Genomic DNA, 288,358 nt, shown 5'->3' with positions numbered 1-288,358 from the left:
TTTATCTGCCCAAGATCTGCTATCTGGTGAAAGTTTGTAAATTACACAGTGTGAGTTGCAAGTGTGAGACCATTGGCAGCTACAGTGTTGGGTCAGGTCCATGCTTCCAACAGTGGATATTTTGGTTGTTTACAGAAACATATGCCTAAAATGAGTTCACCCTCTGCAGCTGCCAGGATTAATGCCCCCGTGGAGCAGGTCTGAGCCGTTTTCAGGGGCATGGCCCGGGCAAGCTGTTGAGAAATGTGGCTGAGTGCGCACAGGATTCCCGACATGGGTAATTAGGGTTGATGGTCCAGTTTTCAGAACCATCCAAAATTACAGAGGAGGCTCATGTTGGGTCTGGGCTTGCCGGGCTCTGTCATCATTGTTTCCTGTCTCTCTGGTAAAGAGCCTGAGGAGATGCCTGCCAAGATGAGCACATGGAGAGACCAACTTACCCCAGTAGTTGGCAGATCAGAAACAGAAACTCACTTGCCTGAGTTTTAATCTAGTGTATTTCCTAACCACAGTTGGAGAGAGTAAACAAACCATTTCTATTTTAATCATTCAACTATGAAAATAACATTTTCAGCTCTTCTGCTGGATTGCGTGCACATCAGCACAGAGCCCTTTGCCAAATGCTTTGGTTTGCGTGCAGACTGGCCACAGATTTCTGCGGGTGCCTCCTCGTTTAGCTTCTTTCAATTTACAAAACATCCATGTGGAAGTTCCTGAGAAACAATGGGTTAAAATACTTGAAATAGCCTAGGCCTCCTCCTTCTAATCTGTGGTGCTCCATTAACAAAATTGATTTATATTTTTTAACCATGAAATACAGAAGAACTCAACATGGGGCTGTGAGTTCTGGAAACTATCCTTGTTGAAAGTATTTACAATTTTTTGAGTCCTTAAAATATTCAAGAATAACTACAAGCCACAAAATCCTAGATACCAAGTAATGGCTTTTTCCTCCCCTACAATTTGTGAATTTCTTGCTCTTTCATACAATTGCTAATTGATTGAGAGAGGAGTCACTTGACTTTCTAACTTTTTACTAATAAAGCATGAAAGAATTATTTCCTTTAATGATGAATTCCAACCCTTACAGAGATGGTAAATATGGGCAGAGATATCAAAAACGTAGGAAGAAATGTGACCCCTTCCACCTTCTCAAGTTCAGAAGGACACATGTGTAATGGAAGCACATACTGTCAGGGCAAGAAGGGACTTAGAAAATATCTACCCCCAAAATCGCATTTCACAGAGGAGAACACTGAGGGAATCAGTTTGGCCTGTGTCAGAAAAGCCCTTGCGACTAATGTAAAACCCAAAAAAAGACTTCCTGTTTCTTTCCATTAAACCAGACCTCCATTGCCTAAATCAAGGTTAAGTCAATAGAAGGTGTCCTAGAAGAAAATTTGCATTCCACTCCGCCTTTTGGTTTATAGCATCCAACCTCGTCCTCTGTTTCACAATGTAGGGAGAATAAAGGAGAGATAAAACAAGAGAAATATCTGAACTGTCAAGACATGGCTACTTCCTCATTGCAGTGGATACAGAAGTAAAATATAGGGTGTCCCACAAAGTCAGGAAACAGGATAGAAAACTAATTTTCCACAATGTGTCAATTACAATGTCAAACAGCTTAGTCTGTATTCCTTCAACCTTCAGAACCCTTAAAAAGTATAGTAATTATACCATATTCCATGTGCTTCCAGAATTTTTAGACAGACAGTAAGTAGTGTTTTATATTAGAGGTTTTTTCCCCTATTTTTACAATTAGGCCTTTTGCTTTAAATCTAGGGCAAATCTACCTCATTTGAAAGCTTCTTGAGCCTATTATTTGAAAATGCATCTAACATATTGTTTTTAAGTTTAACCTATATTTTCTGACTTTGCAAATAGAGTGTAGAAAGGGGACTGAAAGAGAAACAGCAAGAAATGATTCATCAAGAGATACAGCAGATGAATAATAGAAGCTGGTTCAGACAAGTGCCTAAGACCTTTTGAAAGATGCTTAAAATATAAATCTACATCCTGATACTTTTGAACTATTTTAGCCTTAAAAATTACCAAGTGTATTTTTCAGGATGTGTTGTTTTGATGCCTAATGGTAGGGTTTGCGCTTCCCACGGGTGGAAGTGTAGATGTCAGTTTCATTCACTGGGAGTGCCCCATACTTGGAAATGTGCCTTGGTACATAGAAAGCATTCAACAAATATTTTTAAATGAATGCTGCCACTCAAGGGGAAAGGATTAATTTGATCTGGCCAACGAAATAATCAGCAACTCATCTGAATGTGAAGCAGTTGAGCAAAACCCCCAGTGCCTCCTGCTCAGGGATGCGTTGCATACTGAGAACCTGTCTACCGTGTAAGGTATCTCAAATATGTCAGCTCAACAAAGACACTTCAGTGAGTTATCTTGGAAATTCATCATCTCCTGCGTGTCTAAGGAGTTATAGCCCATTTTGACAGAGAGCCACAATTCAGGGTTTCATGACATAACTGACATAATTGCAGCACTCAGAATAAGTTTTTCTTGCTGTTGGATAGATTGTACTATCCCCTAATGCACAGTGCATATTTTTAGAAGGGGGTATAAACAGTGAAGAACAAACATCATAATTATATCAAGTGTGTTAGCATAATTCTTTTTAGAGGAAAACGTCCTCATTGTAAGTACGTAATTGTCAAATATATTTATATTATACAAGCCAAATTCTGAGAAGCTACTCCTTTCATTGGTGAAATAAAGGCACTAAGGGACCTAATGATACATAGAGAAACTAAGAAAGTGGAAAATATTGGAAATTAAAATGAGACAGACCAATCAAGCTTTGGATTTCTACGGTATCAATAACCACTGCTTTACAGTTAAGAGGTTGAAACTCTCTACCTGCCGACATACTTTATGGGAAAGCCTAGGTTGAGGAGGGGTGTGAGGTATATAGGCGGGGGCGCCCCAGAAAAAAAAACTATGAAGAAGAAGAGATGTGCTCATTTTGCCACAAATCAGTGTGTAAGTGGTACAAGGGCTGCTGCTAGAGGTGTGGGCAGAAAACCCAGGCAGCTAGACTGTAAAAATGCCAACCCAACCAGTGGCTGAATCTTAAGAAAGAGCATTTTTATGCTAAATCAATCTCTTTGGTGCATAAGCTAGAGTCATTTTTTTTTTGCTTAGCAGTATCTTCTTTTCAAAGCATGAGCTGTGGAATCAAATAATCATTGTTCTCATCTGAGTTTCACCACTGGCCAATGGTGGGGTGCTGGGCAAGTAATAACTCTCTCTGGCCCTGAGTTCCGCATCTCCAGAGCAGAGAGAACAGTCCCTCTCTTCATGTCTGGAGAAGCCTTTGCACAGAATCCGGCACACAAGAAAACATCTATTAAGTGGCAGCTACGGTTTTTCATCTTTTGTATGGATGGGTATGAATATTGTTTTTCCTTTCTTTTCATATTTTTCCCTTGGTATTTTAATCACATTCTTTTTGAAGAGATTGGGTTCTACCCAAAAGTGCCAACGTGGAGTAAGAAAAGGTGAGGGTGTCATTGCTTGGATCTGAGAGTGGAAAATGCAGGGAGTCCTAGCACGGTAGCTGCAGCTCCAGGAGGTATTTGAGCACCAAAGGCAGAGACACCAAGGAAAGAAGCCGGGAGACCTGGGCAGTCATTCCCCTCTACTAACTGGTCTGCATTAGATGTTCTATTCCTTTCTGGAACTAGATCGTGTGCTTTGTTCAACCACGTGTTTAATTACGCATTCCATTCAACGCAAATGCCAGGCATTGCACGAAACGTGGAGCCGGGGAGGGGAGGCGAATAGACAATGGCTGGGGGTCCAAGCAATCTCTTTCAAGCCCCAAGATCCAAGAGGGGATCAGACTAAGAAACTGACACATGTAATCCTGGATGATGAAAGGGAAGGGTTTAAGGAGATGTCCCCATGCAATTCCGTTTCTGAATAAAAGACCACTAGTTTGGATGCCAATTTGCATGCAGATACGGTAAAATATTTTACTGACATTATATGTTACAGTAAGAAGAAACAATTACAGGAGGGTTTATTTTCCTTGATCAGCAAAGATAGTTTGCGTATACTGGAAATCATTTTAATTTTTGCAAGAGAGGGACATTCTCTGCTTATTCTACACTGAAATCAGATTTTTCTCCTATTTAAAGTTTTTCAATAAGAATTCTTTATGGCCACAGGTAACAATACCCATCCTCCTCTAGACTTTCAAGAAAGTCTAAAAGTCAAGAAAAATAGTTTCACCATCTAAACTATATGTTCCGTAAAAGAGATGCCTTGATAAAACAGCAAAAAAAAAAAAAATCCACCTCTGGAAAGTGAGTGAAAATGTTACTTTCTATAATCCCTCTGAAATCAAGGAAATAGACCCACTAAGTGTTCTTACTAAATTAATCATTCAACCAATCAAATAATTAATTGAAATTATACAAATAGATGCATTTAGTCTTACATCTCACTTTTCTTCCATCTTCTACTTCTTCAACTTGTCTTGGTGCCCGGGTCTCTGTTTATGCTGATTCCTCCATCTTCTGGCCTGGCTCCAAACCACAGTGATTTTGCAGCTGCGACAGCACTATTCCAGAGTCAGCCAAAAGAAGGGCAAAGTGGACTTTTATCAACACCAAAGTCACCAAATGAAATCAAAAAATGAAGTCCAACAAATGGAAGCAGCCTACAGTCCAGAAGACACGATCTAAGGCAGGAATCAGGGAACCGCAAGGGAGCTAGAGTCAGACTTCATCTCCTAAAAGGAATGCTGGTGTTGGCCTTCCCAAATTTGAAAACCAAAGAGATCTCCTTCTCTCTCCTTTCTATGACAGCCCTCGAGGATAGGAAAGATAACTTTACGGATCAGAGGCTTCTGTACAGAGCCTCGCCTTTCTCATGAACTTACATGTCAGCCTGTTGTGGTGAATTATGGTATTGTTCCCCATCTTGGCTCTCCTCCCTGTAAGGTGATTACACATCCCAGCCCATTTCCAGGTGACTCAGAGTGCCTCTCTACAGAAGGAGTATAACTTCTCTGTCATGTTACCAGGTTTGGCCATGTGACATGTCTGAGCCAACTGAGACAGGAAGGAAGAGGGCAGGGCACAGCCATTCAAGGAAAGACACAGCAGTTAACACCAAAACAGTGGAAGATTCAACCCCCGGTAGGCCTTGAGGCACAAGATGGCAGAAGATTTGATTTCTAGTGGAACTTGAGCTTCATTATATATGCACTGTAATGTACTAGCATGATAATAACGTGCCCACAGGCGCCATGACAGTCCCGAGGCTAATCACAAAGAGTCGAAGAGTGGGCGGTGGCCCGATTCCTGGGAATCCCAGCCCTTTCCTCAAAAAGTAGCTGGCATAATCCTCCCACTTGTCAGCATATGAAGCTACTGAGCCCATAAAAACTAACAACCCTGCACTTTGCTGCCTCTCATTCCCTCCTCTTCAGAGACGGCCCTCACTCTGTCTGTGGAGTGTGTACCTACTTCAACTTTAACCTAAGCATCCGACCTCCACACCTTGTGGACTTTTTCTTGCCTTCTGAAACAGCTGACACTGTATGTAGCAAGTATCTCTCTAAACAAATTGATCTTTACTCAAATGTGACTCGTTCTTGAATTCTTTCCTGCATGAAGCCAAGGACCCACACTTGGTGGGGCACATCTCAGGGACTCAACTGAGACCTGGGACATGGCCCTCCTTTAGTCACACATTCATTTTTCCTGTATTCCAATGACATGTAAGCAGAGGTGACAGTGTGCTGGTTCCAAGCAAACACTCTGAAGAATCACATTTTTCAGCCAATTCTGTTTTTCTTTCTGCCACAAAAATAGCATGTCCCAATGAAGCACTGCTCTTTTGCTGGTTCCTGGAAAGAGGAGATCCTTGGAACAGATTTGTAGCAACTGATGCACAAACACCACCATGTAATGCAAACGGAAATGAAAATGTGTTAGTATGAGCCCCTGGGATTTGAGGACTGTGTGTTACTGCAGCAAAACTGACTAATATATCTGATACCACAAAGCAGTAACACAACTTCACTGAGATCAGCATCCCACCTGGAAGGGCAGGCATCCCATCCCTTAAGGGGCTCGGATTTCATTCTAAAGATAAACCAAAGGAGATTAGATAGGATTGGTTCAAGCCCTATGTCATCTGCAGTCAGAAATACCAGGGATGAAAGAATAATTGTACCATCCTAGAAGAGCTGGGTTGCTATGACATAAGCCATAGTTATCCTGGCAAGTCATAATTAACTATTCCACAATTCTGGGAGTGGTCATGAAATAGATCAGACTTGAAGGAAGGGACACATCATATGTTTATAGTTGCCCCACTAGGACCCATTTCTTGGACTCCACAGCCAGTTAATTTGTCCTCCATTCCTGAAGTCCAGAGAATGAACACAGGCAAGGCTATGAGAGAGCCCTAAACAGAAACTGCTTCTTTGGGCTCCCAGTTCTGCAACTGCCTTTATGGCCCCACCCCTTCCTTTGAATTTGTTTGTTTGTGGGCCATTTGACAACTCTAGTGCTAAGCCAGTCGCCTTGGGTGCAACTGCAGATACTTTAAAACTCAATGTGAGCATGTTTTTCAAATCATTTAAAAGCACTTAAAGATACCTAGAGAAGAAGCCAAGAGCAACCAAAGTCCTAACCACCTGGACAGGCCACAGGAACTTACAGGACCTGACAAACTCTGTCTTGCCAGGATCAGCAAGGAGGGGAGAACTGTGAAGCTCAGAAAATGAGTTGGATGGAAGAAAAGCAGGACTAGGCAGAGGGGATTTGTTCCTAGAATGCTGCTGCCTAATCCAGGAAGGACAGACAGGGCTGGGAAGCAGACCTCCAGCAGACTGCAGGGGCTACGCCCCAATCCTTGGCAGGCCCAGCTCAGTGAAGGGTGGGAAGGAGGGCCAGGCCTTGTGAGAACAGCCAGCCATGAGCTGTGGTGCAACCAGAGATGGTGTCTACTGTTTCCAGAGTGAGTTATTCTCCAGATGATTAATAGCAAAGACAATTCACTTTTTGGCTATATCAACAGGAAGGGGGTGACTCACCCTCTGGGACTTAAAAGTCTGGGAAAAGATGAGCAGAAGAAACTCATGGAAGGCAAAGCTCATCACAAGGAAAACAAGGATTTTCCAGGATGTCCTATCATGGAGCAGCTAGAGCTGGCCAGGACATTAGAGCCAGTTCCCTCCATCAGGCCAGTCTCCTACTTTTATGGAAGAGGAGAAATGACCCACCCAAGGCCACAGCCAGTGAGAGCATGACAGAGGCAGGCCTGACGGCCAAACTTCCCATCTTCTGGTGAGAGCCCTTTAGTCCCCACACTGGCCTGTGCTACCACAAATACAAGGGCTTTGCAGGAACCCCTTGTGTCCCATCCAGGTCAGCAGATGGAAGGTGTGACTACAACAGGAAAGGCTATGAACCTTGTTGCCATTGACAAGTGATCAGCCCAAGATAATGACCTAAATTTCCTAAAAGAAGAAGGGTATAAGACTCTGTTGTACAGATATTATCTGCATGGGGGGGGGGGGGAAATCAAACCGTGTGATCTCCAAACTATTTAAACTTCATATTTAAGAATTCTGCAAGTCCGTTTGTCTTTTTTTTTTTTTTTAAGATTCTACGTATAAGTGATATCACAGACATAGAAAATAAACTTATGGTTACCAGGGAGGAATAGGGGTGGGAAGGGATAAACCGGAAGTTCAAGATTTACAGATACTAATTAATATTTATAAAATAAACAAGTTCATACTGTATAGCACAGGGAACTATATTCAGTATCTTGCAGTAACTTACGGTGAAGAAGAATATGAAAATTAATATATGTATGTTCATGTGAGACTGAAGTAGTGTTCTGTACACTAGAAATTGACATAACATTGTAAACTGACTATACTTCAATAAAAATACATTTATAAATACCAAAAAAAAAAAAAAAAAGAATTCTGGAAGTCAATTACATTGCCAGGGGTGAGGAGCTTCCCTAATGAGAATTCCGTAAAGTGTAAGTAAAATCCATCACTGTCCATTTGGGACTGGGGATAGGGAAGGCAGGTGGGCGGAGTGGAAAGGGGCCAGAAGAGGAAGGAAGATGAGGGAAGTGCTTTACAAAAACAGTTACTGACAAATAATGAAAACAAAGGACTTGGCTGTGGTGGGTGCTGTTAAGTTAGGTTTTCATATGAGAAACAGAGCAAAGGACTCATTTGAAATGTTTGTAGGGAGACAAGAGTGCTGTTTTAAAAAACACTGGATTGACATAAAGATCTTAGAAACACACGAAAGCGCAAATTTCTGTAGACTTCCCTCATCCTTGCCAGTTGCCATTCTTTCATTTCCTCCCAAATCAGATTCTAAATACCCATTCAGCAAAAACGTAACACATGCAATCCTAAAAAGACATCTTCAGCTCTCAGAAGAGCAACCTGACTTCCTTCTACAATCAGTTTCAGGATCCAGTGGGAGATGTTCCTTCCTTTATCACTTGCACGCGTTTAGATGTCACCAAATGATGAAGTTCACAGGAGGAAATGCTCCTCTGGTATTCTGTTGGGTCCATTTAGTCACTTCTGATGGCCTCTCATGGTGCATGATTTTGCTCCCTTGGACTGACCGTGACCAGAGTTTCTCTTTGCATAAACCACACAATAACCATAACCTCAGAATAGCTGTCGGGGCTTAGTGAGCTGTGACAGAACTCAAACAATGGTGTGAGTTAAAGGGTTTCAAAGAATCACTGAAGCATCTGAATCCTTCTGAAAGTGATTCTATCACCAGGCTATTTAATAGGAACCAAAACCTACGTGAAAATTAAGAGAGAATGAGAAACTAGATAGGCATTGTGACACCATGTAACTTGGGCTTTTCCTCTGCAAAGCAAGCCAAAGCAGACACAGGAGGGTACTTGAGAGCACAGTCATTTTAGAAGCAAATTCCCTGTGACTCTTTCTACTCCCCCGGTCCCCTCACCTCAGGTTGCCACCCTACGCCATGAACCTGTTTCTTAAAAGAACTAAAACCCATCTACAAAAGGGAAAATATTAAATGGACTGATTTTAAGCTTCACACAATAATGCACCACATATCAGAGCAATACTGGTGTTAGGATGGACGTTAGAATGGAAATTCAGTCTTTGTCCAGAGTAGTAACTTTATAGCCAACTCTTGATCACAAGGCATGATGGGGGTCCCAGAGTCAGCATGGCTCCCACATAATCCAGAAACCTTTCCTAGTTTCAAAATCACCCTCCCCAAGAAGAGCAAGCAAAGCTGGCATCAGAAAGACAAACTGGCAAGTTTGAGTTTCATTTCCGTGCATTCAAGAAGTCGTGATGAAAACCAGAAAAGTAACTGCTTAAAAACCACCTAGACTCCCCAGGTTATTTTAGATTACCTCATGGTAAATAGCAAAATATATGTGTCCTGCTTCAGAAAAAAAAAATCTTTAACAAACACTGAAGTATAGATTTTTATAGGCTACATTATATATTTGATCCTAATTAATAAAATTATAAGTAAATAATAAAAAGACAATCAAAAATATCTTAATTGCCTGGGCGCTAAGAAATAACCTCCAAACTAGTCCTACATTAGTTAAGACCTCAGATAGGGTATATGCTGTGAGTTGAGTTTTGTTCTCCCCCAAATCCTCATGCGGGAGCCCTAACCCCTAGTCCCTCAGAATGTGGCTGTTCTTGGAGAAAATGCCTGTAAAGAGGTGATTAGGGTAAAATGAGATTGATAGGGTAGGTCCTCATTCAATACTGATGTCCTTATAAGAAGAGGCGATTAGGATGCAGACCACACAGAGGAAAGACCATGTGGAGACACAGGAAGAAGACGGCCGTCTACAAGCCAAGGAGAAGGGCCTTAGGAGACACGCATACAGCCAACACCTTAATCTCAGCCTTCTAGTCTCTATAACTGTGAGGAAATAAGTGTCTGTGGTTTAAGCTGCGTAGTCTTTGCACTTTGTTAGGGCAGCCCTCGCAAACTGGTACAGTATATCAAGTCTTCCACAGTTGACCTTCATACCCCAATGTGGACATCCATAAAGAAAAAACTCACCACTGGAGAGTCACTTAAAAACTAAACATAATCTTTCTCTCACACTTTATGTTTTGCGAAAATGCACAGTTCACCAGAACCATGTCTGAATAACTGAAATTATGACACGGTCTGCCTGGAATTTGAGGCTATAAGTCCTTAACACTTGATCTGATTAGGTTACTATCAACCCCATTTTACAGTTGTGAAAAATGAAGCATTAGAAGGCTAAACAACTTGTTCAAGCTGTGCAACTGGAAAGGGAAGGGCTCGGGTTTGAACCTAGAGAGCCAGGGTCAGAAGTTGTTCTCCTAACCATTGCAGGATGCTACCTCCCCAAGCAGGGAGAAAAGAGACTGGGATCAATTCTGAGCTTTGATTGCTGAGAGAGGGGTTGTATCATGGCAGAAACAGAGAAGATCCAAAGTTTAGTTTTGAAGAAAAAGCAAATGAGTTGGATGTTAGATCTGTTAACTTCAATAGGGCTCCCAAGCAAAGAACTGGGAGGGGGAAAATGGGGCTCCTCCATGTGGAGAAAAAGGAAACTTCCCACACTGTTGGTGGGAATGCAATTTAGTGCAGTCACTAAGGAAAACAGTAGAGAGAATCCTTAAAAATATAAAAAATAGAGCTACCATATGATTCCACTCCTGGGCAGATATCTGAAAATGAAAACTCTAATTCAAAAAGATACATGCACCCCAATATTCATAGCAGCACTATTTACAGTAGTCAAGACACAGAAGCAACCTAAGTGTCCATTCACAGATGAATGGATAAAGAAGATGTGATATATGTACACAATGGAATATTACTCAACCATAAAAAATAATAAAGTATTGCCATCTGCAGCAGCATGGTTGGACCTAGAGATTATCATACTGAGTGAAGTGAGCCAGACAGAGAGAGACAAATATTGTATGATGTGACTTATGTGTAGAATTTAGAAAATAATACAAATGAATCTATGTACAAAACAGAAACAGACTCACAGACACAGAAAACAAACTTATGGGTATCAAAGGAGAAAAGGGGGGAGAGACAAATTAGGAGATTGAGATTAACAGATACATACCACTATATTTTAAAAAAAAGATAAATAACAAAGATTTACTGTATAGTACAGGGAACAATATTCAATATCTTTCAATAACCTATAATGGAAAAGAACCAGAAAAAAGAATATATATATATTCTTTACATATATATATGTAAATAAACTATATTTCAATTAAAAAAAATTATAATGGGGCTCCTCCACATAAGGAGTGGAAGTAGATAAGACCTCGAAGGAGAAAATTATGAAGAGACAAGAGAATGACAAGGTCTGACCAAGTAGGGCCACAATTAAGATAAGAATGAGGGAGGGATAGCTGGGGAAGAAGCCAGAAAACAGTATCCCAGGGATCAAGGGTAAAACAATGTTAAAGATATGGTGGTAAATATACTAAATAGCAAATTGCTGATTTGTGTTGTTAGCAAATTGAAATGTGTTACATTAAATTATTGTGATGGCAGGCAATTGGTTGGACTCCACTTTTTATCATTGAACTGCTTGGGTCATTAAGTAATAAAAACAAGCATTTTAAAAAATTTAATTGTCAATATTCACTTATATATGCAAAAAAATGTAAAGTACATAGAAACAGAAACATATTACTGGCCTTGCAAATAATCACAATGATCTGAATATGAAAAACTGCTGTAAAATCACTTTTTAAATTCAGAAAAAATATTTAAGGGCTCAAAAAACCAGCAGAGAGATGGTTACGTTTTGACAAGAAATGGATATTAGTAACATAAATATCTAATGATCCTTAATTGAAAAAATGAAACTGTAGTCTAATAAGAAAGAAGTAAAGATCCTGTTGCTTGCCTAAATCAGTGAAAACAAAAGGTCTTTTAGTGAAGTATTGTTGTTAATAGAAAAATGCACATATCCTGCACATTTATGACCATTTTTCAAAGAATTAGGCTAAATCTTATTACTTAATGTCAATTCTTTGAGTTGGAAAGGCCATTTGGGCTAAATCACCACACACTATCTATCAGTTCCCTCTGCAACATCCTTCACAAGTGGTCATTCAATAGTCCACATCTTTGCCTCCATTAATTATAGAAAGTTCTTCTTAATATTGAGTTTAAAGCTGCCTCCCTATAATATCAACAAATTCTCTCCTTGAGACAAGATAAAACAAGTCTGGACCAAAATAATGAGCCTGTCTCCCATTAATCTTCTCTTCTGCACATTCCTAATTCTTCCATTCTACCTGCTAGTACATCGTTTTCAGACCCTCCCAGTTGGGCCATCATTATTTGTGTGCACACCAGCTTAGCAACTGATCTTTAAAATGTGACAGTCAAAGTTTAATGCAATATTCCAGATACGTCTTGGCCATTATAGTTGTTATTCAACAAACAATAACTAAGAACTTATTATGTGCAAGACAGTGGGAATATAAAGCAGTATAAAACATGGCGTTTAGATCATCTGGGCAATATCTGCACTATAAGCTTGTGTTAAGTTTTTGGAAGTCGTGTGGTATTTTGGTCTCACAGAAAATTCACAGTTGACTGATTTGTCTATGTTTTATTTTTTGCTTTCTCAAAAACTTCTGTCAAAAATGTTTCTGTGGATCATTGTAAAATTAACCTTTTGAAGCTGGCAATAGGGACTAACACATTTCATGTCATTTTATAGCCTGTTGTCCAGCCTGGTGAGATCATTTCGAACCTCTCATATTTTACCCCCAGCTTCACAAATTAGAGATTTGTAAATTTTATAAACACGGCTTTTATGTTTATGCCCAAGCCACTGATAAAATTTTTTACAGGAAAAGTCCAAGAACAAAGGACTGTGGCATGTCTGGAGAAATTCCCTGCCAGGTTGAACTCCCTTGATTTATTTCCTTCCATATGATGGTCCAACTTCCTGAAGAATCATCTGTTTGTAGCATTAGCCATCCCACATGTCTCCATCTAGTTCATAAGTTTATCTAGACAAGCTTAACCCAATGCAATACAATAATAAAGATTGACAAGTGTTTATTTGTGCTGTTTGTAATTACTTCTACGAGAAGAAGAAAAAGAACTGTACAGATAGCTAATTGATAAGAAAGCCAAAGGAGGAACCAATCACAAAAACACCAGTAGAAAGCGTCCATAAAGAAACCACAGGGCTCAAAGAGTGGGGCACAACATCAAATCAAGTGTAAATGATCGAGAATGCAGAAATTTTTCTCTCTTTAGAAAATGTCCATGTTTCTAGGAAATATGCTTTTTCACACCCTTAGGAATATTGTGAAATAATTCGGGATGTATGAAAGGAGCACACAATATAGATCTTATAAGATGTGGTAGATGCAATGCTTATAGACATGGAGGACAGCTGCCTGGGTCATGGGAAAATGAACTTGGATGGACTTGGATGAGGTCTGATAATTCTTCTAGACAGTGTTGTCCTTATTGGTTATCAAAGTTAGTTTTGACTTGAAGCTGTTTCTTACTTTGTCTATTCCTATGTGGATTTTGGTCCAATGCTGATAACTGGGGATCCCAGAGCCAATAAGCATATACTTTTTCTACTATTTTATGGTGATCATAAAATAGCATATCTATCATAAAAGAAAACGAAGTTTATTTTTACCTATTTTAGTCAACATATATCAGTTCCAAGATTTCATCAATCATCTTTTAATAAAAGGTTCTAAACATCTCAAATCTATTTTTTTAAACATTTGCACATTGCTAGGCTTCTTTCGTTTCTCCAATTCTCTAATGTCTCTAACAACACATCCAGAAATCCTTTACACTCTGAAGGGCAATTTATCTACACTGGAGGAATAACCACATTTAAAAGTATTTGTGGCTCTCTTACTCTCTCTTTCTAAATCCCAAGCTTGGTGATAGAGTGGAAAGAGAACAACTTTGGATTCAGAAAGCCATATATCAAATTCCTGGCTCTGCACTTATTAGCTGTGTGACTTTGGGCAAATTGCTAACCCTCACAAGCCTCGTTATGTTTCTCTATAAACTGTAGATACTGCTTAATTCACAGGATTACTATAAGAATTAAATGAAAATATGCAAGCAAACCAAATAAATAACAAAATATTATCAAATAAAATCCAGCCATATATAAAAAGATTTACATTATAGGACTAAGTGGGGTTTATCCTGAAAATGCAAATTTGGATCAATCAATGGAGTCCAGCATATTGAGAGCCTACAGAAGAAAAACCACATGATCATATCAACTGATCAGAAAAGCATTTGACAAAATTCAATGAATTCTTGATTTAAAACAAATGCAATGAATTCTTGTTTTAAATCCTGATTTAAAACAAAAACCTCTCTGCAAACTAGGAATAGAATCAAACTTCCTAAACTTGATAAAGGGCATCTGCAAAAAAACCTTCAGATAATATCATATTTGATGGTGAAAAACTGAGTGCTTTTCCCTTAAGGTAAGAAACAAGCCAAGGATATTCAATCCACTATTTTTATTCAGCATTATACTAGAAATGTAACCTTTACAATAAGGCAATAAACAAAAGGCTTACAGATTGGAAACAAATAAAACTGCCCTTATTTGCAGATGATATGAGTGTCTACATAGAAATTCCCAAGGTGTCGACAAAAACAACAATTACAACAACAATAAAACTCCTAGTAATAAGTAGGTTTATCATGGTCACATGATACAGGATCACCATGCAAAGGCAATTGTATTTCCATCTTCTAGCAATAAACAGTTGAAAACCAGCATTAAAATCATGCCACCATTTACAATAGCTCCAAAAATATAAATAGGTATAAATCTAACAAAACATGTACAGGATCTATTTGCTGAAGACTACAAAACACAGATGAAAATAACCAAAGAAGACCTAAGTAAATGGAAAGACATACTATGTCCATGGATCAGAAGACAACACTGTGAAGATGTAAAGTCTCCCTAATTGATCAATAAATCCAATGAAATATTAATCAAAATTCCAGCAAGATTTCTTGTAAATATATGCAAACTAATTTTAAAATTTACATGGACTAGCAAAGAAACTATAATACTCAAAACAATTTTGAAAAAAAATAAAGTTGGAGGAATAACATTACTTTATTTTAGGATTTCCAGAAAAGTTACAGGAATCAAGACAATGTGGTACTAGTGAAAGTTTAGACATATTAAAAGACAGATTTGGATAGAGGATCCAAAATTAGACCTACACAAATATGATCAATTAGTTTTGACAAAGTTTCAAAGATATTTTGACAGATTAGGTTAAATAAAACATATTATTAAAACTAAATTAACCTGTTCTACACATAATTTTTAATCAAAATACTAGATAATTTTAAATTATATATGTGGTTCACATTACATGTCTATTAGGTAACACTGATCTACACAATGTTTAAGAAAAGAATATAGTAGCCATAAGATGTTTTAAAGTAATTTATAACAGGTGTACATTTCTTAATATTAAATTAAATATTAAAAAACCTTTACTAAAGAAACTACTTGATGAAATTCAGAAAAGAATCAAAATAAAGGATTCAGAATTGCCAAAGTCATGGTAAAAGAGGGCTAGTGGTGAACATTGTATCCATTTAAATACAGTACCAAAAAAATTCAGGAATTATGGTTACGAAACAGATTATAAATAATATAAAAATTGATATAAAAAGTAACAATACAATAGGGGTCAACAAACTTCCTGAAAAGGGCCGGATAGTAAAAATTTTAGGCCTCATGGGCCATATGGTCTTTGTTGAGACTATTTAATTTCACCGCTGTGGCTCAAAAGCAGAAATGGATCGCACACTAATGAAAGGGTGTGGCTATTATATTAAAACTTGACTTACAAAAACAGGGCCATATTGTCCCCATCAAGACTGCTCATTTTCACTGCTGTCACTCAAAAGCAAGAATAAACAATACAGGAAGCAAATGAGCATTGTCATTGGGCAAATTACAATAAAACTTTATTGACAAAAACAGACAACAGGCCAGATTTGGTTGTAGCTTTCTAATTCTGTAACAGAGAGCAGGGAAAAGAAATAATCCCTGTCTTCATAGTAGGGGTTTAAAAACTACCACCCCAAGTTTGAAATATACTGCTTTTCTTAAAACACATAAAATCCATTTTTAAATTTGTTTGACATATTTTTCTTTAAGGAGGACTTTTTACAGAAACTAATATCTTTATTATTAGGATTAAGAAATCAGTCTAAAATTCATTTATTTCCTCAGTTTCACCTGTTGTATCTATCGGTTTAATTCAAATAACTTTGAAAAAAAATTTAAAGAATGGCTCACAGTTTCTTTTCTATGTCACAGGATTAATGTATTCCTTTAGTGTTGCTCTTCACCTTGTTTAGAATGACATAACAAAAAAGATGAGTATGATTACATTTCTTTAAAATGGTCACTGAGAAATACTCTTACCCATCCATTTCACTTGGAACGCAAAAACTTCAGAATATAAAGTAAGCAATTGTGTTATAATTAACAATCTGCCACGTTGGGTTCAATACTCCCCAGATTTGACCCATCAGAACCCTCTCTGCTTTTTCTCTGAGCTCCCTACTGTTTTTCTGTCAAGCATTAGCTATACCTTAAAATAAGCCCACTGTTTTTTGTTTTTTCTGCTTAGGCTCTTTGGTCAACTCAGGTCAACTATCCTGACACTGTGCAATCCCCTCTCATGTCATCTGACCCTAAAAATACTTCCCTCCAAAGTTAAAGAATGTGTTTTTCTTTTCAAATCATTTTGACAGGTATTCGAGTCCTAAAGAATTATAACTAATTGGATTTCGAGCCTAGAGACCACTGAGATGAAAAAATCCATTTATCAAGGCCCCTGTGTCCAGTCGTCATTTCTGCTCTAGTTTTTGTCTTTTAGTTAGGAAAAAAAAAAAAAAGTCCATTCTCTGAAGGCAGAGTGCTGTTCACAGAACACAACTAAAATCAAAAGGGACTTCCCAGTTCTCTGAGAAAAACAGCAACTGGAGCTTCATAAGGAAGAGCCACTAACTCATAAACAACTCAGATATCTCTTACAAGGGAGATTAATTTCTAAAACGATAAATCTTCTGCCTGATACTTGTTCAAACATGAACTCACACTGCCTGCACACTTTGTCAGATACTGTCTCCCAGAATAATTTCTTTTTCAATATCTGAAAAATCTTAACCACAATTCCATGCATGGTTAGAGCACGTGGAGCAAGGTTGCCAATCATTAATTAAATGCCAACCATTTAAATGCTAATACTTTTAAAAATATCTATCGTGCATTTGAACATGAATCTAAATGTAATAGTTCAGGCCTGAAAAGAAGAAAAGAAAAACTTTCTCACCTCAATAATCCACATAATCCTTGCCAAGTAATTTCATCTCAATAACCATACATTTTCTGAGAATCGCTCTCTCTGTAATAGAACCAGTTTGCTGTGGAAAAAAAAATTATATCTATTTTCTTCTGATCTGATCAAGGCTCTTAGGCTGCATCATCTTGGTGAACTTGTAAATTGTGAATTTTTATGATAGATATATTTTACTCAAGGATTATTCAAATATTTAAAAAATAATTTTCTCTTGAGAAAAATCAAAAAAATCTATTCTGGACTTCAGATAGGATAATTCTTCTGCACTCCTTAAATAGTAAAGTGTATCTTTTTTTTTTTTCTTCAGATTCCACATATGAGCAATCTCATAAGGTATTTTTCTTTCTGTTTTTGGCTTACTTCACTTAGAACAGAAACAGCTCATAGACATAGACTACTAATTTGTGGTTGCCAAGAGGGCGGGGGATGGGAAGGGACAGACTGGGATTTCAAAATGTAGAATAGATAAACAAGATTATACTGTATAGCACAGGGAGATATATGCAAGATCTTGTGGTAGCTCACAGCAAAAAAAAAAAAGTGACAATGAATACATATATGTTCATGTATAACTGAAAAATTGTCTTCTACACTGGAATTTGACACAACATTGTAAAATGACTATTACTCAATAAAAAAATGTTAAAAAAAAATAGTAAAGTGTATCATCAACCCAAAGCACCAAACACTCAGGGTCCCTACAGAAATAGTCATTTTGTTTGTTCAGCTGCACATAACCCCACATATCTCAGCCCCATGCATGCCTGGTATATTTAGTAACCACTCAAGTTGCTTATCTTTCTTTAGCATCTTCCTTAATAATCCTAAGTAAGAAACTTCTGCCGCTCTAAAAATTTATTCCCATTTTGCTTATAGTCGATGAGTCTTGTGCCTTGAGATTCTTTCACCCATGCTTTGACCCAGAGGAGTTGCCCCTTCTCCACAAAACTCCATTAAAGGAGTTCAGAAAAGAGATGACATCATATCAGCAGTGTAACACTCACCAGGTATCTGCCCCCACAAGGACAGCGCTGTGGGAGCCGCCCAATATGAGAGTCAGGCAATCTGAGAGTCAGAATGGCTGGACTGACAGAGCCCGTTGCTTTGCAGCATAATGTCTTGTGAGGAGTGAGTAAGGGCCATGGTGAATTTGTATTAGTATATCCAAAATATTGGCAGGGGGGTAGGAGCAGGGGTATAGCTCAGTGGTATAGTGTGTGCTTAGCATGCACAAGATCCAGGGTTTAATCCTCAGTACCTCTATTTAAAACACACACACACACAATATTGGTAGGTACTTTCTGAATTCCAAAGAAAAAGGATGAACTACTAAATTCTAGTCAAGCCTCAACAAAATTTTGTTCTAGGAAGACAAGGAGAAGTTGCCATATTTGTTCTTTTTTAAATATATATATATAAATAGAGAAGGAAAATAAAAAGGAAGGCAGGTTTTTAAACAGCAACATCTGAGAACTAGATTCAGTTCTGGAAGGATTTTTAGACCAATCAGTTAAGTACAGAAATGATTTACGGGTAAGGTGGTAAATGTCCCACATAGCAGGGGTTTAAGAAGATCTAGGGCAGTCATTAGAAAATAACTATTTACTTTGGATTTACAAATCATCACTTTAAAATAAAATCATGGATCCAGAAACTTCAGTACGTCTCCTTCATGAGTACTGACAGGCTGTCTAATATGGTTACAAGCATGGCGTCTGAGCCAGACTACCTGAGCTCAGATCCCAGCTCTGCCACTTATGAACTTGGTCAAGTTATTTATGAGCTTGGTCAAGTTAATCTTCTGGTGACTCAGTTTCCTTGTCTGTAAAAATATCAACCTCAAAAGACTGCTGTAAAAATTAAATGTGTTAATTTAATGTGCCTGGCCCCTGGGGAGCATGACCTACAATTGCTGCTATAATTTTTATTACATATCTCACCTGTCACTTCCTACCAGGGTAAAATACTTTTTTAAATTGAATTTGATTAATGTCTTTATAGATGCAGCCTACTATGGAAACCTGACATAAAGGTAAAGATAGATGAATTATTCAATTCTATTATTCCTTCTTTGTTCATTCACCTTATGTGTTCATTCACTTATGTATTCATTTATTCATCTGCCGTGTATTAAGCATCTATTATTCATTCATGTATTCGTCTGTCATGTATTAAACCTCTATTATGAATCCTGTGCAGTGCAGGACCCTAAGGACACAAAGATAAATAAAATATAATCTTCAGGGAAAGAAGGTCTGGAAAGAGTGTGGCACGTGTGCTACTAAGCACATCACTGTCACAGGTCTTACGGTGCACAGAGGAGGTGTGAGTGAAGGAAAGATGAATTCTACCCTGGAGAAGGGTTAGGAAAAGCTCTATTGAGGAAGGGGCACTTGAGCTGAGTACTAAAAGGTGAGCAAGTTTCCCCTGGGGTTGGGGTTGGTTTGAGGGCAGATTCTTCCACAGGCTGGAAAAAAGAGCCAAGCTTGAAAGAAGGAAAAGGGAGAAAACCCAGAGATTCAAGACATCAAGAGGAAAACCAAATGCAAAGAAGTAAATCAAGCTGATGGAGCAGCCTCCCAAGAGGTTGTCAGCCTTCCTGAGGAATGGAGCCTGTGTTTTAACATCCAGGTAGAAAAAGGAAAAAGACACAGCCCAGGTGAGGTGGAGAGCTGAACTAAGACCTTTGCACTTAGCTAGGCCCATCTATGAAAAGACAACTAGAAATACCCCACCCACAAGCCTGGAGAAGTAGCAAGGTAGACTGCCATCAGCCTAGAACTCAGAGTGGGAAAAAAATGGAAAACCTCAAACCTAAGGCACACATGCATGTGAGGGTCCAGTTTATATCTGCCCCATAGTATCAAAATCTCAAGCTAAGACATTAACATAAAGCTGGTCTAGAATCCAAGAAACTGTAGGAAACTGGCCAAACTGGTACTTCCACCACCCAAGACACTATTCCCATGGTGGGGTGGGAAAGGGTGGGGAATCAACCCCTCCTGAAGATGACCTCACAATAAAACAAGCAAATAAAAATAAAACATATCACACAGAGACACACTAGGAAACAATCCATCCTCATGAGAGAGAGAGTCAGTAAATTTAACAAATGGTGAATTTACATCACAAAAACTAGGTATAATAGATCTGAGAAAGACTATAAAATAAGTATGGTTTAAGTAATCAAGGAGATGAAAAAAGGAATAGAAGCAATGAGAGAACAGGATAATGATGGAAAAAAAACAAAAAGCAGCGGTTAATGCAGCATGGTCCATTTAGACAATTACCTGGAACTCGGCATCTCTAAAGTGGGTAGGTGGGGTGAAGAGTGGAAAGGCATGGGGTGGTTGTGTGTATTGGTGGGGGTGTGGGAGTGGTTCTGTATTGGTGGGAGAGGGGTACAGGGGGAAATGGAGAAGATGCATCAAGAGATGACCCCCAAGAGTTAGACAGGATCAAGTTATGTAGGGTCTTGGATGGCATCCCAAAAAGTTTAACTTGATCCCTTAGGAGAGGCAAGATTTTGAAAAGTTTTAACCGAGAAAGTAATGAATAGATTTCTTTTAGAATGTTCTCTTTGGCCGTGATTGGAGAATGGTTGAAAGGAGATAAGAATGGAAAAATGGAAACCACTCAGAGGAGTATTTACAACAGACCATATGCCTTTAGTTCCAAGCTGCATTTACAGGTCCAAGGAACACTCATATAGACTAACCAGAGTTCCAAACTTGGATTCCCCTGCAAACACCAGCAGAGCCCCAGAAGCTGCAGGATGGCTCCCAGCTTTAACACACTTGGAGCATTTATGCTGTCTGACGTTCCAGATATTGGGGATTCAAAGAGAAATAAAACATGAGCTCTGTGTTTCTCTCCTCCGAGTGCTCACAAACTAACAAGAGTCATAAATGTCATGTACATAAGAGAGATACAAACAGAACACTAGGGAGGCTGGGGTATTGACAAAGACATTATAGAGAAGAGGACATTTGAGTTGAAACTTAGAAGAATAAGAACATTCCGTGCAGAAGGAATTTTGTAACTGCACAGACTCATAAATGTGATAGCAAAATGATGTAATTTCAGAGAAGACTTCACATAAATTTCATCTCTTGATGACATTCTGTCTTATGAGTCACCAGGCAGTTTAAGTGAAGAATAAAGCTTGAGCCTCAGGGAGCCTCTAATGTAATTATAATTCTTTATTTTGGTAACCCATGAACATTTCACAAGCATTACATACATTCTCTTATTTTACCCCCATAATAACTCTGTGTGGTTGGTCTTATTCTACCTATTTTGAGATTAAGAAATTTATTAATAGAAAGGTAATTAAAAACCAGTGGGTATAATGGTGGTAGTGGGTCCACAGTGGTTCCATTTCACAGGGAAATTCACAGCTGTTCTGGTCAGTTCCATCTAGGCCAGGACACCACATTTTTCTTTCACTCTTCTCACCCTGACAAGGTGACTGTAGGGTGACAGAACATGCCACTCTGAAATATGCCACTTTGGCAAAAGGATTATTTTGAACTGAAGACAACTGAAAAGAAGCAGATGTAAAAAAAAAAAAAAAAAAAAGCTCTCTGCTGTCCTCCTATTTGCCTAAATGCAAGACATAAATTTACAAAGGTGTCCATCTTCCCCTCTCTACCAGGAGGGACAAAAGTTAATCACCAGAGTCACCGTTAGGCTCTCAGCAGCCTGGAGAAGGCACCAGAGGAGTTCACATAACAAACCTTACTAATTAGCCTTTTAACCACTATCAGTTTCCCATGTATTTGCCTTCCCACAATTTACTACCCTAGGAGCTCAAAGTCCTTTTCTTTTGGCTTGTCACTTTTCTAAAAATGTAGTTAGTGTCCCTTTGCTAAGATGCTATGTAAGCCCAAACTCTAACCAACCCTTTGAGTTACTCACCCCTGAGTGCTCTCATGTGTTAAGTGTGATTCACATGCTAATAAACTTGTTTGTTGTTTTTGTCTTGTTAATCAGTCTTATTTTTGTCCACTTTACAGGGCTCCAGCCAGAAAACCCAGGAGAGTAGTACTGAAAAAACAAAATTTGCCTTCCCATGCTAGCATCTCACCTCTGTTCAGGGGACAAATCCAGAAGTTTAGGGTGGTGGGTTTTCCATGGACAATAGGTTACTGAGGGCAAGTTGATCTCAACTTGTGTGGCATTGACTCCTTCCACATCCTGGTCCTTCCTTCCACTCCCTGGCTCCACTCTGATGATTCTTTTGCCTCCACCCCTTCCTCTCATGTCCAAATTTGTGCTTCTGCCATGTTCTCCTCATGGTCTCAGCCCCAGACATATATAATGTTTACAAGCAAGCACTGGAAACTGCTTAAGTAGGTGTTTATTTAGAGTCTAAGGGAGCTCCTGGGTTCAAGTGAAGGTAATACATAGATGGAAAGGGAAATACACAGACACCAGATTGATATTCAAAACAACCTCGATATGTGTGTGGTAGCCTAAAGAGGCAATTGGAGATCAGAGAAGGAATAGCTAACTTAAACTTCAGAAATGGGCCAAGGCCAGAACTGGGCTGGAATAGAAAAGAGGCATTTGGAGAGGAGAAAGAAATGTATAAGTCTGGGGACTGGGCGGGACCTTAGGGATCCTGGAGTCTGTCTTCCTGCCACCCTTGCATCTCAGTCCTGGCGGGAAGAGTCACATAAGCAGCTTGGATCACACGGAGCCCTGTGGGGAGACCGATCTAACCAAAGATGTCATTAATGTCAGGAAATAGTGGGAGAACAGGACTCAGAGAAATAGAAGTCTGTAAATAGTGAGTACTTCCTTTGATAAGCACAGCAGTGCCTTACATTCCGGTCATTGGAGGCACTCCTGTGGATTAACACAGTAAATTTCTAAAGGCTGTTTACCGTTCAGGTGTGTACATTTGGTACCCAAGAGATATCACACACAAATTTCTTTCCTTTCACTGAAAACACTAGTGGGCATTATTTTGCCTGAATAGTGAGTGAAAAGGAAAACCTAAGACAAAAGACACACAAACCCTGTTAGGGTTTAGGAGGCAAGGAAGATCCGGAGCTTGAGATATTACATTGGAAGATAAAAATGGATTATACATTATAGAATGAGAGCCAGAGAACAAAAAGAAAAGTCAAGATCAAGGGCTTGTTTTTTACATCTGGAGGTTCTGTGTCTGTGTGTCTGTGTGCTTGTGCTTCTGCGTCTCTGTGTTTGGCATGGGTAGGGGTTCCAGGGGGAAGGAAGGCGGGATGTTACCAAAAAGAGCAAAGAACAGGTAGGCAGTTTATCAGAGGTAAACTTTCCCACATTCCAATTAGACATTTTAAAAAATCATCTTAATTCTATAGTTGAAGGGTAGATATATCCTAAGCCTAGTGAAGGTATTTCCACATATTAGTGTACAACATGGACTATTTGGAGGTGGTTCAAAAAAGGTGGACTTGTTGGAGGTTAACCAACAAGAGGTGACTATTAGTATTTTTCCATTTTAAGCATCATCCCCTAAGGGTTATGAAAAGGTTTTTTTTTTTAATGTATTTGTATTTCTTGCTCTTTATAAATCATGTCCCCCAAAATTTTGAGACTGCTTCCACCAAATGCCAATTAATTCTCTCCTTTCAGTGACGGTTTTCACAGTGTGTCATATCTCAAGCACTAAAGAGAAGTGTTATAATATCAGGACATGATTCACTGAGGAGTGACTCAAAACACGTCTGCCCCACCTTCCTTCAGCTCCTCCACAGGAGAAGTAAGGAGATTTACAGGATGTCTTCGCATGTTTGTCTTACCTCCCCCACGGGAGAGTGAAAGTTCTTCTCTCTCTTTCTCAGGCTCTTAGTCAGTTCTGGCTGCTATAACAAAAATACCATAGCCTGGGTGGCTTCAACAACAGACATTTATTTCTCACAGTCCTGGAGGCTGGGAAGTCCAAGATCAAGGTGCCGGCTAATTCAGTTCCTGGGGAAGAGCTCACCTAGTTATGACATTACATGGCAGACAAAGAAAGGAAGCAAACTCTCCTGTGTCTCTTCTTATTCAGGCACTAATCCCATCATAAGGACTCAACCCAGACCTAATTACCTCCCAAAGGCCTTCCTCCTAAAGCCATCACATTGATATTAGGGCTTCCACATAATGAATCTGGGGATACACATGTTTAGTCCATAGCATACACCAAATAAGGGTCTTTAGGAGAACCACTTATATTGGAAGAAATCATTGGGGAGTGATATCATCCAAGAAAGTTTGCCAGGAGTGGAAGACATGACAGAATCCACTGAATGTCCAGCATCATGGGTGAAAATAGACCCACAACAAACCACACGGTGAAAATGCAGGATGTGGAAAATAAAAAGAAGATCCTTCAAGCTTCCAGAGAGAGAGAAAGGGGGGGGGAACATGTGGCAAGTAGAGGGTGAGGAAGCAGGACAGTTCAGATTGTTCAACTTACATATAATAAAATAAGCACTCAATATTCATTAAAAGAGAGAGAGAACACCACTTACAGAGATTGGGATGTCTTACAAGAGAATGTATGACGTCTCACTACCACTGTTCCCACCCCACTGTCTCCCACTCCTAAACAGCTGATGCCAGATAAGCTGGAGCAACTCCTGAGCCCCACAGTAACATGGGCCCTGCGTGGAGGTTCTCAGGTAGAAATGAAATGGAGTTTCTTGGATTTGTGGGGAGGATATCTGTCAACATCTAATGAAAGAGCTCCCTCCTAAGCAAAGTGAAGAGAGGGCCCACACCTTGGGACTCTGAAGCCAGGTGCCAAGTGTTCTGTGGGTTAGATGGGCTTATAAAAGGTGACCATCTTGAGAAGTCAAGAATGGACCCTATGGAAGGAGTCTACTTGACTGGGCAAAGCTACCTTTGTAGAAAAGGCTGTGGGAGGTGCTTCATCAATGGAGGTTGCAAAGCATGGCTCATAAGGAGTCATCTAGGCACAGAGTTTACTTTATAACCAGAGGGTCTTAAATTCAAAGCCAGAAAATGAGGCAGCATGAGGGCCCTTTGGGCATTCTCACAAATCCCTGCATGAAAGAAAGTGTTGAGTGTGCATTTAAGTATCTGTGCCCAGAGGGCCGGAAACACCAAATTGCAGCAGTTTGGCCAGCCAGTTAAGCTTTGTCTCTTCTAAGGCTCCCCACCCTCCTGCAACCTACCCTGGAGGCACAAGAAACAGCAGGTAGCTGGTGCAAAGTAAGGTAATGCAGAGGGGGTGGTACGGAAGAGCAGACAAGCTGACCCTACAGCCCCATCCCCACTGCAGACCTCCAGGCCCTGCAGACTACGGGGGATGGGAGAAGGTTTAAATTGGATGAGTGATTAAGAGTTTGATAGTGCTCTGGGCTGGCTGAACTTTGTAGTACTTGAAAGTGTGGTCTGTGAGATGGATATTATCCAGAGGCAGAAAAGGGGATCTGAGAGGGGATGTTGAAAGAAGATTATTTTCTACTCTGCCTCCTAAAAAGTCCAGCCCATTCAAGACTGGTTCTATATCCAAAGCATAATTATTAAGTAATGAGACTGGTCTCTTGACATGATATATAAACCAATTCTAAAGGAAAGGCCCAAAGAAAAAGATGATGTTTTAAGAAACACCACTAGCATTACATTTAAAATAAGGAAAGAGCTCACAAGGAGCTGACTACTCCTGCTAGTTCATTTCCTGAGGTCTTTGCCAGGTGGCAGGGAAGCTGTATATTCATCTAAAAACTGTCTGTTAGTCTAATTTCAAATTATAAATGCCAGCCAGAAAAGGATAAAATATATCAAAGAGCTTGGTAAAAGTCATTCAACAGTGCTATGACTAGACACAGAAGATGGCAGGCCTACAGTAGTGATTTTTCTTCCCTGTGCTCGTGTAATTTTCAGTGTGCCCAGATTTTCCTCCATCCCTTTTCCGTATACCAGTCAAGTTTTCCCCAGAGACTGCAGCTGTGAGGGTGTCTTGCCTCTATCTCAATCATTTCTATCACCTATATAATATCATTTTAATGGACCACTCATATTATTTCCAAGAAAATATCTTAAGCAATGGCACTACAGATATTACAAAATTTGCTCTCATTTGAGATAGAAAAGAGTCTTTTTCCTTATATACATGAACCAGAGAATAACATTAAGAAATAAAAGTATTACTGTAAATTTTAAGTTAAAAAAGGAAAGGAAATATTCCTAGAGCAGTATTGTTCAACATAGTAGCCACTGGCTAAATGTAGCTATTTAAATTTAAATTTAAATTAACTGGAGTTTGAAAAATTAAATAAAATAGAATTACCATATGATCCAGCAATTCCACTTGTGGGTATTTATCTAAAGGAAATAAAATCACTGTCTTGAAAAGTTATCTGCACCCTGTGTTCATTGCAGCGTTATTCATAATAGCCAAGACATGGAAACAACCTAAATGTTCATCAATAGATGAAAGGGTAAAGAAACTGTGGCATATATATGTATATATAAAGGAATATTATTCAGCCATAAAAAAGAAGGAAATCCTGCCTTTTGCCACAACATGGATGAAACTTGAGGGCAGTATGCTTAGTGAAATAAGACAGAAAAAGACAAACACTATATGGTATCATTTATGTGTGGAATCTTAAAAAAAAAAACCTCATAGATGCAGAGAACAGATCTGTGGTTACCAGAGGCAGGGGGTGGGAGGGGTAGGCAAAATGAGTGAAGGTGGTCAAAAGGTACAACTTTTAATTTTAAGATACATAAATCCTGGGGATGTAAGGTACAGCATGGTGACTGTAGTAAGCAATACTGTATTGTACATTTGAACATTGTTAAGAGAGTTGATCATATAAATGCTGGATAGGGTGTGGAGAAAAGGGAACTCTCTTACACTGTTGATGGGAATGCAGTTTGGTGCAGCCATTGTGGAAAACAGTATGGAAATTCCTCAAAAGACTAAAAATAGATTTACCATGTGACCCAGCAATCCCACTCCTGGGCATATATCCGAAGGAAACTCTAGTTCAAAAAGACACCCACATGCCAACATTCATAGCAACACTATTTACAAGACATGGATCAAGACATGGATCAACCTACATGTCCATTGACAAATGACTGGATAAAGAAGTTGTGGTCTATTTATACAATGGAATACTACCCAGCCATAAAAATAATAAAATAATGCCATTTGCAGCAACATTGATGTCCCTGGAGAATGTCATTCTAAGTGAAGTAAGCCAGAAAGAGAAAGGAAAATTCTATATGACATCACTCATCTGTGGAATCTAAATTAAAAAAAAAAAAAGACAATGAACTTATATATAAAAGAGAAACTGACCCTCAGACATAGAATACATACTTGTGGTTGCTGAGGGGAGGTGGGTGGGAAGAGATTTGCGAATCCTGACTAGTATGTGTAAAATAGATAAACAAGTTTATACTGTATAGCACAGGGAAATATATTCAATACCTTACAGTAGCTTATGGCGAAAAAGAAGGGGAAAATGAGTATATGTGTGTTCATGTATGACTGAAGAATTGTGCTGTATACCAGATATTGACACAACATTGTAAACTGATTAGACCTCAATTAAAAAAAAAAAGAGGTAGATCTTAAAGTTCTCATCAAAAGAAAAAAAATTGGGAGGAAGATATAGCTCAAGTGGTAGAGCGCATGCTTAGCATGCTTGAGGTCCTGGGTTCAATCCCCAGTACCTCCTCTAGAAATAAACAAATAAATAAATAAGTAAATACCTAATTACCTCCTTCCCCCCCTCAAAAAAAAATTAGAATTTGAAAAAAGAAAAAAATTGTGACTATGTGGTGATGGAAGCTAACTAAATGTATTGTGGTAATCATTTCACAATATGTACATATATCAAATCATTATGTTGTACACCTAAAACTAGTACAATGTTATATGTTGATTATATTTCAATTTAAAGGAAGAAATTTTTAAAAAATTAAATAGTTTCTCAGTTACACTGGTCATGTGTCAAGTGTTAATAGCCACATGTGGCTAGTGGCTACCATATTGGACTGTGTAGATATAGAATATTTTCATCATTACAGAAAGTTCTATTGGACAATGTTATTTTAGAGTTTCAGAGCCAATCATTTTTGACACTTAGAAAACAAGTCCTGTTTTCTATGCATGACTAGATTCTTAATCATTTAATCCTCAGTGAATTTGAGCTTTTGTAAAGTATGAAGGTATGTGATCTCAGGAGCTTGTAAGAACATAAAATTATTCCTCATTTTAGAGACAGGCGAAGTTCCCTTGATAACTCTATTTTTAAACAGCCTTTCTTGGGCCAAAAGACGGGCAGAAATCCAACGCTGCAAAACTTTTTCCTAGAAGCTTGAATGCCTTTCAGATTGCTTGCAAACCATAAAAATTCGGCACTGAGGGATTTAAAATGTTGAGTTAGTGACCTCACACTTTTAGCTTTTTCTCAGACGTTTTCGTGGTTTTTCTACTAAGCATGTACAATGCACTTCTTTGTATCATATTCTTTTCCCGTATTTATAAATTTCACTTCCTTTTTTACATGATACATTTTTAATATGTTAAGGCTACATTATTTGCTGATGTGGACAGATATCTGTGCGAATATTAAAGAAGAGAGAAGTTTCAGAAACACTTTTGGAATTCTGTCATCTTAGAAGCTGATAAAACTAGAGACTTTTTTATTTGCTTGGAATAAGAAAAATTATGAGTTTTGAGAATTTTAGAGTTCATTATATAGCTCTTCTCTACCAAAGAAAAAGCTGAAGAAATCTTTGCCAGAATTTAAATTTTTCTCTAACTGCTTCCTCTGGAAAAACTTGGAGGATTAGGTCATCAAAGACCATATTCATCGTCTAGTGAAGGCATGTTCAGATTTCAGAAATTTTATCTAATGTTTAGCCAGAATATTATTTAACTGCCTAGAGTGGGAAAAACCTATGTTTAACTCATAGATCCTGATTATTATTATGTTTTTAAAATTTCAGTGGATTATAGGGAGACTGAAAAGACATATCTTCTTTATAGGCAATCTGGCCGCCAACACAGAACAACACCTCAACCTCATCCTGGGGCACTGAAGCTCATAGGGAAACAATTCTGCTAGAGAATTCTGCATACGTGCTTGTGTGATATTTTCTGTGGCTACCACTATATGGTTCTTGTGCCAGACTTCTGAAAATAAATTATTGTGATAAAGAATATTATTTTTCATATATGCAAATTTTTTTAATTCTTAGGAAACTTTTTTAAATAAAAAGGATCATTCATACACACCCCCTCCACCCTTTCTTAAAATTAAAGGAAGACTTAAGACAGCCTTTGGAAAACTAATTGACGATGTTCAACAGTTTAGGGAATGTTATTAATTTTTTTAAGTTTACTATGGTCCCCTTAGAATTGTCCCAGGCCCAGCAAGAGTTCTCTAAAAAATAAATCATCAATGATATTAGAATTCAGGGAAAAGAAAGAGTACCAAAGGTTTGGATTGAAATCAGCGGTAAACGTTCTGAATTTCCAGGAACGGAAGGGAAGCATTTAAATGAGTTCTAAATGAATAGACAATGAGAGAAGGAGGTGAAAAGACTGAGCTAACCTCTGTCAGGAAGTATAAGAATGCAAAGTTCTTTCATCAGTGCTTTTCAGACTTTAGAGAGCATCAGAAAGACATCTTGCCAAAACACAGCTTTTGATAAAATAAGTCTGGATTAGGACCTGAGATTCTGCAGACTCCCGGGTAATCTGATGCTTTGCTTCCATAGGGCACATTTTGAGTAACAAAGCTGTGATAGATTCAACTACCATGATGACTAAATAACTCACATTTATATTGAAGCTTTCTTGTCTAAGACCAGCCCTCATATATTTTACTTTATTTGATCCTTAAAGAATGAAAGAGGATCTGTAAATATATGGTCTTATACATCACCTCAAATCTTCTACATTTGCTTTTCCCAAACTGGATGAAATTAGGTATGTCAGCAATAAAAATGGTCCATGCTCAAAGAAGTCTGAAAAATGTTGAGTTAAACATAGTTGGATAAGTTCCTTTACTACAAGGCTTTCAGCACCTTTAACACAAATGTACATTATGAATCTTCAAGAAAGAGAATTGATCACGCATAATGCTTTCTTCATAGTAAACCTATTAATACTTCCTGGAGTAGTTTTCCTATACTGTGAAAAGTGAGGTTCTGAATACAAGTTCTGAGGTCTCACTGGTTCTTAAGTTCATAGGTAACTACTTTGCTCAGTGCAAGTGGTGACCTATACTTAAGTGAAAGTCACTGATAGGAGAGTTTTCAAAGACAGTCAAGGCATCAGGGAAGAAGTAATGATCACCTTTGCACCAATCAGTGCAGCCTTTGCGGTTAATCAGAGGGGGTTGTGCAGAGAGAGGCTACCGTAGAAAACACTGGAAAGCGCGTCATGGGAGAATGTATGGAAGACATGTTACAGAACTAAGAGGTTACCACATGGTACAGCATAGTTTAACCTGCTAGAAAATGCCAGCGACAAACAGGACAGACCAGTCTTCTGTGTACCAAACAGAAATAGAGCAGCTCATAGTAATTAAGACGAGAAATGCCCAACCCAGTGACGTGGGTTAAACAGAGGTTTTCCAATCATGCTGCAGCTCCTCCCTACACCATCCACTCTCTGTTCCTACATCAGGAAAAATTGTAAAAGACTGATGTGGGCAAAAAAATTAAGGGGCATCCTGTCTATCTACCCTTCTAGTGTATCTTTGACTTTTACTGTCTTTCAGCTATTTTATGACTCTGAAAGTTGTAGAACATTGATAATAATACAAATGATTCCTGTCTGTAGAAATACAAGTGAATTGAGCCCTGTGAAATAAAATTGATCATTGGGTTATAAGCATTAACCAGATATGCATCTATTTGTAAAACTATTTCAGCATTCTCAATTGCCCGTGTGTGTGTGGGTGTGTGTGTGTGTTTCTTTTAATTCTCTCTTGAATTTGTAATATTGCACTGGGTCCCACAGTAAGTAATGGGTTAAATAAAATCCTTAGCGTGTGTTCATTTAGTAGTCATATGATTTGTGTATCACAATTTTACATTTTTTAAATTATCTTTTAACATCCTAAAAGAAAGGAAAGTGCTTCTTAAATGACAGATTAAGGATCTTCAAAAATTTGCTCCTTCATAAAAGCAATAAAAGCTGTGCTAAAAATTGTCCAAATCAACTTTTTCCAAAGTCTGGAAATTAACTGAAGGGTTGAAAAATTCCAAGAAGTGTTTATCAAGAAAAATCGCTGAATTTTGGTAAGAACAGCTAGCTGTTTTGTGGCAGTGTAACTTGACCTAATCCCATCTTCCTTTCCCATCTCCATGGTAACCTTGAAAACAAAAGACCTCACAACTGTGGTAGTTGTGCAAACTAGCAGCCTAGCAGCCCTTGGACGGGGCAGAATGGATTTGGAACTTCCCCAAAGCCCCGTAATTGTTAAGATTTGACCAGTGCGGCAGCTCATTGAAAATCCCCATTCTCAGGGCTTATCTTTATGTAACCTGACTCAGAACATGCTCTGTGCCAACAGCCCCAACTCTAGGGAATTTGCTGGAAAAAAAAAAAATCAGTGACAATTGCTTAATATTGCAGCTGCCTGAGATGATGTTACCAGGTGGGACTAACCAAAACACTTAAAAAGAACAACTGGCGAATAAGAGGTCCATAAAAGACTTTGAAAAGCTCACACATATTCTTAGAAATCTAGAAGACCCTGTATGGAGCTGTGTGCTTGCACAGGAAATACCTAAGAAGGTCCTAACCTCTCATTGCTAACTTGCCTTGACGGTCTGCGCGAGGAGAAAGTAAAGGCTAAGGCAGAGTTGTCAACTGCTTGCAGGATCATTGAAGATATACCCCAACACACACATAGAGCCAATCAGCAAAGGCTGAGATGTCCAATCAGAACATTTATGGAAATCTCTGTTTAGCCATTAGTTGACTTTAAGCTAACCAGGCAGAGACTTCACTGGCCACACATAACAAAGAAGCCAGACTTTATAGAATTAGTCCAGAAAAGTTACAAACAAATGAATAAACAAACAGCAACAATAATAACAAAAACAAAACCCAGCAACAACAAATATTGGGGAGAAGAGAATGTCTAATTTTCAGAGCCACCACAATATATAAATTTGAATATCCAGTTTTCAACAGCAAAAAATATGAGACACACAAAAAAGAAATAGGAATATATAGCCCATGCAAAAGAAAATAATCAGTTAATTCTCTCCAACAAAGTCAAGACTTTGGATTTATTAACTAAAGACTTTTAAATCATCTAATGAACTAAAAGAAACCGTGTCTAAAAAATTAAAGTGAAGTATAATAATTCAAAAATACAATCAAGAAGACAATTCCATTTTAAAGAGCATAAAAAAAAAGAAGTAATTTTTTAAAATATAAGACTTGTACTGAAATCACTGAAAGAAATTAATATCTAAGAAAATGCAAAGATATCCTATATTAATGGATCAGAAGACACTATCATTACAATGGCAATATTCTACAAATTGATCTATAAATTCAACTCAATTCCTATCAAAATTCCAGCTGCCTTTTTTTGCAGAAATTGACAAGCTGGTCCTACAATTTACATAGAAATTCATTGGAATCAAAATATATAAAATGATCTTGAAAAAAATGAAAAAAGGTGTAAGATTTAGACTTCCCAGTTTTAAAACTTATTGCAAAGCTGCAGTAATTTAGACAGTGTGGAACCAGCACAAGGATAGACATAGATCAATCGAACATAACTGAGTTCAGAAGTAAACCCTTACATTGATGGTCAACTGATTTTTGGCACGGATAACAAGACAATTCAAAGAATAAATAATCCTTTCAACAAATGGTGCTGAAACAACTGGATGCAAAAGAATAAAATTGAACCCCTACATAAAACCACATATAAAAATTACCTCAAAATTGACCATGACATTGAGTTAGCCAATGGTTTTTTTAAATATGACACTAAAAGCACAAGCAACAAAAGAAAAAAATAGATTAATTTAGTTTCATATAAAGTAAAACTTTTTTGTGGTTTAAAACAATGAAGAAAATGAAAAGACAAATCACAGAATTGGAGAAAATATTTACAAATTAGATATCTGATAAGGGATTTGTATCTAGAATATATTAAAAAAAAAAAAACTCTTACAACTCAACAATAAAAAGAACTCAATTAAGAAAGGAGGAAGAATTTCCTCCTTGTAAAAAATACTCATAAAAAGATACTAACCATTAGTCATTAGAGAAATGCAAATAAAAATCACAGAATGATACCACATCATACCTACTAGAAGATTACAATCAAAAAGACCAATAAGAACAATTGGGAAGGATGTGGGAATGCTGGAAGCCTTAGACATCGCTGGAGAGAGAGTAAAATGATGTAGCCATATTGGAAAGCAGTTTGGCATTTCCTCAATAAGTTAAACACAAAGAGTTGACTCAGTAATTCCTACGTATATACCAATTCCTACGCCTGTCCAAAAGAATTAAAAACATATGCTGCCTCCAAATTGTATAAATTCATATCCATGACAGCATTTTCATAATAGCTAAAAAGTAGGAACAACTCCAATGTTCATCAACTGTTAAATAGATAAACAAAATGTGGTATATCCATGTTTTGGAATATTATTCAGGCATCAAAATGAAGTACTGATAAATGCTGTAACATGGATGAAACTTAAAAATATTTTTCTAAGTGAAAAAAACAGATCCATAAGGCCACATATTGTATGATTCCATTTATATGAAAAGTCCAGAATACGCAAATCAATGGAAACAGAAAGTAGATTAGTGCATGCCAGAGGCTGGAAAGGGAGGAGTGACCACTAATAAGTACAGGGTTTCTTTGGCAGGTAATAAAAACATTTTGAAATTAAACAGTGGTTATATTTACCCAACTCTGTGAATATACTGAAAATCGCTGAATTGTACACCTCATTTTTTCCAGCTTTATTGAAACATAATTAACATATAGAATTGTTTAAGTTTAAGGTGTATGATGTCATAATTTGATACACTTATGTGTTGTGAAATGATCACCACACTAGGTTTAGTTAACACCTCCACCACCTCATGTAATTTCCACTTCTTTTCTGTGATGAGAACATTTAAGATATACTCTCTTAGCAACTTACAAGCATATAATATGGTACTGTTAACTATAATCACCAAGCTATACATTAGATTCCCTAGAACTTATTCATCTTATAACTGAAAGTTTGTGCTCTTTGACCAGCATTTCCCCATGTCCCCCGCACCCTGCTCCTGACAACCACCTGACAGCAACCCTTATGTGTTTGAATATTTTGATTCCACATATAAATGAGATCATACAGTATCTCAAAATCCATCCATGTTGTCACAAATGGCAGATTTCCCCCCTTCTTATGGCTGAATTATATACATACATAATATACATATATATATATATAATCACAGCTTCTTTATCCAATAATTTGTAGACAAACACTTAAGTTGTTTCCATATTTTGGCTATTATGAATAATCCTGTAATAAACATGGGAGTGCAAGATATCCCTTTAAGATACTGATTTCATTTCCTTTGGCTGCATATCCAGAAGTGTGATAGATGGATCATATGGTAATCCTATTTTTAATTTCTTAAGGAACTTCCATACTGTTTTCCTTAGTAGCTATACCAATTTACATTCCCTCTCACAGTGCAGAGTGGTTCTCTTTTCTCCACATCCTTGCCAATACTTGTCATTACGTGTCTTTTGATAATAGCTGTTCTAACATGTGTGAAGTGATACCTCATTGTGGTTTTGAGGTGTTTCCCTGATGATTAGTGATGTTGAGCATCCTTTTGTGTACCTGTTGGCCATTTGTATGTCTTCTTTGGGAAAATGTCTATTCAGTTCCTCTATCCATTTTTTAATCAGATTTTTTTTTTTTTGGCTTTTGAGTTGTATGAGTTTCTTAGATATTTTGGCTATTAATTCTTATTAGATGTATGGTTTGCAAATATTTTCTCCTATTCCAGAGGTTTCCTTTTTATTTCATTGAACACATTCCTGTTAACCCAACTGGAAAGCTGAATGTATCTTCTCCACAGAAACAGCACTACCTAAACTTCAGCCACTTGGCCGTAGGGTATGCTTGGGTGGCTAGTCTAGGAGTCCTCTTAACAATCTTAGAGGATATGCAAGAAACAGAAACTACATTCCCACTTCCAAACAATCAGTTTGGATCAGATACATTCTTCTTTTCTTCAAAGATTTTTTGCATCTGTCCTTCCTTTTATAAATCGATGCTACGTTCCTACAGAAAACTCCTGAATATATGTTCTGAAAACTTACCGCCTGTGACCCAGGACCTAGGGTAGACACAGCACAAGAGGAAGAGGGAGCAGGGGTTTTCCTGAGGGTGTGGCAATAGTAATGACTCATGCTACTTCCTTATTCTAGCCCTTTCCATCGGTGGGGTGTAGAAAGCTCAGTCAGGGTTGGGGGAAGCCATCTTTTTTTAGAGGGTGCCCTTCGTATAGTGACTGTTTTTTTGGTTTCCTTTTTGCCACGATGCAAAGCAGGGACATTAAAACACAGAGCAAGTCAGAGTTTATGAGACAAGAAGAGTCATCTGTAAAATAAACATAACAGACACTAAAATTAGTTCCCTAGAGTAGGCAAAAAAAGAAAGTCAAACATAGCATATTTCTTTCTTTGTGTAGTCAGGTACTAAATGACTCTTGAAGCATACAAAGCCAATAGAGAGAAAAGAGACAAAGAAGAAGAAAGGAGACAGAGGAGTGCCAAGAAGAGAGGATAAGTGTGAACATAAATTAGCTTTCTGACGTGGGTCATCCAGATCGTATCTCAGTTCCCCAAATGATGTTTGTTTTGTAATTTCATTGCATGACTTTCAGATGCTGTCTCTCTGGATGACGAGAAGTCAACAGTTCCAGTCTCTAAATCTATTAAAGTGAAGCTCTCAAGCCCTTTCCAGCTCTCTCTACTCATAAAGAAAAAGAATAATTGAGGTTTTTATGCATTGAGAGTGTTCTCAGAACATTGCCCAGAGATTAAACATCAGCAGTTCCCTAACACTACCCATTACTTAAACCTGAGGAGAAAGAAGGCAAGTTGGTGAGGAAGCCAGAGCTGGAAAAGGATTGCTGCTTAGTTTGCTGAACCAGGCTACTTTTGAAATACTCTAATTCAGTTCATTCATTGAAACACCTTTGTTTAAAATTTGTTCTTCTTTATTAAAAAGGGGACTTAGAGTGACAAAGGCACACATTGTTATTCTATAAAACAGGCATAATTATACCCACTGCATGTGGTGTTATAAAAATCAATTTTTGAAAGTTATAGGTAAAACACCTAAAAAACACAGATAAAACACACTGGCACACGTTAAGGGGTTGGTAAGACTTGGTTGTCACAGTTTTTAGTATTATTTGGTCTTATTTGTTGTTATTATTATGGAGGTGGATCTGTGAGTGACAGGGAGATTGGGGTAGCTGGGTAACTGATCCAAATCATTCAGAATGCTTATATTGCATTTCATGGGCCTTGTACAGAAAACAGAATGATATTTCAATTTGTATTTCAAAGTGTAATTCGTTAATACAAGACCCTCAAAAGAATCCTCAATTTTTATGTTGTTATCCAAAATGACTTTCAGTGCCACATTCCTGGATGTGAAACTTTGACCCCCAGCAATTAATTTTATTCACTAGCCAATTTCTGAATCTTGAATTATTTATAAATACAAAGATGTCAGATGCACTAAAAACACCCTTTAAAGGAAAAAAATACATGAGAAAAATATGTGAAAGATTTTGAAATGTACTAAGCATCCTGTCTAGCTCATCCGTCCGGGTCATCTAGGCCTTTGCCTCTGACCAGACTATTTCACAACCTTTTAGGTATAGAAGTGAACTTGGAGAAAACTGATGGCAACGCAAATAACTCCTGTCCATAAAAATGCAAATTGCTTTCCTGTGGATATTGACCAGTTTGACCAGTTTTGCATCTATTTGTAAATCCATTTCACATTCTTTGGCTATAAATGTGTGCTTCGCTTTTGAACTGGTTGCAGGATCTGTTGGTCTGCCATTCATTCCTAAGTAAAATATTTGATACAAGTTCATTTTATATTGTATGAAAGTCATCATTGTATCCTCACTGAAAATTTATCTTTTAATAAGTATAAGCTTCAAATTTATAAGACTCCCTGAGGAACACATCTGAAATTCAAATAAGGTAACTTCCTTGCAAATTTTCTAGCCGAGGCCAGAAATTACCTTCTTCTTGTGGTTTCTGAACAGTCATTGTGAGAAAAATCAGTCAAACTTAGGTGTCTAAGGTTACTAAGGGCTGTGCTCTGGGCATTTTTCAATAGTTTTTTCTATACACACACACGAAAAAAAAACTTGCAAAGCTTCTAAGGTAACATACAAATTGTTTAACCAAAAGGAGTTAAGATCTGTCTAAAGGATATCCTGGAGAGAGGTTTTGGAAGCCAGATTTAAGTTAAAAGAGGACAGCAAAATTAGCCCATCTCACTAGAGCATATTCAAGACTAACACTCTTTGATGTTTCAAATTAAAATTTAATTAATGTCCTTTGAGATCACAAGACATTGAAAAACATTTTGTTTTCATATCTTATTATGATAGTTGTATTTTTTTGAATATAGTAATAGAACTATCCAGCTTTTCTCTAGGGAATATGTTGCTAAAACTTCAGACCTTTCTTTTTACTTATTCCAACCTTACATAATTACAGAATTGAATATTTTACAACTATAACACCAGTCTAGTTATGTAAGTAACATTTTATATAATTGGAATAATTATGTGGGAGGAATTTACTCAACCCCACTATATAACTCTTCACAGAGGTTATAGAATTATAAAGACATTTAAAACATATTTCTATGTGAATGTGTAGTGTTTCTAACAAAAGTGGTACCAGACTATAATCATATAAGTAGCTGAAGATTATAAATAATGACCATTTAATGACTATGACGAATGTTATTAGTGGGCGTTTAACAGAAAAAGGAAGCAAGTATGAGAATTTAAGTGTGTGTCATCAATGTGGAACACTTAATAACAGATTACAGAAACCTCATGAGAGCTTTTTAGAATGACCTGCAATATCTGGTTTTAAAATTATTAATACTTCTTTTACTTGTGAGTATTCTTCATGCATCATGCTATTAATTTTATTAGAAGGTAAGAGAATTTTGTCAATCACTGCTCAAGATCACTTCCCCTGCAAAGTAATCCTTGATGTCCACAAGACAGAGGTAGATGCCCCCCAGTTTCTGCTCCCACAGCATATGTGTCATAGTGCTCAGTACTTGTTATTCACACATGGGTCTCTGTCTACAAAGTATGATGTAATGGAAACAATATAGATGTTGGAGTCAAATATTCCAAAATATCTAATTGCTAGCCCAGTGATCATAGATGAGCAAATAAACATTATGAACCTCAGCAAGATGCATGTAGCAATTGTTACAGTATTGCTGTATATACTTATATATACAATAGTATTATAGTATTGTCAAGATTAAAGGAAATTACATATGTTGTTACCTGGAGAACAGTAACTGCTCAGTAAGATTATAGAAGTATTTCTATCTCTTTTCTGCATCAGAAATAAGTTATTTTTGTCTGTTTCATTATATATTTGTCATATAGCTTCATATATTTACCATGTTTACTTACTATACAATGCCAAATGGATGTTGTAATTTAAAAAGTGGAAAAAAATTACAAATGCCGTTAAAGTTGCATTTCCCACGCCATCCCTCTTGTTTTGATAAGTCATCATTAGTGTTCACTTTTTCCTCATCTTCACTCGAGATGTTGTTTTGACACTGGTGTTTGAAAAAAAAATGCAAATGGTTGAGCAATTCATGACCCTTGCAAAATGTTCCTGGTGTTTCTTCTTCATTATTAACAGGGAGAGGCTAACGCCCAACCCTGCTCAGCTGGGTAAGGATGAAACTTTCACCCAGGCAGAAAGTTCTATCCTGTCCGTTCACAAAGTCTGGCCGAGGTGAAGGGGGCAGGGGTGCTCAGAAGAGTGAGACTTTGACACGTGTGGAGTCACTCAGCCCTACTCAGCCATCTGGCTGGCTTTCTCACCACCCAGCTCACACCTTCTCATACTGGCCAAACCAGATTCCAGCCAGTCTCTGAACATGCCACTGCCTTTTCCCCTGAGATGCCACCTACCTGAGCTGCACTTCCGCACGTTTTGGCTTGCACCTTTGCAACTCAACTCACTTCCCATCTTTTCTAGAAAAATCTTTTCTGAATTATCTCCCTTTCTCTGATATCTCCCTTATGCTGCCCCCCCCCCAAAAAACCAAAAATAATCCCTTGTAGGCCATGTTCCTCTCTTTAAGGGTTGATAAAATACAAGAGGTCTTATCCAATCTTAATTTTCATAAATGATTAATAACTTGTAGTACTAGAATGTCCCAAATATTCCATGAGACATGTATGTGCTATTTGTAGTTTATCTAGGATTCAAATTTAATTGGGCACTCCATATATTTATCTATTAAATTGAATGCCTCTCCTGTCCTGTGCTGGAGTACTGTATTATGTCACTTGCCTTGTATTACACCATGAGTCACAGGTGTTATCCAGGCTGTAGGCTCTTTGAGGCCAGGAACCACGTCCAATTCCTTTGTTTCACCACCACTCCTACCTCACTCTTCCTGGTGCTCTACCACCAGTGTCTTAAATGTCACTGAGATAACAGGAATGAGGTCCTTGTTCATTCTTTCCTTCCTTCTTTCAGTTATCAAAGATCCATCGAGTTCTTACCAGGTGCCAAACATTGAAGTATATTCTGGAGCTACAACTTTAAATAAGACACAACCATGCATTAAGGAGCTCCCAGTTCCTTCAGGAAAACAGGCATGTCAGGAGGCAATTTCAATCTGTGTAAGTTCTAAAATAGGGTAAGAACACAGAGGAAAGGCATCAAAGCCAGTCTCCAGGGGTCCAAGAGGAAACAGCAGAAAGGAAGAGACCTAGTCATTATTAGGAGTCAACCAGTGGCTGGCAGAGAGCAAAGGCATTCCAGGCAGAGAGGGCAGCATAAACAAATGCTTATAGTTAGGGAGAACCTGGCATCAATGTTTACTGAATTAATCAAATCTTCTTCTTGTTCAAGCTTGTTCTGACCCGTAGGCGCCACTGTCTTTCGAGGCTTTAAGCTTTTTCTTAACAGGTTTTCTCAAGGAAGTCAGCAATGACAGCTCTTCTTCCTCTCTTACCACATCACCTCCAGGCTGGTTTCTTTTCTCCTCGTGATCTAAGCATCTTCTTGACAAGTACATAGAGCTGAAAACAACCAAATGTCCTGGCTCACCTCACCTTCCTTTCAGTCTCGCTGTCTCTGCTCCATCCAAGTTTCTTTCTTATTATTCCCTCTGTGTACTCCTTCCAACCCTTGTTCCCCCACAGAGTCTGAGCCTCTAACCAGAGCTACTTTCTAGCCCTCTTTGGGTGATTCCCCTCACCCCACATTCTCTATTTCCTGCATAACCCAACCCTATTCTGCACAGCAGCGGTGAGACATTTATAGTGTTCCAACTCTTAAAAAAATTGCAATCACTAGAGAAGAGAAAGTCGTATCTCTGGTGAGAGGAATAAAAAGTGAAGAAAGGAAGTTCTCCAGTGAAACCCACTTAAATCAAGCTGCTTCTTAACATCCTTTATTTTTTTTTAATATTGAAATTCTGCTGCGCTATGTTTGAATCTTAGGAAAGGGATATTTGCTTTATTTTATTTATTTATTTTTTGAATGGAGGTACTGGGGATTGAACCCAGGACCTCGTGCATGCTAAGCATGGTCTCTACCACTGAGCTATACCCTTCCCCAAACGATGTCTTTTGGATTAATCAGCTGTTCTTAGTCATTTTCACAGCCCCTGCTTGTAGCACAAAGCAAGTTCTCAGTAAACTGTTAATGTAAGAATGTACCTTCTAATTTTCTAATGTGCCCTGTTCTAATCAAATCTTCAGTTATGGCCAAATAGGATGAGCTAGCTTTCTGCACTAAGTGTGAAGACAGGACTTTGAAGTACTATACAGAGTTTGTGAAGACAGGGTATTTATGATGGTTAATGTTATGTGTCAAGTTGACTGGGCCACAGGGTGCCCAGATATTTGGTCAAACATTATTCTGGGTGCTTCTGGGGTGGGGGCAGGGGGTGGGATGAGAGTAACATTGAAATCAATCCACTGAGTAAAGCAGATTGCCCTCTCTGATGTGGGTGGGCCTCACAGTGCCCTGAAGGCTTGACTAGAACAAAAAGGCTGACCCTCCCCCACATAAGAGTGATTCTTTCTGCCTGAAAGTCATCAAAATGGGGCATTAGCTCCTCCTAGGTCCCAGTTGTGCTTCCTGGAACAGGAGCTACACTACTGGCTCTCCTGGTTCTCAGACTTTCAGACTCAGGCTGGAATTTACACTATCAACTCTCCTGAGTCTCCAGCTTACAAACCCACCCTGAAAATCTTGGAACTTGCCTGCCTTCATAACTGCGTGAGTATATTTCTACTTATACTGTTGATTCTGTTTCTCTGGAGAGCCCTAATACACGGGAAATAAGACAATCAGAATCTACTTTGATTGTCTAACCTGCCTGCCTCTCATCTGCCTCATAAATCTTTCATGACCCAGGTACGTCCCATCTCCCTCACTCTTCACTACATGTGGATGATCTGATTCGTATAGGCCGTCTTTCATGTTAAGTCTCAAGGGACTTTGATGGATAGTCCTGGTTTATTTGGTAGAAATCAGTCCCCTACTAACATCCCCACGAAGGTTCGCCACCTGTGTATCCGTGACGAGGAAGCTGCCTAAGACAATGCATCCGAAGACAAGAAATGTCTATGAGCGCTGATGTTCAGGAATAAAAAGGGGAAAAACAAACATGGTTAAATCCAATGAGTGCTTTCTCATCAGATACTCTTGTGTCCCACAGTGTTAGACAAAGTAAAGATTTCAGAGGTAAGGGAAGATTTGAGGACGTGGGGTGAGGGGAGGAGGCAAGAGTTTGGTGGGGACTTCAGGGACATCAAAGTGCTAAATGTAAAGTGCTAAGTGGGGTCAGCATCACAGATGTGCCACCGGTGCAGGTGCACAGGACCCACGCTCACAAGGGCCCTGTACGAGCTTTAATGCTCTGTGGTCACCATCTTGAGATTCTTAGTAACTTTTGAAACAAGGGGCCCCAGATTTTCATTTTGCAATTGACCCTTCCAATTATGCAATTGGTCCTGAGGCTGAGTAAAGCTTTCTTTACGTCTGGTAACCAATTATAAATTAAAAGTCAGTGTTTATTCAACTTTCCACCTACTGATTTTTCTGATAGTCTTAGGTTAGGATCCAAGAATAATAGCAAACCAAACTGAGACCCCATCATCCCATGCTCTTCCCGAGATAGAAGGAACAGGAGGCAAGAAATGACCTTGAGCAACAACCATCAGGAACTATGGTCCTTGTGCAGAGCTTGAGAAGAGATGCAAGTTAATTAACAGTATTGACAAGAGCTTGAGTAACTGCTTCTAAAATCAAGGACTAGACCTCGAATAATGGGGTGACATCTGCCCCTCGCCAGTGAAATGGCTTCAGAATCCCCAATCTAAGAACTGAGTGAAAGAATTTGGCATCATTGTCAAAATCTTCTTGACAGATTTCATTTTGTGTAAGAAAAGGAAAATGCCAACAACCTGGGAGTGTATCACTTACTGTACGAAATCAGTCACCCTTACTTCCATTTCAGGCATTCAGACAGACCAAATATCCCATTTTCATGGTTAACACACACACATTCATATACACATAAATGCACATCACCGCACGAAGTGACAGAGCTTTCTATTTGTAGACGTATTTGTACTAAACATATTCTGGATAGACATTTGGACATGATTAATATCTTCCAAGAAATCTCATCTGGTAGGAGAGAGGAAGGCACTGCTGTGCAATTTGATAGATGGAGAACTTGGCCTACAGATTTGGCAATATTCTTGATCAGCTCCCAAAATAAAAGTCTGCACCAACATTGCTGCTGACTCACAAGTGCCCAGAAGGAGCTGAGGTTCCTTCCTGCAGCAGAATCTCCTACTTGCACCCTGACATGTTTCATCCCCTATAACTGCCCCCCTTTTCCATACTAAGGTTCAGGCAATAAGATTGTATTAGTCAGAGTTTGCAGAGAAACAGAACCAATAGGAGAGAGAGAGAGAGATTTATTATAAGAAGTTGATTCAGGGGGAGGGTATGCTCGGTGGTAGAGCATGTTCTTAGCACGCACAAGGTCCTACCTCCATTAAGAATAAATAAATAAATAACCTAATTACCTCTCCCTCCAAAAAAAGAAAAGAAAATAGAAAAGAAAGTCCATTCACTTGATGGTGGAGGCTGACAAGTCCCAAGATCTGTCATCTTCAAGCTGAACACCCAGGAAAGCCCAGTGGTGCAGTTTTCATCTGAAGGTCAGCAGGCTTGAGCCTCAGAAGGAGCAAGTGTTTCTGTTCAACTCTAGAGGCAAGAAAGAATTGACACCCCAGCTCAACACAGACAGGCAGGAGGAGTTCCTCACAGAAAAGTCAGCCTTTTTGCTCTATTCAGGCCTTCGACTGATTAGATGAGGCCCACCCACATTAGGAAGAACAATCTGCTTATTCAGTCTTCCAATTTAAATGTAAATCACATGCAAAGTCACCCCCAAAGACACACCCAGAATAATGTTTGAGCAAATATCTGGGCACCCGGGGGCTCAGTCAAGCTGACACATAAAATTAACCATCTCAGGGATGTCACTGGAAGTATCTTGTGGCAGCTCCCAGGACAGCCAGCCCACTTCTAGGCCTATCCCCTTCTTCATCCCTTCCTCCTCCAGCTGTCACCATCTTAGTCCATGACAATGAGGGACATAGCTAAATAATGGCAGAAAAGCTTGAGGCCCTGAAGATTTTATGGAACAGAAACTGCATATCAACCCAGAGCTCTGCAACCCCAGTTTTCTACATCATAGGGGAAAGAAACTTGCACTGTATTTAACACACTGTGATCTGGTGGTAATAGTTTGTGGGAGACAGAGGTATCTGCTCTTCACAGCTAATTCTAATCCTAACTGTTGTACCTCGCTTATCCTTCCATTTCACACTACAGGACAGAATTATGGATTGTACAGCAGATTAACTAAAACGCCTATGACGAGAAAGACAGAAAACCTGTGAGACCTGTGTGCCCACTAACTCTACAGGGAGGGTAATAATAAAACTTATCACCACACAGTAACGTTTTGTGCAGCCCTTCACCACACTACTTTGCTTCTTTCCACAAGTAACTTTGTGAGGCAGAGAAGGCTGATGTTTTTATCCTCGTTTTTCTCCCTGAAAAATTTAGAATTATCCCTGCTCGGGTGATATTTGGTTTTAATTGGTGCTTCATATTAAGCTAAGCAAAACCATGCAGTATCAAGTGGACCACAATCTCTTATTCAATAGAATTCTATCAGTTTGCAAACATGTATGGGGAGCTTTAAAACTTTTTTTATAAATACAAATTAAACCTTAAAGCAAGATTATAAGATGACGGTGAAATTCTGTTTTAACATGATGGACCCCAAAATGACTTTATTAAATTTAAGCTGCATTTCAGTGGAAACCCATGGTCACTGTAAAAGAAAAGGATATTGAGCCTGTTGTTTGTTAGTTGTGATGGTTTTTAAATCCAGCAAGGAAACACTATCATTGGTGTCACAATGCATCTTAGCATGAAGTGCTAGGAGAAATCCTAAAGCTACGGGAACTCTTTAATTTAGCCCAGTGTTTCTCAAATTTATGTGACCATGAATCAGTGTTTTGTTTTGTTTTGTTTCCTTTTCCGGTTTTGTGTGTTATGAATATTTCAAACACTGGTGTTGCAAGAACAAGGGTTTGGAAGCGCGACACCATTTTCTACGCCCAGGGCTCGTTCTTCTCACTAAACAAACTGCAGTGAAGCACACGGGTGGCGGGTGGGGGGAGGATTACATGAATACACTTGCAGTGTCTTCTCTACACCATCCTCCCTAATTAGGGTTGCCAATATTATCCAATAAAAATGCAGGATTCCCAGTTAAAACTGAACTTCAGATGAACAGCAAAAATCAATTTTTTTTTTTTGATATGAGTATGTACCATGCAATGTTTAGGACATACTTATACTAAAAAATTGTTCATCATTTGTCTGACTTCTGAAATTCAGTTTAACTGGGCATCTTGTATTTTCTCTGGCAACCTCACCCCTGATCCATCCCCGGGGAGGAAAACTGCTTTCCTCCTGGTTCACCTTTCCAGACATTGAAGGGGGCTTTATAAATGACTAGGAAGGACCATGGGATTCAAATCACAAGTCTGGCCGTCCTGCTTTCTGTATGAGCTTCTGAGGCACGTGCATCTCTTCTGCTTGTTGCTCGTGTGCACTGGAGGCTCCCCAGGGCCCCCACAGATCCACTCTCTCCACTTCCCACTCTGCTCTGTACCCTGGGAACTGACTACATGGACCACAGCAACTAGCCTCCTTCATCCTCTGGTTTCTGGCTGAATTTGGCCAATGGGAGCCATTGGCAGAAGATGGAGGGACAGGAAGAAAGACTGAGGTAATCATCCTCCTGGTTTCTCCCTGCCAAGTCCTGGGTAGGCTGTGGCCTCACTGCCCAACAAAAGAACAAGGTTTTGAGGAGTGCGGTGAGGGGATGCCCTCTCCTACAGACACAGGTCCTGCCATGTCTTAGTACCGCCTCCTCCCTCCTTCGCCCCTGAAGGCACAGGAGAGACTTTCCTGAGGCTGCCGATCCCAAGGGCTTCACTAGCCCTCCTGATGTCTCTCACCTCTGCCCCCAACTTTGTAAACAGTCCTTTCATTAAGGGACTTTCCCTCATCAGGATCCGGTAAAACAGACTTAAAGGAAACGAAGATCCCCTGAGTGCAACTTAGTCGTAAATCTCAAATTCATACTTAGGTTTGCTGGAAAATCTTAATTAGAGGGGTTTTGTGCCAATACTAAGGAGGTTCCTTGTTTTTTCTATTTCCACATCAGCTGGCTAAAGATCAGTGACTGCCATTCAGTAGGCTTAATATAAGCTATTGCCATTCTTACCACTGTTATTATTCTTAGCATCCTAAATACCTATATTGATAATACTGCAATGGCTGTGTAACAGTTTGCGGGTAGGGGTCAGTGTATTCAAATGCCATCCACGCTCACCTGTCTCCACTTTACAGAAAAGGAGACCAGACAATCAAATAGGGCTATAGGCAGACCACAAAGACCCCGTGGTAAATCCTGAGTCTTCTTTCCTGCCTGGGGTCTGATCTGGCCACCGTGTTCACCATGTTCATTTCCAGAAATCATAAAACCCTAAAATTTGGTCAGCAGCCCAGATGTTCTCAGAACACTTAGGGCTAGACACAATAACAAGTTACATTTAAAAATTTTTTTATTTTATTTTGAAAAAGTCTTATATCCCAGTACCTCCATTTAAAAAAAATAAACAAATAAACCTAAAATTACTTCCCCCTCATTAAAAAAAAAAAAATTTAAAGAAACAAAAAGAAAAAAATTTTTAAAGAAACAAAATTTTTTAAAATTTGTTTGAAAAAGAAAGCACTCCAGTTTACCCATGACCACTTTCTCGCTCTTTTCCCAGCTATTTTTAAATAATCAAATCACCGTAGTTTCTATGGCATTCTGGAGCTTTCAGGGCTGGTGAGTCACATCCTTATTTACAGGAACGATGGGGGAACGTCAGCTCATTCAGCATTCACTCCATTTTTGAGAAGTGAACAGGCAATTAAGAATCTGAGGGGGGAAGCCGTTTCATGCACCATTTTACCTGGTCCTACTATCTCTTCATCTTTCCCTTTTCAAAACTCAGACCTGAGAGAGCTGCCCTGCCCAGACACGTCCAGTGACGGATAAAATCGGTTAGTGAAGCAGATCACAGACGCAAATTCTTCCTCCTCGTTTGGCTGTTGAAAAACTCTTCCCCCAGTACTTATGCTGGCTCAGCCCTTCTGCTCAGAATTCTTATCTTAAACTTCTTAGTCCAAAAGCTGCCGAGGAAAAGTTTTTAAAAGACAAACTTACTACAGGATTAGATAAAATCATGTGTGTGAAGCTTTTGAAAATTTTAAAGCATGGTAGAGTTTAAAGAATCTTTCATTCAATTAAAAAAATAAAAAAAGATGGACTCCTTAGGGAAATTTCTGTTTTCCAGCTTGGGTGACTCAGACCATCATCACCTCATGGTTATTATCATCACTTCGATAATCTACTCTCGTAAAAGCTGCCCCTTTTATCTACCTGCCCCGGAGCTGTCTCAGAAATGTGGAAACATGAGGACTGATTAGGAACATTTTCAAAGATTCAGAGAGCAAAATGAAATGGATGTGATTTTAACCCTAGAATATGGAACTCTCTTGAGTACAAGACATTTTTCTTTCAGAGAGCGTTTGTTTCTAACCATGGGAAACAATATGGTCCCAGTTAATTAAAACATTGAGTATTAGAACTGGAAGGGTGTTTGCAGAAGCTGAAGGTTGTTGCTCTCAGCTTTGTGGGTGATTTCATCTCGGCCTGTGTACATTTCACACATTGTGATGTGATCCGCACATCCATCTTTGATTTTTTTCATTCTTGAAAAATAACCCAGACAAGGTGGAAAATACTGTCTTAAAAGTTCTAATCGCTTAAGAATATTCTCTTATCAGCTTGATGTGTGGCAACTCGATGTTTGAAACATGAGATGGACAGTAAAAAACAGTCTGAGTCTACCTCCACTGTCACAATGAACATATTTAACTGAGTGACACTAAGAATCCTGCCTTCTAATGAGGATTTCTGCAATCCACCTGTCTTCTGTTCTGCCAGGCTACATGCTACTACTAAGGGTTTACTTATTTTCAAAGGAGAAAAATATTCATTAAAATGACTTCTCAAGTAAAATGTATATTATAACCCTACATAAGTAACCCTATGTTCTATACAGCGAGCTAACTAAATAGGTGTAGTATAAATTCTCTACAGGACAGCACTCTCAGCAACTTAAAATGTATTAACTTGAAAAAGAAAACTCTTAAAACATGTTACCCTAGAAGATAATGTGTTAACATATTAATCCCTCTGCTTAGGATTCTTTGGTGTCTTCTTACTGTTTTTATGATTAAGGGCAAAATTCTTAATGTGATCTTCAAAGTCCTGCCTTATTCTGCAAACTCATGTATCACACCCTCCCTACCTCTTCATGCTTGGCTACCCCAGCCTCCCTCCAAGTCTTTGAACATGCCACAGTGCCTTTGCATGTGCTTTGTTCTGTCTAGACACCTTCCTCCTCCTACACTCTTTGCTTCTTTGGCTCTTGCTCATCAATACTTAAGGAAACCATCTCAAACACCTCATTTCAGTTAGATTCTCTTTCTTATACAAACTCACAAACTGTTTCTTTTCTGTTTTGTACTCATCTCATTTATTTCTTGTATCTTTTTTCATCTATTGTTGCATTAAAAAAAAAATTCAGTAGCTTAAAACAACAAATATTTATTATCTCAAAGTTGCTGAGAATTAGGAACAGGAGCAGCTCAGTTGGGCGGTTCTGACTCAGAGTCTCTACTGAGGCTGCAGTCAAGATGTCAGCCAAGCTGCAGACAATTGGAGTCTCACCTGGGTCTGGAGGATCTGCTTCCAGGTTCACTCATGTGGCCTCCCACTTGGGTCTCTCCATAGACCTGCTGGAGGCTCAACAGAACACAGCAGCTCACTTACCCAGAGCAAGTCATCCAAGAGAGAGCAGATGCGGAGGAAGCCCCTATGTCTTTGTGTTCTCATCTTGAAAGTCACATATTGCCACTTCTGCTTTATTCTGTTTGTTAGAAACAAGTCTTTAAGTTCACCTCACACTGAAGGGGAGAAGAATTAGGCTCTACATTTTAACAGGATGTTTAGATGTATTTAAGACTACCCCAGTAGGTGTTTAAGTCAATGCTTTCCTCACTCACTATACTGAGTTCCTTGAGGGCAGGATCCGTGTTTCTATTGTTTGCTGCTGTGTCCCTGACACCTTCCAGAATGCCTGGCAAAGTACAAGTATTCAACAAATAGAAGAAAGAAAGGAAGGAAGGAAGGAAAGGAGAGAGGGAGGGAGGGAGGGAAAAAGACAATTTGCATTTGAATCCGGGCTCTGGGGAACATTGTACAAATTATGTAACCTTACATTCTGGTTTTGGAGAATGGAGATAATTGTATCTGCCTTTCAGGTTGTTCTGAGAATTAAATAATGCAACCTATATGAAGAGCTATGATTGCCTGGCACAGAAGGGGCTCATTAAACATTACTTCTCCTCGTCTTGCTCCAATGACACACGCGATCCATCCCAGGGCACTTGGATCCTACTTCTCTTTATGTCTCTCCCAACCCTCCTAGTGTGTCTCCAGTTCAGTTGCTCCCACTCTCTCCTCTTGCACACTCCTTCCTGTTTGCCTCCTAACAGCACTCATGCCTCTAGTCTCAGTTCCATCCCCCCCATGCATCGCAACCCTGGTAATTATCTTCAAGTCCAGCCCCATCATTCACTCATCTTTTCAAAATTTTTATTTTGTTCAAACCCTCCCATGTCCAGAGCCCAGTGGAACTTCCCAACTTAATTTCTCAGTATCCCCCAACTCCTACTTAAACCCTCTGGGAAGACTATTTACTGCCCTGCAAAGTGCAGAAGGCTGAGATTGCGTTTTTGCAGCCCTATTATTGTTACTCTGCCCTACACTTGGTAAGTGGATAGTAAACTTTTGTTAAATTGAACTTGAATTCCAGATCCCTTTTAGTTCTTTGTTTGTGCTGCGTTAATGATACATCCAAGCCCAGGTGCTAGAGTGACATAGAGACACCAACACCAATGATTAAAGATTTGACCTTCAGTCACGTGTAACCACATTCTTTTCATGTCTCCATAAACTAAATGGCCCACAACTAGCAAATTCTTTAGCAGGGCCATTGCAGAGTAAAATGTGGTTTACGTTTTTCTTAAATTCTAACTTTAAAGCAAACACCTTCATCTTAATACTAATAGAACCTCTGTGCTCATTCTTAATGTTCTATAAAATTTTCATTATGGCTAATAGCAAGAACAGTGTAAATATATTTGAAGATAGAAAATTCTTAAGTGATTCTGTGTTATACAGATGATAGGCAGTGGTAAATATGATGGGGGAAACTTGTCAAATGAATGAAAAGATGAAAATGATAATAGAAGACAATTTGCCTTTCGATTTCTCTGAATAAAAGTCTGCTTAAAACATAAGCACCTATGGGGAATCACTATGTGGGATACCTGAAACTAACATAATTCTGTAAATCAACTTTACTTCAATTAAAAAAAAATTAAAACACAAACATACACACACCTAGAGAAATGCTTGCTTTTGAGTCATGAATAGGTATCTTTTGGAAACACGGTAAAATTCAGGCTGAGACTAGCACAGGTAGGAAAACTGTTTACCCAGTGTCTCCTTAATATAATAAGTGTGTTCAAATATTTTGACCTGTGAAATTATTTTCGTTCTGATAAAGGAGAGAGATTTTGGGAATACATTTCTCTGCCCTCCCCTCCCATTTTCTGTAAGGTGCCATGACTGCTTGAAATCCGTAAATAGGTGTAATCAGATGGGCAGCAATCAAAACCTAATCCTTGTGTTTAAAGGTTGGTAACTTACCCTTCATCCTCCCATTCCATTAACCCTGGATTTATATAAGTTTAGTGAACAACTCTTCCTTTATCTTAGTATTTATAAGCTTTGGGGTTACTTGCAAAAAAAAAAAAAAAAAAAGCTTTTACCAGGATAATAGGGACTTCCACCTTTGGTTAAATGCTAAAGCAGCTGAAGTGTGAACAGGCTGTCCTAACATTCAAACTGATGGCTGTCCTAACATTCAAACTGATGTCTGTCCAAAAGCTTCGTTTTACAAATAAGGAAACTGAGGGTCAGGATGCTAGGGACCTCATGGAAGCACATCACAGGACAAGAAACCCATGGCCCTGCATCGTGCTTCCGCTTGGCATTTGCCCAACTGCCCAGTGATCAGTCTAACCCGGGACACATTGACCTTGGTGCCGGCAGTACATTGGGCCAAACAATTCTTTGTTGTTGTGATGCTGTCCTGTGCGCTGCAGGACGTCTAGCAGAATCCCTGACCTCTACTCTCCAGATACCAGTGCCCCCCCCCGCCCCCATCCTAGTCGTGATAACAACAAAAAAATGTCTCTAGACTTTGCCAGATGTCCCTGGAGGGGGTAAATCACTCCCAGTTGATGTCAACTGGTCTATCCCAGGCCATCTTATTGTTTTAATCAACTATTCTCTTTTATGTTTTCTGGGCAAATACTTTAAGACACTAATCCATCATGTCCTGTATTAGAACTCTGAGTTATTTAGATGGGAAAACGCAGTCTTTCCAAGAAACGGGACTTTCACTGCTTTTTTGGCACTTTCAAATAGAACTAAGGACAAATTCTAACTGGGCTTAGTCAGTCCCAACTTTTAGCATGAAGGGAGTTTAAGAAAGGGACAAAATACCGACTGACACTTTTGATCCGTGTTTAATGAAAAAGAAATTACAGGAATAGAAATGGACATAAAACAAAGAGATCAATTTGAGACAATATGGTGATAGATAGAACAAGGAAAAAATAATTTTAATCCTGAATTTACTTATATGTTCTTATTAGTTATCAATGAGCCAAAACATCTTCTTAAATTCAAAACAGAGTGATAGTTAGAATTTTACCGATGTTTTCATGGGAACTCACCAAAGTAATGTCCAAACAATACTGTTCTATTTCCCCCAGAACACACACAAGCAAAGGCAGTGATGTTTACCAGGAGGTAACGTGGCGTAAAGAAAATGCAACCTTATCAATTTTTTATTACAACAGCAAGTTAGCACTGGCAAACGTGCTTTTGGCACAAACATGCTTTCTGCTAATATTTTCATGAGAAAGCTTTTATGATATGCAACCATTTATTCTTAGTACAACCAATCACTGAGGGATGAAACCTAACTCTACTGAACATAAATATATGCAGAGAAGTTTCTGACGGTTCAGATTGGAGCACTGTTGAAATGTGAACAGCGTGAAATTTAAAAACACGCAGATGTGAAACAACAGTGAGCATCTTACTAATGTGTTTCATGGCTTAATTCTGTCCATGACTCTTAGTTCGTGAATAAGTCAATACTCTATTTCTATCATTTTCTACCCTGATGTACAGCACGATCGTATCTTGCTAAATAAGAAAAAAAAATATCTTTAGAAACAAATTAAGATCTCTGAAAATTTGTACTGATAATAGGTTCCCTTCAACTATCTGATTTAAAATACAAGATCCCTTCTCTCAAACTAGATCTGGCAAGCATTAAACTCATTAGTATAGACGTTTGCCGTGTGGATAATGAGGGGAAGCAATAGATTTTACTCACTATCCCTTTAAAATAAAAATCTTTCAGCCAGCGCACAGCAGTCGCCAACCTCTTAGGCTCACATTGAATAACTTCAAGTTAGGACGAGCCCTGTCTCTTCTGATACTGTATTCTAAGCTTCTCCAGTTGTTCTACGCATTGGGACTGGGCCAGCTTCAACGTCCGATTCTCCTCCGTCAGAGCCTCGAATTCCCGCGCCAGCTGAGCGGCATCCAGCTTCTCCTTTTCCGCCTGATCCAGCTTGGCAATGAGCTCCTTTCTGAAGATGCAGGGGCCAGGCAAGGAAGAAGCACAGAACACAATGCAAACAGATTCAATGACACAGTAACAGCATCGCGGACGCAGAATAGGTCACTCTACCCTTCTAAATTTTACCCGTCTCTGCTTGCCCCCAATGACTGGCTTGCATTTTCCAGCCTCACAAGTGTTAGAGCTCTTCATTCTACTCCAGCCCCCCTACTAGATATATCCAGAGTAGTAAACACATACCCCCAAAATCTCAATAAGTCCTTTGACAGTCAAAAAGAGTGATCTTTTTAAGAGTACCCAAAAAAAAGTAAATTAAAATTACTACTTTAGAGGAAAAACACAGAAAAATTAGTTTATAATTTAAGATGCCACCTGTTGTCTTATGGGTGGGAGAATCATAGCTTTACTTACTAATCTTTCTCCTCCAAATTCAGTTATTATCTTCTATTGTTTTCTGTCTTTGAGTTTAACCAATCTGTACTAGGCTTCTTTGAACTAAGAAATTCCAATTGTTTCCTGCAGATACTATTTTCCACGTCTTTCTCTAGTCTCTCTCTCTCTCTCAATATAGATGTGTGTGTGTATGTGTGTGTATCTGGTCACCCTAATTAACAAAGCAACATACCTACATTTGGTACTGGCCTGACTCAGGAAGAGTCAGGGAGGGAACTTGCAGTGATGATGCTTTAAACAAATTCGATGTTCAGTAAATATGTGTAAATAATTCATTGATGTAAATAGACATAATAATAAGCTAAAGACTGGCTAAAATCATGTTTAGATTTAATAAGCACGACAACCCAAAACAGGTCCATTCCCCTTTGTGTGTCAGTTAATCCTAAACTAGACTTAAGTGAATTCTCCTTTGCCTCAATACAAGGGCATTTCACACTTCTTCCTCCTCTGTAGGGAGACGTGCAGAGAAACCTGGAAGACCACTCTCACCAAGTGACCAAATTTGACATCATTAGTAATGAGATCGGTAGACGTAGCATGCACCACGAAGGACATGACATCCTTTCTGTGGCATTCCTGCCAGAAGTGCACACACCAGACAGCCTCAAATTAAGGGAATTGCTTCCAAATAGCTAGCCTGTACTCTTTAAAATGTTTTTTTAAAAAAACTGTTTCATATTTATAACAACTGAAAACAAATGACAAATGACAACTATATGCAATGTGCAATTCTGGACTGGAAACAAGGGCTGTGAAGGACATTATTGGGAAAGGGATGCAGTATAAATATGGACTGTGAATTAGATAATAGAACTGTAGCAATGCTAAATTTCTTCATTTTAATTATTGTACTGAGGTCAAGTGAAAGAATGTCCTTGTTCTTAGGAAATACTCACTGAAGTATTTAGGGCAATGGAGAATAAGATATATATCTGTATATGTGCATGTAATATAGATAGATAGATAGATAGATAGATAGATAGATAAATAGATAGATAGATACCCCATCTCTAAGAGAGAAAGAGAGACAACCCCAGTAGTGTGCAGTGTTGGGGGAGGGAGAATAAAGCACAACTGGGGAAATTTTTAACAATGAGTGAACTCAGTAAAGGATATATGGCAGTTCTTTATACCAGTTTTGCAACTTCTCTGTAAGTCTGAAACTAGCAAAATAAACAGTTACCCCGGGAAAAAGATAAAGAGCAAATCAGAATAAAATTTCTAGTATTTTCTTCCTGCATTCAATGGACTGCCTTGTGTACCCAATTTGGTGACCACTTAGCAAATCCAGGCGTTGTTAAGATAGTGCCCAACAGGGACAAAGGGAAAATCACTTGGAACGTTGATGTGCATGTACACAAAGTTTCTTTGGGATTTTGTTGATCTTTGAATCTTCCATGGCATTTACAATATAAAGCCTCCCAATAAACACTTGTTGAATAAATAATTGAAGAGTAAGGCACCTCAGAGACATATAACGTATATTTTAAAGATGAGGAAATAGAAACTCAAAGTGCTTAATCTAACTGAAAAAGTCACACAGCCAAAAATCAAACCTACCCTTTTGAATAAATGTTTAGAGTTCTTTGCCTCTAAGGATAGTTTGAGCAATAAATGTCAATAATTAAATATTAGTAAAGTTCCTTATGTAACTCTCTTAAGGAAATTGGTCAGTAAAAGATAAATAGAAAGAGACATGCCTCTAAATCCCTTACCCTTCAGATTATCTATTCCTGTTACGTTCTGCCTTTCAAATTAACTGTGTCACACAAATGATGGCTACTGTCTTGGTTCCATATCTGAGCCCATTTAAAACTCCTGAGGACATCTGTCATTAGTTTTGACTGGTAGGAAAAATAAATCACAAAATCACAGATTTTACAGCTAAAAAGAATGGTGGTTAGTGTCTAGTCTAATATTCTTGCATCAGAGAAAGTCAATAATAATTTCTTCTTTACTGGAATCAAGGAGGTCTCAATTGACAGAATTCTAAATTAGTTTCATGTATTTGATAAGCAATTATATATCTATTTATTGAATACTGTCAAAACGTCTATTGTCTCCTGTCCAAGACCTATTTATATAGACAAATTGATGCTGATTCATTAGCAATTCATAATTATACCCTGCACAGTGAGCTACAGAGATAATCTTATAAAAAGATGATCTGAGGAACAAGTCAATAGGTATATTTGTCTAGAATGTGGTCCTGCCTTTGAATTCTCGTTTATCATTTCTGTCATTCCCTTCAATGTCATGTGATAAAGGTGTAGAAGACCAATGTTACAGGAACCTTATTTCTGAAGTCAAGACCTGTAACATAGTTTTCCACGAGATGTACCTCAACAGTGAAAAGGTCATAACCCTGGGTCCACCATACATCAGCTCCTGTCCCCATCCTAAGCCACATGCCTGGAAAAATGTATTTGCTAAAACAAATGAGGAAAGGGAAAATCCAAATGAGTTGGTAAAGAGAACTTTGAAGATTTGTGGAAACTAACTCCAAAATTAAGGAGATTCTTTATGCTGCAAGAGGTTGGGAAATGGACTCATTATGAGGACAAATATTTCTTTGTTTCTGGAAAGACCATTACTATGATTCTTGGAACTTTCAAAGTTGACTAGAGACTTTTAGTTGGAAAAAATAAAATCCTAGGCAGTTTGGCCCCCATGAGCTAAAGAGTTTTGGATAATAAGGTAATAAAATACTATCTTCATAATGGGGAGAATTTTAGTTTAAATAGTGATTTAGACTGCATTGTTTGTGTTTTTTAAATGATATGTGTTCTATTACAAGCATTTATACACAGGAGAGACGGAATAGATGCTTCAAGATGACAAAGGGGAGGGAAGGTATAGCTCAGTGGTAGAGTGCATTCTTAGCATGCAAGAAGTCCTGGTTCAATCCCTAGTACCTCCATTAAAGCATATATAAATAAATAAACCTAATTTCCTCCCCAAACACACACACAAAAACAAAACAAAAAGATGACAAAGAGGGCTATTTCTAGGTGATGCCTTTACAAATTACACAAGCTCCTTTCTCCCCCAACCTGATACATTCCCTTCAATAAGATGTTGCTCCCTCAATCATCATTTTATGTATTTTAAAAAAGACATGAAAATAAACAATGATATTGATTGATTCTCTTATGAAAACCCTTTTCTAATGTCTTGCCTGCCCCTAGAATTATCATAGCATTTTTCAACTCAATAATAAAAAAACATGTAAGTCAGTTTTAAAATGGGCAAAGATCTGAATGGACATTTCTCCAAGAAGTCACAGATGTATCTACTCCTAGGTACATAACTAAGTGAATTGAAAAGATATGTCCACACGCACACTTACATATGAATGTTTGTAGCAGCATTATTTATAATAGCCAGAAGTGCAAATAACCCAAATGTCCATCAGCTGATGAATGGATAAATGAAATATGGTATAGCTATACAATGGAATATTATTTGACACTAAAAAGGAATGAAGTACAGGCATACCTCATTTTATTACACTTTGTTTTATTGTGCTTTGCAGATTTTGTGGGTTTTTTTTTTTTAACAATTTGAGGTTTTGTGGCAACCCTGCACTGAGCAAGTCTATTGGCACCATTTTTTCCAATAGCTCACTTCATGTCTGTGTCTCATTTTGGTGATTCTCACAATATTTCAAACCTTTTCATTATTATTATATTTGTAATGGTGATCTGTGATCAGTGATCTTTGATGTTATTATTGCCAAAAGACTACAACTTGCTTAAGGCCCAAATGACTGTTAGCATTTTTAGCAATAAAGTGTTTTTTAATTAACATACATGCATTTTGTTAAGACATAATGGTATCGCACACTTAATCGACTACAGTATAGAGTAAACAGAACTTTCACATACACAGGGAAACCAAAAAATTTGCGTGACTCTCTCTTGCAATATTTGCTTTGCTGCAGCGGCCTGGACCCGAACCTGCAATGTCTCCAAGTTCTGCCTGCACTGATGCATGCCACAACGCGGATGAACCCTGAAAACCACGCTAAGTGAAGGAAGCCAGTCGCAAAAGCCACGTACTGTATGATTCCACTTCTCTGAAATCTCCAGAACAGGCAAATCCATAGAGACAGAAAGTAGATTAGCAGTTGCCAGTGGCTGATGAGAGGAGAGAGGAATGGGAGGTGACTATTCAGGGGTACAAGGTTTGTTTCTAGGGTGATGAAAATGTTCTAAAATTGTGATGATGGCTGCACAACTCTGTGAGTCCACCGAAGACCACTAAATTTTTTTTAAGTTATGTAACATTTTTCAAGCTGACTATTCTAAGAGTTGATCTCTTTTTCTGACATTCCAAGTCAACCTTTTAAACACCACAGCACCTAACACAATTTTTCTTACATAGAGCAATAAATGAAGTGGTTTCTCCTTTGAGCAAGATAAAATACAAAGCAACTTTTACTAATGGTAAATCTAATTGCAGAGCTAACTATAGTTTAACCATACACTTTAAAAAACATTCAAATAGAGGAGAGGGGACAGTTCATTGGTAGAAGACAGGCTTAGCATGGACGAGGTCCTGGGTTCAATCCCCAGTACCTCCCTTAATTAATAAATAAATAAATAAATAAATAAATAAATAAATAAATAAATAAATAAAATTTTAAAATAAAAATAAAAACGTTCAAACAATGTAATGATAAATTTCAAATGCTGTAAAATATCTATATCTCACTTCCATGAGTTTCCATTACATACACAAAAAACCTGTATGTATTATATAATACTTATAATATTTATTGAAAAAGCATGTATACATTTTATGTTACCATATATGCAATTATCTAAAAAATATCTATGCACATTCAAAAGACCTAGAAAAAAATAGGCAAAAATGATAGTAGGAGGTCTGTAACGATGTCAGAATTCTTGGTAATTTTTAAAGCTTTCAATAAAATTATCTTTTATTTCAGTTGAGAGGAGAAAAATTTTCAAGGAAAGTAAGAACAAGCTTTTTTACATCATTGGTCTATAAGCCAGAAGAAATTCTTTCAATTAAATTCACTCCATGCTGAGTTTGTAATCCTAGAAAATGTTTGACTGTTTTTATCTACCCAACAGGCATGATTTTAAAAAATGGTTGTAAACAACTGTTCTCTCCTCTCTGAAAAGTCTCACAAACAAGATCCAGGGAGACCCCCTCTGGAGATGAGAGAGAAGTTCAGCTTAACTTGTGCCCACATGGCTCCAGTAAATACAAAGGGGAAGGGATAAACTGGGAGTTCAGGATTTGTAGATACTAACTACTATATAAAATAGATAAACAACAAGGTCCTACTGTATAGCTCAGGGAACTATACCCAATGCCTTGTAATAGCCTATAATGAAAAAGAATATGAAAGGAATATATATATATATTCTGTGTATAACACCAGAAATTAACACAACATTCTAAACTGACTATATGTCAGTTTAAAAAAACAAAAAAAAAACTCTTAAAACACCTGAGTTAGCATCTCTCTGTGCATCTAGCTTACACCAGCCAATCACCAGAAGCAACATAATCAGCCACACTTTATTAAATGAGGGGGAAGAACTTCTCATCCAAATCATCAAAAAATGGAGAACTAATTACTTGGGTCAAATCCATTTGGCCCAAGTTATCTTGCTTGAACACAAAAGCTGTTCAGGAAAATATCTGTAACAAAGTGAATTTCTTCTTCGGTGAAATGTTAATGAAAACACAGATAACCAATAACTCTTGGAGGACCAAGCTCATGTATTTATAAATATAAGATATAACCATACTTCCTATTTTAACAATTTATCTGAGTAATTCTTTATTGCTGATGTTGACTCTGTACGTTAAATACAGGCCACACAAATCACAAATAAAACTGCAGAGGACATTACCTATAGTCAGCCGTGTAAATCACCCCTACTTGTATTTTACCCTACGCGCAGCTCCCCTGTTCAGTGATTGGGATACAAAGAGGTATCAAAGGGTATCCAGGTCTACAGAAAACTACACAGTCAGAAAGACAGGACGTGAACTTCAGCAGATAACTGCTGATGACACTAGCCTGCAAAAAGTACCAAAAGAAAAAAGCGCTGATCACCGTGGGAAGGTTGGGGCCGGGCAATGCAAGAGGCTTTCCTCAAGGCGAGCATTTGGACAGGCAAAGAGGAAAGACAGGGACTCTGGACAGAGATCTTGGTGGGAGTAAGGGCGCAGAGGCAGGAAAAAGTGAGTAATAGGGTCATGTGGCTGAAGATGAGGGATGAGCTAGAACATTCCGCAGAGGTACTAAGGCCATACTGAGGTAGATCTTGAATTCCAGGCCAAGAACTGGTGTCCTTCTCTAGCAGTATGAAACCGTGGACAGGGAGACCAGTTATAATGTTGCCTTGACCAAGATTTGAAGTAATAAGTCCCGATCTCAAATGGTAGAAGTGAGGATGAAGAAAAGGGAATCTGAGAGACTTTATCAAAGAAAGGAAAAAAAAAATAATAAAAGAATGTGATCTTTGCCTCACAGCTAGCCAATTAGGGAAAAAAGAAAAGAAAAAAATGACAACATCATGGTTTCAAGGAAACTCCAAAGTTCAAATAGGTATGGGAAGGAAGTATGATTAGGTTAGCAGAAACAGCAGGGATGTTTCAATAAAAGACCAGATGAATCCCTTTCATCTTGTTATCCTATTGTATTTTTTAATGCAACATATAAAAATATAAACTTACAAAACATATAATTTGGTTGATAAATCTTACATCGCCCCTCCCCGCAAAAGAGCCACACATGGGGTTAATTTAAATAACAAAGTCCTCCAGCACCTTCAATCTAAAGTGTTTACAAATAAATACATAATTACCTGGTGTTTTTTTTTAAATGTCACAACATCACAGTTCACACACACACACACACACACACACACACACACACACTGGGAGATACATTTCTAGGTTACTGATTATAAAGTCCTCCTTTAACTTCACCACTGGTTACATTATTAATAAGCTTCTTGAGTTCCTTTATGAAACTTTTTTTAGGACTCAGATTGTGCGTAAATGTACAAATGAGCATTCCAACCAATGTATGAAAACTCTTAGACCAAAAAAAAAGTCTCAGACATGTGAAAGAAAAAATTGTGTTTCTGATCTCATGAACATCTTTTAATCTCCTATAATCAAAAGTCGAGGTATGACTTTATGTTTGAAGCACAACAAAGCAAGGAAGTAAGAAACGATTGGTAACATGCTCACAGAAGTCTTACAGTAAGTGACCTACAGCCCATACGGCTCCTCACCGGTATTGCACTGTCCAACCACCACTCCGGGGGGTCTCCAGAGGGTCCCAAGAATTTCATAAATCTCTCAAAACAGAATATATTTCACTTGTATTCATTCAAAAATTGTTTTAAATAAATATAAATATAAATAAATATAAATGTAAGTATGGAGTGATACCATATATCACTCCAGTAAAAAGAAGGAGAGATGCAGAAAGTTATAGAATCACAGTATGTTTGAATTATGTGTCACTCATTCAACAAAAATTGATTCAGTATCTACATGCCACGTACTGTGCTAGGCTTCAGGAATATGATGGTGAATAATATTGGCCTATCTCCCTTTTTATGGCACTTACCACTTAGCAGGAGATGCAAATATAAATCAAAAGATCTCCCTAATAAACGTGTAAGTAGAGGGTGGAGTATAGCTCAGTGGTAGAGCACATGCTTGGCATGCATGAGGTCCTAGTTTCAATCCCCAGTACCTCCATTAAGGGGGGGAAAAAAGAGAGAGAAAGAGGGGAAAAAAAAAAAAACACTGACCAGTGCTACGAAGAAAAGATGTCTGATGCTTTGTAAGTATGAAAGAAGGGAGATCCCTGCGTAGACAGCGGCAGGATTGTGTGCAATTAAAAGGAGGAAAATTCGGAAGCAAAAAAGTTATGAGTAAGTAAAGTGAGTGCTTTAATTAATAGAACTGTGTAATTCCCTGAGCAGAACTGTAATGATAATAGAAGCTATCAAGATAAAAACTTACTGGACTATTGGGCTATGAAATGCAGTTAGTCAACTAATATGTTTACATTTATTCCAAAGAGCTATCCCAGTGGCTTCTTTACTTGACATGGGTTCACGCCATTTAAGCATTAAAATTCACCCCAAGACAAAGAGCTCTGGGGCCTTTGGGTACATTCACAGGGAACATAATATGGCTCTAGGTGGTATTCTGGCATTTGTAATTTCCTGAACTAAAAAATGCTGATTAAAAAATTAAGTTTTGAATAGAAAGCACTCCTGCTGTTTCTCTTACTACTCTGTAGAGCATTTAATCTAGCATAGTCCCGTTTGGATCACTTCTAGAATCAAACAGGACATACATGGAACCCCTGAACCACAGAGCATCAGTTCTCCTCCCCTCCAGCCCCTCCCCCTCTCGTCCCCATGCTCGGCCTCTCCCTTCCTTATCACCCGAAGTCCCTGCCCCAGTCCATGACCAGCTGACAGCGTTCAGAGATGAGGGCGCTCAAGGGAACGGTACTTACTTTCTTTCCTCAAGCAGGGCGATTTCCTTTTTAACCTCCCGGTATTCTTCTGCTATTTGGCAGTGCTGTTTGAACACCTGCATGGATTCCATGGAGTCATGACAAGGTGGCAGAGGCTTTGCAAACAAGAAGAAAAACATCAGTCTATTTCCATGCATCAGAATAAGTTACCAACCATTATGCTCTGCTGACCTTCTTCAGAGGGAGATTTTTTTGCACAAGAATAGCATTGTCAGTCAACACTGGACAGAGTTCGTTCGGCTGACTCTTCTTGACTACAAATAGAGACGTGGTCCAATATTCCAGTGTTACTGACGAGCATCTCCAGGCCTAAGCCAGACCCAAGGGACCCTCTACATGTCAGTTACCTGCTATGTGCTGGAGTGAACATACGTCCCCTAGTAATTCTGTCCCTCTCTCCAGAAACCTTAAACTGCTTTAGAGAGTTCGTGATGCGGCAGTATTTCAGCGGTCTGTTTCAATAACCTCTTGCTTTCTGTTCCTGTAGCTCAGAGGCATAATCTCGTTTTGTAGAGCGGAGTAGCCCTACGAGTAAGGCTCTCTTTGGAGAAATGTATCCAAACTGAAGAAATTATGCTGACCTGGAAATAATGCTTGCAAGGATGAATGAACCATATGAAAGACCAAAGCCCAAGTGAAACGATGTTTATAACATATGCAGCCAAAGAGAGGAAGGGTTGGTGTCTTTGCTTTTCTCCCATCCAAGAGGGAATTAGAGGCCAGCATGCAAGCCTTTCTCACCGTAACATGCTGAAAATCCTATTTCCAGAAATTATTTTTAAAGAACTGGCTTTCCCTGAGTTTGTAACTCTAAGGTCTAATTAGCAGCATGTTATCAAAAGCACAACCTTGAGAAACACAAGTTAATAGTCTTTTAAAGAGCTTTTTAAGCACCCTTTTCAATTATTTATAGAAAAATGTTACATAGCATCTGAAAAATAGGACTTAATTGTTAAATAGGCTCTTCCGTCTAATCCTTTCTTCACAATAGTCTTTATTTGTAAACTATGTGTCTGACTGGGTCACAGCCTCACTCATTTTATATTAGTAAACGAGAACTAATGAATTTCTCACTACTTGCTGCTCTCATTGTGTTCTTCAAGAACACAGATTTCTTTGGGTGTCATATTTAGCGACCCCACCCAGGATGCAAAAGAAATTCTAGACAGTACTACAAAATTCTATAAAATCTAATTGATAAATAAGATGGCCCTTCTTATTTATCAGGAAGCCTCTGAGAAGAGATTTTCTAAAGGAAGTAAAGTTTGACATAGAGGTGGATGAAATTTACCTTCATGCGGAACATCTGTCGTATTCTAAATCCATGGAAAAATCTAATAATAGTTACACTGGGTGGCACTTTTCCCTGCTGCCCCACGAACACATTCACAGCATAAACTCAGCCTGTTGGAACCATTATCCTTCTCCGTAGTGAAACAAAATTGAAAAGTAGTGCCCAGTCGTATTACAGGATAACTCACCCTATGAGATAAAGCCATTGCCAAAGGACTTCAGAACTCCTGGCTCCACCAGTCTATGTCCTAGAAATCACCACCCTCTCATCAATTTTCACCTGTTACACTGGCAAATCACCAGGTGTGACAGTAGGGGAAATGATAGTAATTTACTCTGGGCACCCTAGCCAAGCTGCTAGTAAATCATCTGTGCCCAGTTAAAGGATTTGCGCACAGGAAAGCCTTAATACTCCACGCATCCTATTTCCTGTCCTTATGAACACTCATAAACTACACTATCTTCAGCCCATAACTTGCCACATGGAGGTACCAGAACCACGAATTCAGCATAGTCACCTACATGACAGCCTAAATATTCTGAGACTCTGTGTTTGCACGCCTAAGAGTATAGATGAGAGTAGCTGTGGAAAGGGATAAATGCCCTTTGCTGCTATAATTAAGAAGGGAAACTGAAATTTACAGATATAATTTTCTTAAGAAGAGAGAGGCCTCTTTCCTCCCCCCTTGGCTTGCCACCTTGCAGTGCTTTTTATTAACGGGGAAGGGTTTTCTTTACTTCTTTTTTATTGGCACTTCTTAATTGTGGGACATTTGAAGATATTTTTATGTGCAGGTAGCAGGATCATGCTAAGGGTACAGGAAGTTAGGGAGTATTTCAGGATAGATTCAGTATCTTCATATGCTCTTAGCAGGATGATCATGCAATACATCACAATATTTCCAAGACTGCACACAATTAAGAAGTAGTGTCAACTGAAAGAGAATAAGCCAAAAATCCTTAGTGTTCAGTGTTTCAGGGAGTGAAAGGATGCCAGCTGTCATTTCAGCCCCCGGCTCCTGCAAGCTAAGTCTTCATCCCAGCCTGACACTTAACTCAGCACCACTACAAGTTCTTCCAATTTTTATGAAAGTATTAAAGAGCAATACAGATTTTCTTATGCAAGGAGGGAAGTTATATTGCACAACATTGTAAAATGAGCTCATTGGTTGCCAGGGGCTGAAGGGAGGGTTAAATGAGGAGTTGTTTTTTCATGGGGATAGAGTTTCTTTTCTTTTTTAAATTGAAGTATAGCCAGTTTACAATTCTGTATCAATTTCTGGTGTGCAGCATAATATCAGTCATACATATTCATACATATAGTGATTTTCACATTCTTTTTTATTGTAAGTTACTCTAAGATATTGAATATAGTTGCCTATGCTATACAGAAGAAACTTGTTGTTTATTTTATATATAGTAATTAGTATTTGCAATTCTTGAATTCCCAATTTATCGCTTCCTTCCCCCTTCCCTCCCTGGTAACCACAAGTTTGTTTTCTATGTTTATGAGTCTGTTTCTGTTTTGTAAATAAGTTCATTTGTGTCTTTTTATTTTTTAGATTCCACTTATAAGTGATATTATATGATATTTTTCTGTCTCTTTCTGGCTTACTTCACTTAGAATGACAATCTCCAGATTCATCCATGTTGCTGCAAATGGCATTACTTTATCATTTTTATGGCTAAGTAGTATTCCATTGTATAAATATACCACAACTTCTTTATCCAGTCATCTATCAATGGACATTTAGGTTGCTTCCATGTCTTGGCTATTATAAACATTGCTGCTATGAACATTGGGGTGTATGTGTCTTTTTGAATTAAAGTTCCCTCTGGATGTATGTCCAGGAGTGTGACTGCTGGATCATATGATAAATCTATGTTTAGAGGAATCTCCATACTGTTTTCCATAATGGCTACACCAAACTACATTCCCACGGGGTTAGAGTTTCAATTTTGCAAGATGAAAAAGTTCTGGAGATGGGCTGCACAGCAGTGTGAATATACTTAACATGACTGAACTGTACACTTAAAATGGATTAAGATGGGAACATTTATGTTACGCATTTTTACCACAATGAAAAAAACAGTTAATGCCAAAAAAAAAAAATTATCCTTAGATCCTGTGCTACCCCCAGTCCATTTTCTAAGCATTTGCTACCAGGATTCCCTATCTGATGCTCACTTCATTCGCACCCAATCTTTCTGCCCTTCCCAAATTTCTACTTAAAATTTCTCGCCTCTTTATAATTCAAAGCCATTGACCTCTAAACCCAAACATCGCTGGACAAATCAAAGTGTCCTCTGGTCAGCAGGACCTACTGTCCTTAGAAGTCATTTGACATCACTGGAGATTGACCTCAGCTCAGGAAATTCATCAAAGAATTCATCAAAGAATCTTTTAAACACGTAATGTTCTCATCCAAACAGGAATTCTGGTGAATAAGAGTATTGAGATATTTAGATTTTATACCTGATGTAAAAAGTAGAACTATAGCGGGGCAGGGGGGCGGGTTGCTCAGTGGTTGAATGCATGCTTAGCATACACAAGGTCCTGGGTTCAACCCTCAGTACCTCCATTTAAAAAAAAAATTAGTTAAAAAAAATTTTTAAGTAAAACTATAGAGTAATGAAATGTCTCATATGACACAGCAAACTCTCATTGTTTTATGATACAATGTGGGTTTGTGTGTACGTGTGTAGTATCGTAAAGTCCTCACCAAGGTGACTCCTCTTACCGTCTTATAAACCCTCAAAATAGGAGACAATATATAACCAGCAGGGTCCGCTGAATAAAAGTGTTGGCCTGAGGAAACAGGTTCCTAAAATTCAAGCACAAGAATCAGGTTTCCAATTTAAAAATGGAGCTACTAGTAGGCTTACGTCAATGTGGCATGTAAAACACTGGCTCTCGTGAATTAATCAGCTGTACGTGGATTTAAGATACTGCTTAACATGTGTTCACATTAAAAACTTAAAAAAAAAAAAACTTAGAAGAAGGCCTGTGGTAACCAGATGAAAAGCATCTATTGACTTCTGGGAATAAAAATTAACACCTTTATTTTTATTTCAGTTCTTATTGCTCCATTCTGACTATTCTCGTCCAAGAGATTTTCATACCTATAATCTCATGCTGGGAACAGGCAAGCAGTAAATAAACTCCACGCTGATAGTGAATTTCTTTTTGCATCAGGAAGAGACAGTTTCCTTGTCATTTTCTCCACACTCACCCTACATCCTTCCATCATTTGGACTCATGTATCACATGCTCTTGCTTAAAGAATAAAATGTTGCTTTCCAAAGAAAAGGAATCCAAAGATACTTTATTTGAAAATGAAAAGATAAAAGTATCCTTCAGGCACCAGAGCACACATCCTGTAGGATCACAGAAACAGCTTTTCAGATACGCTCGATGCCATGGATACTCACAACACAGCCAGTTCTGAGAAGGTTAAATTAAGACATCCTTGTAATAGTGTCTCAAGCCAACTTTGAAACACATTTTCCCAAGACACAGATTGGGGTTTGGATGAGGTCAGAGCCCAGGGGGGAGGCACTTCCTCTTCACCCCCTTTCCTCCATCCCTTCCTCATCCTGCTGCTGCCCGAGCTTGCAAGGGCTTTAAATTACACGGCTGCGCAAGTGAGCCGCTACTATGTCTGGTATCCGCCCCGATCATCAGGACCAATTTAACAAGATGAAGTAAGAGAGAAACCACAGGCTCCTGTTCCAAGAATGCCAGCTTGAGCCACACCATCCCCTCTCCGCTCTCTGCCCGGGCCATCGGGTTATAGCAAGCTCCTCCCGAAATGTACTAAGTCCTCTGGAAAGGGCCCCGTGGGAAAGGACCCAGCCAAGCATCTCTCCGTAAGGGGCAAAGCCAGCATAAGCGTTTCCGTTTTCTACTTGGCTTCTTCAAATACTCCTTGCCCCATCCTCTTCAAAAATGTAAGAATTTAATTTTCCTCTCCCAGCTTCCCACACAGAAGATATATTTAGGAAGCTAAATATTCTACAGTTGCTGAGCAGATTTTGTATTTATTCCTTGATTCTCAGCACTGTCTTTATTTGGGTGGGGGGACACTGGGTGTCTCGTTTAAATTTATGTTGCATTTTAATGTCCCCAAATTAACAAGCATAATGTGTTAAAACTAAATGGAAAAACACAGTCAGGGCGACTTGCAATATTTGAAAATTCTGTTATCTTAGAATTGTAAATATTTTTTAAATATTTTAAGAACTGACATGTCTATTGTATCTACATTATGGGCAAAGTCAGCACTAGTAATAACTATACCGCAAATCTTAGCACATGTTAGACATTATATAATTTTGGAATGAAGAAATATTTAAGTCATTTCTAATGACCTAAGCAATATTAGATGTTGCTATGAGATAACCTAAGAGTGTCCCAAACACTTCTAACAATGCATATGCTAACGAACTGGGCTTCTCAAAATAAATAAATAAAAGAGGGGCGGGTAGAGCTCAAGTGGCAGAGCGCATGCTTAGCATACACGAGGTCCTGGGTTCAATCCCCAGTACCTCCTCTAAAAATAAATAAGTAAACCTAATTACCAACACCCTTTAAAAAAAATAAAAATTAAATTAAAGGTATTACTGTCAAGCTCCAAGTTATTTATATATGTTTTCTGTGTAGTCACATCAGCCAAAAGACAACTGTAAGATACTTTTTAACATGTGTGTGAGAGAGAAAAATGGCAGGCATTTTTTTCAGTGTTTTCTGTGGGGCTAATTCCAAATTGTATATGTGGGTGTTCACGCAGAATCCTGGAATGCTAAGACTTCTCCACTTTCTACCATTTTTGTTTCCCAGATACCAGGCAATACACTGATGCAAGACCTAAAAGAAGTTTCTGGAGAGGCTTCTCAGATGCTGTAGTACACAACCGAAGCTATGAAACTGTTTATTTGTGGAGCTGACATCAGTTTCTGGACTTACCAAGCTCTGTCTGAGAAAAAAGCAAGTTCAATGTGTACCACAGAGACACCTGTCACTGTCTTCTCAGATTAGATGGGAGGACTTTAGTTGGGATTGAAGCTATTGCTCAATTTGGTTTAAAAAAAAAAAAAGGCATATTGTATTCCAAGTACCTAGCACCTCTATATCCCTAACTCAAAAATCCAAGGAGATGCTTCTCTTATTTCATTTTACACATACAAAGAGGCATTCCCAGTGCTTAAATATTTCATTCAAGAAACAGTTTCACCAGAGAATAAAACTGACATTAATTGAGCAATTATTTTGCCAAGTACTGTGCTAGATCTATTCATTATCACATTTAATTCCCATAATAATGATGTGAGATATTATCTCCACTTTGCACGTCAGAAAAGTGGAGTTTAAAGAAAGTGAATAACATGCCCCAAATCACCAAACTAGCCTGTGTGAAACTGAGATCCAAATCCAGGCAACCTAATGCCATTGCCCACACCCCAGTCGTTGCCACTCCCATTGGCAAGTTAATTACTATCTACGCATTAGCATGTCTTCCACCTGATCATAAAACCATATTCCTCAGTCCAGTGCAATTAAGACCACAAAGCTTAGCTCTGGATCATCTATAGGCCAAACCACAATCTCCAAAACATGACGATATGGTCTTAAATTTTAAGACAAACTTGGCCCTGACCCAGATCTTGGGACTACTAAAGAATTGTTCCATCCTTTAGAATGGAGAGGGAGGTCAGTCATTACCTCTTTTTCAAATAGAAAGAAACTGAGGCCTAAAGAAAAGCAATGATTTTTCATTCATTCTCACAAGTGAGCACAGAATTGGGTCTCCTTTCTCTGGGCTGTATGGTCTAAACTGGCTCTCCCCAAATATCACCCCTAATGGACACAAGGAATTTAGAAACCAAGTTCCAGGAAAGGAATCTGCGGGAAATAGAACCAACTTACCATCTGTCCCTGGGCTGCGGCCTATAAAGAGATGTTCATTTTAACACCTACCTTACCCCCAAGGTCTCTTGCCCAGCATTTTGCATTAATAGAGACATCAAGAGAGATGTTTGTCACTGCTATTCTTGCCCCAGGCTTTTTTTGGCTTCTGCGAAAATAGAAGCACCACGAATTACATGCTCAAACATGCCCGCATTCTTGGCAAAGCAAGAGAAAAATCGTGGGGGTCAAATTGGTGATAGAGTATCTACCAAAGAGATGACTTGATAGCTGCATTTCATACACAATGAAGGAACGTGTAATGGATATGGGAAAGTCAGGACGGTGTTCTATCACCACATCATAGCAACCTTGCAAACCAGAAACCAGAGAAAAATCTCCACCTATCAACATAATTGAAGTAGTCCATAGGTTCCACCAAAGTTGTCAAAGAATGCAGGAGACCGAGATTCAGAATCAGAGACCTAGCCTGAATTAGCAAATTTACGTAAACCAAAATTTGACCTCGAGTTTCTCATCTCCATGGCGGACACATAACAGTTCGCTTACACAACTGTTTCAAGGATCAAATGAAATCACTGAGGGGAAACACCCCTTGCCTCATGGTACTCAATGTGCTTGGGTAGGATTTAAATCTGAGGATATGCTGAGAGTAGGGCTGGTCATCTGGCATCAGTTATTTTTCACTAGGCAAGTTTATAAGGCTCCAGTAGAAATAAGCAAGAGTCAGTTCATCCTCAGATAGTGACAACCACACGGCACTTCATAGGCCTTTGTAACCTAACTTTTATTCTTCTGTAGAGGATTATGATGGTCGGTAAAATTCCAACAGCCATTATCATGTGATGATAGTACATGGGACTGAATGTAAAGACAACCTGCTCCGTGGAATAGATTGTTCCTTTCGTATATAAAGCATTTTCATTGTTTTCAGTACAGAGACTTTCTGCTGAACTTATATGCTTGTGCTAAGCATGGAAACCAGAATTTGCTTTTAGATGTAGCTTTCTGTGTTAGCGTTCCCCTCTACATCCCTACCATCTTGTATTTTAGTCACTCATAACCTGGGGTGCAGAATAAAGGTAAAGACAATCGCCCTAGACAGAGGCAACCCTAACCAGATGGCTTGATGGCTGGTAAATGTTTATAGCAAACTCAATCATACCCTTCACTCAACAAACAAGCACTTACTTAAATGCTTTTAGTTGTAGTGCTGGGAGCATTCTCTCTGTTCATGAAGAGGTAAAGCAATGCTATATTTTAGGGGGGGGTGGGAGGGATCATAGCCCATGAGCCAGAAATCAGCCTCTCAACTGCCTAACTCGTTAAAGATCAATGCAGATGACATTGTCTCACTGGATTAAAATTAAACAGACTTCATTTCTAAGCTATGTCAAATGGAATTAAAGCTATAAAATTCAACTGGATCTTGTGAGGCTTTAACAGAAAAAAATATCTGGATAATTGCCAGGGGTGCTGTGAATCCTGTAAAGAATAATCCACGAGCCAGGGAAAACCATTAATGTTCCCAAAGAAGGAAAAAAAAAATGTTTGTCAACACAAACAAGTAGAATTAATGATCCATAACATTGATGGGGAATAAGAATCTGAACATGCTTTTACTCTTTAATTTTCAAAGTATGTTAACTCCTTATCTTCATCTAACTTCTATGCTAATAAAATAGCTTTGAGGTGACAGTAAAATAAGGGAGAAAAAAAAACTGTGACTGGGAAAAATATACAGTAATTATTTTGTAATCCTAACTACACCATCAGCAGCAGCACATATACAGCCCTTCTGTGAGGACAGAAACCAAGCAAGGACGGTTGTGTGTCACGTGAGCACGCCAGGCAGAAAAGCGGAGGAACCGCTGAGTTGTCCTCCATGATGAGAAGAAGAGAGATTGGGGGATATAGTTAGATGTCAGGAGCCAGGAGAGCTGGGTTGAGGACCCTGCATGGCGTACGGGAGAAGGAGATGCAACGGCTAATAGCTGCAGAGGAAACTTTAGAGGAGAACAGAGCTGTCTTTTGACAGCTGCACGGTGATCAATATAACCTCCCCCCTCCTGGACCGTCTTCAGTAACCTCTACATTACTGATGTTGCTCTGTTGGCAGGCTTTCTGTTGGAGGGCTGTGACGATGCCCAGGACCGTGCAGAGGTGAGATGAGGGATGCTCCGAGAGGTCTGGTCACACCTAGCTGTGTGGGGTAAATTTTCGGGGGGGCCACTCCAGCAGTGGATCACAAGCTCTCAGACCCGACCTAGTTGCTTCCAGGTTTTTAATTCACTGCGCTGGACACTGAGATAAGAACTGGAACCAACAGGGGAATAGGGGAGTGGCTCAGTGGTAGAGCCTGTGCTGAGCATGCATGAGGTCCTGGGTTCAATCCCTGGTACTTCCATTCAAAAAAAATTTTTCTTTTAATTTAAAAAAAGAACTGCAACATAAGGGACACTGTCTTGGGTTGCACAAGGGTTCGTTCTTGGTTCTTCCCACCTCTGCAGCTGTTCGGGTCCAGGGGTCCCAAACTCAAATGATTTCAGGATACCAGGCACACCCACGAATGGGGAAAGTTACCGAGTTTAAGATAACAGGAAATGTCAGGGCCTGTTGGGAACTGGAGGTGGCAGATCCTTCCTAAAGGTTTTCAGAGTCAGTATTCAGAGAAAAATGTGGTAAGTAAGCAAATGTCTGTGCGCAGGATTCAAGACCCCTATTAGACTTTGTCTAAATGTGACTGCAAAGTGAAGTACTCAGGTGAACGTCTGACCTAAAGCCAGGATCCAGGTATTTTAGGCAGAACTTCTTCCTAAAACCATCTTTCTGGAATCACTATATATCATCTAAAGAAAATTAAAATGTCATAAATTAGCTGGTTTCAAATAATTCGGGTGTATTGAGATGGAATTTCTTTGATAGATCATCCATAAACTGCACACAAAAGATTTTTCCCATGGGTCAAACCAGACAGTGTTCAGGTTTAACTTAAAATACCTACATTCTATTAAAAGTTGTCAGGGAACTGAGGAGGGGGTGGGGGTGAAGGAGAGAAAGGGAGGTTATTCTGAAGTCTTGCCACACATGACAAGTCTCCTCTGCACTTTATCACTAATCCAAAATGGGCCGAAACTGCAATCGTCCAGAAACATTCACAGCCAAGGAGAGCAGGGACCAGCCCTGTCCCTAGGCTCCAGAAGTCTTTAAAAGGGGCTTGTTTACCCCCTAAGTTCTTGATATTCTTGTGCTCTAGCCAGATAACCAGATAGGGATATTACATGAGGGCTCTGTGACCTCGGAGCTCAAGAAATGCAAACCCTGCAGACGTGACAGCTGCCCCCACCCTGTCTCCAAGCCAGTCTTTCCCAATCAAGTCACTTCTCCACTCACTGTATTCCATGAAACTAAGGAAAGAAGAAAGACTCTAGAAAAATCCTTACCTGGAGCTGCTGGTCTAACTCTGGAAAGACCAAAGGAGTGTCGTCTTCAGGAGGTGTATCATCTGAAACATGAAAATAAAGTGATTCTTCACTACAGAGCCATTTCTCTCAGGTGAGTTGTCCTGCTGTTACCAACTTTGGATTCATGGAGTTAAACCATCAGTGCACACTGCTTCGGTGATTTTCATCACTTCAGTTGGCAACAGAAAGAACACAGAAGACAATTTTGCTAGTTTCGAGACAAACAGAAGCACAAACTGCATAGCTGGTTTGAGCAAAATTTTGCAAACAAGTATCAGACTCCTCGAATGTTCAGTCCAGTAGCTCCCCAGTTAAGAAGCACTGCTTGTCTTTCTTTGGCTCATACGGTAGCCAAAACCAAAAAATATGATATGCAAGAAAGTGCTTTAACAAGGTGCTAATGAGGTGACCACGACAACCTCAATGGGACAGGAGAATGTGTGAGTGAAAAATAGAAGTGTCAGCTCTGCTCTCAGACTCCCAGGGTGGCAGGCTTTGATGGGTCTGCCCTCTGCTCTTACCACAAACCACCACCAACAGGCAGTTGACCAGAGCTTCGTCCGGGTTACGGTGGGTCACAGGCAGCAACCTGTTCAGGGCGTTTCTTCCCCAGGCACCAGGCAGAAGTCCCAGCCTGAAGCCTGATGCACTGCCCCGATGCGGGAGAGCCCCAGCTGGGACAGCCCGCAACTCTGTCCTCAGCTGCCTTCCCCTGGCTGACTGGCAGGTGTTGCTGGATCAAAAGATGCGGTTCTCAGAAGCGTCAGAGGAAAGCTCAGAGAAGATTATCCAAATCGCAAGGACATACTGCTGCCCCAGCCCGGGTACTAGAGGACAACCTCCAAGCCAGCAGACTCTGGCTCTGCGGGTCCAGTGGCCACTCATTTCCAGTCCTCTGCTTGATGACCGCATCTACCCCAGGTATGACTATGAGAATAAGAAAAAATTAGGCCAGCCGAATAATTTAAATACCAAAATCTATTTTAAATCATTAGAAAGAAAGAGCATGGTTTTTAGGTTCTCACCGCCATAACCAACTTTATTGATAAAAACTGCTGAAGTTCTACTTGAACTAGGGGAAGTGATGCAGGGCACACACAGTGCAGAAGCAAGCATCCTCGCCCCCGCTCACTGGCGGCGCAGTCCAGAACACAGCGCAGCACACCAGGAGCTCCAGGCTTGTCAGGGATTACGTTTCTCGGAATGCATCAAAGATGATCACCAGGAGGATAATTCAAGCAAGGACAGTGTTCACCTCTGCCAAACACCTCAAGGGCCTCCGGTACATTTTAATCAAGAATAGTATAATAATACTCCCTCTTAAGAGAGGCTTAAGACAATGATGATGCAGGACCAACTGTGCACCCATTTGTCCCTATACCTGTGCCAGTCAGCGGATGCTCACAGGTTCACTGACACTACGCAGCTTCAGAGAACAAGCAGAAATGGAGAAATCTTCCCAAGACCCTCACCGCACGCTGGAGGGCTGTCTCACAAGGAAACCAGGAGAGCCGATCCCTTGGCCCTTGCAGTGTTCTCTTCCCGCACAGAGGTGACAAATTCTGCCAAATCCTGTGACTCTTTAAATCCACCTCATCATTTGCAAAGAATTGGACAAAAGACAGAAATATTTAAAAAGAAAAAAAAAAAGAAAGAAAGAAAGACCCTTGGAGCTAGCCTTTGTTACAAAACCTATAGTTTGTAAAACCGATTTTGATCTAAGGTGCATTTAAATTTACTTCAATAAAATATCAATAACCCAAGCATCATGATTACTTTAGCTCATTGAGTTCAAGGCCAGAAAAATCTGGCAAGGGTAAATGGGAACATATGACACTTTGGCATCCCAACCTAATAACCATAGATGAGCAGGCACTTGTTAGAAGGAGAAACCACTTCTATAAGGTGCCAGAGCAGACAGTGCATTCTAGAATTCTAAAAGACAGCGAGGAATGGAACTCAAAGCTTCCTGGGACTTAATCCACCTTGTTCCCTGTGAAGTCACATTCCTTCCTGCTTAATTATAAACAAAGTGAGGGAAAAGTTATTCATTTACTTTCCTATAGTAAATAGCAAATACCTGGTATGACCCAGAACCAATAAAGCCCATTATAAAAATCAGTCATTACTGATAATCACTCCATGTTGAGGTACATAGATGTGACCAGGCTGATAATTCTGCAGATAAGTAATGGCTTAAGATTGGATTCCTCGAGTTGAAATAACAATCTAATTGATTGACAGAGACATATACATATGACGGATGTTTTAGAGAGACAAACAAAATAAAGGCAAGACTTTTGTTAAAGAATGGATCGGGTTGGATTAATCCGAGCAGGAAATGGCAGCAGAAACAAGCAAACCAAAGACAGATGTAAGGAGATGACGGAGTTTGAAAGCCAGGCCTGTGTTTCACTGCCTGATGCCATCTGGTCGAGCTGGCATCCCTGCCAGCCAGAAATTTCAGGGCTTGAAAAGCTGCTAACAAAGCTGCTCCAAGTTGATGTGTGGTGTGTTTACTTTTAAACAGTGGCTGCCTTCTTTGACTGGTTTTAAAAATAGGCAAATATTCTAAAAGCAGAATGATGAATCACAGGATTGGGCCAAAAAGGAAAGAAGGAAAATGACTCAGGCAGACTAGTAGCACAGCTGTTCCGCAAACATTTGGCCGAATCGTGGTAAAACATTTTGACAGTGATATCGGATCAGAGTTCCTAACAGCAGTTAAGTTTGTTTTGACAATTCCAGAAGCACAAAGGAGATTGTACAGTAGCTATGCAAGACACTCCCTTGGCAAATTTGGCTTTTAAAAGAAAAAAAAAAGGAGAATAGTTGCTAGATAGGTTTGCAATTTGATAAAATCAGAATACAAGTACACTTTTATTAAAATTTCTGCATTTACCAAATACTTCTTGAATGCCTATTACATTAAAGGCAGGGACTGAGCTCCTATGCTGAACTGGCAAATCACTGTCATATTTTTTGATGCATTAAGAAAATAATTCGTAAGCTTCCTTTTCAAAATGGTACTGTGGGGGCTTGGTGGACCAAGCAAAATGTATCCTCAGGAATTTGTTAAAGGACAAAATATAAAGGAAAGAATGAAAGAGGAATTTTTTTAATAAACAGATGTCCACGGCCTGTTTTGCAAACACGATGTGACTAAGTCAATGGTACTTAAGATAGAACTTTCTTATTGGTATCCCAACCATTAGGACATACCATAGTACATTTTATGATGGGCTTGTCTCTGTATCTATCTAGCAGCTGTTGGGTTGCTTTGGTGGTTATTCTGTTTCAGATTTCCTTAAATTGTCTGATCTGTGTTTCTCCATGAATCAGTTGAGCAGGACCTACAGGGTCTGTAATCCAAATTCTCACTGTCATTTAGTCATTAGATCTACGCAGTCAGAGCTCTCAGAAATGCTGCAGCTGGAAGGACCTGAGCAGTCATCTAGTCCCGGACTTTCAGAGCAGCGCTGAAGACAAGAGCCCCCAGGAGGGAAAGGAGTGTCATAAGACTAAGGGGGGGGCGTCTCTTCACCATGCCACCTTGTTCTTCACTGTCTGCTCAGTAGGTTCCCACACTCATATTTCATGAACCAGTAAAATTTTCCCCCCAAATATTGGGAATCATGTCCTTAGAGTGGCCAACTTTGTATTCAGCCAGTGAAGATGATTCCAAAACAGCTACTGTGATCATTAGCATCTCTTTGTGACAGAGGACATTTGAACACCGAAATCATAAGACAAACATAATCTTCAAATACAAGCATGTCCATTATATTGGACACATTTAGCTTTATAGACACACACACACACATACACCCACAACCTCACTGCCATGTCCTTTCTTTTGTTTTACATCAGAGAGGAAAACTTCGTCAAAGTCAGACCAGGTCTGCGAAGCCGCACTGAGAACAACTGTTCTAGAGAATGTCTTGACTGGACTTTGGGGTCAATTGTCTCCCCGGCCCAGGTGTGTCTAGGCTGGGAAACTCTAAATCCTTGGTAGAATGAGTGTAGGTTTCCACACAGAGAAGACCTCAGGAGAGGGAGAAGTCACACTCAGAGAGCGTTTCCAAGGCTCACTCCTCTCCCCACCCAGGAACTTGAGAGGCAGCCGGCCCCGAATCCATTCAACATGTCTACACTTCTGCAGTCACAGCCCGCATCGTGGGAATGTGACTGTGCCGTCACAGGGGTCCTTCGCCCAGGCAGGCCCGTGCTTGGTTTAATGATCAGGGTGCACTGTCGAAATTCCTAACAATTTTTGAACAAGGAGCCCCAGATTTTTTGCACCGTGCCTCCACAAAGTATGTAGCTGTCCCTGCCGACAGGACAGCCTCTGAGCGCTGGTGTCTGAAAACTGTCCTCCAGGGCACCGGGGCAAACGGACACAAGAGGCAAGTGTACACGAGAAATTGGCACACTGTAACTGACTATACTTCAGTTCAAAAAAAAAAAAGAGGCAAGTGAGTTTGGGCAGTGGCTACAGTGCTGAGGCACCCGCAAAAACCTTTCCTGGCAACTGTTTGCCTGCGAAGGCTCTTACCGGCTAAGGACACAGCAGGTCGGTGTAATTCAGTAGGATCGATAGTCATTTGAATCTCCAGTAGACCACTTTTTAATTGGTGAATGTGGACAATGAACATAATCTCTCTGAGACTCAGTTTTCTCTTCTGCAAAATGGGCGTGATATTTCCTGTCTCAGAAACTTGTCTTAGTACAGGAATGCATATGTCAATCATTTAGCCTACAGCCTGGCACCTAGGAAACAGTCAGGAACAATAATGAAAGCTTAATGTAATCGTGTTTACTTTCCCTTCCTTTTCACCATAAATTTGACCAAGATGGTGTTGGGGAGGCAAGGCACTTGTGTGCATGTGTGTGCTTATATGAGTATGTGTATAATGGTGGGGTTTAAGGTTATTATCTCCATCATCTGAATAATTCAAAGAGAACAAGCAAGGCCAAGAGCACTGCCTCTAATTCCTGAGTTCTCCCCATGTCAAGTTAAGGGAGATTTCCCTGGTGTGGCCATAACCTCAGGTCTTCCAGGTTTACTCTCTTCATTTAAATCTGAATTTGAAAAGGGTTTCTCTTTTACTTCCCTATCAAAGCAAACCCTTTCTATATAAAATACTGTAAAAAAAAAATTGTTACCTTATGCCTGAAAGGTCTTTGAGTACTTTAATTTAAATTTAAATCAAGATTCACATTTTATTTTTAGAAATAAAAAAAGTGACATAAGGCTGCCAACTCCCATTAATAATACATAAAAAAACTATCTTAAAATTTCTAGATACCTTGGTTCTTGTTAAAGCATCACATAGTTTTAAGACACATCAAAAGCTTTTTGAAACTTTGCTTCCTGCTTGTTAAACATCAGACATATGAATCCTTTAATACACACTGGATATTCAGGGCCCATAAAATTAAAAATATAGATATGGATATGGATAAAAGTACAGCTGTGGTATGATACCTAGCAGATTGTCAATTCTTTATAATTAACAAAATTCACCACGTTACATAAACCAGTACCTAAAGCTATCCGCAAACAAGATCATACATCAAATAGACTGAATGATATTTCTCTGCATGGAGAGATCTGATTCAGTTTAAAGACAAGTTTTATGTTTCTTAGAAACACTCGCCTAGTTACTATTACTGTAGCTATCATTTTGTGAATCTTACTGATCTATCCTTTTAGAAGAATATTTTGACTTATTTAGCTTAAAAACATACTCACTCAGCCAGAAACATCTGCTTCAAGAAAAGCCCTTTGGAAATATATTTATTTCTCAGTACACAACTAAGTACAATTTACCTCTCCCTTCTTTCCTTCCTACTCTATAAAAACAGAACTTTCCTCCATCATTTCCTGTGATCACTGGGGATGCTATTTGCTGACAGAAACATTTATGCTTTTCTCTTATGACACGAACCCTACATGTAAAGGGCTAATAAAGTAAAATATCCCCAAGGGCCTGGTTTTGAAGGGCCTGGCCCTTCCCAACACTTATTAACTGTTTGATCAGGGGCAAGTAACTTAACCTCCCTTAGTCAATATTTCCACATCTGTAAAATGGGTATAACAAAATCTTCCCCCAGACTTGTTGCCTGTACTAAACTGACAAGATGGTACAAGAACAAGCATCCAGGGACTCCACAGGCATTCATTTCCTTTCTGATCATTCCTAACAGCCTTCAGCAACAGATTCCAACCAATACATCCAGTTGTATCTCAAAATATCTTTGTATCTCAAAGAATCTTCACCTGATATCAGAATCACAAACTCAAACCGGTTATAGATATTGTGTCATTGATTTTATCGTATTTGATAATTAAATTTCTACTATGGGTCTCAGCTCTGTGCTCTGTAAAGGCTGTAAATATAGGAGACCCCCTCCCACTGTCAGCATCCCCTCGAGGGGTTTTCAGCTGATTGTTGTCACTGCATGCCCAGGCAGCTTGAACGGTAGGGTCAGAATCGGGACGGAACACAACTTCAGAGAGTTCTAAGAAGCTCACCTGGCCCATTTCTCCAGATGCCATCGTTACCCAGTTGGTTGGTAGAATTCCAGTGGGAACTTTGCCCCTAGACTTACTACTGATTTCCCTGTGGAGACTCAAAAGTACACCCTGAGAGAGATAGAAAGATAAACCTCAGTTTTCATTGATTGCTTTGTGTGAATGAGGTTTTCCAGAATCTTTCCAGTTAAAACAAGGATTGAAAGTATAGAAACTTTGGGGGCCTGAGGATGGAGAGAAAATTAACACAAAAGGTAGAAAAAGTTGAAGGAAGGAGACAATGACAATGCGACACTTTTGCACGTGTGCACAAAAAGACACTCCCACAATCCCCAGTTAAAGTAGGTTCAAGGGTAGCTATTTTAGCTACTCGGCATACCTCCCACTGCTACACAAAACACCCAATGTGTGAAGACAAAATAGTATTACTTAAAAGAGACACCAACAGAATGGGTCTTGGATTTTTTTTTAACTAAATGTCTTATGATTAATTCATGCTCAGCTTTGAAAAATTCTAATAGCTTGAAAGAATTTTTTGAAACAAAATGTTGAAAGCTACCAGCTTGGGTTGATACCAGTGTCCTTGACTCTTTCTAGATAAAAACCAAAAACTTGAAAAAAAAAAAAAAAAGCCATGGTCTAGATTTACATGGAAGTATGCCAGATTTTAGCTCAGCTGAAGATAAAGAAAATTCTCAAATAATTAGCATGAAATCTTCATATCTGTCCAACTCTAAATTCTCTCTAACTGGAGAAGGGCCAGTGATTCTCTAATAATCCAAGAGGTGGGATTCATATTTCTCTTATTCACATTTTCTATTGGGAAAACTAACTTCACAAAGGTCCTGATTTAGAAAGTCAACTCTTTGGAATTCCCCTTTTGGAAGTAATACCAATCACATCATTTGTTTGTTTAGGACAAGCATTGGTGTCTCGAGGACTTATGGTTAGCTAAGTGTTACTTAATGAAGGAGTCTAATGATGGGCTAGAAATGGTGATTGTATTTTAAAGGACTTCTTTCTCCCCTTAAAAACTTGCTTCCTTTATTTAAGCCCCTGGAGGTCCATAGTCTTTTTGGAGACTTGTGGCTCATTCCGCTGCCAATGAACAATGATCATTTCCCCAACTCCCATCTCCAAGGGTTGTCTGTCACCAAGTCCTTTCAACCCTTCCTTCAAAATGTACTCTGAATTCAGTCATCCCATTCCATTCTCAAATCCATGCTCAAATCACCTTCCCTGTGCACCGTGATAAAAAGGCTCTTCCATTCTCTCATCTCTCCACATTCCAGACTCTTGCACCAACTGAACGCTTACCATTTTCATATTACTTCTTTGTTCAAGAACTTTTGACCCTCTGTTGCTTCTGATCAAATCCAAACTCTTTCATCGAACATTTAAGATTGGCTTGGCAACTCTAATCTACTGCTATCTGAAGAGACAGTCTACATACGACTCCAGCACAACGCCCAGCTCAAAGAAGGGCTCAGGAAACAGCATGTTATTCTTCCACAGATCAGACCTCTGTTCCAGTTGAAGAGAGTTTTAGTATTTCCTGAACAAATCGCACTCTGACTCTTGGGTCTAGCTCATACTTTCTGTTCGAAGGGAAAAGGAAGAAGAATTGTTAAAAGATGTATAGCTTCCTTTTCTTTTATACCTGGTATCCAGAAATGGTACCTTTCCTACACATCTTTTCTATGCCTTACCTGCTCTCAAGCCCAGGATGAGTGTCACATCTTCCAAGAAACTGTTCCCCTCCCCTCTGGGTGACACCAATTATGCCCCCAAATGTCTTTGACTTATAAAACCCATTGGAGAGATCATGATCAAGATGCGCTTCCCTTCTGCTCATCCCACCAGCCTGTGGCCAAGTGTAGAGATGTAGACACTAAGTAAACCTCAGCTAACGGATAAGAGCAGAAGCAGGGACACTCACCATGCACCAACTGGACAACTAGTCCCTAAACAAGTGCCGTTTAGTTATAGCAGAACTACAGTTACACCTGCCCCATCTTGACAGGAAGTAGAAGTGTCAGATGTTGGTGAAACACAGAGCTGCTCAGGGGGTTTTACTTTCCTTAATACTCCAGAATCAGAGGGTGTGGAGAAAAGGGCACCTCCTACACTGTTGGTGAGAATGTAGTTTAGTTCAGCCATTATGGAAAACAGTATGGAGAGTCCTTAAAAAACTGAAAATAGACTTACTGTATGATCAAGCAATCCCACTCCTGGGCATATACCCATAGCAAACTCTAATTCAAAAAGATACGTGCACCCCAATGTTCACAGCAGCACTCTTTACAATAGCTGAGACATGGAAACAACCTAAAGGTCCTTCGACAGTTAACAGGATAAAGAAGTTGTGGTATAATTTACACAGTGGAATAGTACTCTGCCATGAAAAAGAATAAAATAATGCCATTTGCAGCAACATGGATGCGCCTGGAGAGTGTCATACTAAGTGAAGTAATCCAGAGAGAGAAATAAAAATATTGTATGATATCATTTATATGTGGAATCTTTTCTTTAAAAAGGGCACAAATTTACAAAACAGAAACAGACTCACAGACACAGAAAACAAATTTAAGGTTACCAGGGAGAAAAGCGGGCAGGAAGGGATAAATTGGGAGTTCAGGATTTGTAAACTAACTACACTACTATACAAAAAATAGATAAACAAGGTCCTACTGTATAGCACAGGAAACTATACTCAATATCTTGTAATGGCCTATAATGAAAAAGAATATGAAAAGGAATACATATATGTGTGTGTATATATATATATATACATATATACATATACATATATATAAATGAATCACTATGCTATGCACCAGAAATTAACACAACATTGTAAATCAACTATACTTCAATAAAAAAAATAGTAATCCAGAATCAATCACCATAAACACAGCAGCTAGCTGAGTCCCCACTTTCTGTCAAGTGCTATGCTAATGCTTCACCCATACAGTGTTATTTAATTCTTACAACAACTTTGTGAATTATTACTATACAAATCTTATAGGAAACTGAAGTTAAGCAATGTTGAGTGACTTACCCAAGAGCAAAAAAACAGTGATGGAAATGAGTCTGGAAACCGCTGTTCACTGACTCCAAAGCCCTATGCCCTTAACCTCGACACCAAATCATCTCAGAAAAATATGCATCCCCCCCCAAAAAAAAAAATGGTCCTAACCTAATTGGAGGAATAAGCACTGCTTAGACTCATGAGAAATGAAAAGTCAACATTCACAAGCAAAGAATTCTCCTTTCTCACGGACTCTGCTTACTCTTCAACAATAAAGTCAATAATATGGAATTACTCCCAAAGAGTCTATCTTAGCTTTCTCATTTATTATGAAAGTCTAAGATGTTTTCCTTTGTTCTCCCCCTAAATGTGTGGTCTGTAGGCATAGGCACTGGAATTCAAAAGGCGTGCACAATGTGTGTGATGGCAAGTGTTGCTTGCTGTGGCACTCCACACACTCCTTATTCAAGAATTCAGAGGGAGTGTCCCCAAATATCTGCGAAGCATCTTTCTGCGCACTCGTAACCTCAGGTGCATGGGAAAGACAGACTGCTGGGCTTTGCTGTGAGCCTGCTACAGTGGAGGAGGGGCATGGAACGTATGTTTTGGATAGGTGCTCTCAGGTTATCATTTTAAGAAAGATTGAGAAAAACAGAACCCCAGCTCCTGCCTTGGGTTCTCCAGTTGGGCGCTCTTTCTAGAACTATGGAGACACACTGATCATTAAAAAGAATTTAAATTTGGAAGTTTCTTCATAAGGCTTCCTGAGCACCTTTTTTGTATAGCTAGAGGTCAGGAATTACTTGAAATACATGTCATTCCTTATTTGAAGCTACTACCGTCTCAAAAGACCTGAATTTCAGAAGCGGGCATTCTTGGGACATTTGAAAGAGACTGGAACAAATCAATCTAAATTGACTGATGAAAAGCATGCAGGAGTTCCCAGTTAGGGGCCAAAAGGGATCAAGGGATGGTGATAACTTAGTTACAAGTGGTACATCTTGTACCTCAAGGAAGAGTCTATTCATGCAACCCAAAGAGTAAGATACACCTCTCCAAGGCTCTTTTCTGCACGAAATTAAATTCTGTTAAAGTGAAGATGAGGAAACAATACATTTATTTATCTCACCCAAAATTATGATATAAATAATATTGTTTGGACTAAATAAGATTTATATACTAAATTTTCTTTGTAATGCTGTTGATTGTAACAGGACTTGTTCTGCTCACGTGGGACACAAACACAAGGAAGAAAATTATACGTCATCTCTCTCCCTGGATTTTGGGTTTACATGTGTCTGTCTTGAGTGCCAGCCACTCAAGCACTGATCATTCCTCAACATCTTGCATTTATGAAATGCATGAGAACAAATGGAGCTTTTCTTTTTGGTTTGTTTTTCATTTTGTTTTTAATTATAGACTTTATTTCTTAGAGCAGTTTTAGGTTTACAGATACATAGAGCAGAAAGTACAGAGAGTTCTTACATACTCTCTTTCCCTTCACACACAGTTTTCTTTTTCTTCTTAGAGATGCAGCAGAGGGTAATGGAGAGTTCAGACAGTCAAGTCTAGGGACGTGGGTTTAAATCATAACCCTGTTACTCACAACAGTGTGCTCTCTGGATCTTGACCTCTGTCTCTGCAAATTGGGAATACTAATGCCTAAATTGCATGGTTATCTTAAAGATTAGAAATAATATAAATGAAGATCTAATGCAAAGACAAACACAATTAACGGTAGTTATGTCTGTGTTGGGATGATTGCTTTGCCTATTGGGAGGATTTCCCTTCACCACTGTCTTTCAAGGCAAACCTGAGTGGAAATCTAGTACAACAGTAGCCGTGGGAAGAGTGTTGGAAGAACAGATGATGAGAAGTCAAGGCTTCCCCTCTTCCCACTCCAGGACAAGTCCTCCACTGGGGGCTGCACAGTCCAGGAACCCCACGGCAGAGGGGCCACCACCATAGTCAGCTGGTATAGTAAAGACTGAATGGGCTGGCTAATGTCAGACTTCACAGAGCCCGGATCCTTCCTTTGCCTTATTTAGGGGAGGAACCTGTCCCTTTTCAACTATTAATTTTTAGAGCTCCCCTTCCTACCAGAGCATAAAAGGAAGGAAGAAAGGGAGAGGGGCAGGAGGGAGGGAGGAAGGAAGGAAGGAAAAAAGAAGGAAGGAAGGAAAGAAAGAAAAAAGAAGGAAGGAAGTAATGGAGGGAAGGAGAAAGGGAGAAAGAAAGAAAGAATCAACCCTCAGAAGACCCAAGGCTTCGATGGTAACATTGTTCGAGTGTGCAATTATGTGTGACTTTTAACAGATGACATTAGACTGAGAGCTAAAGCTGACACCAGTGGAAGAGATCCGAGCCTTCCCTTCCTCACCACTGTGGCCTCACATCACCTGAGGTCCCCATCAAAGGTGGGCCACTGAGCTTGTGTGTTAAGAGGCCACTGAAGGAAGCCACGACAAAGGGCCCTAAGTACGGCAGCTCACCTCAGGCCTTACTATTTCCAGGGGGCCCGCCTCACCTGTCCCGTTCATCACTCCGGCTGCAGTCTGCTGACTCAGGCAGAACTGTGCAGCACCAGTGAGAAACCAGCATTTGGAACTTAGGCTTCAGGAAATGCTGCCGGACCCAGGACAGGGATATTTTTATATTACCTAAGCTTCTGCCAGCTCTTAAACGTTTCCTCGCGCAGCTTTTTTAATGATGCCGTAGTTTGCTCTTGTTAGAAATTGTGACAGCTCGGTGAATTTTATAATAAAAGAAAATAAACACGGAGAAGGTAAAAAAGAAGAAGAAACGTGCTCAAACAACCAAAGGTTTGGAGACGGAAGCATCACTAGAGGCGCTTCTGAAAGCCACAACCCAACAATGCACGATGAAAAATCACGTTCCGCATCATGGGGTCATGACAGGCATGCATTTTTAAATGCCCTTTGTGGAGCTAGAAAAGAGGACGACAAGGAGGCAGCAGGCAAGGGGCGGGGGTAGCCCCAGCCCTCAGAGTGGAGCATACCTGATGCATGATCGAGGCTGAAGGCGATGCGCACTGGCTGATCAGCAGGTACACTGGCGGTGCTGATCATGTGGGCACCTGAGCCTTGGCCTTCCTCTGGGTCTTCCAGCTGTAAGGACAGGAGAGACAGCCATTGTCACCTTACCCAACATCATCCCTCGAATACTCAGAGGCTTTTGGAAATTAGAGGGGAAAGTTAGGACACACTGCTTTCTTATTTTAAAGACATTCCTGGCTCCTAGCTTTCCTTCCCTACACCTGCTGCACTTAAAACTCTTCTTCTGGCTTGAAAAACATTTGCTTTGGAAATACATCTAGAATGAAATATAAAAGATGGAGCAAAATCTCCACCCACCTCGCTTTTTAAATATCTTTTCACACTGACCAGTTTAACCCTGGCCCTTTGAGTTCTTATACAATGTTTTATTTTTAATTGAGGGGGGTAAAGAAGTCTTAATAAAGCATCAGACAGCTTTTCACACTCAAAAGCCTAAAATGGACCTGAGTTATTGATCTGGGAGTGGTAACAAATGAGTATCATGGAATTATTTCAAAAATATCAAAAAACATTTTTAAACATACCACAGTTATGTTGCAAATAGTATGTGCTTTATGTATCTGATTACCTGTAAATCTTTCAAACATTTCTAAGGTTGTACATCTTAACAGTGTATGATATAAGCAAAAGAAAAAGACAGATCCTAAAAGCATCTCACTGTTGTTCTACCCCACATGGTAAATCACCATTTAATTAATAAACTACGATAGAATTAATGGAAAGACATACTACAGAGAAGACGGGCTGGTTGAGGAAAAACACATGAATATTTCTTTGTTATAATAAGATAATTTAGCCCAAATATATTTTAGCCTAGATGTTTGATAATTTTTTCAATGGGACTAGGAAAAGATATTATTATAAATACGTGATATCTTTGTCATTTAAACACATATATTTAACTTTTCTATTTTTAGTCATGCTCCCCCTAAACCCTCTACTTTCCTTCTCATGGAGACAGTAAACCAAAAACTCTAAGACATTTCAAGGAAAATGTCTCTAAAAATGGTAAAATATAAATCGTCCCTTTAACCATCCTGAGCGAGATTCTGGGAACTGTTTTATCAGGACATTTTCTCACAGCAAGGTTTCTGATTCTTTCCCATAACTTCTCTATCTAAAAATAGTGTCTAGAACACTGAATTTTGTTTTTACATTTATAGCACCAAAGCAAAGGCATACACACACACACACACACAAACACACACACACACATATGCATATTTAGACATATGTATATCTAGAGTCACCCAGTATTTGAAAAGAGAATAAGTTTATATTAAACACCTAGTATAGCTTTGGAGAAAAACCAGCAACTGTTTATCACCCAGTTAGAATCAAATTTGGCCCATTCATTTAACACTACAAGTAGCAATGAACCATAAAGCACTTAAGTCATGTCATTCTAAGTTAGAAAAAAAAAAGTATTAACATGAAACATTCGACTCTAGAAAAGGGTAATATAAAATCACTGTTACTTGACTCAAAATTGGTTTTATCTTAGCTCTGACATACATTGCTGTGTAGTCTCGTCTGCTTAGAATCAACCATCTCGTTAGCCACCTGTTCCTAGGGAATAGAACAGACTGTCTCAAATTTAACAAAACAAACAATAAAAATCCCCTTAAAGTTGTAACCAAAAGAAAAAGTCTTATTGTTACACCCTGTACCATCACCAAACCATTTTATCATAACATCTGAGGATGAAAAGCTTCACTCCTCTTTTGGCTAAATCTCCCAGTGCTTTCCTGCACCAAGAAATAAACCACAAGAGGTGGAAACTGGCCTCTGGGATTTTGTAAATAGATCTCTGGTCGGGTTTCCAGCAACGGGAAGTGGAATTGACAAACACAGCTAATTAGAGCCCCTCCCCTCCACACAACAGGGAACATCTGTCTGCCTCCCAAAGGACAGCAGCGGCAAAGTTGGGTGGATTTTGAGTTCCACACGGTGTCAGCCACAAGAGCCCCTAAACCCACTTGCCTTTTCATCACACCGCCTGGGGAAACGGGCCACTGATTCCTCCTCTCGACTGTAGCAGAGCTTTGGTTAAGTTGCTGGTGCTCTGAGCGTTTAGTTGGGTTTTCACACCTGTTGCCTTACCTCACTTAGTGGAGTGTCTGCACTTGTGTAATCCAGGGCCAGCCACTGCCTTGGCCGGTCGCTGCCTTTGTGGAGTAGAGACCTAGTAAGAGAGCAGGCTGCACCTGCCGCATAGCAGCCGCTGACAGTCTGAGGAGCAGTGACAGCTGTGAGGTCAGCTCGCTGCTACCTGCTGTCCCCCAGACCCCGGCGTCCCACGGGGCCTCCCTGTTCCACTTCCCTCCACTACCCCTCTCTCCTTTCCTTGCCTCTCCCAACAGCCAGGATGTTGTCATGCTTCTAGAAAAAGCCAGAGCAAAAGAAAACCCTCCTCCTGTCAGAGGCATTGATAAACAGCAAGTTGTGGAGAGTCCAAATGTTTTAATTCATTAGTCCTGGCAAACCTAAAATACAAACAGACTTGCTTCACAAGACAGGAATGTCTTCAGCCTGACCCAATCGGTGTCTGTGTCTATTCCAGCAAACTGGCAAAGATAGCATGACTCCAGTCAGCAGAAATGTCGGCCGCTCCAATCAGCAACCCGAGACCCAGCCAAGTGGGACCGGCCTCGGGCCGACACTCAGATGATAGCAGCGATGATCCCGCTTAAGAACGTGAGGTCTGAGGTTGAGCTGCTGCTGGGCTTGATGACTCGATGCCGTCTACGAATGCAACCGACCGCGAGACGACTCAGCGGTGAATAGGAAGGGAGAGTCCGAACTGTTCAAACTTTTTCATAGCTATCAAACTGAAGCTCAGTATGACTTTAAACTAGCTGGATGGTGATGTTGAGGTTAAATAATTAAAGATAAACGAGTTTTAAGAGAATGCACAGACTGGGAGAAGAATCTTTGCAAAATACGTACCAGACAAAGGACTGGTATCCAATACCTAAAAAGAGCGTTTAAAACAACAATAGGAAAACAGCCCAATTGAAAAATTGGGTAAGATCTGAACAGACATCTCACAAAAGAAGACGTACCGATGGCAAATAATCATATGAAAAGATGCTGAACACCGTATGTCATTAGGGACATTCAAATTAAAACAACAGTGAGATACCAGTATTAGAATGGCCAAAATCCAAAACACTGACTACACCAAATCCTGGTAAGGATGAAAAATGGTGCGGCCACTTTGGAAGATGGTTTGGCAGTTTCCTACAAAACTAAACATATTCTTGACATATGATCCAGCAATCATACTCCTTGATAATTACTCAAAGGAACTGAAAACTTACGCCCATGGAAAAACTTACCCACAGATGTGTATAGCAACTTTATTCATAATTGCCAAGACTTGGAGGCAAACAAGATGAACTTCCATAGGTGAACAGATAAACAAACTGTGGCACCTCCAGACAATGAAATATTATTCAGTGACTAAATGAAATGAGCTGTCAAGCCACAAAAAGACATGGAGGGAACTCAGCATATTATTAAGTGAAAGAAGCCAATCTGAAAAGTCTACATACTGCATGATTCTAGCTATATGACATTCTGGAAAAGGAACAATTAGGGAGACAGTAAAAAAATAATCAATAGCTTTCAGGGGTTCAAGGAGGTGGAAAGACCGATGGAGAGGAAGAGAGGGATAAATAAATGGAGCATGGGATTTTTAGGGAAATGAAGCTATTCTGTATGCCACTAGAATGGTGATATATGGCATTATACATTAGTCAAAACCCATAAAATGTACAACACCAAGAGTTATAATACAAACTGTAGACTTTAGTTAATAATAATGTATCTGTGTTGACTCATCAATTGTAACAAATGTACCACAGTAATACAAAATGTTAATACTTGGGGAAATTAGGGGAGGAGAAGTGTGGGGGGAGGGGTATATGGGAATTCTGTGCTTTTCACTCAATTTTTTTCTGTAAACCTTAAACTGCTCCAAAAATGTTAAATAAATAAGTAAAAGGACTTGGCAGATCTCCCTGAGCTCATGAATAAAAGGCTAATTTGTTATGTTATCCACAGCAATAAGGGACACAGATTTGGACGATTAAAGCATTAATATATAAACCTAGTTGCACTTCTAACTGCAAATCTTTCCAGGAATTATTATTACTGTTTAGATGTTATTTTAGGGTTAATAATATCATCTTACATATTGCATTAAAATTTTTCCAAAGAGTCTTATCCACTATCTCATCTTCATCTTCCCAATAATCCTATGAAATAATTACAGTCAATATTGTCATCCCTATTTAACAGATGAGCAAACTGAGACTCAGACAATTTAAGAAATGGCCTCAATGATAAATGATCATTATGGAATAATGACCCAAATAAGATCCAAGTTTTCTAATTTTTAGTCCATGCTATTTCTGCTCTACCAGGATGCACTCTGTATGAAAGACCAAGCTGAGTTGTTTTATTGGCAATGAAACAACTAGTCTGGCTTTCAACTTTTGGCTTGAAGGAGACAAAGGTACAACCTTCTTCATGGTCTAGCATCCAGGTTCATCCAACACCAGCCATATTTATCATGACGCCTAAGTTCAACCCCAAGGAAATCAAAATTGTGGATCTCGTGTGTATGGATGGGAAAGTAGATGCAGATTCTGCACTGGCTCCCAAATCAGCCCCTAGGTGTGCCTTCAGAAAAGCTGGTAGTGACATTGCCAAGAGAATTAGTGACTGGAAGCATCTGGATTCCAGTGAAATTGACTCTGAATGGAAAGACCCCAAATGAAGGGGCTCCTTTCTGCTCTGCTCTGGTCATCCAAGCCCTTGGCAAACCACCCAGAAATAGAAAAAGGCAATTACACACTAAACACAATGGAAATATTGCTTCTTGTGATATTATCAAAAAGCACCTGACAGACGCAGCATAGATCTTTATCCAGAGAATTCCCCAGCATCTTCAAAGCAATCCTTGGGACTGCCCATAGTGTCAGCTGCATCCTATGACATCAGCAGTGGCGTGGTGATGCCCAGTTGGTGAAGAGCTACAAAGGAAAAGATTTGTAAAGGACAAGCTGACAACAAGAAAAGAGCAAAAAGAATACGTCTGAATATCTAATTGTGCTCTGTCCAAGCCTGATCATATAAATTCAAGGCTTTAAATAATAACATTCACCAGTTCTTCTGTTCCCATGGGAGCAATGATGCATTTCTTGGCTCTCTATCTAAACACTTCCAAGAGAGCAACAAATCTGAAACCCAAGTGAAATCCCTTCCCACAAGTGTAACCCAAAATAACTACATGGTATTTTAAGAATTCAATAGAATTATACTAATTCAGTCCAGAAAGAATAGCGTATGCACATCAAAATATTAACAGTTAACAGTTGGCAGTATGTCTCTGTAGAGAAGCAATGTGTGTAAGTTTTTGTTTTCCCCTTTCAGTAGTAAATGGATTTTTACTGTTACATGGAAAGTTATTTTCAATGGAATTTGAGGAGTTTTTCAACTAATGGACCCTTGATTTGATTCTAAATTATAGTCTACAAAATGCGCAGCAGCTCATGGTACAGATTGTTGTCACATTAATGTGATCTCAATTTCTTGATACAATCCAAGAAGCATTTTGAGAAGACTTAGTATGTGCCAGGCTGGCATTTCCCAAATTTGCCTCATTACTGGGTTCATGCCTTTTAAAAATACCCATTCCCAGGCTGTGCTGTGGTGGTAACTCAATGGTTCATACATTTAAACAAGAAATGCTAATGTTTGTGTGAAGCATTTAGAGAATGGTTTAAAAGACATTTTCATCAATACTTTAAAGTTAGCTCTCCACTGCTATGTGACGAATGCAACCTATGGTCTCCAAAAAGAAATTTTCCATAATAGTGAAATAATCAGTCTTCCCTTATAACCATTGGTCATTTTTTTTTCCAATAAAGGATCAGATAATAAATGTTTTACACTAAATGAGCTGTTACAGTCACTGTCAGAACCACTCATCTCGGCCATTATAGCACAAAAGCAGCCTTGGACAAGATATATTTGAATGGATGGGCTCCAACTTTATTTACAAAAACAGAAAACAAATGGACATGCCTGTGTGCCAATAAAACTTTATTTACAAAACCAGACAGCAGCCTGGATTTGGCCCTCAGGCCATAGTTTACCAACTCCTGCCTCACCCTATCCCAATCTGAAGGTCCAGTGGACATCCAAGGCATAGCTCCCTGACAGTGGCAGAGGCAGGGGAAGGGTCTCCTCGGAGAAAGATAACTTTTCTTTTTCTGCCACTCAGTCACCTCTCTTCTGTTCATCCCTCCCAACTCCATCCCCACAAACAATTCTTACATGTCAGACGTTTCTTCTGTCAGTGACACAAACGCCCCGAAGTTATTTCTTAACCCTGCTGTTCTATAAAGCACTTATACGTCTGTTTGAAACAAACATAAGTGAATAGATCCTTAAGCAAATGAGTACAAGGACTTAGCAGGTTTCCTTGGTCCGATGGATGGAAGGCAAACTTTTTACGACATGCACCACAAGAAATCTGCACAGATTCAGGGGACTGGATTCTTCCCATTGGCTCAGGGGACTGCGAGTGGAATGCCGGGAAAGCAGCCGGAGGACCTGTCGCATCCCGTGAGCTGGTCTCAGGCCACTGTTCTTTGCGGTGGTCTCTTCCTCTGCCCCTGACCCCAGCCACGCCGCCGCTAAGATTTCCCACAGTCCCAAGGACTTTGCACTCCTTACTTGCAGCGATGTTGTCATTCGCTCCCAAACTTGCTTGTCAAGTGAGAGATCACCAAACAAGGACGGAAGCTCCAAAACAAAAACAGGGTAGTCCCTCCTCCAAGAACTTCTGATCAGACGCTGTCAGAGTCTTTCATTTTAAAGGTGATTGGGAGTCAAGTTGACTTTCAGGCTTAAGAGAACGGAATGATCAACTTTCTATCCTTTTTGCCATTAAAGCTTGAGAGAGACCCGAGCAAGATTAGAAGTATTCAACCACTGAGTGGGTTCTCTTTCTTGGGCTTTGCGTTTCTCTCATTGAAAAAGACAGAACAGTGTGAGTGTTTAAGAGCCAGGCTGCCTAGGTCCCCAACCTGGCTCTGCCTCTTGCTGGTGTGGGACCTCCATAAAGTTACTTAACTAATCTGTGCCTCAATTTCCCCAAATATGAGGAATAATTATGGTATCTATCTTACAGGCAGTTTTGATGATTAAAAGACAGTATAAGAACTTATAAGTAGAAATTATGACTTCAAGGGGGCAAAAATATAGGGAAAATCATACCCAAAGGTGTTAGAAGAGTTAAAAGATCTAGGTTAGAATTATGATGCTGCCTCCAAAAGCTGTGTGAGTTTAAACCAGATGCTTCACATCTCCAGGACCTCAGTTTTTCTGTCTAGAACAGAGGTTGGCAAACTTTTGCTGTAAAGGGCCAGGGGGTCGATATTTTAGGCTTTGCAAGCCATGCAGGCTCTGTGGCATTTACAGTGGCCCCACCATATCCATGAGTTCCGCATGTGTGGATTCAACCTCTGTGGTTCCCTGAACCCACAGATGCATAATCTGCAAACATGGAACCGTGGATACAGAACCCGTGGATGTAGCCAGGAAGCCTAGCCTACTGTCCTGGGTCATTGTCTATACAGGACTAGGGCATTCATGGATCTGGGTTTTGGAGGAGGTGTCCTGGGACCAATCCACTGTGGATACTGAGGGAAGACGCTACTCATCTCTGCCATTTCTATTGTGGAAAACAGAAATAGACAACATACCAGTGGATGAATGGACACCAATAAAACTTAGTTTACAAAAGTAGTAAAAAAAAAATTGGCACATCTGCATTCCAATAAAAGTGTATTTATGGACACTGAAATTAGAATTTCATACCATTTCCAAAAGCTACCAAATATTATTGTCAAATATATATTTGTCAAAGATTTAAAAATATAAAAATCATTCTTAGCCCATGGACCCACCAAAACAGGTAGTGGGCAAGAGTTGAACTAAGGTCCGTAGGCCCATAGTTTTCAGACCCTTAACCTATAGAATTAGCCAACAAGCAAGCAAAGGAAAACTTAAGGTTTCCTGAATTGAAATAATATAGTGTGTGTGTGTGTCTCTGTGTGTGTGTGTGTGTGTGGCTACTGTTTTGCCTTTTTAACCTTATACAGAATTTTAATGGTTTTATAGTATAAATTTATAATTTATAGTTGATTAGATTTGACACACATGTTCCTATTTCTAAAATTACTTAGACATCAGACTCTTGGAGATAAAGTGAAGTTTCCTTTAATATTCTTGACTATGGGAAATCGTATTTATTTTATATTTCAACATTTGCATCTTTCCCAAGAATACAACCTGGAAAGATTACTAAAACCAAGTTTTAAAACTTGTGACTCTAGAACAGGTAAGTTTAGTTTATCATTTTAATATTATCCTAAGGCAAACAAGAATTTGTTGTCTGTAAAATTCTCAGTGTGTATCCCACCAGGCAACCCCACTCCCTTCTTTAATGCAACTGAGTAGCACTATTGTACCAAAAACCACCATCACACCAGACAGTGACCGCCACAGCAATACTTCTCCAGCATCATCAACCATCCAGTCCACACTGAGCCTCCATGTTTTCTCACAAATGCCTTAAGTTATTTTTTAGGTTTGTTGTTTATTTTTTATTAAAAGACCCAAACAAGGTTCAAATATGTAATTGATTGCCACTTTTCTTACATTTAAAAAAATCTGTAAGTACTACCTCCAACTAATTTTTTTTACGATTCATTTGTTTTAAAAACCATAGAGTTTCCCACAGCTGCACCTCCATCATGTCATTTAATATGCTTCTCTGTCTTCTAGATTGCCTGCAAATTGACAATGAGACCCAGAAACTTGATTGAGTTCAAGCTTAATTTTTTTTAATGCAAGACTGCTTCATAGGCAGTGAATACTATTCTTCTAGAAGAAAACTCCAATATTGACTTAGATCATTTTAATAATAATGTTACCTAAGCAAGTACACATAAAACTATGTTTAAGCTTCTTATGAAATTCATAAAACCAGGTTTGCAGACTGACTACAAATAAAACACCAAAGTTAAAAGAGAATTTAACCACATTAATCTAACATGACAGAATGCTTTCTTGAAAATAAGCAAGTGCACACAGCTTGAACATAAGACTTCTTCTCTGGTGCTGATTAACCAGTGTTCCTCCTCTCCACATGGCCACAGAGATGAAGACAGCTCCTGTGGGACTTTTCCTCTGTGACTTGCTTTGAAACTCATTTTGAGCAGTGCCCACGACATCCTTCGCCTGCATACAATAAGCATGCATTTGAGGCAAGTGCTGAACACCTGGTCTGTAAACATCCATCGCCTTTTTTTCTAATCATAACTGCGGTTTTGTACCATGTGAACCCATGAACACAAGCCTGTTAAAATTGAAAGGCCTAAAGAGATGTATCCCAAATGCCTTTCAGACATTTCTCAAATGGGCTTCAATTTTAAGGTCACATCTTTACTAAAATTATTAAGGAAACTGGTTGAACTATTTTTAATAATCTAAAGCACTGAGCTCCATGATCCATTAAATATGGTGGCTTTCTGCCCTTTGAGGGTGTGTCTTTACTTTGAAAGTTTTCTACTGCAAGAGAGGGCCAAATGCCAGTCAAACCTCCCTTGTGAATGAGATGAAAGGGGAGAAAAAGAAGTTTTATGTCTGACTTAGTCAGGATTCTTTTAGTCACAGGAGTCAAAAAACAATTTAGCACTGGCTTAAATAACAGAGTAGTTATTGGCTCACATAACTACGAAATACAGGAGGCTTTTTGTTTCTGACGTGGATTTATCCAAAGTCACAAAGACATCAGGAACCTGTCTTTCTCCACCTCCTGGGTCAGCATTCTCCTATGTCAACATCATTCTCAGATAGAGTGTCCCATGAGGTAGCCACCAGCCGCCTAAACTTACATCCTACCAGTTTTAAAGCCCAATAGAAATAAAGTATCTTCCTCAGAATCCCTGGGTAGGACCACCTTCAGCCAAGTTTGAGTCCCACGTTCACTGCTGTGGAAAAGGAGCAGAGTATGTGGACAGTGTCATGGGTGGAGAGGGAACTATTCTCCAAACTGATAAATTAATGTTGAGCATACTGAAAAATGAAAGAGAAGGAAGGAAGGAGGGAGGGAAGGAAAGAGAGAGGAAGGCAGGGAGGGAAGAAAAGGAAAGGCCACTTAGAAATCCTGTCTTAATATCTTCATAAGCTGGATATGTCAGTGTCCCACAAAGACAGTCTAGTTTCAAGATGGCAACGGTAAATGACTTTGATGGGGCAAATATTACATGCCGCTCAGCTAAGCTCTTTTCATACATACGACATCACTTAACGCTGAGAACATCCCTTTAAGATAGCTACTGTTATTTCTGTTTTATAGAGAAACAAACGGGACTCCAAAAGTACTAGTAATTTGTCCAAAGTTTCAGAGCCAGTAAAGTATTGGGGCCAATTGGTTTGCCAAAATACATTTCTTCCCCTGCAAACCAAAATCGGTTCAAGGCATATGGCTAAAATTGCCTTTGTAAGAGACGCATTTTCCTATTGCCAGAATGAGAGTCTCAAAAAGTCATTTCTTTAGGAAAGAGAAATGCCAAGCCTCGGGAAGTACAAAGAGATTTGTTTACTTTAGTAATTTAATGCTGGTAGGTACCAACAAATCTGATCACTTCATCCAATGAATAAAAACCATGAGTTACTCCTTCTGCAAGGAATTAATGTGAAGTCCATATAATTAACAATTAGAACAATGCTTAATATTAGAGTAGAATTAGATCTTAATCCAACTCCTTCTTGAGGAAACTGAGGCCTAGGAAAAGAGTTCTGCCTTTGGAGTGGAGAACAAAAAGAAAGGAGATTCGTGCTAAATGTTTACACCTGTTCCAGCAGCAGCATCCTCTGTTTTAGCTTCATTTATGCAGGAGTACAGAAGGACCACCCAAACAATACCTTTGAAAGCAGAGTGGGACTTTGAGAGGGCAGGGGTTTATGACAATTAGACTTTGAAAGAAAGGTAGAAGTGAGGGAGGACAAATTCCTATCTCACCAGTCCTTCCCCAACAGCGCTTCCCGGCCATCACCTCTCCAGGGAGCATCGGCCACCAAACTGGGTGATTCTTCCTCAGAGATCTTTACAACATCCGGGCGGTGACTCATCACTAGACACCTGCCTTGACTCTCTTCTAGATCATTCTTCACACGGCCGCCATTGCTCACCTTCCTTTAAAAAGAGAGACCGAATCACTGTCACTCCCTGAGGAAAGCATCTGTTGAGCCGATGCTGTTTTCAGGATCCTCACTCACACAAACACCTCCTAAGGCCCCCGGTAGGACCTTTGCAGTGGGCTCATATGGTCAGATGTCTTTGTAAACTTTGCAAAAGTGAGATATTTTAATTGCATTGGTTAAAACTTCTGTCTCTTCCCATTCCAAATCCCCCTCTGTCACACTTCCACACTTGTACTGAGTGGAAATGGAGTAGTTGTGAGAATTTGGCTAAATAGTACATTTCCTATCCATGTATTTAGGTGGTTCTCTGTCTCAGTATAGAGTAGGTTGCTGGCCAAGTCAGTGTAGAAGTCTCTCCCAAGATTACTCCCACTGCCCACTGTGCCAGCTCACACAGCTTGACAGCACAAAGGTGCAGAGCCATTGGTCAGCTCATGGTATTCTGTGTGCTAAAGGGCATTCGTGATTTTGCAGCCTTTCTCTGCAACAATACTCTATGAGCTTCAAGAACTAGTAACCAAGATCCACACTCCTATTTCTAAAGAAACTTCCAGGTAAAGATGGTAGCTTCAACACTTTCTATGTCTAAAACCCTACTAAAATGACAGTAAAGTTTCGTTGTTGAATTTTTGTTTGTTTTTATTTGTTTTGTTTTGCTTTTAGGCATAAATCCACAAGGATGTAGAGAATGGGAAAGAAGACAAAACAAAATTTTGAGCTGGAAAGCAGGTGGAAGAGCGGTGAGAGGTGATTAGTAGACCAGAGAGACTCAAACTTCAAGCAGGGAAAGCTGAGAATGAAAGCAGATTACACAGTTCATACAAGGAGAAAAATACAGAAGAATCAGCACAGGAGACTGCAAGGAAATGGAGCTAATCTTCAATGTTCTAACAGAAAAAGTTGTTTCCAACCTAGAATTCCATAGCTGACCAAATTATTCATTAAGTCTGAGGGTGAAAGTCTTAAAAAACATTTACATCCTGTGTACTTTTCTCAGAAAGCTACTAGAGTAAACCAAGAAAAGGAAGACTTGGATACAGGAAACAGAAAGAGTCAACACAAGAAAGGGTAAAATAACCTTTCAGGATGGCAGTGAAAGATTACAGGGTGATCCTGTGTGGTAGGTGTAGAAGACAGCTCATCTTAGTGCCCAGATCATCAGGTCCAAAGAGCTCTTTAGGAAAAGGAAGTGGTTTGACTACTTGATGGGGACTACAGACGTGAGAAGAAATTTAGAAGGTCAAAGAGTTTTCCAATGGAATTAGTGACAAATGCAAGAAATGAAAAAGCACACAAACAAAAAAATGAACTCCAAGGGCAGTCTGTAGCAAAGTAAAAGTAACCGTAGTTGACTATTTGCCTCAGCTGTGAGTTGCATTTACATGACCTGAATAATGTAAATGTTGAATATTGATCTAACTAAAATGATACTGTTGAAAGGAGGTGGCTTAAGAAGGGTGCTTGCATATGTGATGATGTAGGGGTGCGGGGAGAAAATGACCAAATTCTGATCCTCCATGGTAAAAAGCCAACAGATAATGGCCCAGACTGAAAAAAAGCAAGAAATACAAACATGTCTTGTAGAGGTGGGAGGCAAAGGCTCACAGAATTCTCTAGAGAGTCCTTACCTCTGGAATGGAGAAGATGGGAAAGAGGAGGCCTAAGCCCTGGAAGGATTTTTGGTAACAAACCTTGAACTCTTCGCCTTTTTGACGTAAGTGTGTAAAACTGTAATAAAAATTAAAATGTTGAAAAATCCATTGGTTGACTCACTCTTGCCTGGAGGATAACATACGGCATTCAAAGTCCTTCCGAATCCATCCTAGTCGTCTCTGTGCTCATGTCCCACCCTCCCCACGACAGGGCCACACTGAACTTCCCTCAGGGCCTCAAACACTACACTAGCCTTGGTGTCAACTTTGTACCTTTGCAGATCAGGGCCATCTCGCTAGTCATCCCACCCTCCGTACTCCCAAAGGTCCTCATTCATTTGCATGTAAAGCACTTAGCAACAGGGAACGTTGCTTCCATCTCTTTACAGATTCACTCTCTTCCCCCATTAAACCACTTGAGCAAAGACAAGTGCACAGTGCCTGGTCTGTAGCAGGAACTCAGTAACTGTTTCTGGAGCTCCATTGAACCTGGGATACAGTATCTGGTAGGGAAGGCACCCACAGAAGCCAGGGACACAAAGAGAAAAGTGAAGAGATGTCAGCTGACTTTGCCAGTATCTGGAATTTTGTCACCTGCCAGACTTAGATACAAGGTAACTGTAGATCTGTTTTTGTGAAGAATCGATAACCAAAAGGCCAGAGATATGACCAAGTGAATGCAGGCACCCCTGCCCTAAAAGGCATGTTTGAAGAACCTACCTGCTCACTATTTACCACAGGCTGCTGTTTTGTGTAGTGCCTGGACTCTTCAGACCAGAGCTGCGTCTCCAGAATATACAGGGGATTTTAAAAGCTGTGTGAGAGAGAGGAAATGAGGAAAGGGGACCAGAAAATGGGATGTCAAGACTAACCTGAAATTCCAAATAGGATGTCCAGAGGGACAGTCTAAGTTATCCTGAGTAGTATGTAATGAAACCGTCCTCTCTAGCTTCCTAGGAAACGTTCGGTGAAATCCACATCATTCACCAATGCTTCTGGAGTTGTGTATTTTGAGGATGTAAAGAAGCAGTGAGTCTGAACTCAGACGTGGTTGAAGAGAGACAGCAGAGGTTATCCAAAGGGCAAAGTCACTTTGGGGGATGACTCTATTCCTGAACAGCATCACCAAGACCAGTGGCATATGGAAAGTTGCGACAATCATCTAAACGAGAAGCCTGTTGGCATGGAAACATTTTATGCTTCATGGTGGTGCCATTTAATTCAAGTCACCAATTCAAACTTTTCCATTTGATTATCAGCTTAGTCTAAGACTCCCTGTTTCCAGAGGTAAGGTCAGATGTCGAATGACACAGAAATGCAGTGGATGGAGAGCGGGATATGGCTTAGCAATTCACCTTTTTATGGAAAAAGTCACTAACACAAAGATAGGAGAAAGAGGACTCTAGTTCCATAAATGGCATCAGACTGAGTGATCTTTGCATCTTGGTTCTGTCTCTAACTCATTTAGCCACATTGAGATCGCCACTTCACGTCTCCGGACCACAGTTTCTCACCTGGCAGGCAGAGATTTAAAATTGATGCTCTAAAATTCTTTACAATTCTAAATTCTTTAATTTTAGGAGGTGGAACAGCCCCAAAATGAAAAAAAAAAATTATCTGCAGAATTCTTTCTCTAGTTTCGATTCAGTAAAGAGTCAACTGGTTTGTCACAAACCAAAAATACATTTTACAGCAATCGAAAAGAAAAGAACAGAATGGAGATAATCCCTTTTCTTTTCCCTATTGAAACCAGTTAGCAACGCTACCTCCAATTTTCCTGCCAAACCCCCTTAGTCATCAGATATTTCGTACTCGAGCAAAATCCATTCAGTCCCTGATTATACTGTGAACTCCGAGGACATCCAGAAAAGTGACAAGGAAGAGATCATGTTTTGTTCATCAAAACGTTTTTCAAATTAAGCCATCACATCCTGAAATAGTGGATTCGAATCGCCCAGCAAGACCTCTTCCTGAAAGCATGCAAATGCACACTCCTTGTTTAGAAGTGGAGTGTCAATTACTTGGGCAGATACAAAAATGACTAATAGCTAAGGCCTAATAAGACACCTGTCAATTTCCCTTTTTTTAGCTTAGCTACTTTCAATTCATGGGAGTTGCTCAACACAAACAGCATTTTGCTGACAGTTCTGTATGTGCTTAAGCAGTGATAGCATTCAAACTAAAATGGAGCTTCAGTTATTTTCATCCCCTTCTTAAAAGTACATTTTAAGAATTACAGTATTAACCACAAATGAATGGCTGCCCAGCCTCTCAAATGAGATACAGAAATAGCATTGTTAAGTCCATCGGAGCAGGGGTAGCTAACCGTCACTGCTCCAGCTAAAGGAGAATGAAGATTTCCTAGAAGCATCTACAAATAGAAACTGACATTTTCCTGGAACAGAAAAATCCCAGTGAAGGACAGGAGATTATCTCCTTCTGAGATTTGAGAACATACTAAATACAAGAAATCTATCAATTGTCAGGACAGAGTTCACAAAGGCTTTTGTGTTTGAGATGAGAGCCTGTGTTATTAACCAACGAAAAGCCTTACTCAAAGTGAGCAGAAGAAGATAAGAATCAAAGTGATATTTCACAGATTAATCTAAACAATTCAAATTGGACAACTCTATGCTGCAGGGCCCTTTATGGTCTGAGTTCCACGAAAATGGAAGTTATTTATATATCAGAAAATCATTCCTGAACAGAAGAAAAGTTTATTGCTTCAAAAAGCCCTCTGGACTAATTACAGCTAATTCACACTTCAAATGGTAAAATGATTTATACATTCAAAATCTTAAAAGAACTCTCTTCAGAGCTTAACCAGCATGCTTTTAGAATTCTCTTTCCAAATTTAGATTCTGAAATTCACAATGAACAAACATGACTCTCCCTTTTTACCCAGAAAAAGTAAATGAAGATTAATCAGAATTTAGACAGTGTAGTATCTCCTACTCCCTTTAGGTTTTTTAAGCTAAAATTTTAAGAAAATTTTATCTGCCATCGGTCTGAGTACAAAAAAGAGTAACTTTAGTTAGGCCTTTCCAGTTGTGTCTACATGCAGTAAGAAAGAATTGGGGCCCATGTGGTTACATTACTAATGTTAGAACCAGAAGATGTCTTTTAGAGCACCTAAATTATCCTCAGTCTAACCCATGAGAAAACTCATCCATCATTTATGTTTATATTTATGTTATTTATATTTACATTTATCTTTAAAATAATTCACATTACAAGTTTTGTTCATATTTTGATGACAAGATCCCAACGTCTTTTCCTTGACTTTTCTACGTTTATATGGCTTAATAAAGTAAAAATTCGTAGCTTGTCCAATGACAGAGTATGTCCTGAGGTCTATTCTAGAGTTCCACAGCACAGTAAATAAAGAACAAATAAGTAAAATACAAAATGACAACCTACGGAAAGGGAGAAAATTTTTGCAAACAATGAAACTGACAAAGGCTTGATCTCCAGGATATATAAGCAGCTCATATGACTTAACAAGAAAAAAACAAACAACCCAATCCAAAGATGGGCAGAAGGCCTAAACAAGCAATTCACCAAGGAAGAAATACAAATGATCAATAGGCACATGAAAAAATGCTCAGTATCACTAATTATCAGAGAAATGCAAATCAAAACTATGATGAGGTATCGCCTCACACCAACCAGAATGGCCATCATTCAAAAGTCCACAAATGACAAGTGCTGGAGAGGCTGTGGAGAAAAGGGAACCCTCCTACTCTGCTGGTGGGAATGCAGTTTGGTGCAGCCAGTGTGGAAAACAGCATGGAGATTCCTCAAAAGACTAGGAATAGACTTACCTTATGATCCAGTAATCCCACTCCTGGGCATATAACCAGAAGGAACCCTACTTCAAAAAGACACCTACACCCCAGTGTTCATAGAAGCACTATTTACAATAGCCAAGACATGGAAAGAGCCTAAATGTCCATCAACAGATGACTGGATAAAGAAGATGTGGTATATTTATACAATGGAATACTATTCAGCCATAAAAATGACAACATAACGCCATTTGCAGCAACATGGATGTCACAGGAGAATGTCATTATAAGTGAAGTAAGCCAGAAAGAGAAAGAAAAATACCATATGAGATCGCTTATATGTGGAATCTAAAAAAAAAAACAAAAAAACAAAAAAACATAAATTCATAGACATAGAATACAAACTTATGGTTGCCAAGGGGACGGGGGGTAGGAAGGAACAGATTGGGACTTCAAAATTTGTAGATACTGACAGGCATATGCAGAACAGATAAACAAGATTATACTGTATAGCACAGGGAAATATATACAAGATCTTGTGTTAGCTCACAGTGAAGACAAAAGGTGACAATGAATATATGCATGTTCATGTATAACTGAAAAATTGTGCTCTACACTGGAATTTGACACATTGTAAAATGACTATAACTCAATAAAAAAAAGTTTAAAAATAAAAATAAATAAATAAAAAGAACAAATAACAAATAAATAAAACAAAGCTTTTAGGCTACATGTTGCCACTGTCTACCACTGTGCATGCAACATTAAACACATTCAAAAATGCTGACTGAATGAATGGACTTCACTGAATAGATCAAGAAGAATATGTAAATAAACCAGGCAGAGGGGTCACAGAACAGACCCAGTCTAAGCCTTGCTTTACCTTCAACCCGCTGTTTCCCTGAGCTATTTAGTAATAATCTCTTCAGTTGCCAGATTACCCCACTGTCATTTTTTTTAGATTTAACTAACATTTCCATAGATTGTATATGTGCCAGACACTACTTTAAGGACTTTAAATACAATAATTCATTTAATCCTCACAACGATCCTATGAGCAGAGCCAGCTTCCTGGGCAGCCGTAGTGGGCCCCATGCTCACAAAGACTCCAGGTTTGGCTTAATACTCTGCTCCCGCCATCCTGAAATTGAAACAAGGGGTCCAACGTTTTCATAACATAGAAATTTGAACAAGGGGCTCTGCAAATTAAGCAACAAGCTCTGTTTGGATGATCAGTACTATTCTCGCTCCCATTTTACAGATGCAGAAACTGAGGCAAAGAGAGGTGATGTTAACTTGCCCAAGGTCAAAAGCTAGCCTTTACTGGAGCTGGATTCACCCCTTACCTGCCTCTGTGCTCAAAGGGGAGACACTGGGAAGCCATTAGGCTCAGCACCCAGCTAGTTCTCCAATTCCAACTAAGGTCGTTTACTAAAAAGAGTGTTGATTTCACTCTCTCCTCCTTCAATCAATGCTTTTTATAGATGGAGGATTGCAGAAGATTAAGAAAAAAGATGTTGCATTCACAAACAAGCCTGATTTGAAAAAAGAACTGCTTACTAAATGAAAGGTGAGAGGGTTTTAAATGGCCATGGCAAGGGCTTAGCTATTTAAATGACAAGCTGAACAGGATACCTTTGGGGCTATTTCCAGCTTGCATCCCCAAATTAGAGCTTTTAGGAGTGGGACCCAGAGCCCTACATGGGGAAGACCAAGTTAGCCGGGGATGGCGATGTCACCGCAGGGGCGGGTCAGATCAAAGGAAACACTCGGCGCTGCCTTTTATAGATGTGGAAACAGCCGAACTACGCTGTTGTCCAACGCGCAAACATAAATAAAAGGCTTGCATCAGCTGCGGATCAAATACTAAAGAAAAGAGTCAAGATTTCCTGAGGGCTCTGAGTCAAAGGTTGCGTCCCCTGAGAAAGAAGCATCTGGTCCCCCTTGGCTCTCAGAGTTTCCTGCTCAGACCTTTTCCATCCTCATTTTCTGTCTAAGGGAGCTGGGGGCATTTCGCTTTGACTACAAACCATGAGCTCAAGAGCATGGACTGCACTCACACATTCCTCATGAGTCCAGGGCCTGATCCACGCCATACAGGCTCTGAGAGTTACCGTTATCGTTGTTATGATGATGATGATGATTTGCTACTGTTTAGTTTTCTCTCTGCCTTCTGCTTTTGATTTTTTTAAATCAGAATAAAACTCATCTGTTTTATTAACTGTAAAACTAACTTCCAAATATAGGTCAGTAATAAAAAGCTACCCAGCTCTGGGCAGGAATGATGTCTCCAAAAAGAACCATGAATGCTGCTATTCTAAACTGAGTATACTCATCACGAAATGTCCTTGCCCAGGGCAGACCAGAACCATGTGAGCAGCACTGAGTAGACCCAGTCATTGATGGTGTAGTCTCATATGAAATAAATGGTTTTAAAGAATCTTAGTGTTCTCCAAACTTACGGTTATCCGGGGGCAAGGGGAGTGGGAAGGGATAAATTGGGAATTTGATTTTTGCATCTCCTGGGGAGTGACAGAAATGTTAGCCATCTTGATTGTGGTGGTGGTTCCATTGGTGTATACACCTATCATAATTCATCAAATTGTACATCTGAAATATGTGTAGTTTACAAGAATCATACCACAAGAAAGATTTTTTAAAAAAAGAATCTTAGTGTTCTCCGATAAAACTGCGTATTATTTTCTGATTGGAATAGGCAAAACCAATGGGATCCCATAGTTCTTAGACTATTGTGATTTTCTGATTAGCTAATAAGAACCTCTATGACCTTTAATATTGTCAGTGAACCAACAACAGTTTCCTTAAGAGGTCTTCCAACCTGTCTCCCTGCTTAGAACTACCAGGGACTGAGTAAGGATTCCCAAAGAGTCTTTCCCAACCTCAAATCCATTCTGCATTTGTCTGTTGTGGGACAATCTGCCACTCCAGTCTGGCCCAGAATTCCTTTTAGTGGCATCGTTGCTCTGTGTGCAACCAAAGGTCAGAAATGCTGACTCTAAAAGAGCAGAGTTGAAGACGCACCTGTGAAGCCTGTGGCTGGCAGCAGGTGAGCATGGAGGGATGGTGTCCGACCTGGACCCCAAAACACAGAAATTATCTGCAACCACACAGCTCACTGTCTACATTGTCATCACTTTACTATTCTAGGAAACTTGGAAGATGAAGTTGCTAGTAACTTGAGCATTTCAGGAACTTCCTCAAAAAATTCATATATCAAAGCACTAGACCACTCACTAGTCTTCATTAGAGTAAACGTGTCCTTCTCAGACAAGTTCCTGATGGCCAAGAGGCACATGAAAAGATGTTTAATATCTCTAATTATTAGAGAAATGCAAATCAAAACTGCAATGAGGTATCACCTCTCACCAGTCAGAATGGCTGTTGTTAAAAAGTCTACAAGTGATAAATGCAGGAGAGCATGTGGAGAAAAGGCAACCCTTCTGTACTGCTGGTGGGAATGTAAATTTGTACAGCCACTATGGAGAATAGTATGGAGGCTCCTTAAAAAACTAAAAATAGAGTTACCATATGATCCAACAATCCTACTCCTGGGCATATATCCAGAGAAAACTGTAATTCGAAAAGATACATGTGCCTCAGTGTTCATAGCAGCATCATTTACAACAGCCAAGACATGGAAGAAACCTAAGTGTCCATCGACAGATGATTGGATAAAGAAGTTGTGGTGTATAAACATACAATGGAATATTACTCAGCCATAAAAAAGAATGAAATAATGTCATTTGCAGCAACGTGGATGGACCTAGAGATTATCACATTAGGTGAAGTAAGTCAGACAGAGAAAGACAAATATCATATGATATCACTTATATGTGGAATCTTAAAAAAAGATACAAATAATACATAAGTTTTATCTACAAACCAGAAACAGACTCACAGACTTAGAAAACAAACTGTGATTCCCAAAGAGGGATGGTGGGGGGAAAGAGGGATAAATTAGGAGTCTGGGATAACAGATACATATTACTATATATAAAATAGACAGACAACAAGGACCTATTGTATAGCACAGGAAACTATATTCAATATCTTGTAATAACCTATAATGGAAAAGAATCTGAAAAAGAATATATATATATATATATATATATATATATATATATATATATATATATATAAAATGACTCATTTTGCTGTGCACCTGAAACTAACACAACATTGTAAATCAACTATACTTCAATAGACAAATAGAACAACAATTCCCTTAACTAGGCTCATCAGATGAGTGTTTATGCTTCCTGACTGGTTTCACAACTCTCTTTATGTCTACCAATTCTGAATGACTATATTACAAACTTTGCTGAATCCCAGTCAACTCCCACCACACTGCAAGACCCATCTTATCCCAGACCCTTGATTGTCCCACCTTTACCCACTCACCCTGCCAGGAAGCTTCTTAAGCTCTGTTTGCTTTTTCAACATTTCGATGTTTGGAGGCTGTTTTCGAAGAATCTGTAATGAATATTCCCGTCCCCGCCACTACTGACTGCCACCATTTTTTTCTCCCCTGATCATGCAAATGCCAAATGATGAGCAAATGGATACAAGGAAGGCCTTGGGCTCCGTGGGGGTTGCCGAGGAGAGAGCCAGAACAGGGCTTTCCTCCCAAGGGTTAGAAGAGGACTTGGTGATCAGCACTGGAGAACCCAACTTGGCCTGCAGGGTTTGAGGGACCCCAGGGAAATGGTCTCCCTGCCCCTCAAGGGGTGAGTTAAGCACTCACAGATCTGGGGGCTGGGACAGCATGAGAGAGACGGAAAAGGGACCATCTCTTCAAGTGTCTCAGCAATGGCCAGTGGTCTGCCGGGATCTGCTCTACCTTCCCAGGAGCCCTGGCTGCTGCCACTTGGAGACCCCAACAAGCAGACCTACACCACAGGGAGGGGATGAAAAAAAAAACAGACACACCTAAGAGGTTCAGTAAGTCGGAGAGAGAGAGAGCAGTCAATCAGACTGTTCCTATATTGCACATGACAAGAGAAATAGAGGTGGAGGAGAATGCCTAGGGGGGGAAATGAAACAAGACCCATTTCAGGTTCAAAAACAGTCTGGAGCTAAAAATTATAATTTTCCAGCTGACATTAGATGAGTTGGAGGAAAAGAAGGCCATGTTGAGTTTCAAAATAGTGGTATAAAATACCTAATGGAAAAACATCTTAAAGTACAAAGTTAACACATAAATAAGTAGAGCTCATGAAAGAAAAGTAAAGAATTTTGAGAGAAAATGACCACAATCTAAGAATTCTATATTCAAATTACCTATGAGCAAAAACCATAACAGAGGACCTACTGAACAGCACAGGGAACTACATTCAATATCTTGTAATAACCTATAATGGAAAAAAAACTGAAAAAGAATATATAAATAACTGAATCATTTTGCTATACCCTGAAACTAACACAACATAGTAAATCAACTATACTTCAATTTTTTTAAAAAAAATTTAAATAATAGAAGTTCCAAGGCACAGGGGAAAATAAAAAGAGGAAAAATAAATGAGTAATAAACTTTGAATACATACTTACATACACACATACATATAGATAGGTCAATATAAACACTCCAATATTATAAATATACACACACACTTAGGTGCATATATATCTTGATAACATATGTAAATGAACAATGATTTAATAACTAAGAATGTGTATAAAAGTATTAACAAGTTAACATTTATTTAGCTATGAAAGAGGTGCTGTTTTAAGTACTTGTCATGTAGTAACTAAACATTCGCAAATTCCCTGAGGATAGCACTAGTATTAACACTTCCCCAAGGAGGAAACTGAGGCAGAAAGTTATTTAATGAACTTGTGACTTCACCATAGTCACAAAACAAGGAAGGGGCAGAGCCAGGTGGTCTGGCTCCAGATCCCATGTTTTTAAACGCAACAAACCCTGAACTGTTCTCAAAAACGGGACTCTTAAAGAAGAAATATACTGCAAGAAGAAATTCTAACAGAAGTGTGAATCAAAAAGTTTCAAATATTTCACCCAACAGGACTGGAGTTGAGCAGTGAAGCTGGGAGTTAGGGAGGATTTAGATAAAAGCTCCAAAGGTCTCATTCACTGGGAGGGAAGGCAGAAGGAAGAGAAAAAGTATCCTGAAAGGGTCAGCTCATCAAGATGGGAGGGGCGTCCGGTAAAGCATAAAGTCCATCTTGATAAGAAAAATCAGTGGGATCTTGTTTCCAACAATGGTAGAGAAATACGTAGGTAGTTATGAGGATCAAAAAGAGAAGCTACAATGGAGAAGTATAGTAACTATCAAAGGAAAAGAAATGAATTGCAATATGGTCAGACCCACCCAAGAAAGGAAAAAGAAAAAAATAGATATCTAAAATAAATTAAAAATATAAAACCAGATGTGGAATAAAATCTAAAGCATCGATCATTAAACTACAAAGCAGAGATTGTCAAACCAGGTTAAAAGAGAAATCCTAGCCATATACCAATTACAAGAGAGATGCAAAGTGATAAAGATTTGTCTCTATAAGCATAGAGGATTGCAGCTAATTTCAGTCCTTCCAAAACTACAGCAGAAAGTTTTATAATGAATGAGCACAGAACCTTAAGGAGATGGAGAATTGGAGAGGAGGCAACATAAAGTTTGGGTCTGGAAGTATCCAGATGTGAGAGTGACAGATGGTTTGGCATGCCAGAGGTTGTAAGCCATCAGCACGAAGGTCAAGAACCAACTTGCTACGATGCAGAATCTTTCAAAGACTCAGGAATCAGTGGCAGCAGGTGCCTCTGGAAGTGAGGACCAAGCGAGAAAGTAAAATGAGGGGGATGTGTGAGATCAGCTTGAGACAAAGTCAGGCCCTTATGATGCTTTTCTACTCCGCACACCTTTGCTCAGATTAATTTTGTGTTTAGTGTCTGGTCCCAGGATGTAATGGAAGATAGTAAAAGAAAAAAAAACTTGAATGGCTACAATTTGTAGAAGGTTTGAAGTCAAAATGTGCTCCAATTTCCTAAGAGTCAGGGAAACACAGATTTAACACACATACATCATTTTATACATCATTGGACTGATAACCTTTTAAAAACAGATAACATCTCTTGTTGGCAGGGTTACAAGGAAAACACGCAGTTTTGTGTTGTTAGATTAATGTCTTCTTGGAGGGGAATCTGACAACAGCAATTAAAATTTAAATTCTACATGCCTTTTCACCCAGAAATCTCACTCCTGGGAGTCTACCCTGTAAAAACAGAAAGCTGCAGTACTGAGGATTCATATTCAAGACTGTTTATAGGAGTACACGACATAATGGCAAAAAGAGAAACAAAGGGAGTGCCCATCATGAGTAGGACAGCTGATTCAATCATGGTATTTTCAAATGAAGGAATGTTCGAGAGCCAGTCAAAAGAATGAAATTGAGCCATAGAATCTGGCTTGGAAGGATTATTACCTGGAGCTGAAGCATAACAAAAAGCAAGATGCAAAAAAGCATGTATAATGTGATTTCTTTGTATAAAATATATACATAGTGAAACATGCATGTATAGGTTTGAAAGGATTGTGTGAGATTGGAGGAAAATGTGAAAGGACACTTGCCAATGTGGATTGGGAGGAGGGGTATTGGGTGATGTGGGGACACCAGCGAGGTGAGGAGGGGAAACTCAGCAAAAAGGAAAAGAAGTTCACTTACAAGTGGCGGCAAGATTTAATCATATTTATACATCTATGCATGGATATCTACATTTTTTAATTTATAGAAAAATTATTGTTTTATTTTCTAAAAAGGGAGAGGCTTATTCGATAAGATTAATTCATTGCTACTTTATGGAACACAGAGAATCTCGGGATTCAACATCCTGACTTGGTGAGTTTCAATTGTGAGGGGAAAAGTTGAGGATTCAGTTTAAGTGTCATGTCTCAGATGATTTATGTTCACATTGGGATTCCCTGGGCATTGTTCATATGAGTAATTATGACTAAGAGGAGTAGAAAAGGCTAGGAGGAAACTGAAATTGGATGATTTTACCTATTGCCTAGGGCCAGCTCCAGGCACAACTGTTTACACAGCTGGCCCTTGAATAACATGAGTTTGAACTGTGCGGATCCACTTATATACAGATTTTTTTCAACAGTAAATATTACAGTACTACATGGTTCATGGTTGGTTGAATCTGCAGATGGGGAATCCCAGATACAGAGAAGTCTCAGATACACATGGCCAACTATAAGTTACATGCAAATTTTTGACTGTGCAGAATGTCGGTGCCCCAACCCCTGCACTGTTCAAAGATCAACTGTATAAACTGCAGTTTATCCCCAAATTCAAATTGTATTATCACTTATAAACATGCATCATGACTATACCAACTCTGTGTCAGGAAAAGTGTGCTACTTAAGTTAGATATGAATTGGAAATCAAGAAATAGATTTCAGAAGAGTGAAATACATATGGAATCACCAGTCAAAATCCATTTCTAAATCTATGTCTATAGCTGTTGACCAAGAGAGAACAATCATTTGGGAAGATGGGTTTTTGTCAGACGTCTCGCACGTATTGAAGTCTTCACACCTCCTGGCCAAGCTTTTTTTTTTTTTTTTTTCTTTTTGATGGCAGTACTGGGGATTAAACCCAGGACTTCATGCATGTTAAGCACACACTGTACCACTAAGCCTTACCTTCCTCCCAAATTCTTTTTGTGGAGGGGGTAATTATGTTTATTTATCTATTTTTAAGGTGTTGGTACTGGGGATTGAACCCAGGACCTTAAGCATGCTAAGCATGTGCTCTACCACTGAGCTATACCCTCCCCTCACCTGCCAAGCATTTTTTAAAATTTGTAAGTTTTCTCTAATTTCAAGGGGAAATAGACTAAGCCTATCTTTCTATTACTAATCAAAATTAAATTAATTACTAAAAGAACTAGTAATGATGACATTAATTAAATGGGTGTAAAATAAGCATTACTCAAATGTGCATTGATTGTGCATAACAGGATTTCTTCTTCCTTGGACCACAAAGCACTTAATACGTACCCAGATCCCTTCCTATGTCCACAGAGCTTTCACTAGGAAAGATCTAGAGCAAAAGGTCTAGAGAATAAGAATCCTCTCCCAGCCCCAGTGGTTACTGTAACTAGGAGATGGGATGGTAGATGAGGCTTCTTGGAGAGGATCCATGGGTGTTAAGAATGTCAGCCTCGTAGGAAGGCACAAAATAGCAACACAGGAATATAATTCTGCAGTGAAGAAAGGGAAGTTCATGGACTCTTTTAAGTGACTTTTCCAGAATCAGTAAATGGTTTGGGCTCAGCCTATAATGAGTTCAGGTTCAAGCTGAACTTTGGGACTCTAACCTTTTTTTTTTTTTCGCATGTTTCATTTTGATTAACTTTCACACCATTTGAGTCAATTTAACACTGCACAATTATTTTAGACTGTTTCATCTGACCCCCTAAACATTCTATAGTTTGTTCAACTGAAGCAGTAAGATGAATTAACACAACCACTAACACCTGTGTTTTACTTTACAGTTTACAAAACGTCTTCTTGTACTTTCTCTCATCGGCACTCTCAGTGGCCTGGTGAGATGGCACCTACAAAGCTGGGGTAATCACTGTTATGCTAATTTGACAAACAGGAATACTGGGACTCAGAGGGGAGAGTGGCTTGCGCAACATACCCAGGTACTGAAAGGTCGACCTGCAATTCAAATTCAGGTCTTCTAAGATTACACTCAGTATTGGTGTAAGTACAGGGAATGTGTATTTTTATGTGCTACTGGTGAGGGTGCCAACTGGTACAACGTTTCTGAGGACAATTGGGCAATAGGTATCAAAAGCCTTAAAATAGGTGTATTAGTCAGCTAGAGCTGCCGTAACAAAATACTGTAGACTATGGATCTTAAAAAACAGAAATTCAGTGCTGTTGGGTAGAACACATGGTATTTCTGAACTTTGTATCCAGAAGGAGAGAGAACAGCAATACATACTGCTTAGAGTTGTTATGAGCATTATGAAGATCTAGCACAGTTCCTGGCGAATCATAGTTCCCTTATCAGATAAGATATTTTCATTAGCCATTAACAGAACACTCAGCCAATGGACATTTACTTTCTCATATAACATGAAGTCTAGATGCAGGATTAGTTAGTTTAGCAAGTCAATTAGTTAGTTTAGTCAGGGCTTTGTATTAGCTTCCCTGTTGTTTTTTATAACTTTATATCCTCATGGTCTCAACATGGCTGCTGCAGCTCTATATACCACATTCCTACATGACAACTGACATAAGTCAGCTGGGAGTGGCGAGGGAGGAAAATTTTCCCCAGAAGCCCTCAGCAGACTTCCCCAGAAGCCCTCAGCAGACTTCCCCAGAACTGGGTCACATGCCTACCCTAAATCCTACTGCAAAATATTGCTCAGAGCTGGGAGAAGAACTAGTAGGAGTGGTGATTCGATTCCAAGTATTCTAACTCTGGATTCTCCGCCAAAGGTCATGCTTCGGGGCTATCTCATGTAGTTGTGCAGGTTGTGATGGGGGTCAGGGCCCCAGACCAAAGAGGGGGGTCAGCTCTGCTCTCCAAGCCATGACCCAATTGCTGAACGCTATCTACTTGGAGAAGGGAGGAATTTCTTCTTCAAGAAGCCCGCCTTTTGGTACTCACAAAGGAGCCTTAGGCTTGTCAAGCCCTGGCTCACCCATAGGACGATGGCTTTTTCTAGTTTAAGTGGAAATTCCATATGGGTTACCTGTAGCCCTGTCTGACTTGATCCTGGACACTGGGGAGTGGGATGAGCCTACAGATGAAAAGACAGGGAGATTCAAGAGACTCCACTTGTGGGAAGAAAAGGCTAGGAGCCAGGCAAGGACTGCCTAGGACCTACTTTCACAGAGCTACCTTCAGCAATATTTTAAGGAGAAAAAATTCTTTCTGTGCTACCTTAAAACAGAATCTCCCTCCATGTGACTCTCTTCCAACAAAGCTAGAGTGCAGGGTCATATGCCTTCCAGTCAAGGGGCAACTCCGGGCAGGATGCACCCTCAGTCTTATGCAGTGTGGGTATTCCAAGGGGACCCAGAGTTTGACTAAGGAAAGCTGGTTATTCACAGAAACTACTGAATAACTATTGAATGTATCCGGTCGAGGGCAAAGATAGCCATGTGCCCCCGGAGGATGGCCCAGGGAGTAGCCAAGGCATTAAAAGACTGCAGGAAGGATACCGTTGGGAAGACGGTACAGGCAGAAAGAGCATCTCCACCTCGGTTAGTAAGGATTAGCCGGAGGGCACGCTGCGGTTCATAGCAGTCGTACTTTTGGGGTGATGCTTCCTGGAGTGCTGTAATCAGAGACGGTCACACACACATTCTGTCATTAGGCAGGTCACCAAGTACGCAGCCCTTTCCTGTGTGTGATTCCAAATACTCCCGGCCCAGGACAGTGTCAAGTTTCTACGCAGGACTTTTCTAATCCAGACAAGCTTTCCCTCTGAGCAAAGGAGGTTCTCAAATTAGCGGTGTGTGGGTAAGGTCGGTCAGCGCAGAGTGGAAAACAGCAAAGCTCTCCCCCACGCGGAGGATGTGTTTATTGTGCGGTTCTCCGTGCAATTGGACGTGAAATGACTAATGCGCGCTTCCCAGCTTACATCACACGACACAGTCGGGAGAAGTGAACGCATTTAGAGACGTTCAAAGGGGTTTTTCTACTGGGACAGCAATAGTTTCAGTGTAAACCGTAGCTGTTGCTGAAAGGAGACCTGGAGAATATTTCTGAAAGAAGAACAAAAGGAAAGGAGAGGAAATAGCCTTTTTTCAACTGAATATAATTGACATACAACATTATAGTAGTTTCAGGTGTACAACATGATCGATATTGGTATATATTTCAAAACAGTTACAGGAAGTCTGGTTAACGTCCATCACCACATATAGTTAACAATTTTTTTCCTGTAACAAAAGGTTTAAGGTCTACTCTGTTAACAACTTTCAAATACACAGCACAGTATTATTAACTATAGTCACCATGCCGTCTGTTACAACCCCAGGGCTGATTTGTTTCATGACTGGAAGTTTGTACCTTTGACCACCTTCACCCACTTCACCACCACACACATCCCCACCCCTGGCCCTCTGGTAACCGCGAATCTGTCCTCTGCATCTGTGAGCGCAGGGTCTTTTTTTTTTTTTTTTTAAGATTCCACAGAAAAGAAATCATACAGTATTTGTTTTTCTCTATCTGATTTATCTCATTTAGCATAATGCCTTTAGAGTCCATCCAAGCTGTCACAAATGTCACAAGATTTCTCTCTTTTTATGGCTGAATAATACTCCATTGCATATATCACGTTTTCTTTATCCTTTCATGCATCAGTGGATGTTTAGGTTGTTTCCATGTCTTGGCTACTGTAAATAATGCTGCAGTGAACATGGATGGGTGCAGATACATTTTCAAGTTAGTGTTTTCATTTCCTTGGAATAAATACCCAGAAGTGGAATTATCTGTTGTTTTTAAAGGATCCTTTGAACTGATGCTGACACTCACCCTCTGAGTAGCATGGCCTTGGAGGATAAGTACAAGGGCTGAGACTGGTTTGCAAGAAAATGTATATTAAGGAGTAAAAAAAAATGTAAATAGCGTCATGGCAAGAGTTTGTGCTGATGGGAAACTTCAACATAAACTAAAGCCACTGCATGTCCTGAGGGTTGGAAACCTGGGAAGACTGCAAACCTATATGATAAGAGAGGAATTTGGCAGAGAGTCCTAAGAGAAACATACAGAAATATCCTCATTACCTTGATTTTGTCGTATGACCCCTGGAACTCAAGGTCTCTTACCAGGAAAGCAAGCAAAAGATGTCTTATTCAAGACAAAGAGTCATGGAATTGTTTTGTGTTAAAATCCAATCCCCTAAAAAGGAAGTTCAAAACCACTGAGGCTTGGGAATCTTCTTTGTTTAAGCAACCAAAGTAACAGCTTCCTATATGTCCCGGTGCTGCCACTCAGAAGATAAAAGGGGGGCGGGGGGTGAGGTATATTTCTTACGAGCAAACAAACAGCCCTCTACTCTCACCAACTGCTAAGCTGCAGTTTCTTCACAGAGATCCCCCCAGCTGCAACAAATGTGATAAAAGTAATAAAACTTACTTTTGCTGCAATATGCACACATTTAATGTAGTGATGTGACAGACAGAGCACGTGGTCCAGTGCAGAGAAAGAGAAAGCATGGTGTGAAAGAGGGACGCCATAATCAGCAGTGTGATAACTGTGGTTGTATTTACATATACTGAGATGTTGTTTTTCTTTATTATGCTTCGTTATCATTTTTACTGGCTTTCTGTTTTTAATCTTGCAAACTTTTTTGGATGCCTTCAAACACTAGTATTTTAAGCTACGCTTCAGACCAAAAAAAAGGTGGGGGGGGGGAGCTACTGCCTTAAACCCTAGGACAATGGCCTAATGTGGTCAAGGAGGGAAACTTTTCAAGTATAAGCTGTATCAAAACTCTACCTGGCAGGGAGGTGGGTGTAGCTCAGGGGTGGAGTGTGTGCTGAGCATGCACGAGGTCCTGGGTTCAATCCCAAGTACCTCCATTAAATAAATAAATAAAAGCCTAACTACCTCCCTCCACCCCCCCAAAAAAATTCCACCTGTCATTTTTTTCAAAGGAATAGACACCTTTGACTCTCCTGTGATCAGGAGACTGCTGTCCTTATGACTCTGGATGCAAAGTCCAGATAAACAAACAGATAAAGTAGATAAAGATACAAAGAGTCCGTCTCTTCTTCAAAAGAAGGAAACCCAACAACAAATCTCCTTTAGGGTTTAACAATGTTTGGCAAGTCAGTCTAGATGAAGCTCGTGGACTTTGCTGTCTGATCATTCACTCATTTCTTCAACAGCTCTGCCACTTACTAGCTAGGTGAACACAGGCAAGTTATTTGCTTTCTATGAAACTTAATTTCCACCTTTGCAAAAGGGAAGGAATACCTCCCTTACTTATTATTATGAAAATTAAGGAAGATTGTTTGCTTAAAAGAACAGCACACTGTGGTGCAAAAAGTGGGAATTCAATAAATGTTTGATTTCCTTCCTTTGCATTCCTTTTTTTAAAAGAAATTTACATTTGATCTGTTTTTTAAGGATCACCCTGGCTGCTCTATGGAGACCATATATAAATGGAATGAAGGAAAACGAGGAAGTGATTCAGGAGCCCCGTGTGACTGTACAAATGGGAGATAATAATGGCTTGGACTCAGAGGGTAGCGATGGAAAAGGAGAGAAGAGGGTAGATCTGGGAATGTGATTTAAAGGTAGGGTTGACAGCACTTACCCTGGGGCAGGAGGAGAGAGAAAAATCCCTTTTAAATTTTGTATTTAGCTTATTCAACTCCAAAGAAAGGGAACTTGGCCTATCAATGCTGACTAGATTAGTGCTGTCGAATAGAACTTCCAGTGATGATGAAAGATTTCCTTACAGTAGCTGTCCAATATGGTGGGCAGTAGCCACATAAGCCTACTGAGCACTTGAAGGGTGCCTAGTGTGACTAGGGAACTGAATTTTTTATTTTGTTTAATGTTAATTAATTCAAACGTATATAGTTACCATATTGGAGGGTGCAAGTCTAGGTAACATACACCCTAGATGTTTTCCCCTATAACCCATTCAGATTACACCGGTGCAGTTTACAGAACCTACAATTTGCCTTCACATACGTTTTTATGATCTTGTCTGATCTTAACTGCTTGACCAGTTTCTGTTGACTGAGCTAAAACCTGGAAAAAAAAATTATCAGGGCTCTTCTACTTCTGTTAATCCCAATATTATAACTTTAATGGGAAACCTATTTTGACCAATTGTAAATATAATCTAAATTATATCCTTGCATGTTTTAATTAAGTGGGAATATTGCTCCTCTGCTTAATTCATGTGAAACCAATTGCTGTGGTAACTACATATCATGTGCTTGACCATAATGCCTATAGGAGAAACAATTAATTTCAAAGGACTCAGAAGGAAGGCTACAACCTAAAACAAATTGGTAATAAATCTGACAGTCTTCTAACCTCAGAACCGAAATTTCAAACCACAGGTACTTGGCAGACATTTCAAGGTCAACTTAAGAGGGATTGCAGTGGTGATATTAAAATTGAAAATAAATTCTAATTTTGTTCTAGCTCACATTTTCAGTGCCACAGTAATAATTTCAATTTATTTGAAATTATTTTATTTTTCCTTTTCTTCCTTTTTCTTCTTTTCTCATTTTCCCTTAGGTAAACTCCAAATATCTGCTGGCTACCATATAGTCCACGTACACTTCAACAATGTATTCAAAACCAAACCTTTCATCTAAGCTGCAGTTAGGAAAAAGTTCAAGGTCTTATTGTGGCATGCATTCTCCCTCTATATTCCTACTGGATACTTGCAGTGAGTATTATTTTGGTTCTGTCTCTTCAGCTTCACCTTGCCCCTTTTTTTCTAATCAAAGCAACTCCTTTCTCTCTACTTGTGATTTTGTTGGGATAACCAATCACAGTAATCCTCCCAGGCTCCAGCCACAATCACTGGCCTAGAATGATAACATGATGAAATCAGAGTTCTTATTTTACACACATCCTGGAAGAAAGGAGAACTTACTTTCCTTTGCTGTAGCTGAACTGATGCTGTAAACCTTGAACCACCTCTAATCATGACCTGCCATTTCCCAACCATGTGGAGGAAGCTCCTCTGAGATGGAGGTGAGGAAGAGAGCAAAGAAACAGACCTGATGATATCGTTTCACCCCCTTGAGGCCAGCTCCACTCATGGACTTCAGTCAGCCAACAGTTTCCCTTTTACACTCCAGCTCTAAGAGTTGGACTTCACCCACCTGCAACTCTGTGTGTCCTGAGTACAGCAGCTGTCCAACCTCCTAAAGACCCACAGTCTCCTTCACTCTCCATGCTCCAGCCGTGCTCAGACATTCTCCCCGGTCACTGAGCTCTTAACCAGGGGGCCTTTGGATATATCACCACTCTGCCAGGAGCCCTTGCCTTCAGTTCTCAGCTTGAACATCCCTTTCTTATGGAGGTTCTCCCTGACTTTCAGATAAGGAAATTCACCTGCTGTGAACTCCCATGGTGCCCTGTGCTTCCCCCATCATAGCACTTACCCTAGTTTATTATCATCACCTCTGTGATGCTTGTCTTCTCCACTAGACTCCTTTCTCCATGAGGCCAGGGACTACACCTCTTTTTCACTGATGTCCTCCCCAGCACCTAGAATAATTTCTGGCTCAGAGGAGGTACCTAACGAATATTTGGTATGAACAAATGAGTGAATGGTGTTTTCTCTTTTACATCCTTGTTTGAAACTGACAACAAATCTGTGAGTATTGTCAATAGATTGTCAAAGCGTGCTATACATTTTCATCTCTACTTTTTAACCAACAGAATCAAGCTGGGCGATCTCTAAGATCCCACAGCTCAGAATGCCAGTTACTAGGCCAGAACTGTGATCTTTGACTTCTGATCCTGCTTACTTCTCACTCCAAACAACTGCTTCCAAAAATATGTTTCCATGCTAAAAATTATAAGCTCCTTGGGTGCAGACTGGGTGGAGCAGCACTGCTCTAAAATCACCTCAATTATTTTATCTTTGTAACAGCAGATACCACTGAGTGGTATCACTCTAATTGTGATTGTGTGTCTGCATATATTTATTCTAATTCTCTTAATGAAATTGTTACTTTCCCGCAACTTCAGTTTTGCCACTCAAAGTGTGGTCCCTGCACCAGCAGAATTGACATCATCTCAGCGCTTTCAGAAATGTAGCATCTTCAGCCCCAGCTCGGACCTATTGAATTAGAAATCACATTTTAACAAGATTCCCAGTCAATGCCAACATACAGCCAAGGTTGAGAGTCACTGCTGTGGAGTAGTCAGTAACACCAGATACTTTTGCACCATAACATTTGTATTGACAGCACATGGGTTGAGGGGAGACTGGAGGTAAAGAAAAATACTTAATACTAGCTGTTGGACAATCAGGTTTCAACGTGGCCAATTAGGACAGTGACTCAAACTGAGAATAACAGTCAAGGTTTTATTCTCTTACTACAACAGTGCAAGCAAGAGGCAAAAGAGAAAGGCTTCAGCTCCACCTTGTTCCATTTTGTCCCAGGGAACAGCACAGGTGAGGTTCACATGACATGCAGAACAAAGGAATTGGCCCACAAGCAAAAGGTGCCCTAAACCAAAGGCTCCTGCCTATTTATGGACCCCATTGGCTGGGGCAAAGGGAAGGAGGAAGGGCTCAGAGTGGAAAGGTAAGTCAAACGGAGAAGTATCTTAGCCAAGGCACGCATTAAAGAGGCCTCAGAATGGAGGCCCCTGAGCTAGGAGGACAGCTATTTATATGGTCACAGGGGTACGGGGAGTGGAGTCCTTCCATGCAACTTCCCCCAGGAAACTGTAATGCACTGAGTCTGGAGTGAGGAGAGCAGGTTTCCTCCAGGAGACCTGCCAAGCAAAGCCTTGTAGTTGCCTATAATTATACATAGATCACACATGGAATTTGGTCCCAGAGCCAGACTCCTCCCCGAGATGGTACAAATTTTGCACCATTTAACAAGTAAAAATGCCGGTTTGCCCACTAGGCTAAGCAAAGCAGCCCCTGAAATCAACCAGTGCATACTGATGGAATTGTCTCCAGCAATGGTTCTCAGAGTGTGGCCCCGGGACCAGCAACATTACCATCACCTAAAACTTCTCACAAATTCAAATCCCTGGACTCCACCCTGGACCGTCTGAATCGGAAAATGTAGGAATAAAGTCCAGCAATTCACACTGTAACAACCTTCCCAGGTGAAACTGACAGATGCTCAAGTTTGAGAGTGCTCTCAAGGGGAGCTCCTCAAACTCTGTACCACTGACATTTTAGGACAGATAATTCTTTGTTGTGGGGGCTATCCTGTGCATTTCAGGATGTTTAGATGAGTCTCTGGCCTCTACTGTTACTGAAGCTTGGGTCTGGCTGCTCGCTGCTCAAAAGCCAACAGAGGCAAGTGTTGGTGGAGAGGAAAGTTTACTATATTCCAGAGGCCGGCAACCAGGTAGGGGAGGGTGGACTCCTGTCCAAAGGCCAACTCTCCTGCTACTGACAATCAGTTGGCAAGAGCTTATAAAGGAGAGTTTCAAAGGTATACAGGCAGAGGGAGGGGGCTACATGCAGAACAGCACAGTCAGCCCTGACAGTCATCTTGAAGTTAGTCATGCAGTGGTCTGAACAGCGCCATCTTGATTGTTTTAAGTGCAATTAATCTTCAGTTCCAGAGTCAACTTGTTCTCATTTCTTTGAGGTCATTTCTTGGAATTGTGGCAGCTTATGTCATGGCTACAGTCTGGTCATCATATAGTTAACTTCTCTCATCTGCTGAGGGTGTCAGATATACTAAAAGACAGCTCAAAGGATATGGCTCAGAATATTACCTATAGCCCTTGAGGCGGAACTAAAGGTCCTTGACTTTATTTGATGACTAAATTATTATTATTCTGTTTTGCTTAACTATTTCCCTTCGTTTCTGTGTTTTCTTATTTCTCTGATTAAACTTTTTCTTTGACTAACATTTTTCTATGGACACGGCAGGTGAAGGACATGATGAAGGGGGAAGCCCCCTCAGGGTCCTGCCCCATTTCACTACCTACTAGATTTCAGCACCATCCTTCTTATATGAGACCCCCAAATATCTCTAGACATTGATAGGTATCCCCTGGGGTACAAAATTGCCCCCAGTTGAGAACCACTGCCCTACAGTGATAACTATGACCTAGATTAGTCCTGAGCCCAAATCATGAAATAAAAACAATCATATCCATAACATACATGCATTCACATGTTCACAAACATGTGACCTTGTGACATAAAGTAAGGTTTGAATAGTTTACACTTTGCAGAGCTCTTTCATATATGTCATTTGTTCCTCACATGTATCCTATGAGGAAGGTAATTATTATCGTTCTTGTATTACTGGTAAAGAAACTGAGATTTATAAAGGTCCCTGGATGTGCCCAAGGTAAGTGGCAGAACTCAAACCCACATCATTCTTTTTCACAGATAAAGAGAATTTTCTCATTAAACAGATTATGGAGGGGATATTTCTAGCTGTGAACAGTATCATTGCTCTTGGAATAAATTCAATCTTGGCTGAGAAGTAAGGGTTGTAGGAATACTTAAACATACTGTTGAATATGAAAAATGTGTTGTATAGTCAAGATTAGGGGAAGGTTATTTACAGATGTTGGCATGAGCTAGTACATGGAAATAAAAGCTTTATGAGCCTTAGTCAAGACGTCGGGGAGATTTGTACTCAAATCAGAGAAGAAAAAAACAGCACAATTAAGAAATTCAGAAAGTCTTTCTCCTCCAGACCACAGCCCCTGATGAGAATGTGAAACATAATCAGAATCACTGGCTGAATGAGAGTGAAAGAGATGCCCAGAACACCACAGAACCATCGACCCGCCGTGACCCAGGTCCCGGCAGAATGAATTGCTGACGACCAGCATCAGGCTCCCAGGGAGGCAGCAGGGTGCAAAAAGCCTGCAACGCCCACAACTTCCAGAGAGTGGACGCAATCCTCTTGCAGAGGTGAGCCGGGGATTTCCACGGCACAGTAATAGACTTTGGCTTCAGAGGGAGCATCCAATCGCCAGCAGCCAACTCGCTGACCTTTGGATGGTCCTCGACATGGCCAAACTTGTCACAGAGCATAAAATTGACGTGCTAAATAAAGATCAAGGCCAAATCAAAGTCACGATGAGACAAATGACCCCAAACAAACCTTTTGCTGTCAGTTCTGTTTTGCCCTGAGAAGAATTTGAAACCTCTTGCCTCCTTTTTAGAGAGGACTGTTAATGGTCCTATAAACTGGACTCTAAATCTGGAAATGTTTCTAATCAGAGGAAAGAGCACTGGGCTTGGAGTCAGAAGGCCTGGATTCTAAACCTGAATAGTGAAAGGAGAAACCACTCAGCCTCCCTTGACCTTAGGTTTGGGTTTGGGTTTGGGTTTGTGTGTGTGTGTTTATGTGTGTTTCCTATAAAACAGAGAGATCTGATTACAGGAACTCTAGGATTTCTTCCATTTGTAGAATTCTACTCTCTACCAACATCCTAAACTTGCAGGTAATATACTCCACAACTTGGGAAATGCAATGCATTAAGTCAAAGAAGCTGGGATACAGAATCCTGCAGACCCAGCGTGAAATCCCTGCTCTGCTGTGTTCTCACTGGGTCACGCTGGCCAACTCCCAAACCCTCCTCATCCTCAGTGTCCTCATCTTTAAGACAGAAGTGATCATAATAGTCTCTAACCCAAAGAGCTATTGAGACAATTAAATGGAATCGTCTGGGTAAACAGCTAGCACACAGTCATTGGCAGGTAAGAAGTATACAATAAACTGTAGTTATTATCATGCATTTGAAAATGGACACTCAGAAAAATTAAATTGAAGGTTTTGAGTAAAATTGTTACCTCCCATTGTGATAGAATTAGAGCCACTTAAAACTGACAAGCTAAGAAATATTATTTATATCCTATTAAAAAGATCTCAGAACTGGTAGATGACAGTCTATCAAAGGAATGCAGGTCATCTGTCATGTTTCCTATATGATCCAAACAAGTAGATAATTAAACATAGTGAGTCCCTGAATACATAGCCCATTTTGTAATCCACTGTTTCCTGCTAGTTTGGTTGGGGCTGGGGAAATGGTGAATGAAAGAAGGAAGTTGTAGACCTGTGCTGTCCCATACAGTTACATGTGACTCAGGTTACCTGTGACTATCACGCAGTTGAAAGTGACCAGCCCAAGTTGAGATGTGCCATAAGTGTAAAATACACAGCGGATTTCAAAGACTTAGTACCAAAAAAAGAAGGTAAAATTTCTGATAAATATTTTTATATTGGCTAAACATTGAAATGATAAAAATGAGATACATTGGAGTAAATAAATTATATTTAAACATAAATTGCACCTGATACGTGTAAAAAATTTAATTGTACCTATTTCCTTTTACTTTTAATGTGACTACTAAAAATTTTTTAATTACCAGTGCAGATTGCACAATATCTCTATTGGACAACGCTGATACAGGAGGAAGGGAATAATATGAACACACACACACACACACACACACACACACACACACACACACACACAGTGAGGGAAAAAGGAAGCTCCAAAGACTTGGCAAATTGAGAAACATCAGCTGACGAGGGAGGACACAGGCTTGACAATCCCAGCTCCACATAAAGAAAAGGTCACCAAGATTTGATTTTTCTTTTAGTAAAAAAGCTATAAGAAACTGGGTCTCCTATGCTTTGACAGATCCCATTTTGCAACATTTGAAAGAGAAAAGAAAAGAGAGATTGTAGGTCCTTCGCCTCTTTGCACTAATTTTTTTTTTTTTTTTTTTTTTTTTTTTTTTTTGACCTTAGAAAACTCATCCTCTTTTGGTAAGTGGTTGGAAAGGTTTAAACTAAGGAAAGAGCACCCTCTGCAGGCTACTTAGTAAATATTTGGAGACAAAAACAGGCAGAGGAATCCGTTAAAATAATGAAGATGAATAAATGGATGAATGAGTTACATTTCATATTACTGCACTTACAGCTTTCACGATGGATTCAATGATGATGAAAATAAGGGCAAGGAAACAGATGTGGTAATGTGAAAGCTGCTATTAGGTCACACCAACCCTTTCTTCTATTCTTCCCTCCTGCCCTCTTTTTTTTCCTTCCTTCTTTTCTCCCTCTTTCCTTGCATCTTTTTCTTTCTTTCACCCTTAGCATAGCTCAGAGACACCCTGTTCATAAATCCTATGTAAAGACAGAAAGCACAAAGTTGAATTCAACTTAAAGATCTATGCTGCTTATTTCTATACGATTTCTTTTCAGGGTTAATACTTCATTCATGTGTCTGAAACCAACCTGGCAGACAAGGTCAAGAAATCATAAGACCACAAACATTCACCAGCTATAAACCTAATAGTGTCAAATGCATAATAAGCAGCCATCAACTTCAAAAATATTTATCTTCCCAGAGGGAGTTTTATATGCTGATTGTTTAGAATTTGACATCTTTTTCTCATTTGTTCCTGGACTAGTTTGCAAATGTGCAAATACACAGTAACCTAGAATGTATCTGAGACAGGCTGCTAATAACACCATTATTTCTACTCTATCGAACGAATATATAACAGTATTTTTATGGGGAAAGACCATAAAAATCCCAACTTGGGACCTCTGGAGCCCATCCTCCTTTCCCCAAGCAGTATGAACAGTCTTACTCAGCTTCTTGTTTCAGGGATGAGAGGTACCTCAGGAAGACCTATGCCCAATAGCCCAGCACCAGCATTTTGTTAGCCCTCTATGATGCAAAAAAAAAAAAAAAAAAGAAGAAGCCGATTCACTGGGACAGTCACACCCTGAGATTCCAAACTAAAGAACAAAGAAACAAAGGAAAGTTCACATCATCATGAGATCAGAGAAAGCAGGACCACTAAAGGTGGACTGTCCCTGCCTTCTTCAACACACATACACACACACACACTTTTCTCTGTATCACCAAAACTCATTTCCTAAATTGATCAATTGTAGGCTAAGACTGCCTGTAATGATGATTATAACTGGGCTTCAGTAGCCTCAAGAAATATAGTGTTAGTGTTATAGAATACATTTCCTATTAGCATTTTTATTATTTGCAGCATAATTTATTTTAAAACCAATTTAATTCCTTTTAACCTATCAAATAAAACTAGCAGGCTTAAATTAAACTTTGCAGGGTGTGAAATAACTTAAGGAGAGCTTATGAGAGGGAGCTTACAAGAACCCAGAAATTATATTTATTTCTACACATAATTCAAAACATGACGAAAATGTAATGCAAGCCTGCAGACTTGTGTGCTTTGTGCTTTTTTTTAAAAATAGATTACATATTTTAAAATAAACACTTGCAGGAGAATATAACAAAAAGTGATAGTATTTGTTATTTGCTGTTTCTCATGCTTATGCTTAAGCTTCTTAATTGAGAATATTTAGAACAGCCTAAATTGTATCTTTTTAAGGTTCACTTCACATAGTTAAACTGCTGAAAAAATAAAAGCATCTATCTTGATCAGAACTATTAGAACATAAGTGAAATGTTTTTACAGCTCTGCTCTCTCCTGACTGCACAGTCTTGAAATTCAGCACTTTTGAGAAATATGGGCACTATTTAATGCATTAACTTAGTAGATTAAAACAAACCAGAATCCCTCTCCTGGGCCTCTAAGTTTAGTTTTCAGCTATTACCTGTACATGAGTCCAAGTTTGATGTAAAGAGATCTATTGATCAGTGTCTTATAGCATGGTGGTTAAGAAAATGGGCTTTGGAATTAAGCCTGAATAAATACTACATAAGCCTTTAGAAGCTGTGTGGCCTAAAATAGATATCTTAACCTCTCTGTGCTTCAGCTTCCTGATCCAAAAATTGAGGTTCATTCATTGATTGAATACCTACTATGTGCCAAGCACTGTTCCAAGAGCTGGAGACATAATAATAAAGAACATGTCTGGTACAAATTCTCAGGAAGTTTACATTCCTGAGAATGTAATTCTTACATTACATTGGTGGGGGTAGTTTTAATTAATTAACAGAATATTAGGTGTAATGAAGAAAATAAAACAGTGATGTGAATAAAGGTATTGAGGAGATTCTTTAGATGAAATTATCAAGGAAACTGTCTCTGGGAGGTGAGATTTAATATGGTACCTGAATGACAAGCAGATTCATTCATGCCGAGGTCTGGGAGAAGAGTGGTCCAGGAAGAGGGAAAAGCTGACAGGAAAGCTCTAAGGAGGGAATGAGAGTGGCACGTTCCAAGAACAAAACGAAGGCCCGTGTGAGTGAAAAAGAAACTGGACATGAGGTAGATAGGAACTAGGTCACCCTGGGCCCTAGAGGCCCTGGTATGGAGCTTGTTTTTTTTATTTTAAGCCCAACGTGAAGTTATTAGGAGCTTTCCATCGGGCTGATTGTGAAGATTAAATGAGATAACATACATGAAGGGCCCAGCACAGGGAACACAAGGCGCAGTGAACACGCAACAGGAGGTGACACCATCACCATCATCACCATCACCCTTAAACCCTGACAGAATACGCTGAGGTCCAAAATGCTCATTCTTATAAAATTCAGGGTCAAGATATTGCAAGATTAATGTCACAAGAACAAGACTGGAGCAGAAACTAGGACTCAATTGCCCATCACCATGGAACCAAATTCTCATCCCTGTGGGGCATGTTTTACCACATTATCTTTCTTACAATCATTAACATCAATTAAATTGAAGTCAAATCTTAGGCCAGCACTGTGCACCCTTCTTTTTTTTTTTTTTTTTTTTTTTTTTTTTCTGTGCACCATTCTCGATTTTTGCCATCTGCCTATGGCAAAATGAATCTGAAGGAGCACTCCTAAACTCCGTGGTCACAATGAAATGACATTAACATTTCATAATTTCTCCTAGCACATCCTCTGGTAATTGGACTTCCTATTTCCCAGGCTTGGTGAGAATCCTTCCACCCGCTTCCCAGAGCTGGCGGGCAGCAAACACTGGGCTGGGGACATCAAGAAATCCACTTCAAATTGGAACTTACATGGGTGCATCAAGGATTTTTCTTCCTGGCCACACTTGATCATCAGTGCCTTCAGTTTCTGTGAGAACACCATATAAAGCAATCCTTACTCTGTGGATCATTGTGTTTACTAAATCATGGTTTATTTTTTCCCCCAGGATATCACATGCTATTTTAGAGTCAGTTTTCCAAAGGTCTTAAATGACTTGGCTTAAAATTGGTTTTGTATTAAGGGAAAGAACCAGCGTCCTGGAGTTCCAATCAACACCTCAACAAATAGGTGACCGACCTGCCCCAGATGGCTCAGAGGTTGCCATTGGCAATAGTTGACTCAGAGACTTCCAAGATACATTTTGCTCTGCTGCTTTTCTACATGTTCTCTACCCTATTATCAATGAAGTAGAGGACTACTGTTGTCAGTCTTACGGGAAGAGGTTGGAGGAGGGCACACGGTAAGATCTGCCACCACTTCCCTCATAGCTACTAAAGGTGCAGTTATCTGAACTGTCTGGGTCACCTTGCATTTAACTACCTGAGTTGTCTTAAACAATGATAAAGAGTGATGATTCTGCATCAAAGCCATCACAACATTGCTTCAAACAACACACTAACCATGTCATTAACATGTGATTCATGCCAAATATAGTAACCTTTCAGTCATATACAATATCTGAAGAATGAGGTTGCCTTTATACATGAATTTTCCAAGGAAAAAGGGAAGGAATTAGCAAGGAAAATAGCTTTGCTCCCCCATCAAGTGAAGCTCCCCCATCAAGAACCAAAAGATGTTTCAAAAATTGCCATCATTTTTGGTAGAATTTAAATGCATCTCATATATTCAATGACTGTCTAAACAAGATTCAAGAACCATTACTAATTTTGTTTCTTTATAGCCAGCGATCACTCTAAACGCAATACATACAGCGGCTTCCCCAGATAGCCCCAACTATGTTTCTCTAGTTTCCAAGTCTTCTTAAGTGTGTCTGTCTGGCTATTATCTGTTGCTTCTTGCTTTTATCAGTAGGTCTGACTTTTCCTATCTTGTGCTTTCCCACAGCTGTCCTCATTTGCTCTGAGAGACCAGACAACAAAGCTTATGGGACTGAGCGGCATTATTTTATGATTCTCAGTCCAAAGGCCCCAGGTACGGGCCGAAGAGTCCTTCCGTAGCTCAAAGGAGGAGGAAGCGCATGCGCTTGGAGACAGGTCTCTTCCTTGTCAGTTTTTTTTTCCTTTTTCCTTTGCAATTTTTTGCAGAGTTTGAGAGTCATCTTGAGGTAGATGACTGCGTATTTTTACATTTTCTAAACATATTGCCTCGTATCTCTTCTTTCTAAAGAAATTTTTTTATTCATCTCAGGAAGTTAATTTCTAACTATTACTAGTCTATTTTCCTAAGTTGTCAAAAATCCATGTAGGGGGGATAAAAAGATCTTTTGAAAGGTTTGGTAGCCCTTACCCTCCTTCTTCATCAGGTTTCCTGATGTGATTTAACTTGCACCTCAGCGGTGCAGCTGGGAAGAGAGTCAGAAGAGTATCTGTCAAGGAACAGAAAACAGCTCGGTCAGACGGCAAAGGGAAGACATAACTGCTCTAGCCAACCATGACATAAATAGACACATAAATCCTTTCTTAATTTTATTCCCCTAAGACTAATGACTGACCCGAATGCAAATCCTAGTATTTTATTTGTAATAAAAATAGCCAAAACATTAAGAATAGGACAAGTGAGAATGACGATGGCTGATAAACATTTGAACCATCAAGCATCCTTGCTAATCCAACCACGAAAATAAGAACTAGCTCATGGACTAAGTAAGTAAAGGAGACTGGGGACCATCTTACATGAATCAATCAGTGTGTGTACCACTTACTGTTTTTAATGGGATCAAGTCACAGTAATGTAAGAAGGTCTCAAGCTTGTTTTATACTTTGGTTTTATGCTACTTATAGTGTGGTTGTGTTTCTAGCAAAAAATGTAAATCCTCTTCCTCAACTAGAAAAGAAAGAAAGAAAGGGAGAAAAAGAAAGAAAGGGAAAGAAAGAAAGAGAGGAAGGAAAGAAGGAAGGAAGGAAAGAAAGGAAATAAGTCATTCTGAAGTAAGGCCTCTAACTCCTTTAATCATCTTCAAACTATCTGTAAATCTGTAAACTAGCACTTTAAAAAAATATAGTTATACCCCACCTCATTCCACAAAGGATTTGACATGGCAAATAAAAAAGTAAAATCAATAAAGATTTTTTTAAGTTGAGATGATCTGGGCAAAATAAGAAAGACCAAGAAAGAAAAGAATAAAAACCAACTAGTGAGCAGGAGACAGAAATGGCACACCATAATCCTAGACACGTGGTAGATCTGGGCTACCCATTGGCTTAAAGTTTCTAGTAATTTAAGAGAGAGACAAAAAAACTTGTAAGATTCATAGAGATCATAAAACAAACAACAACGGTTGAATGATAAGTTTTCCCCACAGGTCATATTAAAAGGACACCATGTAATGAAATATTTGACATCCATAAAAACAGGACTCGAGTAAACATAAGAGCCCATACATTTGGCTGTTCCTTTACTATCTCTTATTATAAGAGGATGATGTGATACCAAAGTGCATTTTGTCAAACTCAGTTTTCCAAAGAACGGGAACACTGATGGTCTAGCTTGATCCGAGGGCAAAATGTATTATCTAAATGAACTTGCATGGCATTTAGGGAATTTCCCTCAAACTTTAATTTTTGCAATTGGGATTTTGATAAGAACTGGATAAAAGAGGGTTAAAATTTATATGCTCAAACTAGAACCCAGGGTGCAGATATTCTGTGTAGGAGAATAAGGCAGAGAAAATTGAGGAACTAATCAAGGCAAACCCTAAATACCTTTAGAAAGTGCCAGTATCATGTCCTCCCAAACGTTCTGCATTTATCTCAGAATATAAATAAACAGGAAAGTAAGACACCCAAATTCTACAACACAAAGAACAACCATGCTAATTTTTAGCCTGAGTCTTTTCAATGCAGTTAATAACAGTCATTCACTGTGGCTCAAGGAAAAAACAAATCTCAGTAACATACCAAGAAAAAATTTAATTTAAGTAATTTTGCTTTCTACGGAATCCTACAATGTATATTGGTTCCCATATTTTCCTAAGATAATTTTCTGAGTGGAATTGTTGAATACAAAAGCAAGTCAATATTGGAAAACTCTTGCAAAAAGGATGATTGGGGTTGAGTGGCTGTGATAGATTGACGGCACTCTTGCCCTCAACTTTCAAGCTTCCTGTGTCTACACTCTTTGATACTGCCTTCCCTCACTGACTCTGGGCTTGGCCATGTGACCTACTTTGGCCAACTGGACAGTAGTAAATTTGACAAGGTACCTGCACATTTCTGTGTGCTTTCTTGGAACCCTTATTTCCGTGAGCACCAGCCCAGGTGATCTGCTGGAGGATGAGAAGGGTCCCAGTGGAGGCCTCCTAACCTACCAACCCCCAGCCCACCCACCAGCAGACTGCAGGCAGATACATAGACAGTTCCCCGCTTAATACAGCAAAGCCTGGTCCAGATGGGCCAAAGTGTCCAATCAGTCCTAGGCTTGTGAGAAATAAAAAGTACCTATTGTTTTAAGCCACTAAGTTTTGGAGTGGTTTGTTTTTTGCTAAATGGTACAGCAATTGCTAACTGCTATGGTGGCTGAATTTAAGCTAATCTTTTATGTAATATTAGAAAATAGAACCAAAAGCTGATAAAATCATGTCTAGAGCTTGATATTATTAGCAGATCATGCTTATTACTTTTACTCTCAGTGGAAGTAGGGAGGGATTCAACTGGCTTGTCCATAAGTAATACTGAATATTAAGAAACAAATAAAAACTAAGAGGGTAGTCAAAAATCCATATTGTATTCATCATGAAATAATTATTTAATTAATTCTTCCAAACCCAGATCTTTGCACTAGTGTTAAGATGCAAATTCTATGTAAGAATCAGGACTGGGTTCAATATTGTACAGTTTAACCTACAACTGTTTCCTATTCACAGAACCAAAAGCTGAGTAAACGGCTATAAAAGCTGTGAACAATCTTATCTTATTCTTGAACAATTTCTGCGTAAGATATGCAGAAAGGTTTACTACTGTGGAATAACCTTGTCAAAAGCTTGCTCCTTGTGTAGAATGTTGGCCTGAGAAATCCAGGCTTGCAATTTATCATGGGAAACTGGCTAAATTTTTTTTTAAAAAAGCAATCTGATAAATCCATAATTCAAAAAGAATAAAGAATTTATCTTTTTTCAAAAAGGAGGGGGAGGAGAGGGATGTACTATGGTGCATTACAACAAAGTTAGAAAGACCAGTTACTAGCAGACTGTAAGCAATTTTAATAACAGAAAATCTTCACCAGGTAACATACTCAACCTTTTTAATCAGTAAGACTATGAAAAGAATTGTTTGTGTTCTGCATGTCCTAGAGAGAAGCAATGTATCTCAAATTGTAAACTTAAGAAAGGGGCAGGGAAGTCTCTCACATTCCTTGATATTGGGGCTTCTTTAATCTTCCTCATCAGGCTAATTGCAAAATCTTTTGACTCTCAGTTCTGGGCCAGCCACAAAGAATTAATTTTTAAAAATCAAATTTTTTAAAAATCAAGCATGAAAATTAGATTTGGAAAGATCCTGAATGACTTCTGAATTTCATCCCCTATGTCAGCTCACAAGCCAGGCCATGACTGTTTTTAGCTTCCTAACACTCATAAACAGAAATTGTCTCCATCAGCATCCCACATGGGAAACAGAAACCACTCCAGGTATTATAAACAGAAAGTGCTTTTATACAAGGAGTCAGATACTTCAAAAATCCACCATGGATGGAGAAGCAATCCATGGGGCCTCCAAGAATAAATCCCAGATGTCACAGAACTGACCCACCTTATATGATCAGAAAGGTGGGAATCAGGAATCACCACTGGACAGCCTGAGATCAAGAACCCACCACCGCAGCTGTGATGTAGAGAACAAGAAGCCAGGATGAGGAAGCTGTCGCCATCGCCACAGCTGTCCCTCTGATAGAGTCCCTGCTGGAATAGTAAAGCCAGCACTGCACCCTCTCCTGGTCTGCTGGCTGGCAGAACTACCAAAGCAGCATGAAAATAGACTTTGCCTCCCTATCGCCGTCCAGCCCTCACATGAAGGTTTCTAATTGGTGGAGACTTATTTATATCCTGAATCATAACTGCAAGGGAACCTGGGAAGTACAGTTTTGGCTCTCTGACCTCTGCAATGCAGGGCGACACGAGTGTGCCAATCTAGCATATCTATCAGAGAAACTACGGCAGTAACTTCTAATTTTACTAAAAGAGGGACTGATAAACACAGTTTTAGTTTATGGACAATCCATTCACAAAAGCTGAAGGGAAACTTCTCTCTCAAGTCACCTAATACAACAGAGCTTTCATCAATCTCTAGTGATCTAAGGCATCACTAATAGAATTTAAACGCACTATCTCACTCCATTTCACCTTTCTCTGCCCCATAACCTAACCAGCTTAGTCATGGTCGGGCACTAATAGGCATGGGGGGAGCCTAAGCCAACTTTTAAAGTAAGGGGGAAATGATCACTTTCATCCAGTCCAAGATTTCCGTTCTCAGAATGGTAATAAAAAGGGAGTGATGAACTATACACTTTATTTTATTTTATTTTATTATTATTATTATTTTTTACTTTGCCTTGATCCAGAAAGACTTTAAGGAAGCTACTAACTACAGCATAGCCTTTGACAGATGGAATGGACTACTTACGAAACTCTGAATATGGGCTCATCAGGGAACAAAACAGCCACAAAGCATTCCTTACACTGAAGTTACAGATGATCCTGGCCCCCTGGTCGCCATTAAGAGCACGAGGAATCCTTGCTTCAGCCAAGGCAGCCACAGAGGCTTGTAGTATCCTTGATGACAATTCAGCAGTACCTGGGGGCTTTTTGGTAGACAGCAGTACATTGAACCAACCAGATATTTTTTTCTTGGGATGTTTAAGTATGAAACACACAAAGACCCACCTGAGGGAGGTGGGGAAACTGAGAGGAAGCAAGTCAAAGCCAAGGTGTAGGAAGAAGAAAAAGCAGTTGAAAGAGGTGAAAAGAAGCAGCTGTCACATTGGTGGAAGCCATAGAAACAGAGATAAACTAAGCTACGAAAATGATAACTCAGAGGCACCCAACCTATAGCGGTATACATGAAAAGTCATCTGGCTCTAGGACAGTTGTGCAATTTCTTACTTTCTTGTAATCCTTAATAAACCACAGCCTTTAAAATGATCTCAGCATTTCCTTTCCTTGCAACCTCGAAGAACCTAACTCAGATTACCACTGCTCCCAGAGTAGAGGTGATGCAGGAATACAGATGTGGGGCGTTAGGTGGGCCGTGTATCAGGCTTCAATTGAACCCCTGGGACATGCCCCGCCAAGTGTGGATCCTTGGCTTCACGCAGGAAAGAATTCAAGAGCGAGGCACAGTTGAGTAAAGGTAGATTTATTCAGAGAGATATGTTGAAAGGCAAGAGAAAGGCCATGAGTTGTGGGGGTTGGGTGCTCAGATTAGAGTAAAAGTAGGTACACACTCCACACACAGGGTGTGGGCCGTCTTCAAACGAAGGGAGGGAGGGAGGGAGAGAGCGGTTGCCACGAGGGACTGTGTTGCCAGTTTTTATGGGCTTGGTGGCTTCATATGCTAATAAGTGAAAGGACCAGTCTAAGTAGCTTGCAGAAGGGGCTGGGATTCCCAGGAAGTTAACCATTTCCCACTCTGACCTCTTGTGGCTAGCCTTGGGACTGCCACAGTGCCTGTGAGCATGTTATTCACTATGCTAATATATTACAATGGGCGTATAATGAAACTCAAGATCTGCTGGAAGTTAAATCTCCCATCATCTTGAGCCTCAAGGCCTACTGAGGGTTGAATCTTTCACCATTTTGATGTTAATTGCTATTGCATTACTTGAATGGCTGTGCTCTGCCCTCTTCCAGTCTCTAGAGGGAAGTGACCTCTCCAGGTTTATCCCATGGGTTACCCATTCAGAATGAGCAGCCTCCGTATGCAAGTGAAGTTGGCGAGGAATTTACCACTCAACACGTTCCCACAGAAATGGCTCATAGGAAGATAAATCTGTCTTTTGATGGTTTGAAATTTGAAGAATGTCTTCATCCGTTCTTTAACAGACCAGGTGTTTGATTATTCCTGCTGTGGGATTCACAGAATAAATTAAAGCTCAAAATGACAGAAATATTGTCCCAGCACCCAAGCAGACAGTAGGTGCTGATAAGGGCAAAACATGCATGGAGACAAATCTCATCTGATTTATCAGAGAAGTTAATCAGGCCAAAAAAGTTCCTATTGTTAGTCATTAGTGAGACCCCGAAATTAGGAGGCCCACCAAAGCCTCTTGGATGGAAAGAATTCACAGCTAAGGCAGAAGAAGAGAGCAAAAATTGCTTTTATTTCTCAAAAGAGAAAAAGGAAGGAAAGTGCTCAGCAGGGAGAGGAAAGAAAAGCAACCGAGGGAGGAAAAGGTGCTCAAGAAGGGGGCTGTCAGCCAAAATGGCTGGTAGGGACAGCTCCGGTCCAGGTCAGGCCACGTGGACTTTCATATGAGGTTTCTGCCATCATGTCCCCCTTCCTGGTGTGATGGAGCAGTCAGCCTTTGTTCGAGTTCTTCAGTCCTTGTATGGCTTTCCCAGTTGTCATGGCAATCGTCAACTGTCATGGCACTGGTGGTTGTGTCATTCAGCATGTTAATATATTACAATAAGGGTATACTGAGGCTCCACGTGCACTGAAGTCAAATCCTCTGCCATCTGTCAGTTCTAACCAGTTCTTGTTTCTTCTCTGCAACTGCCTCCAGAGACTTAGATAAGAGTAATTTGTTTCAATTTGAGGAAGGGGCAGGGGTATGATCCTGGAGGCAACAGCTTTGTTGCCTCGGGGCAACAAAAAGGAAAGCTGCTTTTAACCAGAATGCCTGCCATCTGGTGGACCCAGCATCCCCTCCAAAAAAGCCATCTCCAAAAATTCTCTTCAGCCATGAAAGTTTTAAGGGGCATTGAAAGAATAATCTCAGTTAATGGTTGAGATAGGTGTTCAGAGTCGTTGCCATCCCCCACTGCCTGCAGGCTTGTCCTAATCAACTGCTTGAGCCTGCTCTTCTATGACACGGGGAGGCCTGGGAGACTTCAGCTTTTCTATAAACCAGAGGCAGGGGTTGGTGATGAGAGCCACAGCATCCCGCTCCCTTTCACTTTGAGCATTGAGAATGCTAGGGACCGAACTGTGTGACTCCTTGACCTTTTGCAAACTCCTGGGAAAACCCTCTTGATTGCTTTGTGTTGTTCTCTGGTTCTCAGCACCTATGTCTGCAAGGGACAAATAGAGACCTCATCTCTCGATTCTTTGGTCTTCTTCTCTGGGCACGCTCTCAGCCATCCATTAAGTCTCTACTCCATGCAATCCTACCAGCTGGGAAAAATGGTAACTAATTTTTTAATCATTACAACTCTGCTAAGTGCTCTGAAGGAGAAGCACAGAAGCTGTGAGAATGACTTTGGGAGTCATTGAAGCTTTTATAGCCGAAGTGTCTGTTTACTAAAGTAGAACTAACTCAGCCAAAAGGGGGCAAAAGAGCATTCTAGGTAGAGAACAGCAGAGGCTAAGACCCTTAGGCAGAAGACAGGATGAACTATTCAGGCTATTGGGACCAAAAGACTGAGAGGAAGGCCAAGAGGGCAAAGATGCAGTGAGAGAAGCAGGAACCAGAACCGAGGCCTCAAAGCCACAGTAGGACTTGCACTTATTTTCTATTCTGGGCAAAGAATACTTGACCTACTATTAGGATCCATTGGAAATGTTGCCCACGATGCTGTGATTCTGTAATTATGAATACACAGTTTAACCCAAACAATACAAAATCAACGAATTTCCATCTAAAAAGCATTCTTCTTAGCACTTAAATTAATGTTATTCTTGATAAATTACCAAAAAGATTTTGATTTCAATCCTTTCCTTTTTAATTTACTAAAATTAAGATCAATTTTTATTATAAACTTTCCATGGAAACTTGATTCAGCTATAGTTTTATATTCAGGTTATTTTCTATGATTCAAGATTTGGTTTCATTTTTAATCCCTTTCAGTTTTATTTTGTGTTGATTATGTTTGTAAGCAGTGCTGAGTTAGATGAATTTTTACTTGTTTCTTAGCTAATCCATGAGATCTTGTGTTGTCCCTGGACCACACTTTGAGAATCACTGATCTCTTGTAATGTTTCCCAACAAATAGTTCACATACCATTTGATTTGAAGTAGCAAAAAGTAGTTTTTATTTTAATAATTATGTATTTTAAGTGCTCACTGTAAAAGTTATAACTAATACACTTGACACATGTGATTATTCCTTAAGGCACATTAAATCTGTCCCAATTTAAGGAAAATAAGTTATTTGCAAGTACCCAAGAACAAAAGTCAAGCCAAACGTTCTGCTTTTTGTTTCATGTTACCTTCTACAAAGAGAGTGGATTACTTTCATAGTGTGAAATTCTTTTTTTGTTGTTTTTTTTTTAAGGAATGATTTTGTTTGTTTTTAATGGAGGTACTGTGGGGGCTGAAACCAGGACCTCGTGCATGTTAAGCATGCGTTCAACCACTGAGCTAGTACCACTCTCTGCGTGAAATCATTCTTAAAATTATTCTAACATTCAGTCACTTTGAAATCAGCCACATGTTGATGTGGGAAGACACAGAGGTCAGGTTTTAAAGATCTGTGGTAAAGTAAAAGGGATTAGTATGTCCAAGAGAAAGCAGAAAATAGTAATATAATTAGGTATTATATTATACCTAATCTGGTATGAACCCTGGCTTTCACATGGCTAGCGCTATGATCTTGTACAAATTACCGTTTTTAAATTCCGGATTCCCTTTCTATCAACTGGAAGCAATCAGATTTAACTCGTTACGACTGACCATTAGCTAATACCGCACGTAAAGCAATTAACAGAGCCTGGCACGTATGAGCACTCAGGACGCAGTGACCCTTACAGATTTTAATTAACACCTTCAAGTCCCCAGCGCTCCCCACAGTGCCCAAGTCACAGCCGAAGCTCACCTACAGATTTAGGGGGGTGGAGACAACTGCTCTGCCTTGGGGAAGAAGGGGGAAGGGAAACACCAGCCCTAATAATATGGGTGGGTCTGGAAGATTACACGCAAGTTAATCTTAGAAAGCTTAGCTTCCAGTTCAGAACTGGCAAAACAAGCGTCCCAACCGCAGGGTCCAAGAAAAGAGAATAACCAGCAGCGAGCCACTGTGGCCGGACAGCCTGGACGCGCGTTCGCCGGAAAACGGAAGGCGAGCCCCGCTACCCGCCCGATCGATCGACCAGATCGAGGATCGTCAATTCAGTTCTGGCGGCGCGAACTGCTACTTCTCGCGAGGCTTCAAACCAGGCGGCTAGGGGAAGGGGCGGGCCCGGCTGGAGAGGAAGAGCGTGAGGCCGCCGTACGCTACGTTCCCAGGAGGCTGTGCGCGCCTCTCGCTTCCTGCGGCGTCTTCCGAGCGGGCGCGTGAACGGCTCCTTGCAGAGTGGCCATGGCGCTTCACGTCCCCAAGGCCCCGGGCTTTGCCCAGATGCTCAAGGAAGGAGCGAAGGTAAGGAATGGAGGAAGGGGGAGTGAGGTGGGAGAGTCGGCGTAAGGCTGCGGGCGGCCGCAGTGAAGGAGAAGGGCCTACTAACGGGCCGGGCGTGCTCCCCCGGCACAGCGGTCGGAGGAGAGAAGATTCCAGAAAGGGAGGTGTTCTTGCGGGGGCTCGGCCGCGGAGGCCTGCGGGCCTTTCGGTTCTTTACCCACTCCGGAGAGGGTGGTGGGAAGAGAGGCGGCGGGTGAGGGACGAGGCTGCTGGGTTTGCGTTTCATACTTCCTAGCCGGACTGGAGTAAGGCCTCTCGTGCACTTTCCCTCCTTCCTTAAAACGGGGCTGATGAAGCTCACCAACCTGAAGGGTAGTATGAGGGTGAACCGGGTGAACCTGCTTTGGGGACTGCGAAGCCGACTAACACAGTTCACGGAGTCGGTGGTCCGGAGAGGAGAGGGCCAAGGACCAGTACTTGGCAGCTTCTTCCCAAATGAGCAGCAGAGGGCTCCCCCGTTTAATTCGCAGAAGTAGTGCATTATAGCAGGAGAAACACTAGTTAAATCCGAATGGGTTCTGGTCCCAACTTAGGTTAGCTAGCTTGGTGTAAAATTGATTCCTCTGGGTCTTGGTTTCTTCATCTTTAAATTGAGGAGCCGGACGAAAAGAGTTGTAACGACCAGAGTTGTAAACCACAGGGTAAGTGATATCCTGGCCTAAATAAAACTGTTTTGTTTTATGGGGAGACCTGGAACGTAATTTAAAAGGCACGGTTTTTGAAAAAACATCTTAAAGCACTACTGAGAAATGTATCTCTTGTGTTTCTTTGTCTCCCAGATTTTCTGTGCTTGCTTAAAGCCATCAATATGGCTCCAATTATGGTAACGATTTTAGGAAACTAGGTTCTTGTTGGAAGGATGCACTTTTGGGATAACATGAGTGTAGTAAATAACAAGAGTTAGTGCAAATATTGGTGGAAAAGTTTTGATTAAAATGATATTTTTTAAGTCAGGCTGAAAACTTTCTGTAGTTTTTATTCTTCTGAGGCAGAAATAGTAAATGATCAAATAAACAAGAAGGGTGATTTCAAATAATGATAAAGGAAATAAGAGTCTGCCTCCAAAAAAAAAAAAAAAGAGGAGGAAGGGCGGTGCTGCTGCAGATAGAACAATTTTCAGGAAAGAACTTTCAGCCTGGTGCTTAGTAGCAGAACAGCCAAGATTAAAGGCAGAAGTGTTCCAGGCTGAGGGACCAGTAAGCACCAAGACCCTGAAGATGGAATGACTTTGACCTCTTAAAAGACAACAGTGAGAAAGGTGATGAAGCTGAAGCTTACCAAAGGAAGACAGAAATGGTAAGAGATGAATTTATATCAGTAGGTCAGAGTTAGAGTGTTCAGGGGCTTGTATCCCTGACAAGGGATTTACATTTTATCCTAAGAGTGATGGGAAATAGTTGAAGGGTTTGATAGGGTCTGATTTATGATCAGAGGTGACTTCTTCAGAGAACGGAGGTAGAGGAAAACAATGATGTAAGGCAGAAGGTCAGACTAAATGCTGGAGTTCAACCTGTGGCTCTGAAAACACTTCTAAAAGCAGTGATTGTTAACCTTGTTTGGATCACAGTCCCTTTTATGACTATTAAAAAGACACTCCTTACACTTCGTAACAGTGTTGTCTGTTTCTGCAATGCTGGAAATGTTCGGTATATGCTATCCATTAGCCACATGTAACTTCTGGGCACTTGAACTGTGCCTAGTGTAATTGAAGAAATGAATTTTTAACTTTAATTGCTTAAAATTTAAATAGCCATTTGTGGCTAGTGGCTACTATATTGGGCAAAGCAGCTCTAGAAAAATGTTCACGTGAACAGTTGGCTCTTGAAAGTTATCTTGAGATCACAGTTAAATTCCAAGACTAAAAGAAGTCCAGGGTAAAATTTGAGAATTTTAGTACTGTGAGTAATTGAGCATTTTCAGTATGTACATGTTGGAATTGTGTTGCAGTTGCAAGAGAGTGTTCAGAATCTGTGTGCTTTAGTCCCTAAACATTTATGGGACAGATACATTACTTCCCAGTGAATATAGAACTGCTGGCTTTACAGTGCTCAGGTTCTAACACAGCAAATATTCATACCGCAGTTCAACTTTTGAAAGTACTGATAATCTCTAAAAAGGTATTTTTCTCTGTAATAGCTCATATGCCTTCTTTAATCAGTGTTAGCACTCTTCCCTTGCAGTTTTCACTACATTTTAAAAAATTACCGGCTTTGTGTTTTAATGTGTAAGTAGGTACCCATGGTCCCTAAAAATGTCATTTTTTATTCGTTCAAATAGTGAGTACATTTCTGGATCATTTGTGAATACCAATCACCATGCTTTACAGACATAAGTCTTGCTTAATAGTCTTAACAGTCCTCTGAGGCAAGTACTATTTTATTATCCCATTTTACAGATGAAGAATTACTGTGTTTCACTGTCCTGTCTAATCAGAAGTTTTCTTTTACAGCATTTTTCAGGATTAGAAGAGGCTGTGTACAGGAATATACAGGCTTGCAAGGAGCTGGCTCAGACAACTCGTACAGCATATGGGCCTAATGGTAATTTCTTAATTCATGTTTTCAGAGGTACAATAAGAGAATTTTGTGTACTAGCTCTTTCAGACTTATTCTGGGGATGTTATATGTAAATTGAGAGTTAGCCATAATGCAGTATGGCTTTGAAAATTCATAGTTCAGTGACACCAGTACAGTGATCGTTAATCAGCAATTCAGATCCTTTTAGAAAAGTGGGAATCAGAATGTTACTTTTTGTCATATTGAGAGGGTAGAAAAATTACAGTGCTTTCCCCATTGAGATAGTATGTAATGTTTATTGTTACAGATGTGGAAGTTCTTTTACATGAACTTATGTAATAATTTAACGGAGAAGAATTTTCTCTTGCCTCCTACCATCAACTGAATTACTTGATAACAGATTTATGGAATAAGCAAAAAAGTAAATATACTTTTAAGTAGATTATTTTAGTCTTTGCACATGTTAATATAATTTGTATTTATCAAATAAAAATGTGCCAAAATTGGCATCCTCCCTAGTAAACAATGTAATAGATTAAAAGGGGAAGAAATAATACAGCTGTGCAATCAGGGAAAGCAGTAGGGCTATGAGTTCATCTTAGAGAATAGATAGTATGTGTTGAGTTCTCACAGAGTTATTTTAAGGAATGGATACAGTTACATTTCTTGACTAGATTTCCCTGGGGTATTTGGAGAAGGGTTTGAATCATAGTGGGTTTCTTTTTCTAACTTATTTTTAAGGAATGAACAAAATGGTTATCAACCACCTGGAGAAGTTGTTTGTGACAAATGATGCAGCAACTATTTTAAGAGAGCTAGAAGTAAGTTTTTGTTTTTGTTTTAAGCCAAGAAATGTTTTGGTGACAGCAGAAATTCAGTATATTTTAACGTAAAGAAACCTCTTATTTCAGACTGGATAATAATGGTTTTTCCCCCCAGCTTGACAATTTATTATACAGATTTTCCTAATTATAGTCCTCTTTATGTGTAACATTCTAGCAACTCAAATTAAAGAAAACCTCCTAAATTACTAATTTATCTAGAGACTTGTGATAAAAGTATATTTGCTTATAATCATATCATGTTGAATGTTGTTTTGTTCTACATAATGACGCTAGAGTAAATTATTGCATTATGTAGAAACAACTGGTTCTTAAAAATAGTGGTTTTTTGTTTCTCTTTTAAACCATTTGTTTGTCTTTGTGAAAATAAAACAGTTGGTGGAATTTTGTTCACCTGCTAGTGTTGATGTTATAGAGTCTGCAGAATAGATAATGCCAGCAGAGTGAGGAGGGCAGTCTGGCATCTGAACACACACACACAACCATTCCTCAGCCAGCTGCTTTGTAATTGGAGGATATGTTCCACCTCCTGGAGTTTCCCTGAACTTAGCTCTTAAAGCACCAGAATTTAATCCTTTTAAACAAAACTCTACAGATAGGTTATAATCTTTAATAATGTTGAGCAAAGCAAATTTAATTCTACTAAGTATTTGTGGAGGGACTTGTCACGGTGAAGGTTAATGCTGTAGTCTGTGATGTTCTCAGGACATATGTTACTCAAATATGACAGGGAGACCGTCTTCATAACAAACTGTAGTGTCAGCTTTTTTGTTCTCACTCCTGTCAGTTGTTACTCCTTATTTCTTAAAAAGCATCTAACTCCTAAGGAAAGACCATTTAAAGTTTTGATACACTTTTTTTTAGGAAATATTTTGTATCCCTCTTTTTTAAAATCGTAATTGATAACCCCTTATGATGGGAATATACATAGACTTGAGACTTGTTGACCAAGTTAAATGTCATCTATTTTAGCGCTTCTGAAGCCTTTTTTTAAGAAATGCCTTAGATATAATGGTTGGAATTACTTTGTTTTTTTATTTAGTGAAAATACAATAATGTTCTAAACTTTACATATGTAGATGTACATACTGGATGTTTGACCATTTAAAAAAGTGACCATTGAAGTTATTTTTATATATAGTGATGCTTTTGTGCTGATAGACATAGGAGGACTTGGACTGTCTTCTGGTGACCACACTGTAAGTAGTGTGTAGCAGTGTCATCACCTGGCCCACAGGGAGATTGGAGTCTATTAATTTAAGAACAAATGGAAATGAACAATTCTATATTGCTTGGGAGATCAAATTTTTAACTTGGTATTTAAATTCATACCCCTTCTACCAGGTCCAGCATCCTGCTGCAAAAATGATAGTAATGGCCTCTCACATGCAAGAGCAGGAGGTTGGGGATGGCACAAACTTTGTTCTGGTTTTTGCTGGAGCTCTTCTGGAGTTAGCTGAAGAGCTGCTGAGAATTGGCCTGTCAGTTTCAGAGGCAAGTGTTTGTGTTATACTCTTATTTTATTTTTGCCTGTGTATATGTACCTATTGTTTCAAATTTAAATAAAAGTCATTACTGTGGTGTAATAGCTAATATTGAGCAGTCTTCTCTGTGCCAGGCATTGTAGTGCATATGCTTAACGTGCGGTATCTCATTCTTTCTTTACAAGAACTTTATGAGTGAGGCCTATTAAATTAATCCCATTTTGTTTTGGATAAGAAAAGTGAGTCTTAAGTAGAAAAATCTTGTTCAAGTAGCTAGTAAGTGACAGGATTCAAATTTATGCTGTCTCCAAAGCCTGCATTCTTAACTAGCAGGCTCTGCTGTGAATGTTACTCTGGATGTATGCTATGTCTTTTTATATTGAAAGTAAATACCGTATTCACTGGGTTACCAAAATAAGCTACACTAAGTTATGTCAAAATTATGTCTTTAGAAGAAACGTTTTTGCTCTTTACATTTAAGGTCATAGAAGGTTATGAAATAGCCTGCAGGAAAGCCCATGAGATTCTTCCTGACTTAGTATGTTGTTCTGCAAAAAATCTTCGGGATGTTGACGAAGTGGCATCTCTGCTTCATACGTCTGTGATGAGTAAACAGTATGGTAATGAAGTGTTTCTGGCCAAGCTTATTGCTCAGGCGTGTGGTGAGTAAATATCAGTAAATGAGAAGATCCAAAATAAAAGTGTCTTAATGTGATTAAGATGTTATCTCTTTTATTCCGGTACATCTTTGACACATCTTGTTTTCTTAACAGTATCTATTTTTCCTGATTCCGGCCATTTCAATGTTGATAACATCAGAATTTGTAAGATTTTGGTAAGTTTAGAAAATGCATTTATGTTACTTACATATGTTCAATTCCCCACCCCCCAAAAAACAAATCTGTTAATCTAAATTTTGCCTTGTAGGTCTTAGACACTTAGGACTCTCTGCTTTCATTGTGACATTTTGGATCTCTATTGCTAGGTTGTAATACTACTACTAAATTTAAATGTACATCAATGTATTATCTTGTTAAATCATTTTTCCATGACAGCTGGAAGGTTGAGAATAGTACATAAACAGTAACTTTGCATTCTTTGTATATGCTGACTTATAACAGTCAGCTTAGAAGGCAGTTTTGAATGAGATGGAAATTGTTCTGTTGCTCTATAATAATAAAATTCACACTTTTAATTTTAGTACTGAAATAAGAGTATGGTTTTAATAAAAATGTCTGTGCTTGATACAGTAAAACTTGTCATTTTAGTGGTGCTATGCATTGATACGTGATAATTAAGTTAATGTAGTTGAGTTTAGCCTGAGTAACTGTTAGCTATAAGTGTGTGTGTGTTTATACATATGCTTTGTGTTTTCTGACTTTCTCCATATCCTACCTCCCCTTCCCCAGTACATGGTAAGCTTGTGAGATCAGAAATTTGGCTCTGATCTCTGTTCTGTCCCCAGGACTGGCTTTGCCTGGTACACTAGCACCAACTACTGGGTGAATGAATGGCTTAGAGCAGTTGTTCTCTGGCTTTGATTCTTTCCCATACACTGAAGGACCCCCAACTATAATAGTGGCTCATTCCCACAGTGATTCCTTCATTGAGCAAACTGTTGTGCTTTGTGTCCACCACCCTACTCATCCCCAGGAGTTACCACCTTGGTGTTTTACCTTATTTAAAAACAAATATTTTTTGGTGCATGCAGAATCAGTAACTTAGCCCTGATATTATTTTCATGAAATCATTGGTGATTTTGTTACCCGACTTTTTAGGGCTCTGGTGTCTATTCCTCTTCAGTATTGCATGGCATGGTTTTTAAGAAGGAAACTGAAGGTGATATAACATCTGTCAAAGATGCAAAAATAGCAGTGTACTCTTGTCCTTTTGATGGCATGATAACGGAAACTAAGGTATGTAGGTTTCAGAACCTTGAAGTAGTAAAAATTTGAGGTTGCTTTTTCAGGTAGTTCTGTGATTCTAAAGTAAGTTTTGAGGTAGAGTTTACTCTTAAACCAGTGGATACTACATAGTTATTGAAAACTGCAGGGTTATGTGTTTTTAATCAGACTTGTGTTTGAATATCTAATTCAAATAGGAAATAAAAATTTGAAACATTTGGTGGTGGCAGTATTGTTTATATACTAATATACAGCTGTTGACTTCTAGTTTTACACATTGAGCAAGTTAAATGTTCACTGAAGAGAATATAAGTGTTTGTGCTGTTCATTAAAATATTTTTTAAAATGTTGAAATTCTGTAGCATCCTAAAACAGAAACATGCTAATGTACTTTGAAGTTAATAACTTGTAATTTGAAGTTTGTTTTTAAAAATACATTTTAAGAAGTTTGATATATACGTTTATAGGTCACTGCTGATTTTATCCCTACGGTTTTTGAAGTCTGAGTTCTTGATGGTTTTAATAGTTTCACAGGCTTGGGGTGAGGGATGGAGCTGGTCATTTAGTCCACAGTTTAGAAGATGTTTGAGACCCACAACGTTGCTTTGGTACTAGTTGACATTTATCAAAACACACATGCCGGGACACCTGCCTCGTGTATCTAAAAGTGCAGTACTTCTCCAGTTTTTCCACCAAAGTGCCTGTCAGAGAGCAGATGTATCAGTTTTGGGATTTGGGGGAGAGTTGATCTAGGAGTGAGCAGAATTTCTGTTAATTCCATAGATTTTTGTATTCTGCTTTGTAATATGTGCATATTTATCTTCATGTTTCCTCCCAGATCTTTTAAGTTATTTCTTCAGTAAAATGTTATTCTGTGACTTTGAACACCAGAGTGTGAGATGGCTTTTAAAGAAAATCCTTGCTTGTTTTGCTAGGGAACTGTATTGATAAAGACTGCTGAAGAACTGATGAACTTCAGTAAGGGAGAAGAGAATCTCATGGATGCGCAAGTCAAAGCGATCGCTGATACTGGTGCAAACGTCGTAGTAACAGGTGGCAAAGTGGCAGACATGGCTCTTCATTACGCAAACAAATACAATATCATGTTGGTGAGGTAAGAGAGAGATGCATTCTGTTAACCTAGATTGTAAATAGCTTTTGGGTGGTGAAACACTGGACAAATTCAGCACACCATGAGGACTGTTAATGGGGAACGTATATAACGTATTAGATCACATAGCAAGAGGACTTAACTTGATCTACGGGGACAGGAAGCACCTCTGAGAAGACTTATTTAGACTGAGAGCTGACGGACCAGTCAACAGATGTTAATTGAAGAGGGAAGAGCATTCCAGGCAAGAGGAAAAGCCTAAGAGACCAGACACAAGCCTGATACACACTGTCAGCTAGAGTGTGGGGTCAGGAACATAACTTTAAATCCATACGCATTCCAACCTGTCCTATAACCTAGTATGACATGCAGAGTAAATCGCTGTTTGCTTTCTTACAAAACACAGTTGCCCAAAGTAAAGCAAAAATGTCCTATGTACCAGGGTTCCTTAGTGTTTTAGAACTATAAGCTTGACATCCTATGGAGACTTGAACGCTCCCAATTTTTAGATTACTGCCATAAACACCTGTGACTGGATTGGCACAGTGCAGTCCAGACCTATTCTGAGCTTGAACCGTCAGGGTTAAAAGAATGTGAATTGGGGCCCAGTGTACAGTTTCCTGTTTAATCTCTGCATTTTACTGTGATATCTCATGGAAATAAAACATCTATTAAGGTCTTTGTTTTTTTTCAAAGGCTGAACTCAAAATGGGATCTCAGAAGACTATGTAAAACAGTTGGTGCAACAGCTCTTCCTAGATTGGTATGTGTTCTGGGTATTAAAAGGTAGCTGAACCTATTTGAACTATTTTTATTACAAGAGTCATTTTCTCACAGACTCCTCCTGTCCTTGAAGAAATGGGGCGTTGTGACAGTGTTTACCTCTCAGAGGTTGGAGATACACAAGTGGTGGTTTTTAAGCATGGTAAGTAGTAATGGTAAGATATATGTAGTATGTGAAGTGTGGGGTGTTTGTTTTCTTTCATTAATTTCCAAATATATGTAATTTATTAACAGAAAAGGAAGATGGTGCCATTTCTACCATAGTGCTTCGAGGCTCTACAGACAATCTGATGGATGATGTAGAAAGGGCTGTAGATGATGGTGTTAATACCTTCAAAGTTCTCACAAGGGTCAGTATTAGCAGTAGCCTTAATTTGTAAGTCCTCAGAAACACGGCTGGCAGCCTGCTGAACATTCTTAGAATTTCAAAATGAAAAAATCAATGGCTTATGTAAAGCAAAGCACCTTTTTTCTTAAGACTGCATTTAAATGTCCATTGCTGATGAATATGATAGTTTTCTAAAACGAAATATGCAAAGGAATAAACAGCAAATCAAGGTCTTTTTTTTTTTTTAACTATTTTAAAGATAGTTTATGGTAGTTTTCAGTTGTGATGATGTATGTACCTTCAGTTGCTTCAGCACTGTCGTTAATGCTGCATCTGTGGAAATACAGATAATGTGCAGTGATGGTCCCATTCCTGTCTTTGGTCCTTTTTCACATACCAGACATTATGTGCATTAAAACTGTCCAAAGCACTCCATTTTTACGGAATTTGTAAATGGAATTTGAATTTTATAAAACTTGTAATTGATTATAAACTAGTCTGGTGGAGTACTACAATCTAAAAAGATGAGGAAAGTGGAAACTGCTTCTTAGTGACTTTTTTTTTTAAACTACATGTTGCAGGATAAACGTCTTGTACCCGGAGGTGGAGCGACAGAAATTGAGTTAGCCAAACAGATCACGTCATATGGAGAGGTATATGGCTTTCTCTGTATAAACTGAGTTCTTGTCATTGCTTGAATAAAATTCAGTAATCACATTTTTGTTTCAGACATGCCCTGGACTTGAACAGTATGCCATTAAGAAGTTTGCTGAGGCATTTGAAGCTATTCCCCGGGCACTGGCAGAAAACTCTGGAGTTAAGGCCAATGAAGTAATCTCTAAACTTTATGCAGTGCATCAAGAAGGAAATAAAAATGTTGGATTAGATATTGAGGTATTTGGAGGGGAGGGGAACTCTGTGATTATTTTGTTTTGGGAATCCACAACTTAAAAATATACATATAGGCTTGAAAGGAAAATCAGATGTTCTGATTTGTAAGCAAATGATTTTCATAACAATTAGCTTTTATATAGTTTGTCCAACAGAGAATGTTAGTTTTCCTTCTGTTTTATTCAAGTTTGTTTTATAGTGTATATAGGATAGTGCTTTTTCCTGGCTACTTGTTCTAGTTTTATTTAAGTAGCCATGTGTTTCTATTACTGAGTATAAATATTTTCACATAAACACTTAACATGAAGGAATGAAGATAGTTTTGTGTTGACAGGCTGAAGTTCCTGCTGTGAAGGACATGTTGGAAGCTGGTGTTCTGGATACTTACCTGGGAAAATACTGGGCTATTAAGCTGGCCACTAATGCTGCCGTCACTGTACTCAGGGTGGATCAGGTGAGTGAGAAGTGAGAGTTTGATCTTTAAAAACACTGATTTTTATATAGTGTAAAGTATATTCTCATGGAACTAGAACATAGCACGGTTTTTGTTCTATTCAAAGTGAAATGCCCTCCCCCCAAAAAAAGAGAATTTGTATTTTTTTTCTTCTGTTATAGAAATATAGTATTGAATGTATTTCAGCCAATTTAAAAATGAAGATCTTTCCAGTGAAAGAATCCTTTGCCATTTGGGAACTGGAATGGGGAAAACAAATCTGATTTAGAGTCATAGTTTTTAAGACTTTCTAGCCTAAGAATCCCTTTGTACAAGTAATCTGGAGAGGAAGTCTAATGTGTAATATTAATATGGAATGTGGAAGGGCCATAGAGCCCAAAGCAGAAATTGCAGACTACAGTATAGTGGTTTTGCTTCCTGTGGTTTCAGCTTACCCACGAGTCAACCATAGTCCAAGAATATTAAGTGAAAAACCCTAGAAATAAATAATTCATAAGTTTTACGTATGTGCCACTCTTTACTAGCATGATGAAATCTCGCGTCATCCTGCTCCAAGACATGAGTCGTCCCTGTGTCTGGCATAGCCCTGTGTGTACGCTGCCTGTCCAGGACACAGCCATTTCAGTTGTCAGATTCACTCTCATGGTATTGTGGTGTTTGTGTGCAAGCAGCCCTTATTTAATGGTCCCAAATGTGTTTTCTAGTAAAGTTACTGAAATCTAGTTCCCTACAAAATTCTAGAAAGGATTATTTAAAAATGAATTATTTTTAAATACTTAGTAGAAAATTTTAATTGCTATAGGGACACAGTATAAATCCATTAAATGAAAATCATACCAAGTTAATCCTGGGAGAAGCAAATTTTAAATAGAAGTGGAAAGGAAATTAGACTTACTCTCAGCATAGTAAGGACCGGTTGGTTGTAATTACAGCAAAATAAATTTCGTTTCAGTAAAGGAAGAACTTTTTACTAGGTGAGATGATGAAAAATGGAACTGTAGATCCAGTTCAAACTCACTGGAGATAATCAAACAGAAGCCAGGTGTCCATGTACTGAATTTATTAGTAGGGTGTTTTTATGTCAGTGTATTAGATAGCTTTTAGTGGAAAGAGTATGTTTTTCGAGTTTTAAACAAGGATAATGGGAGCTTTAATGAAATGTTTATTCTGTAAGTTAACATGTGGCTAAGAATAAAAAGGAGGACCAAAAATAGAAGGAGACAGGAGAAGCTAAGTAGACTGAAGCAAGCAGTAAACAGAAATTGTAATGGAGGAAGTTCCTAAGGAACTTTTTGACTGTTATCCAAGCAAGACAATATTGTTAATAACTGAGTGCCCTGCTCACACAGGTGCTTCTGAATTTTGATTTTAAATTGAGAGGGCTCTGTTTTGTTTTACCCTAGGAGAATGTTCATTGTTAGGTGCCCTTGGCACTCTGTGTGCAAAATAACGTATCTGAAGACCCCATCTGACTTATTAACCAGTTTGTATTACTATAATGAACTTGTACTCTAAGATAGTGGTACCTAATTTTGTATTGTATGTATTCTGAAAAGGGACTTGTACATCAAGTTTTAAGCACTGGACAGTGTTGTAGGGCTGGATTAATCTTTCTTCAAGTGCTTACTTCACTAGTTCTCAAATTGTCCCCAAATCAGTAGTGTCAACATCACCTAAGTACTTGTTAAAAATAGAGTCCAGGATCCACTGAGTCAGAAACTGGAGAGAGGCCCAGAGTCTTTTTTAAATAAGCCCTGCAGGTGATTATGATGCCCACTAAAGTTTGATAACTGTTGTTTTAGGTACTTTTTTCTTGAACTATACTTAGGTTCTAAAATTATACATAATGCCTTTAATTCAGCCTGAATTTACCCTCAGTTGCTAAAATGTTATTCGAAGAATTTCAGGTTTAGGTTTAAGGAAAGAAAGAAGCTTCTTAAAGGGGGTAGGAAATCCATTGAAGGTGGTGGTGAAGATATTTTTCGGTTTGTGGTGTTTCAGACAAAAGCTAAGCCCCTTGATGTTATACAGAAAGATCTCTTAATCATACATTTGAGAAGCACTGAATACTATCTGTTTTTGAGATTCAGTGTGTATATCAGAATTTGAGAATTCTTTGAGGAAAGCCAACTAACTTGAACTTATGCCAAATTTATTTGAGCCCAAAGCTGCTACCACCCTCCCCTTTTTTTGGCCCAAACATAAATTCTTTAAAAATGCTAAGTGGTCATACTTGGAAAATGCTGGGTTAGTGCATTCTAGATAAATTAGAGGCTTCTGGCATGTGAGTTTCCAGGCAGTTAGGTGCTTGGATTTTTTTTTTTGTTTGTTTGTTTATGAACACATACTTCCTGCACTTGAATGGTTCTCATTTACAGGTATTAGAAAATTTCAGTGTTGATATGTTTATGTATTGACCATTTTAGATTATAATGGCAAAACTGGCAGGTGGACCTAAAGCTCCTAAACCACAAGGAAATTGGGATAAAGATGGTTGGCAAGATGAATCTCATATATAAAAAGCAAATCAGGTGCCAAACTGACTGATTTATACCAGTGATGCATGCAAATATTTTTCACATTGAGCTCGCTGGGTTGTTGAATTGCGTGTTTTAGAATGCCCTTCAGTCATGTGCGTGAGTTTTAAGTTGCCGTTGATGTCCACAAAAGCAGAAAAGTGTCACTGCTGGAAGCTAACAAACATTATGCTAGTGTTTCGTATGCAGTGTGTAACAGATTGCTCATTGGCGATGGTTGCTTAGTACTGAATTAAGCTACTAGAAAAATACTCTTTCTCTTCACTCTGAAGCTTGAGTTTGTAAGTATACTCGTGGATTTTGTTTTGCAGATCATCATGGCAAAACCAGCTGGTGGGCCCAAGCCTCCAAGTGGGAAGAAAGACTGGGATGATGACCAAAATGATTGAATGAATGGCTTAGTTTTTGCTGTAGGTGAAGGTTGTATTTGTAGTAGTACCCTAGGAATTGCCTGGTGTTTTCATATTCTCCTTAAATTAAGAAGTGTTTTGTGTTTGTATCCTCTGCTGGATGATACAATAAACATGTTGTTACTATCAAAGCCTCATTGTCTGAGGACCACTGTTCTTGGATTTAGATAACCTGTTTGTCTCAACCTTGTTAATGAAATTAGCTGTGGGACTTAAGGCAAGTCGTGTAAGTTAAGTCACATAAGTTATCAGGGGCTTGTTTTTGTATTTAAGTTTTTTTGGAACACAGCCATGATCATGTATTTATGTATTGTCTGTGGCTGCTTTCTGCAAGGGAATGCCCAAGCTGAATTGCTGTGACGGAGACCAAGTGGTTTGCAATGCATGCAACATTTACTGCCTATAGGAAGTCCGTCAATCCCTGGACCAGATTTTGAGTATCTTTCCCACCACTCTGAAAATCCCTAAAACCGAAGTGACTTGTTTCAATAGCATTGAATGATGTGTTGAATAGCTGACTTAAAATAGCAAAGCACAAAGATACTTGCGGTGCAAGTGAAAGTATATCTCCTGACGTATAAATTAAGCAAGTCAGTTTTTAAACGGAGTTTGAAAAAGACAAAGAACACTGTAAAAAGTTAATTTAACTTACTTTACAGAACGTGTGCTGTTATATGTGCTGGTTATATAGGGTCCCTGAATAGCACTTTGAAATTATATATATATACTTTTGGTATTTCAAAGGAATTTGGAAGCTGTCCAGGTCTTAGACAAACTCAAGGGTTAAGAGCGATACGTCAAAGAAACCCTAATGGAGAACCTTTCCAGAAGTTTAGACAGGTTTTTGTATGCCACTTGGAAACACTGGCTGGCTTGGGCAAAAAAGGAATTTATTAAGACAGCTGACAGGCTTTCCTGGCATGCTGGCATTAAGGGGATACCCATGAATGTCGTCCTTGGGTCGAGTAACAGTTGCACAGAACAAGTGCAGAATTCAGCCTACGCCCCAGCGTAGGCACAGTACGTGGCCTCAGAAGAATTACATTTATGTTTCTCCCAAATTACATACTACTGCTAAGGTCAAATATCTATGCTCAAAAATTACTTTTTAAACTAACACTTGAAAGTTTCATTAGCTAGTCAGTCTGAAACTTCTAATGTTACCTAGCAGGGTATGTCAGTACAACTTAAAATCTTCCAAGTAATAAAACAAGTTTGGGGGGTAATTCATTTTATTGATGTGTTGGAAACCACCACCCAGACATATATTAATAAGCACAGACGACTTAGTTCAGAATCCCTTCCAGAAACTGGAAGCAGGAATAAAAACCACTATGACAATACAAAACCACTTTTTTAGGTATTTCCTCTTCAGTATTTCAATAAACATGATTTCTTCTGTCATGTATTTAATTTTAAGTGAACATGATTTACAGTTAGTTTTTACTTTTTTTTTTATTATTACAGCCATTATAAAAGCCATAAACATGTTTCCAGAGAAAGCACGTTCTGAAACTTACAGTATTCTCTCATAAAACAGGAGGTAAGCCTGTGAGTTCAGTACTTTAGCTGTAGACACAGCTTGCACGTGTGTGTCGCTGATGTGAAACCACTGCCCTTTGGTTGACTCCATTTCAAAATCTGTCAAGAGGAAAAATAAAATTAAGTATAAATGGAAAGATCAAATTTATCATTTTCTGGTTTTGCTGTAAATATGCTGAATACCAGAATTTTCCAGGACCTCCTACCTTGTGGAATGTCACCATGGAGAACAAGATTGGAGAGATGACTGCTGGCCGTTCTTGCCTTGGCGTAGGCGGTATAATGCCCTGAGCGCATGGTGCCACTGTGTTCAACGACTCCGTATAAGGAATACAGTACCCTTGTGTTTTCTTCAGCAACATTCTTTAAAAATGAACAGAATTCAGAAGTTAGTTCTAGTTCCATTTATGAAGGTCCCGTCACAAGACAATTTTAAAACTACACAAAGGGTCTCTGATCTTCAAGAGTGCAGAAATCTTGAGTCTGAATTTGACTGTTTCCTCCCTTTTCTCAGCCTACTGAGTAGTGTCACACTTAACATGTTTTTACTAGAAAGTTGCCACTGTCGTTGCCCTGCTGGAAGAACCATAAACCAGAGTCCACTTGCCACAGTCACAGTTTCCTGGCCCACCTACTTAAACTGAATTTGCCAAGATTTCTTTAGGAGTCTGGGATCAGGTAATTCCAAAATACCTCAACAACTCATCCTACTTTTCAGCCCAAAATGTAAGCCTTTAACAGCAAGAGGGTAGTATTTAGGGCACACCCAAAACCACCCATTGCATTTCCAAATGCCCCTTGCAGATCTGGTGAGAAGCACATTCACCCTCTCAAGAGCCCACTCTCCATCTAGCAGAGGCTGCTTATTCTTTGAAGACCACGTGTGCCCCAGGGCTGGCCGGCAGCAGGGAGAGGGGTTCCAGCTGGGAGCCACTCGCGGACACACAGCTACTCCATTATGTTCTCTTGTAAAAAGTCTTCCTGAACAAGCCTCACTGTCCTTCAATAGTACTGTCCCTACACACTCATCTCTCACCTACACCTCCCTACTCGCTAAAGACCTTTATGTGTCATCCCAAATCCTGTCAGCGTCCTCGGGGATTTCAGTGTCCATCCATGAGCCTCACAGGATTTTCGCTGCTGTTCCATTTTAGCCAACCACAGCCAGGACTGTATTCTAGAACCAGTCATCACTCAACTCTTCAACTTCAAAAATCTTACTAATTTTCTAGTCTCAGTCCATAATTCTTTCATTCTTCCAACTCATCTCGCCTATACTAGGCAACGTAACAGGACCCTCCAATCCTTTCTCCTGGCCTGTCCAGCCTCTTTTGGCTTCATTCCCATTTAAAATCTTCAGTACTCAAAGTGTAATGCAACATCAGCATGACCAGAGCTTATCAGGCAGAATCTTAGACCCTACCCCCATCTATCGATTCTCAAGTGCCTCACATGCACATTAAAGTTGGAGAACTTAGAGCACACGTATCACTCTTACAGTCTCTTAACACCCATCAGCAGCCCTGCCACCACATCCAATTCATCAAATAACCCGACCCTGAATCCTACAGTGCACCTTCCCCAACCCAACAGCTGCTACTGCTAGGAAACAAAATTCTGTATGCAGACCAGTAAATTCAGGATTTTCTACCTCATGAGGTCCTCGATGTGACTATATAATCTTACGATGTGTCCTTAGTTAGCTGCCTTTTCCATGGATGGTCCTTCACAGCAACTGGACCAAACCTCCACCACTCTCTTGCAGCCTCTCATTAACCCCCTTTATTTTCCATAGTTGACCTCACCTCCCACTTCAGGAAAACTGAGACATAACCTACCCAACTGCAAGTTGCCCGTATCCTTTCCCTTTTGTTCAGAGATACTCCAACTTAGTGCCCTCATCCCAGCCCTCCTGGCCTCCTCCAAGGTCTTGCTCAATCAGTTCTCTCTTTTTTTCTACATCTTCATCTTCTAGATTTTCCTCTTGGCCTGGAAACCTGATTAGGTCTCCTAGTCTTAAAAAATCCTCATTAACCCACTACTTTTCCTTTTCAACAAAGGCTGTAACATACCTATCTGCTCTATCTCCATTATTCTCAATTCATTTCTCAACCTACTTAAGTTACTACACTTCCTGAAAAATTTACCGTGACCTCTATACTGTCTAATCCATAAATACTTTCTAGTCCTTTCCTCTTTATTCTGACACTGGCCACTTAGTCCTTCCCTGAAACCTGAACACAGGGTAATGGCATTTTAGGCAAAAGATGGATTCCTGATGATGGTGTATTCAGAACTAATCCAACTTTCTGTTTACAGGCATTCCTCAATTTACTGTACTTTGCTTTATTGTGCTTTGCAGATACTGAAATTTTTTTACAAATCAAAGGTTTGTGGCAACTCTGTGTTGAGCAAGTCTATTGGTGCCGTTTTTTCAACAGCATTTGCTCACTTGGTGTCTCTGTGTCACATTTAGGTAATTTTCAAAATACCTCAAACCCTCCACCAGCAAAAAGATTACAAATCACTGAAAGCCAAGATGATGGTTGGCAGTTTTTAGCAATAAAGTATTTTTTAGATTAAGATAAATACTTTTTTTGGACACAATGCTATTTCACAATTAACAGACTGCAGTATAGCACAAACACAAATTTTATATGTACTGTGAAACCAAAAAATCTGTGTGACTTGCCTTATTGCAATATTCACTTTATTATGGTCTGGAACAGAACCCAAAATATCTCTGAAGTATGTCTGTACCAGCAAAAGTGGCCCTGCCCTATGATAATAACATGAAAATAATCACAATCCATTCTAGCCACCACCTCTGAAATACCTTTCATAGAGAATTTAAAGTGGGAGGGAGGAAGGGGGACTTTCCATCATTTCAAATTTTGCACAGAAAGTTAAGACTTTATTAATACATTTATACTGAAGTATTTAAAACCTGACTACAGAACAACAATACAGCTTCTCTGATTCTCCAAATTCCTCAGCGTGGAGACTTGCTGACACCCTTGGTGGGCCTCTTACACGCAGATGCTCCCCAGAGTTCTGTCATAGCCATCTCTTCTTCTCTCTCCGTGCTCTACACAAGAGATCCTATCCTCCCAGAGTTTGAACCACCACCTACGTATTGATGTCTAAGTCCTACCTCCAGCCCCAACCTCTCTGCCCTGGCCCTCAGACATGTACATCCAAGTGCTTTCTAGACACAGCCACGTGAATATCTCAAACATGTATGAAAACGTTTCTAAAACTGAACTCATTACTCCTCTCTCCACCTCCCATCCTGCTCCTCCTCCTCTGTTTCTCCCCCAGCTCACGCAGCCCCGACTGCCCACTCAAGTCAGGCTCTGGCAATCACGCTCAACTCTCTGTGCCACCCTCAGCGCCCATTTAAAGGCCTCTGCCTCGTCTTCCAGAGGCAACAGATCATAAGTCTCATTAACTTTACCTCCTAAAATATTCCTTTAATCTCCATATCTCCAGCCCTAGTTGAAGCTGTCATCATCCATCAACCGAGTTAATTCAACAGCCTCTTAACTAACCTCCCTGCCTCTAGTCTTTTCCTCCTAAAATCCGGCCTCCATTGCCTCAGCAAGCAACCTGTGTAATACACACATCTGGCTGTGTCACCCCACTGCTTTAAATTCTTCAGGGGCTCCCCACTGCATACCTAATAAAGCCCAACTTCCTCATCAGGACAGCCTTCCAAAACCTCATTCCTATCTTGCTTCTCTGGCTTCATCTCCCGACGATTCCGAGACTTGGTACTATAAGCTCTGGAAATGCCTACAGAGCCAGCCCCCGGTGCCCACCAGGCCGCTTTACCCTGCTCTGCCTTTGCCCCTGCTGTTCCCTCTGCCTGGGAAACTCGCTGCCTCTTGATGCACCAAACTGAGTCTTACTCCTTAAGGAGCAGCTGAGGCAGGTTCTACTTCACAGGGCCTTCCCTGAACCACCAACATGCTGGGTTAAGTGCATAATCACCTCTGCTCTGTGTACACCAAGCTTAACACTCAACCACATCACACTGAGATTATCCATTAATGTATCTGCTCACCTTTAGTTTTGTGCCTCCAGTCCCAAGACGTCTGCCATGATAATGGGGGCTTAAAAAATGCTGAACTGAAATAACCACCTAATGTTCAACATGATTTGTCACAGATCTTGAAATGATAAAGGTACAAAGATCACAGACACAGTCTACTCAGTAGTTCTTATCAACTGCATACTCATGTGAGTTGCTGCTCGGGTATTTGGTAATAAGCTATGATTTCCCTTTAAAAGATTTTCCCAAAAAGACTACCTTCACCTACCTTACATTTAAGGGTACAAAAAGGAGCCAAATCTAAGATTTCTGGAAACTTTATGTGTTTGTTAACTTTGCGTAGATTAAAACCAGCCTGAAAAAAAAAAGAAAAAAAGGATAACAGATTAAGTTTTTTTCAGGAGAAGTTGTACATGTTAAGTAAACTGCAGTCCCACTCCAGTGCCCAGGCTCTCCTAACACCCAGCCCCACTGCGATCTTCGCAGGAGACTCTGTCTCCCTGACCAGTAACTGATTGCCATTTGATCTGTTTTTGCAAAGTGCACAACACAGACACACACAAACACATTAAGACAGCTGCTCCTCTAAGAAAATTCTTAATGTTTCTGTTTCAGCCATCCAGAAAAGGCAGACCAGACCAGAGATTCTGAGTGCTTAAAACTCAACAACAGCAGAATACTTTTCTGTGAAGCATGTTCCCGGCCTCATTCTGTAACAGTTTAGTGAACTGCTGATAGAGAACCATTCAATTAGTTAAGCTCAATAACAACTACAGAAGAGAAAACGTTCTCAAGGGACTTTGGGAATCTGGAACTGAACCTGCCTGCAACTTGCACCGCTCATAGTGCAAGTCTTCCAGAAAAGATGGGAGTCACCAAAATGGTGAAAATCCAAGGTACCAACACTTTTTACCAAGGATCAGTAAAAATAAGATACTACACACAAAACAAAAATATCACTAAAACTTCCGAGTGCGAGATATAACTAGTAAACTAGTCTTTTTTTTTAACCTGAAATGAAGGTTAGAGTAAGATGTTAATATTACTAAAAAGAGCTACATGAATTCTAGTAAATCTGAGGAAGGACTGTACCTAAATTTCTTCTCCACCTTGACATACGTCTTTGTCAGTTCCTTTCTGTCTGAACAACATGTATGTTTTACTTTCCTATGTCTTTGAAGTTAGAATTAAGAAGTAATAGAAAACCAAAGAAACACAGTTATACACTGAGACAGTAACAAATAAAGCAGTTGTTACATATTTAAAACCAGTTTTAGGTAACAAACGAGGGGTACCTGCTGAAATCTCTTTAAATGAAGAGTGAGAACAGGAGGGGCAAGAGAAATTAGCATCTGCTTTTTAGCATTGGTGTACACATGTTTCCTTTCACCTATAGAAAAAAAGAAATTTTAGCAGTGTGAGAATCATTTTAGACTCCTAAAGCAGCCACACCTGCTACAAAATCACTTCAAACACCTAAAGCAAGGATCAGCTTTCTGGAAAGAATCAAATAATATTTTCAGCATTTTGGACCAAGAGGTGAAGCCAAGGATATTTTATAGGTATTTAGACATGAGAGAAAATTTTCCACAAATGCTTACTGATGGAATTCAAAATGTGATAAAAATAACTGAGTACAACTGCAGTCTACTGAATTATTTTTGGAGAGATAATTAATTGGGGTTCAAAGCTGAAATTTTTACCATAATAATCATTTTCAAATGTTTGTCTATAAAAAACATTTTTAGCTCTGGGATTACACAAAAACAAGAGGCAGGCCAAATTTAGCCTGTCAACCACACTTCATTAATGCCTGCTCTAAAGCAAACAGAACTGCTGTAAAATCAAAACAATTTACTTTTTATATTGACATGTAATAAAGAAAAGGTAGAGTTTCTAAGTGTTTCAACAATTCTAGTAAGAATCCTTAGAAATCTATGATCCTTCCATATTCCACTTACTGAAGCTCAAAAAACATAAAAAGGTGGAGGCAGGAGGGTATTACCAGGATCTTCCTGTTCTGGATTTGAGGACGATTCTAAGAAAGCACTGTCCCCTAGTACCTTGCACACTGGGCATGTCACGTCAGCACACTGATGAATTAGTGTGGCTTCCTGGGTGCAAAGCAGATAGGGCATCACAAATGCTGACAGGAAACCAAGGATACAAAGAAACAGCCACTACCTGTAGGAATCCTGCTGTGATAACATGTCAGTGGGATGATTCTGCCCACAGCGAGTGGAGTCAGAGAGCAAACTGTCCCACTGTAACTGCCGCTGGGACGCCACAGAGTACGAGCCACTTCAACAAAGTTCTCTTATTCATCCGTCTACTAAAGTATTTACCCAGAAAAGGGAACTTGTTGACAACATCCAAATCCTGATAACAATGAAAACTGCAGCACTCTACCTGGGCAGTGCAAAACGTGCCCCTGAACATTCATCTGACTTTCTGTGAAAGAATCTAAATACCTTTTATATTTGCCTTTGGTCCACTATACTGTCTCCGCGTGCACACTTCACAAAGCAGTTTATTAGCATCTCGAAGTTTCTCATTTCGGGTGAACTGATATAAACAATGTTGGATTGAACATTCATCAGTATTGAAAGCGTCCCTGTTTGCAAGAGTACAGAAAGCAGTTTCTGGGTCTTCGTTTACAACTTCATATACCTTCGTCCCAGGAGTATGACCGTCATTCAGAATCTCTATATCTATTTCATCAGGTTGAAGAGCAGCGTTCAAGTTAAGGTTCTTAAAGCCACTGGAAATGTCCACTTCTCCGTTGCTCCCTTCCCTCGGATGGGCACCATTTAAATTCCTGGTACACTCAGTGTGAGAAAATGCCAAAGCCTCCAGGGCATTATCCATGTTGACATTTTTCGTATCAGCTTCCTCTGTGGATTTTTGACTGTCAGTTACACTTTCTATCATTGTTTCATGGACATTCAAATCTTTCTGATTAACACAATATTCTTTATGTATAACTTCCTCTTGTGAGATATGGTTGGATTTAATATCCACTTCTCCCTGAAGTGACAATTCAACTGCACACTCATCTTCAGGATGGTCAATGACACAGACATCATTTAAATGAAGAACTTTCCCTTGAATTTTTTGTTGCCTTCGTTGGTTCTGTGTAAAAAGTATATAAAACATTAAAAAAAAAAAAAAAAGAGAGCGAGGAAGAGACAAAGCGTACACATACCACCTCAGGTTCTCTTGCTCATCAATCAAAAATAATTAAGTTACTAAGGAAGAGTTCACTCTCAGCATTCTGAGCCTAGAAGTCCCTTTACTATCAGGGATCAAATAAATTATAAAGTTATTTGATTGAAAGCAGGAATAAACCATCACCAATCATCAAAAAACTGTTACACAGGGGCAAATAAAAATGTGCAAGACATGGTCTCTGAAGGGAAGTGATCCAGACAGAGCAGCAAGGCAGCTGACCCCAAGCAGGGGCGAGTGACTACATACATAACAGGAAGAGATGGATTCACATGAGTTACCATCACTGGATCAAGGTTCCAGTGAAGAGGTAAAAAAAACAAACCAAAAACTCAAGGATGTACAAGCACAGAACTGCTTTGGGCAGAAGGACGGAGGAAAACACTCGGGGAAACAAATGGCCCCCAGTTAGCCAGGAAGCAAGAAAGCCACATGCACAGAGAACAGTGGAAGCCTCCACCTGCTTAAATCATCCGGTCTGCCATTTGCTGCCTATTTCTGGGGATGCGGAGGGAGGCGGTGGTGCATTTCATCAAGATTCCTGTTACTGGAATGCCTAAAGACTCAAGGAGTTAGCATTTTGGGTTGTAACTAAAAGGAAAGTCCCTGTGAGGCTAATCTGTAAAACCAGAAGACTGAAGGGCAACATAAAGGGTCCTGGACACAAATATTTTCCGATATGCTTCAGTTAAAAATAGAGTTACATGTGAACGAAAAATGGGAAAAGGATATAAGTGAATACTTCAAAGGAAAGGAAACACAAATGGCCCTTAACATAAAAACGTGCTTAACTTCACTTACATTAAAATAAATGGAAAATAAAACTGCACTGAGATACTATCTATCAGACTGGCAGAAATCCACAAGCTTGATAACACACTGCTGTCAAGGATAAGGAGAAACAGCAAGCCTCGTATGTTGCTGGTGAGAATATAGACTGGTACAACCTTTGTGGAAGGCAATTAATGTATGAATACTACAAATATAATCCTTCTTCTTCAAATGAACCCTACAAATGATATATGTGTAGGGTTTTTCACAGCAGCACTGGCCATTAAAGCAAAAGATTACAAACACCTAAATCAACAGGAAAATGGCTAGGTGAACTATAGTACATCTATTATACTATATTTAGTAGCATGCTTGCTACTAAAATGGAATACTATACAGCTGTCAAAAAGGAATCTTTGTGTCCTGAAACGGAAAGATCTCCAAAGACCTAATCAAGTAAAACAAACAAAAAACAAGGTCCAGGAGAGTACGCATGAAAGGAGGGGAAAACAAGACTACATATTTGTATTTGATCACATTTTCCAAAAGAAACTCCAGGACACATAAGAAACAAATGAAAGTAATATCTATGTCATAAAAGGAGGGGGATTTTACTGTACACTTTTACATATATATTTTTAAGTTTTTTAATATCAGTGTATTAACAACTGAAAAAATTACTAAAAATGAACTAAAATTTTTTTTTGAAAAGTTGTCACAAGTAATGCAGGGTTAAATAAAGCATATTTTCTTCATATATATTCAAAGAAATTTCACTGCAGAGAACACTAAATGAGCTAATTCTGTAACTAGCAAATGAAACCGTTGTACGTAATACGACAGACATGTCTACTGATGTTATTCAGACTTCAAACTTAATACTTCAAAAATTAAAATTAGTAAAGTATGGTTTTCCTATTTACCTACCTTGGCTTGCTTTTTGGCTTGCTTCTTTGCTTTTTTCTGTAAGTGCTTACTTGTTCCTGAAGGAATATCATTTCTCTCCTTTATGTAACTGTCGTTATCTTTTTCTTCCTCGCTGTCTTTATCTTCATCCTCCAGTGTCTTTTTCAGATTTTTATCATTTATACTTTTCTTACCACTCTTGAAATATGGAGAGAATATGGGCCAAAAATAAAACTTTTCAACTACTATTGGTGAAGAGACTGAAATCTCTTCAATCTTTTGAAATGTTACCTAAATAGTTTTCTACTCCTATTTTATATTAGATTTATTTTTCACAATGTTTGAAAATATATCCAGGACAGAATTCATCCATCTCAAATATTAGAAAGCAATCACATGCTGAGAAAATAAGCAAACAAACAAAATAGTAAAAGAAGGCAATTTCACAAACAAGTGTAACAGGAAGAAACATAATGAGTTGCGTTAGACACATGCTGTATCATGCTGTAATTCTGTTTCTAAACACTAGAAAGCTGTGTAAGTGATAAGCTGAATTTCTGTTGATATGTGAATTTCATGTCCCACTACAGGTATTCCTTTTATTCTTTTATTTCTTTTAATGTCAATGACAGTTTTAAAGAAAGAAAAAGCAGGGTAAGTTAGGTAAGGCTTTAATCAAGTTTAATCAAGTTTAACAGTGATTTAAAGGGACCCCCAATTCATATGAAGTTGAAAAATGATTTATCTAATATTCATAATATGTTCTCTTTTTTCCTACTATGACTTGATTGGAACTAAATTAATATGGCTTAAAACTGAGATACTCTGTTAACATTTATGAACTTAAGACTGTAAGGGATTTGTGGTTAGTCTTAAATAATGAAAATAAATAGTAACTTATAATATGAAGAAAATTCTTCCCTATATGTAATCAAAGTATTATATATAAATAATCCTAGACACACTCTTTAAAAAAAAAAGTATCCCATTCTTTATTCAAATCTTTCAAATTCTTCTACCTCAAATACATTAAGAAAAATTTTCAATGCATGGGCTAGTAACACACAAACTTGGAAAAGGTGACAAACCCTCCTCCATAAAATCTAACACAGGAAAGAAAAAAATCTACTTAAATAACATAAGTAGTCTTACCTGATCATCTAAAACTGGCAGAGACAAATCAAGGAAAGATTCATGAACCAAGGAGACCTTAACCAACCAAAAAAAAAAAAAAAAAAGTAAAAGGAAGGAAAAGATTCAGTTTAAACATTATGTACTAAGATCATGGGGCAAGGGGGAGGGGAGGACACTTTCTTAAGCCTTTATTTTAATAATTTAATGTCTTATTTTAATAAAAGCTTAAGAAAGTGCAATGAAAAATTACAGTGTTGAGGACTTTGGGTTAGGGGAAATAAAGTGTTAAACTAACTTCTTCCTGATATAAGGAGCACTCATAGGTCCAAGAGAAAACTGTGCCTACTTGGACAGTTCAAAAGAGAATATCTTATGAAACCAGGCATTTCTGTTTTTAAGAGGAACAAATGATAAACTGTACTAATATTAATGAACAAATCCAGTCTGTTTTACATCTACTTACAGTTCTGCACTCATCGCACATGATCGTACTAGTTAGTTCACCACCAAATATTCGGTCCACAAAACTTGGTACTGATTTTTTCTTTTCATAATCTATAAGGAGAAAAGAAGTATATCAATTACTCTTATATAATTAATAAGTGAAAATTATTCACTTATGTATCTAACCCTAAAATTTTATTTTTAATTTCCTATGCCATTGACTTATTTGTCTCTATTCATAATTAGTGTAATTTCATTTTTATGCTGCTCTATTGCTCTGTTTCAGAAGCATATACTCTATTTCTGAGCATAACACAATTTAACACAATCATATATTATTAAAAAGAAAAAAGTTCTTATCTAATCTCTAGTCAGTAAGTATATCAGCACCTCAATGAGTAAGATGAGCGGACTGGGCTAGGCTGGACGATACTCTAGCTCACTTCCAGCTCTAACATTCTAACACTGGCAGCAAACTGGGGAGTAACTTGCTTTGTGAACTCTTAAGACTGAACTCCATTTAAAATCAAAACAAAAACAAAAACAAAAACCAAAACCAAAACAAAAACCAGAACAGCCCTCAGGAAAATGTTTCAGACAAAATCCTTTTATTTTCCTATGTTCCTGGAAATAACCTTGATATGTTTAGTTTAAGATGACATAATTGTACTACCTAGTCACCCACTTTTCTAAATACATGAAATCCGTAAGCTTTATTCAAATGACAGGTGTCCATTTATGAGGAACACATTTTATAACAGACAGTGCGAGCAGGCATGATTCTCTCTGCTGATGGCCAGGCCAGCCCCAAGGGCAACAAGGAGGCAAAGAGTTGCTATGTGTTGATTCTAAACTGTGCATTACAGCACAGTAGTCACTAGTCACTGTGGCCATTTAAATTTAAATTAATAAAAATTAGATGGAAATAAAAATTTAGCTCCTCAGTTGCACCAGTCACATTTCAAGGGCTTGTAGCCACATGTGGCTCCTGTATTGTACAGCAGAGATATGGAAGCAGTCCATCATCACAGAAAGTCCTACTGGATAGATCTTCAGACTTTCCTAAATCTTTAAATGCCTCGTAACAATAAAGTTGGCTCCATGATTAATAAACCAACTGAAGACTCACAAAGACAGGTGTAATTCCCATACTACTGCTAATTATAAAGTCTTAAGCTTTCGAAAAATAAATTGTGATGCTATCTTAGTGCTATCTTTACTATTTTCACCATAATACTACATAAAAAAGAATATACCAACAGCTAAATTTTTCCTAAAGTATTCATCTTTGGAGTACTGAATAATTTTTTAAAATCAATAGAGATAAAGAGATACTGTATGTTAATAACTGTGGATTCGAAATACATCTGCCAGCAATCTTGTCCAAAAGAACAGAGGAATTCAACTATAGTGTTTTAGTTCAAAAAGTCAGACATTACCTTTAACTTTATTTTTTAGTTCTTCATCCAATTTTTCAGTAGAATTACCAAATGCTTTAAGAATTCCTTTACTCACTCTCTAAAAGTAATAAAATGGATATATATACTATTAAATTTTGAATTTTATAGTTAATTTCCTTAGAAAATATCAAGTCAAGAAAGTGATCAAGAATTAGCTCTCCAAAATTACTCAATAAAAATTAATATTTCTAAAAATCACATTTTCAAAATTAACCAAGGAGCTAAAAAGAATTATACCTATAAAACAATCACTAACCCCTGAACAAAGTCACCGTCCCATCATTTCAAGATTTTTACCTACTCAAACCAAAGCTTTTCAGAGCATGCCCAGCTCCTCTGGAAAGACCACTGAAATGTCACATCCTAGAAGCAGAGTGGTTAAACGAGAGCTACTGAGACAGGTGCTCAAAGCCAGCTCCATCAGTCCTGGGAGTCTCTGAACCAGGTACTGAACCTCTACACCCTAACTTCAGAATCTATGGAGTGAGAAAATGGTAACAGTATCTACTCCTTAGAAAGGGTGTGAGGACTGAGTAAGATAATTCATACTGAGGACAGTGCTTGACATAAAATCAGAACAAAATAAATCATTATCACTATGTTATTACTGTTATTAATTATATATCCACATCCTCAAAAAATTACTTTACATCCTGGCAATTAACAAAAATTTTAAAATGCAACAAATATTCCCTGAGTCTTAGGAAATAAAAATACTTCCTAGCATCAAAAAGCAGTGCTAAATCACACTCAGAATATGAGGAGAGGTGCACTGCAACTGGGAATCGCTCTGGGAGAAACAGTTCCAGTACTTCGTAGCTCCCCTGGTATAGGCCAGTACAAAGAACCTTAAAGAACAGTAGCGCTGTAAACATCAAGCAAAGCAGAGCACCGTGAAAAGGAGCATCATTTGTAATTCCCTTCATTCATTCTAAATTAAAATATACTGGCTGAAAAGGCTGATGTAGGAAAAAAAAAATATTTTTTAATACATTAGCCTCAAACAACTAGTTTTCATTGCTTTAATAACCCTTAAGACATCAAATGACAGACAAGTTAATGAAAATTAGATTATAAAATATACTGGTCAAAATATGCTAACCTGATGTTCTTCTGCTCTCATTCCATCCAGTAAATAGCGAAGCAGCTCCTGGCTGTCTTGCTGCTGATAGCCTTTAAATCGCACAGCTCTACAGGGAAAAGGAAAAATGAAAAAGAAAAAATATGGTGAGTCTACTAAAATATGAAACTATTTTTTTTAATAAAATCTTAGGATCATATCCCAAATCTCGGAGTGTTCTAGTTTCTCAGAATTTCTGTTTAGTCCAACAACACCCTTGGCAGATTCAATTCTCACATAAAGTACATATTTTTTAAATCCAAATGAAATAAACTATGTTTTACTGTATCTGATGAACTGACTCTAGTATTAATTTTTTCATACTGTTGCTCAGCATCTTACTGATGCACTGAAAGCACAATCAAAGTGGATACTCACTTTTTACAGACCTGAGAAAAGAGTTCTTTAGGTGTCACGATTCCCTTTTTGGTCTCTTGCATCTCATTAAGAAACTGGCTCATGGCTAAAGTAAGAGGGCCTGGAGGCTCAAGGTTTATTTCTAAGGGTTCCTGAATATGGGAATAAAAATTACTTTCTTCAGTCAAATTTTGGAATCATTTATCAAAATGTAACAGTCAACCAATATTGCCACCGTTCCTGACAGAGCTGTCCCAATTAGGAGTTCAGAATGTACATCAGATGATGGGAGAGTTTCTGATCATAGACTATTTGATAAAGAATTCAGTTCTACTGTTTTAGTTTTAGATCAGCAGGAACTTATTACCTAAGAACTGAAAGAGCCAAAGCAAAATGTAAATAGTAAAAATGGTTAAGGTAAAATTCACTTGGCTACACAGCATTTAAGTCACTTTAGAAGATGTTAGAAATAATAAGATATGCCTAGTGCTTCACAAATACCAACAGCATTCCCAAGAAGGAAGCCAAACACTTGAGCACAGCAGAACACGGCACACACAGAGCACATAAATGTAAAGGCCCCTTATAATTCCTTCTAGCCTGATATCTTTAACTTGGTAGCCTAAAACAAAGTAAAACAAAACAAACAAAAAAGGTGAACATGAGCACCAATTCTCAAAATAATTTAAAATGTGGATATTCAGAGAGATAAAGTACTGATTATAAAAAAAAACTTTAAAGTACATACTGTTAGTGCCAAATCAGGTGGTTCAATTTTTACAATTGTTCCAGACATTTTTACTTCTTTTAGCAGTTCTCGAAGCACTGGTGTTTGTGACAAATTCTGGAATGTAGGATGGAAAAGAAAGGGGGAATTATTTAAAGGCAAATCAATTCATCTATAGTTCTCAAGTGTCTATTCTACCAAAACAGAAAATCTCTCTCAGCACTGCAACTTTTATTATATCTGTCTTGGGAAACAAAAAGTAATGATGTGCTTTTCTCCCCACTCTATTTGGCTCATGAATACTTCAGTTCTGAGCTTATTCGTCACATCAGAAGGGCGTTCTCCCAACCACCCAATATGAAGCTGCTGTCCCACCACCACCACCACTTATCACCACTTGTAACAAGGTATTTGTTTCTGGACTCCATTCTCCTGTGTTCCCGCCACACAAGGGAAAGTTCTATGAGGGCAGAGGCCATGTTTGTTTTGAGCTCTACTGCACCCCAGTGCTCAGCAGTGTTTTACTGTCATGTAAACATTCCCTTGAGTTTTCTTTAAAGACATAGAAGTAAATCACTTTGGGGATGGGGGGAACTCAATACTTTAAGTAACAAACATGCAAAAGTACATAATAATACAAGAAATACACTCGATTTTTTTTTAAAGGGGGAAAAAATTAACACTGGCACCTGCATAACTGCATTGAAGAAACATGTATTTCCCAAATTACTGAGTCCTTTCACAGTTATTTGGGAAGTAGAATTCATGGAAGGATTTTCTTTAGCCATGTTTTCCTTTTTTTCTCTTTCTTGCTCATTTTTACTCTCCTTTTCTAGTTTTTTATTTTCAAGTTCAATGTTACCATTATCTTTTGCTGCTTTTTAAAAAAAGAAGAAAAAGGAAAGATTTGTAAAAATGTGTAACAAAGCCATGCCAAATGTAAAGTTATACCTGGGACTAGAATTTGTGAATTTCACCTAATATCATTATTTGCCACCTGTCTGATTTTAAGTGTTTTCTTATAAATAGAAGTAAATTACTGTCGAGAGAAAAATCAATAAACAAAGAATATTCAGAACTGATGTAAGCATTACTTTGATGAATGAAACCAAACAGTATATGTTTCAGTATAAATCCCTTTCTTATAAAAGTTTTTTTTTAACAAATGAGCATATCTTACCCTGTGAAATCAGAGTACAAAGCAATCAAATAAAGAATGTGGACATGAAATGAATTTCTAAATGAGGTGTGAGAGTCAAAAACCCATCCTGAAGTTAGTAACAAACAATTCTGGCTCTGTAAACAATACCTCTGTGACTGTAAAAATCTAAACAAGTTCTCAAACCAGATGATGAAAACCAACCCCATTAATTTAATTACGTATGAAAAATACTCTGAGAAGTATCTGGCCTTCTGAAGGCAGTACAAGCACTTTACATCATCCAAACAAATGTAACCAAGTAAACTCATTATAAGCAGGTCTCCCTTCAGCTCCTGTGCCAGGGTATGGGACCAGGACATTACTACCCTCTACTTAGTCCAGACTTTTCATCACCTTTGACTGTATTATTTCTCAGATTCCCTTCTAATTCTAACTCCTTATAATTATCTATATTCTCACTGTTTTACTTTCCTAACCAAAAATACTTTTCATAGTTTGAAATCAACCATAAGTAACATTATTCAGCTATATATAATGCTATCATATACCAATCTAAACATCAGTGGATTACACAAATCAACATTATAGTATATACTAAGAAACAAATGATTTTACCTGATTTTGGAGCTGTAATACTGGCTTGTTTTCTAACATAATCAACCACCTGACCCAACCGGTTTGAATTACAATACTGGACCTCATCATCACATATGTAACACCTGTGACCCAAAAGATCCCAGAGAAGAAAAGTGACAAACTGACAACCACAAAAGGGGACAAATTTTAATTCATGGAACCCAAAGTGTGTAACTCTTAAATTATTCTACTAGAGAAACTGAAAATAAAAAGTTTATGTTTTCTTGAAGAAGACTATATCCACATTAATTCTGGTTTACCATTAAATAAGGTTAGCCCAAATTATGGCTAAGCATATATGGCTACATATAAATACTGTGGAAAAACTCCAAACAGCTACTGAAACAGCTATTTATAACATTAAAGTCAAAGGTTTTTCTAGACGTATTTCAAAATACGGAGCTATATCATCGTAATTAACAAATGATGTTCAGCGAACAGTGCTGTGTAAATGGTTTTTAAAGATGTAAAATTTTATTTTAACGTTAAGAAACAGGAAACATACATATGAATCTGATATTTATTTTCATGCAAATCCACTGCGAAAATTTTCTATATTCTGTTTATCTAGAATTTAAGCTTGGTGTTCTAATGTTAAAACTAAAAACAATCTACCAAATGCTTTGTAATATCACAAACAAGAAAAAAGATGAAAATTCCTAAGTCTTCCATGAGCTACAACTTTTGTGTCTGTACAACACTCAGCAAAAGCTTCTCATAACATCACACTCTCTAGTCTTCTGAAAATGATCATATTTAAACAAATACTACAAAAATTTTAACTTCTTTGCTCCTTAAGCATTTCAAACACCTCCATTCTCCAATATTTCAAATAACTTCCAGTAAATGGCACAGGAGTTAAAACTCACCATACACTCCAGTTGTCCAAACTAAGAACCAGACAATGGGGTTCAGATCTTGGCGTCATATAATGCTTCAAGGCATGCTGCTCCTGAGAATTTCTGCCGCAGCCCTAGAGAATCATAATCATAAACCTCAAAGCCACAAAAATTCACCAGAAGAGAATTCATAATCTATAATGAACAAGTGGCTCAAGATATTCTGCCATTCTTAGAATTTTGAAAATAAAATTTTAGACTCTAGAGAGCCCAGATTTTGTTAAAACTTAGATATGAATAGGCAACAGAGGATACCTAAGGAAGAAAGTATTTGGAAAATCATGCACTAAAAGTATTCTTCCTCTCCACCGTGTCCTTTCAAGTCCCAACTAGACCATGCGAATGCAGTCATTCACTAGGGCTAGTTTGGACTCCTTAACATCTTCCTAAGTATTTTGCCACTGATCAAATCCCACCCAGTCTTCAAGACCTTGTTCCAAGGCCACTTCCTCTCAGAAGCCTATGCTTATCCTCCCAGATGAGAAAACACTGTATCCTTCCTGTAAACAAACTTCTACAGAACATGATGTAAACTCCTGGTGGCATTCCTTATTTTCTACCTGATAGTAAGCTGTTAATGCTGATATCCTCTCTCCCCTGGACTGTAATCCTGAAGGCATGAAAAATAGAATTAATCTATTACCAAAAAATCTAGCAAATTGAAGGAGGTCAATAAGCATTAACTGAATGAGTAAATGGGAGATCTTCACCTACAAAATGCATAGGCATATTCGAAAAAAAACATGACCAGACTGTCTGCCTCCAGCTGATTAAATCACTGCTAAGAAATATATCTTCACTGTGTATCTATCTGAACCAGGCCACCAACTCCCTTGGGTGACTGACACTACAATAAGTGGTCCTGTTTCAACTGTAACTACTAAACATAGATCAATGGCTGTTAATCATTTAACTATGATATCAAAACTACTGATTTAATTTATCCTACTCAACATTTTAATTCTGAAATAAATGAGTTTAAATTTCATGTTCACTTTAAAAATTATAACATCATTTGAAACTTAAAAATGAGATGAGTTATCTTAAGACAACAGTTGAGAATCCCTTGCTAACAGTACAAAACAAAACTCTACTGGGCCAAAAGTTAACAGTGAATATTGACACCATCTTACCCTTAAGAATTAAAAAGCTAGCAAAATAAATAAAATTTGTAATAGGAAATGTACTGTGGAAAATCTGAAATAGCAAAATATACTCATGCCCACCATATATATTTTTTAACAGATTCAATGAAACTTTTCAAATACAAATAAACAATAAATATGTTCTTTGCTAACATATAAATTTTTTAACTGTCTGACCACAATGACATATCACTTGTTGGGATGGTTAAAATAAAAAATTATGACAATACTAAATGCTGACAAGGATGCAGAGAAAGTGTATCACTCACACACTACTGTTAGGAATATAAAATCGTACAGCCACTCTGGAAAAGTTTGGGAGTTTCTTAAAAACTAAACATTTAATTATCACATTACCCAGCAACTGCATTCTTGGACATTTTCCCCAGAGAAATGAAATCTTAAGTTCACACAAAAACATGTATACAAATGTTCATAGCAGCTTTATTCATAATCGCCAAAAAATGGGATAAACCCAGATGTTCTTCAACAGGTGAACAGTTGAACTGTGGTACACCTAAACCATGGAATACTACTCAGCAATCAAAAAGAACAAACTACTAATACGCATGACTTGGATGAACCTTCAGGTGATTATGCTAAGTGAAAAAAGCCAATCTCAAAATGTTGTATACAGCATGACTCCATTTACATAACATTTTTGAAATGACAAAATTTTAGAACTAGAAAACAGATTAGTGGTTGCAAGGGGATAGGGGGAGGAATGGCAGTAGAGAAGTGGGCATGACTGTAAAAAGGCAACACAAGGGATCCATGTGATGCTGGAACTACTCAGTATCCTGATTGAGGTGGTGGACAGACAAATCTACAAAGGCAACAAACTGAGCAGAACTTAACATACACATACGCACATGCACAACACACATATCCCCACACACTAATGAAGAGAAGTAAAACTGGGGAGCTCTGATTAAGACTGATGAATTGTAACAATGTTAATATCCTGGCTGTTGATATCCTATATTAAACTATAGTTTTATAAAACGTTACCACTGCCTAACAGCCCAGTTTCTGAGCATATAAACTTAACTTAACCACCACTAAGGTTGACAAAGAGGCCCTGACCTTTAGCACCATGGCAATACCTGTGAACTGTTCTGTAACCCAGATACCACTCCACCCCACCCCCCTAAGGTATTCATTTCTCCAGCTGCCAGGAATGTGGCCCAGTGACAGCTCACAGCGAGGTCTGTCCATCCCCAGGAATTATCCTCAGTGGAAGGAAGCTGCCTTGCCCAAGATTACTCCTCCCCAGGAAGATCCCACAACCAATGACTGGTCTACGCACAGGTGCAAAGGCCGGGCCCCTTGCCTCAATTCAAGATGTCTCTGAAGGTCAGAGTTCACTGAGGGATCAGCTGAGGCCTCACAGCACTGCCTCTTTGCTCTCCCTCTGTCTAAGCCTGCTTCCCACACTGTTTTCCTGGTGTGGTACTGAGAACACTCCCCAGTAAAGCATCCACACACAGATCTCAGTCTCAGAATCTGCTCCCCAGGAAACAGGACCTATGCTGACATTCTGGTCACCCATACTGTTCTTTTAGGTAGTGTCTTCTAAAATAAGTTCAAGGAGTTTAATAAACTCCCGTATCAATAAAAATCTATGCATACCTGATGGCCACATTTAAGACACAGCCAAACTGAAGGATTTTCTTCCGGTTCTTCTTCAGATCTATCTTTTATTTTATTGTCCGTCTTACAGTCTTGGCAAATATTCCATTCCACATTCACTAAAGCCTTTTTCAAATTACCTTGTTCCAATCCTTTTCTGATGTGTCTGCATATAGGTTCTATCAAAACAAATAATAAAGGAATATATGAGGTAAAATATGAACTCCTTCAGTTCATTTCAAAACTTACACTTGATTTGAACTTCAAAAATAAATTTATTCTATAAACAAATTGTTAGGTAATCTGAAAACTTACAAATTTTTGATATTTGATTATGAGACTATGTGAGAAAGAGATTTTATATAAATTTGAAAGTTTGTTTTTTTGAAGTCCTAGGTACAGCCACCACCACCCCAAATTCACTTCAATCTATTTCCCAGATCTATTATTCTCTTTATTGTAAAAGGTTTGCAGAGAAGGTCCGTCATCCAGTCAGCAATACAACTACTGCAGGCCCGGCACTGTGGCACATGCCAGTGAACCTAAAAGTGATTGACTCACAGCTCTTCCTTTGAGCAGCTCACATTCTGGCAGGAGAGGCAAATAAAGAAAAAAATGTACAAGAATCTCTAAAATGTGCTATAGCAGCCTCAGGAGAGAAGGCTAAAGTCAACGCAAGTTTCACAGGGGAGGTAATGTCTATACAGTCTTGGAAGGTATAAACAGATAGAAAAACCTCTCACATCGATTAAGCACTAACACTGTGCTATATGTTTGCATACATTATCTCATTTAAACCACACAACCACCCTAGAAGGAAGATGCTACCATCCTAATGACAGATGAGAAAACACAGATTTAGTGCCCAAGGTCACATAACTACTGAGAAGCTATGCCAGAATCTGGACTCAAGTCTTTTGATGTCAAAGCTCACACTTTAAACTATGACTTCATAGTATAAAGAACAATCTGAAAAGGCCACATCCCATGAACAAAGGGATGGAGGTGTAAAATGTAAAAGTGCCTACTGTCTGCTCAGAACGGCAGTCACACATGTAAAAATCAGCAGCTTGACCTGAGACTGAAAACCCCATTGGGGCCAGGTCAATAATGGGTTTTGCAAGCCACTCGAAAGGGCTTCAGTTCTTTCAGGTCCCCAGGAGGTTTAGAAATTCATCAAGGAGCACAATTAGCTTTATATCCAATGAACTCGAATATAAATGCAGATGAGATCATGTGAAAAACTACTAAATCCTAGTAAGTAGTCCAAAAAACACAGACTGAAGAAAGAAAATACTGTTTCAACTAGCAAAATCAACAAAGATTTTTACAAATGATACTGACATATGTTGATAAAGGTTTAGAGAAATGGGCACTTTGTTATGCTGCTAAGAGCCCTGTAAATTAGTAAAACATTTCTGAAGGGCAATTTGCTTGATAGATCCAAAAAAGCCTTGAAAATATTTATATCATTTAATTCAGCAATTCTAATTCTAAGATCTCTACCAAAAAGATAACTGAACGTGCACAGAGTTGTAGCTACAAAAATGTTTACCATCACTCCATTCATGACACTGAAAAGTTAAAAATCACCTAAGTTTTTAATAGTAGGGGATTACCTAAATAAATCATGAAATATGCACCGATGGTCTTTTACATCAATGGAATAAATATCATGCTGTTAAAAATGTTATAAAAACTATTAAATGACATAGCAATACAAACATTTAAAATGCAAATTACAGAACAATAATGTACACTTTGATCCCATTTTTACATATTAAAGTATATGCCCATTTAGGGATACAAACATGAAAGATTTAATTGGTGAAATATACCTAAAGATTCAGAAGAATCATCAATTGGAACAGTTTTTCCCTTTGTCCGTTTCTTTCCCATGTTGGCACTTTATGGATTACTTACTGACACAAAATAACAATCTAGAAAACAAGATAAAGTTAGCTTGACAAAAAAAAAGTATGTTTTACAGTTCTGTAGGAGAAAGTAATATAACTAATCACATATACTCTGTGGGTCTATCGTACTTTATAAATTATAAAGACCATTTACATGTATCATCTATTTTCAATGAGAACTCAGAAGTGGATAGGAGAGTATTACTTTTGTTTTTCATCGCTTAGAAAGCTGATTCTTAGTAAGCTTAAGAGGTTTCAATAAACGTATAGGTCAGGAAAGAACCTACGTCTTCTCATACAGATCTCAAGTCTCAGTACTTTACACTAAGGGATTCAACTTCTCACTACACAGATGTGGAATGGTGGTGGCACTTTGAAAGTTAAGATAATTTCCCTTTCTTCTAGCTATCTTTCCTAGCTCTTGCAGGCAATGCAATTAGACTGATAATTTCTCAAAGAAAACTTAAAATAAGTCTGAAAACAATCTCCCAGAGGGAGTAAGAAAATTTACAAAATAATTTCAAAGCCAAATATTAAAAGTGATTCACTGCTCTGCATTTTCCACACCAGGATTTCCTAAGGATATTAGCTGAAAACTGATTATATCTGCATTCTCATCCATTTACATTATTACATTTGCCTAAATCAGTTTAGAAGACTATGACAAATCTAGCTGCCTACCAAATCTTCATCTCTTTAGTCAACAATTCAATATTAGAAAACATGAAAAATACTGAAGTACATACAGATCTACCTAACTTTAATAATGATTTTGTAAGTTCTATTTTACATACATTAGAATAACTTAGTGTCAGAATCATTTAAATGAGTATAATAATTATTTTACCTGAGATGCTTATTAAAATTCTGATTGCATAAGTGGAAAGTAGGATCTGGGACATGTTTTTTAAACACTTCCCAATTAACTGTGATCCTGCCCTGGCTTAGAGTCTTAGAACTATTCCTCCTTTAGCTCCTACTGGGTTAATGTAATTAGAGGTAATTCCAAAAGGTTGGTATGAAAAATGAGTGCCAAAGCAAATAACTGATGACCTTTCCAAAGATAATATAAAATGTAACAAGTTTCCACATTTATAAAATAAATGAATGAACTTCTAACAAAATAACAGAACTATATGGGCATATATAAAGTGAGGGTATATTTTATGTACTTTTCTCACCCTAAAATAATATTTAACATAACTTACCTTATCTAGAATTGCAGATTTTAGGGGAAAAGAACTACACCCAAGTTCTTGCCTCCATCCAACTCCCTCTAATCTGTGCTGCATTCCAATACCAGACATGCCTTCCAATAACGCCATTTTCATCACATCACTCTCTTGATTCAAAGGATTTAACTGTTTATCAGCCCACCCTCCTGTGCTGTGCACTCATGGTCCCTTAGAAATTATCCCCAGTGCTCTAGTAATCCTGACTTTCATTACTTCTCAACAAAGAACCACTAAAGTTTAAGTAATTATATGATCCTTCCGGTCTTCAAAGCCCTTTCAAAACATTACCCCATCTGATTTTCACAAAACCCTTTAACTGGAGTATTTTGCTCAAGAAGGAAACTCAGAAACAAAATGATGAAAGATCACATGGTGGCAGAGGTGAAACTAAAACGCAGATCTTTCGGTTACAAGACAGAATCAAGCCAGTCTCTTCGGTATCCTCTACTCCGAAACATCTTGCCTTCCTCACCTCTGTGCCTTTGATCTCTAGCTGGGAGTTCTCTCTTTCCATCTATCCAAAACTTCCCAATCCTCCAAGATTTTCATTTCAATGGAGCCTCGGACAACCATTCTACTCTAAATGAACCTCTCAACTGAACTTTCCCAGCGTTTGTAGTGTACACTATTCTTGCACCCTAATCAGATAGATTAACGGACTGCTTTTTAACTTTTTAACCTGGATACATGTTATTTCTCTATCTAGACTAGAATCTAAAGTTCTAGAAGAAAGAAATGGTTTTAGGCATTACATCTGAATTGCCTACAGCATCTAGCATAATGTTAGTATATAGGAGACCAAGAAATAAATAGTTGCATTGAAATAGAAAAAGAGAATAGTACCTGAAGCATAAAGGATGATTACAAGGTGCAAAGGTAGGTACATAAGAATGAAGCACACAAGTTCCGGTGAAAAAGAAAAGGGTTAATAATGAAGAAATCTGCAGTAGTGAAGACAGCACTAGCAAATCTGGTTTGAGGACTGCAGCAGCCCAGACTCCAAAGGAAAACTTGAAAGACGAACTGTAATTGCTGCAGGCAGAGGACAGCAGGGGAGGGGGTTGCTTCAATGATGTGCAAAAAGCTCCAATAAATTTTTGACAACTATAAAGGACATCTAATGAGTCGTGATAAGAGAGTACTGTGAGGACCATCAGCTATAAAACATCAACAAATCTACTGAATTTTTCAGGAGACTCCAGATGAACATTACCTTATTAACCAAATTACTCTTTATAGGACTCCACACAAAATTTAAATCAAAGCTGGTCTTGCCGGCTCTCAAATTAACCCAGTTCTCTTCCCTCTCTGCCCTCCTAGTTTTCCCATGACTGTTGGGTTCCATTAAAAATGCAAGCGTTTGTGAAACACTGTCAGCAGGACTTAAACACGGCTTTCAAGTTTTGAATAGAGCTGTCCTACCCTAGGAGCACTGAATTGGTTAGGTGACACATTGTGCGTGTCGTACCAACCACCACACGGGGGCGGCAGCAAATCCAGCCCCCACCCGTATGGTGCTCCTGGCCGCGTGGCGCCCGCCACACCTCTCCTTCGCTTCCAACTGCTCCGCACCCACGGGGGAACCTCGGGGTCCACGGGGTCGAGAAGGGCTCCAGCACCGGCAACTCATTGGCCAGCTCCTGGAACTGACAGGACACGAAGCCAATGAGAACGCGGTACAGGGCCGAGGCCCGGTAACGTGCTTAAGGAAGAGGGGCCCTCGAGAAGAAAACAAGGTTGGGGCAGGAATTTCGGGCTCCCGGTGAGCAGGAAGTCATGAGGGTGGTGACTGCGAGGCAGTGAGAGCAGAACTCACCCACGGCAACAGCGCCCATAACTGCATCCCCTAATGGGCCTTTGGGCTGGGCAGCCAGCTCCGTCTTCTTCCCAGTGACGAATAGAGAGCGACAGAGCCAAAGCCAGCGTGACCCCTAGAAAGCAACAACTTCCGGTATGCGGCATTGTGGGAAGAGGCTTTGGCCCTAGGGTCCGGAGGCACTAACGCTAGTTAATTGGCGCCTGCGCGTGGCTCACGCCGGAAGTCTAGATGCGACAGCACCCGGAAGTCTGCCGGCATTGAGTTTTCTTTGCTCTTGTGTCATTAGGGGGTTATTTAAATGCTTCTACTGTATGAGTGCCTGGTGGTTTGGAGTGTCCTGGTTGATTACCTTACTCAAACACATCACATGTGAAGCCTGAATAAGGGGGGGGGGGCATTTAAATTTCACGCAGATTCCCTAGTTCTGGCCTATCGACTTATAAAGTTGAGTATGTAAATTGTCTTAAACTAACCGTGCGGTCAGAGGGTAAAATTGACAAATATTTACAGTTTACTTGTTCAAAATACGTGAGTCCCAAGCCCTCTGAAGTGTATTAAATAAACGTAGGCCTTCTCAACCTGGAGTTTAGTCTCATGCAGAAGACAAAATAATCGTTAGGAAAAAAAAAGATGGAGGTGCCAATAGAAAAGGCAAGGGGTATAAACAAGTAATTGACAATAAAAGAACATGATATGAAGAAACGTTCATCCTTATTAGTAATCATGTAAAAGGAGGTTAAGAAAGTGGCATCTTAACCTGTTAAACTGGCCATGTTATGGAAACGACAGGCCAGCCAAGAAACAAGCACCACTCTGAGGGATGGAGTACTCAGATTTATTACACCAGCAGGCTCAGAGATGCTTCTGCTCCGAAGCTCTGAGCACCTCCAAAACGTGTGCATGAGGTTTTATAGGGTTAATTACAAGGTTGGGGTATTCAGCCAATAGGCATGGAACAGCTTTAGCAGCGTGTTTATCACAAAAGTAGAGGCAGGGAGGCAGAAAACCAACATTTCAAGGCCAGATGTGTTTCTCTGAAAATCCAGCTGGCTAGCCAAAACAAAACAAAACAAAACAAAAACAAACAAACAAACAAAAAACATGAGCAGGGAATCAGCAAACCGACACTTATTAACTTAGATTTATGAGTTAGCCCAGCAGAACTCAGATCAGTAATCCGACACTTGTTACACTTAGATTTACGAGTTAGCCCAGCCCAGCTCTTCCTTCACAGCCAGAATAACAATGGTGAAATGGAGGGGGATGGGTAGACTGGTTCTCCTGCATTTTACTTCTGATATTTTTTAAGCTCACTCAGCCCACAGGCATTTTTCTTCCTACTCTAAAACAGAGCCTTAGGACCATTTCACCACCTGCTTCCTCTACCTAGAATGCTGAAAAGTCACTTTCTCTAAAGAAATTGGCAGAGCAACCTACGTAACATAGCCACCCAGTCACTCACATCACTTTATTTTACTTCTCTGTCCAGCAATGATCACTATCTGGTATTTTTCTTTTGTATTTACCTATATATTTATCCCTTTCCCCTCCCTAACTGCCTGTCCCCATAAATACATAGAAACAAGAAATGTAAGCTCTTTGAGAGATGGGACATCTTTGTCTTGTTCATGGCTATATCTCTAGTACCTAGAAGTGTTTGGAACATATTAAGTGCTTAATAAATACTTATTGAAGAAATATAGTCATGAGAAATAAAATGCATGTACAAGAATGTTCATAGCAGCCTTACTTATAATAGCCAAAAAGCTGGAAACAGCCCATATTTCCATCAAAAGAAGAATGGAAGAACTGTAGTATAGTCACTCAATGGAACCACTAAGCAATAAAAAGATACTACTTATATACACAAAAACATGGATAAATCTTTAAAATAGTACACTGAAAGAAGCCTTATACAAAAGTACCCACTGCCTGATTCTACCCCTATGAAGTTCTAGGACAAGCAAAACTAATTATGGTGGGGAAAAAATCAGCAGTGGTTGCCTTTTGGGGCTGGGGTGGGGACTGACTGGGAAGAAGCATGGCAGAACATCCTGGAGTGCTGGTAATGCTCTGTATCTTAATAGGATTTGAGTTACACAGGTGTATGCATTTGTCAAAACTCAGCAAATATGCATTTAAGATGCACACTTCATTTTTACTTCAAAAGAAAAAAAGCAATTTGAATCCTAACATTATGCATGCTGAAGTACATCTGGAGAAGTATACTTAACGTCTGCAGTTTACTTTGCAATTCATCAAAATAGTTGGCACTGATGGATGAATTAGATATATGTCAAAGCTGGTGGAGCAAAATACTATGATAATATCTAGGTCAGCACTACGGACGTTTTGGACCAGCGGATTTTTTGTTGTAGGGGGATGCCCTGTGCCTTGTGGGAAGTTGAGCAGCATCCCTGGGCTCTCTCCATTAGATGCCAAAAGCACCCTTCCAATTGTGACAACCCAAAATGTCTTCAAGCATTACCAAAAGTCCCTTGGGGAGCAAAATCACTTCCCTCCTTCTCCTTCCCTTGTGAATTGCTCCACTGCTTCAATGTTGAATTCTCTCAACTTTGCTGTATGCTTGGAATTTTTCATAAAAGTTGGAGGAAAAAGAAGTATATAATGACGTTGAAAAATGTTCACAAGACACCAAGTAGAAGATGCAGCTATGAAGACATTTGCACTCATCTCACTTTCGTTTAAAAAAAAATGCGAAGTTAGCAATGACAGTACCTGACATCATTGAGTATCAGTGTTTATGTATCTTATCTTTGAGATTTCTACAATGAATACGTAACCCCCCAAAAGTGCATTATTTAGATTGTGAAGAAAAACATTGCTAATTGCTCTCGTGTTGGAATTGCCTTCAAACTGTCCTTTTATTAGCCAGGATAAATTTCTGTGCATACACAGGGTCTTTCCTAAGGTTGCCACGGCCACTATCCACACTCGCCTTTCCCTAATACCCTGCCACTCAGTGTTGTACAGGGACCAGCAGGATCGCTACAGCTTGGGAAGATCTTAGGCATGCAAAACGTAGGACCCCACAGCTACCTACCGAATCCAGATCTTATACCAAGATTCCTGACAGACCCCGCATAAGTTCATATTTGAGGAGCGTTACTTTAATGGACCATTCCCTGACCCAGGAAACATGCCGGGTGCTTCTCAGTGGCAGCAGCCGGGAAACGCCAGTGGGGTAGAATAAAAACTCTGCGACTGACAAGCACGAAAAGGGGCCCAGGAATCCCTGGGGTCGCTGCTCCGCCTTCCGGGACGCGCGGCGCCGCGAGCGCGCATGCGCCATCCCGGCAGTGCGCTGTCTCATGTTCCCTAGGCTGCCGGTCAGAGCGGTTTGTAGGCGCCTGGTTAGCCAGGCCTAGAGTTCTGAGGCTTCCTCCGGATGAGAACTGAGCTGCCCGCGCAGCCAGGAAACCCGGGCTTACAGCACCGGTGGGGTCCATGTCTCGAGGTGAGTCTTCTGTCCACTGGTGCCCAGCGGGACTAGGGGCTCTGACGCCGCCGGGGCCCTTCCACCTCCCAGGAATTTGGCGAGTTGTTGGCGCCGCCTTCCTACGGCTGCTCACTGCTCTTTGGTTAGAGCCGATTTCGGGGTTTCCTGGCCCCGCCCACCTCACCCCCACGACCTTGTCAGTTGTTAGGGGCAACGGCGCTTGCGCACCGGGCTTCTGTAGTGGCCCCGGCATCTTAGCGAATGTAAGGACTTAGGCTGCCAGACCCGCTCTGCCCTTTGATTAAAAAAAAAAAAGACGAAAAAGGATTCCGATTAGGGAATTAAAGTTACGTTCTGCCTTCTTACAGCATTTACTAAAATCCTGAGTTAGAAAATTCTCTTAAAGGTGTTTCTGGGGCTGAAATCTCATCTACGAAAGTAATTTGACAAGTCACTTGTGACCTCACTCCCGTAGTTGTCCACCCCTGCGTCCCATGATCACATACTTTGCTGCTTCCATTTCATCTTCTAGACCTCTAAACTTAATAAGGGCTTCTCCCAAATTCACTCACTCCCTGAGTGACTAAACAAACATGTTTTAAAATAGATGTTGATTACTTCCTAAATTTTATGTCCAGCCAGATCTCCTATAAATGCCATAATTTTACATCCAACTGTCTGCTGGACATCTCTGCTTAACAGATGTCTTAAAAGGCACTGGGTTACCTCGTATGTCTAAAACCACGCTTCAGATTTCCACCATCTTCCCCATCTAAGTAAATCACAAATCTATGCTTCCAGTTTCTCAAAGCCTTAGAGTTATTCTTACATATCACATGTATAATTCATCAATGATCCTGTTGGTTCTGCTTTTCCTCTATGTCCATAACATGAACAGTTGCTCACCACCTTGACCACCACACCCTAATCCAAGCCACCATCATCTCTCCTCCAATTATTGTAGTGCCTGCCTGGTCACCCTGTTTTCATCCTTGTTCCCCTACACTGTTCTCAGCAGTTAGTCAACCCCCCCCCCCCAGTGGCCTTCCATATCAGGATAAATTCTCAAATCCTGGCCATGCCCTAAGAGTTCCAACATAAACTGCCCCTTATTTCCTCTTTAACCTTGTCTCCTAAAACCCTGCTCCTGCTCACTCTGCTCTAGCCACCTGGTGTAGCACTGTCCTGCTTCATGGACTTTGAACATGCTATTGCTTTTTCCTTGAAAACTTTTCTGCCCAGATAAACACATGGCTTTCTTCTTTAGTGCCTTCAAGTCTCTTCCCTTCAGTCATGGTAGCAGAGAGGCCAGCCCTGAAAACCCCATGTAAAATTGAACCATGCCCACCCCCCCAACTTACACCTTATCCTCTTTATCTTCTTTATAACTGTTATTCACTAGACATATATATGTGTGTGCTTTTTGTTGTCATGGTCTTCTCTCACTAGATTAAATCTGACAGCAGTTTTTTTTGTTACTTCTGTCTGTTTTTATAATCTCAGTTTTTGGTACACAATAGATGCTCAAGAAACATTTCTTGAATGAGTATAATAATAATATCAATACTTACAATACAGTAATAACAAGCACTCTGACGGCACATACTCTGTTACCAGGCACTGTTTTAATCACTTTCCACACATCCTCATTTAATCCTCAACTGCAAACCTGTCATTCCCATTTTGGAAATGAGGAAACTGAGGCACAGAAAATTAAGCCACCTGCCTAAGGTCACACAGTTGATAAGTGGCAGAGCCAGGAGTTGCATCTTGGCAGTCTGGTCACAGGGTACGTTCTTAAAACATGATGATGAAAAACCAAAGCAAGTTCACCTCCTCTAATAACTATCTAAAGAGTTGTTTCCTAGTTTCCTCAACTCCAACACAACTGTAAAAGGCATTTATGGAATTTCAGTAATTCAGGAATTTTAAATATTTGTGAAGATTTTTTTTAAATAACAGCAAATTCCTAAGTTAGGATGTCAAGTGAAAACAGTAGAATATAGAAATACGTGAAGTCACTGGAGAGTTCAGCAAATACTGTGTTTAAAGGAGGGAAGAGTGTGCGGCTCTAATTGTAGAGAAGAGCTAATATTAAGTCTGGAAGAAAATGTCTCGAGATCAGACAGGTTTGGGATACTGTGCATACTAAACCCCCCTCTTAGAAATCCATGGTGCATATTGGCATCCAACAATAAAGACTCAGAGAAACCACACACAAAAAAGTATACTGTATAATTTATTGTCCAAATGGGATCACTTTTGCCTAAGAAATACTAAACCAGTCAGGACAATAGGATGACCCATGGTCACCCTAAAGAAACCTATTGAAATTTGTGTCATTCATCATTTCAAGGACTTAAATAAGCACAAAATGCTGTATGTAGTATTTTTTTTTCCCTAGCATGGCATTGACACCCTGGTAAGGTGTTTTTAAGGACATAAGTTGAAAATACACTGGGATAGGAATGACGAGGTGTTGGCATTGGTTTATACTCCAGTGTGTGGAGACATCCCAATGTGTGCAAGACTGACTGCTTCATAGTTTCCTAATTTGTGTCCAGTGAATCCTGATGAAGTCACCACATTAATTAACACCCCACCACATTGATCATTCCCATAATCTTTGGTGTGTTTTTTAAAATATGTTTTATTTTGAGGGGTGATTAGGTTTGTTTGTTTGTTTTTAATGGAGGCACTGGGGATTGAACCCAGGACCTCATGCAGGCTAAGCATGCACTCTACCACTGAGCTATACCCTTCCCCCAACTTTGGTGTGTTTTGGAAGGACCCATTGCAGCTACTGATCTGATACCTCTGAGTAATTTGTATTTCTTTTTAAGTGGAAGAACTTTTTTTGCTTCTTAAAAGTACCATACGGTGAACTAGCTACACTGTTGACCAAATACCATTTTCTGATATTAAGGAAATGACCCAACTACATTTGATGAAATAAAGACTTGAATAAACAGACATGTTCTTAGAGGGCTTGATGATGGATTATGCAAGGCAGCCTTTGGGAAGTGGATCCACGTTCAATGTGCTGGCATTTTGTGCTACTGAGTCTGTGAAACTAACTGCCAGATGGTGAACTGGGATCAGTTCACTCCATTGGCAAGTTGTCAGGGTCATCAGCCAGTATGTCTTCCCTCCGGGAACCTAACACACCCCCACCTCATCCTCCCAGACCACAACACTGTTGCTCAATCACCAATTATGTGGGTTTTCCTAATGGATAGTTGGTGCTCTCTAGGTTGTCTCAGCCTACTTCTATTAGACAATGTGTATGATCAGTATAATGGCAATGTGGAGTGTGAGTTGATGGTTGATGGAGAGATATTAGAGGCAGAGTCCAGGTAAGAGGAGTCAAGGTTCTGGAAGGAAACAGACACACACTGCACTTTGAAACTTTGAAGAGACTGTGTAATAAAGGAGTTATTTACAAAGGTGTGGCCAGGTTTAAGTGAGCCATGACTATAACTACGCTGAAAGTTCTGCTGGAGCTGAGAAAGAAGAGCTGCTCTTAGGAGGCCTTAGGAGGTCACAACCATTGTCAGAATCCCAGCAAAGCAGGGAAGGAGTAGTGAAGAAAGGTACCCAGCCTCTTTCTCCTCCCAGCTTCTCACTTCCTGCTGGGGCATTAGCTAAACTCAAGCACAAGAAAGGCAGAGTTGGGTGCTGTAGGCTGTGGAGGTCAGCTGCCCAGAGTCCAGGGCAGGGAAAAGAAGGGCCTAGAATGAGTTTCGGGGACAAACAGGAAGTAACTAGTCCAAATGACGAGTCCCTGAATTAGGCCTTGGTATTTGGCCTTGTGAAGAAGGGACAGGTTCAGTCTGTGCTGTTGTTCTGGTGCTTTCCTGCCTTGCAGACCTTTCTCCTTTCTCCACTATGCCGCCTCCTTCCCTTGTCTAAGTCTGACCCGTCCTTCAAGGCTCAACTCAAAGCCCGCCACCTTCCTCAAATCTTTCCTGATGCCCCATTTCACTGATCATGCCCACACTTAATCCCCATGATAATACCTATACTGGTCATTTACCTTTGTTGTTCTATATTTTATTAGATATAAGTCCTGATCTTCAGAGTAAATAGAAAGTTCCAAGAAGGAATGAGGAGTGAAGCTCTACACACAATAGCTGCTCGATAAACCTTTACCAAAGACGAGAAAGAGTTCTGTGAAGACAGCACTAACCTTAATAATGGTGTTGGATTTCACAGAGTAAATTCTCTGTGAGAAGGTAAGCCATGTTGTCCTCTGCAGCAATGGGATTGAGCTTTGTTTTTCAGAAGTATAACTCTCCTTTTTTTCTGCTGAGTTTAGAAGTACTACATGCTAATCATGAAACATGGAACAATATAGAAGCATATAAATTGAAAAGCGGAAGTCCTTCTCTTCTGCCTTCTACCCAAATTTAGCCAACTTAACAGTTTGGTGAATTCTCTGATTTTTTCACGTATGTGTGACGGTATAAGAATGAATAGTAAATTTATAATTATTTGTATTGTCCTACAGTCTACTTTTTAGGTAACCACACATATCATGAATGTCAATGTCAATATACATTTTTTACATTATCTCATAATTTTTTACTACTTGGATATACGGGCAAATCTCGTTTTATTGCACTTGACTTTATTGCACTTTGCAGATACTGTGTTTTTGTGGCAACCCTTGAGCAAGTCTGTCCATTTTTTCCAACAACATTAGCTCACTTTGTGTCTGTGTCACATTTTGGTAATTCTCACAATATTTAAAAACTTTTCATTATTATTATACTTCTTATGGTGATCTGTGATCAGTGATCTTTGGTGTTACTATTGCAAAAAGATTATGACCTTCTAAAGACTCAGATAATGGTTAGCATTTTTTAGCAACAAAGTGTTTCTTAATTAAGGTATATACGTTGTTTTAGAATTAAAAAGTATCAAGAAAGGTGCAGCCTAGCAAGACAGAAAGCATTTAAATAATAAATGCTCTGCACCAGGCAAATCCCACAGAAAACACTGTGGCTTCTCTCTCACCCACACCAGCAAAGGGAGCCTAGACTTCACCTTTATTGAGCTGTATGTAATAAGAACCTAATGCTAACCCCTTGTCAAGAAGGTGTCAAAAAATCTTAAGTTGGGACCTCCAGGACCTTCCTCCCTGCTAGGCAGTAGCAAGGACCCCACCACAGTGTCAGTATCAGCCCCATGTCAGGTCCATGTCAGACCTCTAGACTTTCAATAAATTCATGTTCTCTATTACATACACACTGCTGTTTTCTAAGGTACCTGGTGTTGATAGTTCTTAGCTTTTCCGAAGTTCTGCAGCTCTCTTCCCCACCTGACCAAGTAGTTAATAGAAGGAAGAAAGCGGAAATCTAAGTTAGTTATAACTCATTCACCCCTTTCCATCTTCCAAGCTTTTATCTATTATTTCCTCTTCCTTTGTGTTTAAGAACTTATTTCTTTACTCTCATTTAAATGGGGTGGAAAGAGAGAAAAAGAAATAAATACATGTGCTCAGCCTCCATGTTTTATTAGAAATCCCCACACTTTTTCTTGCAAATGAAATTAAAATCAATTTATCAAATTATTAAAAAAATTTAAATCCTAATTTGATTAGCATCTTAGTAACCTTTATAACCTTGGAGTGGGGAAGACTTTTTTAACAAAGATTCAAAGTCCAGAAGTCCAGAAAAGGCTGGTGAGTTTGCCTCCTTAAAAATAAAAACTCACAAATGACACACACAGATATAAAACACCCTAAAAAGATTATGTATTTAGACTTTTTTTAAAGGGGGGACTATGTAAAAATTTTAAACTTCCATGTAATAACTTTCTGGAAGGCGGCTAGGCAATATCTTAAAATATTGTACCTGTTGATCCAACAAGCCATCTCTACAAACTTATCCCTTGAATAAGCAGTATTCACAGTTCACTGAACTCTGTATATATACATACACAAACTTCCATTGTAGAATTGTACATAATAGCAAACATGTGGAAACAACCCAAGTGCCCAACAATAGGTAAAGAATGCATTAAATTATGACATATCTATATGATTCAGCATGACAGTCAACCACTATAAAGAATGTAGTAAGATAGATCACTACATGCTGACAGTGAATAAATATCCAAAATATACTTGGGGGAGAAGAGGGGTAGGAAGTAGGGGAAAAATATGTGTATATATGATCTCTTGCAGATACATTTTAATTATATATTTCAGTCTGTACATGTATTTACACATTATACCAGCATGTATTTCCCATACATGTATATGTGTAATGCTTAAAATGTTCTGTTTCCAAAACACCAACAACTCTTCCTTAGATTGGGGACTTAGACAGATGGGGAAATGCTCACCAGCCAGAAAGACATTCTTTTAACCTTTCTCTACCATTTGAATTTTATAATTGTGTACTTGAGCTGTGGGATAATTAGCCTTTATTTTCTCTTTTTCACATTCTTCTGCTTTTTAGAAGCTAATGGTCATTAAGAGAGAAAAAAAATTAACCATCCACTTAACTCTCTCTCTTACTTATTCTTTTCATTCTATGTTTCCAAGGTAACAGAGCTTCATTCCTAGTTGTATCATTGATGTGGTTTTTGACTACACAGTTAGTTTACTTCAGTGAAATTGCTCACTGTGGTAGCTCAAGATGCCACACCAACTACCTCTATCCTGAGGAATTTGGTGCCTGGTTGTTATGAGGGTTTTATGGCTCTCATTGGATTGTCCCATCATTTGAGTCCTCAGCATATTACATCTGAAAGTAGAATAACAGGAAAATGACTACATTTCATATTTTGTGAGAAAAATCAAATCAGTTTTCAGGAAGCACCCATATTGACGTATTGAGTTCTCTCAAGATTGTACGTGTAAATGCCTCTCTTACCTGTACCTTCTTAGAAGCTCACAAATATCCAGAAATGACTGAGATCGAGCAGGCAGAGGCCCAGCTCTCTGAGTTGGACCTGCTAGCCAGCATGTTCCCTGGTGAGAATGAGCTCGTAGTGAATGACCAGCTGGCTCTGGCAGAACTGAAAGACTGTATTGAGAAGAGGACAATGGAGGGACGATCTTCAAAAGTTTACTTTACTATCAATATGGATGTGGACGTATCTGAGGAAGCAATGGTAATTCAATTTCACTTTTGGAAGAACTGAAACGTATCACAACTTAAAACACCACTTAGAACATTCTTTTTTTTTCTCTTTTTTTAAAAAAAATCAGGTGATGTTTTCTCTGGCCTGTATTTTTCCCTTTAAATACCCTGCAGTTCTGCCTGAAATTACTGTCAGGTACGTTACAGAAACTGGCCGACTTTAGAGGTCAAAATGAATCTTAGAATAAAAGCAAGTTTGTTTTCTGTTCTAAGAAAATTGATTTAATTTTTTTTATCCTATGTCTTTTCCATCAGATCAGTATTATTAAGTAGATCCCAGCAGACTCAGCTGAATACAGATCTGACCGCATATCTGCAAAAGAATTGTCTCGGAGATGTCTGTATACTGAATGCCACAGAGTGGGTTAGAGAACATGCTTCTGGCTATGTCAGCAAAGACGTCACACCTCTGGCTGCTCCAGGAAGTACAGCCCAGCCAGTCGACCTTATTCTTACGAGACTGTGGATCTATAGCCATCACATCTATAACAAATGCAAAAGAAAGAATATTCTAGAGTGGGCAAAGGAGCTTTCCCTGTCTGGGTTTAGCATGCCTGGGAAACCTGGTGTTGTTTGTGTGGAAGGCCCACAAAGTGCCTGTGAAGAATTCTGGTCAAGGTTTGCTTTCATAACTTTTGCATGCCTTGTCAATAATTTTAGTGCTAAACACTGTACTAGAGATGTGGAAATCAGTATGTCCCTGGGGTTGTGTCTTATGGGGATTCAGTCTCAAGTCAGTAGATAAAACTACTCACATATGGTCAGCATCACTCCCCTTGCCTGACACAATGCACATAGGAGATGTTCTGTAGATAGATGTTAAATTGAGCCCTTGCCCAAGATGCTGTCTGCCATCCCCTCCATTTCTAGGGATCTGATTCTTCCCTCATCTTAGCGATGCTGTAAGTTGTGAACCAAGGGGATTTCTAATCTCATTTATCCAGTGATATCCTAAATGAGTTTCTGAGAAGTCCTTTCGGGAGGCTGAGATTCAGCAATTTCCACACTTCTAAAATGCTGATATGAGGCAGTGATAATACCAATAAATGAGTTTGGGGATGGGATAATGACCAGGATCACATTTGATTAAAATAAAATCTATATGAGATAAAAGTAGATTTCTCTACTTCTGGGAAAAGGCATTGATGCATCTGTTTCATACCTTCTATTTTCAGTGCTCTAAGAATACACAACACATTTTCAGAATTTCTACTTTAAAATTTCTTTTCAGACTCAGAAAATTAAATTGGAAGAGAATTTTAATCCGCCATCGAGAAGACATTCCTTTGGATGGTACAAGTGAGGAAATGGGAAGACAAAGAAAATTCTCAGTTTTTGAAGAAAAAGTATTCAGTGTGAATGGAGCCAGCGGAAACCACATGGACTTTGGCCAGCTGTATCAGTTTCTGAATGCCAGAGGATGTGGGGATGTTTTCCAGATGTTCTTTGGTGTGGAAGGACAATAACTGAGCAGAGGAGTAGTTGAAAAGCGTTTTGTCACTGTTAGTCTTTTGATTTTTTCCCCACTCTTTCTTGAAAGATTAAGTCATTTTACTTCAGTTCCATTCTAGAATGTTATGGGGGAAAAAAGAGGAAAAGTAGTATAGCTGAAATACATGTGTTAAAAATATGTCATGACTGAATGAAGAAGTGAATTTTAAATTATAATCTTAAAATTGTTGATAGAAATTTCTCAACATATAAACTACTTATTTTGAAAGAGAGGTTAATTATATTTGAGGAAGATAATATTGGTGGTCCAAATTGCCACCTATTCTCAACCCCCTTCTCCTCTATCTGCTGCCACTAAAGAAGCTGGAAAGGATAAATGCTCACTCTCTCAGCCTCTCTTGCAGCTAGGGTGGCCTAGGGACACAGCTTTGGCCAAGGAACTTCTGGGAAAACTTTTGTTTTCCTGATTAAAATGATTGATGCAGTCAGGACACCTCTTCTCTCTCTGTCACACACACCAAAGTGATGGCTGAATCTGCAGTAGTCCTTTCAACCAGGAGGGAAGGAAGGGTCAAGAGAGCCACAGAGATGCCAGTCTTCATGTTGTTGAGCTACTGACCCAACACCAGCCCCTGCCTATCTCTAGACAGCTTATTATGAAATAAAACCAGTTTTATTTGTATTTCTTTGCCTGTTACTAGCAGTGGAAAGCCAGCTTGATGAAGAGCTTTTTCTCAAAGCATTAGTTTTGCATCTACCCCAGCCATTTAATAGAAAGATAGGGGAAATTTTTCTTAAATTGGAGTTTGCAGTTTATCTCTATTTCTGTATACTTACACTCTGCCCCTTGGCTTGCCTCACAGAAGGCTCTGAAGCACAAGCAGAGCTCAAACTTTTTAACAAGGCCCAGCTATTCATCGAATTGGTAATTAAGAGCATTCGTTTTTGGCAAATTGGATTTGGACAGGGTTTTCATTGTGGAAATGACTTTTTGTAAATCTATTTTCAGCAAATTGACCTATAATCAAATCAACACACTATCTGGTTTTTGAGGCCCTCCATAAATCAGTCCCAAAAGTGCTTATTAAATATTTACTAATTGCCAGCACTCAGGTTGGTACCATGTGTTGAGTATTCCTTGGAGTCAGACTTGGTTAGAGGAACGGGGTGGAGGGGACACAATGCATTGTTTATCTCAGTAAAATGTTGGAGGCAACCTATGTGCCCATCACTAAGTGAATCAGTAAGTACATTATGCTACGTATTATCCAATACTAGGTAGAAATCAAAAGAAACTAACAAGGCAATGTGGATAGATCTTAAACATAAACACAAATAAGAATCCAAATGGTACTCATAGTACATTGCCTATATTGAATGCAAACCTTATGTGCCTCCTGAGAGTTCCTTCCTGCTGCCCACCTCCCCACTGCCCTTCAGTTGCCCTGGAAATGCCAGTCTTTCCTCTACTGCTACCACACAGCCAGATGGGTCAGCTGTTCATTTTGTTTCTGATTTCCCCCTGCCACTTCAGATTTGGATGAAATATCTCACAGAACATGAGACTAACATCCCTAGAGGCCACCAGAGGGATCAGATGATGCACATGTTACTTTTAGCAGGTCTCAACTACTAAAACTTTTTTTAGTTTTTGTACGTTATTTTAATAATACATTGCTATGTACCAATATATAGATTGTAAGTGTAATATAAAAACATAGGCTACAATAATGTAACTTTACAGGTTTTCTTCCAAGACAGAGCTGTCTAATTAATTAATTAATTAATTGATTGGAGGTACTGGGGATTGAACCCAGGACCTCGTGCATGCTAAGCATGCACTCTACCACTGAGCTATACCCACCCTCCAGCCCCCACCCCTGACCTGCCAAATTTAGACATTAGATTATTAACATAGTGACCAAGAGAAGTACAGATTTTCCAACCTCATGATTGGTCAATATTTTTGAAAATGGATGGAAGTATTAGTCATCAAAAAAGAAAACAGCAAGTTAGATGGTCCTGCCTACATTATATAATGTAAGACACCCAAAAAAAGCTGTAAGAAACTACAGTTAAATGTTAGAATAGGCAATATAGCTTTCTTAGACTTCTACCAATGATTATAGACTTCATACATACACATCTTTAAATGTAAAATTGTTCAGTATGATTGCATATATATATATATACTGCGCAATGACAATTTGTCAATGTGTTAATCTGAAAAATACCTTGAACTCGAATCATCTATAAAGAAATAATGATAAATTCTTTAAAGAAACTATTAGTCCCAAATCAAATTATGTTTAAAAGTTAGAAGAGCTATAGAGAGCAAAAATGTGGACAGAAAACATTGGCTACATGTCAATTTTTATTTGTAAAAGTAATTCCTGCACAAGCAATAGTACTCTTAAGTAAAACAAAATTTAAAAATTCTAAAATTAATCCCACAAATCCAAGTTAACTGAAGTTGGAGTAACGAAGTCAAAGCCAGTCCTACCATCTGTACGTTAACTGCATTTAAAAAACCTGCATCTGCTGCTGTGCGGAACTGATGGTTACTTTCGGCATTTATAAAAAAACTGACTTTTTTTCCCCCTTTTTTAAGAAAGCTGTATATCAGGGAAACTCAACAGAACGTATCATTCGTAAAATTCCATTAAGCTGCAAGGCAGCCTAGAGTTGATGGCATGTGACAGGTGTACGTACGTTATTTGCCCGCCCCTTACACCCGGAAACAATGATTACGACTACTTAGTACACATTGAGCCCATCAAAATTCTGCATAAGGGCACAAGGAGCCTTCCACTGAAGCACAATCTGGCAATCTGACCCCACCGGGTTGGGGTAGGGATGAAGGCCTTAACGTCCTTTGTCATTCCTATGAAATGTCAAAAGCGGACCCCTTCGAGGAGGAGGGCCCGGGGAGGGAAGATTCCAGCTCAGCATGAAAGGCAGGTGCCTGGCTACCTACGGACACCGCAGTCCAGAGCATCTCCCAAGTGCGCTGGGCCTTGACGGACGCCTTGGCCTCCTCTTAAGACCCCGCAATCGCCAAGCACAGGACCGCCCGGCGCACAGCTACTTCACGCATGCGCCCTGCCTTCCTCAGCGCGGCTCGGAAGCACTAGCCCTTGAGGGTCGGAGGCGTGGTTCGCGTTGGGCAGTGAGCATGTCGGGTAACCGCAGCTGGGAGCCGTGTTTTCGGATGCGGTGGAAGGTTTCTGACCCTGGCTCGAGCCCTGCACTGCGGTTTTGTCTTTCAAGCGGGAATCGTGCAACCCAGCCAGCTTCTGCTCTCGTCCCTAGATGACATTTTTTTTTTTTAATCGTTATCTTTTGGGAAAAAAAGGCATTGATCTTCATTCTCTTGGAATTTCCCGGGTGTTGCTAACTGCCGGGATAATTAGGAGGAATGATGCTCACTAGGACCCAGTGACACCTTCGAGGTCCAGCGTATATACCCTCGTTTTTAACTAGGGAATTACTGAAGGCTTACTCTCCCCGCCCCCACCTCCCCCGGAAGCTTTTGGCATTTTGGATTTTGTGAACTTGTTCTCTCTTGCTCCTCCCCCCTCCCAAAATATATGTAAATAAATGTATATAATACATTTTTATTAGAAAAGATGACTTACAGAAAATGTAGAAATAACTGGATTTAAAACTTACCCAAGGAGGGAAGGGTGGAGGGATAAATTGCGAGTTCGGCATTTACAGAAACTAACTACTGTGTATAAAATAGATAAACAACAAGGTCCTACTGTATAGCATAGGGAACTCTATTCAATGCCTTGTAATAGCCAATAATGAAAAAGAATATAAATACATACATGTATAAATGGATCACTATTCTGTGCTCCAGAAATTAACACAACTTTGTAAACCGACTATACTTCAGTAATAAATAAATAAACCTCACCCATGATAATCTTGCACCGAAGAAGGCAAATTTTGGTTTTACGTTTTATTTTCTAGTGTATTATCTTTGTGTATGTGTATATGTGGTCTTTCTTTCTTTCTTTCTTTTTAAACAAATCATACTATACATGCTGTTATGTATCTGCCTTCTTTAATTAAACATTAAATTGTAAACATTTCCATGACATTAAATATTCTTCCACTATTTTCAAAGACCGCTTTGTATTCGGTTGTCTGAATGTACAGTAATTAATTTCAGCAGTTCACTGTTTTGGTCAGGAGATGTTAACGTTTTGGTTTGGTTTCAAAAATAAAGGTGCTGTACTCTTCAGGTAAGAAGTGGAAGTTCACTCTTAAGCTCTGGATTTGCCTTGCCAAATTGCACTTGTGAAAGGTGGAGAAATGAAAATTGGAAGTCTTTTTCTCTTTCCTTTCCTTTTCTCTTGATTTTTACCAATACTGATTATTATCACTTTGCCAATTTAATAAATGAAAAAAAAAAACTACATTGTTTTATGTTATCTTCATTTGACTTTTGGTGCGGGCTAATATCTTTTATATGTATACTGGTCAATTATTTCTTTTCTGGTGAATTGCTGTTTATGTCTTATTTATACTTATGTGGGCAGCCTTAAAATATTATTTTTAAGAATTTTTTTTAACAGTAGGCATATCAATCTCTAGTTACTGTTGCAGGTATTTCCTAAGTTGGTCTAAGCAAATTTTTCTGACACAGGAAAAAAACACTTTCAAATTAATGTACTTAAATTTATCAATCATTTTATGTATGGTTTTCTGACACTGGAGCATTGGCTAGGAATGCTTTCTCTACTCCAGTATCATTTAACCTTCTATAATCATTCTGCTCTTCCTAATTTTGTCCAAGCTTTGGGCTAAAGTCATCCAGGAAGTTTTTCTGACTATCTCAGTACATTAATCGCCCCTTCCTGTAGCATTTTTGATATGTGACACCCAAACTATCAGTGAATTGCATAATATCTAGTGCTGTTCTTATGTATTAAGCTGTTTCCCAACTATAGTGTATAACTCTTAAGAATGAGGATACTATTTGGAATTTGACACAACATTGTAAAATGATTATAAATCAATAAAAAATGTTAAAAAAATTAAAAAAAAGAATGAGGATACTACGATTTGTGTAACTGATAATGTAAGATATACAAACAACTAGATTAAATATTTATTTATTTATTTATTTATTTATCCCTTAACAGAGGCACTGGGGATTGAACCCAGGACCTCATGCATGCCAAGCACACACTCTGCCACAGAGTCATACCCGCCCATCCTCCTATTTTTATTTTTAATTACACAATACATGAACACAGTCTCCTTGTATAAAATAAAATCTTACAAAGGCTTAATTTCCTTTGACTATAACTCACAACCCTAAACTCTTTTCTTGCCACCTCTTTCCCCCAAGGATTAGCTACAATTATCAAATTGGTATGATCCTTGCAGACTTTTTTTCTGTGTATTTATATAACACATATGTATCCATATAATACATGATATTTTTAAATAAATTTTTCAGGCAAATGGTATCATACTCTGATACTACTCTATTTGCTTTTAATTTAAGAATGTCTTGGCGAGTTAGTGGTAGAGCATATGCTTAGCATGCACGAGGTCCTGTGTTCAACCCCTAGTACCTCCTCTGAAGATAAACCTAAAACAAAAAAAGAATGTCTTATAATTCTTCCCATGTATGTATAGATAAACCTCTCTCAACTGCTGCCTAATAATCCATAGAATAGATACAATTTACTTAACCATTCCCCAATGGATATACAGTGGATTGTTTTCAGTTATCTTGCTATTAATGTTTTAGTGAACATCCTGCAGTATGTCTCATTGAATGCATTTTTTTTCCATTGAGTGAATTTTTTGGTCAGGGTCCAGTCAGGAAAACGGAAACTTCACTGATTATTTAAAGAGAAAAAAAATTAATATGGAAAATTTGTTTAAAGGGATTAGAAAAGCAAAAAGAGAATCCTGAGGTAACATAAAGGTAGTCACTGCACAGCATTTACTATCCTTAGAGCTAGGAAAGGAACGAAGGAAAGAAAAGTTTCGGGTAATTTGAAGTTAGCTGATTGGAGGAGGGCCTTGAAAAGTTGTAGCTCAGTTCAAGTCTATGAAGAGAGGGTGGTGCTTGGCTGTAGCTGGTCTCTGGAGCTCAAAGGGACCTCATGGTGCTGGGGCTGTGACTTCTTAGAAGCGGGCGACTTTGGCTGTCTTAGGAGCTCAGAGGAGGGGCCCCGTGCAGCTAGGACTCAGACCCCGGAGGGGTGGGTCTTGCCTGGCTGCTGCTAGTACACCTGACGTGCACAATAAGGTTGATTCTGATTGTTGGGGGAAAAAAAATCAGACCAAAAACAACTGCTACCTAAGCCAATTGCTCCTGCAGGGGCAAAACGCTGCTGCTGGGATGATTACAGTATGGAGGAAGTCCCTTCTCCTTCCTCTTCTCTTTCACTCTCCTTCTAGTCCCCCGTTGATGGAGCCGAACAGGAAGTCAGTTGACTAAAGGAGAAATAGTTGGCAAGGCCTCAGGATCATGGAATTGAGTATAAAGGGGTGATTGTGTGGACAGGAGAGACAATAACCAGGAACATGTGCTTGCTTTTCCAATGTGATTCTGAGAAGTGAAACCACTAACAACAAAACTTGTAAATTTCAATTTTTAGTAGATACTACCACACTACTTTTTTCTATAGATTGCACATTTAACACTTTTTGATATGGAAGAAAAAGGGCAGGGGACGGATTTAGAGAATATTGCTTAGAGCACTACTTTTCAAATTTTAACAGGACCTAGGAACCTTGTTAAAATGCAAAATCTTATTTAATAGTCCCAAAGTGAGTCTGACCGTCTGCATTTCTAACCAACATCCAGGTGATGGTGAAGATTGCATAAAATACAATGCATTAAAGGTTTAACATCTTTCTATCTTCTCTCAACCATTACCATGCCATTCTACTGCCACCTTTGTATTAAAATTTCTCTCTTATGGCTCAAGCCAACTCACTACCCGCTAAGGAACGAATCTTGCCTCAGGAAAGCAAGGAAAGCAGGATTTGGCGCCGTCGGTCCAACGCTTGGCTTCCTATTGGGTAGGAATGACGTCACCCAGGTAGGCGTGACTGTAGTTGTGACGTATCCCGCCGCAGACCTTCAGGGACTCGTCAGGAGGCGGGAGCGGAAGCGGGGAAGCAGGAGGGCGGGATGGGTGACGGAACGGGAGGGCCGGGGGAAGTCGTTCCTGTGAACCCTTTTCCGGTGAAAGGGGCCGGAAGTTGTGGCCCGGCTGTGTCAACCCGGGGGCTGCGGGCTGAGAGAGCGGCTGAGACCGCGACCATGGGCGGGAAGAACAAGCAAAGGACCAAGGGGAACCTGAGGGTGAGTGCGCGGTGGCCCGGCCGACCCGGGAGTCCCCGCCTCGCAGCGGCTGGCTCCGCTCCGCTCCGCACACGGCTGGAGGATGTGTGGAGCTCCGCTGTGGGGAGGCGTGTGTTTGCGTGTCGAGTGTGACCTCCCTGTTGTGTGTGCGTCCCCGCGGGCAGGGTGGGTTATCTCTGAGCAGACTGGGGAGTCGTGAGAGAAAAGATGTTCCAAGCTAGAACTGTCCCAACCCGGGCACTCCCCCATACCTAACGTTTTTACTAAGAATACGTTCAGTGTCATCTTAAGCTGGAAGGTTACCTGACCAGGGTAGAAGGGGTAGGTAGCGCTGGAAACAAGGGAGTTGGATAGGAAACAGTTAAAGTGAGCCAGGTGTGCAGGGTATCTCGGATCATGCCGCTCCTTTGCTTAAAACCTGCTGTGAGTCCTCACATCCCTCGGGGGCCAAAGCCCTTACGATGATGTACGTGGTATGTGGTCTGCCCCGGCTCCTTTCCATCTCCAACCCCATTTTCAACTCCCTTTTCCTCACTCATTCCATCTGTCCACACTGATCTCTTCACCGAGTCTTGACCTTGCCTGGCAGGCTGCCCGACCGCTCTTTTGTTAGGTGGCTCCAAATTTTGCCCTAGACATCTCAGTGAGGTCTCCCATGATCGCCCTATTTTAAATTGTAGCCCTCCCCCTCTCCCGGTTCTCCTTTCCTGCTTTATTTTACTCCATTACTCTTATGACTTCTAATATACTATTCTTTTACCGTCGGGCTTCATTTTCTGTCTTGTTACACTAGGATATAGATATAGGATAAGTATTATGAACGCGTGTTTTTATCTGCTGCTGTTATCCTCAGAGCCTAGAACAAGGATTGGCATATAGTACAAAATCACTAAAGAGAAGACCCCAAAATGGATTAAAGCTACACTCTTAGAGATATTATAATGAGATTTTTTTATGGTACTAGGTTTGTTATATTACAGTCTAATTTTATGAGGATGCTTTTTTCCTGTTTCTGATTCAATTCTAGTGATCTCAGTACCATATTTTCTTAGATCTGTCTCTTAATCTGTTTTGGAGGTTAATATCAATTATAATAATAGTAACTTACCTTGTGTCAGTACTCTGCTAAATACTTTACTTGCATTTTCATTTAGTTTATTTTTTACTTAAATTTTCTCAATCTTTTAATTTTGAAACATTCCAAATATGAATAAAAGTTACAAAAATATTTAGAGTGACAACTCAAATTCTGTTCCTAGGTTCACCAACTGTTAATCTTTGGTCATGTTTGCTTTCTCTCTCTAAATATATGTATTTTGCTGACCCAAATGAGAATTAGTTGAAGAAATCATGACACTTAACTCCTAAATACTTAAGCATGTATATTCTAAAAACAGTGCCATTCTTCTACATAACCATAAGCAATTATAACATGCAGAAATTTTAACTTCAGTATATTATCTAATTAAATACACTATTGTATTCAGATTTCTATAATCATCTCAATGTTGTTCTCTGTAACTTTTATTTTAGATACAGCATTTTAAAAAACATCCAAGATCCATTCAAGGATCGCTCATTCCATTTAGTTATTTAGATCTAGACAATTTCCAAGTGGCTTTTTCTTTTTTTTAGAGGGGGATTCTTTAATGACATGGACAATTTGGAAGAGTCTAGGCAATTGATTTACTTAGTGTAGATTTGTCTAATTGTTCCTTGTGATTAGATTCAGGTTAGACATTTTTTTGACAGAAAAGCTTCATAGATGATGTGTCTTTCTCAGTGCGTCTCACAACATGGGGGCACGTGATGCCTGTTTGTACCATTATTGGTCGTATCTGTTTAATCGCTTGGTTAAGGTGATGTCTGTTGTATAAGTGTCTCTTTCCATTGGCTATTAACAAATTATTATTACTAGAGTAGTAGTTTGAGACTGGGAATAACCTGTTCTCATAAACTTTCAATGGTTTTTAACATCCTTTGATGATTCTTGCTGGAATCAATTATTATTATGATGGTTTAAAAACTTATATTTAATCTCGGAAACACCTCAGTAATGATTTAGTTACTGTTACCTCGTTTTACAGATGATGATTCTGAGGCTTACAGAAATTAACTTGCTTAAACTTGTGTAATCAGGAAGTTGCAGTGTTGGGATTTGAACTTCAGAATGGCAGTCATTTTTTCAACAGGAAATTTGAATACTGAATGCCATATATTCAAAGATGATAGACAAATTTCTTCTGTTCTTAGCTATTAGTTGGATGATAGACATAGATAAGCAAATAATTACATTAAAGAATTATGATAGAGGTATCCTAGAAGAAAGTGAGAGAACAGAAAAGAATGGTGATTGACCCAAGGGAGGCAAATGTGGAAAACATGAATGTGTTTTGAAGGATAAGTAGGAGTTTGTCAAATAATAAAAAGGAAGGAAAGGTTTTCAGGCAGAGAAAAGATTATACAATAAAAACCAAATTGTGAAAAAGCATAACATATTCGGGGGACTTTGTATTCAATTTGGGTCTAGACCATAAATGTTGGCAGCAAAATTGGGAGAGGGGAGGTGGAAGGTGGGATAAAGGAAGAAAAGAGTGGCAGGAGATGACTGGGGAGATTGAGGCCAGATGGTGAAAGATCTTGTAAGTCTTCCTGAATTTGGCCTTTAAACTGTAGACTCAGGATTGCCACCTCAAGTACCTCTAGAAACCAGGCACAAAAGAATGAAGTAGGTGTATTATAGGAAAATTAACTGCCAGAAATAGAATCAAGGTTCTTAATTTTTGAACTGTGGGTATAAGTAACCCACAGTAGAGGAAGTAGCAAGAAACAGTAACTACATTTTAAATTAAAAGTAGACATTGAAAAAGATACAATTCGTATATTTTAAAATAATTTATTACTTTGAAACTGGATATCTGATACTTTTCTTCTGCACCTAATTATCACTGTGAGCTTTGGTCTTCAGGTCAATTGCAATTTAGCTTTGACTCCTTTAGCTTTTAACAGTAGTTAGTTTTTTATACTATTTCATTATTCTGTTTCATAATAAAACTGTTTACACATAAGATTATAGATAAAATTCCAATGTCTTAATGTCGTCATATTTAGTTTTCAGATTTATATTGTAATTCACTAACTTCCTTTATTGCTCTTTATTAATGTATCAGTACTGAGAAAGGTGAACTGAATAATGTTAATTCATTTCAATAAAGTTTTAAAATAGAGAATCTTTTAAAAAATTAGTCTTAAATGCTACTGTCGTGAAAAAATTAATTTAGGCCATCATTTTCATTTCTGTTCACTCAGTTCAGTTTAGAAAGTAGTACAGATGATTATTCCTTGATAAATGAGTTTCCCAAACACAGTTTTGCTAGGTGTGAGCAAATTGAGTCACACATTTGGATTTTTAGACATTTTTACAGAGAAATAAGAAACAGGTGAGTTTATATGGGTTTATGTGATATCATTGTGGACATTGAACTAAGGCATTTTCCTTTGAAATGACAATGAATACATTAATTTCTTTCAACATTTAAAATATTTTCTTTTCCCTGTCCTAACAGACCCCTTAACTTGTAGTACTAGGAAACTACTGTACTGTGTATCAGTCAAACAAACCACTGACTATGGTTCAAAACAAAGGAGTGTATCTTATATCCTGGCCATTGTATTGATTTTTATGTCTATAGTAATATAATTTATAACTATTTTAGCCTAAAGAGATTCGGCTAGGCTTTGGGTATGTGGAAATGATTGTCTGCCCATAAAGAATTCCTGGTGTAGAAGTAGCTATCATTAGACTTGTCCTATGGTAGTTGCTTAATAAATGTTTGTTGAATGAGTGGATGAATGAAAAGATGTAATCCATTTATGAGTTAATTTTACATCATTACACAGTACACATATGTGTGTATACATACTATTTGTACAAAAGTTGGAAATAAAAAATTTAGTAAAACAGTACTTATTCTTACTGTATGTGATGCATTCTGATTTTTAAAATTTTGTCTATTTCTTTAAAATGTGGTTGTGGCCCATTAAGTTGATATTATGAGCCTCTAATAGTTTGTAATCACAATTTTAAAAGCATTCTGATGTTTAGGAAACCAGGAAATAACTCCTAGGATCATTATTGATAAATTCTTGATGACAGAAAGATTCGTCTTAGAGGAACATTGCAATAGATAAAATCTTAGACTGGGGGAAAAAATGTCCTCAAATAAAAGTTTGTTTCATTGTGGGAATTGTCAAGGAATTACCTAAAGAACCACTCTAAAAAAGAATTACTCTAAAAAATTAATTAGTTAATTAAAAAAATAAAGAACTCAAAGTTAAATTTTGAACTCTTCCTGGATTCTGACTTCTTTTCTCCCTTCCTTCTTACTAGCCTTCAAACAGTGGCCGAGCTGCAGAACTTCTTGCCAAGGAACAGGGAACAGTGCCAGGATTTATTGGTTTTGGAACATTTCAGAGTGACCTAGGCTATGTCCCTGCTATTCAAGGAGCTGAAGAAATAGACAGTCTTGTGGATTCTGATTTCCGAATGGTGCTGCGGAAACTTTCTAAGAAAGATGTCACAACAAAACTAAAAGCAAGTTTTATTGTTTCTATTAAAATGATCAAGAAAATATTTTTCTTAAGATGTCATTGACATTTTTTATGTAAAGGAAAATGAAGAACTAGTTATCACTGATAAGTACTTCTACAATTGTACTTTTTTTCTGACACAAACTTCAATTTACACTTATTTTCTGGGTTTTAAGTTAGTTTGTTGCTCTGCACTTTTTGGAATCACTTTGGAATTCTGGTTGTACATTTTTTTCCTGTTAGGGAATGTAATTTTGACACTATAATTTTAAATGGGGTTTTCTGTTTGTGTATGTTTTATGTTTTTTTTTTAAACAACTGAAAATTTCTACCATAGTAATGTGTGAAGGAATTCTTCAAATTAGTCGCATATGGCACAAGCAGAAACAATGCATTCTCACATCACATAAAATAGACTGAGTTTCTAAACAGCATAAATATAATCAGTAGCCAACGTTATGATTGTGGATCCTAAGCGATTTTAACATTTTACTTTTAGGCTATGCAGGAATTTGGAACCATGTGTACAGAGAGAGACACAGAAATTGTAAAAGGAGTTCTTCCATACTGGCCAAGAATTTTCTGCAAAATTTCACTTGTAAGTATTAAGACTTTACTAGTTTATTTCTTTTGTGGGTTTTTGTTCTTGTTTTTGTTAGGTTTTGTTTTGTTTTTGGTTAAAGTTGTAGAGACTGTCAAATTTACATGATTCATTTTCAGTGAGGGTTATGAAATGTTATGTCAGTGTTATTATGCAGATTGGATCATTTTGGGTTGTAAAAACTGTACAGGGAGTCTGTGTTTTCAGAAAATAGGTCATTACCATAGAATTACCCACTTTTCAGTCATAGTAAATTCTGACAATGTAATTTCTTTGTATGTTTGCTACAGAAGAATGAGAATGAATTGCTTAATTATTCAGTGCTTAGCCATGACTCTTTCTTGAATGCAGTCGTTTTTATCTCATTGGGAAAATGGGGAAAGGAAAAATTAATACATTTTTTCACATAATGATTGGTTTTGGATTTAGCTCTGCGTATAGGTGAATTCTTATTAATGGGTCATCATAGCATAGCCAGAAATGTCTATATTTGTTTTTATGGGTTAGAGCTGTTTTAAACCATATTATATTTTCAATAGGATCATGATCGTCGGGTTCGAGAAGCCACACAGCAAGCTTTTGAAAAACTTATCCTTAAAGTAAAGAAACACTTGGCTCCTTATTTAAAAAGTTTAATGGGCTACTGGCTAATGGCTCAGTGTGATACTTACACACCAGCTGCATGTGCAGCGAAAGATGCCTTTGAAGCAGCTTTCCCTCCAGGCAAGCAACCTGAAGCCATAGCATTTTGTAAGGATGAAATTACAAGTGTAAGTCCTTGGAACCATTCTGTATCCATTTTTTTAAAGTATTTAAGGGAATGTAAGGCATTTTACAAAGGCAGCTCTTTTAACAAGCATTGTGAGGGAATGAGAAGTGAAATATTTTTAATGGAAGACTGCCTTTTTAAAATGGTGTTTAACAGAAATGAGCATTTTGGCTTTTTAAACATAATTAACTTTTTGGATTAGATTTTTCTAAATTATTTAAATTTTCCATCTTTTTTTTTTTTAATATATCTTAATTTATCATATCTAAAAAACTTAGGTATATGCTTTGTAATGTATGATCAAAAAAAGAATATATCCAAAAATTAAATCTAAACTTACTTTTCCCCGTGTTTCCATATCAGTACATGTATAGAGATCTATCATCCTGGTATTCCTTTGTAGAGATATACAACAGTTTATTTAACTTCCTTCCTTTTAATATGCATTTGGGGTCTTCGCCCATTTTTTTATGGTAACAAAAACTGTGCTTCAGTGAACATTCTTGGATAGATCTCTTCATACCTTGTGGGAGTGAGAATTACCAGAACTTCTGGTAACCATATATTGGATCAAAGTATGAGAACATTTAGCATTTTTATAGATACTGATAAATTGCCCTTCAAAAGGCCAAATTTATACTCCCATTAACAGATATGCATTTCTCCAACACATGACCAGACTGATACCAGCCATAACTTTTGTGGCTTTCAATTTGTATTTAATACTGTTCTTCCTCATTTTTTCCCTCCTTATTTGCTATTCCTATTATATGGACTGGAAAAAAACAAGACAATCAAGTTTGTTAGTATTATACCAAGAAGTAAAAGTATGTGGACTGTGATTCTCCATTGAGGAGAAGTGAGGATTTAAAAAAAAAATTATGCTTGCGTTCATTCCCTTATTTAGTACTCTTGTATTTCCATAGCACCCATGTATAATCCTACTTACACAGCCTCTCCCTTACCCTCCTTTCTCCCTTCCTGCCTCCTTTCAATTAGTCAACTTTTCTGTGGTTTCCCACTATACTTACAAGTCCAGGTTTTTTATCTTGGCCTACAGGGCTTTGCATGGTCTAGTCCTTTCCTGTCTGATCTCTTACCCAGTATCTATACTTGCACATATATGCATTCTAGTTTCCCATTGAGTTCTTGGTTCTTCTATTTATTTTTCTGGCGTACCAAGGTGGTTTTACTAGGGTGAGCGTTTGTAGCTTTAATCATATTCTCAAAGGGAGTTCTCTAACCCAACTGTAAATTAAGAATCATTGGTTTATTTAAAATACCAAGTTCTAAATGTGATGAGAATGAAGTATCATGAATTTGGACACTAAGAGCTTTAGAAAATGGATTTTGAGACAGCTAATTTGGCTGTTCATTGTCTGTGTGGTTTTTTGTTCTTGGCTTTGTATGGATGAATAACTGATCGTTGAGTATGTGGATTGTTTCCTCCATTATTTTCCCTTTAGTCATCTATGTCATGGTTATACAGATACTGGGTTTGAACTTTCCCCAGTGAAAAACCAATTTGTTAAAGAGGAGTTAGGCAAATGAAGATCAAAATGTCATACTATCTATATGGACATGGACTTTGGGTCCTATCATTGGGTTTCAGTCCCACTCTGACAGTTGAGGTTTTTGACCATGGGCAAGTTTCTATGCCTCCATTTCCTCATCTGTTAAAGTGGAGATTAGCTTGTACTTCATTGAGTTGTGTGAGGATTAATTTAGTCAACGCATGAAATGTACTCAAAGCAATACTTGGCAGGTGGAAAAGCTTAATAAATGTTAGTTACTGTTATTGCTGATAAAATTGATACTGGAGCAATAGACTTGCTAGTACTGTACCCCAGAACTAAGCAGACTTACTCACCATTTCAAATGGAACCTTAGGCCTTCCTCCATGATGGAGCAGAGAACAGTGTGTGTTCTTCTCTGTGAGCAGGGAGGTGCTCAAAAAAGGGGGGCGAGGAAAGCAGAGCCAAATTCTCTCCCAAACTTGCTAATCGGGTATCCCTTTCACTTCACTGCTGTGTGCAGGAAGAGTGGAGAAGCATGAGACCAGGAGAATTTAGGGGAAAAGCCCTCAGGATGGATATGGGAGGTGTTTGGAAATAGCACCCTATCCTTCCTTACGCCAACAGCAGCCAACCTTGGGGATTGATAGGAAAAAAATAGGTACTAAGTTCAAATGTTTTAGTTTTGCTACTTAATTTTGCTGCTTTTTTGGGGAAGGGAATGAAAACTTTTAGATTAGATGAGGTTTATGCTCTGACTTTTTACCATTGACAATTCAATAAAATCTCATGGCTATGGGATTTTTCCCCTCTGTAGGTGCTGCAGGATCATCTTATAAAAGAAACGCCTGATACGCTCAGTGACCCACAGTAAGTTGTATGGTATCTGTGTAACTCAGGTTAAGTGAAACTGTGTTTCACTTTTAGGTCATAAGATGATAATTTCAATGTGACCTTAAAAAAAGGGGTTCTAAATGTAGAGATGACAATACTCAGTACAGTTCTATATGCCAGGTTCTATTTTAAGTGGCTTTACCTGCAAGTTGTCCCACTATTTAACTTGAATTATCTGGGAGCTCATACATTTGGTTCTTTTATGGAGATGTTTTTAGATTTTTTTCCCACATTTACCTTTTGACATGAATAGCAGGAACCATTTTAAGGTCTTTTTGAAAATAATTGACTAACTATGAGTAGTTGTATTGAACAAATAGTAAAATGTTCCATTTACTTTTTACTGTTATGTTCTAATCAAACTATAAAAGTCTGTAAGGGAAAATAATCTTACAGGCAGTGTTATTTATTTGGAATCACTCTATTAACTGCTGCTGAGAGCAGTGTACTTGAACAGTTATTACAAGCCATGGCTTTTCATCTACTTTCATCCTGTGTTATTTGAAAAATATATGATTAAAATTCTATGTATGTTTGTATTTGGGGGGCGCTTAGCACAGGGAGAATGATCATAGAAATAAAGCGACTTTGGTAGATATTTAATAATAAAACATTTAAAATAGAAGTTCCAAATATGTAAGTTTGTCTTATTCTCAGTCCTTATGTATATGTATTTTCTTTTTACATCAAGAACTGTTCCAGAAGAAGAGAGAGAAGCTAAATTCTATCGGGTTGTAACTTGTTCTTTATTGGCATTAAAGAAATTGCTCTGCCTCTTACCTGATAATGAGCTTGATTCTCTGGAGGAGAAGTTTAAGTCTCTGTTATCACAGAATAAGTTTTGGAAGTATGGAAAACACAGTATACCTCAGGTATCTTAATCTTTTTTATTTTAAGACATTTCTCTGATTCCTTTGTTCCCCTGATCTTGTTACTTTTTATTTATGCTTTATGTTTATTGTTTATGTTTAAAACTCTGAAAACACATTTTTGTGGTGGAACTGAATTGTTTCTCTCACTATAATGTTACTGTATTTTCACTTTTTCTATTTAGTTATGGGGACCTCAGAATCAAAGTTGAACCATCCTCCTCCTCTATTTGTGGCACTTTTAAGTTGTGGGTGTGTGCAAGGCTCTTCTCGTTTAAATATTTAATTTTTCCCTTCTGTCTCTTTTTGTTCATTCTCTGCCTCCATCAGCTGACCATCTAAATGTGGTTAATGTTTGTGCTTTTGTTTGTGTAGTCGATTCTTGTTATTTATGGTAATTATGTTCTGAGAAGTCCCACAAACACTGAAATTAGTGAATACTGAAGCATTTGCTCTTAGGGGAAATACAGGATTAGGTTCCTGTGAGTCTCTGGTCACAACATTTTTGACAGTTGGTCAGTCTGTAACCTTGTTTTATGTGTGTCTGTGTAAAGACACCTTGTTTAATGTGTAGTATTGGTTCATTAACATTGAACTCCCACACAGCAGCACTGGACATCATGCCTAAATGAAGCTTGTCTAATTTTTTCTGTTAGGCTCATCACAGCCTTTTTGCATGTGTTTTTAATTCACATAAATGATACTGTGTTATATTTCATCCCATGTATTGCTTTCTACTTAGTAATTTTTTAAAAAGTAATAAAGTCCTTTAAATCCATCACATTCCTTTATGTATATCTGGTCCATGGCTTCTAACTGCTGTATGATATTCAGAAGGTTGCATTCATTCCATTTTGCCTGTCTATTTTCCCAGTGACAGACATCCTGATTGCTTCTGACTCCCTACTGTCACAAACAAGGCAGCAGTGAGCATCTTCATGTTTCCCCAGATCTGTGAGAATTTCTTTTTCTGGAATTCAGTTTCTGAATTACTGAGTCAAAGAGTATATGCATATTTAATTTGCTGAAGGCATGCCAGATTGCTCCCCTGATTGGCTCGTTACTCTAGACTCAACCATCAATACGTGATGAATACTCTATAGCCTTGTATTCTAGCCAGCGCTGTTCCTTATCAGTCTAATTAGGAGTTCAGATGATCTCTTTTAATTACTCTCCTGAATAGTGACTTTTAGCATCTCTTCATAAGCTTTTTAGATTTTTGTGTTTCTTCTGTAAACTACTTGTTTGTATCTTTCTTTTTTTTTTTTCTGTTGGAGTTCTCTTTTTCTTATTTTACTGGAGTTCTGTGTATATTTTAAATATTAGTCATTTTGTCATTTTTAGGCATTGTAAATAATCTCCTATTCTGTTACCTTTCATGTGTCCTCTGTTATAAAGAAATCTTAATTTAAATATAATCAAACCCACTGATTTTTGCCTTATGAAAGCCTTTTGCAGTTTTAACTCTTAAAGATACTCTTATATTTGTAATAGCTGTATCTTCTTTGACAGGTATATCTTTTTTTAAGTAGTTTTACCTTTCATATGAAGTCTTTAATCCATCAATAATCCACCTTTTTATATGGTTTTAAGTGGAGATCTAGTTATATTTCTCTTCATGTATAGTGAGCCACTTTTTCTAACATCACCTGGTAAACTGTTTATTCTTTCCACATTGATTTATGGTCCTGCCATTATGGTACATTAAATTCCCGTGTGTTCATGAGTTTTTCTCAAAACTCTGATCTTCTGATCTCTTGGTCTTTGTTTCTTCTTATGCCAGTACCACTGTTAATGTGACATTATGATATGTCCTAGTAATTGCTCAAGTAAGTCACTCTTTTTCTCATCTTCAAGTCTGACTAAGTTGTTTTAGAACTTTACTCTTCTATATAAATTTAAGTAAGTTTATTGAATTCCTCAAAAAAAAAAATCCAACTGGAATTTTGATTGGGGTTGCACTGAATGGTTTGAGAAGATTGACTGTCTTTAGGTTATTGAACCTGATGCTACTATCACATCTCTCAATTTATTCAGGTATTTAAAAAAAATCCTAGAATAATCTTTTAAACAAATTTTATTAGGGTATAATTTACACTCAATAAAATGTAGCCATTTTAAGCATAAAGTTTTATGAGTTTTGGCAGATATACACACTCATCTACGTGTACGTACCCACGTAACCACTGAAGTCAGGGTATAAAACATTTTTATCACCCAAAAGGAGGACCTTGTGTCCCTGCTAGTCCTCTCCCTTACCCCAGGCAACCATTGATCTACTTTCTGTCACAGATTAGATTTGTCTTTTTAGATTTTCATATTATGGAGCTATTTATTACTCTGTATCTGGCTTCTTTTGCTCAGCATGATTTTAAGATTCTTTGTTGTTGCATGTATCAGTATTTCAAAGTGGTTGTACTATTTTACACTCTTATCAGCAATGTATGAAATTTTTTTAGTTGCTCCATATCTTTACTTCCACGTTGTCCATTGTTTTAAGTCATTCTCATGGGTGTAGGATCAGGGATTTGCAAGTTACAGCTCATGGGTCAAAATCTGGCACACATGACCTGTTTTTGTGAATCGTTTTTATATTGTTTGTGGCTGCTTACTGCTAACATTGCAGAATTAAGAGAGCATATGGCTTGTAAATTCTAAAATATTTATTTTCTGGCTCTTTAAAGAATATGTTTACTGACCTCTGGGGTAGAGATTTTTCATTGTGGTTTTAATTTGCATTTTCCTGCTGGCTAATGATATCAAACATCTTTTCAATGTGCTTATTGGCCATTTGTGTATCTTTTTTTTTCTGAGGTGTCTATTTAACCTTTTTGCTCATTTTTTATTTAATATTTTAAATTTCTATTTGTTTTTTGTATTTTCTACTTATTTGATGAAATTTCCTATTTATAAGGATTCTTAAAATTTTTAATTTTTACACAATTTTTAAAGGCTACTTTCCACTTACTCTTGTTAGAAAACATTGGCTGTGTTTTTAACTTAATATATGTTACTTAATAAAACTAGGTTTTCAAAATTTTTTTTATTGAAGTATAGTCAGTTTACAGTGTTGTGTCAGTTTCTGATGTATAGCACAATGTCTCAGTCATACATTTATATACATATATTTGTTTTCATATTCTTTTTTATTATAGGTTACTACAAGATCTGAATGGTTTTTAATGTGTTTAAAAAAAAAAGACTTTAAGAGCAGTTTTAGGTTCACAGCAAAATTGAAAAAGTTCAGAGATATCCCATATGCCTCCTGCCCCTCACATACATATCCTCCCCCTATCAACATCCCCTCACCAGAGTGGTACATTTTTTACAAGTGATGACCCTCCATTGATACATCATTCCAGAATCCATAATTTACATTAGGATTCACTGTTGGTGTTGTATATTCTGTAGGTTTGGACAAATGTATATTGACATGTATTTATTTCCTGCTTTTTCATTCATTATTACCATACTTTTCTTTACTTCACTGCATATAGTTATAATATCTGCTTTAAAATCTATGTCTGATAATAACATCTGGGTTATCTTGGGATTGGCATCAGTTAATTGTCTTATCCCTTGAGATAGGATCACATTTTCCTAACTTTTATAGGTTGAGTAATTTTAGATTATATCCTAGATGTAGATATTTAGATTGTATCATAGAATATTATGTTTTGGAGACTGGATTATTTTATGTTGCTCCAGAGGGTGTTGATGTCTTTATGTTAGTGGCCAATCAACTTGGTTAGACTCAAACGGCAAACTATCATGCCCGCAGAGGGCAACATCTTAGATCTCAGTTCAGTTCCTTAAGCTTTAGCTTTAAGCTGCTTTCAGTTTATCCTGCGAGTGCATGGTTCAAGTGTCAGATGTAGATATAGTGTGTTTACACACAGAATGTGGGGATTCTTTTCTTTGGTTCTCTCCTTTCGAAAGTTTCCTATCTCTCTCTTGCATCCGTGGTTAACCTGGGTTCCCCTTCCTTCTTCTTCCAGTTCCTCCGACCAGAAGGACCTAAGGCTTTCTGTTGGAGTTGTAGCTGCCCCTGTGCCTTGGTGGTGGCAACTGCAGCCACCTTCAGGGCAAAGCTGCACAAAATGGGAACTCAACATGTGTGAACTGCTTCCTCCAAGTTTTGATTCCCCCCTCCAAATTGTGTATTTCAGTCTTCAGAGCCCTCAGATAGTTGTTAAGAGTCTATAGTTCTTTGCAGAAAGATCAATATATCAAACTCTCATTACTCCATATTCTTTTGCCTAGGTTTAAATTTGGGTTTTGATTTTTATTTTTGAGTTATGGATGGCTTTTTTTATTCTGGATACAAGTATTTTGTCAGATAAAGTATCATGAATGTTTTCTTCTAGTTTGTGGCTTGCCTTTTCATTTTGTTCATGGTTTTTGGAGAGAACTGTTTTGAAGTCCAGTTTATCTTTTTTTTTTTCTTTTATGGCTCATACTTTTGGTGTCTTAACTAAGGAATTTTTGCCTACCTCAAGGTTGCAAAGATTTTTAATATTTTATTGTAGAAGTTTTATAGTTTAGGTCTGTTTAGAGTTAATTTTTGTTATGGCATAAAGATGCAGGTTAAATTCTTCTTTGTATATGTATCTATTTGTTGAAAAGACTTTCTTTTTTCCCACTCTGGCACCTCTGTCAAAACTCAGTTGACCATGTATGTGGGATTTTAATTTTGGGCTCTTTATTCCATTACATTTTATGTCTGTCTTTACACCATTACCACAGTCTTGATTATTACTGTTTTATAGTTTGTCTTGAAACCCTCCAACTTTGTTCTTCTTTTTCTCAGTTGTTGAGGCTATATTAGGCCCTTGCCATCCTAAAACATTATTTTATAATATGCTTCATACTAAACATATCTTTATGGATTTTCTTACTATCATGAAATGGGTGTTCTTTTTTGATTACATTTTCTTTTGGGTTCTGCTGTATAGGAAGTCTATACTTTGTGTGTTAATTTTGTATTCAGCAACTCTGCCAAACTCCTGTTAGTTCTTGTAGTTTGTCTTCAGACTTAAAAATATTTTTTTGTAGTCTGTTATTTTGCTATGATAATAGTTATTTGCATTACTTTCCAGTTTTTTTTTCTTTTCTTTTCTTTTCCTTTTCTCTGTATTAATTAGGTCCTCAGCATCATATTGAATAAAAGTAGTGGTAGAGGCATCCTTTTCTTGTTCCTGACTTGAATGGAAATAGTTGTAGACTCTCAATGTTAAGTCCGATGCTCTTAAACTATAAATTGTGCTTTTATTTATTTATTTGTGTATTTATTTATTTTTAGTTTAGGAATTGTGCTTTGTTCTTTTCCAGATCTGCTGTCTTTTTTCTAATCCTTTCAGATTTCTTTAAACTTGTGTTTCCATAAAAATAATAAACAATGTTGATATGCTGTTTATAACTGACAGATAATTCTTAAATTTAAAGTCTCATATTTCTGGGGGAAGGGTATATAGCTCAGTGGTAGAGTGCATGCCTAGAATGTGCAAGGTCCTGGGTTCAATCCCCAGTACCTCCATTAATAAATTAATAAATAAATAAAACCTCATATTTCTGTTTTCTTTTGTTTCTGGTAATAGTGGATCATGCTATCTTATTTTTTGTTTGACTGTGTTTAACTTTGTATTGGCTAGTATACTCATAGGAATAACTTGAGCCCCCAAATGAAGACGTCTGACACTGGAGGGGATTTGTATTTGCTTTAGCCAAAGAGGTAGAAAGTTGAATTCTTTCCACCTTCACTTTTGGCTTGGTAATTCCTAATGTCTTTTCAGCCGTGTGATATTCTCAAGAAGATATTAAAAAGTATTTTTTCTAGCCCTTTTAGTTTTATTGGAAGGAGGGTTAATATGAATAAACCTACCTGCTGTTTACCCATAAATAAAAAAATCTTATCATAGCTTTACTAGACTTTAATTTAATTCAGCTTTCCTTTTTTTCTTTTAGATCCGCTCAGCTTATTTTGAGTTAGTTTCTGCTTTGTGCCAGCGTATTCCACAGTTGATGAAAGAAGAAGCATCTAAAGTGAGCCCGTCTGTTCTTCTTAGCATTGATGACAGTGACCCCACTGTATGCCCAGCTCTCTGGGAAGCTGTACTTTATACACTTACGACTATTGAGGTATGTAAGAGTGGTACGTTTAGTCCATCTGGGAATACCTGTTTTTCAGTTGTACTTTAGAATTCTTAGATATCATCCAAGAAAGCCTACCAGATTATAATATTGAAAACTTACTGGAGAAATGCTTTCTTGGAAATAAAATATTTAATCCAAAACTTGATGTAAATCATAAACTGACTATAAAATGACATAGAGTTTTTATTTTTCTTTCAGTTCAGCCAGTATTGATTATTCTCTAAACCTTATTTGGGCCCAATGAAGTCAGCATATCAGAACCTTATATTTAATATTAAATATTGCTGTCCCTTTTAGAGGGCAACTTTAATAGAAATATTATAAGTTAAGTAATTATTTTTGATCAATATTGCCCTGGAAGCCAGTCGGATATGTGATTACTATAATAAATTTCTTATAATTTCAGGGTTTTAGTTTTTAATGGTGGTAAGAGATTTTTACCCTTTTTAGGTAGAATACTTGACTTTTATTTTTGAGAGCCTATATGTCTTCTCTCTTAACTGGAATATGTATGTTTATGATCTCTAAATATCATCATAATCTTTTTTTTTTTTTGGTAAGGACTGTTGGCTTCATGTCAATGCAAAAAAAAGTGTGTTTCCCAAGCTGTCAGCTGTGGTTCGTGAAGGAGGTCGGGGTCTAGCTACTGTCATATATCCTTATCTTCTGCCATTTATCAGCAAACTCCCTCAGTCCATTACAGATCCAAAGTTGGATTTCTTCAAAAATTTTCTCACCTCGCTTGTTGCAGGGTAAGGGATTTAAATTCTTGACCTTTAAAAGCAAAAGAGATTTTTTTCTTGTTTTCATGAATGTGTAGAATGATACATATATTATTGTCTTATTTAAATTTCCCCAGATTGTTGTGCTGTTCATTAAACACTTTTAAAGTTTTCAGAGAATTACAGTTGGAATTCTTTTCTTGGGTACTTTCAAGTCTTCAGTGGTAGTATGCAGCAGAAAGTGAGATAAATTATGGTAAGGCCCTTTGGTGGAAATAGGATCTTTTTCAAACAATTTTTTTTTTTTTTTTTTTTTTTTAGTGGAGGTACTGGGAATTGAACCCAGGACCTCATGCATGCTAAGCATGTGCTCTACCACTGAGCTATACCCGCCCTCCCTGGATCTTTTTCAGATGAGCCATTTTTTTGTACGTTGATAAATACAAATACCCAAATGAGACAATGAACCAGTGAAGTTTCTAAAACTTTCATAGACTTAAATATAATAGCTGTTTAAAGTTACACTTAAAATGTTTAGTGTATTTGTTGAACTTAATAAATAAAAGATACCCAGTTTTATTAATGATTAAAAGTTTTTTTTTTCACTGCACTATTTTCTTTTTTTGGTTAAGTCCTTTCTTGAAATTTGCAGGTGGATTAGTTCATGAATAGAAAATAAATATGTTATCTCTTGTTGATACCTTTTTGAAGATAGGCTTTTTTTCACAGTTCTTCAAGTTTATATTCTAATTGGGCTGTATTTTTGTTGTTGTAGTTTTTAGTTTAATAATTTTATTTTTAAAAAATCCCCTTCTTTTTGCATGATACCTTTTCCATGCCTTTATTTTGGTGTTTCTGAATTGTTTATTTTCTTTTTCATGAAAGAATAAGCCACAGTTATTATTTCTTAGGCTGTCAACAGAAAGAACCAAAACCAGCTTTTCCGAGTGCTCAGCAGTAATATCTGCTTTTTTTGAATGCTTACGTTTTATAATGCAGCAAAACCTAGGTGAGGAAGAGATGGAAGAGATGCTCATCAATGATCAGGTATTTGTAACGTAAAAATCATCAGTGCCTTTGCACACTAACTGTAAAGAATCAAGCTCGTTTTGTCTTGCTGCCATTTGTATTAATTAGCCTTCCTTGCAAAGGTTTTATTTTTATCATTTATAAATTAAGTAATAACGTGTATTTCTGACCAAATAAATAAAAATTTTTATGCTGTCAGTTGCTAGCATATAGCATAACGCCTGAGTACTAGTCAGTCTCTGGATGTACAAATCCTGTTTTAGAAAGTTGCAATAATGCAAAACAAAACTTAGAAGGTGCAATTTTCAATCTTTTGTATTTTAGTTTAAAGTATGTAATTATCATCTTGTTCCTTCTAAAATACTCAAATACATTTATCCTTTTGTGAACAACCATGCTTGGCTTTTTGAACCAGTGATAAGAGCAGATTCTCAAATACAGTTCCTTATGGTAGAAAATTGATTAATGTGATTATATAAGGCCAGATCCTAGATGATGTCTCAGGTAGTTAATTTCTCTTGTTTGGAATTTAAGAGAAAGCATTCTGAACTCTGTGTGTCTTATATGTCTTTTATTTTGGCTTAGAAAAAAGCAAAGAACTTGAGTAAGTTCAGAAAGTGCAAAGAAAACTATTATTTGTTAATAACCAATAATCTTGGTCGATTATATCATTAAAGAAGTAATTCAGGGAGGATGCAGTGAAATCATTAGGCTCTTTGTATAATATGAAAAAGATCTTCAAGTTCAAGTTAACTGTTTTCAGAGTTCTGGGTAAAAAATTCACATTTTTCAGTTACTAAATATGAAAATTCATAATGTTTTAAAAATACCTTGTTAAAATCATATTTTTCTTGAAAACTGAACTTTTGTATTTTTACATTCTCTTTCAGTTGATTCCTTTTATTGATGCAGTCCTCAAAGACCCCAGACTGCAAGATGGGCAGCTATTTAATCATTTGGCAGAAACTTTAAGTTCATGGGAATCCAAAGCAGATTTGCAAAAAGATGATAAAATGGCTCACAGCTTGGAGAAAGTGCTACTGAATTTCTGGGAAAGACTTTCAGAGATCTGTGTTGAGAAAATCAATGAGCCAGAAGCTGATGTTAAGTCTGTTTTGAGTGTTTCTAACCTATTACAGGTCCTTCAAAAGCCAAAGAGCTCTTTGAAGTCAAGTAAAAAAGTTGGTAAGGTTAGATTTGCTGATGAGATGCCTGGGAGTAACAAAGAGAATGAAAAATGTGTCTCCTCAGAAGGAGAGAACGGCGAAGGCTCTGAAATATTGGCTGAACCTTCTCTCACTCACAATTGTTCAGACCTTCTATCTCCGCTAAGGAAAAAACCTTTGGAAGATTTAGTGTGTAAACTAGCAGAGATGAGTATTAATTATGTCAATGAACAGAAGTCAGAGCAACATCTAAGGTTTCTTTCCACTCTGCTCAACTCCTTCTCTTCAAGCCAAGTATTTAAAGTGCTACTAGGTGATGAAAAACAGAGTATTGTCAAAGCCAAACCTCTTGAAATAACCAAACTTGCACAAAAAAACCCCGCAGTACAGTTTTTATACCAGAAAATAATAGGTTGGTTAAATGAAGATCAAAGGAAGGATGCCGGTTTTTTGGTGGACATTTTGTACAGTGCCCTCCATTGCTGTGATAGTAATATGGAAAGAAAAGCTGTCTTGGATGATCTAACTGAGGTATTACTATTGTGTATCTTTTAAAACTATAATGGTTTACAGTTCGCACTAATTGTATATGAATAGAATGAGACCTGAAGAGGGGGGGTTATTTGGGGATTGTTTCTTGACTATGAAATTCAATTTAGAGACGAGCAATATATTCTTAATTGTGACTGGAAAGTGTGTGAGACTTCTTGGTAGCTGTTCATTAAGTGTGTGAAGAGTACTAAAGCTTGGTATAAAAGGGTAGGTTCTTTCAGTTCATACTTTATTTAAAGTTGGACTTACCAAAAAAAGTTTTAGTTTTGTAGTGGTTCCATAGTCACTTCATTTATTTGTGAAAAGTTTTACAATTTACCATTTCTTCTAGCAGATTGTTTCTCTTTTTCCTCTTTCAGGTGGATCTGAAATGGAATTCTATTCTTCAGGTCATTGAAAAGGTACCTTAGGGATTTTTCTTTTTTTTGTATTTATAGGTATAGAAAAATTAAAACCGCAATCATATTCAGGTACTAGTATGTGGTCAGATGTTCTATGTTAGAGAACTTCCTTAATATTGTAACTTTCTTCTCATAATTTGTGAAGACTTATGGTGTTGACTTTTCTATAGTATTATATTTCTGGTTAGGAACATCAGGGAAAAATGAACAGATTCTGGAAAAATCCAGTGTTTCTTCTCTAGTGGGTAACAAAGGAAGAGTTAAATGTTTTATCTTTTATCTTAGTTTATCTTTTAAACTAAGGTTATAGGTTTCTACTCTTATCCTGGTTATTTTTTCTTCTATATAAATGGATTGAGTGGTTCTAGCTTTGACTAGAACACACCAAGAAATTGTTTCACCCTGTAATATTATACAGGTAAACTTTAAAGTCTTCCAGCCTTTGTTTAATTGCTGTTTGACTAAATAAGAAAATTAGTGACTGAGAATAATGAAAAGAAATCAAGGAACATGAACAATTTAGAAAATTTTTAAAATGAATTATGTGTCTTTCCTAATGCGGATGTAAATGATATAATGCAATACTTTTCCAACCATAGACATGTTGCTATGACTAGCTACCTAAAATTTTTCCTTTTTTAGGCCTTTTTTCATTATTTAAAAATTTTACATAGATGACTCTTTAGATTACAAGTTTCTTTTTTCCCATCTTTTCAAATTATGGTAAAAAACACATAACATAAAATTTACCATCTTACTCATTTCTAAGTGTACAGTTCAGTAGTGTTAAATATATACACATTATTGTGCAACCAGTCTCCAGACCTTTTCACCTTCAAAATTATAAATCTATACCCATTAAACAATAACTCCCCATTTCCCACAATAGTTTATTTTAAAAAATAGAGTATTAATTTTCTTCTTGAAAAATAGTAAATTATCAGGCACACCATTTGCATTAGTTTATCCAGTTCCTTTTCTCCTTATAGACAGTGTACATGAAAAGCCAAATTATGAGAAAGCTGCTTGATAAGTCTAGAATCAGAGCAAGAGTAGTTAGTAATTTGATAAGAGAGGCTTGATGTGTCCGTTTGCAACGCAGGAATGTATCTGCCAGGTAGTTCAGATACATCTGTTTGGAAGACTCCTCTCCCTGCGTGGTGTTTGGAAGTTCACAGCCAGTGTTTACCTCCCATATATCCGTAACTAACTAGCCTCCTCAACCCCTTAAAGCTTCAGATTCTTTCTTTGGATATGTTAAAACATTGAGAAGTTGGACTTCAGAAGTCTTGCTAACCTGAGAAATGTTTTATTCAGAAGTTGATTTTCTGGAGTCTGTAGGATTCTATAAAATAATTTGTTTTACTGAATAAGTTATCTTAGGACAGCCAGTATTATGGTTACCTGACTTCTAGTTTTTCTTGTTCTTATGCAACCCCAAACTTTATGAGCAGAGCCCTAAAGTCAGCTTCTTTAAAAACAAGCCTGAATTTTGTAACCAGAAAAGGAGCTTAGAGATTTTCTGAGTTAATCTTCATTTTTTAAAACTAGGAAATAGACCCAGGTTGGTTAAGAGATTTGTCCAAGGTCATAAAGCCAGGATAGTGGTAAAGCTAAAATAAAAGCTCTGGTTACCTATAAGTTTTTAAATAAAGAAGTAAATAGTTTTTCAGGCACTACCCAATCCGCACTTGGATTTTTTTTTTTTCCAGATTGCTTTGAAATGAACCAAGTTGCAAATTCCTTTCTTCTCAGCCCTTAAAGCAAAAGAAGCTCTGGGAACATGGATCACCATGCTTTTGGGGGTGGATTTACAGTTTTTTTCCTTGCTTTCCCACCCCATGAAAATAAACCAGGTGCTGTCAGATATCTGGCCCCAGTAACTATTTCAGAGAATTTGGGGAAAAATGAGTCCCATTTTTCATATTAAAGTAATTTACCACTATTGTATATTAATTGTTCTTTAATTTTAGCAAAATTAATGAACAAAAATTTAATATTTATAGAGCATTTTAAAATCTGTCTTTAAAGTTCATCCATTCATTATTCATTGAACATATCTGCAGTGTTGATAGCAGGTATCAAAGAAGTTTAAGACAGTCTCTGCTCTCAAGGAACTTACAATCTCATTGGAAACAAGGCAAACACAGATGAAACATTATAAATAATAATACAATCCAGTAAGTGCTCTAGAAATTCAGAGAAAAGCAGTGATGAGTATGGGCTGGCATGGATGAGGGAGACTTCATAAAGCAGGTGGGATTTCTTCTGATTCTCAAGTAGTGGATGTGATTTTGATAAATAAAGAAGAGGGGGAATATTTTATGGTCGGGAAGATAGCATGAACAAAGCATGGACGTTTACAAAGCAAGGCTTCGTGGGGAGTACTGAAGATACCAGCTTCCTTAAAACTTGAGGAGGAGGAGTGGGTGATAATGTTGGGGCTGTGATGGTGAAGGGGGGCAGTATGGTACAAGTCTTATTTTGGGCAGATACACTTTTTGATCTTGCTTCTAATCTTTGCTTTAACTTTGTGGTTTTAGGCATGTTCTAGTTCAGGTAAATATGCTTTAGTAACTCCTTGGCTAAAAGGAGATATCCTTGGAGAGAAATTGGTAGCCTTGGCAGATCATCTTTGTAATAAGGACTTGGAATCCACAGTATCTTCTGAATCTTACTTCTCAGAAAAATGGACTCTTTTAAGCTTAGTATTATCCCAACATGTTCAAAATGGTAGGTAAAAATATGGCTTTTGTTTTTCAGTAGGGAGGGAGTAATTTTTCCACCTTTTTGGGGGATTCCTTGCTGCTCAGTTTGCGTAGTATTAGTTGAGAATAACAAGACTTTGTTCATTCAGATAACTTAATTTTCTAAGCACCTTAAATAGCATGACTGGGAAGGTATTTAATACTTTTGGCTTTATATTTTAAAGGATTTTGCTTTAGCTTTAGTGAATTTATCTGTTCACTCTTATTTTGTCAAGCATTGTTTTTTTTTTAACTTAATTTAAAACTTCTTTTTGATGTGAAGGTTTTTACGAAAGAGAGAACAGATTGATTTTTTGATACAATTCTATTTCATGTAATATATAAACACAGTTTAAAAACACACACACACACACACAGAAAGACCAAGGTGAAATTTTAACCCAGAGTAAAGTATTAAAAAATACACTGTTAATATTTTTTTATATTTTGTCTGTTTGAATTTTTTTCTCTTAGATTACTTGATTGGAGAAGTATATGTTGAAAGAATTATTGTTAAACTTCATGAAACTTTATCCAAAGCAAAGAAATATTCAGAAGCTGAAAATAATGACTCATCAGTGTCTTTTATCTGTGATGTGGCCTATAACTATTTCAGCTCAGCAAAAGGATGCTTGCTAATGCCATCAGCTGAAGATTTATTATTAACTCTCTTTCAGTTATGTGCTCAGAGCAAAGAAAAAACACATTTGCCAGGTAATAGCCTACTGCTCAAATGTTTTGTTGGGAATCTCCGGCTCTGATCTTCATAGTGTAAGTGCCCAGGCTTTATTAATTGAATCATAATATGTTTGAAAGTTGAAAGCATTTTGAGTAAAGGGCTACAGATCTTAAGCACTTCCAGTTTTAGAAAACAAGCTACAGATATATGTAGACATTTAATCTAAAATTCTTACTTGTTTTCAAGGAGACAGTTTTGGAAGGGGACAGATGAGTTGGATAGATGAGTTAGAATCTTAGCTGCTTCATGCAGTAGCTCTGGCAAGTTACTTAATTTTTTGATGCCTCAGTTTCTGTATTCATACAGGGGATATTAATATCTCCTCTAATAGTTAAAAACATTTAATCCTGGTGTATATTAAAATGAAATTGAGATTACCGTTCTGAGGACTATATTCCTTGTGTCCTATGGGTTAATTCAGACTTATTTACGAAAGGAATATTAAAAACTACTATTGATGGAGAGTGCTCCTCCCCAACCCTTTCTTTAATACTACTTTCTCTATTTGGAAAAGGTATATAATATTTTTCAATTTTCCAAAAGGACAACTTTCTTATAAATAAGTTCAGAGCAGAAAAAAAGCTAACTTTAAAAATGTTACTATTCTTACATTTTATATGACATGAGCTAGCTTGTATTGTTGCGTATCTATGACGTAGTTATTTTGTTTTGGCATCTGAATAGTAATTTTATGTTTTCTTAATGCTACCTTAATAATCTCAGATCTACAATGAGTTCTTTCATTTTGTACTGATTATAGTAACTTCAGAGGGATACAAATTACTGTTGACATCTTGGTTTTAGACTTTCTTATCTGTAAACTGAAAAATACTTGGCTTTCTGGTGTGAATGTATTGGTCCATCAAACTGGCGACACATATAAACAGAGTACCTTCCTATGTTTGTCTGCTCTGTGGCTGAAGAACCAAGTTCAGTCTTCATCTTTGGATATCAAAAGGTACCCTTTTTTGTGCTTAGTTAAACAATATCTCTTTAATAATTTATCATTATCCTTAAGATTCCATGAGTGCCTTTGAAAAATGACTTGTTATGTAAGAAATCTGTAGGGTTCTAAGACAAGATCCAAACAGATTTTTCCAGAAGGATTTTGTTTTAATTATCATCCATTTATACTCAGTTAATTGAAAATGATTTGTTGTAGCATATCTGCTGGACTCCTAATTTTTTTTTTCTTCCTTTTTTTTTTTTTTTTTGCATTTTTTCAGTCATATTTGTTCATACAACCAGTATTTATTGAGCAAGTTCTCGGTTAGGAATTGTGCTAGTTGCTAGGGCTGTAACACTGGCCAGAGGAGACCCAGGCCCTGCCCATCCCTGGTCTTGCAGTCTGCTGGAATCACACTCTGCCCGCTGTCTTCAGAGAGGGCAGCAAAGGGACCATCACTGAACACGAGCTGCTCAGCAGACTGCACCCAGACTCCTAATTTATGGTCAGTGATGTGGTAATGCTGCTACCCTGTCTTAGGCTGGTGTGGATTGTAATCATAACCTCTCTTGGCCATCACAGACAGTGACTGGTCTTCATTGTTTATTTTTTTGGGGGGGGGGTCTAGTAGCCACTGTTGTAGGGGATTGATTGCAAACATATTTCACATGTCATACCTAAATCCATATATAAAAGTGAAAACCGAGAGACTGCATCCAGAGCTACTGGGGTAAATCTTTTTTTGACCATCATGTTCTTTTCATGGAACAAAGTAGCTGTATTTCAGAGATAACTGATCTGAAATAGGTCATGTCCCTTTCATTCTGAAATAGAAGGAGCACTCAATTTCAAGTGATAACTATTAGATTAAATCCCCTCTTTGCTTGTGTGTATGTCACAGGGGGAGGGCAGAGGGGTCATTTACCTTTATGTCTGTCTTTTTGTTCAGGTAAGCTATTCTCTGCCATAGAGTATTTAATGTGTACCAGGGTGTTCAAATTGGTCATAGCATAACTACAGCAGTTAAGTTCTTCACATTATTTTCAGTCTTCAGGTCCTCTTGTCTGCTGTTGATGATTTGCTAAATGTGCTTCTAGAGAGTGAAGATACTTATCTTCTGAGAGTTTATATTGGAAGTGTAATGCCAGACAACAGTGAATGGGAAAAGATGAGACAGTCTCTTCCAATGCAGGTATGTTTGAGATTACAGAGTGCTTTATTCTGAAGTTTGAATTTCATGCAAGCTTAAATATTTTTGTTATACTCTGGGGAAGGAAAAAGAAGTAAATGAGATGAGTATCTTACTTAGCCTTTCTGTCTCTGAATAGTCATATTTTTGCTGTTTGCAAGACAACCAGTTGACACTCAGCAGTTGCTGTGGTACAAGGTGAATAGATCTAGTTCTGTTCCTGAAGGAGTCTTAAAGAAATACACATGTTGATAATTTTCTTAGTGGAAACCAAACTTCTGTGGTTTTACTAATAAATTAGCAATAACTTTATTATGATAACATTTTGAAAATATTCTAATAACTTCATTTTTGTTCCCTGTCTTAATTGCATAGGTAGTAAATAATTTAGTCTGTTGAATGACTTTGTATATAATGTAATGTATTCTTTTTACAGTGGTTGCATAGACCTCTTTTAGAAGGAAGACTGAGTTTGAATTATGAGTGTTTCAAAACAGATTTTAAAGAACAAGATACAAAGAAACTTCCCAGCCATTTGTGTACTTCAGCATTATTGAGCAAAATGATATTAGTTGCACTGAAAAAGGAAATAGTCCTAGAAAATAATGAGCTTGAGGAAATAAGTAAGTATATATGAGCATTCAGATATACACATATAAATACATATTTTGAAATAATCATGGTGTAATTTTGAAATAATTTTGATTATACTGCAATTTAAATCTTTAAAGATTCAAGAATCTTCAGTTCTTGATTTTACCGATGAGAAACTTGAGGCCATGTAAGAGCTGAATGTTAAATTGTGAATTGGATGGCAGCATACTAATACCTTGCTCTAATCTTGTTAGCCGTGGGGCAGAATTTGGTATAAGGTCAGTTACTCAAGCTGGCATGACATCAGTCTCAGCAGATCCTGTGGCACATGACCCTAAAGAAATTGGTTAAGTGAGTTTTGTGTTTCATCAAAGATTCTGAATTTTCAATTAATTTTTGAATCACTCTACCTTTTTATAGGGCTATAATTTTTTTTTTCCCAGCAGGTGGAGGGTAAGCAGTTGAATTTTAGGAGGATTAAAAAAAATTCCCCCATTCCAGGAAATGATGTAGAATTGTAGGTAGCAGTGTGACCTGTACAGAATGGTAGGAAGGGTGGAGGACTTGTACAATTCCTGTGTCAGTCTTGATTGTGAGCCCTCAGCTGAGTACAGTTATTAGTGGAGGAGAGTCTTCACCCTGTGGAAGAAAACGGGGACACCTTACAGGGAGCCAGCTCCATGTGCAGCTGAGGTCAAGGAAGTTTGCCTGCAGTTTACTTTACTCACAGAGTGAATCTGTCCAAAAAAACTCTGGAAATTAGTAAGTTTTGGGGGTGGAGTGAGGTATAATTAGTTTTATTTATTTATTTGTTTGTTGATTTAAATGGAGATACTAGGGATTAAACCCAGGACCTCGTGCATGCTAAGCATGCACTCTACCACTGAGCTATACACCCTTTCCCCCAGAGTAGGAATTTTTGTAATAATTTATTTTTGTTAATTATGTTACTAATTACAAACTGACAGCATTATGCATTTAATCTTCTCATTAACCCTATCATTGCTGGTATTATTGCTGACTTTCTTATCTGAAGCTTGCAAGGGATGGGATTAAATTTTGAGCTAGGTTTCAAGTCTCCTGACTCCAAAATCCATACCTGGCTTTATAAAGGAGAGTTGTGACTAAAAACCTGTGATAGGCCAGGTTTAGTGATACTCGGTCACCTGATTCTCCCAATAGTCCCGTGAGGTAGATTTGTAGTGTCCTAGTTGATGACCTGTGTACAGCTTATTTGAATCCAGACTAGTCTGTCATCGAGGCCCGTGCCCTGTTGTTTACCGTATCATGCTTGCTCCCATTTCGTAACACATTGTCTTAAACTTCTCAAGTCTTGGATCTCATAGTTGTTTATCCTGGATGCAACTTCTTACTGTTTGTGGCAAAAATAGTAGGAAGTTCTTCCTGTATCTCTGATAATGCAGATCCCTGTCACATTCTAAACTAATCAGAAAAGGAACTGAGTAAGGGTTTGGGAGAGGAGTGGTATTTTGTATCAGATATTCTCAGTTTTCATTGTCATTGAACATCAAAGAGTTGAAAATCAGCTCATAGATATTTTGAAATTAGTGGGCACAGCGATGTTAGAAAATGGGGCAGAGAAGTGAAAACAATTGAAAGGTCTGCTCACCAGGTGCACTCAATAATGTGTTGTCCACTCTGTCAGTTGCAGAACTGCTCTATTCGTTGCAGTGGTATGAAGAATTAGACAATCCACCTGTTTTTCTAACTGGATTTTGTGAAATGCTTCAGAAAATGAATATTACATATGATAACTTATGTGGACTTGGTAATACTTCTGGCCTTTTGCAGCTGTTATTTGACAGGTAAGAATCCCTTTCAATTTCCATTTTTTTTATGACTATTTTGCTAGTTAATGGCTTTGTGTCTGTAAAGAGTAAGCCCACTTGATGGTAATCTTTGAATCAGAAGGTTGATTTAAATTAACCCCAATTCTTTTTTTTTTTTTTTTTTAATGGAGGTACAGGGGATTGAACCCAGGACCATGGGCATGCTAAGCATGTGCTCTACCTACCACTAAGCTATGCCCTCCCCCACAACTAAACCCAATTTTTAATAATGAATACTTTGTGGACACTAAGTACTTGATTTACTCTTCTGGGGAGATATTTGGACTTTGCCTGTTTTATTAAATCAATAAATACATTCAAGGGGCAGATGACAATGAAAGAAATGAAAACCTGTAGAAGTTGTTTTAATTTGTCATATGTGACCCATCCTTCCACTACTCTCAAGTTTAACCTTTTCACCTTGCATGTTGTTGCAGGTGTGTCTTAATATCATAACCACAAACCTTCTCCCTTAGATGAGGAAGTAGGTATGAAAACAGAGTCGTTGTAGAGTTTATAGCAGTTAGATACTTAGCTTATTGAAATTACTATGTTGACTTGCTTTCTCTTGAAGAGTTTTTCACTTGCCTGTAGTATTTTTCATACGCTTCTTTGAAAATCAGAGGCCCCAGGTTTTCCTCTACAATCCCACTCCACATACTTAACACTCAGAACTTGCCTCAGCAAATATTAATAGCTCTTTGATTCTTGAACTTGCTGCCACCCTCAGTGTCCTCTGGGAGATGTCTTCCTTGCAGCTGCAGCCTCTGGTCCTCAAGCCTATTCTTTAAGGTTATGTCCTCTGTCAGGACTTGAGGGGGCTTTGGGATTGCCTTGGGATGAGAGCCCAGTACCAGTTATGAAGGGTGTTGGAAGCCTAAGTTCCCAATCCTTTTGGTAACAGCAGCTGTTTGGATGCAGAAGGACTGTGTGAAATGATACCCTCACAAAACAATTTATTTAATTCTGTAAAAGGAATCCAGGTAACAGTGTTAAAAAATCTTAAGTGCACTCTCAAAATGGATTTTTTTTTTCCCTTTTTTAGATCCAGGGAGAATGGCACCCTTTGGTCTCTTATCATTGCTAAGTTGATCCTTTCCCGAAGTGTTTCATCTGATGAAGTAAAATGGCATTATAGGAGAAAAGAAGGGTATTCTTATTCAAAATATTTTTATTTTGAAATTTACTATGGTTGGTTACTTTGACAACTCTAAACTAACAAAAAAATTTAATGAATCAGGAAATCAAGGTTTAGGAGATGAGAAAATTAAATTAAAAAAATGAGACTTAAAGAGTATAAAAACAATTTTAATTGTTTTAGGTTGAGGAACACACCTTTTTAAATAAGCATTTTAAACCTTATAAAATTTTGTTGTGAAATTGTATACTTGTTTTAAACAATTAGCATTTCATAAAGTTGTTCTCTTTTCCTCAGAAATCTCTCCGACAGAATCTATTATTTTCCCCTCCCCAACATCCTTTTTCCATTACTTTATTTGCTGTATGGAAGTGATAGGGAAAGTTACTTATCTTCTCTTAAATAAGGATCATCCTATTGAAGTTTATTCTAAAAATGCAATAGATGTGTTCTTAGGACAAAGAAATAGAGTTGGACATACTAGAGATTTGCTGGAGTTAATTATACTAGAGAAGCTGAGCATTCAGATTAAACACTTAGCTGAAATTTACTGAGGCATTTTGAATTAACTGATTCACCAAGAAGAATTCTGAAATTATGTATGTATATTTATACATACATATTTATACCTATATATGTTTACACATGTATTTTGGCACAGTAGAATTAGAATCTTAAGTTAAATTTTTGTTTTAATCTTATTTTAGTTTTTTAATTTATTATTTTGAATTCAATTATTAATGGGAATTATAGGTTCACATGCAGTTGTAAGAAATACAAAGAAATTCCATGTACCTTTCAGTTTCTGCCAGTGGTATCATTTTGCATAACTTCAGTACAATTTCACAACCAAGAAGATGGCGTTGATACAATCCACTGACCACATTTACTTGCACTTACGTGTTTTTGTGTGTGTTCTGTGTAATCTTGTGTTACCACCACCACAGTCCAAGATATAGACTAGTTTTTTCATAAGGATCACCTTGTGTTACCCTTTTTTCCCATGGCCACCTCCCTTCTTCCCATTCTCATCTCTGGCAACCGCTAATCTGTTCTCTTTCTAGATAATTTTATCATTAGGAATGTTATATATAGGAATCATACAGCATGTGATCTTTTGATACTAGCTTTTTTATTCAGTATAATTTAAAAATTTTTTATAATTATAAAAGTCATAGGGAATTAACTAAAGAACTGTTAGAACTAATTACAAATGAAATGGATATGTACTTGACATACAAAAATCAGTATCTTTCTTATTCACCGGTCATAATCAATTTTAAAAAGGCATAGGAAAAAAGAGATTCTGTTCACAATGACAATAAAACTATGAATACCGAGAAATAAATGTAACAACTCCCCCACCCCCCAAAAAACCCAAGTAAAGATCACAAGAGAAGATAATTTTTAAAAAATGGTTGTTTCTATAATTTCAATGTAATCTCAGTCAAAATTTCAGCAACATTTTTGAAAAGCTTGACAAACTGTGTTAAATATAGTATGCATTTGAAGGAAAAAATGTTCAAGAATAGCTAGGAGAGTTATGAAAGAGAAAAGTGAAAAGGATTTGCCCTACCAGTACAGTAATTAAGCATTATGAGATTGGTGAATAGGCAGATCACTGGATCAGAACATAAGAGTCCAGAAACTAATCTGCACATATATGAGAATTTAGTTTTTGATACAAGTGTTCTTTCAAATTGTGAGATGAGTCAATAATAAATGATGTTAGGAAGACTGGATATGTGTTTGAAAAAAAGGGGAGACCTACTCCCTTACATTTTACGTAAAAGTGAAGTCCAGATGGAAGCTAAAAAGAACAGATCTGTAAAAGTATTAGGGGAAAATAAGAGACTGTATAATCTTGGCATAGGGAAGATTTTAAGCAAAGCACAAAAATCCAGAATCTGTAGAAGAAATGATAGATATCTGATTTTGTAAAAATAAAACTTTGTGCCCATCAACAGATGGATGGATAAACAAAAATGTAGTATATACATATAAAGGAATATTATTCTGCTTACAAAAGAAGGAAATTCTGACATGCTACAATGTGGATGAACCTTGAGGACATTACGCTAAATGAAATAAATGAGTCACAAAAAGATAAGTAGTGAATGATTCCAAGTATATGAGGTGCCTAGCATAGTCAAATTCATAGAGACAGAAAGTAAAATGGTAGTTGCCAGGGGCTGAGGGGAAGGAGATGGGGAATTCTTATTTAATGGGTAGAGTTGCAGTTTTGTGAAATGAAAAAGTTCTGGAGATAAGCTGCACAACAGTATGAATGAACTTAACACTACTGTACACTTATAATAAATTTTATATAATGTATATTTTACCACAATTAAAAAAGGAAAAAAAAAGGAAACTTCTGTATGATAAAAATACAGTAAGCAAAGATTAAATGGTGGCAAAATGGAAGAAAAATTTGTATATTAAGAATTAATATCCATAATATATAAATAGCTTTTCTTAATAAAACTATTCAAAGTGAAGCATGTGTCAAGGACTTGAACAGGTAATTCATAGGTGAAATAGTCAAAGGTAATTCATTTATGAAATGTGAAATATGAAAGGATTTGCCTTATTAATAGTGACAGAAATGCAAATTAAAAGTAGTACATTTTATCTGCCATATTGCCAGGAATTTTAAAAAGATTCATTAAATGTGCAGCAAAACAGTCAAACTTGTACATTTTTGGTGAAAATGTAAACTTGATTATGCTTTTTTGAAAACCAGTTTGAAATTATCAAAATATAATACATTCAAATCCTTTGATTTCTGCAATTCTGCTTCTAGGAATCTGGCCTAAAGAGGTATTTGCGCATATGCAGAATTGTATCTGCTCAAGGACATTTATTACAGCGTTATTTGTAAGAATAAAAATTTGGGGGCAGAAACCTTAATGTTCACTAATAGGGAAATAGTTAAATTATACTGTGCAATATTTTTGGTTTTGTTTTTGATTTAGTTATGTAGCTTTAAAATAAAAGGAATACTTTATACCTACATTTTCTGACATAAAACCATCTATACTAAGTATATAAGTGGCAAATAATACAACACATAGGTAAATAAAACCCAACTATATATATGCACATATATAAATACTAGTTCATACAAAGGACATGCAACTGGTACTGCTTAAATTGAATCAGTTGACTCTTAGAGCATAATCATGTATTGTTTGTATAATTAAAAAAAATCATAAATGGGGCAAGTTACAATGCTTATTTAAAAAAAAAATGTAAAAAAGAAGCAGGAAAAAAAATATCCATAGTTTCATCTTCCAGCATCAACAATTGTCAATCTCTTCATAGTTTCTTTTCTTTTTTTTTTTCTATACAATTATTTTATATTGTGGAAATATTAGTCTTTTTGACTAGTCTAGATAAGAGGAGTTTTCTGAAATAACTGAAAATTTAGAATAAATATAATTCATACCTTTTTTTTTTCCCTTTAAACAGTTTTTTTCCACTAACAGAAGGTAATATGCATACCATTCAAAGTCTCTGTCCATTTTTGTCAAAAGAAGACAAGAAAGAATTCATTGCTCAGTGTATCCCTGCCCTTTTGGCCTGGACCAAGGAAGATGTTTGCAGTACTAATGGTTAGTTGCTTGGTAATAAATATTTTATTAATTTAATTATTGCTTGAAGTGAAAAAAGTATTTCTTAATTTAAAAAATTTTGGGAGGGAGTTAGGTTGGTTGATTTGTTTGATTATTTGTTTATTTATTTAATGGAGGTACTGAGGATTGAACCCAGAACCTTGTCCATGCTAAGCACGTGCTCTACCACTGAGCTACACCCTTCCCTGCCAAAAAGAAGTATTTCTTAGTATCTTAATCCACATCTAGCAGAGATGAATTATAGCTGATTTTTCCTAATTTATACTCTTGCTACAAAACAAGTTGATTCAGTAGGATGAGTGTCATTGGAGAGTGGCTGTTACCATTTTGCAGTACAGAAATGCTAGAGCCTTAAGGGAAGATTTACAACCACTGATAACCCTCCAATCATTTCTTTTCCATATATAGCTTTTTCAGTCAACCAATGATGCACTCATAAAGACAAAAGAGGGAATAGCTTTTGTTATGTTTTAAACTTTTTGGATACTCTCTACTCTATTAGTTCATTTATTTATTAATTGAATAAACACTTATTTAGCCCTGGCTATGTGACAGTTTCTTTTGTAGAGAAGACAGACGTAGAGTTATATGGTAGCTGATGGAGCAGTAAGATGTCGTATGTGTGAAAGTGGAAGAAAAGGAGTTTTCCCCTTTGCTTTGAGATGTCAGTGGCAATTTCACAAAGAGAAATACTTCAACTGAGTGATGAAGGATAGTTTGCCATATGGACATAGTTGGGGAAGGGCATTCCAGGTACACACAAACATAGAAGAATACAGATAGTTCATTTGGGTTGGCATTTAAGGTAGAAAGTTGGAGACAAAGAGTATTACAGTGCAGAAGAATATGGATTTTGAGAAATGGCAGGGAACAGATCATAAAGGCCTAGTTTTGTAGGCTAAGGAGTTTGGACTTGAAGTGGTAGGAGGTAAGGAGTTATTGGCCCAAATTAGGTAGAAGAGTAGTAAGACTTATCACATTTATATTAGAAAGATTATTTTGCTAACTGTATAGGGTGGATGTGAGAGAAGAGAGTTTAGGGGTAGAAGACCATATAGGGAGCTATTGGAATAATCATAATGAGAAATAGAGAACTTGAATCAAGGCACAAATGGAAGAGCAGAGATGGAAATGAAAGAGACAGGAAATAGAATTGATGGGTCTCTGTGATTGTACTTCTGAATTGGGTAGATGGAAGTATTGTTAGGCCTTATAGGAAGCTCTGTAGGAGACTTGAGGGTTGGGAGGAGGATGGAAAAGGAGTGTATAGGCAGCTAATGTTCAGTTTTAGACACAATAGATTAAGATGGCTATGGAATAACTATTCAAATGGAGATTGTCAGTAAGCAATAGCTATTGGCTAGATGGAAATGCTGCTTCCAAAGCCCATGTCATGCAGGTGGCAGTATAGTCTGTAAATGAGGATGAGCTTGTTCAGCAAGAATGAAGAGTGGAAAGAATATCAAGGGAACACTAGCAGTAGATTTAAGGGGTAGTGGGTGGAGGGACACTTGAGAATAAGAACTAAAGATAAAGAGAAGCAAAGGAAGAGTTTTAGGTAATATTCGTCAGCCATTAAATGCTACAGAAGGGCAAGTAAAATTAGGCGCTGACAAGTGTCTATTGGCTTTGACATTGTTGGAATGATAGTGATGAGAAAGTGGAGGCAGATAGTCTATTCTGAGTGTTTGGCGGGAAGGAGTGTACAAAGAGGTGAAAGCTGGAGGTGAACACAAAGTCAAAGGGGAAATACATGTTGCTGGGGAGGGGGAGGAATAGAAAATAGAGACAGGGAATAATTGATGATAGTTCCCACTGAGAAGATGAGAGGGGAGGGCATGTAGGATAGAATCTAGAGTAGTCAGAAGATACCAGTCATGTATATATAGGAGAAGACAAGATGAAGAGAGGTGTAGGATGGATGGAGATGGAGATGGAGGGGGGCCTGGGAACTTCATGTCTTCATGTCTGTCTAGGTCATTTAATAAGTGGAAACTGGATTGTGGATGTTAAAGGCAGTAGAAGTCTGAAATAGTGGAAAAGGAGTGTGTCCATCAACAAACAGTCAAAAAGAATTACCCTGGTAGCATGAAGGGTCAGCTGATGTTATAAATAAATTTTTGTGGCATTAAGCTTTACTGTTGAGTTCACTTACATAGTTAAACTGTGGGATTAGGTTGGGATTGCAGTTCTGGAACAGAGATGCAGGTGAACTGACTGTGCATAGAAGAGAGGATTACCTAACGGGAGTGCAGGTGATTTCTCCAGCACAGGTCATAACTGAAGAACGGCAGAGAGGGAGAAGGGGCAGGAGACAGGGCTGCAGTTCACACAACTGTGTGCTATCCACACAAACCACAAACTGTCCAGCTGTGCAGAGGGCAACAGGAAGCGGAACGTTTTTGAGATTTGACAGCCAATTTTGCTCTTCTTGCCAAAATGATGGAACAGTTAGCTAACAAATATTTTTTCGTTATTAGAAAATCAATTGTTTCTATTTAAACTTGAGCCTCACATTTTGTCAGGAAGATTAGAAGAAAAAAAATTATTTGCCTTTAAAGGAAGATTACATTATTACTATTGCTATTATTTATTAATTTATTTTTGCTTTTTCCTTGGTTTCCTTTTGTCTACAGAATAAAAACCTTAAGTCCTTAGTTTGGCTTATAAGACATCTTACAATCTTATCACAACCAGTTTCTCCGGTTTCACCAATTTTGCTTCTGCCCTGAACTTTGAACATTCTGTTACTTTGTTAGAACTTTGTGCCTGTGAAATACCATATACCAACTTTGGAAAGGCTTTTCTGACTTGACCTAGTTTCCTGTTCTGGGCTCTCAGTTTTTTGGCCCTCTTGCATTCTACTTTGTTTTATGTCCACCAGGACTGCTAGATGAGTCCCGTCAGGGACTGGATTTTGTTCAGCTTTATCTCCCCAGCATCTAGCAGTGTACCATGTGTTCACTTATTCATTCTTCATTCAGTCAGTCAAAATGAGTTTCTCTTTATCTCAGGCATCGTGCTAGGGGGACATGTACAGTGGCAAGTAACACAGACAGGGTTCCTGCCCTCATGGAGCTTACTTTCTAATTGACATAATAATAAATAAACAAACATTAGTGCTGTAAGGGCAACAAACAAGTGATATTAGAGAAATGAGAAAGGGCATACTTTTTACAATAAAACACCATAGGTTAGCTAATGCACAATGTCATTCACTCCCCCCTCTTCACACTTGATTTTCTGTGCTGGGTGCTGGGTGCTGGGTATGGAGACAGGATCCCTGCCCTCTGGAATTTATAAGCTCATTTGACTCTTTCATATAAGCCCTAATTTTTAGAGCTCTTAACCTAAATACTTCTGAAGAAAGTTTTTAACTTGTTTCAAGGTAGAGTTTCTCTTTTTAATAGTAACAATACAATTAATTTTTTAATTTTTAATTTTACTTTAGGAGGTTTCGGACATCTTGCCATTTTCAATTCTTGTCTGCAAACCAGAGGGATAGATGATGGAGAGCTATTACATGGTATATTAAAAATTCTGATAACCTGGAAGAAAGATCATGAAGATATTTTTCTTTTCAGTTGGTAGGTAATACTTTATACTGTGTTTTTCCCTCTATATATGAAGTGGACTCAGATTGTGTATCATATAGTCACAATTTTGTAAAGTAATAGGATGAAAGACATTTAAGTCAGTCTAAGTATATAAGATTTACATTTTTCTAATTGAATGTATATAATTCTTCAGTGTTTTGTTTTTGTCTTTATCACAGCAATCTGTCAGAAGTAAGTCCAGAGATACTGGGTGTAAATATAGAAATAATCCGATTCCTTTCCTTGTTTTTGAAATACTGCTCATCTCCTTTGGCAGAGAGTGAATGGGACTTTATCATGTGCTCCATGTTGGCTTGGTTGGAGGTAAATTAACCTGATAACGTCATCACACCTATTGGGTCTTTGTGCATATCTCTGTACTAGAACTGTTTACTAATATTCTTTAAATGATGGTTGTCGTTAGCTCCTTTGCAAATATTTAAACACTTTATAGATATGTTCCTCACCAGCTACTACTTGACAGAACAGTAAAATGATTGAGGTTTGTCTGCCAGTATCATTCAGTAACCAGATCTGCTAACTGCTTTTAAAATGTTCTCTTCATTAGCTCATTTTAATATTGCAGCACAGCCCTTTAAGGTTTTATGTTTTCATGACAAGTTTTTTTGGTCTTTTTGATTCTAATTAAGTTATTCTTAAAAATGTACTGTTTCAGTATTGCCAGAGTAATGCATTAAAAATTAGGCAGATTCAGGGGGAATTGATGTTCTTTTTATGACCCACAGCAACCAGGTGTGTAATACTTGTGGGCTCTGATGCAGCAAGTCAGTCAAGGTTGAATTAGTCTGAATCTCTGCTTTGCCTGCTGTTAGCTGTGTAGTATTAAACTTTACCTTGTCAAGCCTCAGTTTCCTTATTTTAAAGTAACTTAATAATACCCAATTAGTAGGGCTCCCAAGAAGATTATAAAAGTGGTTTTTAATGTGTTTAACTTGGTAAGTGGTAACTGATATTATTTTCTTTTATGGTTGTAGAAATAAAAAAAAAATTTCAAAATAAATGGATCAATTCTAATTCCTGATACTTAATTTGAAAAAAAGTTATTTTGATGTAAAATATATAAATGTCTCCTAAGACTATATATTTCAACTGCTTCTTATTTTTAAATGTAGAGAAATGAAAGGCACTTCTCTTTATTGCCTTGATTTATAGTATGCTGGAAGAAGTCTGTTTACCCATTTCCTTTTTGTTTTTTTAGACAACAAATGAGAATCAGGCATTGTATTCTGTTCCACTTGTACAACTGTTTGCCTGTGTCAGCTGTGATTTGGCCTGTGAACTCAGTGCTTTTTTTGATTCCACAACTCTGGATACCACTGGCAGCCTTCCTGTAAATCTAATCAGTGAATGGAAAGAATTTTTTTCCCAAGGGATCCACAGTTTGCTATTACCTCTTTTGGTGACTGTTACAGGCAAGTGAAAAAGGGAGTCATAGTGAGGTTCACTGAAAATGACTTGTTGGAAAAAAAAAAAAAACTTTGGATATTTAAGTCACACAATATAAAATAGTGAAAGAGCCAGAGAGAAAGCTAGGTATCTCAGAAGTATCATGTATGCTTCTGCTTTACAGACAAGAATTAAAAAATGGTACAATATCCAAAGGCCATTGAAAATTAAAATAATTGTAATTCAGATAACATGAATAGATTATTTTAACTCAAACCTCATTTTTTTTAAGAATGAGATCATAGAAGTTATTAAAAAGTTAAGGTATCCGAACTATCTGAGTAGTTCAGAGAATATCTGAAATGTATATTCAGTTCATGTTCCTAGTTAGGAGTGCTTTAATGTCAAGTTTTTAATTTCATTTTCTTAAATAACATTTAATTGTCTGTGAATCGGTCAAGCTGTATTACTCACTTTGTTTGGAGATGTGAATGTTCCTTTCCTTTTTGTCATCAGGAGAAAGCAAAGATACATCTGAAACATCCTTTCAGAATGCAATGCTGAAGCCCATGTGTGAAACACTAACATATATCCCAAAGGATCAACTGTTGAGTCAAAAACTCCCTCCAAGATTGGTTGCTGGCCAAAAAACAAACTTGCCAGAATATCTCCAGACTTTGTTAAATACTTTAGCCCCATTACTTCTTTACAGAGCTCGGCCTGTGCAAATTGCTGTTTATCATATGCTATACAAGTAAGAATTCTTTCAATTGAATCAATGTCGTGATGGTCTAAAAAAATAGAACATATATTAGTTTTAATTCTTCGTCATTAAAAAGAGTCAAAGTGAAAACAACAAGAAAGTAAACTTGATTGTATTTCAGTAACAAGGATGTCAAGTTTTTCATGTTTAGGTCACTTTTCTCCACGCACAGTTTACATTTAGATAGTCCTGGCCATAGGTAGTTATTTCATAAAAAACTTAGTAAAAAATGTACTCGTTACAAAATAAGTATTGGTCTTTCTGCTTTTAAAGCATGATTTAACAGTGAACAGTTTAATATAATTTAAAAGAATATTCTAACTTCCAGATTGATGCCTGAATTCCCACAATATGATCAGGATAATCTAAAGTCTTATGGAGATGAAGAAGAAGAACCAGCCTTGTAAGTTTTTTTAATACAAATCTTCCTCGACTTATGATAGGATTGCATCCCAATAAACCCATTGTTAAGTCAAAAAATAGTGTTGAGTCAAAAATGCATTTGATACAGCTAATCTACCGAACATCAGCTTAGCCTAGCCTACTTAAATGTACTCTGACACTCACATTAGCCTACAGTTGGGCAAAATCATCTAACACAAAGCCAATTTTATGATAAAGTGTTGAATATTTCATGGAATTTCTTGACACTGTATTGAAATTGCAAAGCAGAATGGTTGTGAGTGTACTGGTTGTTTACCCTCTTGATCACGTGACTGCTGGGGCTGCAGTTTGCCACCACTGCCCAGCATCATGAGAGAGTATCAGACTACATACAAATTGCCAGCCTGGGAAAAGGTCAAAATTCGTAGTATGGTTTCTACTAAATGCTTATCACTTTTGCACTAGTGTGAAGTTGAAAAATTGTAAGTCAAACCATCATAAGTGGAGACCGTATGTAGTTTATTTTATTAAATTCTTATAATCCATCTTCATGACTTTAGAAGACAGAAGCAGTACAAAAGCTCTAAATTGGAGTATATATTTGTTCAACAGATCTTGTGAATTTATTTGTAAGATATGAATGAAATTTAGAGTTCACCCAAAAAGACAGTTACTCTCTCTTCTTTTTTTAGTGGGGGAAAGGTAATTAGGTTCATTTATTTATTACTATTTTTTGATAGAGATACTGAGGATTCAACCCAGGACCTCCTGCATGCTAAGCATGAACTCTCCCACTGAATTATACCCTCCCCCTGCCCCAACTCTCTCTTCTTAATTGTTCCTAAATCATTTTCAGTTTGCTGCTGTTAGTGAAAACTTTCTTCAGCCACATGGTAGCTGTGGAAGGAATATATCAACTCAAAAATCTATTGAGTACCCCTTTGTGCAAAGTGTTAATTAAATGTTGAAGAGAGAATACGTTGTGAAGTAAACGTTCTATCTCGTAAGGAGCTTATAATCTAATTTAGATGATACTACCCTATAACAGAAGACAGTGTATGCCAAGTGCTGAGGAAAAGGTTAGGATGTTAGGAGGACACAACTGTTGTGCCCAGGAAGGGAAGACTTTCTCTTGAGGAAGAGGCATTTATGCTGCACCTTTCAGGTTAGGTAGCATTTCAGCAGGGCAGGGGAAAGTTATGGGAACACCATGTACAAAGGCACTGAGGCATGAATGTTCAGGATGTGCTGGGGGAACACTGAGTAGTTGCTATTTGGCATTTTTTTAATTGTCTATATCTTCTTCCACTGGAATATAAGCTCTGTGAAGGAAGAAATGTTTGTCTCTTATTCCTGACTGTATTCACAGCATTCAGGTACTTGGCCTAAAACAGAGTCAGGAATAGTGCTCATTTGTTGAATAAAAGAATAAATGAACGAGTATATGTGGAGTAGGCAGGGAGGGTATAGTGGCAGGTAAAGCTGGAAGGGTAATGAAGGGCCTTCAGAATGACATTTTCTAGGAATTGGGGCATTATTTGGTAGAAGATGGGATACCACCAGCTGATTGTGGCAATACTATAAAGTACAAACTGTACAAAGAAGCCAGCAGAGGTGGAGACCATTCTGGAAGTTACAGCAGTGCATGGAGGTCAGTATGGAAAGTGGAGAGCTGTTCTTTGTAAAATCTAGTGACTGTTGGTATGGAATAGAGAAGGGGTGGTACGTGAGATGGTGGTGGTGAAGGTGAGAACTTAAAGGCAGAAGCTTGAAGAAGACTTATTTATGGGCTGGTTGTGGGAAGCCACCAAGGAAGAAAGCTCACAGAGGTGAAAGGAGAGAACCGAGCTAGAATGTCATAGAGAAGAGACTCTGACAGGAGACACACACAAGTATTTCACTTTCTGAGAATCTTGTAAGCTCATCCAGGTGTTGATGAGTACCGTACTCCAGTAAGGAGGAAAATTAACTCACATTGTCATGGATTCATGTGAATGTTAAATCTGCTGAAAAGGCGTCCAGTCTTACGACCTTTTTACCCTTTATAGGATGATAAGTGACCTGGTAGGACTTGTTAGCCCTAATGGTTCCCCTGACTAACCGAGGGGCTTCAGACTAATCATTTAGCCCCTCTGGTTGTGTGATTTTTTTTTCTATCTGTAAAACAAAAGGCTGAAGTATATGTTTTCTAAAAGGGTCTTTTAAGTGCTAACCTCTAGAGTCCATGTTTTATATATTTATAAATATAATATTTTATATTTTATATTACATATTTATAGGTTTATAAATAGGAAAATATGTATATATTTGTATAACATTTTATGTCTTTCAGATTCTATGATTGGCTTCATGTGAAATTATGAGTCAAAATTGAATCTATAAAGGGGGACTTTTAAAATGGTTTTTGGAAAATAGAGAAACATTTTCTTAAGATACTTGAAATTTATACATAATATCAGTTTGTTAAGGGATGAGTTAATGAAGAAAACTGTGGTGTTTAATCATTTGTTCTTAGGTCACCACCGGCAGCACTGATGTCTCTCCTTAGCACTCAAGAAGACTTACTAGAAAATGTTTTGGGGTGTATTCCTGTTGGACAGATAGTTACTATTAAGCCACTGAGTGAAGACTTCTGCTATGTTTTGGGATATCTCCTCACTTGGAAATTAATACTTACGTTCTTCAAAGCTGCTTCATCTCAGGTAAATAAGACAACTTTTGACAGTTCTGTCTTATATGTATTTCTCTGTTACTATCCTAAACCCCTAGCTTTCCCTTCTTTTGGGAGAAAAAAGAGGAAATGCCTCACATTTTAATCTAATCTTATCTGGCTAATTTCAAACATTCTGCTAAATTTATTTCTGTCTCTACTTCCTCACCCTCCCACAGTTTTACACACACACACACACACAGTTTGTAAAAGTAATTAATTTCTGGAATGTGCTTACATCAACTGTTTGTCTAACTGGATGTAGACACCAAGTCCTTTTATTGCAGGAAACCGGATTTCTATAATTTAATTTTGTGCAACCGTAGTAATAGTTTCAAAAGAATTGGATATTGCTATTTTTTTCCTTTGATCAACTTCTGACTCTTGTGGAGATGTCAGTTAATACATCATTGGAGATTTTTCTTATTTGAAAATTAGTGTTTAGAGAAAGATCTATGAAATATTACCATATGTAATTGAAACTTACCACTAAATGATGAAAATATCCTATATAATTATTTGGCTTTAATTATTTCAGTAGCCACTAGATGTCTCTGTTGTCTCATGTTTAAGAAAAAGAGGTCTTGTCCTGGAAGGAAGCTGGAAAAATCTACTCTCCCCCCCACCCCCCATTCTTTCAGACAGATCCCCACCTTAAAAAGTTTCAAACACTGATTGAATCAGCTGAATAAAGCAGGTGGCTTCTTTGACAGGTCACTACAAAAAAACAGTCACTTCATATTTAAAGAGTGACTAAATATGGCATTCATTTCCAATGTGATTTTTCAGAATTCTTAGTTGTAATTTATGTTGTTGCTAATAACCCATACCGTGGAATATGTAAATATAGTGGGGTTTTTTTTTGCATTTGTTTATCTAAGGGGAAAATCAAATTACAGAGGCAGCACTGATCTAGATGTGTCAGTTATTGTATTTCTTTTCAGGCCTCCCACTTATGTTTGTGATCTGAGCTGGTTTTAATTTGCTGATGATATATTTCAAGAGCTCCTTATTGGCCTTTTACATTCATTTCTTAGAATATTTTTTATCTCTAAAAAGTTGCAGCAATTGAAGTTTTATGTATAAGAATTTTTTCTTGTTATCTTATGTTTAGAAATTAGGAATGGGGCCACACGTCATCTTTTCCATTAAGCCAGAGTTGGGGAGGGGGCACACAGAATTGCAGAGCAGCATTTATTGAGCCTGGAAATTGAACTGAGCTGTGAACAGATAAACCAGCATAACCCATTAAATAACGCTAATTAGAGGAATCCTAAAAAAAAGCTGAGAATTTCTTTTTAAAACTTTGGTTCTTAATCTGGGCCGTTTTTAACTTTCTTCTCAGAAAAACTAATGAATCAGATCAAATTGGAAACAAAGCTATGTATGTTTAATTTTTTTACTGAGATACATTTCACATATCAGATTTACTTATTTTAAGTAAACAGTTTGGTGTTTTTAATATTCACAGAATTGTGCTACTATCACCACTGTCTAATTTTAGAACATTATCTACACCTTCCTCCCCTACCAAAAAACCCTTACCCATTTGCAGTCACTTCCCATTTCCTCTCAAACCCCCCAGCCATTGGTAAACACTAATCTATTTTCTGTCTCTATGGATTTGCCAATTGTGGACCTGACACATATGTGGTCTTTTGTGTCTGGCTTATTTCACATAGCGTAATGTTTTAAAGATTCATTCATATTACAGCATGTAATCAGTATAACACTCCTTTTTATGTCTAAATAATATTCCATTGTATGTATGCCTCTACCACATCTTGTTTATCCAGTCATTCAGTGGGCATTTAGGTTGTTTCCACTTGGGGGCTATTTTGAATATAGCTGCTGTAAACGTTTTTGCATACATGTTTGGGTGGACATATGTTTTCATTTCTCTTGTGTTGTATACCTAAGAGTCATTGATACATGTTAAAATAAATATGTGATATACTTGATTTTTTTTTTTTAAATTCTACTTTCCTTCCAACTTTTTATTTTGAAAAATATTCAGATTTACAGAGAAGGTGGGCAAATGATTCGACAAAAAGTCATAAACCTCTTTGTAGGGTCACACATTTTTAACATGTTGGTACATTTACACATGCTTTCTCTCTATTTACTTTTTTTATGCTTATCTCCTTCAAAGTAAGTCTGCAACTTACTTTGACATCGTAATGCTTTACCAAAAGTATTTAAACGTATATCTCCTAAGGACAAGGACATATTTCGACATAAATGTAATGTAGTTATTACACTCAGATTTTATTTTGACACAATAATATTATCTAACTTGTATTTAAATTTTCCTAGTTGTCCCAGTAATGTCCTTCATAGTTTTATTTCCTTATCTGTTGAGGATTCAGTCAAGGATCACATTTGCATTTGTCTGTCATATTTCTTTAACTTACAACTACTTTACTTTTCTTTCCTGTCATTCACCAGGTCAGTTATTTTGTAGACTATCTTATAGTTTGGATTTGTCTGATCATTTCCTCATGGTTAGATTCTGGTTCCTTTTCAGCGAGAGTGTTTAGGGCACAGTGGTGGTGTGTTCTGAGTGTATCACCTCAGGAACACAGAATGTCATGTCTCCTTTTATTGGTGGTGTTAACTTTGGTTACTTGGTAAAGGTAGTGCCCTCCAGATTTCTCCATTATAAAGGTACTTTGGTCAATATTTTAAGAATTAATTCCAAATCCTATGGCTTGATCTTTGTATTTGAGTATTTACAGTGTTCAGAAAATGGTGTCTTTATACTTTGAGGAAACATGTAGTATAGTGGAAGAAATAATTTAAAAACAGGTACAGATACCAAGAGCTGCAAAGTAAATGCAAACAACTGAAAACTATATTATTGAGGAATGAGTCCAAAGCATGTGTCTCACAGATAACCTATAGTGCACCCAGTGGTGCTAGATTTTCCTATTTTTAAAAAAGAAATCAGAAATCCATATTTTTATGGGAAATTTCTTGATTTATAAAACAACTGTGAGAAGACCCCAGGATGTTTTGGACCACTAATTTGTGCTGTCATAAAGGGATGCTGCAATGTTTGTTATAGGGTGAGGTCAGCCATAAAAATGGGATTTGTCTTAAGCAGGATGTTGAAAGATTCGGGATTATGGTGTGCAAGGAATGTATGGAAGACTTAGAAAGAGAGTGAGTGGGTTATCTGTGGGGATGGCAAATAGGTTTTCCTTGCTCAGAGACTCCAAGTGGGGGAGAACTTACGGAGACAGTTTGAAAAAGATGTTAGAAGCAGATGTCTAATAATGAGGAGAGAGTGACAACTCCTGCTAGTTTATGAGGAGGGTTGCAGTGCCCTCAGATGACACATTTGGAAAGTTAGACTGTGCCATGTATTTTGTAGGACTCTTCCATGTAATTTGCAGTGTTCAGATGAATGCATTTTTGTATTGTATTCTGTACAATCTCCTATACTTTGATCTGTTCGTATCTACTGATTATCTTGGTTTAATTGGGTTTACTAACAAATTCTTTACTCTCCATCAGCTTCGAGCTCTATACTCAATGTACCTTCGAAAAACGAAAAGTTTGAATAAATTGCTCTATCACCTGTTCAGACTGATGCCAGAAAACCCGACCTTTTCAGAGACAGCTATTGAGCTCTCCAGTAAGGACCCTAAAACTTTCTTTACAGAAGAGCTCCAGCTGAGTATTAGAGGTCAGTATGATGTGTTTTTGTGTTCTTTCTTGGAGACGAGGTTCAGATTAGGTTATATTATGCCTTATCCTGAGGGTGTGGAGAGTAACCCCAAACGTGGGTCCTGGCTATGAAAATGTTGCAGTGAGAGATTTTCCATATTTTTCTAAATGGGACATAGAATTAGACCGAGTGGCTAAGATTGTTAAGACTTTAATTTTTGAAGCTTAGTTTGTTGAGACTTATCTTTTACTCTGTAAACAAATACTTGTTATGTGATAATGTCTTATTGGCCTGTAAATGAATAGTCTTCAGCTGGGGAAAACAGGTGAATAAAATTTATTGTTTTTACTCCGGGGGCTCACATTTTAGCTGAACGGATAGATAAACACACGTCTAGCTGGACCACAATGTTCTAAGTGATCTAAGTGATTTCCTGAGAATAGGAATTTTTTAAAAGCCTTGGAGATCTGAGGATGGGACTTCGTCTTGTTGAGTATTAAGGTGGGATTCTAGGACTTTTGCATAACACATCAGTGAGAGTAAAGGGGACCAGCAAACTCTTTTTCATAATTTATAAGAAAAAGAATCTTTAATTTCTCCTCCTTTAAAAAGTATGTGTGTTTCATTGTATTTGTGATTTTTCATGTGAAACTTACAGAGTGCCATTTCTAGGCAGATTTTTCGGTGTCATTTGGGATCTTCATTCTTTTTGCCGTTTTGGTTGTTCATTTTGAATGTGTGAGACAGCTAATTCTTGAGTTCTGGTTTCTTGGGTATGTTTGTTTTATGAGCTCTGGCACTAGTGTTAAGGAATTAAAAATGATCTTCTAAGGAAGATACTACGATTAGTCTGTTATTCCATGTAAGAAATATATCTTACTAACTAAGAATTTATTTTTTTCCTCAGATACCTCAACTCTTCCATACCATATTCCGCACTTGGCTTGTTCAGTCTATCACATGACATTAAAAGACTTGCCCGCCATGGTTAGGCTGTGGTGGAATAGTAGTGAGAAACGTGTTTTCAATATTGTAGATAGATTTACAAGCAAGTATGTTAGCAATGTTCTTTCTTTTCAAGAAATATCTTCTGTGCAAACAAGTACACAACTGTTTAATGGCATGACGGTTAGTATTGTCTTAAATTTTTTCTAGAAAAGTTGCTTGAATATTGGTTATGTCTGTCAGTTGTAGTGAGTATCATCACAGTTATAGCTCTTGGTTCAGAATTTATAGAAATTGTCTACTTTGTTTTCTGATTTTTGAATATCAAATCTCAAATTAAATCGAAATAATGTTATAATTTCATTTACCCCCTTTTTTGTTTATTCGGTTTATTTGTTATTGAAGTATAGTTGATGTACAATGTTATATACGCTACAGGTGTACAATATAGTGATTCACAATTTTTAAAGGTCTTTGAGCGTTCATTAGTTACTTTGAAATATATATTGGAATACCTACAGGTGCAAGGCACTGTATGCCAGTCACCTGCAAAATGAACAGTTTAGTAGGATCAGATACCTGTCCTGTAATACCATATAATCTAATAAAGGGAAAAGAGTGATACCAGTAATGTTTTTTGCATTGGAAACTAGAAAGTGGCACATTATGAGGGAGAGTATTCTGTACTCATAGAGGGAAAGGTTCGCCTGGCTGAGGGGTTCAGGTGAGACTTTATGGAGAAAGTTGAGGTAGGCAGGATTTTGTTATGGGAAAAATGGGGGGAAAGGCATTTAATTTACAGAAAATAATATGGGAAAAGCAGAAAGCTTGGAGATGAGAATAAAATTTCTGTGATTGCCTACAAAATGATGAATAGCCCAGTATTCATACAGGGTAGAACTCCTGAAGGTAAATAGAGAATAAAATGCTTCTATGATAAATTAGGACCATATTGGGTGAGGCCTCAAACAACAGTCTAAAATATTTGGTCCTATGTAGCCTCTGGAATTTTTCTTTTGAGGCAGTGACACTGTCAGAGTTCTAATCTATGAAACTGCTCTAACTGAATCTCTAACATGGTCTTTTGGCAGGGAGCTTGAGTTTCAGATGTCAGCACCAGTTAGGGAGACTGTTAATGTGGGCGTTATGAGGAGGGCCTGAGGGAGGCCATATCAGTGGAAATGGTCCTTAAAAGTAGAGGGGTGTGAGGAATTTTGTGGTGCTTTATCCAAACTTGCGACTAGTTAATATCTGGGATTCAGTAGAAGGAGAAATTTAAGATGATGCTATGGTTTTTATAGCCTGGAAATAGGAATGCCAGAAGAATAAATTTGTAAAGGATGATAATTTGTGTTTTATGTTGAATTTGCAATGCTAGTAAGAGAATCAAGGTCAGGTATAAATATTTTGGCAGTTGTTGATTGACTCTAAAGCTCAAGAGAATTCTCTGGTAGAGAAGACTTGGGAGACATCTAAACAGAAGTGGTATTTGATCCTCTTGGTTTGGAAGAGAAGGAATAATAAATAATAACCCATTCTGTTATTGGTCTATGCAAAAACTATTTATGATATGACAAGCCTAATATAATAAAACATACTTTATGAGCGGTGCGTTTCTTTTGGAAATATCTTTGAGTGTCATAGCAACACTATAAAATACATCAGGTATTTGAGCCTCTTTATTAAATATCTCATGTCAGAAAACTGAACATGTTTATTCATACTTTAGTAGTCAGCCCACCAAGGTGTTTTCTGAATGAAAACAAAGAAAAGATATTTGGCAAAAAAAATATTAACCTCTTGTGTTGCAGGTGAAAGCTCGGGCTACTACTCGAGAAGTAATGGCCACTTATACAATTGAGGACATAGTTATTGAACTTATAATACAGCTGCCTTCAAATTATCCACTGGGTTCAATAACAGTAGAAAGTGGGAAAAGAGTTGGAGTGGCTGTTCAGCAGTGGCGGAACTGGATGCTCCAGTTAAGCACATACCTCACCCATCAAGTAAGTTTCTGTGTCCAAACCAGAGGTATAGTGCTGATTTACTATCTGAGGGCAATAAAACTTTCAGTATGTCTCTTCTGCTTAAGTAGAAACGGACATCATAGTTTGTTGGATAACACAGATATCTGCCTAAATGATTTGAACCTGCCAAGCTGTTTTAATTTTTAAGGCTCTACGACATTTTTGTCTGGTATTTGAGAAGAACTGACTTTACTTCACTGACATTGTAGATGACATAGAACAATACATGGTATTAACGGAATTGTTTGAGAGGGAATCTTTTTGCAAGATACAGGATGGATGAATGTCTTCTGAGCTACTTAGCAATTTAAGTCTTCTTTTGTGGTTATAGTAATCCCAGTACCTGTGCCTTTTAAACAAAGTACAAGCGTTCTCTAGTTCTGTTTATACATTGTGATGTGTACCTCAGGCATTCTACAGTAAAGAAAAATTATTTTAAAACAAGTGTATTCACCAGTATTAGAGAGGTGGAACAGATTAGCATTTGAGAAGGTAAGAATTAATTTCATTATTTTTAGTTAAAACTCAGGAGAACTGATCTAAATGATTTAATTATTCAGAGTTTTACTGAACAACAAGCTCAGGCAATAAAACTGGAAAATTAGGATAGAGGCCTTTCTTTCAAGTCTGCCTTTAATGGAAAAAAATTATATCTGGTTCCTAAAACTTGGAAGGTCATTTTAAAAACCAGTATTCATAAAAGTTAGAATTCTGAATGTAGCCAAGCAGATTTTCTTTTCTCCAAGTTGTAATTCAACTTTAAAATTTGTGAAATTGAATAAAAGTAACATTGGTGATCTTCAGTGTATATTGATTTATTAATTTATTAAATTTATTTTTTTCTTAACAGAATGGAAGTATTATGGAAGGCTTAGCGTTATGGAAGAATAATGTAGACAAACGTTTTGAGGGTGTTGAAGATTGCATGATCTGTTTCTCAGTCATTCACGGTTTCAACTATTCTCTTCCCAAAAAAGCCTGTAGAACATGCAAGAAAAAGTTCCATTCAGCTTGCTTGGTAAGTCTGGAGAGAAATTAACTTATTTATATCTTATGTATAATTATATATGTATGATATCTAACCTTGGATAACAGTGGCTATTAATCTCTTACTTGTAGTTAATGAGAAACATATTAAAAATGATTTTTCAAAAACATGTGAAAGATAATTAGTAATTTATTGAGAGAGGTGGCATCAAAGCATTTTAATAAGTGGTTGTTTCTAAAATTGCTCTCAGAACTCAAAAAATAGATGGTCTTATAAGATCTACACCGTAAAAGAGACTGAAAAAATTAGACTTAGGGGCCATCTGGCATCAGAGTTTTTTTGCTCTTTTTAAACATCGTATTGGGAAGAGAGTTGCCCTATGTTCAGCTGCTTCATGGGAGGTCTTCCCATGGAAGATCCCATGGGTCTTCGTGGTTGTGTGCCTGAGCAGAGGTGGGAAGCAGTGCAGTGTGGCCTTTGGAAGGAGTACTGAGTCGTGTTGGTTTTGGAGATGAACAGAGGGAAAAGACGTTTCAGTTTCTCCCTTTTTTACTTCATCATTTTAAAGCTATTTTAGATTTATATGTAAAATGACAGTTTAAAAAGTTCTCTTAACATTTAAATAAACTTTTCTTTTTCAGTACAAGTGGTTTACATCTAGCAACAAATCTACTTGTCCACTCTGTCGTGAGACGTTTTTCTGAGATTTTTTTTTTTCCCATTGGAAGTGATCCCTGAAGTAAATCAAGCAAAGGCAATGGATTTGGATTCATCTTGAAGTGTTAATGTGAGGAGGCCAGTGAGCATTACTTTTAAATAGGACCTTCTCTGGAAAATTATTTTGGTTAATGTAATGATCGTAAAATCAGGTTTACTTATCTTTAGATTGCTTTGTAAATGTTTGGAAACCTTTTCTTTTACATAAGAATATTACATATTTGAGATAAAATATTTATATTAATAGTTTAATCTCTTTGTATATTTAAAAATAAATATGGAAAACCTCTAAATTACAGAATTGGAATTTGTGAAAACATTGTACAACTGTATTATACTGTTAAACCCAGTTTGATGATCTGTGTTTTAGAACTGTCCAAGTGAGGCAAATGAATTGAGAGGGTTGATTTACAGCTACAGATATTTTAAGATGTATTTATTAGTTATGACAACAAAACTAGTATTCTGATATTTGTAGATTATTTTAATGATAAAATGACATTAAGCTATTAATATAGCTTATCTTAAGCTATTTAAAGCATGCTCTGAAATTCTATATAAAGAGTATAAACTGAACTTTAAGGTGCCTCCATTTATTAAAGGTTATGAAATTCAGAGATTAAATTCATGACACTGACCTTTTGCTGTAGAAGAAGAATTTCCTTGTATTAGTGAAATTTGAATAGCAGACTTGTCAGTGAACTTATCACTCAGTTGGAATGAGTCTTCAGAGGGGGAGAATTTGAGAGAAACAGGGATTAGATTATTTCATTCATGAAGCAGAGTGGTAGTTATTCCTCTGTCAAGAGGGAAGAAATAAATGAGTTACATCTGAAATTTAAGAATGGTGGAAAAAACGGAAGATAACATGTTGTAGGAGGCTTTGAATTTTGTAAGCAAATTTTGCTATTCTTACTGATTAAAGTTACACTAAATTAGAGATCTGGGGGGAGCTAATTTTTTCCAGTCTTCAGAAGTGCAAGTTAAGAATTTTAATACTAAGTAAAGTTCAGTATAACAGGCTGAAATGGAGTAGGTAAAAACCTGCCTTTTACCACAGTACTATTGCCCTTAAAAATTGTGCCCCAAATATAAAAGTGTGGAAGTTTGGAACCTGGAATAATTTTATTGCAGTCTTCCATTACATGGGAAATAGTAACGTATCTAATAGCAAGGTTACTTGAAAGGTCAGCTAATCATCTCTTTTGCAAATGTTTAGGCAAAAAGCAACTCATGTTAAATAAAATTACTGCTCACCATCAACTGGGTAAAATGGTTGTTACTGAAATAGTATGAGTGTAGTCAGAGTACTTTAGTGGAGAGTGAAGTATTACGTGAGTTAAAGGTCTTGAGTTGTATTTGCAGATGCAGTGTCCTGCCCAGTTTTGTCTCCTCAGTTTTTCTCTGTAGTATTTATTACCTTACAGCTTTGAGACTCAAGGAGTCAGTCAGTGAAGTACAAATAGCAAAATTCTACTACCTCTTCTTAACCCCTTTCTTAAAATATTCTCTTTCTATGTCTCTCTCTGACATAGTAAACCCAAAGGATTGTGTTATTCTTCTGTGAAAGTTACATACCTTTCTTTTAAATATGGTTTTGTAATAGGACTTTGTTTATAACTTTTACAGTATTGGTATGTCTTGGCTTCTGACCCAAACCCAAAATAGAAAAGAAAAGGGAATAATGGAGCATTGTTTTTCCACGTTATTTAGGGCATCAGGTTCTTGGTGAAACACTATAATTAAGTGTAGGACACCTACTCTTCATACTTAGGACTCTTAGCGTATTTCTTTGAAACCTGTAAATATAAATGTAAAGCTTGTTACTGTTTATATGCTAAAGAAAAAGCTTTCCAGAGTAAGACTGAAATTCAGAATACCACATTAATTAAAGTTTATTTATATAGCTTTGACAACTTGAGAGCATCCCCTTAAAATTCTAGCATAAGGACATTTTAAAATTGCATGAGATTCAAAGCCCATTAGCAAAATTATTAATTTAAAACCCTAATGTAAATTGCAAATTTTAGGATTTATTTTTAACTCTTATTTATCACATGCTGTAATGTATGTACAAAAGTTTCTGTGGCTTAAATAATGTTATTACTTGACAAGTTTTTGTGGTGTGAATAATTACTGTTATTATTTGATTGTTACACCATATGTGCCCATTAAAATTCTTTTAAATTACAAAATATTTCAGATATACATAATAATAATATAAATGCCCTGTACTCTCCATAAACTATTTTGCCATATTTGCTTCTGATTTTTAAAGAAATAAAGTGTTACTCTTTTGTACTCCTCCCTGACGCCATCTCCTCCTTCCCTCGTTAAAGCTAACTACTGTTCTGAAGTTGGTGTGACTTCTTCCTATTTAAGGTTTTATACTTTACCACATGTTTATATCCATAAATAATATATAGCAGTTTTTTTAAAGTTTATATTTATGATATCCTATTTTAAGTGTTCGTTTGTAACTCGCTTTTTCACTCACTGTGTTTTTCACTCAACATAACTGCTGTATATTATCATATTCTATCACTTTGCTTACCATTTCCCTCACTAATTGTCATTTCAGTAGTTATTTTTTGCCTTTTGAACTGTGCTGCAAGTGTGTAGTCTTGATAGTGTGTTCTCAGGCAAATGTGCTAGATACTCTGGACATACACCCCCACGTGGAATTTCAGGCAGTAGATAACTCTGTGGTTTTAGATGTAAACCCTGGGACATTAGATGTCAGACTGCTCTCCAGTGTAGTGTGCAAGTTTGCACTCCCAGTGGCAGTGTAAGAGAACTCTTATCTCATCACCAAAATGCTTAATCTTAACCAGATTTTTTAAGTTTTCCAGTCAGAGCTGTGAGATAGTAGCTCTTTGTTTTAACTTATATTTCCCTGGCTACCAAGGATCTTAGCTTCATTCCATATATTTATTGCTTATCATTTTATGAATATATTATCTATATGTCTGTTTTCCTCTTGGATTGCATACATTCTTACTGATTCTAATGCTTTGTCTCTTACAAGGCTTCTTCTAGTATGTGGCTTGACCTTAGCATAGTCTGTGGCCGTCTTACACAGACTCTTTCAGTTAAATTTACTCCAATTTATCATTCGTTTTCCTTACGGTTGAACCTTTACTGTGTTAGGTTTAAAAAATTTGTTCCTTCCCTGAAGTTTAAAAAAATTGTGATCTTTAATTCTAAAAGTTATGATTTTCAAAATAAACCTAATTCACCTGAAACTAAATTTTGTGACTGTTGTTAGGATAGAAACCCTACCTCATATAGTCAATTCTCATAGTTTCATTCATTTAATAGTCCAGCCCCTGGTTTTGCAGTACCTCTCTCTTGTATTTCCAGATCTTCTGGTGCGTGTTTTATATTCTACTCCACTGCTCTGTTTATCTGTTTTAATTTTACACAAAATTTTTTTCTTTGAAAAACAGCTTCATAATTAATCTTGAAGAGTAGGTGAGTAGCCTTCTACTCTTGCTCTTCTTCAAGGCCTTTCTTAGATAGTTACATCCTCCACTACCCAAGAGCTCCCTTTCCCCCTGCTTGTTTACTATCGTGGCCATTTTGTTCTTACTGTAATGAATTGTCTTATGGAAGAACTTGGCAAGTGGCTATCAGGTTTTATCTGGTAAGACCAGGAGATACTTCTGGCCTTGCCAAATTTTATCCTTAAGGTTTTGTAGTCAGTTATTCTCAATTTGTTTGGTTTTCAAAATTAGAGGCAAAACTTTTGTGTATTCATGATGGAATCCTCGAACTTCTCTAATGTTTTTCTTTCTCTTTTATACAAGTTCCTTGCAAAAGGACTTTGGGCTGAGCAGAGTGTTAAAGAGTGTTGAGCATGGGGGTGAGCTATTTCCAATAGCTTTGATAATGTCTTTTTTTTTTTTTTTTAAACTGTGGTTTTCTTTTTAAGGACACCGACTTCTTTAGGTAGCACCAAGTCATCAAATAATTTGTATATTTGTTGTCCAGATTTTATAGGGCTACCTGAGGAGGTTAAGAAACCCCAGTTTCCATGGCATTCCAAATTGATGTATACTGTTTCAGAAAGACCGATGATAGTATATTGATTTGCTCTTTCATTTTTAGCAACGTGATGTGGCCTCTAGAAGACCACAAGTTTGACCACTTGAGCCTATCTGGTTAAGTACTAGATGCTGAAAAACATTAGTTATGGTATAGACAGATACTATTGTTCATTTCGTTCTTTTTCTTTCTTTAAGATAAGATCCGTTAACAAGCAACATCTGTTAAGAATTTAGTAGTAATGTTCAAAATGTCTGTTCTGGGCATGAACCTCTTGAACTGTAGAACCGTAATCATGAGAATCTCCTTCATTGGCTAAAGTCAAGAGAGTCTCTGGATTAGAGAGGGCTACAGCAGTTGATGGTAAAACAAGAAGGAAAAAGTGAAAACGTACATTATATGCTATCATCAGATTTGCTTTTGCGTATTGATCTTGTACCCTGCAACCTTGCTGAACTTGTTTGTTAGTTCTAATTGTGTGTGTGTGTGTGTGTGTGTGTGTGTGTGTGTGTGAATTCCCTAGGATTGTCTATGTACGAGATCTTGTCATTGGCAACAAAGACAGGTTTACTTCTTTTCCAATCTGGATGCCTTTTATTAGGTATCTGGCTAGAACCTCCAGTGTTGAACAGACGTGGTGAGAGCAGATGTCTTTGTTTTGTTCCTGATCTTAGTCATTCGGCATTGTGGTGTTAGCTGTAGTTGATCAAAATCTGTAGGTCAGATTTGTACATATCAAATCTGTAGTTGATACAATCAGATTTAAAGGTGAACTAAGTACAGATTCTGAAGATACTTCAACTAATTAATTAGTCCGGGCTGTACTTCCTCAATACAAGAGAAAATAAGCTATTGGCTCCAAGGATAGGCTGTAAGAGGCAACAGAGTTTTGATGTATGTCATGCTGTTGAAAAACCATTATAGAGCAGAGTCTCTCAGCCTGAGTACTGTTGGCATTTTGAACTGCATACTTTGTTTTGGGGACTGTCCTGTGCATAGTACGATGTTTAGCAGTGTTCTTGGCCTCTCTTTGCTAGATGCCAGTGCAACATCCCAGTTATGAGAACCAAAAATGTCCAGACATTGCCAAATGTCCCCTAGGTAGACAGTTTTGCCCCCAGATGACAACCATTGCCTTAGAGCATGGACTAATCAAGCACCAGTCAGTAGGAATACAGCCTGAGCCACATATGCTATTTTAAGTTTTGCTAGTAGCCAAAAATGTAAGAAGAAATAGGTGAAATTCATTTTAATAACATTCTATTTAACTCGGTATCCAAAAATACTATTTCAACATGTAATCAATAAAAAATTTAGATATTTTACATTCTTTTTTCATATTACATTTTCAAAATCCAGTGTATTTTAAATTTATAGCACATTTCAGTTTAGATAGGAAATTTTCATCAGGAATACTCGATCCATAGTTAGATTTCAGAAAATTTGCAGTGAAAAAAGTACATTCACGTAACCCAATTGTTTTCCAAACACACTTAAGGTTTTCCAATAACTGGATCTAGTGTCCATTTTGAAATTTAAATTAATTAAAATTAAATAAAAATTTGAAATTTAGTTTCTCAGTCATACTTGCCACATTTCAAGTGATCATTAGCCACACGTGGTTAGTGGCTGTTGTATTGGACAGTGCAGGCCTAACCGTCTATGTACATACAAAAAGGAAGGTTTATGATAATCTAGGAAGAATCAGTCTGGACTCTTAAACTCAGCTATAGGTACTTTGCCTGTACCTTGAGAATCTTTCATGTGTAGAAATTCTAGGATCATAGCTTATCCTTTGGTTACCTTTGAATCATACCTAGTGGTAGTAATATGTTAAAATTGGCTATATTTTGGTCATATGTAGCATTTTCCAGAACTCTGAAAAATAATACTTCTGCAGTAAATTTTACCTGGCAGTTCCATTTATTAAGCAGTACCTTACCTATTAAATGTTTGTATCAGGAAGAAAGTACTGTATTCTGATAATGGTCCCAAAATAATTGTTATAGATTGTTGGACATTTCAAGTATTTGAGTGGTTTTAGTATTCTGAGGGGATCTGACATTCTACGGTGCTAGAATTATTAGGAGATAAACTTACCTGTATCTGTACATTGTTGTCCATCCATCTATGGACCTTTCTCCATAGGAGTTTAGAAGAAAGTTGGGGAATTGTTAAATGCTAATGTTTCCTGGGGTGGCATTGGAGAGATTTTAGATAGTTCTCCTATGTTTTAGTCATTACAGGACATTAATTCTTCCCATGGCCTTTCTGCTTATTAACCATATTACTGTTAACCATAGCTGCCCAATTCTTGTAGAATGGAGAACCTTTAAGCCTTTTGTTTTGTTTTGTTTTGTTTTGTTTTGGATATCAGTTGCTTTATCTTAAGGTCAGAAGTTTGTTTTGATTTCTAGATTTTTGAAATGTTCAGAGATGTTTAGGATATCATCCAAACTGGTATTTCTGAGTCTACTTCCAAAACATAATAATAATAAAAAAGGATAAACCTGTCTGTCTTTATATTAGCTCTTGAAGTTAGCTCTTGAAGGATATGATTTGAATTTTTTTTCTCAGTCTGTTTTTGGAGTCTGCTACTTATTTATCTTTTTTGTTTGTTTACAGTTTTGGGTTTTTGTCCAATCTACCTCTGAGGGAAAGACTTCCGAAACGGTCTTATGTAGTACGTTTCCTATTTGCTTACCCTTTCAGGGTCATTTCTTGAATTATAAACCATCTCCTAGTTTTGGGGGGTTTTTGGTTGTCGTTGTTTTTGCTGCTTTTAACCTTTGTGCTCCCATCTTAGGGACCAATAATTAAGTGAAATTGTTGGTACAGACCTGGTAGTCCAGGGCAATAAATATCTAACTGAGTTCTGCATAAATTTATCTCCCTAAGATTAAGAAAATCTATAATTAAAGTTCTCAACTTGATTTTAGGCCAAGATTCAAATATCAGTTTTTTTAGATCTGCTTTCTAGTCTAATAGTTTTGAAGGGATATTATATGATGTAATTGATCTCTGTTAAACACTTTGAGAAAACGATTCTTGTTTTGGAGGCAGAAGAAGGTGCAGAAAGATAGAAGGGGTTTAAGTGAATGGTAAAGATACAGCCTTGTAGAGAGAATGGTGCAGGGAGGGTGGGTTTCAGAAGGTTTAAATGGTGGAGAACTGGTGTTTCTTTGACAGAGACTTTCTAAGAGTCATTGTTTCGTTTTGAGGCCTCAGCATAACCAATCAAAAGTTGACTGTTGAATGATTTAGGCTTTTTGTTTGTTTGTTTTGTTTTCTAATTTTTCTAGCGCTCCTTTGAAATGTGTTAATTTTCATATATCAGAAGTTCACTCTAATAGCTATTGTAATTCTAAGTCATTTTTAGCAAAATTTTTCCTCTTATCAAATTCAGGACAAGGGTTAGGATTATACAGAAAATTCTGCCAGGAGGAGGTTATGCCTTTGACACAGACAGATCAGTGACAAACAAGAAAAAGGCACTGCATTAGTCAAGCGTATTTGTTATGATAGATGAGATTCTTTAATCAAGCAGAGGATAGGAAAGAGCTGTGTGATCAGTGACCCCAACAACTGATGATCCTGAAATACGGACGAAACAAAGTGAACTTCTTTCACAAACCACCAGGCCTTGGAGAGTACTCTTGTGTATCTTACGTACAAACGCAGTTTGGCCAGTCATTTTAGCAGCCAGCTGTCAGCAGTCTAATGGATCTTTAGTCTTTAGGGCCAACTTGTGTTGGAGACTTGGCCTATGCTTCTCTGTCTGTTCCCTATGAAGCGCTTCCTTGTATGTTCAACAGACACAAGACAGTAAGGGACACATGAGACACATGAGACAAGAATTTGTATAAACAGATGAGCAAGAAAGTGAAAGCAAACCAAGCAGTGGGTCTGATTATCATAAAGACAGACCGAATTGTACTGACCTACACGAAGATATATTTGTTCAGAAGTCTTAGATAAAGCAATTTCAGCAATTAGAGCTTAATGAAACTAGCCAAAGTTCAGATTGTTTTGAGAAACTCACCTGGCAGCAGATGTGATGACTATTGGAGTTTGGGACTCAAGAGGCCACTGATCTTTCCTGTTGGTCCAGGGATCCATTGGGATACTGTCAAGTGAGTTTTATAAATAATCTCGATGTGAGAATTATCCAAGGAAGGGATCGAGATTACCACTTGATATCTGAAACAAAAACTGTATTACTTAAGAAAGGGAGGGTTAGGCTGGTTGGGTCTGTCATTTTGAGTAAATCCAACTGCTAATTTTACAATAAGGTTTTTGAGTTAAGTATTGTTTTGGTGTTGTGTTGGTTACAGAGATGGAGTGGGTTGATGTCACCCTTACAAACATGGTTATCCTGGCAAGATATTTTGGCCAGCTGGCTTTCAGAAGATTTAGTGATAAGTTTATTGTTGACTGGTTGACCTTCAAAAGTATGAGACTGTCACTGAATGACTGGCTTCCAGAAGCAAGATTACTGAAGCAGGTTACTGTTGATTAGTTTTTAAATTGGTTCTGATTTACTTGTTACTGGCTGTAGACAGTTGGTCTTTTATCAAGACTCTGGAGAAAGAGGCTTTTAAAAAAATTCTTAAAAGGTTTGTTGGTTATATAGTTTTTGCTAGATTTACTTTTTAAAAATAAAGTGAAATTCACATAAAATAAAATTAACCATTTTAAAGTGGGCAGGTTATTAGCATTTAGTACTTTGAACAATCACGCCCCAACCTCCCACCCTAACTATGGTAGCCACTCTGCCTTCTGTCTATGTGGATTTACCTATTCTGGACTTTTCGTATAAATGGAATTGTACATGTGACCGTTTATGCCTGTCTTCTTTCACTTAGCATGGTTTTGAGGTTCATCCACATTGCAGCATGTATCAGTACTTCCTCTTTATAGCTGGATAACATTCTATAGCATGTACAGACCACATCTTGCTTATCATTCTTCTACTGATAGACATTTGGGTTGTATCCACCTTTCCACCATTGTGATTAGTGCTTCTATTGGACATTCGTGTACAAGTACTTTTATGAGTACCTGTTTTCAATTCTTTTGGGTATGTACATAGGAGTAGAATTGGTGGTAACTCTGTGTTTAACTTTTTGAGAAAACAAACTATTTTCCACAGCAGCTGCCACATTTTACATTCCTACTCAGCAATGTATGAGGGTTCTAATTTCTTCATATTCTCACCAACACTTGTTGCTTTGCATTTTAAAAAATTATAGCCATCTTAGTGGGTATGCAATATTATCTCATTGTGGATTTGATTTGAATTTCTCTAATGACTAATGATGTTGAACATATTACTTTTGATAAAATTAAAGCCTACTAGAGCTGTCAGTCAATAAATCATCAAAAATTATTTCATGTTTAGCATATTACTTAGAAAAAGTTAATGAATGCAATGACATTGAATAAAAAAGATTATTACAAAATTCCATTCTCATCTACTTGTTTACATGAAAAGTTTTCTCAGTGATTTCATCTATAAATAGGAAAAATAGGAATAGAATTTATGCCAACTGCTATCTTATTTTAGTTATATATTTATAAGTAATTATATATAGTAATAGTAATATATATAGCTATAAATTATGTGTATATATCCATGGAACTATAAACTAAAAAAATGAAACTACAAATTAGTCTCAACTCTAATATGAGATGAATTTCCAGTGAGATTTAAAATAGTTTATGCTTAATTACCTATAAAAATTTTAATGTTTGTTTTTATCCTTTGTGTTCTAATAGTGATTTAATTACAATCTAGAAAAGTATTTTTAATACCTACAGCTTACTGGTTATGGAAAATTAATTAAAATTTTTTGATTTATATTTATATTTTTATTATACAACAGTATTATAGGAGGATAAATAAGCTATTTTAAGCACTCAAATATACTATAAATCTGTAAGGGAAGTAGAAGAAAAATACAGATCCAATGAATGATGTTAAATGTATGACTGTTGAAGAACTTCCATGTATTATTTTATTGATGATGGTGGGAATCAAATTGCTGTAGTACTTGGATTCTATTAGATACATTTAAAAGAATGATACATTTTCCATTTTTAAAAAATTAACTATTTACAGTATGCCACTGGAAATTATCTTCTTTACACTTATTTAAATTTATGATGAAAAATGTTAGTTATCAGTTTAAAAATACATGAAATGGTACATTCTTTCCAAAAATTTGTTTAGAGCTATGCAGGCGATAAAGTTTGAAGACACTCGTCTGGAAGATGGTAAGTAAAACGCTGGCAGCAAGTTCCCATACCAGAGTTAAACAGACCTAATAGACAGTTTCTTTGCTGATGGTTTTAGAGAGATTTAAAAATACTTCTTAACTTTAGATTTGGTGCTAGAAAATCTGTCATGAATGGCACGTTAAACTACCTTCCAGGTGAGCCAATAAGTCCTGGTGCTCAAACTGCTGAGGAAATCACTCTACTGCTTGGGCCAGACCTTCTAAAGGCTCTGTTGCTAGGATTTCAGCATTGCCAGGAAAGAAAGCGAAATCAAACAGCACCCTGTGTAGTCAAAACCTAATTCTTCTGTATTAACAGAGCTGATAGCTTTTACAAAGTGAGAAGTTTACATTTTCTTTTTTTAAAAAAGTACATATTTGTTCATTTATTTTCAATAACAATAACAAATCCATCACCTGTAACATAGAACTGGCTTGTTTTTATGACAAATAATTATATTTTCCAAAATCAAATGTTTAAGGGAAGAAAGAACAACACTGTTTTCCAATTTTTGCAAATTTCTTTAATGTCTGACTTGATAGAAGACAGCTGGATTCTCACATCTGCTTCTGCTTTCAATTGGCTGCAGTCTGTTTTGGTTGAAGTATATTAAAAGAACTAGCCCCACACAGATATGTAGAGGTTACATTTTTTATCATCAAAAGAATATACATTTTGACATATCTTACTAGAAATGGATTTTTTAGCTGTCACATGATTACAATTAAGTAATTACATTTTTTTTGAGAGCACTTAGTTTAACACCCATTTCTTCCCTACAAAACTCAAAAGAGTAGTTCTGAGGCCAGTCCTATAGAATTTCACATCTTGTTTTCTCATCTCACTATACAGACAAGACCTCTCAGTAAGCAAACGTCCTTGTTTTTTGATTGACTCTTAAATGGAATATTTTAAGTACTAAATGTGATACATATTTATAGTTTTGAGGTACATACTCTGTATTAGGAAGTTTATTATTTGCTTATATTTTTAAGTTCTGACTGGTTGGTGAGTTTAAGCAAATCGTTTTTCTACATCTAATTAAATGACAAGTTTTTCCCCCCTCCCCTATCCTTGTGGTCATTACCTAAATAGATTTTCTAATGTTGAGCCATCCTTGCATTCTTGGGATAAACCTTACATGGTCAAAATCAATACTATTATTACTAGTAATATGTGTGTGGATTTTAAAGATTTTTTTTTCAAATTTTGCACCTTTGTTTACAAATGAAATCACCCTAAGATAATCTTTCTTGTACTGTATTTATACTCATAAGTGAGATTAACCTATAATTTTCTTATGTTGTTTCTGTTTGGTTTTGGTATCAATGATATACTAGTATATTAGTGATATAGTAACGAATATAGATGAGTTAGGGTCCTTGAATGTTTGGTAAAACTCACTTGTAAAATTACCTGGGCCTGGTGCTTTTATTTTCTGGAGTGGAATGGTTTCTTTAATGGTCGTAGACTCTTTAAAATGTTCTATATTTTCACAAGTTAGTAATTTTTATTTTCTTAGAACATTACTCATTTCATCTGTTTTCAGAAGTATTGGTATAAAGTTATTCATTGTATTTTCTTATTATTTTCAGTATTTATACTGTATTTGCAAGTATGATCTTTTCATCCTTAATATTAATTTGTGCTGTGTATCTCTGTTTTCTTAATCAACCTAACTGAAGATTTATCTAATTAATCTTTCCAGAGAACAGGTTTTTGTTTTGTTTAACCACTCATTCTTTTGCTTTGTTCAGTTAATTTTTCCACTATTTCTTTATACTTTGTGATGGTTTATTCTAATTCTTTTTGTAACTTCTTGTTATTCATTGATTTTCTATATTTTTTGTTTTCTGATAGATGCATTTGAGGGATGTATTTCTCTTGTTACTTGAACCATTTTCCACAAGTATTGCTAAGTGGTACCCTTTCATTTCAGAATTTTCAATATGACTGTTAATTTTACTCACTTATCTAAAATTGAGGGTTTAAATTTTTTGTTGTTTAAAAAAATATAGGAAGTATTTTGGCTTTAATTTTTATTTTCATTTTTGGAATAAATTCCTACATGTACTTCATTGTGGTTATTATTTCTACTTTGTTGTGGTAACCATTTTTCCTTTGCAAACTCTCATTCTTGGAAGTGAATCACAGTCCAGCTCATATTCAAGGGGTGGAAGGTAGGCTCCATCTTTTGCCGACATACCTTAAAATCCTCATGGTTGAGATAATGCACATTCAGCTTCTGGTGGGGCACAGTTGTTCTTTCTAATTTAAGAAAGCTATGAAGCAGAAATTACTTTGAAATTGGTTGCAGTGACTGTATAATTTATGACTGCATCCATACTGTGATATTCTACCAAATAGCCCTGTAGTTAATTTGCACACACACTTTATACTAACTGAACTATTAAATATTTAAGCTGATATTAAAAAATAAAACAAAATACATAAAATAAACAAATAATCATGGGAGCCAGGGAGATATCAGAACTTAGCAAATCTGCTAAATAAGCTGCCCCATCTGTCTACTTTAAAAATTTATAATTATTTTAAAGTGACTGTTCAAAGACAATGATTTTATTATATGCTACTGCAAAAAGTGCACTTATGTATCATTCTGAAGCATGGCTTTTCATTTAAATCAAGTTATTCTAAAATAATTTCATTGATTTTCTGTTCCAATTGTTTCACACATGAAAGCAAAACTATCATTGTTAGTGTGTTTCATTAGCAGAACTTTGTAGTTAAATGATGTAGTTTTTGTATCAATGTCATCAGATATGTCAAAAGAAATCAGTTAAGTCAATGCCAAAATTGGTTCAAAAATTTTAAAATTCAATTCAAGGACCTAAATAAATCTCTTGGATATTCATTCTGCTGAAGATACAACCAACATCTGACAAAACTGTGCATGATACAAATGAAAAAGCTAAAGACTGAATAGAAAGCTATTTGATGGGTTTTTTAGTTACTTATTTTTATGTAACAAATCACCTCAAAACTTAGTTTAAAACAGCAAACATTTATTTTTTAACACAATTTTTGTGGGTCATGACTTTGAGGATGCTCATCTGGGTGATTCTGTTTTGGGGTCTGTCACAATGTTGAGGTCACGATGTTGGTTGTGTCTGCAGTCATCATCTGAAGGCGTGATTGAGGTTGGAGGATAGGATACCCTTCCAAATGATTCAGTCACATGGCTGTGGGCAGGAGCGTGCAGCCCCTCCCCACACGACATCTCCACGGGGCTGCTTGAGTTTTCTCAAGGCATCTGGATTCCTCCAGAGTGAGTGAGTGATCCAAGCCAGGAAGACAGAACCTGTAATACCTGTTACGACAGCTCTCAAAGTCTGTGTCATCACTTTTGGGTTCTCTGTACTAGCACTCCTAGCTGTGGCATGCTTGGCCCCACTCGGCACGAGTGCCGTGTTACACATGCCAGCCACTGCATCTTGTGCCCTCCGTTTGAGCATGTTTCACTAATGATTACTTGCATCATAAATGGAATAGACCTATCCAGCTCAAGGGCTGACTTAGCCCATCCCTCCTGAGACTAGAGATCAGCACCATTTGTCAATGTTGAGTCTTGTGTGAACTACTGTAGTGAGATGCTCAGCTAGCACCAAACCAAGGGATGCAATGGCCATTGGTTCAGGCTCTCTTCTTAGATCCAGTGTCTGTATCCCTGGGGCCAGTTCAGGGCAAGCCCAACCCTTGCCAGTGTGTCCCCTTTTCCTTTGCTCTAGAGATAAGGGAGTTGCTCAGACTTCTGCAGCCATCACTGTACCTGTGGAGGGTATGGGCATCCCTTACCAAAGCCTCTCTCCCTGTGATTATCGACCGTGGTTGCATATTAGAGTCATATGGGGGGTTTTGAAGATACCGATTCCTAGCTCTCATCCCTCAAGATTCTGACTCAGTGGTGTATGCTGGGACCCCTGGCATGAGTATATTTTGAAATATATTCAGACTATTGCAATGTGCAGTCAAGGATTGGGAAGCATTGCTCTGTTTTCTCCCTGATTAACTAGAACAGGGGCTGGCGAACTTTCTGTAAAGGGCCAGGTAGTAAATATTTTAGGCTTTATGGGCAACTATTCAATTCTGCCAGTGTATCACAAAAGTAAATGAATGAAGGAAAAGCTGTGGTCCAATAAAACTTTTTTTCACAAAAACAGGTGGTGGGCCAGATTTGGCCTGTAGGCCAGCCCTTGAACTAGATCAGCACAACATGAATAACATCTCAAGGCTGCAACAGAAGGTCTGGTTGTGCCACCAAACTTCAGGAGTCTTACTAATGTGTTCTGAATTCTGACAATGGTGAATGGTTTAATTTCCCTAGTTGTCACCCATTTGAAACTCGCTACTTAGTGTACCTCTCGTTGTGGTGCTATTTGTCTTGAATAGGATTGGACCAAAAGGACCTATGCTTTTACCAGAATCCCCACCAATACCCTATTGTGACAGAGTCATGCAGGAGAAATAACCTCTAAGCCAGAAGACCCTGGGACTTTTGCCACACGAGCTGTGAAATTCACCGCGGTGTCTCAGCAGAAGGCCCTGTGGACGTGCAGTTGCTGCTCCCAGTCCCTGGTTTCTCCCCTACTTGGCTGAAAACGCATGGGTCATCAAAACACTAACTGCCCTTTGTTCTGGATTATCTTTTCAAGAATATTTGTATGATGAACATCCTTTGGAAGATACGGATAGTGTCTCTCCAAAGCAGAGAGAAGACACCTCTCGAATAAAGAGCAGACATTCTTACCCTCCAGTCTAATAAACGTAGTGTCTGCACTGAACAGAGAAGGCATACTTAATGCCCATAATGAAAATTAGGGTGCCCAAAGTTCAGGGTTTCTCTCCTGTAATGCAACCCACTGGGTATGCAGGTATCCATCTGGGTCCCTCCACATTGCTGCCGTAGGACTCAGGGCAAGGAGAAGCTGATGACGCTCATCCTAATTGTTAATGCTGAGTAATTAAATTCTTTGTCTCTGACCCAGAAGCCTTCTTTCTTCTGCCAACAGTGAAACTGTCAGGCTAACCTGTGAGCTTACAAGGAGGGTAAAAGCTCAGCTCCTTCACCTCGCTTGACAGCGCAGTGTCCTGCAGGGCTCCCTGTAGAACCTCCACTGAGGCCGGCTCACTGGAGCTGACTGGCCTTCACGCGATAGTCCACTCCCCAGAATGTTACTGCTGCACCATTTGCGAAAGTTCTCCCACAGAACCCACGGCCAAGGGCTGTAGGTTAGAAACAAGTCTCCCTGGTGACCTGGACTCCACTCACTCCTTTCCCACTCTTCACTTAAATCACGAGGATTTTCTTGTCCAGTCTACAGCCTATGCTGATGAGCTAAGCCAGTCTAGTTGGAGTTTAAAGACCCGTGAGAATGACAGGGAAACTCAAGTTGTTCTCACTTTGTCATCGAGCCCAAATCAAGTTCAGGGCACAGGAAAGCACAGCCTAAGGAGGAAGTTAAAGGTGTGTCTATAAAATCCTTCACTCAGACCTCAGAAAGAGCAAAGGTATTTTCAGTCAGAATAAAGCCTCTCTGAAGATTTTAAGGGTGAGCCTCACAGATTCTCTTACATAACAGGGCCTCTAAGAAGCACAAGGGCATTAAGCCTAAGGTGTTTCAGCAGAAGCCCAAGGCAGAGAAGGGCTTATCTTGAAAAGATTTCTGTGTGAGACATTTATCTAAACTAGTTAATGCCAAAAAGATTTTCAGAAAACCTCGAGGTTTTAAAGAGCATGACCTCAGTGAAAATACCCCCTGGATTAAAAGGTACAAAGGCCACACAAAATGAAGAGGTTTTGGACCTCTGAATATCTGTAAGGAGGGCCTGGCTTGAGAAAACTACTCAGACACAAGCAAGTACTACCTTTAATGAAAATGAAAAGATAAATCAGAGCACAGAACCAAGTGCTCGGAGGGTGGAACCAAGAGCCACGAAGAGTCGTTTCTGGGCAGGAGCAGGGATGACTCCTAACCAAGGATATGCTGACATTCGCCCGCCTGAATTTCAGAAGTGCCATTAACAGTGATGCCTCAGTGTCTCTCATTTCCCAGCTTTTGGGCAAGAATATCTATAGTGGTTGCTGTGCGCCTGGCCCACCACTGTGTGTTGAGTGTGGGTGAGGCAGAAAACTGGTCTTTGTTTTCCAGATCTGCAGATAGAGAGTTGCTACAGTTGAGCTGTGCTCAAGGAACGACGCCTGAGGGGGTCTCAGCCACTCCTGGACTTGATTTTTCAGGCCCCTCTGCACTACTGCCGTGTTCTTTGTGCCACTCAGCACCTCCTGGGACCTCCGTCTGAGGATACTATGCTCACTTGCACATCAGTCGTCCACTGCTTTAAATAGAACAGGCCCATTTGGTGCTATAGGTTAGAAACAAGGGAGAATTTGACCGATTAGGAACATGATGAGATTCCAGACGTAGTGCAGATGTTTTAACGGGATGAGATTCTGAGGGGCGGGGGTGGTGCTTTGCATGGCCAACAGAATACCGCAGAAGTGATGTTATGTCATTTTTGAGATAAAGTTATAACAGACTGCAGCTTCTATCTTGGTCTCTCTTGCTCAGATCATTTGCTCTGGGAGAAGCCGTGATGTGAGCAGCCTATGGAGAAGCCCACATGCTCAGAACTAAATCCTCCTGCCAACAGCCATGTGAGTGATCATGGAAGTGGATCATTAATCCTCATTTGAGTCTTGAGATGACTGCGGCCTTAGCTGACCACTGTACTGTAACCTCCAGGACTCTGAGCCTGAACCACCCAGCTAAACTGCTCCCGGATCTCTGACGCTCCGAAATTAACATTTATTGTTCTATGCTGCTATTTTGGAGATAACATGGATACTAATGTAGTCATCAGTCGGCTTAAAAAAAAAACTTAACAGTATGTTTGAAACCGCAAACCTCCTGTGTGTGTGCTCCTCTCAAATTCAATCCACACCCTCTGACTCCAGCTGGAGGAAGTTCTCTGCTTTTAAGGGCTCCTGTGAGTCGACTGGGCCCACCCAGATAACCTAGAATTACATCTCCCCATCTTAAGGTCATAGCTTTAATTATTACATCTGTAAAGTCCTCTCTGTCACGTAATGTAACATAGTCACAGGTTCCAGGGATTAGGGCATCTTTTATGGCGGGGGGAGGTGGGGGGGCATTCTTCCTGCCATATGTATGTACGTAGCTCTAAGTCAACGTGTCAGCGGGGCCTCACTCCCTCAGGAGGCTCTAGGGGAGAATCATTTCCTTGTGTTTTCAAGCTTCCAGGACTCATTCCTTGCAATCCTTGGCTCAAGGTCCCTTGTTCTACCTTCAAAGCCAGTAGCGCATCATCATAATGCCTTCTCTTCTTTTCTATTAAAATCTCCCTCCGCCTCTTGCAATACACTGTGATTACACTCAGAGCCCGCCTGGATAATAACAGGCAATGCAGAAATGAGCAGGCATGGCTCTGTTCTAAAATTCTATTTACAAACAGTTTGCTGAGCCCTGCTTAAAACAGTGACTTGTACCTCCGCTCTGATTGCCTTCTAAGATCTCTGCCTCTGGTGTGTTGTAGTATCACTACTGATGTCTAGGTGTGGGTCTTTCTTTGTCCTGTTTGTGCCTGCAAGATTCATCTTCTTTTTACAAAGTCAGTTCTGGAAAAACATTAGCCATTATCTCTGTAAACATTCCTTCTCTTCCATTCTTTTTGGGATTCTCACTTGATAGATCTTTTCATTCTGTCCTCCATAATTATTACTTTTCTTTCATATTTTCTTTTCTCTCTGGGCTGCATTCTGTGAATTACTTTCAGTTCATCGATTCTCCTGTTCACGGTTTACCCTCTCCATAGTGGTCTTTGATTTCAGGAATTCTATTTCTCATTTTTAAAAGTTGCCTTGAATTTGTTCTTTCCAAAGAGTATTTTCTTGTGTGCTTTTCTGTGATTGTGTTAATTCTTTGAACATTTCAAATATTCTATACAACAATTCCACTATCTGTATTCTTTGGGCATCCAATTCTGTTTTTTTCTCCCTGCTCTCACTGACTGTAGCTTAACTTCTTGGTGATCAGTGGTCTAGATAATTTTAATGTGAACTGTTTCATGTTAACATTGCTACCTTACACGGTGTAAATTAGATCCTACAACAGAGCGTAACACAGATGTGAGGCCTGATTTCTCCTAAATTATTACTATTTTTCCTTTCCATTCAAGGTCCAACGTCAGTTTTTTCCTGCTTCCCTGGGGCCAAATAATGTGGTTTTATGGGTCCTCTTTTTAAAAATATTTAACAGCTTTTTTTTTAAATGCCAAGGGAGCTAGATTTGCAGCTCTCCTCCTAAAGGTCTGGGGCCACAGTTCTCTTGACCACCAGGACATCAGTACCCATTTTTCACACCAGTATTGCTTTCTCTTGTTTGCAGAATGTGGGTATTTCCCTGTCTTGGGCTATTAAGTCTGCTAGGGTGGCCATGACAAAACGCTACCGGCTGGAGGCCCGACACAGCGGACACTTACTTCCTCACTGCTCGGGGGCCTGGGAGTCCAGGACCATGGTGCCAGCGGGTCTGCTGTCTCCGAGGGCCTCTCCTTCTCTGTGTGCAAGCATCCCTGCTGTCTCTTAATCTCCTTTTGAGGACACCAGTCAGATTGGATTAGGGCCCACCCGAACGGCCTCATTTGACTTTACCTCTCTAAAGACCCTATCTCCAAATACAGTCACGTTCTGAGGTCCTAAATCAGGGGTTCAACATATGAATCTGGTAGTGGTGGGGGTCAGGGGAGACGCAGCTCAGTCAGGAACAGCTATGTACGTGAAATTTTTGATGTCTTTTACATAGCCTTTCTATGTTTAGTTTCCTATGTTGATGGAAGTCCTCTATACTAATTTAAAAGTATTTCAAATGTTATTGAAAAAATATTCAAGACTTCACTCCCAAAACTATGACCAAAAACCCACAATAAAATTCTAAGATTATTTATCTCTTTTTCCCCCCTGTGATGTAAGAGGTTGTTTATTAGAAAATTTCATTCTGATGGCTCTATTTCTGGGAAGGGGAATTTATTTACAGATATTAGATTTAAGTAAATACTAACTTTGACATTTTTGCTGCTCAAAGCACATAAGCAAAGGAAAAGACAGCTTTTGGAGTCAGATCTGAGTCTGAAATGTTGCCATATTGTCTTTACCCTTTACTACTGTGTTTCTTTGAACAAATTATTTAAACTTTATGAACATAAAATGATGTTAATTCCACTCTTTCTGTGGATTGTACTAAGGATTAAATGAGAATGCTATTTAAAGCAATAGTTCTAAAATTAGACAGGCTGCCTTAAAGAATGTTGGGAAGTACATTTAAAAAAAATATAGTTTTTAGGTCTGAGCTGCAAAGTATTCCATGGGTTTATGGTGAGGTTTAGGAATTTATAATCTTAAAAAAAAACTTCCTCAGGTGATTCTGAATGTAGCCAAATTAAAAAATGAATTCTATAAAGGTGACTTAAAGAAATGGTATCCCATGTTCTTGGATTGGAAAAATTAGTATTGTTAAAATGGCCATACTACCCAAAGCAATTTACAGATTTAATGCAATCCCTGTCAAATTACCCAGGAAACTTTTCACAGAACTAATAATCATAAAATTTATACGGAATCACAAAAGACCCAGAACTGCCAAAGCAATACTGAAGAAAAGGAACAAAGCTGGAGGAAAAATCCTCCCAGAATTCAGACAATACTACAGAGCCACTGTGATCAAAACAGCATGGTATTGGCACAAAAACAGACATATAGATCAATGGAACAGAACAGAGGGCCCAGAAATAAACCCACAGACTTATGATCAGTTAATCTTTGACAAAGGAGGCAAGAACATACAATGGAGAAAAAAGACAGACTCTTCAGCAAGTGGTGTAGGGAAAACTGGACAGCTGCATGTAAATCAATGAAGTTAGAACACTTCCTCATACCATACACAAAAATAAATTTAAAAGGGCTTAAAGACAAGTATAAAACAAGATACTATAAATCTCTTAGAAGAAAACATAGGCAAAACATTTTCTGATATAAATCTGAGCAATGTTCTCCTAGAACAGACTACCCAGGCAACAGAAATAAAAGCAAAAATAAACAAATGGGACCTAATTAAACTTACAAGCTTTTGCACAGCAAAGGAAACCATAAGCAAAACAAAACGACAACCTATGGAATGGGAGAAAATATTTGCAAAAGATGAGACTGACAAGGGCTTAATTTCCAGAATATAAAAACAGCTCATACAACTTAATAACAAAAAAACCAACTCAATCCAAAAATGGGCAGAAGACTTAAACAAGCAATTCTCCAATGAAAACATACAAATGGCCAACAGGCACATGAAAAAATGCTCAGTATCTCTAATTATCAGAGAAATGCAAATCAAAACTACAATGAGGTATCATCACCTCACACCAGTCAGAATGGCCATCATTAAAAAGTCCACAAATGATAAACGCTGGAGAGGGTGTGGAGAAAAGGGAACCCTCCTATACTGTTGGTCGGAATGCAGTTTGGTGCAGCCATTATGGAAAACAGTATGAAGATTCCTCAAAAAATTAAAAATCAGCTTACCATATGATCCAGCAATCCCACTCTTGAGCATATATCCAGAAGAAACTCTATTTCGCAAAGACACCTGCACCCCAATGTTCACAGCAGCACTATTTACAATATCCAAGACATAGAAGCAACCTAAATGTCCATCAACAGATGACTGGATAAAGAAGCTGTGGTATATTTATACAATGGAACACTACTCAGGCATAAAAAAGAATAAAATAATGCCATTTGCAGCAAAATGGATGGAACTGAAGATTGTCATTCTAAGTAAGCCAGAAAGAGAAAGAAAAATACCATATATCAGTCATACGTGGAAACTAAAAAAAGAAAAAAGACACTAATGAACTTACCTACAAAACAGAAACAGATTCACAGACATAGTAAACAATCTTATGGTTACCAGGGGCAAAGGGGGTGGGAAGGGATAAATTGGGAGTTCAAGACTTGGGAGTATTAACTAGTATATATAAAATAGATAAACAACAATTTTCTTCAGTATAGCACAGGGAACTATATTCAATATCTTGTAGTAGCCCATAATGAAAAAGAATATGAAAACAAATACATATACATATGATGGAAACATTATGCTGTATACCAGAAATAATTGACACACTGTAAATTGACTATATGTCAATAAAAAAATAAATAAATAAAAATAAATTTGAGATTCCTTCCACTCTGGTCTTACACAGTCCTGCTCATTGGTTTTGATAAATACAGTTGATCCTTGAACAACACGGGGATTAGGGTGCCAACTCCCTCCTTCCCACTGCAGTCAAAAATTCACATATAACTTTACAGTCAGCTCTCCACGGCACCCAAGGATTCAACCAACCACTGATTGTGAAGTACTGTAGTATGCTATTTACTGGAAAAAATATGCATGTAAGTGGACCCTCACAGTTCAAACACATGTCGTTTAAGGGTCAACTCTATATTCTGAATGGTGGGGAAGTTACAGAAGACGTTCCTAAATTTAGCAAAAGCAATTTCTTAAAAGACATATGTGAGCTCTTAAAAATGTGATAAATTTGAGTGGTGAGTTTATTTACATACAACTCTCCTTGGTCTAAGGAAAAATGAAAGCAGTTTGAAATAAATATGCAAGAAGAAAACAGAAATATATGATACAGGATAAAAAGTAGGAAAAATGTGACCAGGGGGAAGAAAGGAAGCAGAAGCCATTATAAACAATAGAAAGAGAATGGAGACAGTAAGCAAATAAAGGTAAATTTAAAAAATTTTTATTTAATATAGAAGTAATACATTATTGTACAAAACATTACTACAAAAGAATGAAAGTTCCTCTATTCCACCTGTTATCTGCCATCAGAATTTCTTATATACACATATAAATACCCTGTTTTCCAAAAATAAACACATAGGTTAATATTATTTTGCAACTTGCTTTTTTTCACTACTCAATAGTGCATCATGAACCCCTTCTGGTTCAGTATATTCAGGACTGACTCGTGTTTAATAGCTGGATATGTCACTCAAGTTCAGTAACATGAATAGACTGTAATTTATATCCCTTTGCTGATGGACTTTACTATTACAAGTAATGCTGAAATGAACATCCTCTCATATATAACATAACTTTTATATTATATATATTCTCCATATATAATATACAAAATGCAAATTATACATATAATATATATACATTTACTTGCATTTGTGCAAATATTTCTGTAGCCTGACTCCTAGGTAAAAGGGAACGCCCTACCTTTCCACCTTTTCTGTATGAGAGATTTCTGACAATTTTACTCCTTAGCCAAGAAATGACTCCAGTTTCAAAATACGTTGAATGCATTCCGCTTTAAGAAGCACGTACTGTAGACTAGGATTTGGTGAACTTGAGGACTGAAAGGAATTCTTGGCCTGCTTGCCTGGAAAGTGCAGTGGTCCCTTGTAGACCTTTTGTTTTCATTATTTTCAAAATGTCTTCTAAAATAAAGATTAAAATAAAACGTTAATTTATTTGGTAAAGTGTGTATGATCACTAAACAGTTTAATAAGATGATAAATGCAGACTATTTACAAATTCTATTCATCTGAGAAAATAGCATATACCATGTAATTTCTAGTACAGTAAACTTGGATTTCAGACAGATGAGAGCACTCTGTATTTTCAAGGTGTTGCTGAGAATTCTAATCAGACTGAATGACTGTTTTGCAGTATGAGCCTACCCTGGACTCAACAGAAACATTACTTATACTTGTTATTACAGTAAATGATCCATTTTTTAGTTGCTTGCCTCTAACGCCTGCCCTATATCCTTGTGGATGAAAGACATCAACAAGGGTATGGGCAAACCACGTGGTGACACTGAAAAGTCATGGTAACTGAAGTAGCTTATTTCTTTTAGCAGTACTGAAAGAAGCAAAATCTTCCCTTTTCAAATAAGTAACACTAAAGAGACTAAACTAATAAAATGGAGTTACAAAAAATAAAAAACCCCAAAACCAACCAAACAAAAAAACCCCTAGTAATCATGACGTGATTTGAGGGGCTGAGAATATAATGTAGGAGATAAAAAGCAAGCCTGAGATGTACAGAAAAGAGAAGAAAGATTATGGTCAATTCAGTAATTTGAAAACCGAGACATAAAAATCAGTATCGGGAGATACCTTTCGTGGTAAAACTTCAGATGAACTAAAGAGCATATAGCAGAATCATCAAGGACACGAAGACTAGAAGATGGTGAGAAGGTTCACAGCAGTGAGGGTGAGGTGCGAGAAGAAGAAATTACAGATTTTGTATTTTAATATTAGTTTATAAATTAGGGGAAAAACTATTCCCCCCCCCGAAAAAAGACAATAGTCTTTAAAAGCAGAAAAATATACCTCTTACAAATCTTTCTCATCTTTCAACATGAATGCTGTGTCTATATTAGCTGCTGTGAGTGAGTACATTCTTTAACGGTCCAGGTTACTTAATAAATTACAGTCTTTGACATAATTAACCTTTATTTTAGCAAAGTAAATGGGTGAAAAATCAACTGGTCTCTATTACCTGGGTTGTTTTCCTTAGTGGTAACTAGGAAGAACAGTCCTCTTGGTGAAAGAAGGTCTGGAGCCAGGGGAAAGAATCTGTTCATGACTTCACGACCGTTTCTGCCACCAGCCCACGCCGCCTCTATCCCGTGACTTCCTACCTGTGACCAATTAGACAGATTCTTCTGTTTTTACTTAAGTTACATTTAAAAAGCTGAATCTTTCTGGCAGGTAACATTCACCGCATAGATATATATTTTGCATTTTGCTGCTGATGAAGAGACGGTATGAAAGTTGAAGCTGAACCCCATTGTTTCCTAGCATGTGGACCCTGTGTAAGTTTGTAATCTGGGTGAACTGGTTTCCTCTCTTATCTGTGAAATTATAAAAATAACAAGTTTCATCTGTAAAATTAGGAAAGTGATAAAAAAAACTATTTTTGTTCATTGTTAGAAATAAATGAGGACGTATATTTAAAGTTTAAGAACAGTGCCCTGCACGTATTAAGGACTTAATAATAGCTGTTACTACTAATACCATGTTTAAATTCTTGTACTTAATATAGAATAATTAGGAAGGAACTAGAAGGGAGAACTTGTATATAAGAGATCCACTTCCCAGAAACAAAGTTTCAAAATGTACCACGGCGTTTAGCTCTCTTCTAGATCCCTAGGAGCATGAATCACATAAACCTTTTTTAGGAGCCCATTTATTATATAAAGGTGCCCTGGAGCATTTTTCCCTATAATGATCTAACTATATAATAGAAATAGAACCCATGAGAGTTTATATAGTATTAAAAATCTTTAGATCCTTACCATTGTATATTGTTTTTAAAACTAAGGAAAACTTTGAAGAAATCACTCAAAAACTACTTAAACTCTAACACAATTATTTTCTTTCTAATCCCTTCAATAGTTTTTGTCCATATTTTAAATTATTTACATACAACTGTACATTCTGCTTTTATGGCATATATTTCCCCATTAAAAATAATTTATACCTATAACCATGTACATATATAATTTTACAAAAATGAGAAATATGTTCATATACCTGTTTAAAAAAAAAACTGTACTTTCCCCTTTTAGTATTTTGCTCATCTGTCACCACCCCAACCCCGATCTTCTACATAGACACACACACTGTTTTCCTTTTTCCTTTTTGTCTGTGTTTTACAAAGACAGGGTTCTATCTACATTCTTAGCTGTATCTCGCTTTTCTCACTCAACAATACCTTATGAAAAGCTCTTCATGTGATCAGGTATAGTTCTAACTCACTGTCTTAAGGGCTGCATAATATTTTATGGTGGAAAAGTATCATATCTTATTTAGCTACTTATGGGCATTCAGTATGCTCATCTGCTTAATTTTTTGGTATCTAATTTAAATTATTCACGTATTTATCATAAGCTTCTCAATACAATTTTCCACAAAATTAATCCTATTAGGGAATTTATCAGTTTGTTTTTTGTCCAGACTTTTCTCCTGGAGACTTTTCTTTCCTACCATTCCTAGGATTCCCTTTTTCAGGGGCTCATGTCTTCCTCTTCCTTGGTATATTGGTGGAGCCTGTTCTCCGGATGTGTCATAGGGCAAAGTGATCTGTGGACAGAGTGCATGCTGACGATGGCCTTTGCCAAGCCTGTCTCTGGTCACTGTTTTAGTGTAGACCAGGAGCCCTCTGTGCTGGACCCTGTTTACATGTCTCCCCAGGGACGCTCAGCCAGGTACGGCAGCTTGCACTAGAGATGGCCCTCCAGGAAGACTGCCTGGCACCGATCACATTCTTACAGGCCACAGAGGGGAGGCTTCCATCGTCGGAGGAGGAGTCATGTTTGGTGGTCTGCTGGCTGCCTGCTACCTGGGTCTTGCTGTGCCAGCTCGTGATCCTTCACAGGTCACAGAGACGAACCCACATTACCTAACCTCAAGTTTAGGGATGTAATCGTAAGTAAGGCCACAACTTTTTATATGCACAGACTCCTATTATTTGTATGTCTCCTGGACCTAACCTCTAAGTCTCTTAACTTTCACCTTCACAATTTCCTTATTTTTATCTTCATGCTCTATGCACAGGAATATTTCATAAGGTTTCCAAACCACTGATTCAAGTCTTGACAGAAACTACATTCTCTTCTAATTCATTTCCTAATGTTTAACTGTAAGACATGTATTTTAGCTCCAGGAAATCTTTGCTGTGCTGCTCTCCAGCCAAATGTTCAGCTAGTAGAAATTATGACACTAGTTCTCGCTGTTAGAACTGTGACAAAGCCCACGGCACTGTCCACGCTCAGTCATCTATACATCCCGGCAGCCACCAGCAAGCACGTAGCTTAGCAGAAGGAATGTGGGAGAAAGGAAGCCCGTTCGTGTCACCACGGTCCCAGAGTCTACCCTTCACCCAGTGGTCTTCCCAGTAGCTTATCGACCTGATAAACCATGATTTACTTAGTTATTTTTCTTCTGTTACATATATACTTCATATTATTTGCCATCATAAATAAAGATGCAACATATTTTTGTGAATTAAAATTTTTATTCTATCATTGAATGATTTTTTTCTCAATGAGATCTCAATGACTAAGATTACTGGACTGAAACATCTTTGTCACTCGTGAATTTTACTCCCATAATGCTTTCCTAAAGAGTTTTATTAAGCTGCATTTCTCTCAACTGCTGTTCACCTTAGGACAATGACCTCCCTTCTCACATGAATTCATACCTCAGGGGAGCAACAGCTTCTCCTGGTAGTAACAGGAGCAACACGGACCTTTCCCATCTTGGCAGAGGTGACGGTAACGTTCATCCGCCTTGCCAGAGAGTGCTCATCAAAAAACTCAAAGGAAAGCTAACCCTAGTCCGTTATTAAACTTTGTCTGCTTTGACCACTCTCTCTTTAAATTGGGAAATGATTAATATGGTGTTTATGTCTTCATTATTGAAAATTTTACAATCATGTATTTCAAAGTTATTTCTTTTTCCTAACTGAAATGAGAACGGGTTCCCCACCCCCTACTTCCTGATACCTGTGAAAGGAAGAAACCTGAGACTTTCAGAAAGAATTCCGATGTGAATTTAAGACTGATTAGAAATCTTTGGTTTTATAAATTTGTTATTCATGATAAAGGATACACACACACATATATGAATTTAAACACCATGGCCTGATCTGGATAGGATTTTAAAGAATGGATGGGGTCACAGTTTGTATTTCCATCAGTTTTAGGTTCCTTTCAAACGTCTACCAATAGAACCTAATTACTGACAATTATGAGTAAAATCAGAGCAGTTTGTGTTAATTAGCAGCTGATAACTGATGTCGTATGATGAAATATATTTGATTTTAGACAGAAATAGCTGAAAATATTAGTAATTTAAATTTTGTCTTCTGTCTTACCTCTTCAGGTGGAGTCACCACATAGGGGGGATTAAACACCAGAAGATCAACTTTTTCCTTCAATCTTGGTAGCAAGCCTTTGACCTAAATGTTCAAAATAGTCCGAGTTTTAAGCTGGGCTCAGAATTCAATCAATCAATCATTAAAAATACTCTTGTTTTTAGGAAAAAAAGTATTAGAGGATCAAAACTTGTAGATAGAAATGGAGATACTTTTACATTTTCATTCAAATAAAAATTATATGCAATTACATAAAAATAAGGAAATTAAAACTACTTATCAGGATGAACATAAATGTTCAAGAAAATCTCTGCTCTTCAACAGCTCACATGTTTATTTACACTCTGGGCTCACTTTCAGAAGATAACATAAGGAGGCAAGCTCTCATATATTCTGCACAGACTTAAACACAACTTTAAAGTTACAGCTGCTAACTTAGATATTTATTTCCTATTACCAAAGGAAATATTTTACAAGATAACAGAAAATATATCTAAATGACAAAAATATCATAAGACGAGATTTTTTTTTGATTCCTATTTCTTTAGTTACTTGTAAATGTATTGACTGAAACAATTAGATATCAAAGAAAGAAAAGACTGAAAATGGTGGGAAGAGACAACAAAAACATCAGTTGTTTGGCATTTTATAAATCTTTCACGTGAGTACAAATCTCCGTGGAACAACATGAAATACGTCTTTTTAAAGAAAGCGCATGTAGGGCAAACTGCCATTTAAAGTATTCCTCTGACTGAATTAAATAACTAAGTTTTAAAAAGACTATGTCTGGCTATGTTATTCTATACCTTCACAGGCACAGTAAAGGAAAAACACTGTATCTGGATGAGTTCTCATCCCTAAAGCCATTTCCTTCAATTATTGCTTTACACTGACCCTTAGCCACGACTTCTGATCCTGTTTCTTGAGATGGAGTAACTGAAGTACCTCAACGCAGTGTCCACAGTGTTAGTTATTTTATTAACATTCCCACATTTTTTCCCATATGTGCACAGGTGTTTACTGGATATTTTTCTTTAAACAGACCTTTTTTGTTAAATAAATTTGCTATAAAGGGAGACTTACATTAGTACTGTAAATGAACAATCAGTATTACTTCCTGAAAACAGAAATGACCACAAGAATAAATGCAATATAAATGAAAACATGTTATTGTCACAGTTACTGTTGCCAGTCTAAGAGTGACCCAGACTCGCGCTCTCTTGGTTAAAGGGGCATTTGTAGGTGTTTAAAAGGTGTTAAAGAACAGCACCAAGCTGAGACCTTCTCTTAGATGTAATCAAATGGCAGAAAGGGAATTCAAGAGGGAACAGCTTTTACATTATGTGATTCAAAATTAAAATACTCAGTAATACCATCTAAGTCTTGGGCATATCACTGAGCTACTTACGCTGTGAAAAACTGCCTTAGAATTTCCATTTTATCCAGGTTTCTAAAAGCAATCTCATCTGTATTAGCCTGTTAACTGTTAACTACGCAGTTCAAAGAGAACACATGAATAGTACCTTTGAAAAGAAGTTACTCTTCAAAGGTAACTGTCTTTCTTTACTCAATTAAAAGAGAAAAAAACATTTTAGGGGAAGTAATTCAGGTGTATCTTTGTCTGCAAGTAGAAAGATGATCAGTTAATCTGCTGTTCTATCTAGTAATAACACTGGAGCATGAGGAAGTACATTTGAAATAACCAAAAGCTTTATTTTCAATTCCATAAAGAAATTAAGTTTCCCAAATTGTAAAAAGAATTCAAAAACGTAATATTCTAGAAAATGTTGAGTAAGTAAATTAGAAAAGAATTTGCTTTGTAACTATTTACGATGGCCCTGAGGTACTATATACTAATACCATTTCAGCACTGGATTCTAAATAAAGGAACAAATTGAAATTCAAAAAAACCGCCCGAATTTTGGAGTTAAAAAGAAAATGGATTTAAATAAGAAAGCCTCTGTGGACTGGATATAAAGTTTATCTTCAGGCATCCCTCACCCATCCATATCCAGCTCTTAGACAGTCTCACAGCCTGAGAATATACCCAAGAATTGGGAATTAAGCAAAGAAGGCCTCTGACAAGAAGTTTTAAATCCACACAGCAAAACATACTTTATTTGTGTGAGAGGCACTGATCAGAGCCCCTTAACTCTTAGCTTAAATATAAGTCTAACTAAATTGACTGTTTGGTATTCTAGCACAAGGCACATGAAAAGAGAGAGGAAGCACTATCAGTGGGTATCAACGGGCGAAATAACGACAACATAAAGCAAGTGAAAAGAAGACAAAGAGGAGAGAAATAAAAACTCAGAATCACTGCAGGCTATAGCTACTGAGTGTAAAGGTGGAAACACCTGAAAAAACCTTAGTCATTACCCCATATAGTACAGAATAATAATTCATATTAATAACCCTGAATCAAAAAAAGGGAAATTTATGTTCACTGTTTTAAGGATGTAAGGAAATGCATAAGACATATTTGAAAAAGACTTTCTTCTAAACCTAAAAGTGAAATACAATAAAAGTACTACTTTGTAAGCAGTTAAATTCAGTTATCCAAAACAATGACTTTATTTTTTACGACAGTTGTGATAACCTATGTCCAGTGTTCTGAATATAAGAAATCTAAGAGTTCTGTAAACAGGTGGCAATGCCTATGCTCAAACTACATCTTCCTTCTTTCTTTGCCGCAAGTCAACATTCTGTATCATGGTCAACTTCACCCACAGAACGGATTCTGACAGCTTCAGAAGTGACTGCCACCAGTCATGTTCATCAGAAGATCTGGGCTTAAATTCTGGGTTTATCATTTTCTAAGTTATGCGACTTTCAAAAATGTGCCTCACCTGTTTCCACCTTTTATCAAAAATAGATATTCTGAATTTCTTCTATCTCTAAAGTTTTACTGTTATCAAAAACATATATTTATTACTAACGATGGACACATTAAAGAAACAACTTAAAAATTTAAAGAGCAAAATCACCACACTATCTTCATAAGTAAATCACCTAAGTACCTTTCTTGATAATCTAGTTTCTAATGGGAGTAATAACTTTTAGTGATATGTAAAGAATTTCTTCAATCTTTGGTTTAATTCCTTTTAAGCTGCTAAATCCTTTCTAAGTTTAAGAAGGAGAAAAGCTAAATATCCTTATTGGTATAAGAATAATAAAGGTCAAGAAGTACGGAAAGCACTTTATATTCCTTATGCCCTGAGCATGCTATTATGATTTTTGCTTATAAAAAGGCATTTCCCATTTAAAACTGAAAAAAAAGTTCAAAATTATCCAAGTCTGACTAATATAATCTAAAATATTTTAAAAGCTGCAACTGAAAAACGTATGATGTGTCACTTAAAACGATGGTTCTGCAGTTGTCATTTGCTGTTTTTACCTGCCCAGGACTCATTCAGCCTTTCTTCTGATTACGTCTCCTTGACTTTCACTGGGGAAACTACATCCTCTCATTCTCAATCCAAGTGGTCTGGGTGGGGTTTATCCCAACCCAGCTGCTGGAGTGGCCCTGTGACTCAGGCCTAAGCCAATCATGTTCGTATTTCAATCCCCCTTGACCACAGTAAGAGACGGAGAGATAGGTACATGACCGAAATTGGTACAAATGGTACTCATTCTGGCGCTTTGCTAGAGCAACTGAACAGAAAGTATTTCTCTCCCTGAGGGGTTTCTAAGAAATAAGATATGGACATGCAAACATCTTGTTCCTATGAAGGGAAAGACTGACCAGGAATAGAGCCATTAGAGAGAAGTTCAGAGCTAAGAAAAAGATGCCTGTAACATCATTTGAGTTCCTGAAGCCAGCTGTCTGAAGCCATCTACTCTTATTATTTAAGCCAGTTTGATGGATTCTCTTCACTTCTGTCTGAAAGATATCTCATCTGTATAAGCCAATAGAAAGTTTTTTTGAATTACGGAAAAGATGGATTATATTAGTCAAGAATTTATTTTGTTTAGTGGGTTAAAAGTTTATTAACTAATTAATCACCCAAGATTCCTTGACCTAAACCATCCTGACCTTAACTTACCTGAAAAGAAAATTAATCATTACAGTACTGGACAAGAAGACTAACAGCTTACCAAATCTGTAATTATTGGTTGAATGTGGACTTTGTTACAGCGTGCTGTCTCCAGAGTACACAGTGCTGCCTCAGGGTTGACATCCGTGCATCTATAAAAAGAAAAGAAAAAAAATTATATCCTATATCTATGGACAAAAATTCAAATAGCCCATTCCTTTTACATGAAGCAGATTTAGAAAAAACTTAGAATGCTTTAGTAATGGTGAATAAAAAAGAACCAAGATTTGTTATACTGATGGAAAAGACTGTTATATTGTTACAATGTTCAATAGTAGAATACACTTACATGTACACATAGCTGAAGGAATTTATTAAATTATGAATCCAACAAAGGAATACTATGTAGCTACCAAAAATGAAATTAAAAAGGAAAATGCTCATGATACTAAATGATATTAAATGAAAAACATGGGAAATGAAAAAAAAATGAAGGAAACACACTTGGACTATGTGTGGTAAAATTTATAGGTTATTTTTATTTTCTTCTTTAATTTTCTATATTTTAAAATCTCCTAAAAAGAAATTTTAGTAACTTCCAATTTTTTCTGGTAATCAAATTATCTAAGATAATAACTTAGAGATGACCTAAAAGTATTATGCTGCTTCTATAATTCCATAGTATTATGGAACAGTTTTGAACATGGTTAATTTTTAGGGAAGCATAATTTGCAACCTGAGTCCTTGTTATATATACTTAAATAGACACTACTGGATACATGTTATCTACTTAGAAAAATGATTTCATCCAATCAGTCATATCCACAGTGAATCTCTTAGAGTAAGATATGGATGGAATTTGTATACTTACACTTACATGAACAAAACTTGAGGACCTATCATAGAGGCTAGGAATGCAGATACCACTCCAGAACCTGACCCTACTTCAAGGCATATTTCTACCCTAGGAAACCAAAATAAAACAAATATTAGTACAATAGCATTAAAATACACATCACAGAAAATAACTCATGCTACTTTTAATGTCCATTTCTTCAGCAACATCTCTCACCTATAAATATATGGAAATACAAAATAAATTTATAATAAGCTATTTTCGGACAACCACTTTGTGCTCATTTACTGCAGAGCCCAAAACTGTCAAAATCTTGGGTGTGTAATTTAAGTCTGTAAAATAGTATTATAATAGATGGATTTCAGTTAATTTTACAAAACATTACATACAAGCTGTGGAATGTTAATTTAGGGTTGGAAATATTAATATGGAAGACATCAGCCCTTCCCACAAGGAACGCTAGTTTGGTACTCCCTAAAATGATAGGGTTAGTATCATTACAGTATTTATTCATGAAAGACATTTTCTGTATCATTTTAAAGTAATTCATAAATCCATTAACATACCCCCGGGGAAGAAAAGTTCCCCCATTCTATTGATAACAGATTTAGAGCAGCAAAGAAGTTCCCTATTTGTACAGCTCTACACTGAATTGGGAAAATACTTGAGCATCTTATCTTAGAATATTAAGAATACTCTTAAGAATGCTATTGAATATAATAAATTCTTGATCCTACCGTATTTGTCCTTGCCTATTATCTTATATGTACATCAAAGGCACTAATTATCCCCATTACAGAAATAGGTTTGATGGGACTTAGGGCCCTCTCTAGCAATTAACCTCCCAAACAACTACTCAAAAACAACAAACTCTAGGGCTTAGGGAACCATTCCACAAGCCTTTAATGTGCTCTAAGAAGGTCTGTTGAATCTTCCCAGGCAGCCTCTATTTGAAAATAACTATGATAGCCTCATGAATAATTAGAATTCCAAGACCAGAAATATCCAAGACTTTAAAACACAATCAGCTCCTTTTACAGCATACTTTGCAAGGCAATTTGTGCTTGTAAATTTTTCTGGAATATCTTGAGAATAAAAGACAAGTTATAAAACAGTACTGTTCCATTCTATATTCCAGTAAACACCCAAATTCCATCGTTTATAATGAAAAACAAGTTTAATAAAAGTTAGGGCATTTTATACATGGAAAAATCTGACCAAGAGGGATAAATAAACACAATACGGATTTTTGAAGTCTGACAGCTGTTTGCTTCATCCTGAGAAAATCCATTTCAAGGCTTGATCTTAAAATAAATCTAATTATCCTGACAGAGTAGATACTCATTCTTTTTACTAATTTAAAATTTATAGTAAGCACTTCAACAAGTCAACATTAATACTTACTAGGTGCTAGAATATATTCTACAGGTTTGCTAGCTGACTGTAACTTTAAATTTTTTACAATTAAAAATGAAAAATTCAGTACTAGTCACATTTCAAGTGCCCAGTAGCCACATGAGGCTAATGGCTGTTGCTAGACAGTTAAGTATGCTATTCAGTGGTTTAAAATACACTTCCCTACTCCAGTATTTCATAACCTCATTTTGTTTTCGTTCCCTTCCATTGCTAGAGGATGCTTTTATGTACTGAGTAAATTAAATGATGCCACGAGATAATAATATTTACTAAAAACTGTATTATTAACAAGACGCAGTGTTTTCAGAGCGTCCTGGTTTTGAATGTTACAATTTCTGGCCTTAGGGGCATATATTTCCCTGATAAACAGCTGATAAGAAAGGTACAGCCTGCTGTGGTAAGGAGGCACGGAGCCCCTGAAACAAAAACACCATTTCGGCAAAAGCAGATCCCTGGAACATGTTTTAAGTGTATCTACAGGAATATCGTCAGCTGCGGTGTGCTGGTGTCAACCAAGTGCCAAGTGGGCCGACACCGCCTCCTCTCGGGAGGGCTGCGCCACCGCTCCAGGATTCCCAAGACCTCTTCTGCGGGGACCCCCCCACCCTCCTCGCACCCCGTGAGTTCAGGCGCCGCCGCCTCCAGCGCGTCCAGCAACAGGAACGTGTCCTCCGCGGGCTCGTACACGTCGCTGAAGGCGCCGCGGCCCACATGCCCGTACAGTGGCGTGGGGAAACTGGGCGCCGCCATGTCTTTCTTCTCCGACCCACGCGCATGCGCCACAAGTGCGCATGCGTACATGCAAGGGCGCGGGCCCGGCAATGGGGGCGGGGCACGGGGGGGCGGAGAGTCGCCTCGCTTACAGTTTGCCGGTGGATGCCTTCGGAATTTCTGGTTAGATATTGTATAATCTGCAGCTACTGACATTTGCTTTCTTCTTTAGAATATTAAGATTTATTTTATTTTATGGGATAGCACTGGGTAGAGGCATAGTCTCTTGTGTCTGACTGAGGGTAATGTTTCTTTCCTTCTACTTTAGAAGTTTTCTTCTATACGTAATTTGCAAAAGTTTGAACAAATACATATGGTTACTAAATTTTACCTTTTTTTTTCTTTTACAAATGCTGGACTATCAGCTTTGAGTTTTAAGATTAAGCTTTTTTTCCTCATTTCATTTTTTACTGTAGTATATTACAAAAATTGTCTTACTGAGGTTAGGAATGTGCCCTTTTCATAAACCTCACTCGAAACAAAGTGATGCATTTTTCTTTTAATACACTGCTGAATTTGGAATGCTAATAATCTGGCTCTGTTTTGTATCAGGATTATGCTGTCCTTAGGTCACTGTTTCTGGAACATTTGGTAGAACTTACCTATAAAACTGGGCTTGGTGCCTTTTTTAGTGGGTAGTTCTCTGATGTTTTGGGGTACCTTCTGTAGGTTACTAGACTATTCAGTTACTTTTTGACTATTTTGACTATTCAGTTACTTTACTCATTCTTTTTGAGTTGATTTTTGAAATTTCTTTCCCAATAAAACATATTTACATCTAGTTTTTTAAATTTGACAAATAAAAACACAGAAAAGTACTTGGATAACGTTTTTAAAAATCTTAAATACCCACCACCCAGAATTGACAATTGTTAGTATACTCATGTTTCCTTAAAATAGTTTTAAAATATAAGAACCAAAATATTACAAATGAAATGGATGTTCTTTGTGTACTCACCTTCAGTTCAATTTTGTAATTCTCAATCCAAAGTATCTTCTCTTGTGGACTTAGTATGCATCTAACCCATGTTTTTAAGCTTTTACATTCATATATTCATGAACAACATCTGATCTATTTATGTTTTCAAATTTATATAACTGGTAGTAGATTGGACATACTGTGTTTTCAATTTCTTTTTTTTTTTTTACTCAACATTATCTGAAATTTATTATGTAAAGTTAGTTTACTCCACTTAATTGCCATACAGTTTTTTTATTCTTTGAAAATATAAAACAATTCTATCTGGAATGGATAAATATCAACTGGTAAACATTTAGTTTTTTCCCGGTTTTCACTATTATGAACACTGTAATTAACTTTCTTAAACATGATTTTTCTGGTCTTTTACAGAAATTTCCTGGAATTCAACCTGGAGTAGATCAGCAGGGTTGTAATATATACACATTTTAAATTTTACTAGACATTTTCAAATTCCCAAATTTCTCCCCAAACTAATTTTATTTATTGATATTTCTGTCACCTCTTGGTGGCAGATTTTAATATTTAATTTAATATTGTTAAATTTATTTTTTGTTTATTTTAAATTAAATTGATCTAATTGCTAATTGAGATTAGGCGTGTGTTTATATTTTCTTTATTTGAGTTTCTTCCTTTGTGAATTGTCTGTTCATTTTTGCTTAATTTTCCTTTTTTATTTTGTTTTATTTATTTATTTTGGGGGGAAGGTAATTAGGTTTATTTTGTTATTGGAGGTACTAGGGATTGAACCCAGGACCTCATGCCTGCTAAGCACATGCTGTACCCCTGAGCTATCCCCTCCCCTGTGTTTTTATTTTTATCAAAATTGGTAACATGCATAAGATAAATAATTGAACATGCTTATTATGAAGAAACAATCCACTCTAGCACCCCACACCCAATTTCTCATGTCTCATTTCCTAGGGGTGATCATTTTCAACTTTTAACTGTTTCTTTGGCCATTTATTCCCATATCTCTATATACTAAGCTTATAATGATATTACTTAATTTCTCAACGTTAACATTATCTGTTGCATACCAATGGTAGCAGGTAACATTCTCATGATAGAAGAATTTAGTTTTCCTGCCTCAAATAAACAAATGTGATCGCCAGTTCCTTTCACCTCATCTTCTCAATATGATTGTCATGATTTTTTTTACATTATTCTATTTATATAAATGCTACTCAAAACAGATGTGTATTATACCAGTTACATTTGTTTTCCTGTACAACTTTTTGCTTGTCCTTAAAGTTAGTAATTATCTAGTGTATTAGTTTCCTAGCCCTGTTATAGAAAATTACCACAAACTAAGTGGTTTAAAACAACGGCAGTTTATTCTTTCATAGCTCTGGAGGTTAGAAGTTCAAAGTCAAGGTGTTGGAAGGGCCATGCTCTCTATGGAGGCTCTAGAGAAGAATCCTTCCTTGCCTCTCACAACTGCTGGGGGTGACCAGCTATCCTTGGCCTTCCTTGGCTTGTGACAGCATAGCTCAGGTCTCTGCCTTGGTTTCCACTTGGCCTTCTTTCCTGTGTGTCTTAATAGCTCCGTTTCTCTCCTTACTAGGACACCAGTCGTTAGATTTAGGGCCCTACCTATTCTGGTATGACCTCATTTTAACTTGATTCTATTTGCAAATAAGAACACATACATAGAGATAAGGGTGGTGGATGGTTTAGGACTTCAGTATATCTTTTGAGGGAATACCATTCAACCCACAACACCTAGTAATAACTACTTTTTCATTTGCATAGTTTTCTACATATCACAATTCAGCCTCAAGTTCTCTTCTAATTGTTTACCCCTGCCTGCCCACCACCCCACCATCCCAATATATTTAAAGACATTGAGCAATCTGATTATTTCTATCTATCTATTTAGGCACCAGACTTTGGGGTTCTTTCCTTAGTTTTGCCCTTTCAACTTCATCCTCAAGCTAATCTTCCTTTTGATACCAAGATGGTTGCCTCTTTACAGCTTCATATCACCAAATTCAGTGGAAGAATCTTTTTTTCCAGTTGCTTGCACAGAAATCCTATCATTTATTCTTTCTTACTGGCTCCGAATAGGTCATGTGCTAATGATTGAATCATCATGTGGCTATGTGGAGGAAGTGATCTCTTCCCCCATTTCTTGGTACCCAAGGTGGGGCCTTACCACACCAGAGAGCCAGAATGGTCCGCCAGAGCAAAATTGTTGTGCTGCTGTGGATGCTGGGCAAAAAATACAAAATGTCTACTAATTAGAAATTTTTATATATGTTTGGTAATTATTTTCCTTCAGTTTGTTATTGCATTTTGATTTTGTTTTCCAGTATATTTTGCTATACAGATATTTTAAAATATTTATTAAATCTATCTTTAAAGCTTCTGATTCTTGTAGTGTGCTTAGAAATGTCTTTCCTACTCTCTTTTCTTGAAAAGGAAGTTTATTTTCTGGTTTTAAAGTATAGACTTCACTATATTAATTGGATCTACCTTATTAATTAGGTCTTTAGATATTCTTGAATCTTATTTTGTATCTACTTGATTTTTATGGCCTGAATGAGGTTATTTAATGTTTATAATAAATATAATAAAAAGTCTTTTATTATTAGACTACTTTTGTCTACTTATATGTTTTTTGGTAGCTTTGGTTTTTGAATTTTCATTATATGCCAATTGGAGCCTTGATATTTATGATTGATACGTCTTAATTGAGGTCTTGCTTGCTTACTATGAAATGTCTCTTTGTCTTGCTTACTGTTTTTTGTTGTGAATTCAAAGTTGCTTAAAATTAAGAACACAACACTGCTATATTTTTGTTTCCATTTTCTTGCTATGCCTTTGTTCTTTTTTTCAGTGTCATTTTTTTACCCTTAAACTTGAAAAAAATTTTTTTTGCAGGGGCAGGTAATTAGGTTCATTTATTTATTTGGTTTTTCAGTGGAGGTACTGGGGCTTGAACCTCATGCATGCTAAGCGTGCACTCTACCACTTGTTCTATATACCCTCCCCCCCCCTTAAACTTTGATACACACGTGCACACACATGCGCACTCACACACAAAAATGTTATTTTCTCACGATTCAGCTATTGATCAGCATCATATCCTTTCTTAATAAAGATAAACATCCTAACAGGCTTTCACTTCTGTTTCTCCTAATGTCTCCCAATTCTACTTCCCATGTTGAGATCGCCTGAGAATTTAGATGATACTCTTTGATTTTTTAAAAAACAGCAAACAGTGATTTTAATTTAACTATTTTACTGGCTCTCTGATCCACATATTTATAGTAGTCTGTGTTTTTCCTAGGACTCATACTTAGCTGGAATATATCCTCTGTTAATTATTTTTGATGGTACTATCCCAAATATCTTTATTTCACTCTTCAACCTAAGAAGTAGTTAGTATGTATAAAGATTTCTAGACTGAGAATCATTTTTCCTTAGAATTTTGAAAATATTTCTCCAGTGTCTACCTAACATCCAGTGCTGCTGATGAGATGTAATGCCATCTTGAGTCTTACTCCTTTATAGAAAATTTAATTTGACCCTGGAAATGTTTATTTTTGGTTTTCTGAAAGACTCAAGGTAAGAGGAGCATATTCATATGTATATCTTTATGTGTGATCGTTTATTTTATTTGTCAGTTTGGCTGAGCCATCATTTCCAGAAATTTGGTCAAACTTTATTCTGGATGTTTCTTTGAAGGTGTTTTCAAATGAGATTTAACATTTAAATCAGTTCACTTAGAGTAAAGTAGATTGCTCTCCACAATGCGGATAGGCCTCATCCAATCCGCTGAAAGTCTGAATAGAATAAAAGACTGATCTCCCCAGAACAAGAGGGAATTCTGCACCAGATAACCTTTGAACTTGCACTGCCGCCATCATTTCTTTCTGGGTCTCCAGCTTGCTGGACTGCCTTACAGATCTTGGGACTTCTTAGCTTCCGTAATCACCCAAGCCAATTCCTTAACATAGAACTCTTCCTATATGTACACATCCTGGTTCTGTTTCTCTGGAGAACACTGACTGGTTTTTTGTTTTTGTTTTTGTTTTTTTTAAATTTTTATCTTGTTGAATACTTGATAGACTCTTTCAATGTGATCAGTCTCTTTCATCGGTTCTGGGAAATCTATTTGTATGTTTTTCTTTGATTTTAACTCTCCTCATTCACTGTTCTTGGCTCCTGGAAATCCAGTCATATAGTTGGAGATACACCTAGATGTCTTCGGGTCTTTTTTGGGGGAGGGGGGGTCACTGTTTATTTATGACAAATATTCCACATCCATGATCTTTTCCAGAAATTCTTTGAGATGATGCCGTTGGCCTTGGCCAGTGGGAGAGTGGAGTCATCTGACTCGCCGATCCTGTGAGTAGCCCCGTGGATGGCGTAGGTTTTTAACTGGCGGTTGAACCTCAGCACGTTCGTCAGGATGGACGCGTGGTCCTCAGCGCCGATGATGCGGTTGCTGGCAGAGCATTTCCGCGGCTCGTACAGGTCCATGAACTCGCCGGCAACATTCTGCATGATGAGGCCGCGCCTGACGGCAGCACGCTGAGCGTGAGTGCAGAAAGGGATCGGGGTGGGGCGGGGGGTATTTTTATTCTGTCTGTCTTAGATTTGGCAGCCTGAAACAGACTCTGGAGTGGAGATCTGTGTACAGGAAGTTCATTGGCAAAGTCTTCTAAGAAACTGTATCTGTGAGGGAGAGAGAAGCAGGATAGAGTAAGGGGAGAAGTTGAGCTGTGATGCAGTTGCAACCAAGGGCGCAGCTGACCTTACTTACCTGGAGTTCTGGAGCTGAGATGAACCTTCGGACTGTCCTGAATTCAAGCAAGGGGACTTGTGTGCCTTTGGGGAGAGGACATAACCTTGAGCAGACAGTTCTCCTTCCTGAGGGCAATTCCTGGAGAGAGGCTTGGCTGTGAGCTGTCAGCAGCCAACAGGTGGTGGAATGAGTGCCTTGGTCCCTAAGGGGAAATCTGGGTGGTACATCACAGCACCCTCTACACAATCTGTTTGTCATTTTTAGGGAGATTTAGGTTGTCAGCTAATACATTATCTCTTTAGTTGAATATAGTCTGCTTTTTGTCTTTTCTATTCAGATTTTTATTTAGCAAGCCTTTTTCCCCCCAGTATAGGGTTTTAAAAAGTAATAATCTTTTGTTTCATGGATATAGTATCTATTCTCATCCCTCTGAGATTTTCAATTGTACTTTTTTTTTGAAGTTTCCATTTGTTTGCTGTATAAATTCTAATTTGTCTGGTGGTTTTCTTTATTCATTAGGTTGTATGTTTCTCTTTCATGGTGTTTATTTACTTCAGATCTTTAATTTCTGGTTGGACGCTCATCTTTGTATTGAGGTTTTGTTAGCCTGTGTATGAAAGCAGTATGCATACTACAGTCAGCCTCCAGGGATTTTAGAAGATAAGGTGTGCTACGAGGCAGGGCACACCAGTAACTTCTCTTAAGGAAGGGGAGCTTCCTGTTTCTCTTAAGCATGGCCTTTGACCCAACACCCACATCCAATACTCCAGTCTGTATCTGTTATCTATTCAAGGCATGGAGTTTGAGGTAGCTCTAATGTTGATGGAATCAGCCACCCTGGTGGTTGCTCCTGGACTCCCTCCAACTCCTTATGTTCCCATCCTCTACACTTGATGTTCTCCTGGAATTACTCCTGACTTTCCTCCGACAGAAACATACTTCCTGCTCTTTTTTCAGGATGAGTAGAACACTATCACCTCACTCCCACTATCCTTTCCATCTTCCTTATAGCAAGTTTTCCTGAGTTACTGAGGCTGCAACCCTCAAAACTATGTTTTTGAGATTCCCCTGAAGCTCCAGTTTTAGATGAAATTTAACTCCCACCAGTTATTTACAACCACATAAAATTTGAAAGGCATAATGGAAGAGTCAGAGGCTGACTTCTTGCCTCTTATTTCTGCTGGCAAGCCAAGTTGCAGAAGAGTTTGATTTTTCTGCAACAACTGTGGCAGGATTCTCAGTCTTAGGCCTCTAGCTTCATAGGTATTGAGAAGCAGAGCAAAATTTCTTCACTTTGCTGCTAAGGTTGGGGGCATATGGATTCTGGGTCTGGAGTTAGCAGCTGTAGCAGCTGATCACTGATTCCATGGTTTCCTGACTGTGGCAGTGCCAGGAGCTCAGTTCTGTAATGTGACTTTAACAGGTGTTCCTGGAAGTTCAGTTTAGAGCTGATCTTCTTTAAAACCTTCCAATGATTATAATACCAATTGGATATCCTATAAAAAATTCCTTTTAGTTTGAACTAACTAGAGTGGATTCTGTTGTATGCAACAAAACCCTCACTGATATATGGGGATTCTCTGTATTTTCTGGTATGTGGTGGTAATGCCTTATTTCAGAGATGTTTTACATTTGCTATTTTAAGGGTGTTTGGCACCATCCCTATTAGTGGTTTTGGTGGTATGGTAGTGAAATCCAATGCTTGGTCAGCAAGCTACAATATATACAATAGATAAACAACAAGGTCCTATGGTATAGCACAGGGAACTATATGCAATATCTTGTAATAACCTACAGTGACAAGGAATATAAATGGAATATATATATGATTGAATTGCTGTGCTGTACACCAGAAACTAACACAACATTGTAAATCAACCATACTTCAAAAAAAAAAATAGAAGCACTAACCTATTATCAATTTTTTTTTTTTTACTGAAGTATAGTCAGTTACAATATGTCAGTTTCTGGTATACAACACAATATCCCAGTCATGCATACACATACATATATTTGTTTTCACTAATAGCAAGCTTTAGTAAGCATAAACAATTGAAACATAAATTTCATGTCACTGGGCTCTGATGTCGAATACTAATCGTCCAAGTAAACTAATAAGAAAATAATAGTTTAAATGTTGGATAATAAAGCTGATAGAAAAAAAATGCTTAATCAGGCATTTTGATTTTGTGTTCCTAGTGAAAGTTCTTTTTTCTCAGAGGCAATGGAGTCTAATAGCATACTGTAACAAGGTATATTTCTTCTCTTAAAAAGGCTTTGGTACAAGCCTCTTGCATAAAAGATAATACCCTTCTTTTTTTCTGGCA

At 38.0% G+C, this 288,358-nt stretch overlaps 7 protein-coding genes, 1 long non-coding RNA gene and 1 other non-coding gene across 24 annotated transcripts; 3 read left to right on the top strand and 6 right to left on the bottom strand.

Moving 5' to 3' along the window:
* Positions 1 to 52,137: 52,137 nt before the first annotated feature.
* Positions 52,138 to 132,013, bottom strand: MAP3K7CL (MAP3K7 C-terminal like). Of its 9 annotated transcripts, XM_032476564.1 has the most exons (8): positions 131,918 to 132,013; positions 128,460 to 128,538; positions 90,532 to 90,663; positions 87,137 to 87,190; positions 85,564 to 85,672; positions 72,955 to 73,016; positions 62,272 to 62,387; positions 52,138 to 53,289 (listed from the first exon to the last, which is right to left on the bottom strand). In XM_032476564.1, the coding sequence occupies exons 3-8, from the start codon at positions 90,616 to 90,618 to the stop codon at positions 53,109 to 53,111; spliced, it is 609 nt and encodes a 202-aa protein (XP_032332455.1). In that variant the 5' UTR covers positions 90,619 to 90,663; positions 128,460 to 128,538; positions 131,918 to 132,013; the 3' UTR covers positions 52,138 to 53,108. The 9 variants fall into 9 exon arrangements, with proteins under 9 accessions (XP_032332455.1, XP_014406580.1, XP_032332467.1 ...); XM_014551094.2 differs by lacking the exons at positions 90,532 to 90,663; positions 128,460 to 128,538; positions 131,918 to 132,013 and adding an exon at positions 87,725 to 88,133; XM_032476576.1 differs by lacking the exons at positions 90,532 to 90,663; positions 128,460 to 128,538; positions 131,918 to 132,013 and adding an exon at positions 87,605 to 87,690.
* Positions 132,014 to 137,526: 5,513 nt separating this feature from the next.
* On the top strand, positions 137,527 to 151,112 carry CCT8 (chaperonin containing TCP1 subunit 8). Of its 2 annotated transcripts, XM_014551099.2 has the most exons (16): positions 137,527 to 137,682; positions 140,171 to 140,261; positions 140,979 to 141,058; positions 142,424 to 142,573; positions 143,045 to 143,225; positions 143,337 to 143,398; positions 144,342 to 144,479; positions 145,403 to 145,581; positions 146,275 to 146,341; positions 146,416 to 146,503; positions 146,596 to 146,711; positions 147,271 to 147,342; positions 147,419 to 147,583; positions 147,915 to 148,034; positions 150,461 to 150,565; positions 150,883 to 151,112. In XM_014551099.2, exons 1-15 carry the CDS (start codon positions 137,623 to 137,625, stop codon positions 150,551 to 150,553), a joined length of 1,662 nt encoding a protein of 553 aa, XP_014406585.1. In that variant the 5' UTR covers positions 137,527 to 137,622; the 3' UTR covers positions 150,554 to 150,565; positions 150,883 to 151,112. The 2 variants fall into 2 exon arrangements, with proteins under 2 accessions (XP_014406585.1, XP_006175330.1); XM_006175268.3 differs by lacking the exon at positions 150,461 to 150,565.
* Positions 151,113 to 152,195: 1,083 nt separating this feature from the next.
* Positions 152,196 to 177,320, bottom strand: USP16 (ubiquitin specific peptidase 16). 6 transcript variants are annotated; one of them, XM_006175264.2, is made up of 18 exons: positions 177,166 to 177,320; positions 174,037 to 174,138; positions 172,199 to 172,377; positions 169,392 to 169,495; positions 168,502 to 168,605; positions 167,414 to 167,601; positions 166,746 to 166,841; positions 166,019 to 166,149; positions 165,623 to 165,710; positions 164,500 to 164,578; positions 163,080 to 163,171; positions 162,635 to 162,691; positions 161,504 to 161,680; positions 159,049 to 159,709; positions 157,873 to 157,967; positions 156,846 to 156,932; positions 152,730 to 152,886; positions 152,196 to 152,622 (listed from the first exon to the last, which is right to left on the bottom strand). In XM_006175264.2, exons 2-18 carry the CDS (start codon positions 174,095 to 174,097, stop codon positions 152,498 to 152,500), a joined length of 2,481 nt encoding a protein of 826 aa, XP_006175326.2. In that variant the 5' UTR covers positions 174,098 to 174,138; positions 177,166 to 177,320; the 3' UTR covers positions 152,196 to 152,497. The 6 variants fall into 6 exon arrangements, with proteins under 6 accessions (XP_006175326.2, XP_006175327.2, XP_032332406.1 ...); XM_006175265.2 differs by having other exon boundaries at positions 167,414 to 167,598; XM_032476515.1 differs by lacking the exon at positions 177,166 to 177,320 and adding an exon at positions 176,894 to 176,992.
* Positions 177,321 to 180,491: 3,171 nt separating this feature from the next.
* Positions 180,492 to 189,916, top strand: RWDD2B (RWD domain containing 2B). The gene is made up of 6 exons (XM_014551096.2): positions 180,492 to 180,646; positions 184,689 to 184,863; positions 187,527 to 187,753; positions 187,851 to 187,918; positions 188,038 to 188,400; positions 189,014 to 189,916. Exons 3-6 carry the CDS (start codon positions 187,547 to 187,549, stop codon positions 189,246 to 189,248), a joined length of 873 nt encoding a protein of 290 aa, XP_014406582.1. The 5' UTR covers positions 180,492 to 180,646; positions 184,689 to 184,863; positions 187,527 to 187,546; the 3' UTR covers positions 189,249 to 189,916.
* A 6,509-nt stretch (positions 189,917 to 196,425) lies between these two features.
* Positions 196,426 to 248,193, top strand: LTN1 (listerin E3 ubiquitin protein ligase 1). Its single transcript, XM_006175262.2, has 30 exons — positions 196,426 to 196,579; positions 200,970 to 201,173; positions 201,669 to 201,767; positions 202,310 to 202,540; positions 204,871 to 204,923; positions 205,639 to 205,819; positions 211,781 to 211,954; positions 212,531 to 212,721; positions 213,603 to 213,738; positions 214,611 to 215,417; positions 215,798 to 215,839; positions 218,383 to 218,572; positions 219,061 to 219,300; positions 220,130 to 220,283; positions 221,319 to 221,463; positions 221,897 to 222,083; positions 223,721 to 223,880; positions 224,950 to 225,054; positions 228,514 to 228,656; positions 232,129 to 232,264; positions 232,453 to 232,597; positions 233,493 to 233,706; positions 234,197 to 234,434; positions 234,772 to 234,846; positions 237,343 to 237,529; positions 241,057 to 241,228; positions 242,118 to 242,338; positions 243,967 to 244,161; positions 245,033 to 245,200; positions 245,812 to 248,193. Exons 1-30 carry the CDS (start codon positions 196,538 to 196,540, stop codon positions 245,872 to 245,874), a joined length of 5,298 nt encoding a protein of 1,765 aa, XP_006175324.2. The 5' UTR covers positions 196,426 to 196,537; the 3' UTR covers positions 245,875 to 248,193.
* TRNAA-AGC lies at positions 213,013 to 213,084 on the bottom strand. Its single transcript has one exon. It is a non-coding gene; the product is annotated as a tRNA-Ala (tRNA).
* On the bottom strand, positions 244,989 to 254,242 carry LOC116662655. Its single transcript, XR_004318635.1, has 3 exons — positions 253,977 to 254,242; positions 246,526 to 246,612; positions 244,989 to 245,160 (listed from the first exon to the last, which is right to left on the bottom strand). It is a non-coding gene; the product is annotated as an uncharacterized LOC116662655 (long non-coding RNA).
* Positions 254,243 to 268,044: 13,802 nt separating this feature from the next.
* Positions 268,045 to 280,297, bottom strand: N6AMT1 (N-6 adenine-specific DNA methyltransferase 1). 2 transcript variants are annotated; one of them, XM_006175260.3, is made up of 6 exons: positions 280,142 to 280,297; positions 278,131 to 278,217; positions 277,315 to 277,405; positions 273,217 to 273,300; positions 269,836 to 269,977; positions 268,045 to 268,766 (listed from the first exon to the last, which is right to left on the bottom strand). In XM_006175260.3, exons 1-6 carry the CDS (start codon positions 280,273 to 280,275, stop codon positions 268,660 to 268,662), a joined length of 645 nt encoding a protein of 214 aa, XP_006175322.2. In that variant the 5' UTR covers positions 280,276 to 280,297; the 3' UTR covers positions 268,045 to 268,659. The 2 variants fall into 2 exon arrangements, with proteins under 2 accessions (XP_006175322.2, XP_032332377.1); XM_032476486.1 differs by having other exon boundaries at positions 280,247 to 280,293.
* A 5,226-nt stretch (positions 280,298 to 285,523) lies between these two features.
* LOC116663289 (40S ribosomal protein S21-like) lies at positions 285,524 to 285,822 on the bottom strand. Its single transcript, XM_032478688.1, has one exon. The coding sequence runs from the start codon at positions 285,788 to 285,790 to the stop codon at positions 285,524 to 285,526; it is 267 nt and encodes an 88-aa protein (XP_032334579.1). The 5' UTR covers positions 285,791 to 285,822.
* Positions 285,823 to 288,358: the final 2,536 nt, after the last annotated feature.

Source organism: Camelus ferus, chromosome 1, assembly GCF_009834535.1.
Source record: "Camelus ferus isolate YT-003-E chromosome 1, BCGSAC_Cfer_1.0, whole genome shotgun sequence".
NCBI lineage: Eukaryota > Metazoa > Chordata > Mammalia > Artiodactyla > Camelidae > Camelus > Camelus ferus.
This window is presented reverse-complemented; position numbering and strand designations above follow the sequence as displayed.

Excerpts from the sequence above, each read along its gene's own strand:
- LOC116663289 (XM_032478688.1), bottom strand. The coding sequence starts at position 285,790 with ATGCAGAATGTTGCCGGCGAGTTCATGGACCTGTACGAGCCGCGGAAA.
- CCT8 (XM_014551099.2), top strand. The coding sequence starts at position 137,623 with ATGGCGCTTCACGTCCCCAAGGCCCCGGGCTTTGCCCAGATGCTCAAG. Across the intron at positions 143,399-144,341 it reads TCAGAATTTGTAAGATTTTG|GGCTCTGGTGTCTATTCCTC; the intron begins GTAAGTTTAGAA and ends CCGACTTTTTAG. Across the intron at positions 146,504-146,595 it reads AGTGGTGGTTTTTAAGCATG|AAAAGGAAGATGGTGCCATT; the intron begins GTAAGTAGTAAT and ends ATTTATTAACAG.
- N6AMT1 (XM_006175260.3), bottom strand. The coding sequence starts at position 280,275 with ATGGCGGCGCCCAGTTTCCCCACGCCACTGTACGGGCATGTGGGCCGC. Across the intron at positions 269,978-273,216 it reads TGGTGACTCCACCTGAAGAG|GTAGGAAGTCACGGGATAGA; the intron begins GTAAGACAGAAG and ends AATTGGTCACAG. Across the intron at positions 268,767-269,835 it reads CACTAAGGAAAACAACCCAG|AAGACATTTTGAAAATAATG; the intron begins GTAATAGAGACC and ends TCTTTATTTTAG.
- MAP3K7CL (XM_032476564.1), bottom strand. The coding sequence starts at position 90,618 with ATGCAGCTGACACTATGGGCAGTCCCAAGGATTGCTTTGAAGATGCTG. Across the intron at positions 87,191-90,531 it reads ATCTATGCTGCGTCTGTCAG|GAACAGGTGGCTAACGAGAT; the intron begins GTGCTTTTTGAT and ends TCTATTCCCTAG. Across the intron at positions 85,673-87,136 it reads AGACGAGACTACACAGCAAT|CTGGAAGACCCAGAGGAAGG; the intron begins GTATGTCAGAGC and ends CTGTCCTTACAG.
- LTN1 (XM_006175262.2), top strand. The coding sequence starts at position 196,538 with ATGGGCGGGAAGAACAAGCAAAGGACCAAGGGGAACCTGAGG. Across the intron at positions 228,657-232,128 it reads AGATGTTTGCAGTACTAATG|GAGGTTTCGGACATCTTGCC; the intron begins GTTAGTTGCTTG and ends ATTTTACTTTAG. Across the intron at positions 242,339-243,966 it reads AACTGTTTAATGGCATGACG|GTGAAAGCTCGGGCTACTAC; the intron begins GTTAGTATTGTC and ends CTTGTGTTGCAG.
- USP16 (XM_006175264.2), bottom strand. The coding sequence starts at position 174,097 with ATGGGAAAGAAACGGACAAAGGGAAAAACTGTTCCAATTGATGATTCT. Across the intron at positions 166,842-167,413 it reads TCTTCAATGCAGTTATGCAG|AATTTGTCACAAACACCAGT; the intron begins GTGCCAGTGTTA and ends CCTACATTCCAG. Across the intron at positions 163,172-164,499 it reads ACTAAAAAATAAAGTTAAAG|ATTATGAAAAGAAAAAATCA; the intron begins GTAATGTCTGAC and ends TTCTCCTTATAG.
- RWDD2B (XM_014551096.2), top strand. The coding sequence starts at position 187,547 with ATGACTGAGATCGAGCAGGCAGAGGCCCAGCTCTCTGAGTTGGACCTG. Across the intron at positions 187,754-187,850 it reads ACGTATCTGAGGAAGCAATG|GTGATGTTTTCTCTGGCCTG; the intron begins GTAATTCAATTT and ends AAAAAAAATCAG. Across the intron at positions 188,401-189,013 it reads TGTGAAGAATTCTGGTCAAG|ACTCAGAAAATTAAATTGGA; the intron begins GTTTGCTTTCAT and ends ATTTCTTTTCAG.